Below are 288358 nucleotides of genomic sequence, written 5' to 3'. Positions count from 1 at the left end.
CTATGACAAAGTCAAGGTGAGTGGCGAAGGGCACTTGAACCAAAACAGTGACAGAGAGGAGGGAGAGAAGTTAGATATGAGAGCTCTTTGGGGGATGCATTTGACAGGATGTGATTGGGTGAGGATGACCAAATGGACTTCAGGCTAGGAGGCAAGAGGAAAGCAGCTGCCCTGAGGGTGGACACTGCAGCATCCTGTCTTCTCTCTTTGCCACTGTGTTGCCCTCGTTACCTTAGATCCCTTTCCTGTTCTCTTGTTTCTACTTGTCTTTACGCTTCATTCATTAAGAACTGGAACATCACCACCACTGTCCACGTGGACCCCCGTCACCACAAACTTTCCTACAAATTACAAGAGCTGTGGCTACAGACAGAGGCTGATGAGGCAGGGGGGTCCCTGGTGCACCTCATTTCTCAGCCATAAAAATAACAACATAAACATTTGCATGTTATTTCACAGAGCCCACATTTTTTTCACATCTGTGACTCCTTCAAATCTTATAGCCACTCTGTAGGAAAGACAAGTCATATTGTTCCCATTTCAGGGAGGAAAACACTGAGGCTGCATGTGCAGCCCACTCCCAGGGAAGCTGAATGGAGCAGCCCAGGAACCTGTCCCAGCAATCCCAGACTGAGCCCCTACCTCCTGCCCCTGTGATGTTAGGCCTGTGACTCAAAGTCTCAATTTCCTTCTTGGACGGTGGGGACAACAAAAGAACCTGCCTCCTGGGATCACGGGAGAGGCCAAAGGCAATCAGTCATGCACGTAAAGTGCGTGGCACAGACCTGACGAAGTCTCAGTGAATGTCAGCTGTTGCTTTTCCAGCTCTTCTAGCACCAAAGTCGCAGCTCATTCTCCTCTGCCACAGTGTCCCTTACCCCTGGGAGGGAAGACATTTTTTTTCAGCAGGCTGTAGTTTACTGCTAGGTAAATCTGCTTGCTGACAAAAGAAAAACACCCAAAGGAAACATGACTGTTTAACTGGGCCTGTATATCATTCATTAACCACAACTCATGCCGTGAAGTTTCTTCAAACATAAAACAGATAGTGTCAATGGAAAGATGTGGATTTTTTAAAACCTGCTCACGGGCCCCAAGAGTAAGTTTGTTGGAGTGAAAGTCAACCTGTCCGTGTGTCTTATCTTATAAGAGGACCAGCTACTGTGTCAGGTGTGTTTTTGGCTTGATCTGCTTGGCTTCCAAAGAAGCTGCAGTCAGAGCCACCAGGGTGTTCCCAAGATGCTGGTGACACTGGGCATCTGGATCCGTGACAAGGCCAAGGGACCAAGCAGTGTACCCTCCTTGCAGCCACTTAGCAACTTGAAGTCTTTCTTAAGAAAAATATGTCTCCAGTTCCCGTGTAGGGTCATTGTCCATCTCGTATGGCTTTTCTACACACTTCTACCCAGCACCAGTGATCCATAGTGAGCAACATAAAGATGGTGGCGGGTGCGGAGAGGGGGCAAGCGTATTGGCATACATTTGGGGGGAGTGACGGGGAAGGATAGCGTAAGGAAAACAATTCAAGAAGAAAGGAAAAGGACTTCCATTCTGCTGGGTGGAATAAATGTTTGACTGAGCAGCATTCTGTCCAGCTGGGGAAAGGCCAAGACTAATTTAACCTTTGGTCAAATGGTTGGGAGTTAGCTAGTTTCCTTTTTCCTCTTACATCACTCCCAGAGATTCAGACAAAAATAACATGGTCCCGATTACATGACATTATGGGCTCTGAAAATACACTAGGGAGGATAGTGTTGAAACCCCTCGGAGGCAAATTAATCCTAGCAAAGCAACAGCTGTAAGATTGATACAAACAGAAGAAACAACAGCATATTGGTTCCAGCCTTGTTTAAGGGTTATTTTAATTCAAGCAATTTAAAAAAGGATTAAAAGCACTAATTTGAGAGCATTTCTGTTGCTGTAAGATGATGCTTTATAAAATGCTCATCAGTCCTCCATGTGCTGTAGTCTGCTGTTTGGCATACTTTTGGATTTAATTCCTAAATTAGATTTTTTTTTAAATCCTTATTGTTTGAAATTGAAATAAATGCATTGAGAAAGAGGTGACCTCTGGTGCAGCAGAGCTTCACCTTCCTTCTGTTGGGAAGCCAAGTTGTGAGAGTCACCGCTCTCCTGGGCCCACACTTGGCTCTCAGAGGCTGGGCACCTGTCCCTTCTCCCTGGGCCGATGGCCTCCAGAATGGACACTTGAGCATTTCCTGAAAGCACAGCCTGCAGCCCCTGGAGGACAATCTGCGGAACTTGTATGCACCATTGACACTCAAAAATCAAAATATTTCCTCTCCCCGGGACACAGCTGCCCTCTGCACACCCGCCTGCTTTGCAATTGGGCATTACTTGGAGACCCAGTATGACCCCTAGAATAGAAATCTCACAGCTGGAACTGAACTCAACTGAAAGGAACACACTTGTAGGACAAGAGGAAATTACTGCAATGGTTACAGGCATGGTCTCCGTCTCCATCTTCAGGATTCAGGCTGCCTGAATCTAAACTCAGCTCAGCCCGTTGCTACTTGTGTGACTCTGGACAGGCCTCCCTCCGTGCCCCAGTGTCCCCATCCAGAAAATGGGGGTAAGAACAGCTTCTGTGTCACAGGATGGCTGGGAGAATGAGTGAGGATGTTTAGGAAGCGCTCAGCCCAGCCTGACAAGTAGTAAGAATGTAATAATGGAGCTGCTAGCTTTGTCAGAGCCAGTCGTCTTAGAGGTGTTGGCCAACTCCTGGCAAACCAGAACTGGATGGCAGCTGGTCCTCGTGAAGTAATCCTCAAGATTGGGCTAATTTCTAACCCTTCTAATCATAAAAGCAAAGACTGCCAGGACAGTAGCCCCAGAGTCAGTGAAGAGCCCCACTGCCGAGCCCAGCAAGTGAGCTGAGGCGATCTGGGTCTTTCCCCTGGAGCCAGGGAAAGTGATGTGGGCGCTGCCAGGTAGAGGAAGGGGACAGTCACTGGGGAAGAGGGGGTAAATGTATCCGAAAAACAGAAGGTAGAAGTCCCAGCACGACAGGGAATGTTGAAGCTTGAGAAATGCTGATTGCATATTCGCTCACTCACACACTCCTCCATCCATCCATCTGCTCAACAAATCTCCATTTCCTCTGTGCCTGGCCAGCACTGTGCCAAGTTCTGTTTATACAGAACAGGCATCTAATAGAACTTATACCCTGGTGGCAGAGACAAGTTAAAAACATAATCACACAAACATTTTAAATTGTGCAATTTGTATATAGTTTATTTCAAAAATAGGGCACTATGATAGAAACTAATGGGGGAACTATTTTAGGCTGGGCTTTTGGGGGTGCCTTACTGATGAACAGAATGATCCCAGGCAGCTAGACATTTGAACTTGGGCCTCCTGGTGTCTCAGGGCAACAGCTTCATCCGACCAACTCTAGCCTCCTTGACTTTGGTCTTATAAGCTATCACCTCCCCTGCCTCTAAAGCAAAACCCCCAACACCCAGCACTACCCTGGGTGTCAGCATTAAATTAGTACAAGGCCTTCATTCTTCACTTGAAGAAACTCGGGCTCTAGCTGGGGCGGGGGTTGCTTCCCAAGGAAAAAATGATGGGAGGCAAAGATCTTTTAGAGAATGTCTCCTAAAGAAATTCCTTTTGAGGCAGCCCCACTGGGGAAACTCAGTTCCTTCTTGGAGACCCTTGGTCTAAAAATAATAAAAAATGAAATGAAGTAATAAAATAAAATAAGCTATTACGGAGTGTGTTAAAGCCAGCACCTTCAGAGTGATAATCACTTCTCAGTTTGCTGTGTCTATATTCTGACCGGCCTGGTTTCCAGGTTGCTCGCCCCCAGAGGGAACATATTTCTGACTATTTCTGACTCGTCTGTAGACCTTTTGCCAGCACAGCACATAACTAGTGGGACTTTGACCCAGATCTTTTGACTCCAAGCCCAGTGCTTTTCAACTCCAACATGTAAGGTTAGTAACAAATTCGGTTTGGAATACAGAAATGGCAAACGTTTCTAATGGTGATTTCCCACCGGCAGACGGACTGAGGCAGATGCTCACTAATTTATTCAGCAAACTTGCTGAATGCCAACAAGTCAGGCCCTGCAGATTTCCTGGTGAATAAGACCAATTCAAATCCCACCCTCATGAAACTAGTAATTGTCCAGGAAATTCATACAATAAACACATAACTGCCCAGATAATGAGTAATGACAACAGTGCTCAGTGCTGGGTGGGTTCGTACAGGGAGGGCACAGTAGAACTTATGATCTGCCCTCCCAAACCAGGTCTTATTTTAGGTCTATCCATCTGGGAAAAGAGCACCCCGGCCCCGGCTCGTATGTGGAGGCTCATAAGCCAGGCGTCACCCTCACACCCTCTCACTCCCCATTACCAGTCCCTCACCGTAGCCCCCAATTGTGCTCTCTGTACCTTCCAGAATTGTGTACCTCTCTCCATCTTTACTGCTGTTGTCTCCACCAGCAGTGTTGTCTCTTGCCTGTACCACTGCAGTGCCCCTACTGGGTCTACCCCCAACCCCGGGGCCCCAGCGATGCGTTCCACACAATGCAGTCGTAGTGATCATCTGGAGGAAAACCTGATCACACCACCGTTTACCCTCCCCGTTGCCCCTTTCCCCTCCCATGCCCCACCCCGATCCTACAAGCAAAACCTCAATGTCTCTTTGCTCTTAGAATCAAGACAAACTCCAGAGCATATCCTGCAAAGTCCTGATACTCTGCCCTTTTCCCTCTCCCCAGACTCGTACTGAAACACAGCCCATACTCTCTGCCCGGCCACCCAGCCCTCTTTCAATCCCTACACGTGCTTTGCTGCTTCCTGACAGAGGACCTTTCCACAGGTTGCTCCCCAGCTCGGAATGTGCAGATATCTCCCTTGTTCCCCTCCCTAACTAGGTCCCATTTGTCCAGTAACACATTCCTGGAGCTGATCACAGTGTTCTCCTCCTATGCCTACCAACTCGGTTTTCTGCTCCCACAAGCCTGCGAGCTCCACGAGGGACATGTTTATCTTGGCTCATCATGTATCTCCAACATCTGGCCCAGGGCCTTGTGCAGAAGGAAGTAAGGAAGAAATGAATGAATGAATGAACAAACTCCTTGAGGATCTTAAGAGCTGAGAGAGGGTGAAAGACAAGCAAAAGCGAGTTAGATAAAGGAACTGGGGAGGAAGGCGCATTCTAGTCTGAAGGAAAAGCATGCCTATGGAGAGGAACTGAAATGCACTTACCCTCACTCTCCAGGGAGAAACTATATGAAGATACAGTTTCCCAATAGAGGCAGGAGTGCAGTCTGTTAATGTGGGGGTGGGGGCCGAGGTGAGGGGCTTTTTGTCATGAGTATAGTTCAGGAAGGGTGCAAATATACACATAGCATAAAGGTACAAGGGCTATTTCACAAAGTCAGAGCCATGTAAATAGAAAAAAATAGGTTTTCTTCATAGACTAGACTGGCATCCTAAGAAGAAAAGTGGATTTCCACGGTGGTACATGCTTTTAGGTGATTCAGGAGGAGACCGGTGGTGGGCATCCTCCAGGGATAAAGGCCAAGCTGCAGAGGAAGCAATCCCTGTGACTGCCCCTCCAGGCAGGGAGAGGCCTGGGGGGGGGCACCCATTAGTATCACCCAAGTGGTTTCTAAGTAGTCAGCTTGGGCTGCTGTAACAAAACGGCACAGACTGAGCGGCTTAGACAGCAGACATTCATTTCTCTCAGCTCTGGAGGCTGGCAGTCCAAGATCAAGGCGGTGGCAGACTCAGTGTCTGGTGCAGGGCCCTTTCCTTGGTGACAGATGGCCACCTCTCACTGCGTCTTCATATGGCCTCTCCTTGCTGTGTGTGTGTGGAGAGGAAGCTCTGGTGTCTTTCCTTCATCTTGCAAGGGTACTAATCCCATTATGGGGCCCCTACCCTCACAGCCTCGTCTAAACCTAATTATGTCCCAAAGGCCCCACCTCCTAATGCCATCACGTAGGAAGTTAGGTCTTCAACATACGAATTTTGGGGAGACACAAGTTTTTAGTCCATAACAGCTTTGGATGTGGATGGTTCAAAGAGGAACCCCAAAGTGGGTACAGAGATGCCTGAGGAGGTAGTGAGGGTGGAGGAATAGGGACACTGTCTGTTCAAAGACTAACATGAGGCTTTACACTCTCACTTCAGCACAAGGGGCCAGTTAGCCTGAAAAGTCAGAACTCCCTGTTCTCCCACGAGGTACATTTGGGGATGTTCTTTTAAACCTTCAGGAAAACAACTGCTCATGACTAATTTGGCATCAGCATGTGGTCTGTCAGTGGGAACAGAGATGGTGGTGTTGGACGTAAGGAGACAGGGGAGCTACTGGGGGATTTCCAGGGACCCCTGATTGCCTGATACAATCGCCTAGTGTTACATCCTGCAGTTCCTACAGGGGCAAAGACTACAGACCAGCAGAGGACCCTGGAAGCCGGGGAAACTACATGGCCTCTTCCTTTGATATTTCTCTTCCCTCAGCAGGTTCTAAGGTGGAATCCCTATACCACAGAAAGGAGAGACCCTGACATACAGGTTATAGATGCTAAAGCCACATGGCAGAAAAGAATTTTATGTTATTGCAGAGCAAGAAGAAGGCCAGTTGGTCCAGCAGTGTTTCGGGGAAGAGTTGCAGGCTGGGGCTAGAGAAACAGCAGAGGTCCATCCCAGCATGTGTCACAGCCCAGGCTCAACCTGGGACTTGATTCGAGGGCAGTGAGAAGCCACAGTCAGGCTACCATGAGAGCTGCGTTTTTTAGATCATCCTGGCTGCAGGGTAGATAATGGATTAGACGGAGCAGGAGCGGCTACAGGGAGGAAGCCACCCTAGGTGAGAAAGGATGGCTGCCTGAGCCGTGGCTGCAGAGTGGACCCAGGAAGTAGGCTCCAGGATGTGGTGATGAGTAATAACTGTGGGGCAGGGGCGGGGAGGAGGCCAGGTAGACTAGGACAGGGTTTCTGTTGTGTGCAGACTGGATCGTGGGTGGCACCGTTGCCTGGGCTGGGGTACACTGGAGGGGGATCCCACACTCTTTAGAGAAAACCACAGTGCGGCCCTTTCCTCAAGAGAATTCATGAGCAGCTTCCTGGGGGCGGCGGTTCCCATTGATCCAGTTGCTTCCCTCCTCGGCACAGCTTTGTGTGGAAGTGGGTGCCTGTGGGTGCTTTTTGCTTTTGAAATGACTGGTTCTCATTTCCTCCTCCACACACTCTCTGAAGTGGTGTGTTTGGGAATGTTACATAACGGCCTTTCCCCATCTCTCTCATATTTATCTTTGTCTGTGGACCTCCCTCCCCAACAGGATGGGTGACCACATCGGTTTCAACAAAATGAGTTTGCCAAGTACCTGCCTTGGAGGTCAGGCTGGGCTGAGTTCTCTGAAACCAAAGACTCTGGGATAAAAGCGTCCTCTTTCCTGAAAAGGATTAGATCTCTGCAGATCCCTTCCCTGTGGCCTCAGGCACATTTTTGGGATGGGCCCTCTGGTTAGCATACTATGGGATGCGGTAAAAAAAAATAATAAAGGAAGAATGATTAAGGGTATTACATAAAACTTGGCTAATGAATGCCAACTAGGTGCCAGCTAAGTTGGTTGCATTTTTTTGGCTTGTAGCCAAAGCACTTTATTTTGGTTGTTTCAGTTTTTCCACACGTAGGTTCTGCTTCTCTCTCAGGTCCCCCGGTTCTACTTTAGCGGCTTCATCTGTGCCCCTTCTTCATCTTTCTTCTTTCTTGCCTTCGTTTCTCCGGTTCCATCCCCCTTGGCTCCCTCGCTGACACCGGGCTCCTCACATAGTTGTCCCCTCCCCCCACGCCGCCACCCGCCCCCTCTCTTTTTCTCTCCTTGTCACCATTTGTTCTCCATCACCCTCCTTTCTGGCTGGCTGATGTTGGAAACATTTCAGGAATTTTTAATTGAAAATACCATGAGAACTGTTATCACCTCCGTTTCAGCACGGAGAGGACCCGCGGCTCAGGGATGGTGATGGGTGACTCCCGGGGCGGGTGGGGTTTAATATCTCACCTAGGTTAACCGGGGCCCCGGGGTGGAATGTGAGACATGAAATATGGTCTGACAGGAAAGAGGGTGTGTCAAATAACCAAAAATTCCTATAAAGTCTGAGGAGGTGGGAGAGAAGTAGAGGATGAGGCATGAGTTAAAAGAAATAAAACAACCAGAAATACTACTGTCACCACCAGCCCCTCCTCCAACTGTCTGCCACAGAAATGGCTGTGAGGGAAAGCAGGTACCACCTGGACATCGGAGAGGATCAGGAGCCCCCTTCCTCCCGGCGTGGAGCGCTCCCTCCCCTCCCTCGGTTCTCACAGCTGTCCCCGGCCCTGACTCTGCGGCCTGGGTCAGATGAGCTCAGCCTCCTTTGATCTCCTCCCCTGCGAGGTCAGCAGCTCCCCCCGGGGCCTTCTCCCAGGTCCCAGCTCAGCCTTCACATCTGCCAGGGCCTCGGAAACTGGGAGGCTGAGGAAGAAGGCAAGAGCAGGCCGTGGCAGGGGGTGGGCTGGCTGTTTTTCCATAGTGTCCGCCACAACCAAAGGGTCCTGTTTTCAACTGGTCATTGTGGGGAAGGCAGGCAGGGGTGCTGGAGTGCCCGGGTGCCAGGGAGAGAAGGTCGTGCTGTAGCTCCTTACTCCTCTCCTGCAGCCTCAGTCAGGGACTGTGGCACAGGAATCATCAAGCGCTGGGACGGGACGAACCACAGCAGGCGTCTTCTCCGCAGGACCCGGCCTGGGCCCTGGATTCAGCAAGCGAGCCCTGCCGCCCACCTTCAGCCACGGTAGGTCCACTTTCCTCTGTTTCCTATAATGACGTCCTGTGCAAGATCTTGAGAAAAGGATTCCACGGGTGAAAATTAAAAGAGGTACAGTTTCAAAAATCCACTGATTTAATCCAAGCCTCTCCTGTTTATAAATAAACCAAGGCCCAGAGAAATTGCGTGATGAGCTGAAATAATACAGTGGTAACTGCGTGGCCAGCCCAGACTTGGGTCTCCTGCCCTCAGCGCATTTCCCTGGTGACTGAACCACTCAAAGAAGAAGCAGCAGGACCACAGCATGCGTGAGGCTGATGGGAGTAGATTTGCTCCTCTCCAGCCTCCCAGACTCTCACAGTGGCTGCTACTCCAGGTGGAAACTGAGGCCCAGAAGGCCCCGCTGGTTTCCCAAAGGAATCAAGGTATATGCCTTTTCAGGTTTGGAGCAGAGGACTGAATGAGTTTTGAGATAATGCACCGTGAGTATTTCCTTCTGAGCCAATGAGACTGACAAAGCCTTGTATGCACCTCACAGGTTTGTACAGCTGCATGCTGAGTGCCCCAATCCCTAGAGCTAAGAATCCTGGAAATTATTAATTTTTTTAAAGAAAAGAAGAAAAGAAGGAAAGGACAAAAGAAGAAAAAGAAAGAAAAAAAGAAAAAATATATATAGAAACATGAAAAAAAGAAAAAATTTTTTTGCCAAATGGGGCATATGACCCTCACACCTGAAGAAGAATCTGGAAAATGAGAGGTAAAGAACACATGCGTTTGACCAGCTTCCTCCGTATGTCACAGCTAAACATTGAGCTTTTATGGGCATTTTCATCTGATGATTTTCTAAAATGAACCAAAGGAAAGAAAATGAAAACCCAGGAAGAAGACAGAAAGCCAGAAGCCTGCCACGGAAGGGGATGTCTGGGAAAGCCAAACAACTGGGCAGGGAGAAGGCAGGACCTGGGCGATGGAGAAGTTGCCGCCAGTGTGGGGCCGGAGGGGTGGCTGCCAGGCCGCCCGCTCCCTCCTCCCAGATGGCCCCACTCCACCCAAGCATGGGCAACTCTGCCTGCACATGGTGTTTTCTTTTTTCTCAAATAAAATATCATCACCTGATCTTAGCTAAGTAACTGTGAACTTGTAAAAGTCTGTTTGTGGTTCCCCAGAGACTCATTCAAGTGGTTTTTCAGATGAATTTGTTCATTCAAACACTTTGCCGTGTTTCTCTAATTGTTTCTCACAGTCCCGTTGTGAGGGGTAATTATTCCAGCGACCTCGCTCAGCCCTGTTGCAGGTGAGTAAACTGAGCCTGGTGAAGGCAGTGCCATGAGAGGCAGAAACCACCCCGGATCTATCTTCCCCACCCTCAGACACTTGTGGGCATTGTCCAAATCTAGAATCTTGTAGAACTCACAGACTGCATGTTTCCAGCCAACCCCAGACCATGAGACAGGCATCTGTTTGGTTTGGCCAGGACACAGCATCCTGTTGATAACCATTCCATAATTTTGCAACATGTCAGCCGTGTCAGTGAAGCTAGTACATTTCAGTCTTAGAAAATAAGGAATTCAAGAGACAGAAACTAATAAGAACAGGGGTCCTAAGGAGTCTTTAAAGATACTGCAAATGTACAAGAAAAGCATTTTGGGAAATAGATTTAGAATTTAATTCTAATTCTTCTAACTAATGAAATATATTGCTCAGGATTCTTCTCTGTCCCCTTGGAATTTAGTCCTGCATGAAGATCCTGGGATGTATTATGAATAAATCAATTAGCATTAAATAACATTTTATGTTATATATTATAACCTTGACAGAGACACTAAAAAAGGACTAATTATGTAATTCATAATTCATACCAATCAGTGTTGAAACTCAAACAATGCAAAAGTGGGAGACAGTATCCAGTGATTAACAATTTCATAGCTTCTGCACATCTGAGAAAAGAGTGCTCAGTTGAATTACATCCTCCATAAGCACGTTTTTATAAGAATTGTGATTGTGCCTATCTTAACAGTTGTCTTCTGTATCTTGAAAAATTATTCTCCACATTTTGAATGTTTTATGTTAGAGAATTTTTTAATGCACAGAGAGAGTACCTGTTACCTTTTCATTTTTTGTTTTAGATGTATGAGCATGCTCATGTTAGGTATTTGCATAAATTGTCACATTTTTCTTATGTAATACCTTTTTGTTTATATAGTTCAAATATATTCTTTCTTTAAACTCTTTAAAAAGTACGATAATAATGTTGTATTAATAAATATTAGAATAATATATCATAAATATTAAGCAAATATCTGGTGCTGGGTGCAAGCACTGTTCCTGGTGCTGTGTGTATTCTTGGGAACATGAAGCTGCATGAGCCCCTCAGAGACAGGGTCGGCTGGGGCTGGGAGGCAGATGTGTCTAAGGCAGAAGGAGAGCGTGGACCCACATTCACCCATGGAGGCTGCTTCGAAGTCCTGTGCCAGCAGTATGGTGGGCTCCCAAGGGAGCAGGCATGAAAAGTTTTCCAAAATTAGGGAACTGGACAGAAGGACACCTCCCTCCATCACCTCTACCATTTTTACTCTGTAATAGGTTATCCCTATCTGTGACCAAGAGGGAATTAAATTTGGTCTTAAATTTGTTGCCTTGCACCTGGTGCTAGGGCAGGGCTGGAGAGGGAAAACCACTGCTGTTAAGAGCTCAGGGAAAAGCCTTCACCTGTTCTGAGGGGTGGGGCTGCCCCCCAGGCCAAAGGTGAGAGGTAACTGGATGTCAGTGAGGAAAGAGTCAGGAATTTCTTGAGGTAGGAAGTCAGGGCAAGGGAAGACAGTGGAAGAACACTGCCCTGGAGACCCAGGGGCTGTGGGTTCATCCCGTTTCTGCCTCTAATTCACTGTGTGATGTGGGAAAAGTTACTTCTGCGTGGCCTTGGTTTCATCATTGGTGAAACATAAAAGCCCATTTTTTTGGACAGAGACTAAGGCTCCTTCCTGCTCTTAATTCTAAGATTCTGTCTGGACTCTGGCAAGAAAGGACAGCAATGCCTGGACTTAGGAGAAAGTAAAGACATTGCACAATTCTGGCCCAGAACCATAATTTGGGTAAAAGAAAACTGACCTGGAAGCAGGAGAAATGGGTTCTAACCCAATATTGGACCCTCACTTAGAGTGTACTTGGGAAAATCACGTCACCTCTTTGGGTCTCTATTTCCTCATCAGAGAAATCAGAGTATTGATCTTCAAATTTTTATGGTAATTTTTTTTTTTAAGCAAGAGAACTCTCCCATCAATGTCTCATATATGACAGAACAAAACCCAGAACTTTCTTGGTTGAGGTGGTAGGAAAGGCTCCTGAATCTACCCCTGTGACTGATGAGTCACTTTTTCTTGGACCTCTGTTCCCTCATCTGTGGCATAGGAATAAGAATTCCTGCTCTTACACAATCTCACAGTTAATCGGGGGCGGGGGGAATGAGACAAGATATGTGAAAGGGTTTTGCAGGCTCTAAATTGCTGTGCAAATGTACAAATTCATATTCAGACCTGTTGTCAACCCCTGTGTCATCTCTGCTGGTCTAGAAGTCCTCTCAAAAGTCCTCCCAAAGTCCATGGCTATGGAAGGAGAAAGACGTCCATTCCTCTCCAGTTCAAAGTATGGTGTGGGGCCAGTAGCTCTGAAAGCCAAAGGCAGCCCCTGCCGGGTCTGTAGATGGGGCCCAGAGCAGCTATGCTTAGAGATACACAGGGATAGAAGCCAGTGCCCCTGTGATCCACACGCTTACCATGCAAGGGTCCACGAACAGCAGAAAAAGGAGGAAGAGATTTCTTGGGCTGGAGCATGTGAGCAAACCTTCCAAAAGAAGATATGGTAGCAGAATCTGGCTCTAAAATGTTTCCCTGAACCTTTGATGAGCACTTTTGTTTGAGATTCTTGTGTCCCGCAACCCCCATACACCCTCACTGGTTACCCTGGTGATCAGTAGCAGCTCAGCCCTGGGAACTAGTTTCCAAAAGAAGAGCTGTGATCTCCCGTAGCCTCCCCGGGTCAGCCACCTTGACTTCCTGCTTGATCCTGTCCGCTTTCTCCTGGTGCCCACAGTGCTGCTTGTGCTGCCCCTCACTCGTCCTGTGCATTGGTTTTGACCTGGGCTCCAGCCTGTGAGACTCCCAGGTTGGTTTCCAGCCGGACGAGGTGGGTTTGGCTTAGCCTGCTCTTTGCTGCCCTCACTCTTTTGCTCCTCTTGCTTCCAACAGGCTCCTGCTGGCTTTAATTAAGTCTGTGGAGCCTCCCCCAGGGCCGGCCCTCACAAAATGAGGTGACCCAGCTCACTAGGGCTGCTCCCCAGAGGCCCCTCAGCTCCGGGCTTATCACAACAATTTCTGCTTCACATTTTCCACAGAACATTGCAACCTTTACAGGAAAACATTCCCTGTAAGTGCAGAAGCCAGCCAGGGCACTAGGTCCCAAACAAGAAGGCTCTGGATACTCTTGGTGCCCAAAGGGCTTGGCCTTTGGAGAGATTGCCTGTGAGAGACTTAGCTTTTTAATACCAAGGAAAATGGCTCCTGGGCAGAGCCATAGTGGGCTAAATCACAGAGTCAGCAGAGTTCTGCAGCCAGGCCCCTGACCTTTCATAGTTCTTTAGGACTGAATTCAGGATGTCCAGCTATGTGGAAGACCCAACCACATACTCAGTAAAATCGATACTTCTACGTCTGGGATTCCAAGACCCTCAACAACTTTCTCCTTTCTGTTCCAGGGTTATAACCTAACATTCTTACTCAGATCCTCAGGTCTTGCAAAAGGAAGCTACTGGGGAGTGCAGCATAGTGATTGTATCAATCAGAACAGGTTACGTTATGCTGTAGTAACAAATAGCCCCACAATTTGTGGGTTAACATGCAAAAGTTTATATTTCACATAAGCATAGAGATTCCATTGTTTGTGGTGGATCATGTGAAATACACACAGTCTCCTTAGCCATCATCATAGGAAAGATTGAGGAACTGGGCATATGAATGTCACTTTCTCTGACATGTTTGATATGAACACAAACTTTGAAGCCAGACAGAACTAAATTCAAATCCCAATTTCACCACTCACTAATTATGGATCTTGGTCAACTTGATCTCTCTAAATCTTGTTTTTTCTTTTTTCTTTTTATTTTAAAAATAATGTATAATATACATACACATACAAAAAATTAACCCTTTTTAGTATACAGTTCTGTAAGTTTTGATAAATACAGTTGGATAACTACCACCACAATTTAAATATTGAACAGTTTCATCAACCACTCCTCCCAAAACTCTCTGTTTCCTGTTGTAGTTGACTCTTTCACCAGCAGCTCCTAGCAACCATGGTGTGTTTCCTGTCCTTATAGTTTGCCTTTATAAGAATGTCATATAAATGGAACCATACATTATGTAGCATTTGAGTCTGGCTTAGCTTAATGCACTTGAGATCCATACATGTTTTTGTGTGTATTAGTAGGTTAGTCCTTCTCATTTCTCAGTAGTGTTCCTCTGTATGGATGTACCACAGTTTGTTTACCCATTCACCAGTTGAAGGACACTTGGTTCCAGTTTTTACCAATTATGTATACAGTGGCTGTAAACATTTATGCACAGATTATTGTGAGAACATTAGCTATCATTTCACTTGGGTAAATATCTAGGAGATGGATTACTGGGTAGCATAAGTGTATGTTTAACATTAAAAGAAATTGCCAAATTGTCTTTCCTAGTGGCCATACCATTTTGCATTCCTATGAGGAATGTATAAGAATTTCAGGCTTGGTACTTACGAGGGTTTTTGTTGTTGTTGAATTGCCTCTTTAATATGTGAGTAATAGTATCACATTGTGGTTTTAATTAATATTTCCCAAAATGATTTATGGTGTTGAGCATCTTTTTATGTGCTTATTGTCACCTGTATTTCTTTGTTAGTCAAGTGTTTAAATCTTTATATTGTTTCTTTTCTAATTAACTTTTGAGACTTCTTCTTATACATGGATTTGTGTCCTTTATCAGATAAGCTATTTGCAAATATTTCCTTCTAATTCATGACTTGTATTTTCATTTTCCTAATAGTGTCTTTCAGTTTATCCATTTTTTTCTTAGATGAATCATGCTATTGGTGATGTTTTGAGGAAATTAAAGTTAGTGAAGATTTTCTTCTAAGTTTTCTTCTAAAAGTTTTATAGTTTTAAGTGTTACATTTATGTCTTATCAATTTTGAGTTAATTTTTATATCTTTTAAAGGGAATGTGTTTTTAGCTTCATTTTTTCCATATGGCTATTTGTTTAGTCCAATATCATTTGTTGAAAATATTGAATTCCCCTCTTTTTCCATTAATTTGCCTTTGTACTTTTGACAAAAATCGACTGATGTAAATGCATGGGTCTGTTTATGGTTTCTCTGTTCTATTCCATTGGTTTATGTCTTCTTGCATCAGCATCATGCTGTATTGATTATTTATTTTATCTTTATGGAAAGTCTTGAAATCAGGTAGTGTGAGTATTCAGCTTTGTTCTTTTTAAAAATTGTTCCATTGGACTTCCATAAAAATTTTTAAAGAACTTGTAGATTTTCACAAAAGCTTTTTTGCTTAGATTTTGATTAGAATTGTATTGAACTTTATAGATTTATCTATAGTGAATTAACATCTAATCCATGAACATGGCACTACCCCCTCCCCACTTATTTAGGTCTTTTTTGATTTTCTTCATCAGTATTTTGTAGGGGTTTTATTTGTATGTTTTGTAGCTTTTTTGGTATGTTTGTTATACAAATATTACACATATCTTGTAAGAGTTATACCTAAAGATTCTGCATTTTTATGCCATTTAAAAGTTACTAAGTAGCTCTCTTTGTTTTTAAAAGATTTCTTAGCATAAATGGTCATATCATCTTAAAGACAGGTTTTTTTTTTTTTCTGGATGCCTTTTATTTGTTTTCTTGCATTATTATACCTCCAGGACAATTTGAATAGGAGTATTAAAAGCAGACATAAGTGCTTTGTTCCTAGTCTTAGGGGGAAAGCATTGTCTTTCACCATTTAGTAAGATGTTAGCTGTTTGTTTTTTCATATACGGCCTTCAGGTGGAATAAGTTACCTTCTATTCCTAGTTTCCTATTAGTTTTTAAAAAAATCATAAATGGATATTGTATTTTGTAAATTTTTTGATCTTTTGAGATAATTATATCATTTTCCATTTTTTACTCTGTCAATATGGTTAATTATATTGATTTTTAAATTTTAGACCAATCTTGTAATAAACCTTATTTTTTTCATGATACTTAATCTTTTTTAATATATTCTTGGATTTGATCTGTTAAAATTTTGTTAAGGGTTTTACATCTATGTTTATGAGTTTAGTTTGTAATTTTGTAATGTCTTTTCATAGTTTTCATATCAAAATAATGCTGGTCTCAAAGATTAAATTTGAAAATGTTCCCTCCTCTCCAGTTTTCTTGAAAAACGTATGTGGAATTTGTATATTTGTATAATGCATATTTGTGTGTATATATATATATGTATATTAAGGAAGCTTAAATATTTAGTAGAATTCAGCAGTAAACTGACCTGGGCCTTGACGTACTTGTTTCTGTGATGGGAAGGTTTATAACTTCAGATTCTATCTCTTTCACATATGTATAGGGATTTTCAAGTTCTCTGCTGCTTCTGGAGTGAGCTTTGGTTGTTTGTGTTCTTCAAGGAGTTTGTCAAATATATTGGGATAAATTTGTTTAAATTATTTTCTTATCCTTCCAGTATCTTTAAGACCTGTAATGATGATGGCTCTTTCATTCTTGATATTCTTAATTTCTTAATTTGTGATATTCTGGGTTACATTTTATTTTCTTTTACTCAATGTGGGTAGACTTTTATTGACCTTCTTAATTTATTATTAATTTTATTGACCTTCTTTAAAAAACCAATTTTTGTTTCATTAATTTTGTCTGTTTTTTCTCTTTTCTATTTAATTGATTTCTGCTCCTATTTTTATTATTATTTGTTCCTTTCTCTTTTTTATTTTCTTAATACGTAAATTTAGGTCATTTCTTTGAGATCTTTTTTCTAATAGTTTGGTGTATGCATATTAGCTTATAATACTAGCATACAAATTTTCCTGTAAGCATTGGTTGCTATGCCCCACAAAGTTTGATATTTGTGCTTTCATTTTTATTTAGCTCAAAATACTGTCTTATTTCTCTTTTAATTACTTCTTTGATCTATGGACCTATGAATTATTCAGAGGTGTGTTATTTAATTTGTAAGTATTTGGGGATTTTCCAGATATCTTTTTGTTATTTCTCATTACTTTAACTGTGGTCAGTGAAAGAACTTTATATGACTTTAATCTTTTTAAGTTTGTTGAAATTTGGTTCATGGCCCAGAATATGGTCTATCTTGGTAAATGTTCTATGTGCACTTAAAAAGGATATGTATTCTACTGTTGTTGGGCTGTTTCAATGACATGTCAGCAAACATGAGCTTGAGTCTGACAAAGTATTAAGTAGTACAATAACGGAAGAATTTTCCAAACTATAATTTTAAATTATGGATGTCAAGATCTCTGTTATGATTCAGGAAAAGTACCCCAAATTTTATTCTCAAGAAAGACATAAAGAATTTGGAATTGTAGTTATGATAGGCTGAGTACTAAAATAGATATTATCTCATTTATTCCACATAACAGCCTTTCAGGATAAGCACATCTATCCTGATTTTAGTGATGAAGATATTCAGACTTGTATTTGAAATTTGCCCAATTTCATAGAAAGTGAGAGGTGAAGATTTGAACCTAGAACCTGAAAAATCATGCTCCTATCTACAGAGCTGGAATGCTCGGGGTATGAAGGAAGTGGAGAATTGAGAGTCATAAGTCAAGTCAGCCTCTCTCTGATCTGTGTGCTGAGAAGGATGCTCTTCCTCACTCAGGATTACAGTGGGGCTCAAATAATGAGTTATGTAACAGTGCTCAGAAAGCTGTAAGGCTAATCAAGTAGCCATCACTACCCTGACCAAGAAGATTCTCAGAGAAAGATATATGGTGAAGGGAGTAAGACTGGGTGTGAGCAGGCAAAGAGATTAGAACTCTACCCTACAAAGGTGAAGGCTGGGGAAAAACAGTCTCTAAAATCATAAAGTATGTGAATCTACACATTTTATCTTTTGAAGCTTGAAAAGGACAAATTCATGGCAAGTAAGAAACTATTACTTTATGAATGGATGATAAATTTATGTAACACACTACTCCAGGGTGTGGTACATGCTGAAAAACAAACAGACAAATGGGGTCCAAAAAGTTGGCATTAATTTGCAGGTAGTAGTTCATCGGAGATGCTGTGATTCTTTGATTCACACCCCTAAACTTTCAAGATCAAAATCGAGAAGATTCCTCAAAACCCCTTAGTGCTGTCAAAGAAAACCCAGAGCTGGACAGTAAAGTGGTAAAAACAGATTTTACTTTGGACTATTGCAACAGGGGATGAGAGACCTAAGAATAGAACCAGGTCAATTCTGAATATTGCACAGGCAAGTGGGAATTCATAGCCAAGGAACAGGGTGGGAATCTATGGATGGAAAATTACTAAGAGGAAACATCAGGGGTAATTCTGGCTAAACTGACCGAACAGGATTCTTGTACCTCAGGGTGGAGGATGTGGAACCTATCAGTTATCGAGGGTGGAGGGTTCTGGTTAAACTGACTTAGCAGGGCTCTTACTAAGACTGGATTTTACAAGAAAGTGCACAGATGGACCTAGGATAAGTTTCAGGAGGCTGACTAAAATTTAGTCAAGCAAAGAAACTTTGTCAGTGCCTCTGTCAGAAAAGAGAGTTAGCTGGAAAAGGCTGACACTATAGTATGGTAGGATGGGGCCTGGGTCAACCCCGCGTGTAGAGCTGATCCAAGAGCATAGTACTCACAGCGGTGTGTCAGCTGTCAGCTTCTTCCATAGGACCTTTAGGGTAACATTCATGATAGAAATTTTGAGTTTGAATTGCGATCAGAAAACAGGAATAAGGGGTAGAGACATTATGTGCCCCACCACTAAGTGGGATCTGGGCACAGGTCACAGTTTCCCTACCCAGAGGACAGGCTGGGGATAGATCGTTGGTCTCCTGTTATTCTCCTCTCTAGTTACCTACTTTCGAGTCCACCTTGGAAAGGCCACTTGGTCATCCCCTAGAACTGTACCATCTCTAAGGTTCTGAACCCATGTCTCAGTGTCTGACCCCAGCATCCTCACTTCAACTTCGACCCTACAATTTGTTCAGGACAACCAGTTTCCCGATTCCTGCATTCCTCCCCATCATTCAGTCTCCTCCTGGCTCTATTTCTTCCTCCTCCAGTCCAGACCTTTCTTACTAGGAACTTCAACTTCTGTACCTCATCCTTCTGTTTACCTTCCTGCAAACCTCTAACTCTGGATTATCCCAGCCAGCCTGGATTCTCATTCCCAAACCTGAGCTTCTGAGAGTTGCTAGAAAAAAGTCCCAAGTCTGGAAGTCCTTCTCATTTACCGCCTTCCCCTCTGCTCTGCAGAGCTTCTCATCTCCTAGTAATGCTCTCTCCCACTCCTGCAGTGTCCACTACAAGTCATCACTGCCTTCCTCAAAACTCCTCCTAAGCCCTGCCCTCTTGCTCTGCAGATGACTTTGAGCCCTGCTATTTATTAGATAGGCTCTCGGTACTTTCACCTAGAAGTGTATCTCTGCATCCCCCACCGCCTTCACTTCCTTCCCTTCTGTCTCAGAGGAGTGTCCTGACAGTCACTGTTAACTCCTCCACCTGAGTTGTGCACCATAAACCCTCCTAACTCCTTCAGGCTTTTGCTCCATTGTTTCTTCTTTTAAAAATTTCCCCCTATTTATCCAAGCTCACCCTCTTCATTGTCTTCACCTTCTCACCCCATAAACACACTCAGGTATCTTCTATCTTAACATTAAATAAATAAAGATCCTCTCTTGGTTCTTGGACATCTTTTAACTACGGTAGGAATTTACATCCCTTCACAGCTAATATTACAGAACTTGTTCCCTACACTGTTTCTGCATTTTAACCTTCCACCCACTTTTCAGTACTTTGATGACTTAGAAAGGTGATTGCTCTGAGAGCCACATGACCTAGTTTCTGATTTCAATAATGCTGGTCCAAAGCTGTGGGACCTCAAGAAGTCATTTTAAGACCCGATCTTTAACTTCCTCATCCATGAAATAAAGCATTTATTTTGTACTAGGCACTGATCTAAGGACTTCACACACATTAATTAAACTTAATACTCCCAAGAACTCTATGTGGAAGGCACTGTTATTCTCATCTTACTCTGAAGTGTTTCGAGGTTGAATAGCTTGACCCAGTTCACACAGCTGATAAGTACAGAAACATTTCAAATCCATGAGCCTGGCTTGAGTATCCATGCTCCTAGCCTCTCCTGGATGGCCACACTAAGGTTCTTTTTAGCTACAGCCTCTTAGAATTGGAATAATGTCTCTAAGAAAAGAGTTCTGAACTCTGGGAACAAGTCCTTCAATGTTTCCCTCCACACATCACAAACACCTCTTTTCTCTGCTTCACAATTCTAGACTGAGTCCCAGGAAGTCACCACCGTCTGGAAAGCAGCCAGCTGTTCACCCCTCCAGGTATAAGGCTCTAAGGAAGGCAGCATCATTCTTGAAGCTCGCTCTCTCCCAGCTTTTCTCTCTTCTTAGCTAAACAGAAACTCCTACTCTCTCCTAAGAATTTCCTAGAGGTCGGTGGACATAATGAAGTGAAAAGGACTTGAGCTAAGTCATCAATGATCTGGGAGACCTAACGAGAGAGGTTCAGTGATGCAGACCAACCATGTAATCCCCCCATCTCAGTGTAATAAAGGGAACGTACTTGCCCTGCCCATCACATAGGGCCTAAGAGAATAGACAGTAGAGAATGGGGAAGGAGTATAAGCCAGGGTTTGTTTTCATAAAGCTCTCGCTTGTCTCTTGCTTCTAAGTAGAAAACATTTTGGAAATAGAATGGCTCAACCTTGAAACAGATGACCTACAGGGATCGTGGAATATTTCAAAACAAAGTATGCAGTCTTTAACGGTGAGGCATTGTCGCCTGAAGGCAGCAGGATTAACTGGATGACCTTTGGAGGTCCCTTCCAGCTTGCAGCCCCTCTGAACTCCAAGGAACACGGGTTGGGGAATGGGGGCACAGTGTGCAGGAAATGTTGTTCGCACCTGTCCAGTCTGGGGCCCAACTGGTAAAAGGTGAGAACACACTGGAGAAGTCAGGAAATGGCTTGAAGTTTTCTCATTTTCCATCCGTTCTGGATCTTGGCTCCATGTGCTGGGGGTGCAGCAGCTCAGATTTCATAAACAGGGTCTGAGGAGGCAGGAAGCTCACGCCGGGTGAGCTGTTTTCCTCTCCAGCTTGCCCACATTTTACAAATCTCTTTCCCCATTTCCCTCCCGGTTTCTCACCCCCTTGCCTCTGGCACTGTAAAATCTTGGCAGACCCTTGAGTTAGGTTTATTTTGGTTGAATAAACAGCTAAATGAGGTTTTATCTTCTGGTTTCTGCCCTGAATTGGAGGAAGGGGTGTTCTAATGCTCCACTGGCCTCTTGGGAAGCAATTACATAATTCTGCTGTTCCTCCAGGAAGATTTCTTATAAATAAGCCTGATTTACAATAAATCATCAAGATGTTGAGGAAAATCAGGTCATTTCATACAAGAGAGGTGAGCAAATTGAAGGAAATGAGCCAGAGCCACACTTGGAGGAGGACACGTCTCTGCATTGGCTCTGCCAGTCCTTGGGAACAGCCACCCTGGATTGGCTCCTTTGTCCCTTTTTCTGAACAGAAAAGCTGCCTCTGAAAGGGTCCCTTTGACATGATTGGCGATTGCCACTAAGATATGTTCCATAATTTCTTTCTTTTAGAACGCTCACTGAAGAAGTGACTTGTAAGGTATCTGTGATTAAATATCTACTTATTAATAATACTTTGTTTTTAAAATAATAATTAAAATAATTTTAGTATCAACAGTATTTGTTGATTGATCAGAGACTCCAAGAGTTAGGGGTACATTCAGGGATGATCCCATCCAGTGGCTGTGCCCTGGGACTGTTATGATTGTGCAGATTCTGGGTGGTTTTATTTCTCTCTGCATGTTTCTGGTGATGGACTGAAAAGTAATGAAAAGGAAGATGAAGGAAGTAGTGTGTGTGTGCACTCATGCATATTTGTGAGCGAGGATGTACCAGGTAGTTTCATTCACTGTTCAGATGAGTAATTCCAAAAACACAGCAGGATCGTAGGTGTGGTATGCAAAACAATGGAGAACACAGAATAATCCGCTTGTTTCTCTCCACCACCATCCCTGCTCCCTTGGGTTTCAGCTGATGACAAGAAAGCCATCCAAGAAACAGTAGACTATATATAGAGAGAGAGATTTAGACATCTCCAATATAGAGATTTTTCAGAAAGGAAAAATCTCTCCACAATTCTTGCCAGTGCCCAACAACCCGCACTACCCAGAGGGTTTACATCAGAACTTACCTGCTGTGACGTTTACTCCTCCCAAGTCTATCTCCAGGGGAGAGGCCAAGTAGCTGTTTCCCAAATGTTTATGTTACATTAGATAATGGACTATAGAAGGCCCAAGGGCCAAAGTGAAGGGTCTTGAGCCATTAGAAAGTCTAATTCCTGGTTAGGAAATTGCCCTTTAAGAGTGAAGTTGCCCTGGTTAAGTTTTCCTTAACCAGTCAAGGAAGTGGGTAGGCCAGGACCGGAGTTCTAGTTTGAGTTCCACAAGCCAATGTGCTGCCAAGTCTCGTGGCCTCCATTTCCTCAAGGGTAAATATAAGATAAAATAAAATAAAGGGAGAGAGAGAAAGCCTGGACTCAGCTGTCTTTAAAGACCCCTCCTCCTCTAATGTTCTAGGGTCCCAGAAAATGCTCAAGGCCTAGAAATCTTGTGATTTTTGTAAGCAAGAAACAATGGAAGCAGTTGATTACTATTCTCTTGGTCAAATCTTGACATCTTTTGAGAGCATTTAAAGAATTGTCTCATCTACTTGGCTAAGGAAAGAGACAAATGGCTCTCTCTTCACCCTCTACGCCAATGTTAGTCCCATCTGTCCCAAGAGGATCCTCCAGAAACCTCTATTAACGTCTCCTCGGTTGTGTCCAATAATAATGATGGTAATGATAATGATAATGTAATTATCCCAGTTTATTGATGTCAAGTGCATGTTGATTACAAATGGAACAGGAAGTATTTACTTGCCTCCCGCTTCTCCAGCCTGGTTGTGAAATCAGAGCCGGGCTTTGGAGCAAGCATGAAGCCTGCACCTTTCATAATTGTAATGGGATCCAGATGTGGCTCCGTCCTACGAAGGCAAGTGATGAAAGCAGTAAATGGGTCCCATGCACATATGCTCTGCCCAGGTGGGGTCCACTTCCAGCTCCCTCTCTGTGAGCCAATATTGTTCTGCATTTCCTCCAATTAATTCTGATGTTGTAAAAAGATGAAAATGCATCCCCCACAGAGGCTTGCACATAGTAGGTCCTCATTCATTTATATTCCAGAGATGGCAGATTGTTTCAAGGAAAGGAATCTGAAAGCCACTGAACGTGTGGTGCTCTTAGGGTGATGCTGGGTGAGGTGGGAATTTCTTGATATAAGAATGAGCCATTAGTGAGAGGCCAACACCACGGTGAGAGAAGAGCCTTTGAAGGGAAGCACAGCAGAGTGCTAAGGAGTGAGCCCCAGGGATGGTGCAAGGGACAGAACCCAAGTGTGAAGAGGTGGAAAGTCAAAGAACATAGCACTTTGGGAGCCAGAAGGTGGGAGTGTCAGGAAGGAAATGGTGTTGCGGGCATCAGCGCGCAAAGGTGTCTTTCTTGCTGTGGGAAGTCCTGCAGCTCTCGTTCTGCCGTTACAGTTCGTTTGTTGGAAGGGGGGTGGGGTGGGCTTTCCCTCTTTTCCTCTTCGTTTTTTAAAAAAAATCTTTATTTCCTCAATTGAATAGAATAAGAAAAAGTTAACATGGTTTTCTTATGTTAACTTTTATGGTTAAAACCATTCATTACACTTTTATAATTACCTATCTTTTCATGAAAATGGAGATAAGTGGGCACTGTTAACACAGTGCAAAGACCCCTGGAGAAAAATTAACAAAAATTAATTATTTTTCAAAAGTAGAACAAATTAACACATTTAAAGAGCTTCTTATTAATTACAAATAGTTCAAAGTAGAAGTGGCTTGATCTGAAAACCACACTGTGCTATGATCTGAGTTTTAAAAAATGTGATCTTCAGTTTCAGTCTAGCATTCTAGGGTATTTTAACATTGTATACACAAATCATATGTTTGTGTTTTTATTCTATTTTGGAGGTTTATTACATTATTTAGATTACTATCAGGAAATGAAGTGATTCACATAATTGAATATTTGAACAATAGGAAGCTGATTTGATCAAGATCCAAATTCTAAATTTTTAGTCTAAAAAAATCTTTTTCCCCATCATGCAAATTCATTATACACAACTTAGAAAATGCAGATAAATCAAAAGAAGAAAATAAAAACAAGCCCATAATCCATCCTTCATAAATTACTTATTAAAAATATTAAGTAATATTTAGAGTGACACTTCGAGAATGGAAAGGGGCACAAAGGGGTCACCCCCAGGACAGAAGGCATAAATGGGGCTGTCCTGGGCTAACCAGCACACATGGCCACCCTGTTTATCAGACACCTACTATTCCCCACATTATTGTGGGTGCCGTGGAGACAGCACTGAGCAAACTCCCTGCTCTCGTGAAGCTTACATTCCAGTGTTAACATTGACCACAGTTGGCATCGGGGTGTATGTTCTTCTAGTCACATACACGGACATTTTTTTTTCTTTAAGTAAAAACATTGCATTTTTCATCATTTTAACAATAGTCTTTTAAAGTGTGCAATACCTCTTCCTGATTGCTTATATAGAGGACCCTCATTGTCATTTTGCATTTTTCTAAGGAGGCAATCCTGGAAAGAATACTAAACCAGGAGACTTTGCCCCAGGGCTCCTGTCCCTTCTGCTGCTCACTAGCCATGAGACTGTCCTGATCACTCCCCATCTTTGGTCTCAGCTTCTTCATGTGCAAAAATCAGACAAAATGTAGACATATGTTCTGCCCAGGTGGGACCTGCTTCCAGCTCCCTGTCCGTTAGCCAGTACTGTTCTGCATTTCCACCGATTAACTCTGATGATGTAAAAGGATTGAAATGCATCCCTCATGGCACAGAAGGCACCTTGAAGTTTTAAAATCTGTGACTCCATAGTTCTGTGATTTTTCTTCTGATAATATGGGCCAAATTTGGATAAGGGGCAGGGAATTCTCTGATTTTCCTGACAGAAATAAGGGGAAAGAAAAGTTTTCTGCATTAGGATGTACTGTATAACGTGATTAGTATAATAATTACATCATGGATATGTTAATATTTGCAAATATATTAGGGAGCTTTATTTGCCAAAGTGATTGTCAAATACTTGAAAGAAAAGCTATTTCTTAAATCATCCAATAGGATAACTTTTTGGGTAAAATGATCAACAGTATCAGGTGATTCCATCTCCTGAACTCTGAGGACAAGCAATGCTTTTCTCGGAAGTCAGCACAAGATGTTTTTCTGCTCTGATATTGTCTCTGCTTGTAGTATTTTAATGAGATGCTAGTGAACATGTTTCTTTTTTTTCAGTCTTAGCATACAGAGAGGAAAGTTCCACGTTCTGTTCATTTGTCCATGTTTTTTGCCTATTAACTCATAACTGGCAAAAGTGAAGAGGAGTTGGATTCTGTATGAGTCAGTAGATTGTAGGTCCACTTGCAACCACATTAAAAGTATTCTGAGGTGAATTCAATGAGCAAAGTTACAGTTATTTAGCAATAAACTTTTCCTTTAAATTTAATGAGACATAATTTCACAATGTCTATATATTTTATAGTACTGATTGAAATTGATTCTAAACCTGGAAGAACCATCAACGTGAACAGATGCATATATTTCAATATTCTTCAAATTAGCATATACAGTCATAAGTAAAAATAAATGATTTCCTGTAGAACTTTGAACTACCTTTTTAAAAAATACTGTAATTTTCCTGGTTCTCTTATATAAACTTATATAATATGTTTATCAGGAGTCCACTCATAGTCTGCCTCCTGTGTGAGGAAGGCCTGTAATTCTCCATGGAGGGGCTGGCTGTCAATCCCAACTGGGGCCTGGCATGAAACTAGACAAGGGAGGTGGGGAACTAGGCTGTGTAGGCACCATGGAATGGGCAGGATTGAGGGCCTGCTGGCACTGGGTCTTTTGAGTTTTAAAGAGAAGCCAGAAGCATGAGTTACAGTGAGAAAAATTTAGCATCAGTTAATTTCTTAATATGTTGTAAAATCTCTCCCTGGCCCCCAACCCCGCCCCTCAGTCTGTGGTCCAGGATCAGCCAGCAGGCTGCCGCGTGTGATGACAGCTGGGCAGCAGTGTGAGGAGCCAGACCCGTAGACTCGAAAGACAGGGAACAAAGTAGTGCTGGCTGTGCGGGCAGCACCAGGCGCACGTGATGGTGCGTGGAGAACGAGAGCTTTAAAGGCAGAAGTGTATCTGAAGTTGTCCTGGATTTAAAGCGAAGGACTCAACATGGTCGAGAGAGAAAGGAGTTTGTTTTCTGAGACAGTTGCTACTCAGGCATGAAGGTGAGTCAGTGCAATAGGCCAACCTCTCCTCTGGCTACACTTTCATTCAGTGCGGTGATGTGGGGCAAAGGCAGAATTTGGCATCTTTTAGGTTAAAGGCAGAGGAGGGAGATGATTGATGAACCAGCCTCACTCTTCAAATGAAAAGACACAGCCTCCAGGCTGTGGGGCTGAGGGTCTTCGGGCACCAACTCTGAGACTTCTAGAACCAGCTAAGAAAGAGTTGGGGAGGAGTGGGGGGCGGGGGTGCTGCTGAGAAAGCAGGAACTAAATACCAAGAGAACTTTGCAATCACGTTGGGAGCTTCATGATTTCTCCATGCCTATTACTCCTGTGACCACCCCATCCATGTTCCTGTCCAGGTTAGATGAGACGCCCATATGAAGGGAGAGAGCATGCATGTTTATTTTGAGGACCAGCAAAAGGAAGCTGCAAACTGCTAGGATTCTAGGTAACTTTTCCTTGGGGTTTGGGCTCTGGCATTTTAGAAGGAGAGAAAAGCAGACTGAGTTTCTGGAGATTGGGGAATTTGGGAAAGGAGAGTTTGGCAGAAGAACCAGCCTGAGAAGGAGAGCAGAGCCCAGCATTACTGGTTGAAGGCTGGATTGGCCCTTTTCCATCTGGCACTGCTAGACCCAATACAGGACACCCAGTTAAACTTGAATTTCAAATAAACCACACAAAAATTTTAGTGTAAGTATGCCCCATGCAATATTTGGGATGTACTTCCACGAAGAAATTATTTGTTGTTTATCTGAACTTCAGACCTAATTGGGCATCTTGTATTTTTATTTGCTAAATCTGGCAACCCTGCCTCCATTTTTTTTCTGGCCCTCCAGCCTCACTGCATGACAGTGTGATCAGGGGCAGTGTAAGCCCCATCCAGGAGAGGAAGGTGACCTAGAAAGCAGCCAGGTAGATTTGAAATGAACTCCCTACCAAAGGGCTGCAGGCCTAGGGGCAAAGGAGGTTTCATACTTCGGATATTGGAGTCAGACACTCATTGCCTCACTTCCTACCAGCTTTGTGATCCTCACCAAGTTACGTGATATCTCTGAGACTTGATTTTTCCATCTATACAATGGGGCAAATGAGACCTTTTACTGGTGTAATGCAAATACTAAGTGAGATGATGTAGTAACCTTCCTAGCACAGTGCCCATATGAATCGCCTGATATAATGGTAGGGGCTGTTCTTATTACTCTGATCAAGAGGTACATTTCTTTTTAAATCACACTCCTTGAGTAAACTCTGTTAAGAAAACCCAGCCCAGATACCTTCCACTGGACATTCTGAGACTGTTCTTATTCTGTTGAAGTTCCTAGAGATTTGTTAGGAGGTGTAGGGAGGATGGGGTAAGCACATACTATTCTTCTCAAAAAGCACTGTAGCTCAGGATCTGCCTGTCCACCGCCTGGCTGTTGCTTGAAAACAGAGACAAGCAAGCACCCTACTCCTCACTCCAGGTAGACAAGGGAGAGACTCAAACTATCACTGTGTCATAGTCATAACACCTCAAGCAAATCAGTGCAGACACACTCATGGCTGAATCTGACACTGGGCGGGGAGGAGAGGGAGCCTGCTTCCTCCCAACATTCCTCTAATAAACTCAGATTCCCCAAAATTAAATGCATTGCCAAGGAATTTCAAGGCACACAAAGGTAAAGCTTGGCATTTGCAAAGATGAAATTACTTTTAACTTGTTTTATTAAAAAAAAAATTTTTTGCTTGAATCTGTTCATCTTTGTCTGAACCACTATGTTACAAAAAATACAAAAATTATCAGAGTTTCAGCTACATTTCTTTGGCTCAGATTTTAGTTGGGAAAAAAGAGATATGTTTGGAGATGGAGGGCAGTGAACTGCAGGCGGGGTGATGGGAGCCATCTAAGGTCCTTAGACTCTAGTCCTGCGCTCCTTCTGCAGTGAATGAAGGAAATCTAGCTGTTGCAACCTTTTCTTCCTTTCCCATATGTAAGGAGGGAATGGCCAGAGTGATCATCAAAAGTGCAGAAACAACAGAATTTGAATAACACTGATACTTTATTTCTCTCTGGAAAGTTCACAGAGTAGTGATGTTGTAAAAGAGGCCCCACAAGGCCTTTTCTTGACTTTGCTGCATGAGACCTTGAGCAAAACCCAACCTCTCAAAGCTTCTCATCTGTCATCTTTAAAGTAAGATCAAAATAATCTCCATTCTATCCACTACAGTGGTTACGGTGACGATCAAATGAGATGATGCATGTGAAACGTGGACGTGCCCTAGAACTCCCTCTTCAACCGTCTTTTTCTTGTTCTGTAGTCCCTGCACATCAGCTGCCGTCAGCACAATGATAGACTGCTGAATGACTGACTGATTGACTGTACTTCTCACTACCTAATAGACCTTTATTCTTGGATTTTCTGAAGTTATCTTACGGCCCATAAATCAAAAACTGAGCTCATGACATTACCTACACCCCTACCCAGACCTGCTTCCCATGTCTGTGCTGCATACACGGTTCAGTCTGACTGATGCGTCTGGAATAGACCTAGTGCTCACTGTGCTTCTGGGTGCCTTTCCCACACCAGACCTCTCTAGTCTCCCCAGGGGGAACCTGGACAGTCATTACCTTAAAAATACCGAGAATCCTGTGAAAGTGATACTTGGACTTAGAAGATGCAGCTGAAATTCTGCCTCTTGTTTCATGAAAGAAAACAGGTTCTGAATTTCAGGATCCCCAATTAAAAATGGACAGGCTGAATAAAACCACATGGGTGCTCCCACCCTAATGTCTCACATTCCATGTGGCAAGGGACAAAAGAGCTGTTGCTAAACGTAGAAATCTCTTAGGCGCTTGAGTTCTGACTGTCCAACTGGGGTGAGCAGAGCCAGCCAGGAAGTCATGCTCCTTGAGGAAGAGAATGTAAAATGTTTGAAGCAGGGACTCTGTCTGTTGGATTCCCCTTACCTGAAGCAATGTAAGAACACAGTAGGCAGCAGAAAAACATTTTTTGAAAGAATAAAGGAGAGTAATGTTTTCAAAGAGGATCACTGGGTCCATGAGAAACATTGCAGATTTGGCTTTCCTGAATGTTGCCTTCCATCCTACGATTCATAACAGAGTTGGTGGTACTCTCATGGGCTGCGTAAGTGTTTTACGCATTTTGAAAATTACTCTCAAACTCCTACACAAACTCTGAATTCTATTGTTGAACAGTTTTCAAGGTTAAAATTTGCCCACTGTTAAGTCATATAGTTTTCATTCCTTGATGTTTACATTCTATGTTTTATGTAGAGTTAGTTCAAAGATAATCATAACAGGTTATTCTTTGCCTCCCCAGAAGATAATCAAGAGCCAGCAGACAGTGAATCTTGGCATGTGTATGGAGAGTTAGGAGAGAAAGAGTTTTCCTAATGTTGTAAATGTTAAATCGTAGAGCAAGTTGCTGTATCTGAAGCCCTTGACAAAACAGGAACTTTGTTATCATTGGTACAGGCTAACTGGTTATGAATTGTGCCTGAAGAAAAGACGCAGGGATGGAGCAGGGAACGCAAACACATGGCAAACATGATGCTACTTCTGCTTGCACACCCATAGCAGTCATTGCTAATTGATTGCAGCATTCTTCCTGTGAAGTTCAGACAGTCCTTTTATTAACACAGTGCTTCTGGTAGCCATAACCAATTGATCACAGAGTGGTATTGAGATTTATCCTTTTAACACCTACTTCTTGAGTTGTAGCTATATGCCTGGTACTGGAGATTTGCAGTGAATAAAACAGACAAAAATGCCTATCCTCTTAAAGCCTAACATTATAGCGGGGGGTAGGAGGGGAGTCAGTAGTTAAGTAAAATATGTAGTATATTAGATAGTAATAAGTACAGTGGAGAAAATATAGCAGGAAAGGGGGATGGAGAACCTTGGGAAGAGAAAGTTTACGTTGTTAAACAGGGTAGCCAGAGGTGTTTTTGTTATCTTTTTCTGAAGCACAATTTATCCCAGAATTTAGTGGCTTAAAACAACAAGCATTTGCTATTTCACAATTTTTGTGAGTCATGAATTCATGAGCAGCTTAGCTGGGTGGTTCTGGGTTGGAGTCTTTAATGAGGTTGCAATCAAGATGTCAGCAGTGGTGCAGTCATCTGAATGCTTGAATGGACTGGAGAATCCACTTCCAAAGTGTCTACCTCTCATGGCTATTGGCAAGAGGCATCAGTCATTTGCTGACGTTGGTCAGAGACCTTAGTTCCTCAGTGTATCGGCCTCTCCGTAGAGCTGTTCATGCCTCCTCTCGACAGGGCAGCTGGCTTCCCCCAGAGCGAGTGATCTCAGAGGGCAAGATTTAAGCCACAGTGTCTTTTGTAACCGAGCCTTGGAAGTCACATTCTGTCACTTCTGCTGTAACCTACTGGTGACATGACCCGGTTCTGGTCATTGTGGGAGGGGACTGTGCCACAGCATGATGCCAGGAGGCAGCTATCATTGGCACCATCGAGGAGCCTGGATATCACACCGGGAAAGACTGAAAAGGGAAATTTGAAGGAGATGAGAGATTAAATCTGAAGATAATGGGGCGGGGGGTGCAGGTAGTGGCAGAAACCTCCAGGCAGTGAGAATCACAAAGATAAAACCCTAATGCAGGGAACTGCTTTGTGTAATTAAAACCTAGCAAGCAGGCCAGGATGCCTGGAGTGGAAGTGGGAGGGTGGTGGGAGACGAGGTCAGAACCACAACAAGGAGCCAGATCACAGGAGACCTTGTGGCTGTTAGAAGGACTTTGGTTTCACCCAGTGTTCTAGTTACCTTTGCTACGTAACAAACTGCCCAAAAAATTAGTGTCATAAAACAGTCATTTTATGATGCATGTGTAGGTCAGGAACTTGGACAGGGCATGGTGAGGGTGGCTTGTATGTGTTCCATGATGTTTCCACAGTGTTTATGGCTGTTGGAATCTGGGAAAACTCAAAGGCTGATCTGGCCTTGACAGTCACTTCTATCACTTTTGAAACAGTCGTAATCCTGTCCAGATTCCAGGGGGAGAAAACAAACCTCATTTCTCTTAAGTCAGATTATAAGAAGAGCACGTGGGATAGGAAATATGATTGCAGCCATCTTTGGGAAATATAACCTGCCACACTCTGTGCGAGGAGAAACCATTGTATTATTTGGAGCAGAGGAGTAACATGGTCTGACTCATACTTAAACAAGATCTTTCTGGTTGCTATACTGGGAACAGACTGAAAAGGATATGAAGGTAGAGGCAAGAAGACTAATTAAGAAGCTACTATAATAATCCAGGCAGGAGATGGGGAGGGTTTGGATGAGGGGGTGGCAGCGGATGTGGTGATAAATGAGATGGAGAAGATGGCAGGTGGAGTAAGTTTCATTGGGGTTCTTGTCGAGCTTCATGTAGGAGCTCACTCCTGCATGTTTGGATGACAGTTAATAGTAGAACCTGGAGTTCAAGGGAGAAAAGTTGGTTGGTGATACAGATATTGAAAACTAAAATTGAATGAGATCATCAAGAAGAGTGCAGATAGACAAGAGAGGAATTCCAAGAACTGAGCCCAGAGACACACCAACGTTGGGATGTCTCAAGGGGCGCTGGCCTTGGGGACTGAAGAGGAATGGTCAGTGAGGTAAGGAAAGGTGGCACCCTGGCCACCGATGAAGAGAGGTGTTGAAGGACTGGGGAGTGATCGACTTGTTAGCTATTGACTCATCAAGGAAGGTGAGAGCTGAGAATTCCCAGTGGGTTTATCAACATGAGGATCATTACTTACTTTAAGGGAATAATTGTAGTGGAGAAGTGGGGTGACTGCCTGATTGAAGGGGATTCGAGAAGGAAAGGAAGGAGAGGAATTGGACGTAGAAACCGTTGTCATGTTGTTTGAGGGATCTGAGGAATTTTGCGCTGTAAAGGGAAGGACAGACGTAGCTAGAGAGGGAAGTGGTGTCAGGAGAAATAGCTATTTGCCGTCCGGAATGTCATTCCTATTGGAGTTGGGGTAGAGAAAGTGGTTAGAGGCACAGGCTCTGGAATCACATTTCCTCCTTTTGGATCCTGGCTCCACATCTTGCTACTTGTGTGAACTTGGGCAAGTCACTTAGCCTTTCTGTGCCTCGGTTTCTTCATCTGCCACATGGAGATGATAACAGGACCTCCCCTTAAGGTTGTAAAAAGTAGGTTGCTTCAAGTAGAGTGTTTGAAACAGTCATTGGCATATGGTGGACCCTCCGATAAGTGGAAGCTTTGTCAATAATGAAGATGGGGATGATGTGATGGACCAGCCATGTTCCCACACCTCTCAGTGGCACCTGGAGCACTGGAGGAGAGAATTGTAAAGCACCACTGATACGGAAGGTGGCTGACACAGTCATTGTCCCCCATGTTGGATGTGACTGACCTAGAAATGAGCTGGAAACTTAGCCGATGAGCAAGAGAGACAGAGATGAGGCTGGGTGGCAGGGACTGGCAACTCTGCTGGTTGATCCACTTAATGCTGAAGATACACACTTTTTTTTTTTTTTTGAATCAGGCACTGCTCAAGGGACGATAATTCCATGGCAGAACATTTTGTTTATCTCTCCTCATTTCCTAAGGATCCTCCCTGGAACACGGGATTTGAGTCTCTTCTCTTTGGTCTGAGCTTGCATAGTAGGTGCTCGCTGTAAGATTCTAAAACAACTCTGGTTTGTTTCCTTTTTTAATTCAGTTACAATTTTATCTGATGGCCTTTAGCAAGTGTGGATTCCTCAAGTGAAAGGGCATTGAGGCAGAGAAGAGTCAACAGTTTCCATCAAAAAGTCTTAACTGCCTGAGAGATTTTTTTAAATTATCATTGGATTCCTACTGAATTCATCTTAGAAAACTTTGCAAGTGTTGCAATAATTTTTTAAAAATCTCTCTCCCACTTCAGTTCTTTAACCTGGCTTCCTCACTTCAGTGATTACAAACTTAAAAATTAAAAAAAAAAAGCCAAAACTTACATTCATTGATTTACTAATTAAAAAAAAAAAATCACCATGCAATTTGTCACCCAAACTGGGACCCTTCTGATGGAAACAGAACACTGTTAGTAATTATACAAGGCAATAGATGCAAACTGGGTTTTTCCTGGGTAATCAGAATATACCCATGGGGAATCAGAATAATTAGAACTTCACAGTTATACATAGCCAGTTTTCACAAGGAAGAGGGGCTCCCTATAGAAAGAAATTGTATATTGAACTTAACTAAGTGTTAGTTGATTTAAGACCTCAAGATCATTAAAAAACCATTTCAGAAATCATTTAAAAGACTTTTTGTTTATATCCATGATTCTCCCCTTTCTGAGAACCCTGAACAAGTATTCAGACTTCAGGTGCTTTAGAGGAGTGGGCCAATGTTTAGAGGACTGGTCCCCAGGGCCCGTGTCCCTCTGAACATTAACAATATCCTCATTCTGGGCCTGAATTTGAAGCCACGCACAACCACATAGGTGCTGACTAACCTGAGGAGTTCATTACTAGGACCCACTGTTCTCCATCAATAAGAAGGATGCGGGTACTTCCTGTCTCAGGACCACCTTGATTTGTGTTTACCGTTTACTGATTTTTCTCTCCCTCTGACTTTCAGTCTCCTGGACCAACTGAGCAAAGCCTGGCTTATGATGTGAACCTTTGAAGGGATACACAACTTCTTACTGATCAAAAATGTCTTTCACCTGTTGTCATTATAAAGCCATTTAACTAGTAAAATAGCTCTGCTATGTACAGAGGCTGACAGGAGATGCCTACTCCATCATAATGCCATTATGATCGGACCTAGCCACTTCTAAGCCTGGCCTAGGCTACCTTGGACCTATAGTTACAACATTTCCTTTTAGGCTAAAGCAGCAAAAGATGGTTTAAGAGTTCAGAAGGCAGAAACATCCACATGAAATAAGACAGAGTATTAATAATACTGGATTGACAAATTCCAAGACAATTAAGGTTGCCCACTGATTCCTGGACTTCACAGGACACTGTTAATAGCTCCTTTCCCATATCTCTGCTGTGACAGTTCCACATACTTGAGATGTTCTGGAAAGGAAAGGAAAGGAAAGGAAACAAATTCAGCTGGTGAGGCTTCGACATTTCAGCCATTGAAATTCTCCTCAAATCTTTGTATATTCCAGCCAGCCTGGCTCTAACCTGTCCAGAAAATCATCTAAAGCAGTGCTCTTCAAAGTGTTGTGGTACACCTACATCAGAATCTCCTGGGATACCTGTTTGTTTTTTTTTTTTTTAAATTGCAATTTCCAGGATCCTACTGAATCAGAATCTTTGGCATTGGTGCACAGAAATACATTTCAGACAAGTTCTTTAAATGATTTTTACACATTAATGTTGAATAACCACTAATCTCGAGCTGGAGCACTGGTCCTCAGACTTGGCTGCACATTACAGTCACCTGGAGAACTGCTGAAAATCCCAAAGTCAAATCAAACTGTCCTGGGGTGAAATCCACATTTTGAAAGTTTCCCAGATGATTCTAATGTGCAGCCAAGGTTGAGAACCACTGCAATAGATCCATCATTCTCAGAAGATGGCAAGGCTTCCCTGTCAAAGAGGGTCAGATCTAGGAATCTGACTGCAGTTGAGACTCATACTGTCTTGTACAACTGTGGGAACTTAGGGTTGTCTAGGCCAGCGTTACTAAAGCATGGTCTGCAGACCACTGTCAGCCCATGAGCTCTTTCATTACTGGCCCTCAAGGAGCTTGTAAATTCATGTGGAACAACTAGATTATTAAGGTGGTTTTTTTTTTAATGGCAAGACTTTCCTTATGAGGTAAATAGTGCAGTGATATATATTCTGCTGCAATCTTCTTACCTTATCATGGACCAGTAACAAATAGTTTGTGGACAGACACTTAGAGCAGTGCTGGTCCAGGCTAGCTACCCAGGCACGAAGGTACCACTTCAAGGGTCCCCATGAAAATGCAGTCCTGTCACTGACTCCTGGAGCAGCTGAGGTCAACGTGGTAACTGAGCCCCACCAGGGAAAGCAGGCTGCATTCTCAGAATGCTGATGTACTATCCACAAGGACAGTGTGCTGGGCACAAAGAAAGGCTCAGCTGAGACCTTTCAGGAAATCCAAACACAAGGAACAGCCCTGATGAAAATGGCATGGCCCCAAACTTGTGAACCAGGTATCTCCTAGCATATCACCCAGCATAGATCACGGAGAGTGGGCAAAATGCCTGACCAAGGGCCAGAGGGCCCCAGGGGTGGTTTCAGGGCCTCAGAGCACAAAGAGAAAGCCCCAGTCATGGCTCTCACAGCTGCAAGAGACAGAAAACCTAATCCTACTTAACACAGAAAGAGAATTTATTAGCTCACGTCAGGCTCTTCCCACTTGTGGATGATATGGCCACCAGCAGCATCAGGCTGACACTTTCCCAGCTTAGCAATGGCAACAGAATAACAGCCAGGCCTCGTGTAGTTCCAGCAAAAGTACAAGCACTGTCCCTTGCTGAGCCGGATTGTATCATGTCCCGGGTCTCTAAATCAATTATTGTGACTTCGATTGGACATGTCTAAGTCTTGTGTCTATCACTGGGTATGGGAGGTATGGTAAGTCCCACCTGAACCACATTGATCTGGGAGCGAATAAAATGTGGATCCATCAAAAAAAATTGATGAGCTCCTAGCCATAGAAAGGGGAAATAGGTATTGGGCAGGCAAAGAAAACAGCTGCCCCCTACAACAGCTCAGAATCACCAGCTGTGTATACTCCAAGGAGGCCTGTACCTGCATTTCAACATGCCTCCACCCTGACAAGCCTCACAGGCTTGTAGAGACATGTGGAGGCACCCAGATCAATGACCAGTCCAAGGAGTTATGGCATATTTCTGTCTCCCATTTGCTTTGGGATATCACACAAAATAGACTTTTTTTAGGAATTTATTCTTCTTGTTGCTTCTCTAATGCTAAGCACAATAATCTAATTTATTTTCCTTTATTCACTTAATTATTCATTTATTCATGAATTTATTAGACAAACATTATACTGAGTGTTGATGATGCTGGAAGTTGGAGATACTCAGATAGGTAAGGCATACTGCCTTCTTTGAATACTTGCTGCCTTAGTATTTCCCCATGGAGGCAATTTCCTTTTCTTTCTGTGTTTCTCTCTCTTCCCAGTCGTGGAGTAGAAGCCCAGGGGAAAAACTGAAGCTTCATAATGGGGGTCTCTGTACTAAGAATGTGAAAAATTCTTTCACTAGTTTCTCTTCAGCCAAAAATGAGATGATCTGCCTCTGTGCTCTTAAAGACAATCCCTTCCCATAAGCTTTCCAGGGAAATCTAACCTGGGTCTGCATATGATGATTCCTTCTGAGGATTGCTCAGCCAAGCAAGACTTTATAACTGTCTCCCAAAATTGCACAGAAAAAGGTCCACATTTTTAGACAAAATGCGGCATTTAAAATTGTAGATCTGTGTAGGATCTGAGGACAAAGATTCTATCTACAACCCCCTCCAAGTGTCTGCACTTGACTTGAGATGCCACTTAAGGAGCAGAGAGTGGAGACTGTAATCTGGGTGTGGCCCCACCTCTTCTGCCATGGAGGGAGGCAGGAGCAGGGGAAGAAAGGTGAGGCCAGAGGGCTGCTGTAGAAGTTGGGGGAGGCATTGCTGGGACCCAAACCCTGCTCCTTATATGAATTTGGCTGCAGGTAGGGAACTGCAGTAGGGAATGGCACTAGAAAAGGAGTCCCTGGGAATTCTGGGGGAGTTAGTGCCTTTAGCCCCACAACGATCTGGCTAGAAATCATTTTGATCAAAGTCAGCGCCCCAAGCGTTTTTCACTGTCAGAGAGTCCCAGTTTAAGTCCTAAAATATCCTTAATGCCAGCCTCCAGCATGAACTTTCTCAGTGCCAGCCATGTGGCAAGTATCCATCTGCATCCACCCCAGCGTCTCGCACCAGGCTTGCCCTAAGTTAGGTGCCCAGGAGCTTCCCACATGGGATACATGAATGGATGCGTGAATTTAGTTTAGCACATGGAAATTCACAAAGCAAAGTGAGTGCTTCACAGCTTGCCTGTTCACTGTGGCTGTGTGTTTGAGGGATCTTCCTGTCACCTCTGCCTACCCTCCAAACTTCTCAAAAAGCAACAATGTGATGGCAGAAGGCTAGAACACCCACCGCCTGGAGTGAGATACGTTAAAACTCACTACTACTCAAAGACAGTAGTGATTCAACCAGCACGTGGGCAAGACAAAAGATGAACACCCCAGTGTAGGGGACTTGGCACTACTATGGAGGAGCCCCTTCAGTTAGGTGGAGACCAGGTACAGGCAGGTGAGGAAGAAACATTCTCTGGATTCTAGAGAGGCTGGTTTTGTAAAGGGTGTATGTGTGTGTTGGGGAGGGGGGTGGAAGGTTGTGCAGATGTGAGGGAAAACCAGAAAGAGAATTACTATTAAAAAAAAATCTTTAAGTAGCAAAATCAGCAGCTGGACCAGATTAGCTGTTCCCTTCTCTTTCCTATTTTTGGACCTGGGAAGAAAATGTGCAAAATAATTCCTGTTTTGGAGAGAAGTGGAGAAGGAGGCTGGTTTGGGTTGGGGGAGCACAGGCAATGGGGCTGTGGACCAGGACAGAGAAGCAGAGGGAGCTGAGGGGCTGCACAGATCGGGGGGCTCTACTCCTTCTAGAGGGGGCGGGGGCACCAACACTGATCTTTCTTCCTCCCCAGGGAATGTAGGAGAACAGGTCTCTGCTCAGTAAGCACAGCCTATGGGACAAATGCCAAATCTGGTTTTCACAAGGCAATGGCCAGAGAGACATCTCAGGGCCACAGCTGAGGTCGGGGGCCACAAGGCAGACTCACGGGCCTTTCTGCTGTCCCGGGTCTCCCTTCCCTGCCATTAAGGGCACAGTGTCTTCCTGCAGTGATCTTGACTCTGGTCAGAATCTGTTTCCTGAGAGAGGAACACAGTATTGGTGACTTGTAAGAAGGCGTGTGCTCTCCCTGCCAGGGGTACACCTCTAATGGTGACATTCCAGACATCTCTGATGGGGCAGATGGGGGAAGCATTTTGGAGGCGACAAAGCCTTAAAATTCTTCTGCATTTCTGGTGGGAGTGTAAATTGGTACAAACACTTTGGAAGCTGTTGACAGAATCAACTAAAACACACACACACACACTGCAACCCAGCAATTCTACTCCTGGTGAAAAGGAGTGGGTACGTATGTGCTCACCCAAAGACACCAAAAGATTCAGAGCAGCATTCTTTACAATAGTCGCAAGTTGGAAACCACCCAAAGGCCCATTAAACAAGTACACGTGTCGTAGACATCATTCTAGATTCACACTGAGAATGAATCATCTGCAATCACCAGCCACAGTATGGCTGAAGCTCACAAATGCTACGATGGGCAGGAGAAGCCAGGCACAAAAAGGATCCAAATTTCTGATTCCATTTCTATAAATTACAGAGCAGGTGAAGCCTGCAGATGCTGTTAGAAGTTGGGTTAAGGGTGGAAGGGTATTGACCAGAAGGGCTTTCTGGGGAACTGGTAGCCATCTCAGTGCTAGTGACACAGGTGTGCGGTGTATATAAAATCTCAGAGAGCTGTTTGCTTCTACGTACACTTTTCTGAATATTTGTTATATTTTAGTAAAAGTCAAGGCCTCCAGCCCCTCTGCTGTACTATGTGAATAGCTGGGCTGAAGGTGGGCTCCAGGTGGAAGGTTGTTTCCTACACTGAGCTCAAGCGGACTTGCCAGCATTGCACCCCCTTGGCCTGGTTCTGTGCTTGCCTGACCACAGGCTTGTGGACCCCCTCATACCTTCATGTCCTCCGACGTAATTGTTTCTGGACTAAGTATAGCCCCTCCCTCAATCCCTTTTGATGGGACAAAGTTTCTATTCTAGAACTGCTAGAGGTAGAGATGACTCCTCTCTTTGGATGAGACCTTAAATTGATCTGTAGGTGGGTCAAAGTTTTTGTTTGATTTTTTTCCCCTCATTTCTTACCAGAGACAGTGCTCCAGCTTCCAGCCCTTCACCAAAGGTGGGAAAACGCTGATGAACCAGATGTCACAGACCCCCAGCTCTCCCAGCTCCTTCGAACAAAGTAGGGACCCAGAGGGGCTGGTCCAGGACCCACAGCTAAGCTCCAAGGCTGGGCCTAGAAATCGATTCATAGGCAGGAGTGAGGGGGTATTCTGACCCTTTTCAGTCCCTTCTGTGGGCCTCCCTCTGTCTCACCTCACTGAATTAATTAAGGGGCTGGTGCCTTTCCACATTCTCATTCACCAAAGTAAGCATCAGTCCTGCACCAGGAGTGACTTTTGACAGGAATATTACGAGTATGGCATGGGGAAAGGCACACAGAGCCCAGTATGATGGCCCTAAGATGGGTTAAGCCCATGTGCTTCCCAGAAAAAGGAAAAATGGTTAATTCCCTAGTGAATGTCGGCAAGGTCCTCAGGCTGGGAATCCAACCGGTAGTTTCCTGTAATGATTTCCATGTTCACCACCTTGGTTGTCCTCTTGTGATAATCCGAATTGGAATGACTTGATTTCTTACATAATAAGAACTGATTTCTCATGGCTCCATTCTGTTTTAGGCTCAGCCACAAAGTCACTTAAGGCATACGTAAACTGACATTTCCTTTTTTTTTTTTTTTGGAAGACAAAACAGCTTATTCATACAGAACTGTACCTAGCAGGAAGAATGAAAATACAGCTCTGACATGCCAACAATAGGACACTTTGCTAGCCAGATAAGATAAGGCCCCTGAGGAGAAACTGCACTTTGCTGACTCTTGACTGCTGTAGATTTTGTTACATAACCATCACCGACTGATCTCTAGACAGGACCGGCTAGGTAATTCGCAATGCCCAATGCAACATGAAAACGTGGACCCCCTTGTTCAAAAATTACGATTTCAAGATGGTGACAGCAAAGCATGAAAGCAAGCCTGGGGCCCTGTATGACTGCAGAGGTCGTGTTCAACCTGTGAAGGGGACCCTTGGTACAGAAAGGCTTGTGCAGGTGTTGCTTTAAGGTTTGGAACCAGTCAAGAATGTTGATATTTTACTCCAAAATTGAGAGCATGGTCAATGTTTAAGAAACCAACAAACAGCAAAAAAAAAGTAAGAGAACTGAAAGTGAAGAGATAACAGTGTCATTATTTGCAGATATTATGAACTTCTTGGGAAAACGAATATAATCAAGAGGAGAGTAAAACTATTAGAGCTAATGAGATAGTTCAGCAGGTTGACCAGATATAAGATCAACATAAGACGACTATAAACAAGTTGAGGGAGGAAGATGGGGAGCATGGACTTGTAAGGGGATCTGATCTCTTGGAGCTATTACCTTCTTTGTAGTAGGAGCTGGAGTGGAGGGAGGGATCTAGTTCCTTTGCATCCCCTGCTGAGAAAGGGCTTCAGTGCGATCCTTGGAGAAGGGTTTTGTAAACTCTGGAATTTAGGCCACATTTACATGGTTCTGCACAGGGCTGAGGGATCCCCAGGTAGGAAGCTGTATGTCTTCAGGCGCAGGGCCAAGCCAGAGCAGAAGGCTGATGGGAGGAAACTGTCCTCCTTCTGATAGTAGGTCTGGTGCCACAGAAGGTACAGAATGTGGGGGAGGGGGGGGAGGGGGAAGGGTGACTGGGCTAGGAATGCTTTGCTTGGGGTCATTTAAATAGAGATTCAATTCAAGAGGACCACTATGAAGCAGAGAGGTATTTCATATAGAAAGTTCTATGTGGAACAGATGCTAATGTGGACAGGGAGGAAATTTCATTCTACTTCAAGTCTGGAGTTTTAAATGTTCTGTTCACAAGTAAGACTGTAGAGCCAGAAATCCAGGACTTAATCCCCAGCTCTGCTGCTTGTCTGCTCTGTGAATTTGTATAAATCCTTTAACCTCTACAAGCAAGGGTTTCCTGCTCTGTGGGTTTAATATTACTTTTAATATTATTCTCATAACATCTACCTACTAGGATTACGGTGACAAGTAATCTAATGATTACCTCCAGTAATCACGGCATGTGGGTGGTGTCTGTATGTACTCTGTGTAATCATAAAGCATCTTTATTTTTGGTTCCCTTTACTTCTTTAAATGCATTCTATGGGATGAGTTCTTCTCTGTGCCTGGATCAAATTTAGGACAAGTCTCATGAGTTCTGTGGTCCCTCTCAGGTAATAAAAAGCAGTCTCAGCTCAATAATTCATATTTTCAGCCCAGTGAAAAGTTCAACTTTACACCTCCTCCACAGTTTTGGCTTCTGCACCTTCACAGCTTGGGCCTGGAGGGCCAGCTGCTACATCGGGCTAAGGTGCTGAGTTTGAGTTCTTGAGCACTGGTCCTGCCTCCTCAACCTTGTTAATCATGATTTCTGACCCCTCTAGGATTAAAGTTGGGGAAAGAGTGGAGAAAGGTGGCAGGAAAGTTCTTACTTGTCTGACACTATGGGACCTAGAAGTAGGGTTCTCTGGTCTCAGTGGTTCTCATATGGGGACAAGTTTGGGGTTTTTCAACCTATCTCCCCTGTTCCCCAAACTGGGAAAAGCATCTCAAGTTTCTCCATTAAGTATAACACGTGCTGTAAATTTTTGTAAAAACCTTTATCCAATTAAGGCAGCTCTTGCTCTCTAGGCTTTAAGCAATTTTTCAAAAAATCTTAAATAGATAATGCTTGTTCTGGTAGCCTGAGATAGCATGTGCTTTCTGTTACTTAGTCTGCTAACAAGGAAAATTACATTGAAAAATTTCTCATGTTAAGCCATTCTCACAGGTTTTAGATAAACTTCTTAATCATGATGGATTTTTTTTTTTATCATTCAGTATCTGATTTGGTAAGCTAAAATTTTGTTTTGATTTTCACATTCTGTTCAGAAGTGGAATGGGTCTTTGATTTACTTCCCTCCTATTATTTTAAATCTGATTTAGTAATCAGTGCTATACTGAACTCATAAAATGAGTGGGGCAGATTTTTCTGTTTCAGCTTTCTGGTATAATCTATTTAAGAACAGAATTAACTGTTTCTTGAGAGTTTGATAGAATTCACCTGTAAAACCATCTAGGGCTGGGTTTCTGAGGAAGAAGAGAGAATTGTATTATTAGTCAGCTCATATTCCCAGTTTTTTCCCTTGTGCTTCTTTTAGCATTTTGTGTTTTCTTGGGTACCTCCATATTTTATTAAACTTTTAAATATATGAGCATGTTGCTTTTCATAATACCTTTAAAAATAGGTTTTATTGAGATATAATTTATATACCATAATATTCACCATTTAAAGTATATGACTCAGTGATTATTCTTCACAGAGTTGTTCCACCATCACCACTGTCTCATTTCAGAACAACTTTCATTGTCCCAAAAAGAAATCCCAAGACCATAAGCAGTTATTCCCCTTTGTCTTCCACCCACCCAGCCCCTGGCAACCACTCATCTACCTTCTGTGGATTTTCCTGTTCTAGACATTTCATATAAATGGAGTGGTCTCCAATATGTGGCCTTTTGTGTCTGGCTTCTTCTGTTTATAATGTTTACAAGGTTTATCATGTCATAGCATTTGTCACTCCTTCATTCCCTTATATGGTTGTGGAATGTTTCCTCATATGAATATACCTCATTTTCTTTAGCCATTCAGCATTTGATGGGCACTTCGTTTGTTTCCAGTTTTGGCTATTGTGACTAATACTGCTATGAATGTAATTGTTGGTAAACAGTTGCTGTCCTGAGCTCCCTGAGTATATCCCATGGCCTGGTCCATGTGGCCTGTTCCCTGAGATCCACCCGTCAACTCCCTATGATCACAGAATTAAAGGGCTAATGTCAGGCAGGGCAGGGGCTCTCAGGTCTCCACAATGGGGCTGTGGTTCATGTGTGCTCTGGTGGGAGGGGTCCAACCACAACGGTTGGTAAATACTTTAAGTATCAGCCTTGGGGCTTTCCATGTAAGATTTCATTTGAACAAAGGGTTCCACAGTGTCAAAAACTTAGCAAACCACCAATAATTCAATTATTTCATGTTTTATTTGAGGAAACTGAGATTCAGAAAGCTTAAGTCATTTATGTAAAATCATATACCGAGTTTGTTCAAAATCACACATCTAACGAGTGACAAACTCAAGAATGGAGGGGATTTCTTCATCCTCATTCTGCCCACTCCACTAACAGACTGTGAGCGAAACCCACAGTTACTTTTTTCTAATTTATGCCAAAATTTGGGCACATTAGGTTCTGACGGGATTTCTTTCCCAAGAGAACATAAAAAAGGACTAGAAATACCAATACAGTTGTATTAGTGCCAGAAGTGGGTAAAGTTTTTAAATGTAAACATCTCAGTTCCCCTATCACAGAACATGGGCCATCCTTACCCTAAAGAAAGCCTGACGGCTGCATTCTGAGCTGGACTGCCACATCCTGTGAGAGCCTAGAAAGTCCATCTGAAGTAAATGACTTCTGCAGCGTTTTTTAATGAGCTGGCCAGCCGTCTCCCTCCCCATCTGTGCACCGCGCTACCGCATCTGCTGAGCCGGAGCACGGTCTGCGGTCTTGAACATAAGCTCCTCTTTGGGCTGCCGCATCTGCTGAAGATTTTGTTTTTATTGTGCTTTTTCATGTGGATGGCCCGGCGCCAGCCATACCCAAGGAAGTGTTTAGGAGCAAAAAGTAGGCAGGGATGCTCTGGGAAAACTGGAGGTGAAAGCCGAGAGCCCTGGCGGGACGCGGCCGCGGCAGAGCGTTTCCTCCGCTCTCTGCTGTTTGCCTTCCTCCCCCCTTTCCATAGACTCTCTTTCCCGGGGTCTCTGCCTTCTCCCAGCTGCTGTATTGCCCTGAAAAACGTGCATTCATTCAACCCGAGTGCCAAACTCCTCCCTCCCCCAGCAGGTGGGGCCTCCGGGCTCTACCAGGCACCTGGAGCCGCAGCCCCAGGGCGCCCGGCGGGAGGGCGGCTTCCTCTAGCATCACACCTCGCTTCCAAGTTTCCGTGACTGAAGGCGTTTGCAGGCGTGGGTAAAGCCTGAAATTGTGTTTGGGGCCGGTAACAAATCTGCAACAATTTCTTTCTGAGCACAGAGAGGCAAGCATGAAGGAACTAAGAATTTGGTTAAATAAAATGCAGATCTTCCATTCAAAGGAATATTATATAGCCAATAAGGATTTCATATTTGAAGAATTTTAATGATGTTGGAAAACACGTACAATATAATACCAGGGGAAAAAGTCAGAATTTTATGCATATTATGAGCTCCAGTGTGTAAAAAGAATATGTGTAATGTGTCTAATGAATAATATGTGTGTTATATATGTCAGTCATTACATAGGTAATATATATGACATATGAGTGTTTTACATATAATAAGTGGTGTATATGTCATATATATGTGCAAATATATAAAATCATATACATACACACACACACACACGTTTGGGGAAAAATTAGAAGAAAAATACCAGAATGTTAACACTGAAGTTTTTACTGAGTTATAAGATTATGGCTAATTTTTTTTCCTTATGCCTTTAGACATTTCCAATTATTCTGTAATGAACATTAATTTCTTTAAGTAGAAAGTTACTTTAAAATAATGAAATTAGAACCAACAGAATATCAGAGCTAAAGTCACCGTGGAAATCATGAATCTCATCTCCTCGTTTTCTGGAAAGTGAAAGCAGGAACCAAGCTAAAGGGCTTGACCAGAGTTCGTTTTGCGACTTAATCTGTGCCCTGGCTCTTGGGTCAGTATTCATCCACCAAGTTGATGCTTGAATGTTATTTTCTTATAACGTTCTTAACGATTTTTTAAATCTTGGGTTTCCATAGAGCCTCTTGCAAAGGGCTTTCACATAGTTGTTACATGTGCTGATTCATCACAGCACATCTGTGATACTCAGTGTCCTGGTTTGAATTGTGTCCCCATCCTCAAAATTCAGATGTTGAAGTCCAGGCCCCCAGTACCTTGGAATGTGGCGTGATTCGAACACAGGGCCCTTACAGAGGTAGTTGAGTTAAAGTGAAATCATTAGGGTGGGGCCCTAATCCAATATGACAGGTGTCTTTATAAAAAGGGGCAATGTGGACACAGAGACACACACAGAGGGAAGACTGTGTGAAGAGTCACAGAGAGAAGATGGCCATCTCCAGGCCAAGGAGAGGGGACTGGAACAGGTCGTTCCTCACAGCCCTCAGAGGGAAAAACAACAACCCTGCCAACACACTGATTTTGGATTCTGGCCTCCAGAACCACGACAGTAAATTTCTAAGTGACACCCGATTTGAGGTACTTTATTACAGCAGCCCTTGCAAACTAGTACATTGAGTAAGACCCACTTCAGTCTCCTTATTTTTATTGTGAGGAACTTTAACGCTCACAGATGTTACGTAACGCAAAGCCACAAAGTGAGTTTGCAGCAGAGCTGGGACCAGACCCAGATTCCAACCTCCTCATCTGGGGCTTTTTCTGCCTCGCCAAGATGCCCTTTTCTGGCTTTTAATTTTTTAATTAAAATTTTTATTTTGAAATCATTATAATTCACATATAGTTGTAAGAAATAGTACAGACATAATCCCATCTACCCCTTACCTCATTTCCCCCAATGGTAATGTCTTACAAAACTATAGTACAATATCTCAACCAGGGTATCAAATTGATACCATCAAGATACAGAGCATTTCCATCAGTACAAGCATCCTTCATGTGACACTTTCATTGCCATAGTCACTTCTCTCCCACTCCCACCTTCTTCCCTCCTGGCAACCACTAATCTGTTCTCCATTTTTATAATTTGGTTATTTTAAGTATGTTATATAAACAGAATCATGCAGTATGTAACCTTTGGGGATTGGCTTCACTCATCATATCTTTGGAGATTCATCCAAGTCATTGTGTGTATCAGTAGTGCATTCCTTTTTATTGCCAAGTAGTATTCGTGGTGTGGATGTACCAGTTTGTTTAACCATTCACCCACTCCACTGTGTTGTTTCCACTTCCAGGCAATGAGCAATAAAACTGTTAAGAACATTCATGTGCATGTTTTTGTGTGAACGCATGTTTTGATTTCTCTGGGATAAATGCCTAACAGTGCAATAGTCAGATTGTATGGTGGTTGCATGTTTCTTTCTTTCTTTTTTTTTTTTTTTTTCAAAGAAACTGCCGAACTCTTTTACAGAGTGGGTATACCAGTCTACATTTCTACCATTAATGTATGAGTGATCCAGTTTCTCCAAATCCTCCCCGGCATTTTGGTGCTGTCCCTGTGTTTCGTTTTTGCCATTCTGATAGACGTGTAGCAATATCTGATTATCTCAGTGTGCATTTCCCAAATGGTCAGTGATGCTGAACATTTTCTATGTGCTTATTTGCCATCTGTATATCCTCTGTGAAATGCCTTGTCGTGTCTTTTGCCTGTTTTCTAACTGGATTATTTGGTTTTTACTGCTGAGTTTTGAAAGTTTCTTAAATAGTCTAGATACTGTTCTTTTATCAGATACATGGTTTGCAAATATTTATCTCAATCTGTAGGCTGCCTGCTCATCTTCTTAACAGGATCCTTCAGAGAGCAAAAGTTTTTAATTTTGAAGTTCAGTTTATCAGTTTTTCCTTCTATTGCTTGTGCTTTTGGTGTCAAGTCTAAGAATTTCTTGTCTAGCCCTAGATCCCAAAGATTCTCCCCTATGTTCTTTTTTTAAAGTTTTACATTTTATATTTAAGTCCAAGTTCATGATCCACTTTGAGTTAATATTTGTGTAAGTTACGACATTTAGGTTGAGGGTTTTTTTCTCTTCATGGATGACCAAATGCTCTAACATCTTTTGTTGAAAAGACTCTCCTTATTCCACTGAATTGCTTTTGCACTTTTAGTTGTCACATTTGTTTGTTCTCTTCGTGGGCCTTCTCTTCTGTTTTGTTGATCTTTGTGACTATCCGTCTACCAAATGCAACATTTTGATTATTATAACTAATAAATCTTAAAATTGGGTAGGCTGGTTCTTTCTGCTTTATTTTTCTTTTTCAGAATTGTTATATCAACTCTATATTCCTTGAAATTTCATATAAGTTTTAGAATACTATCACCTATGTCTACAGAAAAGTCTTGCTGACATTTTGATAGGCATTGCATCAAGCCTGACCATTGATTTAGGAAGAATTGACATCTTTACTACATTTAGTCTTCCAATCTGGGAACATGGTGTTGTCTCTCCATTTATTTAGACATTCTTTGATGTCTTTCATTTTTCAATTTTCCAGTTAAATAATAAATAATAATGAAATAATAAAAAATTATTAGTTAAGTCATGATTCAGGATCCCAAGGTGGAGGTCCCAGTGTACCCAGGTCTTTCTTACTACCCTGGGAGAAGAACAGAGAACAGGGGAGAGAGGAGTAGGTAGTTCCAGTCCTTGCAGAAAATACACCTTCTGCCCTGTGGGCATCCCAAGCTGTCACGCAGGATATGGGCTACATTTACATGTTGGAGACATCACCTCACAGCGGTGGAAGTACAGGTGGTTCTGCCAGCAGTTCCTGGTCTGGTTTTGGTTGTGAGAAATCTTATGCACATTTCTCTCAGCTTACTGACTTTGGTGCTCAGTGTAGCCAATTTCCTAACCACACCAGCTGCCTTTCTGCCTGCTGCCTCTGTGTGCCCTCTCCAACACTGCTGCATCTTTAGGCACTGGGCATGTCACTACCTTCATGCCACACACCCTCCTCTTGCTTCTCAGATGCTGGTCTTGACAATGGCTCTATGAAGGGAAGGACAGAGGGAAGGGAAAGGAAGAAAAGAAAGGATGGAAAGGTCCTACCATGCTTTTAGACATCAGAGATCTATTAACAGAAAAAAGCAAACAACAAAATTACAAAGTCAGCTTACTGACTTTCTTAACAGCTCTCTCCATAACCTTCGAGGTATGATTTATTCAGAAGACGTACTTTCTCTCCCAATTCACACCCATCTGTTCCAAAATGAAAGTGCTGTCTCTGTGACAGCTAAGTGAGGACTGATGGTTGAATCGCTGATGTGATTTTTGAGGGAGGAGCTCTTCGCAGGTGGAGTTGGCAGCAGGCTGAGGCAGGATGTCCTCTCAGACACAGGAGCAGAAACACGGGGGCTGCAAAGTTTAGCCCTGAAAGAGACCCTGGAAATATCCAGCGCAGCCGTTCCCAACTTCCTGCCATTGGCAACACACAAGCAAGGATGACATTCACCTGCCTGACACGTGGGGTGTTCCCAAATGTTTTACAGGCTGCTGCAGAGAAAAGATACAGGCTATGAGTTAAATGCAAATCCCTGCTGCAGTGCCACCTTTTCTCTTCCAAAGATAGACACTTGCCAGAGTATCATGTAATGAAGCTGAGGCTAGTGCCCTTGACTAATCCTACATCATATACACAAGAAACTGAGTCCTAGGGAGCTTAAACGATTTGCCTAAGGCCTCACAGACAGAACTCAAGGTTTCTTCTTTCATACCTCTTTCCAACATTGGTCCAGAAAGCTCCAGATGAGAAATTCTAAAGATGCTAGCTGGATCCTAAATTCACAGCGCAGCTGGGCTTCCATATGTCTAGGCTGCTTCTGAAGCTGTCAGGGAGAGCACCTGCATGTCCCTCTGCCCTTTAGAGCTTTGTGGAGTCACTTTTAGTCTAGGATTCAAATTTTTGGTTTCATACAGATTTAATCAGAAACATCTCAGGAAAAGTTTGGATTCCAAATTAGATCTTAATATGTAAAGCAGTCATGAAAAAAAAATTGTAGAACATTCTCTGAAAATGTTCTTCCCTTCAGAATTTCCAGATTCCTCTTACATCTTCCTTGGAACATCCATCAAGTCCCAAGCTTATACACGCCAAGCACTTCAAAGAGGATCTCATACATCATATTCGTGCACATAGTAATTGCCCATGAAGTTAGTGATTATTACAGGGGTAGTATGGTATGCTGGTTATAAATACAAATTCATTGGACAGTGTGATTTTATTCTCGTTGAATATAGTAATAAGAAATTAGGACTTACAGTTTACACATTGTGGCAGTTGGCTGGGGAGAGGCATAAGGGAAATTTCTGGGATGGTGGAAATGTTCTGTATCTTGATGTTGTTTTGCATTACACACATCTGTACGTAGGTCCTAAGACTCTGTGAGTGGTACATTTAAGATCTGCACATTTTACTAAACTTTGCCTCAAAAAATCACCATAAACAAATATTGAGACCTAGTTAATGATATGCATACTGAACTGTCTATGAGTAGATGGAACTAATGTATGGACCTTACTTTGGATGTATCAAAAAATAATTTGGATTAATAAATAGACAGAGGAATGAATGGATAAGTGACAAAAACAAATATAACAAAATGTCAATGGTGGGATCTAGGCGGTGGGGATTCACTGTGCAATTCTTTCAGCTTTTCTCTATGTTTTAAAGTCTTCATAATAATGTTGGAAAAAAATTAAGGCTTGCATTTTGTATGCCTTTATTGGGTTTTTTCTTTCATAATTAATTTTTATTGTATCTTACAAAAATATCAGAAGGGAAGAAATTAGAGAGTAAATTTTTTAAAATCTGGAAACTAATGAAAATGAAAAAAGAATGTTTAAAAACTTACAGCCTACTACAAAGCAGTTCAAAGAGGGAAGTTTATAGTGATTAACTCCTACATTAAGAAAAAAAGAAAGATTTCAAATAAACTGACTTTACATTTCAAGGAACTAGAAGAAAAAGAACCAGGCCCAAAGTTAGTAGAGGGAAGGAAATAAAGGCTACAGCAGAAATGAATGAAATGGAAACAATAAAGACAATAGAAAACAAGGCTAAGATATGGCTTTTTAAAAAGGTAAAATCGACAAAACAATCTTGAGAAAAAAACAAGGCTGGAGGCATCACACTTCCTGATTTCAAACTGTATCATAAAGCTATAGTAATCAAAACATTATTGGTACTGTCATAAAAATAGACACACAAATCAAAGGAATAAAATAGCCTAGAAATAAACCCACACATATGCAGTCAACTAATTTTTGACAAAGGTGCCAAGAACTATACAATGGGGAAAGGATAGTCTCTTCAATAAATGGTGTTGGGAAAACTGGAAATCCATGTGCAAAAAATGAAATTAGACCCCCTATCTTATACCACTCACAAAAATCAACTCAAAATGGATTGAAGACATAACTATATGTCATAGAAGAAGACATAAGAAAAAAGCACCTTGACGTTGGTCATGGTGATGATTTTTTTGGATATGACACCAAAAGCCAAGGCAACAAAAGCAAAATAAGCATATGGGACTAAAACTAAAAAGCTTTTGCACAGCAAAGGAGACAATTAACAAAACGGAATGAGAGAAAATGTTTGCAAATCATATCTGATAAGGGGTTAATATCCAAAATACATAAGGAACTCATAAAACTCAGTAACAAAAAAAAAATCCAATTAAAAAATGGACACACGACTTGAATAGACATTTTTCCAAAGAAGACATACAAGGAGACATACAAATGGCCACAGGTACAGGATAAGAAGCTCAGCATCACTAATCATTAGGGATTAAAATCATTAGGGGTAAATCAAAACCACAGTAAGACAGCACCTCATGCCCATTAGAATGGCTGTCATCAAGAAGACAAGAGATTCTACAATCTGTAAAGTAAATTTATGCCATGTTGTGAAAGTGCCACTTAATAAGGTGATATTTCTTATTACTGTGTGAAATTGTATAAGTATTTGAAAAAAAATGTGTGGATGTTCAAGTCTCAAGGATGTATCTCAAGGCTTCTTTTCCCTTCCTTTGTGCTTTTTAAATGTCGAGCTGGTTGTTTATTGAGAAAACATGTGTTGAACTCTTCCTATAAGCTGGATCTTATGACAGATGTTAGGAAAATAAAAATGAATAATACATAAAAGAAGACAAGAGATAAATGTCAGCAAGAATGTGAAGAAAAGAGAACCCTTGTGCACTGTTGGTGGGAATGTCAGTTGGTACAACCATTATGGAAAACAGTATGGAGGTTTCTTGAAAAGTAAAAATAGAACAACTCTGTGGCTCAGCAGTGCCACTTTTGAGAATATATCCAAAGGAAGGAAAAATCAGTGTATTGAAGAGATATCTACACTCCCATGTTCATTGCAGCATTATTCATAATAGGCAAGATATGGAAACAACCAAAGTGTCCATCAGGGGATGAATAGATAAAGAAAATGTACACACACATATACACAATGGAATATTCTTCAGCCATAAGAAAGAAGGAAATCTTGCCTTGTTGTGACAACATAGGATGAACCTGGGGGGCATTATGATAAGTGACGTAAGTCAGGCATAGAAATACAAATACTGTAGGGTATGACTTACATGTGGAATCTAAAATAAAATTTTAAAAGATCTCATAGAGAAAGAGAAAGTTCTCAAAGAAGTTAAGGATAAATCAGCATCTACATAGAACATAATTTCACAAGATTTATGGTGAAATCACCTTAAGAAATTATTTTACTTCCAGTAGGGTGTTTTCCTAAACTCTCCAAATAAATACCTTTATGCATTGCCCTATCGGTAAGCAGTTACACAAGCAAAAAAAAAACTGCATTGGATGTAGAAAATATTTGTTCACTTAACTGTAGTGTATTTGCTTGTGCTATCTTGCTACATCCTTTTGAATTATTTCACCTACAATCAGTGCCTAGTATTTTAATAGTAATGAAAAAGTCTAAATAAGTAAGTAGAATGATATTTGTTTTCTTACCAAGGATATTTGTCTCCTTTTTACCAAAGTAGAATGTGGCTCTGTGCACATTAATAGAAGCCCTTGCATCACTGTCTTTCTTACAATAAGTTTGATTTGCTTTTGGTTATTACACTGCTCTAAAATGTCTGATGATTTAAAATATTCATGAAATAGCTAGAGATTTTTCCTTAAATGTAGCAAATTTATCTGAAGTCTAAATGCTTGGTATATATTGGACTATTTCTTTAAATTGTCAACTACAAAAATGATGCAGTTGGTAAGAAACATATACCTTTTCTTTCTAGATTCAGTAATTATATTTATATCCTCAAATAAATTTTCTGTTACTTAGTGTAAATAAATACAGTAATAAAGTAATAAATAAAGTAAAACAAAACAAAACAAAACAAAACCTCATAGAAAGAGCTCATGGTTGTTGCCAGAGGCTGGAGGGTGGAAGAAAAGAGATGTTGGTCAAACAGTACAAAGTTTTAGTTATAAGGGGAATAATTTCTGAGAATCTAATGTACAGCATGGTGAGTATAGTTAATAATGCTGTATTGTTTACTTGCTAAGAGTAGATCTTAAGCATTCTTACCAGAAAAAAAAAAGGTAACTATGTGAGGTTATGAATGTGTTAACTTGTAATTATTTCACAGTGCATACAAGTATCAAAGCATCACATGGTACACTTTATATACAATTTTATTTGTCAGTTATACCTCAATAACAAGAATAGCCAACCAATTATCAACCAGTTAGAATGTTTCCAGCCCCAGCAGAGGGGCTGGTTGTCCCCACCCAATAGCGGTAATAGCACTTAATCTTGACTGAGCACCCACCACCTGCCCATGACTTTGCTAAGGCCCTGACGTGAACAATCTCGTTCTCCTCTACAGGGCTGTGAGCTGGGCACTTGTGAGCCAGACTTTATATATAAACTCACTGAGGCTCCAGAAGGTGAAGTGACTTGCCCAATGTCACGCAACTAGTAAACAATGGCTGGCATCTGGGTCCACACCCGTGCTATTAAACGTGAGCCTGAAACCCTGGGTAATCATTAGTTAAATCCATTTCACCTGTAACCTGCCTTCACCTTCAAGGTCGTTTTCATTGTTGCTTCAAAAGACTTGCACGTCCTCCAAGGGCACATACCCCTGTTGTTTTCCAGAAACTTGGAGTCAGCTGTGTCTAGTTTGAGCCGAGCCCGTTAAAACAGGATGGGACCACCATCCCTCCAACTAGGCATATGCAAATAAATGTCTGCTCAGGGACCTTTCGGCGTCAGTGGGCAGAGAACTCCACCCTCAGGTTGTGCTGCGTGCCACCACGCTTGACGTGCAAGGCTGGACCGTAGTTACACCCGCACAGAACGGTTACCGCAGCTTTCCCCAGCCACCTTTCCCCATGCCCCACACGCCTCACGCCACGCTGCTGCTTCATCCTGTAAACACTCCCCAGCCCTTCGTCTGCTGAGGGGTGGTTGTGAGATGTGTCCTTCCCGTCTCCTTCCTTGGCTGTCTTGGGGGAAAAATTTTTTTTTTTTTTTTTTTTGCTGCAAACCTCGGTGTTTCAGCAGCTCGATTGCTGAGCATCCGGCAAAGCTAACCTGGTTAGATAAAAGTCCTGTCTTGGAAGTCAGTTGAAATTTGTAGGATGTCATTTTGAGCATCTTTTCTAACAGAAGATGGGTACTTTCTCAGTGGGAGGGGAGGAAAAAGGCAGGAAAGACCTACGTCCTTACCATCTGAGAAAACTTTGAATGTTCTGACATCCCTTCATCAGTTTCACAGCTTTCCTAATTTCCTCCTAAATGCTCACTCGGTCAGGCAGCAGTCCTCTCTTGCACTCTAGTTCTAGGGACGCGTAGGAGATTAGATGTGAAAACTGACAGTGCTCGTACTTCATGGCTTTCTTCTACTTGAACTAGTTGGGGGGCGGGGTGGGAAGTCATTCAGAATTAACTCAAAGGCTCTACTTTTCAAGACTGGCAGCTCCTAAGTAATTTTAGGGAAGGTTTTCAGCAAAAAAACAAACTCTGTGTGGGCTCTGTCACAAAACTACATGCAAGGGCTTCATTGGTTCTAGTACTGGAAACTCAGAGGAAGCAGGCATAAAAGCAAGGTAAATACATTAAATCTTTCTCACAGACACAAAACAACTTGCTTTCCAAATGCTAAGAGAAGTAATGTAATCTAGATGACACGGGTACCAAATTCCTGCTCTTGAAGTAAAGGGTGGATGGAGCATTTTGTCTGAGAAGTGACCACAAGGATCAAATTCCCTAGATAACTCCTCTTCATTCTCCTCTGCCTGAATGCTTTGCCTTTTGAAACGGAAAGTAGGAGTTGAGAAAAGGTCCCTTCGGCCCAGCCACCCATTGTGATGAAAGACATCCGTGGGGCCCTCTGGCTACCCCAGGCAAGGCTCACAGCCGCCAGAACCTGCGTTCAATTTCCCAGCACGTAAACTGCTTTCTCAGCGTGCTGGAGGTGGCCGGGCTCCAGCAGACGAACCCATGACTAGCTAAACACGCCAGAGTTTTGGGGGGAAAACCCAGAGGGCAGTCGATTTGCTTGTGAGTTACCTGTAACTGGTCCTTGGCTCAGGGTGCGCCTTCCAGATAGGTTAGCCCACTTGGGAGAGTGAGTCATGTATTAGAGGGGGTTTGGTGAAGAGGGGCGAGAGTGGTGAAGAGCGCCATCTCCGTGTTCTTCACTGGGTTGTCGAACTGTGGCGATAACCACCCTGGAATAGCAGTCACCTGACCCACGTGCCCCCTCTGCCTCCCACGCCTGTGTAAACTGCGTTACCTGACCTCAGCACTTCTTCCCAGTGAGCCCAGGCCTGGTCTCAGAAACCTTGTCAACACAGCACTCTAAGTAGCCAACAGAGTTGGTTTCCTGCGGTGACAAATGATGGGGCTGGCAGACTGCATGGGCCCAGGGCCACTGCCACATTGGTTCTGTGCTGTGCTACATGGAAGTGCTGTTTTGGGGTTTGGTTTTTTTTTTTAAAGCTTTTTCCTCACTCACGTTGCAAAGTAATTAAGAAATAAGACAAGAGAAGGTAAACAGTGATTTAAAAATGCTATCTTCCAATAAAGAAGCCTTTCCAGAAGGTGAGGCTTCTGATTTGTGGGGGGAAAAGCCCTACTCAGTCTCTTGATTAGACGGTTAACTCATTGAGTTACAGGCAGCATTGAAAAACCACAGGCGCTCTTACAAAATTCTGGCCCACTGGGCTTACAGCCTGCCAGTGGAACAGTTCAGAGTGCGCCCTCGTAGACAGCAGAACTGAGAAGGGGTTGGTCATTCCTCTCCTGATTCACCCCTCCGATAAACCTCTCTCCTCTCTGAACAAGTAAGGGAGACCCCCAAGCACCAGGAGTATTTCTCCAGTGCAGTGGTCCTCGCACCCTAGAGCGTGCATCAGAATCAGCTGAAGGGTCTGTTAAAACAGATTGCTACCCCTGTGCTCATAACAGCTATATCAGGAAAGGAGGTGGGGGTGTTAAAGCTGCATTTCTAGAAAGTTCCCAGATGCTGCTGCCTCTGCTGGTCTGGGGACCACACTTTGAGAACCACTGCAGTAATGAAAGATCTTCTCTTTGAAATTTTCTTCCAATCCACCATCAACAGATCAGGATTCAATGTTCACAGAAGCATTGTTTACAATAGCCAAGACATGGAAACAGCCTAAATGTCCATCGACAGATGACTGGATAAAGAAGTTGTGGTATATTTGTACAATGGAATACTATTCAGCCATAAAAATGACAACATAATGCTATTTGCAGCAACATGGATGTCATTCTAAGTGAAGTAAGCCAGAAGAGAAAGAAAAATACCATATGATATCACTCATATGTGGAATATGAAAAAAAAAAGACAAATGAACTTAAATATAAAACAAACAGACTCACAGACATAGAATACAAACTTGTGGTTGCCGGCGGGGAGGTGGGTGGGAAGGGACAGACTAGGAGTTCAAGATTGGTAAATACTGACAGGTATATATAAAATAGATAAACAAGATTATACTATAGAGCACAGGAAATATATTCAAGATCTTGTGATAGCTCATGGGGAAAAAGATGAAAATGAGTATATGTATATTCATGTATGACTGAAAAATTGTCCTGTATGCCAGAAATTGACACAGCATTGTAAACCGACTGTAACTAAAAACAAAAAACAAAAAACAAACAAACAAAAAAACAGATCAGGGTTGGCTCATAAAACAGGGCATAATTACCAGACCTGGTTTACCAAAAATTAGTTTGCTCAACAGCAGATTAAACCGACTTTTTAAAAGTTCCTAAACTTTTCCAAGATCCTTTATAAAACTCGTGCACATAGTTCTTCAGGAGGAATGCACAGTATGCAGCAGTTTCCCAAAGTTACTTGACCATGGAATACCCCTTTACATTTCTTTTCTGAGAGGGGGAGCAGAGTACACCCAGGGACTTATGTTCCACTGACCACACTTAGGGAAGCACTGGGTTGGACCAGAATTTCTTTCAGCTGCATTTCAGACCTGAGTGGGTCCTGATAAACAAGATTAATTCTCATGCTTCCTCATTCCTTCATGCAATCAGCACAGATTCGTATGAGTTCCAAACAGATTAGCACCGGGATAAAGATGAATGATCTGGACTTGAGGGGCTTACACTGGGGATGGTGGGAGCCTGGTGGATTGATGTCGTGAGCATGGACCACCGTAGCAATTTCGCAAGCTCTCAGGACAGAAGGAAGAGCACACGTTGCTGGGCGAGGAGGGGGTGAGGAAGGGCATGGGGATTCAGAGACTTCCTGTAGGCTGAGGGAACGTCATGCCCAGAACTTAATGGGAACAGAGAGCTTGTGAGGCTGGAGCACCGGTGCCGTGAGGGGGCAGTGAGCAAGGTGGCTGGAGAGGGTGTAAGGGGTCCACATGGTGATGGTCTGAACTGCTGTATGGCACCTCAGCATGTTTACCAGGTATCTTATAAGGTGGGTCACTCTTGTAGGGGGCTCCCTCCGTCCCATTTATGGTGGCTTTTAGATGGTTAAGCCCAGAAAATCTCCATGACAGGTCAGCAGGCTCCAGATGGCTGTGTACTGAAGACACCCTCCCTCCTTCTCCTGCTTGTCCTGGGGACTGGCAGGCAGGGATGACTGTCATGGTTTTGCCCTGCTGCATAGAACTGGCAGGAAATGAAGATTCCTCCACTTCTTGTCACTCTGGGGTGGCGCCCATGGTGATAGACCAGAACACAGGGCATACCCGCTCCTTTCCTAGCATGTCCTGCTTGGGCTGTGCCACGTGGCAGCACCTGTGTGTGGGAGGACAGCACTGCGGCTCATGCCTAGACACGAGCCAGATGCTGACATGAGCCTGCTCTTTGTCTCCTCACTGGCTAGCTGAGGACAAGGGGAAAAACAATGAGAAGAGGTTTATAGAACCTGTGGGTTCCCTTTACAGTCTTGACCTCAGAGTATCTGATGCATATGCTTTCACAGGGTTTTTTCTTCTTGTTTATTTTCCCAACTAGACTTGGGAATTCTCTTTTTCACAGCACATTTTGCTCATTTTTATTTTTCAAGCCAGATCTAGCAATTACATTTCACAGTACATCAGAGATATAAACAGCTCTACTGAACTTCAAGCAAACAGCCTCTCTTGGGTCCAAATAATGCAGCTCTCCTTGGAATTCTGTTAGTCCCAGTGGATGGGGAGGGGAGCCTTTCTGTGATTCCTGCATTGCTACTTGGGTAAAAATTTCACATCCCAAGACTTGAGTCTGGCATCAGTTTCGAAGCTAATGGAACACCCAACTTTTGTGAAATATTTGATAGGTTTTAGCTTTCTAGAATGAACTGACCAAATGGACTTCCTGAAAGCTTGAAATTGGCATCTTCTTTCTCTTTGTTACTGTCCAGTCAGCACTTTAGGAATAGAAAAAGGAGGGGGAGTACTGGGAGAGGCAGATGAAGGCTCTTGCTTTAAATAAACGACACAGCTTTATTACTTCCCATGGTTGTCTCCATAATAACCCTCAGAGACCAGAAGCTTTTAGGGATTCACGTTGTGTGTCATACATCATCCCCAAGGCCATTTTGATCTCACAGATGATTGCAGAAAAATGAGTGTATTGATCAATCTCTTTCCTATTTTCAAATCTGTGTAGATGAAAACAAGAAAGCGCGTCCTTCTAGTTAGGAATGGGTTTATGGTGATCTCTCTTCCACCCAAGCAAGGGTAACCGTACAAAGACGGGATCACGTGGCTCGAGATGGTTATATGACTCCTCAATGGCTCTCAGAGGGTTTATGGTGGCCAGCTTCCCAGACTGGTGCGTATCTCAGCCCACATCTGGTGGTAGGAAGTTTATTGAGAGTCTGGATTTCGTATTTATAAAGCTTCCATTACCTTTTTTAACTAGGTGTTAACTTGATAAAGAACTTCACTGATAGTTAGGGTTGTCTTTTTCTCACTTTTATGAACTGCTAAAAATGTTTGCAAGAGTCAAAACGTGGAGGATTTTTTTTTTTTCTTTCCTTCCGTCCTTGCTTTCCTCTTTAAATCATGGGGCCATATTTTTGGGCTGGTGTCTTTTGTATTTTGTTTCAATTGTAATTAAATATTTAACATTTTAAAATCTGCTAGCAGAAAGAGCAGAGTGCTAGCAGTGACAAAATGGACCAATTCTTCCTTGCTGTTCAAATTCAATCCAAGTTCCAGCTCTGTCTCAAACAATTTGTATCACCTAACCATACCACTTAACCTCTTTGAGATTATCCTCATTTTTCAACTAAGGAACCAATGTCTGCCGTACCTGTCTCACAAGATTGTTGTGGAGGTCCAATGAGATGATCTATGTGAATGCCTTTTGTAAAAAGCTGATTATATTGTGGTCTCAAAAACCCAGCCAAGCATTAGCTGTGTTGCTCCCTTTAGGTTCATTCATGGAAAAGGTAGGTCACATTCTAATTCTGTATGATTAATTCGTTCCCCTAACTAGTCAATGTCTCTTAACAAATTGCTTGTCTCTCCATTTTTTCATTCATGGGTTCAACCCTTGTCTGAAGGCTATGAAATAACAGTTACTCAGTTTGACCACTAGAGGGAGCAAAGCATTTTCCTTTTTCTCAAGTCAAGATAGTTAATTCTGTTGAGCCCAAAAGCAGTCTTACATTATGGTACCTACTGAAGCAATAAGTAAATATGTAGAATTACAAGTAAGCTGATGGTCCATGGTCTGTGTCTCTTTGGAAAGTAATAAGGAAACAAAAGTAAGAAAACAAAATGTATCTTTAACTAGTTAAAACTAAATTAGGAGAAAATTGTATGAGTATGTATACATATTTCATAACTCTGTGCACTGAGAACACCTAGCAGTAAAGACACCCCAGTATCAACAAGCACACCTGCATCCAGATCTTGGTTTCTAAATACCATTCTCTAATAAAAGAAAGCAAGACTTCTTGGAGAGATGGTTGATTCTGGGGCCAGGGTAGAAAAACACAAGATGAGCTTAGAACATCTTTCGGTAAGGGATGGACACACTTAAAAAAAATATTAAGATTGCCTATCTAAACACTGGAGTCACCTTGAAGGAACTCCTAATATCCCAAACTAGGACCACCTGATAAAATATATAATAATGCTAATAAAATCATGACTCCAACTGACAAACAAGGGAGAAGAAATATCTCTTTGTACAGTAAAATTCCCATGAATAAATAAAGACGGGATAATGGAAGTACCACAGCATCACTGGGAGAACACCACAGTGATAGTTCTTACTGGCAAGAACCATCAATAATTGCTAAAATTAGTGGGTTCCAATTTGATAAGAAACAGGATATATGTGCACAGTCTCAAACTAACTCCCCATAAGACAATTATAAAGGGAACAGCTGTAGCTTTATAGTGGAGAAAGTTTTGAATACCATCTTTACCAAGTGATCAAAGTTAACCTCACCAGTTAAGACATAACCTTCTGAATCTCCTGGAGTGATGCACTCAGAGGAACCCAACGTCACGTCTGTGCTTTTTTTGCCAAATATACCTAATCTCAGCCTAAATCCTGAGAAATCATAAGACTCATCCAGATTGAAGGACATGGTAAGAAATGACTACTGGCTAGTAGTCTTCAAAGTGACATGGAAGACTGAGGAACTGAGGAACTGGAGATTAAGGAGACATGAATTGCAGTGTCAGATCCTGGATTTAGGCCAGAATAGAAAGGACAATAATGGCAAAACTGGTGAAATTCAAATAAGGTCTGAGGATTGTATAACAGTTTTGTGTTAAACAGTAACTACTATTAACTATGGTACTAACTGCCATGTTTTCATCATTGTGCTGTGGTTATAGAGAGCATCAGTTTTAGAGAAAGCTGAGTGAAAGGTATAAGTGAACTTATTTCAAAATAAAAAGCTTAAAAGCCCAATTGAAATTAAGAATTAGGAAATACTTAAATAGTACTTCCCATATTGGGCACTGCTCTAAGTGCGTTACATGTATTATCTCATTTAACCCTTGTCATAACTATGTGGGAAAGGTGCTGTATTGTCTCTTACTTTTAGATGAGGAAATTGAGGCAAAAAAGGTTGTCACTTGCCCAAGGTCACATACTTCATAACTGGAGCCAGGATCTGGCCATAAGCGTCTGACTCTGGAGTGCCTGCTGTTAACAGAACATCAGGCTGCCCTTCATGGAAGCACCAGGTACTAAACGACTCAGCAAAGAAGCACCTGCTGGGCATTTATGAAATGAGACCCAATATGCCAAATCCACTGTCCAAAAAGATGTATAGGGCACGTTCTCCTCTGCAAGGAGCTTCTAATCTGGAAATGATGCAGGGGCATGATCGTCAATAGCAACAACCACTTACTGAACACCTATTATGCACTTTGTGTATACAATATTCCTTTTTCATGGTAAAAATAAAATTGTCTCAGAGATTTAATGACTTGTCAAAGCCATGCAGCTAGACCGAGCCACGATTTAAATGCAGGTCTGTGTTCATTTACTCAACAAATATTTGGTGAGCCCTGCTGTGTGCTAGGTAGTGTGCTGGGTGGTGGAAATGCAGAGACCAAGGCAGACGAGGGACCTGTCCTCAGGGAGCCCCCACACCTGTTTTCTTTGCACAACTTTTAATAATGCAACTATCATCTATACAGCTCAAATCTGACCCTCAAAATCTTAGTACTTAGCCGCCCCCCATCCACACACACTACGTCACAGACCTGGCTTTCTAATATTAGGGTTATACACAGGGACCAGCAGACCCAGTTTATTTGATGGTATACACTTTGACGGCAGCCGTGCAGCACTTCAAAGTGAGGGCTCCTGCTTGCAGAGCCACAAACTGGAGCCGATTCTAGCTGAATCTAACCCCCTTACTCCTATTTCCAAAAACTGGCGTTCTCACCGAGTGCCTAGCTCACCTCTCCACTGCCTCCCTTGGACTATGTATGCATAAAAATTCAAGATGGCTTTCCTGAGCCTTGGGACTTAGTCTTGGCCAATCAGAAAGCAAGAAGAACAAAATCTGGCCGTCTGGAAAATCTATTTCTAACCATTCTTTCTCCCTTCTCCCCATCTGTGAAAAAAGAACTCAGTGTTCAGGAATTAATTTCTAAGCAACAAAACCACTAGTTAGCCTTTCCTGAGATTGTTTATTCTAACATCTCTGGGCATGAATGGATACAGCTCTTACTGATTTGTAATTTTCCCGACAACAGAAATCACACAATCTAGTAGGTGTTAGCAATGAAGCCTTGGGTATGGGAGTATCCAGTCAGAAGTGGGGAAGCCTGGTCCATGAATTACACATCCCTGTATCTCTCCCTTCTTCAACCTCTCTAGAGTCTATAAGGTCTGGATAGTGTAGTCAGCTCTGGGGATCCTGGGCTTTAGCAAGCCTTGTGTGAGGACCCATTCTTTGGTCCGGCCTCCAAAGGTACACTACACTGTGGCATTGATATTTCTCCTTTAAACTTCTTTTATTCCAAGTCCTAATAGCCAGGTGATTCTCCTGTGTCCAAGCCCTATACTTAAGAACCTGCTGGCTGCCTTGAGCCTCTACCCAGGACTTTGGGGACTAGATGTTTTATCTGTCTCTTCTTCCTCATTGACCCTTGGGTCCTTGCTGCCTGACACCACATTCTGTCTGTCCTTTGCCCTGCTGCCTACTGTTAGACATAGTTGATACAGGTGCTCCATCTGCCTGGCTCCCCAGTTTCTGGGGACCATGCAAGTCTGTTGTGATATTGGCCATCTCCAATCTGTCATCAATAGATACTTATGAATCTCAAGCTTAAATAACTGAGACTGATGATGGCATTAAGAGCAGTAAATTCTGGAGAAAAGGGTCAGGATGTGTGTTTAAATAGGATGGAAGTGGTACAACTGTTAAATGCAAAACAGGGCGATCAGGAAGGGAGTTTTCAGCGTGAAGCTTTTATTGAGGCTGTGAGAATAAATGAATCCTCCAAGAGACTGAAGCTCAAACCAAGTAGTCAGTTGTTCCCTAGACAACACGGAACCATGGCCTATAGGCACCAATCTAGGATGATGTTCAGCAGGTTTGCCCCTCAGCTGGTTTGCTGAGGACAGATGACTGCGTACCCATTGTGGTCAGGGAGCCATCGGTTCTGGCCAATCTACGCCCTTGCCACAGTGATAAGTAGTTGAGAGATCACCCCTAGTTTATCAAACAGATGAATAGTGATTGTATTATATCAAAGAGATAATGGCACTAGTACTGAAGCCATCTTTCCAAATCTGGTAAGATTAGTTGATTGACGTCATGGCCCACAAATACTCCAGAAGTAAGAGGGAGAAACAGAATGACCAATTATACAGAATTGCCTAAGTTAAAAATAGAATCACTGGCTGGGCCCTGAAATTCCAATAAGTGAGATGACCTTGGAATGTATTCTTAAATCGTGTAAATCTTGCACCATTGAATCCTTCATCTCATGTTATTTTGACGGGGATATCAGAAATGGGTACTTTTGAAGTATAATTAGAAATTTCCATTTGATAAACTGTTTAGAAATATGACTCTTCAATTAACCTAACATTTCTGAAGGCCAGGGTAGCTGTGAACATGTTGTAATTGGGCCAGGACATAACTTGAGTTTGGTCTCTGAAAATCTCTTTTTTCCCCTAGAGATCACATTTGCTAGGCAAGAACTTCTTAAAACTTTAAAAAAAAAAAAAAAAAAAGGAAAAGAAAAGGAAAAAAACCCAACCTTTTTGTGATTTCCAAAAAGCTAGCTATAGGAAAGACTGTTGTTCCCTCCTCTTAAAAAAACAGTGTTACACTAGGTCCAAGTTTCCTGGCCTAATTTCTTTTTTAATTGGCAGTGGTTGTTGTGTTTTACCAAATGCCTTTTCATCGTGTACTGAGAGCTCAGTTTTTGCTGCTTTAAACTATTGATGGAATGGTACTTCGGGGTCATCCTTGCTACTTTTAGGTCGGTCTTACATTACCAGGAAAAAACCTACTTGTGATGTATTTCAATCTATTCAGTCGAATTTACTATAAATTTACTTAGAAGTTTTGAAAATGGTTTGTATGTGACATTGTTTGTAGATCTATCTTGCTGGATATTTATTTTGATACAACAGCAGTGGCGCAGCGGGAGCTGAAAGTGTTGCCGAACACAAGTTCACGCGCCCAATGCACAGTGAGGCCAAACTAACCGAGAGGTCGGAGTTTGGAGCAGAGAAATGATGACTACAAGCCAAGCAGGAGAACAGGCAGCTCGTGCTCAAAAGACTGAACGCCCCAGTGGCTCTTGGAAGAGCTTTTAAAGGCAGTTTTGGGGTGAGGACTGCAGGGTGTGTGAATTTCTTGATTGGTTGTGAGGTGCTCCAGGGATCTTGGGTCCAGGCTGAAGTTACCACCCTCCACCTGAGAAGGGGATTAGGTTCCTGCAGAAGAACTCAGATGCTGTGTGTGTTACTTGAGGAGGAACTAGAACTCTTGCTTATCCCTGTAGTATTGCTTCTTGACTGCTTTCCCTTTATTTCTGTGTTCGCTCAATTCCCTGACTAGTAAAACCTGCCCTTTGGAACTAAGGAAAGGTCTATAGAAGGCTGAACGCTTTTTCTACAAATAAGAAATGGGCAGAAAGGCTCTTGAACCCAGGAGAATCCCCACAGGGTACTGCTCAGTGTCAGCGCTGTATTTGTGTGTGTGTGTGTGTGTGTGTGTACTCCTGATCGTGAGCCTTTAAAATTTCTTTTTCCACAGCCTGGCTCTTTCTTTCCTTTTCTTTTCTTAATTTTTTTTTTCCTTTTGAAAAAGTTACCTACTTACTGAAAGTGTTAAGGGTTTTCTCTTGAATCCTCGGAGTTGTGACATCTCAGAATTTTTGTGCTCTGTCCCAGGTGACATTCTTGATCTTTCAAATTTTAGTCACGTCTGTATTAGGTTTTTCATTTACTTTGCGTAGTGTTTTTAAATTTCTGAGTAATTTTATGGTTCCTCTCTGTTTCATGGCTGTGATGCATTTACAAATATCCTGGAGATAATTGTTCTCTTCTTAAATTCTGTTCCCTTTGATCTGTCCTGTTGTCTTACTGCTATTCGAGGCTAACATCATTGCCTCCCTCTTCCAGAAACAGATTGCAATTCAGAAGCACTGAGCATTTCCTTAAGTTTGGGGAAACAGAAAGGAATTACGTTGTAGACTGAACAACAGTTTTCTAAAAAATGTCTTTCTTTTCCCCTCAGTGGATGCCTATCCTGCACTCCACACAAATGCAGAATGCACAGACACACGCTTCTCCAGCCACCCCGGGCTCACCTCTCTGTCTTCATCCTCTTCTTTACAGGGTTCACACTAAGAACCACACCTTGTCTCCAAGTGGAGCACACACGAATGTTTCTTTTATATATAATTTATTATTTATTTATTTTTTATTTATTTTATTGAAATATAGTTCACATGGACATTCTCGTTCAAAGAACTTTTTTCTAGTCAGCCCAGCCAACCACTCTGAACAGTAGAGGGGTCGGGGGTGTTAGAGTGAAGACAGAGCATGGGGATTTTGTTACCAGCAGCTCTGTCTCCCTAATCGTATGGCCCCTGATACTAATCTGTGGAACTGTACTCTGGTGTTTGGCCAGCCTTGGAAAAAATCACCCTTATCTATACAGAAGCTTTCTCCTGTAAGTGTTCTAGGGTACTGACTACCCCACCCCCCTATTACCAATATTCCGCCTTCACTATTGTCTAGAAATGAAATATCTTGTGACACTCATTTGTTTTCCATACATTATTTTTTCTGTGATTTTTAGTTACTGAACTCAGATACAGCTGCTCACCACTTGAAAGCCAAAGAGAAGTCTTTGTTGGAAAAGGAAAACTGCTTTATTTAGGAGGCTGGCAACCTGGGGATTCATATCCAAAAACCAACTCCAAAGATTCTGCTCAACCATAGGGGAAGTTAATTAGAGGGGAAGGGGTCAGTCTTTATCTTCCACTGTGTGTAGACTTTCTTCTGATTGGTTGGTGGCGAGCTAACGGGGTGGTGTTCCAGGAATCTGGTGCTCAGCCTGAAGTTACCATCTTCCACCTTGGTGGGGGCCTTAGTTCCTGCGGAAGAACCCAAAGATGCTGTTCCGTGTACCCTTGGAGGAGGAACCAGGACGCCGCTTTATTGCTGCACTGTTGTTTCTTGATTGCTCCTCCTTTGTTTCTGCGTTTCCTCACTTTTCTGACTGATTAGCAACTATTTGAATCTGCTCTTTGGAACTCAGGGAAGGCCTAGGAGACTGACACCTTTCTCTGAGAGCAAGGAACAGGGAATATGGAGGGGCTTTTGTGCCTGGGAGGGCCTCACAGAGTCCTTCTCAGTTACAATCCCCTCCTCTTTTCTTTGATACTCCTCAATCCTGAGGGGAACAGAGACAGGACAAGAAGAGAATAAAGTTTTAGATCAAGAGGTTAATCATAAATCCAGCAGGGAGACTTGCTTTCACCGAGAGGGTTCAGTTTTCTTGCACGTTCAGAACTGATGTCAAGACAAGGGATTACCCTTCACCCATCACTTCACCTTACTTGACTCATTTATGGTTCTACACCCAACTCCGGTGTGTGGAGGGTAGGTTTTCCCCCATTCACCAACAATTTTGACACCAATGGGCATCCCAGATTTCAACTCAATTCTGACACAGTTTACCTGGAAATAACATCAGATTGCACAGTTTCAGTCCTACAATACTACACACCCCACCCCACCCAAACACACATGCTTCAGACATAGCAGTCACTATTCCAGATTATCACCTGTGCCGATGACCAACCGGCTACATATGGGAGTTCCCACAACTCTTTGTTCTTTGGACTTTGGAGGCCAGATGCAAGTCCAGGTTGTTATCTGTACTTCTGACCAGCTGACTATAAGTCAGGGGTTCCCAGGACCCCATCTTTGGGTTTGTTACTGAACTCCAGTCCAGCTGCTCACCCCTCAAAAGCCAATACTTGAGAGGCATGTGTTGGTAGAAAGGAAAGTTTGCTTCATTCTAAGACCTGCAACCAGGGGAAAGAGTGGTCTCATGTCCAGAGGCCAGCTCCCCTCTGCTGATCAGTGGGCAAGGGTTTTTAAAGGGGAGTTCCAGGGGTGTATAGACAGGAGGAGGGGTCTGCATTCAGAACAACACACACAGCTCTGACGATGATCTTTTTTTTTAACTTTTTTTTATTGAGTTTTAGTCATTTTACAATGTTGTGTCAAATTCCAGTGTAGAGCACAATTTTTCAGTTACACATGAACATACATGTATTCATTGTCACATTTTTTTTTCACTGTGAGCTATCACAAGATCTTATATATATTTCCCTGTGCTATACAGTATAATCTTGTTTATCTATTCTGCATATGCCTGTCAGTATCTACAAATTTTGAAATCCCAGTCTATACCTTCCTACCCCGCTCCCCCTTGGCAACCACAAGTTTGTATTCTATGTCTATGAGTCTGTTTCTGTTTTGTATTTATGTTCTCTCTTTTTTTTTTTTTTTTAAGATTTCACATATGAGCAATCTCATATGGTGTTTTTCTTTCTCTTTCTGGCTTACTTCACTTAGAATGACATTCTCCAGGAACATCCATGTTGCTGCAAATGGCGTTATATTGTCATTTTTATGGCTGAATAGTATTCCATTGTATAAATATACCACAACTTCTTTATCCAGTCATCTGTTGATGGGCATTTAGGCTCTTTCCATGTCTTGGCTACTGTAAATAGTGCTGCTATGAACATTGGGGTGCAGGTGTCTTTTTGAAGTACAGTTCCTTCTGTATATATGCCCAGGAGTGGGATTCCTGGGTCATATGGTAAGTCTATTCCTAGTCTTTTGAGGAATCGCCATACTGTTTTCCACAGTGGCTGCACCAAACTGCATTCCCACCAGCAGTATAGGAGGGTTCCCTTTTCTCCACAGCCTCTCCAGCATTTGAGCTCTGACAGTGGTCTTGAAGTTAGTCATGCCATGGTCTGATCAGCATCATCTTGATTGTTTTAAGTGCAGTTAATCTTCAGTTCTAGTGCTGGTTTGTTCTCATTTATTTGAGGCCAGTTCTCAGAGTTGTGGCAGCTTATGTCATGGCTACAGTCTGGTCATCATGTAGTTAACTTCTTCCACCCAGTGAGGGTTTCAGTATCTACAAGACAGCTCACAGAATATGGCTCAGAATATTATCTGTAGCCCTTGGGAGAAGCTAAAGGTCCTTGACTGTGTTTAATGACTAAATTATTATTATGTTTTGTTTGAATATTTCCCTTTGTTTCTATATTATTTCTTTGAAGCATGTTCTTTGCTCTGAAGTGTATTGTTTGAAGTTTTTCTACAGACAAGAGGCAGGCAGAGGAGATGAGGGGGGCAGTGGGATCTGTCCTGGGAAGGCCCCGTAAGGTCCTGCTGTTTCAGGTTCAATTAATTTGCTAGAGCAGCTCACAGAACTCACACATTTTACTGCCTAGATAACCAGTTCAGTATAAAAGGATTTAACTCAGTAACAGATGGAAGAGATGTATAGGGCAAGGTATGAGGAAAGGGCTCCACGCTTCCATGCTCTCTTCCAGAGTAACACTCTCCCCACATCTCCACATGGTCACCAATCCAGGGCTAAACCCCTTGTAGATTTTTCTGGAGGCATCATTACATTGTCAGTGACTTAGTCAGTCATACCTATGGGCAACTCAGCTTAACTCCAGCCCTTTTCCTCTCCCTGGAGGTCAGGGTGTGGGACTGAAAGTTCTAACCTTTTAATTATGTGATTGGTTCCCCTGGCAACTGGCTCCCAACCTGAGGTGCAGCCCAAAAGTCTTCATTATAACTAAAGAGACCTTTATCACTCTCACCAGAGGAAATTGCAAGGGTTTTAGGAACTCCGTGCCAGAAACGGATGAAGATGAAATGTGTCTTACTGTAAGCCGCGGTATTTCACCACCCTTCCCTATCTCTCAAAGCTTGTGGCTTGGGCTACCGTGTTGTCATTTGCCAAAACCGTAATCATTGTACTTGGACCTTAACAACGAAAGACTAGGAAGTGGAAAAGGCTAGAGAGATGTTTGGCCTGAGAATACAAAAGGTGGACAACTAAATTCATTCTTGTGGCATTTTCTAAAATGAAGTCTATGCATAGTTTGACACATGCTTTATTGAAACCCAGTCATACTTGTGATCAGTTATTAAGGAAATGCAATTCTAGGCACACAGGACAGGTCATGGTAACTTCCATAGGACGAAATTGAGCTCCCTATATGACATGAGGAGGAATGCTGTCATAATTGGAATAGAACAAATGTGGGCTCCATGGCATTTGTGCACATGCAGAACTGGGCAACCATCATTCCAGAAACATGGCACAAGATGACAACTCAAATGAAACGAAAGACTCAGCACTCAAAGAAAATTCTACTCGGAAGGAAACAATGGAGTGATGATAGTTGTACAGATGTGAAGAAGTCCAGGCAAGATCCCTTGGTCTCTCCTTCCAGCTGGGGAAAGATTGACTATAGAAAGCCTTAATGCAGAAATTTGGTTTCTCTGCCCAAATGTGATATAAAATTACTGACTTTCCTAAAGAAAGCAACTTTTCTCCCCAGTGTTTCCAAACCAAACTTGCAAGGTTTTCAAAAAAAAGAAGTATCCATTTTTAATATCAAGTTACTTATCTTTAGTGTTTTGAGTTGCCTAACGGTAGTAAGTAGGAGGGATTGAATCATGACAGAGGGAGTAAGAATCAATAGCTACTAGGGTGGGAGGGGGTGAATAGCTCAAGTGGTAGAACACATGCTTAGCATGCACAAGGTCCTGGGTTCAATCCCCAGTACCTCCATTAAAATAAGTAGAAGACCTAATTACCTCCCCGCCAAAAATGCAAATGAGTGGAATTTTTTAAATCAACAGCTACTCAAATCCTTCTTCAGAAAGCATTCAGTGACTTTGGCATTCTAACAACCAGTGGCTTAAAATCCATCTTGGCTTCTATGATGGTAATTCATTCACAATTTATTGAGCACCTGCTGTGTCCTAGGCACTGTGCTGGCTTCGAGGGCTACAGTGATGATCAAGACAGGCCAGGGATCTGCCCTCAGCTTCTGTTCAGAAATTCAACCTTTTTTTTTTTTTAAATAAACTTTATTCTTTAAGAGCAGTTTCAGGTTCACAACAGAACTGAGCAAAAAATACAGAGTTTGCATATAGTCCTCCCCACCCACACACATATACTCCCCTACCCTCAATTCAGTCTTTTAATCATCAGCATTCATTGCTTTAGATTAGACACAGGCAAGAGAGACCCCTGGCTGGGCTGTTACTTTAGGTGGCCTGGCTCTGGCTCCACTCCAGCCTCACCCCTGCATGCAGGGTGAGGAGCCCACTACCCCCATCCAGGCTTCACTCCAGGTACTCAGCACCCCGGAACTCCCTGCTCAGATGATGAAATCCTCTGCTCAGAGTGGCCTCAGGACAGCTATATATGCTGGAGTTAGGGACAGAATTGGAAAGCGTGGGCTGGCATATCCACACATGGGACCCAAGGCCTTTTGTAGCAGGGGATAGAAAGTGAGGGCAAGTGAGGCTCCTTCAGGGCCCGCCTCTCCCTGCACCACCTTGCTCCCCCAGAGAACCCCATGAGCTTGAGAACTGTAAATTCCAGCCTGGCCTTCTAGGTCATTATGGAGTTAGATTTGTCTATGTGGGAGGATGGAACATATTTTAGCAGTTTGGTTTGATTTATAACTTTTAAATATTTAGACACATGGTATGTGAGTCTTTAAAGTGAGACAGGTTAGACCTTCCAAGCAGGGGGAGGCAAGGCTGAGCGGTAACATCACCATGCTTCTCACCCCGGGGTTTCCCCGTGCCCCGTCTAAGGGCACGTGGATTTGAGACAAGAGGGAAGGGGGCAGGGCACAGCCATTGAAAGAATGACACAGCAATAGCACCAAGATGGTGGGAGCTTCAACGCCCAGTGGACCCTGGGCTTCGATATCCGCTCACTGAAGTACAATAGCTGCTAAATGGCGCTCCCAAGGGCACCATGACAGTTCCCAGGCTGACCGTAAGAGGTCACAAAGTGGGTGATGGCCCGGTTCCTGGGACTCCCAGCCCCTTCCCAAAAGTAGTTGGAATAATCCTCCCACTTGTTAGCATGTGAAGTTACTGAGCCCATAATAACCTAACAGCCCCCACACCTTGTGGCCGTTCTCACTTTTCCAAGCCAATCCCATACTCTGAGTCCATCGCTCTCCCTTCTGAGTAAGATGGCCTGCATTCTGCTTATGGAATGTGTATCTCCTGGGCCTTTCTCTGGCCTTCTGAGATGGCCTGCACTCTTTCTGTGGAGTGTACCTCTCTCTAAATCTACACCTGTCTGAATCTACTTTTACTCAACTATGGCTCGCTCTTGAATTCTTTCCTGTGAGACGCCAATGACCCTCACCTGGTGGGGCGTATCCTAGGGACTCCACCGAGACCGGGGACACAGCCATCCTCTAGCACGCCATACTTTTCCTGTATCAGATCAGTTGAACTTCAAAGAATTCTTGTTCTCCACTCAGTCTCCTCCCTGCCCTGGTCACCATTTGCAGAAACAGAGCAACAGCCTTCAACCACAGACTCCTGGTGTCCAGCAGAGACAGCAGGCTACAACGGTAGCCCATTTCCCTTGCAAGCTGGCTGAGTGTACCAGGTCAGGGTTCAGTGGCAGCCCCCCTGCCCTCCACACCCATTGCTTAGCAGTGCGGTGAATCCCCCTGTGCCTTATGAGGCTGATCTCCTTCTCCACAAAGCACACCATTGCGCTTAGAGCTGTGGCCCCAGGAAGGGACAGTGCAGTGGTGGTAGACCTGAGACTACCACGAGGATAACTTTCTCCCAGTGGTATGAGCTTTGGCCCCACTTCTGAATAGGAATCTTGGCCATGTAACTAGCCATGTAATTTTGAGCAGGGTACCTTGCCGCCTCTGAGTCTGCTTTCCATCTGAAGTTGGGAAATAGGAGATTGAATGGGTAGGTGCTCAAATGTTAGACCTGCCTTAACTCACTGTCCCCCCACCTCTGTGTGTCCTCACGCTTAGTCTCCCTCCCTGTCTGGCTGCACCCAATGCAGTGGGTCCTCCGCCTGCCCTGCACCCACTCACACATGCCTCTGTGGATCAGGCCATAGTCAGTCCTGAGGGCTGGCAGTGTCAGAAGTCTCAGCTCACCCCATCAGCAAGCATCCTGGTCCTGTCTGCTCAGCAGCCTTCAATACCTGGGTGAAAACCCACTGGAAAAGAGAAGCGCTACAGTGTTGAGAGGCTGCTACACCTGGAACAACAAGCGCAAATGTAGGTGAAACAGAGCTTAGGCTCCTACCCAAAGGAAGAGGGTGCGGGCGTGAACGTGCTGCACAGCCCGGGGTGCAGGCCACAGGCTGCGGAGTCAAGGCTGGCTGGGCTTGGCCCTGCCGCTTTCTTGGTGTGTGCATTTGGGCAGCTCAGTGTCTCTGAGCACTAATTTCCTCCTCTGTAAAATGGAGCAAAGTCAACGATTTAAATGACCTCACAGAAGCCCTTAGCTCAGTTTCTGACAGCTAGTGAGTACTTGAAGCTGGCTGTTTTTATTATAGCAGTAGTAATGTTATTAATGAGAATTGATAGTAATATTGATAAACCTGCGCTCTCCGTGTGGTAAGAGTAGAAACAAAATGCCACCTCATTATGGAGGCTTAATTGTGCCTACGGAGGGCAAGAGGGAGAAGCAGTTAAGAGAAATGTTAGATGGTGCCCCTTGATCTGGACCTGGAAGGCTGGGAACGACTTTGCCGGGCGGCAGGGAGGAAGGGAAGGGCACTGCAGACAGAGGAGGCCCGATGCTGTGATGATGGAAGTGATTTTTTTTTTAAAATTGAAGCAGAGAATGGTTTATTACAAGGTCCAAACAAGGAGAATTAACTGAAAAAGCCAGAGCTCCCCAGTGGATTTCAGGGAAGAATTTTTAAAGGCAAAAACTTTGGGGGAGGGCTGCAGGGTGTGTGACTTTCCATTGATTGAGATTCCTGGAACCTCACCCACCCAGTCACCAGCCTCCTGGTTCTGACCAGTCTGGGGTCCACATGCTTGTGCTCAGCGTGTAGTGACCATCCTCCACTTGGGTGGAGGCCTTAGTTTGGAAGTGATTTTTGTATCAGCTCAGTGTCCGCTGAGTGTGGTAGTTGAGGCCAGAGGGCAGAGGCAGATTTGGAAGGATCCAAGGGTTGGCAGTGCCGTGCTAAGAAGATCACAGGATAAATTACCCTGTAATAAGATACCAGCTAGTAGAGGCTAGCAATGATAGACTGAAGGCAAGGCCAAGGTTTCATAGGCTGAACACAAACACTGAGGCAGATGGTGGAAAGCACTTTGTCATAATCAATATTAATGTTGCCTAGTGGCCCACATGGGAATAACACGTAAGAAAACAAGCTCTTTACAGCTCAGTTAGGGCAACAGAGAAGCCAAGGAATTCAGCAGTTAATCCTGACTCAGAAGACCCACTCATTCATTTAAACAAAACAAAACAAAACAAAAAACTCTCAATTCTTAACTTTAAAAAAATTTAAAGGCCTCAGCAGTTATCAGGAGGGTCAGCATGCATAAGCACAAACATGTAATGTACAAGAATTTTTCAAAAAAAAAAAAAAAGATTGAAAGAATTCTCCCAAAAAAAGTCTTTGGTTGGGAGGGGAGGGGTTTGGATTTTTCATTTTCTATTTTGCAGCTGCAGCAGAATAAGTTAAAAAAAAAAAAAAAAGACACTGTGGCCAGCCAACTTCCTTTCCAAACATTTGGTCCTGAGTAGCTCCTGCAAAGAATAGTCAAGTGTAATAGACGTGTAGGAATGTAGTGATCCATTTGCTTTATTTCTCTGAAATTATTGCTGATGGCGGGTCTGGGGGAGGGGCTGCGTGGGAGAAACTGGCTGCTCTATTTTGCTGGGTCTCGTTTGGTCTCGGAATGTGTTTCCAGGACACTCTACCTTTTCTTTGCTGAGAAGTTCATCCAGGTCCTTCCTCCCGCCCTGAAGTTTTGATGGTTAGAGGAAATACTCGAAGCATATTTCTGCTCTTTCGTAACAACAATAATATATCACGGGCAGCAGGCCAGGAGATCTTCACCTAGAACGAAAACACAGATTAGCCAGAGGTGGTCCTGGAATCACCATTATTTTCAATCAGTATTATGTCAGTGATTCAGAAATTAACCAGTCATGTGCTGATGCTTTGTAAAGGACAAATAAAAAAAAGTAATAAAGTAAGAGTTACATGAATTGATACAGAAGGATGTCCAAGATACACGTGAAAAAAAAGTGCTGAAAAATATGTGTAGTGTGACCCTGACTTTATGATTCACAAGGGAAACAACAAACTCTGTATGTTTGCATAGGCAGGAAAAGCTGTCTGGGGTGATATATGGTGTATTATGCACCAGCCTCTTCACTGTGGTTAAGTTTCTAGGGAATGAATAAGAAAGGGGGGGGAAGGAAAGCGGTCTGCTTCTATACTTTTTACACTAAGAAGTATTTCTTTTGTTAACAATAAAATACAAAAATTCAACAAAGTAAAAAATTGTTTAAAGAGATTTCATGATACTTTGATTCACTTTGGGGGAATTCGCTCATGCAACTCATGATATTATCGATAGTGTCATTTCCCATGTTTAGTTAGAATGGTTGTCCAGTAAACAAGGAGAAAGGGCTCTGAGGTATTTTGGACTGTAATTCTCAGTTTTTTCCACACTTGGCAGGTTTTCTTTTTCTGAGTGCGTGATCTCCTCAGGGAGCAGTTTTAGTGGCTATGCCTGCTCAGGAGGTCAGGTGCTTCAAGGCCACTAGGAACTTGCGTTGAGTGATGGCTGCTCTGCCCAGGGTACTGAACAGCTCAGCATCAGAGGTGGCGTTGAGCTAGAGTTTTCAGTCAGTCTCTATAAATCTCTAAAACTTAGACACCCGTCATGAAACAGCTCACACGTCTGGTATGATTCAAATCCATGACATCACCCAGGCCCTCAGAACAGCGAGCTGGAGGCATTTGGGGTCTCTGCATCCTACTCTTGCTAGTTGAAAGAAACAAATGAATTGGAAGGACACAGGAAGAGAAAGTTGAGCTACTAGACTTTGAAAAAGAAGAAACCAGAGCTGCCCTGGGGAGTCTAAGGACTGCATCACAAGGACTGTTTCTTCAGGAATGACTTGGTTCAGTCACTGACCGTCTTTGTGTCATTCCTTCTGGGATAAAGACTCCAAGAGGCTGTGCTTAGGTCCCATGTTCATCCAAGGATAAGGGAAGGGTCACTCCTCAAGGAAAATCAAGGTGCTCTCCCCAGATGGAAAAGGGAATGGACGTTGGGTAGGTAGGCAAAAGTGATGTCTGCTATAGGGACACATGAGGTCACTTAAAGAAGATATCTTCTTCCCTTTCTAGGAAAGACCCTTCACTCTTCCAGATGTCAGTTTACTTCTACCACTTGGATCGCTTGTTTTATTCCGATCGGGCATCCATCAGGGTTTGATGCAATGCGTAGAGTATCCCCAGGAGTAACGACAGCCTTTCCCTTCAGTCAGTACTTATTTTACACCAGCGTTTCTCCACCGCGCACTAGTAACATTTTGGATGGGATATCTCCTTGTCGTGGGGGCTCTCCTATGAACTACAGGGGGTTTAGCAGAATCCCCAGCCTCTAGATGCCACTAACACGTCCCTCAACACCAGTCTTGACAATCTAAAATACCTCCAGGCATTGTCAAATGTCCCTTAGGGACAAAATTGACTGAGAATCCTTGCTTTCCCAAGATAAATGGACTGTCACATGGTGCCAGCCCTGAGGACTTGTCGGTCCTGCAAGATGCTGCAATGAACCCTGAACACACTCCTTCTAGACACTCCTTGTGCGCAGGCATTGGCAGAACCTCTTTAAGCCTAGAGGGGTCTGTCTGCTGGAGCACTGAGCGGTCCTACCACAGAAAGCTCACCTGTGTAGAAAGGGCTGGTGGCCTTGCAACCTTGTAGTCATGCTGTCGTGCACAGAGAAATGAGAACCACCAGTGCTGTCCTTGAACACGAGAGAAAGGGAAATGACATAATGCAATCAAGAGCTTCAGAGAAACAAAGGTATTGAGACCTTTATGGTGTCTTTAGAGTTGGGATTTGCTGTAAGAAGCGTTTTACAACCTTGCATCAAGCTTGTTGCCCTTGTTTTAAGTTGTGGGTGAAATATTTAAAAACTCAAAACCAAGGCAAATTTTGCTTCTGCCAAAATAATCCTTTTTATTTTGAAAAGTCTCTGGCACATGGGCCTCAGAACACGTTTTGTGTTAATGGGGCAAAACCAAGCAGAGCCTCTGGCCGGGCACCACCTTTGTTTATATCCCCCATTGTCGTGGAATAATCCCAACAAGGTGTGAACTTGAAGCCCTGCCCACCTCCTCAATGGCATGTGTCTCTGACACATAAATGAGTGCAGATGTGGCTCTGCTCTGTCTGGGACTGGGAGTTAGATCAGGGCCAGGCCACACTTCATCTAACTAGCTTACACGCAGCTCGCCAGAACGCAGCTCTGCCCCTGTGGGCTGCCACGGATGCTTTCCACGGGCTCACCTCCAAAGGTCTGGTCAGACTAGTTGAAGGTAGAGCTTAATCCTCTAATTCCAGAAAGGATGTTTTCAGTTAGATTTTTATTTTACCTTCACTACATCATTTCCTTATGGTCCGAAATAGACAAAAGGAATTTATTTAGGGTGGAAAACATTTCAATCTTCCCTGCATAGGGTGTGGGTTTTCTAAGCTATCACCGGGCGCCAGGACGTTCTCAACACTGCGTTCAGGGAGGGCAGCACTGAGAGTTGCAGGGTCTTTGGGCATAGCTTGTAAGTTGATTGACAGCCTTAAGCTTCCAAAGTAAATTTCTAAAACCCAAGTAATTTTTTCGCAGACATGTGAAATTTCAGAATTCCAAAGGGAAAAGTAAGTCTTTTTCTTAAAATAAACTTTTAAGTTTGAAAACAAAACCAGACAAGTAGTGCAGAAAGGACTGCTCTAAATTGAATTTCAAAGTGTGTCTTTGTCCAGAGCCCCTCTGCTGACGCCCAGCCACAGCCCTAATTCTGGTCCTCATCTGCACTGTTACAGTGACTTCAGGGCTGGTCCCTTCCCACTTAACAGTGCTGCCTTCTCTGAGCCACTTTCTCAGTTGTTGCCAGCGTCCCCTCCCTAAGACGCACTCCAGATACTGTCAGTCTCCCACTCAAAACCTCCACCCTTCAGCACTACCTGCAAAATAAAGCCCAAAATGCTGGCCATGGCGTTCAAGGCTCTGTAAGATCTGATGCAACTTATTTCTTGGTTTTTCTGTTGTATGTCTTATGTGTAAGATAAACAAGATTCATCATTTTCCCTAAACCAGAAATCGACTTTTCTACTTTAATGCCTCTGTCAGGGCCAGCTTCCTGGATGTGTGGCCTGTGTTATGGCACAGAGCCCCACATTCAGGATCTTGAGCTTGGCTTAATGATCTACTGTGGCCATGTTTTAAATTCTTAAATCTTTTCTTTTGAATTGTATTTATTAGGTGAAGTCTAATGGGTTGGTGGAGTATGCAAATGATCAGAGGAGATTCCTTAACACACACGTCTGCATCCATTGCTTTCCTAATTATTTGCATATAGTGTTGTTCTCCCCCACCCCCTGTAGGGAAATCTGGCCTCATGATGAGTGCAGAGTACATCCACAGTAAGTGTATTACCTTATAACTGAAGGGTGCGCTGGTAGCCCGGATAGGCCATGCTTTTTTTTGAACCAAAACTTGCTTCAAACACAGAAGCCAATAGTGTTCTAAACACAAATGATTGAGGAATCCCATCATATTCTTTCTTGTTCATTTTTCTTCCCTGGATTAGCCAAATGCTTATGCTGAAATGATGACTTATGAGGAAAAGGAAAGATAGGGCAGCCCATAACTCCTTTTCCTCCCAAGCTCTCCTTGCTCATTCAGAAGCTGAAGTGGAGAGAGTTGGTAGAAAGTGAGCTTACAAAGAAGTGAAATAAAACCAGCTAAGTACATTTTGTGCAGTGTTGTCATCCTTCTGGTAAGAACAAAATATATATATGCATGTGCCAGCCATGAAGTAAGAATTCTCTAAGTTTGATGCTTCTGCATAAAAGTTAAAACCCTGATACTTGCTTTTTAAACTGGCATTGCACAATGTAAAAATGAACAGTAAAATTCATGCTAGTTAAAATTAAAAATCTTAATTTCCTTTAGTTAGAACGACGTTAAATAGGAAATTAAAAACAAACAAACAAACAAAAAAACACTGTGCCAAGTCAAGAAGCTATGGAAGAAAGGAAAGTTGTGTATTTCAGTGCCTTCAATGGTAACTTCCTGCTTTTTCAGCGAGGCCAACATTTCCATTTTGCAGTAATCCTGCAAATTACGTAGCCAGTCTTAGTCTTTGCTCAAGCTTTTTTCTTCTCTAGAAACGCCTCATTTTTCTCTTTTCTCTCTACCACTGCTCAGTCTCCACCTGTCAAATACAACCCTGATTCTTCCACACGCCCCTCGATGCCCTCATCTTACAGAGATGTCGTGATCTTCCCAGAAATGACTGCTTCCATAGCATTGCGCAGCTGAGTCAGAGTAACTTAGTGTATGTGTACGTCCACTTTTTCCCCTAACAAATGCCAGTTAAGCTTTCTCGAGGGAAGGGATGGCCAGATTCTTCTGTGCTTTCCTGTGGCTCTTTGAGCATCTTGCCCTTCGTTGGTCCTCAGTAAGTGTTTGAGTTGAGGGGAATGACATGGCCACAGTTGCCTTTGCTGCTCACAGCTCATATGCATAGAAGCAGGGTGGTCCAAGAAGTCTGTCTCAGTTTATTGTGGCCAACTGCTAGTGGTCATCCCTGTCACTACTCCCAGGTCATTTCAGGAAGATCTAACTTTGGTCTTGTTTTTAAACCTTTGTCAGGCAATTCCTCTATCAGACGTGAAGGTTCCATTTCTACCAACACTCAAGGTGGTCTACAGCTATGAACTGAACCATATCCCCCTCTCCAAATTCATATTGAAACACTACCTCCCTCCCATGTGGCTGTATTTAGAGTAAGGAAGTAATTAAGGTAAACGATGTCATAAGGGTGGAGCCTTGACCCAAGTAGGATTAGTGTCCTTAAAAGAGGAGACACCGGAGAGCTCTCTCTCTCCCCCCACCATGTGAAACGCAGCACGAAGGTGGCCGTATGTAAGCCAGGAAGAGCGCTCTCACCAGGAACCAGATCGGCTGACTCCTTGATCTTGGACTTTCCAGGCCGCACAGCTGTGAGAAAATAAATTTCTGACGCAGCCACCCAGCGTATGGTCTCGTGTGGTGGCAGCCTGAGCAGATTGCTACGCCTGCTGCTCTTCCTGCTGCTCATTTGTGGGGAGAAAGCTTTTTCCCAGGTAGAAGCAGCTATGGCAGGGAATTTTTCCCTGACACATGGGAGGAAAGGAAACCACATTTTGTCGTTGCAGAGATAACTGCAGTTGTAAGATGGCTATAACTAGAGCGATGTTGCCCACAGTGTAAGTCACAAGCCGCCTACACAAACAGATTAAAGCAGAGTTTCCGGAACTGAGGCCCGCAGATCTGCACTTAGAACAAACACTGGATCGTGGAAAGCTCTGAGTCAGAGCCATACAAAGAAAGAAAGGTCAGGAGGACTCTGGGTGGAAAGACTGAGGTCGTGACTGCTTTATAATTAAAAAACTTGAACACTGGGAGCAATTGGTTTGTAAACCACTTCAGCGTTTACATCAGCAAATCATGAGGAAGTCAGCCACAAAGAAGAACGGATCCTGAATGAGGAGAAACACCCTCCCAGTCACTCCTTGATAAGTTTGCACCAATAATCTAACAGAAATGAGCCAAGGTGACATCAGAATCACACTTTGGTTAGGGCTATGTCTGCTGCTCTAACTGATGCTTAAGGGACTAAGTCAGTTGGACATAACAGAAGCCATAGTATGCCTTATACATTCTCACTGTGTCTTTTAACTTAAGTCCAGTCATTTAGAGGGTCTTTTTATTTTTTATTGAAGTGTAGTCAATTTATAATTTTAGTTTCAGGTATACAGCAAAGCAATCCAGTTACACATATTGCTGTTTTTTTTAATGTGCTATGCACTATGTAGCCCCAGCTTCCCACTGTGATCTTAACTCTGGGATGAACAGGTCAAATCCATCTCGCCTCACGGGCTTTTCCTTCCAGTGTGTACTAGGGAGCTCTGGAATGTACCTCACTCGCAGTCCAGTCCAGGCACCATGCTGGACACTGGCACACCCAAAGACAAGGACATCCCACTTAATGCCCAGTGTAGGAATGTTGCCGGAAGATCGGCCCCCATCCCTGATGAGCCAAATAACTCAGAGACAAGGTCTTGGAACTTAGAAGAAAAAAGGCGATTTTATTGCTTTGCTGGGCAAAGGGGATTCACAGCAGGTTAGTGCCTTCAAAACTGTGAGCCCACCTTGGGGATGGGGTGGGGTGATTATATAGCCACAGCTCAAACAGTAAAGCATCAATAACAATCAACAGAATCCTTTTCTCATCAGAGGACAGAATGGCATCATGATGCCTCCAGGCGACCAGTTAGCAGATTTCTTTATCTCGTAAGCAACTCAAGGTGTGGTCTTCTTGGTAATTTAGGCTACTTTGTAAGGTTAGTCCTGTGACCTTCTCCTTGGAGAAGGACTCAGAGACCAAGCATGATTATTACTTTCAGCGACTGGAATAAAGTAGAAACAGTAAGATCAATAGCTTTATTTTTAACAGTGGGCCTGGAGCTGTGAGTAGCAGCTGGTCAGTCAGGTCAGTTGACCATTTTAAGGGCAAGCAGAAGAATGAACAATCTGTTAGCCTAAGTGCGGGCATTTTATTAATCCTCCTTCAGGAACACAGCTGCAGTGACCTTCGATCATGGACACTCATATCCATCTGTCACAGTTAAATTTAAGCACACCTGTGCTGAGAATTAACCAAATACAAGGCAAGGACCTGGGGAAGGAAGGAGATGCATATGGCACTAACCCTTATCCCTACAGCCTTTCCCAGAGCTCAGAGAAAACCAGTTGGAAACCTGTGGAAGAGCAAGTCCTAAACTGGGCATAACAGCTGCCTCACCATATACAATTGGCCACGTTTGAATATCCTTGTAGGTTTGAGGGGAAGACAACAAAAATTTCGCTCTTGAAAACTAAGATTTTCATCTGTTTGAAACTGAATTTTGTTGATATGCCCTGTGATTTGATTAAACCTATTTGGTAAGTGTGGCCTTAAATGGAACAGGAATTTTCTAAACCAGTTTTATCAAATAGATGTTTGCCTGAAGGTGGAGTGTGAAAGGAGAGAAACCTAATCGTTTTTAGTTTGGGTTGACTTGGGTGACCTGCATTATGTGTAGAAGGTTTACCTTTTCTTTTTTTCTTTTATCCTTTGGAAGCTTTTAAGATAACAGACTAACTTTCAATCTGAGTCTAACTGGCGTCCTTAAGACTCCTCCTTCCTCTGTCAAGTTTATTTGAGCAGAGGGTTCAGCATTTTGTGTGTACCTAACATCAATTCTTTTTTAATGGGCAATAATCACATAATTCTCTAAACTTGGGCTTTTATTTCTTTTAAGTAACTTTTTAAATCTTTGCACTACATACACAATATATTTCATTTCTACATTGTTTTTATACATATCAGACATTTGAAAGGATTCCCACATCCAAGGGAGGAGAATTAGTGTGATGGTTATGAGCACGAGGTGTGAAAACGGCATGAATTCAGACTTTGACTTTGCCATTATCCTCTGCATGTCCTTACTTTACCTCTTTGTGCCTTATTTTCCTCATTGGTAAAGTGTGTGTATTAATAATTGCCTCAGGGAGTTCTGTATATTAAAAGCTACAAGTAAACCATAGAGGGAATTAAGCTGCAAACACAGTAGCCTTCAAGATGCTATCTGTTATTTAACTAGTATTATCACCTATAACTCCACACTCCATCTATATGCCTTGTAACTCTGAGTCCAGTGTATTTACTCATCACCGTGTGCAGTCATTTCCAAACATAAGTAATAATCACATAGTGCCCCTTTCCCATGGGGAAGTGGGATCGAGGGAACAGACTGGGGAAAAATGAACACCCCAAAATCCAAGCTGTTGATCAGGTCCATGCACTGGAAGTGGAAGGATCACACTTCTTGGGACTATAAGATAGACAGCCATCTGAAAACAGGAGCAAGGAAAGGCGTCCTCAAAATACGAATAAGGATTTAAATGAAGACAGAATGTTGCCAGATAGAATCTCTAGAGGCATCTACTGAACACTGCCTAACAGGAAATGGCGCAGTCATTGTTTTCATAAGTATGTATCAATTCACAACAGAAATATCCCGTAACTGCCACAAGGGGACTCACAATTAAAAAAAACTGAGTAGCCTGATATTTTTACTTGCCAGGGCCTCCTAAATATATTTTTTTAAGCCGTGAACCTCTTTGGAAGCACGTGGTGAAGCCCATGAACTCCATCAGAATAACATTCTTAAATATATAAAATAAAATACGTAGCATGACAAAGGAAATCAATTATATTGAAATACAGTTATTGAAATTTTTTAATCTGAGAAAACAAATTTGTGATAGAGTATTACATGTGTATCCTTAATGCATTAAAAAAAAATCTAGCGGCAGACCTAGAAATGACTAATGTTAAAAGAATTGCTGAGTACAAATGATACTTAGAAATATTTGTAACAACCAGAGAATGGTATGAAAATAGCTGTGATTTCAATTAGTGATAAATTCACAGGTATTGCTCCTACAGCTGTGGCTGTTTACCCACATTAAAAATGAAAGGAAATGGGAACTTTTATGAAAGGTTAAGGAAAATAATGATTTCTGTCTGATGTGAGACCACGGACCCCAGGTCAAGAAGACTTGCTTTGGACAAATTAAGTCAGAGGGGCACTGGGAGCCTTCCATCGCCAGGTGCTCTCGCATTGTGGTCTTCTACATCCTCGCTGGGGACAGTGTTTCTCCCTACTGTCCTTCACATTTTCTCCCAATTTCCTTTGGGCTTTGTGGAGAAAGCTCGTCTCAGCAATATCTGTCTGATGCCAGCCTGAAAGATACAGGGGCCTCCCAGGGACGGCCACGATTTCTCTGGTGCCAGTATCTGATCTGTGTCTTCCGCTTTGTCTGAGTCGAATGGGGTGGGTGTGGGCCCACAGATCTCCTTGAAGCCCTAGGTCTCGGCTGTTGCCACTGGTCTTTAGCGTTCGAGAGGAGGGTTGTGAGGAACAAGATGCTTATCTGGCTTGTTCCTTTGTAGGAATCTCAGCAGCCACACATCCTGGATATGTGTCCCAGACCTCTTTAACAGCCAGGAGTGCATACACACTTAGAGGCAGGTGGCATAGTGGAGTCAGAAGTGAGATGAAATCTTCATTCCAGAATTTTTGAGTGTGTAACCTCAAACAAGTTCTTTGCTTCTTAAGGCTGCTGTCTCACTCATTTAAGAAAATAAGAGAATACCTTCTTGACAGGTACATATATAAGATGGTCCCTGTCACCAACTGATGATTAAGTGTATAGATGATTATATATAATCTCTTATTCTTCACCCACCTGATAACTTTTCCCCCTGATTTTTGTGCATTGTTAAAAAAAAAAGTTATAGCAAGACTAGATTAAATTACAAAAAATTTACTCAATTTCACCACCCTAACACCTTCTTCCCCTCCTTCCTAGTTTCTGTTTTTTAATGTCATTACAGCCTGCCTACAATCTTGCCTTCTGCATTTATTTCCCACTCAAGATAATTACCATACATTTTTATTTTCGGAGCATTTATCATGCATTCTTATTTTTGGAGCATTATCTTTTTATTTTCAGAGCAGTATAAGTCTATCAGGTTGACATACCATGATGTACCTCGTTCTTTACTATATATTCCAATTCATTGTTTTAATGAGGATTTTAAGTAAAATTGCAGTAGATGGCTTTATCTTTCCTTTCCCTGTTGAACAATTTCCTTAGAAGCATACCAGTGTGAAATTCAACTCTTCAAAGAACATGAACATTATTACCACATTCGTGTGGAACCAAACAGCTTTTATATGCTGTTGGATTAATTTAACCTGGTCCTTGGAGACTCTTAATTACACTCTAGCCTGTTCAGCATTGGAAATTATTTTGTTTCTAACTTAAATTTTGTCATGAATTCGTGCCTTGACTTGGTTTAATTTGAATTTCTTTTATTGCCAGCAAAGTAGAATCTGAAGAAATTCTAATATGTACAGTGTTAATTTCCTTTTATGCAAGTTATTTTGTCCTTTTCTCATTGATCTATTGATCTTGATGCTTTTATAAGTAGGAAATTTTCACAGTATTAGTCACTGCTCTTTTTTCTTTTACTTTTCTTTCTATTCTTGATTATAAAACTAACACTTGTTGGTTATAAAAATCAAATATTTACATTTAAAAATCATTAAATTGGGAAAAGAGTCCATTACCCAGCACCACTTAAATTTTATCATGTTTTTGTCTCTTATTTTAAGTTGATATGTTAGAAATACTCTTGATTGCAGAAGTAATGTGTAAGGTTCACATTATTCCACCATATTGATGTATCATGATTATTTCTCTGGCGCTGGGTGTTCAGGCTGGTCCTAACTTTTTAGTACAAGCAATGTCTTTCAGACTATTCTTGGATGTAAATCTTTTCCTTCCTATTTGCAAAGGATAGAGTATCAGATGTAGAATTGTGTCACAGAAAAGAAACATCTTAAGATTCTGGGTATATATTGCCAATTGTCTTTCCAGAAAAATAGGATGAATCTACAGTCCCATCAGGGTTTGTTTGGTTGTCTCACAAAACCCTACCCTGCAGTGAGTATGACTTCTTAAAAATCTTGCCAATTTGATAAGTAAATGGCACCTCATCATTTGGATCTGTATTTCTTGGGTTACTAGTGAGGCTCAAAATACTTTCATGATCTGTATATATTTTTAAGAGTGTTTATATCTTTTGATCATTTTCATTTTGAGACTTTTTAAGGGCTCTTTATGAATTAAAGAGATTAATTCTAAATGCTGCAAATATTTTCTTGCAGATTTATCCTCTTTTTACTTTTATTTCTTCTTACATACTAAGAAGATCTTTGAATTTGTATATAATTCTTTCTAAGCCTCTGGATTTTTTTCCATTACTTTTGGGCTTAAAAAATCTTATAGTCATAACAACAATTACCTATGTTTTCTTTATCCACATAATTTCTTTAATGGGAATAAATAATATCTTACCACTAGTTACAATGTTATGAATGTTGCATATATTAGAGAATTTTTTATTTTGTCATGGAAGGGTCGTCTCTGTATTACACTGTTAAGAATATTTTTTAAGCTCTGCTTTTATGTCATTAGGCAGAAGCTCTTAGATTGCCCATGGGAAGTTTATTTCCTTTCAAATTTATTGTATGGCTTCAAAACTTACAAAGTTGGTATCCTTCCAGCAATTGAATATTCTTTTCTCTGTGGGAAGTTTACTCTTTAACCAGTCAATAGCACGAATATTCAGATCATGGACCTGAGGACGTGCTTTCATCACCTGTGATTAGATATGCTGGTAACCTACAGGACCACACAATCACTGATCTTGTAGGTGGCTGCCTGGGTCTCAAGCAGGTGGAAAAGAAATCCTCAGATGTGTGTAATATCCTTAAATCCTCACCAGTCTCTCCTGAAGTGCCCCTGTTCTGCACGGTCCCTGCCCGTCTTGCAGGCATTGGCAAGTGAGTGCTGTGGCTGGTCTCCTTGGTGGCTTAGTCAGTCTGGTGACCCAACCACCATCAACGCCTGTGCCTGTAGCTCCTCGGAGCTGCACCACGTGCCTCCTCTGGCTCTGGTGGTCACTAGGCTCCTCCCCACAAGGGGTCCCTGGTGGGATCAGTGGCTCTCAATTCCACTCCCTTCCAGATTCTTCCCCAGGAGGGACCCGCCCATCTCTTGCAGATGCTGGGCCAGAAGTACCCTCTTCTTTGGTAAAGGAACCACCTGCAGGTGGCTGCCTCCAGAGGTCTAAACAAGAGTCCTCAGTGTCCCCTCATAGCACCCAGTCCCTGCTTCTCTTATCTCAGCCTTCAAAGCCCCAAAATAGAGAGGTTGGAGCACATGCCTCTAATCTTCCACACTTTGAAGCTGCCTCCTCTCTCCCCTCTTGCTTCTTGCTTCCACACCCTTGAGTTGGAAACTGTAAGCTTTTCCTAACCCTCTGTCCTATCCTGTCAAAAGAGCATCAACCCCACGGCCCAGCTGCCATCCTGGGGGACAATTCTGAGAACAGTCATCCAGGCTGGGTTCCTTTTACCCCAAAAGGAAAGAAAAGAAAGGCTTTGAAACATTTCTATGGCCAGCTACAGAAGTCAGATATCCACCTTCTGGTTTGGGAGGTGGAATGCAGCTAGGGAAATAAGGTTCAAAGGGGAAATAAAATCCCTTAATATTTCCAAAAGTATTTTCCACATGTCTAACAAAATGCTAATTAGTCCTCTGCAACTGATGCTCTTCCCAATTTTGGGGAAGTAGATTTCTAAACCTATTTAAATTATTTTGAATTTTTAATTTAACCGAGGAGTGTGTTTAAAAATTAACATGCCAAATTTTCTTACATGGAGCCTTCCTACGTTCTTGAGATAGTGCAACTAGATTGTGATATATTAGTATCTTAATGTATTAGTAAATTCCATTTGCTGTTTTGTTAATTCAAAAAAGATCAGTCTTTTTCTTGGTCTTCTTAGGTTTTTTTTTTTTTACCATCTTTATCAGAATGAGAGTGTAGAAATTAGGCAGTTTCCTATGTTTCTTTGCTGTGAAAGGTTTTACATAACACAGGAATTATCACTTGTTTAATGTCTGGAAGTATTTAGCAGTGAACCCCTGGTCTGGGTTCCTTTGGGGGAAGGTTCTTTGACATCCTTAGTTGCCTCCACAGTTACTTTCTCAGGGTTTCTTGTTTGGGTTAATACTTTATTGGGGGAGGGGGGAAGAAATCATTTCATGGAGGTATTTACTCTTATTAATCTTTCAAAGAGTTAGTTTATGTTCTTGAGGTGAGTTGTTTCCTTTCTAATGTTAGATTTTGTGGAGTTCATTTTGTTAGCAGATAAGCCAATCTGGTATGTACTACCTGTTTTCCTGTTTAGTTTATCTTTACATTTAACATCTCCAGGGTCTTCTATTTGCTTCCTTCTGGATGTTTGTTCCTTTCCTACATTGAATGCTCCCCCCATGTCTTAAATACCAACTTTATTATAACTCTCTCTCTCAAAAAAAAAAAAAAAAAGAATAAAATACTTCATTTTTTTCTGTTGCTAACTATATTACAGTTCACTATTTGAATTAAAATTGGAAAGTAGTGGACAACTTGGGCAAGCATTCCCAGAGTCTGGGAAGGAGAGGAGAGTGGGTTGATGCATGTTCAGAGCTTATCAGTCTAAGATGAGCAGAGGGAGTGATGGCAGCATGTGAAGTCATACTCATTGTTTAGGTTCCTCAGTTGGCACACCTTTTCGCTGATGGCATATGATATGGAATATCTTTTCATAGGCTTGTCATCTGTACATCATCTTTGAAGTGTCAAAATCTCTGGCCCAGTTTTCAGTCGAGTCATTTGTCTCCTTCCTATTGAGTTGGAAGAGTTCTTTGCATATTTTGGGAAACAGTCCCGTATCAGATGTGTCTTTTGCAATTATTATTTGACATATCTTTTCAGGTTGCTTTCCATGCACTTTTGGAACCCAAATTCAGTGAAAATGGCTTGGTTAATGTTCTAGTAATTAAGCGTGACTCTTGTTCTGTAGTCATAGAAAATCTTTCATTAGTTAAAATCGGAAGCTGATTTTTACCAGCAATTTTAGGCCTACTGTAAGATACATATGTGTTTGAGAGAGAGAAGATGGAAAAGAGAGCCAAGGGCAAGATGGTCTCGTAAAAAGTGCACTCAACTTGGGTCCAAAGACCCAGCTCTGTCACTGGCTAGCTGCGTGATCTTGAGCAGTTTCCCTACTATCCGTAAGTTTGTTTCTTCCCTAGCAAGTGAGGTTGGAATTCTATGATTCCTCAAGTCTCTTCCAGCTCAAAAGTTGTTTGACTCCAAGATCTACCTTGCTCTCTTGATCCGATCCAGTGTCCACACTGGTCAGATACATAGGACCTTCCCTGATGGAGCTCCTTGAGTGGTCATCCTGTGTGTGTCTTTTCACTCAGTCTACCAGTCAAGATGCAAAGGAGAGCAATTAGCTGTTGGAGAGCGAACTTGAGACTATTGTTTCAAGAGGTGGAGGAGCTGGTCATATCTAGCTTGAGGAGAGATTCTGAGAGAATACATGTACTTGCCTGTAAATACTTCAGACCCTCTCACATATAAAAGAGAGTTCATACTGTCTTTGAGGGGCAACAAGAAAAAGTGAACGACTACGAACTACAGCAAGTCTGATCTTGGTTGAACGTAACGAGTATCAGACAAACTGGGCTTGAATCCCAATATTGTAACTAACCAGCTGTATGACCAACCTCGAGATACTTCACCTCTTGTATATATCAGATTTCTCCTCTGTGAAACAGAAGGAGTGTTAGCTATCACATAAGGTTGTTTTTTTATTTGTAAAACGCTGAGCACAATACTTGGCTTGAAGAATTCAATAGTAAGTTGTGGCTTCTCAAAGTTACTGAAAGATGGGAGAGCAGGTAGCGAGCCCCCTGTCTCTGGGCATAGGAAACAGGAGCTGAGTGAGAAGGTGTGTGTGTTGGGGAAGGGGAGGAGAGACAGAAGAGCAGAGGCCACTCAGGGACTAGATGGTGTCTTGACTCAGTATACACTAAGGTGCCTTCCAACACCATGGCTTATCTTAAATGCCCTTTGATATAATGAAAGAGCAACAGTCAAGCTACACCTCAGAGCCCACATCCTGGCTCTCACACGAGGGAGAATGAGATGTGGGGTCGTGGACAAGTTACCTTACCTCTGTAACCCTGGTGTCCTTATCCCTGCAGTGCGGGTAGGACAGCTTATACCATGCAGAATGTTGGTTGTAAATCAAATAAAACATAGCACAAAAGCATTTTATAAACTCTTATTCCTACATAGCTATAAGGGATTATAATATATTTGGTAAACAATAAATTTACTTTTTCTGTCTCTCCCATCAGGAAGTTACACTGTGAGCCAGTCCTGGACATAAGCCCAAGATCAGGTTTAGATTATCATTGGGTGTTCCCAGAGACACTGAGTTTTTCAAATGCTGTTTTCCTTTTTGTTCTGGGTACGAGGAACTTCCAGCAGCTGTTCGGACTGTGTGTTTGACGATGGGAACATATACCTGGGGTGAAGGTAGAGTCAGAATAGGTAAAGATCCTGGAAATGATACTTGATCTGAGTCTTGAAGGATGAGAAAGGTGTTAGCCAGGGAGACAAAGGAGCTTGAAGGCCTCCAGGCAGAACACTGTGGTAAGGACACACAGAGGAGGCTGAGGGGAGTGGAGAGAGATAAGGAACAGCTCCAGCTGGCTAGAGGATAAAGCGCATCTGAAGGCCAGTGGTGGGCGAGCACTCAGTGGGAAGGCAGGGACTTTAGATGGAGGGTCTTGCCAACAGGGACAAACACATACATTTCCTAAGGGCAGAGAAACATAGGATTTCTTTAAAAATGCATTCAAAGTGTTCTAAAGGAATGCTTGTTTTCTGTAGACAATATTTTTTTAAAAATAGAAGTTAAAAGAAGTGGGGAAAATACCATCCAGTATTCTGCTACCTAAAGAAAACTCCGGTTAACATTCCACCCCACTGAAGGGTTCTGAACAAAGTCCTACACAGAATGTCTGGTTTGCTTCTGGGGGCAATGTGGAGAATGAAGGGGAATTGAACCGACAGCAATGCTTGCTAACACGTTTTTGTTCTAAAAGTTTGAGCAACTGCTGATCAGCAGGACCCAGGGTTCAGCCCTCCTGGTTCTGTAAGACCTCAGCCCCTTTAACTCCTACAAGACTGTTCCACCTCAGTCTCCCCAATTAATCACAACCATCAAGCTATGCCTCAGAAACAATCTGTGCCTCTGGCCACCCCCAGCCCCAAATATCATTCCCATCCCTCCCCAAGCAGCTGAACCAACATCTTTGGAGGCGAGCAAATGGTGGACCCATCACTGGCACACCCTGTGTCCACACTTGGATTGCAGCAACCTTCTCTCGACAGACTTCCTCAGAGAATCCACCTAGGGGCTTTCATTTGCATGATGACCTGAAGGGCTGTAGGGTGACAGTCTCACCACCCACTTAGGAGACCATCTGGAGGAATGGGACAAAGGGCATCCTTGACCCTCCTCTATGAGCCAGACCACTGAGGGGTTGGGGAGGGCATCCATGCTGGCGTGGGGCCGGTCCAAGTCCTGGGTAGGGAGAGATTCAGTCTTCCAGAGTGACCTGGGCATACAGGTTTCCCTCTCAGAGAGAAAGGATTTTCACCCTCCCTGCCTTACAAGATATTAATGAAGATTTAATGAACTTGGTGCTTTGGAAAGATACAAAATGCTATGAATGTGGAGAAAATTGGCTCCTTTTTGCCCTAGGACCAAAATAGCCACTAAAATGTAATTTCTACCCTGTATGAATAATTCCAGATATAGGAACACCTGACATGGATATATAATCGATTTGATATATATATATATACCCACATATAAATCTGTATGTATGTTTATTTATATTGATGTTTATGTAAAATCCTGGGGTAGCCAAAATCACTCTTAGCTCCGAGCACGCCTGTTCTTTACTTTCCTAAACGAATGTAGTGTCTTTTCACCCACCTTACAAACTCTGTTGTTGATCTCTTAGCTCTCAGGGTGGTATTTCCTTGGCGGGGTGGGGGGGAACTGATGGAAGAAGCCCCTCGAATTGAGACTCGAAGTAAACAACAACAGAGAGGCTGCAGTGACTTTATCCAAACATAAGACCCTCTGGGGCTCTGAGGCAGGCCATTTGGTGGCCAGCATATGCATCATCCATTCCAAATCCCGTGAGTGACCTTATTAGTGACGAGGTGGGGTTAGGGGAGATGTGTTACCTGCATTAACCTCAAAACAAAATGCTTGATCTTTCTTAGTTATCTGCCATCTCCGGTTTTCTGACCCTGCCAGGCAACTCATTTTCTCAAGATGGAGAAGTGCTTTTAGATTCAGTTCATGGTATACATCATTTCTCGTAGACTCAGAATTCAGACCAAATATCTGCGTATAAGGGTAGGGATGGGTGTGGAGAGAACATGCTGCGTTTCCTGATGAGTTGAAGTCAACTAATACTGTGTGCCTAGTCCAGCTTGATAATTCCAGATGCTGGAGATTCCAAAATAAGTGATATATCTGGTGCAAATCGTCTAGTGATGCTTCTTGCATTGTTGAGAAGGTCTCTGGAGTGTAAGCGAGCTTATTGAACACTCGATTTGCTACTCAGTTGCTTTCACTGGAAAAATTCTGCCCAGGCTGAGCCCATCTCAGTGTTGGAGCTCCTCTTAGAATTCACCTTGTAAGTCCTAACTACTTCTGGGTTCTATGCTCACAAAGTCAGGAAACTTTGGGTTTTCTCATTTTTCAGCTTGTTTTAAGAAATTCTTCAGGGATTTAGTATGAGGCAGGTCAAGAAAAACTGGAGGGAGACTTGTCAGGGATGACACTGCTTACTGAGGGACAGGGGAATGGGGACTCTGATCCAGATTTTCCAGTTCCAAGTTCAGTCTTCACAACCTCAGCAAACAGCAGCCAGTTGCAAGATGCCAGTTCTGACGGGATGACCACAAATTTAAGGCACTTCACATCAATCCAGTAACTGGTTTGAGACCGTGGTGCATCCTTGCTTCTCCCGGGTCTCACCGTATCCTGAAGGAATGTTCTTGTGAAGGGGACAATTTGAGAAGAAAGGCTGGCCCCAGCTCATGCATCAGTCAAAACCATTTGTTTTGTTAACCTCATGTGAACATTACAAATGTGTGATAGATCAGAGGCCACATCCTTTTATCGATTCGCAATTTCTTGAGTCAACATGGCCCCTTTACCTTGACCTTCAAAGGAAACACTTCAAAGGAAAAAGCCAAGGTCCTCTTCAGACGGTGGGAACTCCGAGGTGGCTCTTGCTTTGAACTCGGAGGGCTTGGGTGTCAGTGCCAACCGGTTTGACTTTTCTGTATGTGAGCATCTGTGTGGGCGGGTGGGTGGGTCTCTTTCTGACTGTTACGTGTTGGTGTTCTTTCAAATTATTCTTTAAATGGAAAGGCCTGTGCAGCAACACTACATGGGAAAGTTTCCCACAGATAGGTTTCAGCAAACTATCTTCTGTTTTTATAGAGAGTGACCACGTGTTCTCAGAGGAGCATGTTTTAAATGAGAGCAGCCAGGGATGGAGTGTAATCCCTGGTATTAAAAAATCTGGGTTTGGGGGCACAAGCAGCTCCATTTTCCCATCCTTAAGTCAGGCTCTAACACGGCCAACACCAGCCAAAGTCCGCCCACGTCCCTCCTTCCACAATCGCAGGAATTCTCAGAGTTCCACAGCCTACCATCTGGAGCTAGAGCTGTGCCTCCCCGTCCTGCCTGTGTGCTAGAAAGTTCTTGAAAAAGTTAAAAGGACAACATAAACAGAGCTGTTTTTATCATATTAAATAAGCCACGAGATAGGAGAGAGGCAATTAGGCCCAATTACAGCGTATCTTGTTACACTCGGGGGCCCTTCCCCACGGAAAGCAAGGCCTTGTGGAAAATAACAAACGCGCACTTGGATTTCTCTCTGCTCTTACTTAATTACACTTAGGGAATGAAGTGGGCGCTACAACCTTGAGCTCCACACAGTTTTATCAGCTGGTGAGAAAACCTCTTTTCCCGTCAGCAGTGTGAGTGGAGGAGGCGCTTGGCACGTATGAGGAAGGCTCGCACCCAGATCTGCACGGTTATTGCTTTAACTGTCGTTGCTTTTAAATATGGTGAGGAGCATCTTGTCCCCTTACCCTTCCCTTTGACAACGTTGGACATTTTTTCTTGCTCATGCTGCCAAATACCTTTGAGAACCATTGAGGCAAATTCTAAGAACTCCTTGCTGGCATTGCATTAAACTTGTAAATGATTTGGAGAACTGACAGCTTCATGGCGTATATTCCTCTTATTCAGGAATACGATGTACGCATTACCTTCCTAGAGTCGCTGCACTAGTCTCCTTCCACCAGGAGGGTAGGGCAGTGCCGCTTCCTCCCCACTCCAGTAGTTCAATGGAATTATTAAATTGTTCAACAGTGAATTTCTACTAATAGTAAATGGATGTATTAAAAATAATCACAACTTCAGTAAGGTTTTGTAATTTTTTTCATACACTGCACACAACTTATTTGGATTCTGGGAAATACTCTAGGAAGGTGGTTTGGCAGGATAGGTAAGAAATTTTAAAACTCATCTAGGTTTAATTTGACCTAAACTAACTTTCAGGGCTGTGAAAGCGGGTTGAGGGACAAGGATGTTAATTGCATTCTATTTATAATAGCCCCACAAAACTAGAAACGTCCAAAGGTTAAATTATGGTGCATACTTTTGGTAGAATACTATGCAGCTGTTAAAATTTATGTACAATGAGTATATAACTGTATTCAATGAGAAAAGATGTTTTCTTTCAACATTTACTATGAACAATATGTTTCAAAGTGTAATTGTATGATCCTAGTTCAGTAAGGAAAAAGCATATGTACACAAAAGTGTTGGAGTTGTCTCGGAAAACAGATTTATGGGAAGTGTTTATTTGCATTGTAATTTTCTAGGTTTTTTCCTTAAAATTTTCAAATGAAGAATACTTTCTGTCAAAAGGAGAAAACTTTCATGTGTACTATAGTGTAGTCCTAACTGACTTGTGTTTTTGGTTGCTAGTAAAGTAGAAGTGAGGAAGTCACACTTTGAAACTGATTTTTTTTAACAGAAATACATTGATGTGAAATATATACTCCTTAGTATAAATAAAATACCAAAACTACCATTCTGTTCCTATTCTTATAGTAGTTTTATTAAAAGAGGCATCACTTTTTCTCGGATGCCTTTTTCAGTCTTAGTCTGTCAAGATGATCTTGTTTTCCTTGTTAAACCTATTCTGCTCAGTTCCATCGGATTTCTTTATAATGTGTGCATACATTGCTGGAACAAAAGCCTTATGTGGTCTTGGTGTGTATTTCCTAGGAGGGTAGCCATGGACAAGCTGACATTCTCTGTACCTGTTTCTTCATCTGTGTTTTAAAAAAAAATTTTTTAAGGGTACTCCCCAGGCTATTAGGAAGATACTTGAATCTGTGTATGGAGAACACTCAGACCAGTCGCTGGCGTGTGGAAATGTCTCTATAAGGATTAGCTGTTGTTCTTCTTTTTTCTTAATTACTATCAGCCTCTTTTCTTGCATTTCATTTAAAATCTATATTCCTAAGAGAATTTGGGCTGTAGTTTTTCTTTCTTTCTTATTGTCATGATATGTTGATCAATTTTGGGTGTCCCAGGTTAGCTTTTCTTTATGTAATGAACTGGGTAGCTGCCCATCTTTTGCAACATTCTAGAATAATTTATATCACTTGCATTTACCTCAAAAAAAGGAAATACAACCAGTCAATTACACAAAATGGTTAGCATGCCAAGTTATGGAACATGATATAGCCAATCATACCAACATCCCCAGGTATAATTCAATGTGAGCCCAAAAAATGCGAATCACTTAATTACACCATTTTCAATGTAATTCCACAGACATTTATGAGATATATTGTTTAATAAGAAAAAAATTACAGAACAGCCTGTGAAATATGACCCAGTTTTTTAAAGTTATTTTATACACATACACAAGTGAACATGTGTGCACATGCAAATGTGCTTGGGTGACTTTGTGTGTGTGTGTGTGTGTGTGCACGCACGTGCACTCCAGAAGTTAAGCAGAGATTTCTAAGGAGGGCTAGTAATTATGGTAATTTAAACAATTGTGTTCTCCCTTTTTTTCTCATCTGTTTTTAACACTGAATATATATTACTCACGTAATCAAAAACCAGAAAGACATTTTAAACCTCTATACAAATTTATGATGGTCTACTCAGTACAAACAATGTTCTTGACCTTGAGGGCATGAAAAAGATCTATGTGATCCAGTCCCTGCTCTCAGGAAGTCTGTAATCTAGATCTAGACAAAGTGGAAACAGACAAGTATGACACGGTTGCACAGAGGTACAAGCCAAAGGCTGGTGAAAGGGTGACCAGCCTTCTCGGCTTGCCCAGGACTGAGGGTTTTCCTAGGATGCAAGACTTGTCAGTGCTAAAACCCAGACAGTGCCAGGAAAACTGGGCGGTCACCCTTGCTGGAGATGCCGATGGCGGAGCGGCGTTGACCAAATGTTCACTTGCTTCCCTACGTTTTCCAGCCTCCCCTGTAGGTCGTTGGAAACTTTATGATTGAGCTCTCTCCAAGGGGAAAGTGAGGGGAAGTGATGGGTTGTTTCCATTTTGAGACAGTTAAGAGTGGGTATGCATTCTCCAGACCTTCTTTTTCTCCTCCTCACCATTGGAAGCTAACAGTTCTGAGATGGCAGAGTTGGTGGATGGAATCAGCTGGGATCCCTGAGTCGCTCTTGGAAGAGAGCTACCAAGGAGAACTGCTTGGTCCACATCAGACCGTGATGTGAGAATAACTGGGTTAAGCCCCTGAGTTTCAGGGTTTATTTGTTAATACAGCAGAGCATGGTGATATCCTCACTGAAATAGAGCACAAAGGTGAGGGATCAGGGAAGACTTCACAGGAAAAGTGACATTTATACAAAGAAGACTTGGTAAGATTTCCTCATGAAGAAGTGAATGATGGGCAGGGGAAAGTCCATGTGGAAGCAGGGGCAGCTAGGCAGGGGAGGACAAGAAGTGGCCCAAGTACAAGCAGTGGTCCTGTGTTGGGAGGTAAGGCCGGGAAGTTTGGTTGTGACATTTGAGGAAGGCCTTGAATTCTTCCTTAGAAGTTTGTGCTTTATTCCAGAGGCAACAGAAGGCAACTGGATTTTCTAAGCAGCAATGTATCACAATCAGAACAATATAAAGAAATGAGGTATCACCTCATGCCCGTCAGAATGACCATTATTAAAAAGTCCACAAATGATAAATGCTGGAGAGAGTGTGGAGAAAAGGGAACCCTCCTACACTGTTAGTGGGAATGTAGTTTGGTGCAACCATTATGAAAAATGGTATGAAGATTCCTCAAAAAACTAAAAATAGACTTACCATATGATCCAGCAATCCTACTCCTAGGCATATATCCAGAGGAAACTCTTAATTTGAAAAGATGCATGCACCACAGTGTTCATAACACTGTTTACAATAGCCAAGACATAGAAACAACCTAAATGTCCATTGACAGATGACTGGTATATTTATACAATGGACTACTACTCAGCCATAAAAAAGAATAAAATAATGCCATGTGCAGCAATGTGGGTGGATCTGGAGATTGTTATACTAGGTGAAGTAAGCCAGAAAAGAGAAAGAAAAATAACCATATAATATCACTTATATGTGAATCTTTAAAAAAGGCACAAATGAACTTATTTACAAAACACTCAGAGACATAGAAAACAAACTTATGGTTACCAGGGGGAAAGGGGGTGGGGAGGGATAAATTGGGAGTTTGAGATTTGCAGATACTAACTACTATATATAAAATAAGCAGTAAGTTTCTTCTGTGTAGCACAGGGAATTATATTCAATATCTTGTAGTGACCTATAAAAAAAAGAATATGAAAAGGAATATATGTGTGTGTGTGTGTGTGTGTGTGTGTGTGTGTGTGTGTAAGGCTATAACATTATGCTGTACACAGAAATTGACACAACATTGTAAACTGACTACCCCTCAATAAAAAAAACCCAAAAACATAAAGAAAAGGTTAGATTGGAATGGGGTTAGAGGTAGGACCAATTCAGAGGTGACAGTCAACAGTAAGTCCAGGCAGGATTTCAAACAAGAAAGGGTGAGGGCCTGAGCTAGAGCAAGGGTCATAGGTGCGTAGTGACATCTTGGGAAGCAGAAGTTACTTGACTTGGCTGCTTCTAATCTAAAGATCTCATAAAGGGAGAACGAAGTTGAAGATGGTGCTGAGGTTTCCTCCTTTGTGTTCTAGAGGATGCTGCCATTCACAGAAACAGGGACCCAAGGATGAGAAGCGAGTGTAGGAGAGAAAGGCCAGGCGATGTGGGCGGGAAGGGCAGAGGGTGAGGGGTTATGAGAAAGAAGTCACAGAAGTAGTGGAGAGCCAGGAGAGCACAGTATTGCAGGAATCAGAGGAGGAGACAACTGCAGGAAGGAGAGCACCGGACCTGAGTGTCACAGCCTACAGAGGGTGGGTGAAAAGCTAGAAGGACTTCGGAACAGCAGCTGCAGGGTCTGTGGTGGGGAGTCGGCTAGGATGCACTGAAGGATTGCCGTGAAGTAATGAGAGCCCAGATACTTCCTTGAGCCTTATCAGCTAGAGGAAATTAAGTTTGCTCTTTTCTTTAAATATTTATTAACGTAAAGACTAATGCTCTTGAGATACCCCTCCCCACTGCTTGGGAAAGGAGAATCTGGTTTCCACTAGTGGTTTCCTCTGTGCTCCAGGAACTGTCACTAATCTGAGGAAGTGTCCCTCTCCTTGCTTGGAGCCCCTGGTGAGCAGAGCTGGGAGCTCAAGGAGTACACACGCCTTCGCTCCTGTCTGAGGAGACTTGCGAAACCGGGGTATAGACTGAGCCAGGCAAAACTGGGGCATACACCGAGCCATACCCCGAGCCAGGCCTTTCTGCAACCTGCCTGGTGTGCTCTGCACTTGAGGTCACTCCTGCCCTCCATTGTAGTCACCTCCTGGGGTCAAGACAGGACCTAGAACAACTTTGTAAATGTGACCTGCCACCTACGGGTACTCAAGGCCCACATCAACCGTGACAAGCCATGCTGACAGAGTGGGATGAGAGGGCACGATCACTCTGTGGTCTTCTTCTCAGGAACATCTAACCCCAGGCTAATAATGAAGAACATCAGACAAATCCCAGTCGGCTTCTTAAAAAATACCTGACCGGTACTCCTCTCAACTGTCAAGGTCAACAAAGACGATGAAAATGAGAAACTGCCACAGCCAAGAGCGGGTATCACGACAAGTAATTATAACATGGGATCCTGCAACAAAAAAGAACATTCAAGTCTAAAGGAATCTGAATAAACGATGGACTTTGGTTCATAATGATGCATCAGTGTTGGCTCTTTGACTATAACAAAAGCACCCTTCATACATAAGAGGTTAATAAAAGGGAAACGTGGGCGGGGGATGTACAGGAACTCTTTGGTCTATCTTTGCGATTTTTCCTGTAAATCTAAAACTGTTTTAAATTGTTTAATTGATTAAATGTTTATCTTTAAAAATATACTCAATAATAATGCCTTTGGTATGGTGACCAAAAAAAAAGTCCAGAAAGAAGGAGAGCCCATCGATGCTGTAGCATTTGTGGTCACATCAGTTCATCCTTCTCAGGGTCAGAAAGGCTGAGGACACAGAAATACTGGGAGACATGAGTAAATGTGGGGTCTTGAGTTTTTCTTTTAAGAGAACTTGGAGCATGGAGCAGCAGCTAAGCACAGCTTGTTCGTTGCACTTAGGCCACCACCAGACAAAAGTGGTTTATTTTAAAAATATGGACTGAAATGGAACTAAGGAGGTCAGGAATGGAGAGCCCTCCAGGCTTGACCACGACCTCCCCTCTCCTGTGGGCAAGATGTCCTTCCTCTGGTCCCAGTCCCTCTGCTGTGGTCCTCCCTCTGCACTGGCTTCCTCAGCTCATTCAGCCCCAGGTCTCTTCTGACCAGTTTGAACATGGCCTCCATCTGGCCCGGCTTCTGCTCCCACCACAGGACAGTCTCCCAGCTGTCACTGCCCAGCCTCTGTGCTTCCTAGCTCTGGAAGATTCCTGCCAGAGCATCCCTCACCTTATTTGATCCTGTCTGTTTTGGAAAAGGTTTATTTGCAGAAAAGTACAATGACTAATCCAGCACACTGATTTCCCCACACAGGGTTAACACCTTTCGGCGTGCTATCGTATTGGCTACCTAGCTTTCTCCCTGTGGGTATGTCTTGTCAAAATTATTCAACATGTGCTTAAATTCCCTTTGGAAAGTGAAAGAGTGCAGACAAAATCCTTTTGGACCAACTAAATCCTATTTCCTTCTCTCTCTCTGCTGAACCAGTTACCTCACTCACCATCCATTTTGATGTAAATTCTTTAGTTCTCTCTCACACACATATCCACAAATAATACATAGTATTCTTTGTGTGTGTGTGTGTGTGTGTGTGTGTGTGTGTGTGTTTTCATTTATATAAATATTACCACCTGGGATGACTTCCCTTTTTTTCCAACATGAATTTGATGTATATTCATATTGAAATATAGTTGATCTTTTTTAATCACTGCATGTATTCCATCCAGTAAATAGAATAAAAGTAAATAAAGATACATGTCATTTATTCATCCCCTATTGGTTAAAAATGTAGGCAGTTTCCAATTTTTCAACCCTGCCATAAAAATGCTCATCAAGGTCCCCTTCCATACGTGTAGGAGAGTTTTCTGCTGGGTATTTAACTAAAAGTACTGCCAAGCTTAGTCTCTGTGTCAGAGAAAGCATCTGATGAGCCCAGCTGATTTTTTAACATCAGATCTGTTGGGATCATAGAGAAGGTCTTCCCTACTCAAGTTCTGAAATAAGCTGAAAATAAAGCACAGGGCCACTAGAAACCAAGAAATCACCTTTATTGCTGGCAGAGTCCAGGTCGGAGGATGAAGCAGTGGGGAGCCACGTGGGTCTGCTAAGGAAACTCCATGCGTGGGCAGACCACCGCCCGTGACAGACAGCTAGGAACTGGGCCAGGCTGCCCTCACCCCATCTTTCCAGCCACCCCGGGGCCGACCTGGAGAAGCAGAGGGATGCATGGCCCACTGGAGGCCGCCTGCTCCCCAGAGCATCCGTCACTCCCTGGGCAGTGAAAAGCCAGGAGAACATTTTTAGAACAACAGGAATCTACTGCGAGTAGACTTCTTAATGACAGGCTGCTAAGCTGTTGATCTCAAGGACAAGCTATAATAATGTGCAATGAAAACTTGTTGACTTGAATCTATTTAGAAATGACTTGTCCAGGTGTGGGCAAAGGTGGGCTTCTCCCAAGCCCCAGGGCCCCTCCTCCACTCCCCACTCCAGAAACAAGGTAGAAAAAGTGAGTATGTGATACTATGTGGTGATATTTTAAGAATGAGCCCTATGTCCATTTGGAGAATGACGACAATGTCCATTTATTGAACACCTGCTCTGTGTCAGGCACTGTACTCAGTGCTTTCTATGCAAAAGACTCCCACTAGGAAGGTGTTATTCACCTCATTTTGCAGATGAGGAGACTGAGACTCGAGTTAAGTAACTTTCCCAAGAAACAGGCTCAGTGGGCAAGGGAGACCCACAAAGGAGGAGGAAAGACAAGGAAGGGAATTGCTGAGGGGGAAAAACCTGGACACAGGGCCGGGAGGAGCACCAGGACGGAGGGGAGGAGGCGCCCACACCGGTGGTCCTAGAGGCCCCACCGTGCCCTTCGTGCTGTTGTTCTGCCCTCTCTGACCTGCAGTCTGTTACATTCTGAATCCTTCCTGGGGACTGATTTCACACTTCATTTGGACAAGCCAAAAAGAGGTGCTGTTGTTAGGCTGAAACTGAAGCAAAGTTTATTTGGTGATTTCCATCCCGTCCCCCCCACCCCACCCCCTTGCTCAGGGCTCTAGATAGTGGCTTTGAAAATGGATTCTGGTTTCAGAAACTAATCAGTCCCAGACAAACTCAAGAAACCATTTGGGGGTCACTCAATAATTAACTCAAAAATGAGCACTTATTTTTTTTATTTATAGAAATAACAATACACGCTTCTTGTGGAAATTTTACAAAATGCAAAACTGTGAAGGAGAAAATAACACTTAATCCTAAGGCCACAACCAGGAGACAGTGGCTGCTAAAATCCTGGTGTGTTTCTTCTGTGTATGTATGTTTAATGACATCAAACTGAGTATACATTCTGAATCTTTCCTTTTTCACTTAAATATAACACGAGCACTTAACAAATGTAAGCCATCGACTGTAAGTGTTTACTGCATGCTTTACAGGGATTACCTTGTTTAAGGAAACAGAACCCCAAGGAGAGTTTTTTATGATTATTCTAACTTCATAGGTGGAGAAACTGGGGCTCAGAGAGGCTTCGTAAGTTTATACCACTCCTAAGCCATCCTGACGGTTACCGAGGTTTATCTTTTACGTTTCCTGGCCATCTACATCTTAATCTCAGTTCCTATTTTTCAGTTGAAGAATGCATCTTTCTCTCATTGGTATTAGGAACTTTAAGCATATGAACTTTTCGGCTGTCCAGCAGAAATATTTTCTTTTGCCATCTTCCTTTCTAATTTGTTCTAATTTCAACATACAGAACTTGCTAATGTCTAAATACTCAAACTACCGATTTTCCGTTATGATTTCTTCCTTTTTATGCTTAGAAAGGCCTTTCCCACCAAAATATTAAACTATATTTACCTTGGTTTTTTAAGGGTTTCATTTTTTGTCTCTACTTAAATGTAGTACATCTGGAATTTATTGTGCAGTGTGAGGTAAAGATATAAGCAATAATTGTCCCAGCTCTGTTAATTGAGTGTAATTTCCTCACTGATTTGAAATGCCACATTTATCACATTATAAATTCTGACATATGCTGTGGTCTGTTTCTGGATTTCCCCATCTGGTGCTATGATGAACTTTGCAAACTGTTCACCCAACTCTTTTTTTGATTACTTCAGGACAGACAACTAGACTCCATTTCCCAGATTCCCTTGGAGTTAGTTGTTGTCATATGACTGATGGAGGGTGAGGGAAGTACCATATGTCACTTCCAGAATGGACTATAAAAATAAAACCTCACATAAGCGGACCTGCGAACTCTTTTCCTGTCTCAGCTACCTTGGATTGAGAGGGTCCCTGAAACAAGCTCGGAGGCCTGTGGTGAGGTGGAAGGAACCTGGGCCTCTGAACCTCTCTCTTTCTGGAAGGTAGCTGCTGGTCCACCTCAAATGCTTTGTGGGGATGAGAAATGAACTTCTACGATGTCTGGCATAATATATTTGAGAGTCCATATATCCAAAAGCCAAATTTTTTTTACCACTCTTGAACATTAAGAATCATTTTGCCACCCCACGCCCTAATTATATCTTATTGAAATTGCATTAAAGTTATAAAATTAATGTGGGAAGGATTATGATTCATGCTATTCAGTCTTCCAATTCAAAAACATACTATTTTCTCTACTTGTTTACATTCTCTTTTCTAGTCTTCACTAAAATTGAGTGATTTTCTTCATATAGAGTCTGCCTATTCTGTTTAAATATGTTATTTTTCTGGGATTTTTTTCTTCTATATTATGGAACTTATTGATTACACAGCTATCTTCAGCATATTAATTGATTTGGGGGGGGTACTCAAGCTTTTTCTGTAAAGGTTCAGACAGTGAATTTTCTAGACTTTGTGAGCCATATGGTCTCTGTCACAACTATTCAACTCTGCTGTTGTCATTAGACAGTATGTAAATGAAAGGGCATGCTTATGTTCCAATATAGTTTTATTGACAAAAGCAATCCACTGGTTAGATTTGGCCCTTGGGCCATAGTTCGCCAGCCCCTTATCTAAATAAATAATTGTATCATTTGCAAATAACAATACCTGCTTTTTCTACTTGAACGCTTTTAGAGTATGTCTAGAACTTTTGCAATATGTTATATAGAAAGTGGTCACAGTATTATCTATTTCCTCCTTTAAAGAGATTGTTTCTGGTGTCTCGTTGTTAAGAATGATGTCGAAAGGCTGTTGATTTGGAAGAGGGGTGCCTGTGTGTCTCTGTTATTTTGAGGTTGTATTCCATATCATTCTATGCTGAGTTTATTGTAAGGTTTAAGTAAGGGAAGATATTGAGTCTTAGGCCTTTTGATAATGTATTGAGATAATAATGTGACGTTTGTTTGACCTATTACTGTTTAATTTACATTCCTGGATTTCCCCTTTGCAAACCACCCATGAGTTCTTGGGTAACATAAACTCTGTATATTATTTTAATACTACTAGGTAGGATTTTCGCATGTTTATTAACATGAGAGATTGGGCTATAGATTTTTTAATGTTATCTTTGTCAAATTTTTATATTAGAATTGTGTTGAATTTTTAATGAATTTTCAAATGTTTCATATTTTCTTTTCTCTGAAAGAATGTTACAACATAGGGGTTCCTCTTTTTTTTTTTTTTTGGTTGACAAACTGTTGGTCTGGTACACTTTGGGGGGGTAATTTTTCCTTTTTTCTACAGTTTTTGATGTATTTAGACTGCCTAATTATGGGCTAGATGAATATTTTGAAACAGTTCTCAGCATGCAAATATCAAGCTAAAAAAGAGTAAAACAAATATTTTAGAAGATGCTTGAAGAGTGGAAGGCATTTTTTTGAAAGCAAGATGTAAGAAGCTAATATTATCTTGAAAATAGTTGTTTCTTTAATATTATTTGTCTCAAGGCAGGGTTACCATAGTCCCATTTATTTCGAATGGTTCTAAATAATTTCTGTCCATCAATGGCCAGTTTCCATAAATATACCTCAATCATGATTGTAGTTGAAGGAAATTATTATAAGATCATATATATTTGGGCAACAGACCAACCAAAGAGAAAAAAAAAAAATCTGGACTGTAAGTAGAAAAAAAATTAGTAAACTTAAATAATAATAAAGCATTGAAGGCTGAAAGTGCTTTGACCATCTGCTTAAATCACTATATAATCATGGTTCCCAGATTTTTCTCCTACAAGTCTCTGTATTATGTTGTTTGTTTGACAGCACAATGCTAGCCTGATTTTGCCCAGCCTCTTTAACTAATTGATCAAAATTCCAAATTCTAAGGATTATAATCTATTCTTGATTCTGACAGAAAACTTGCAGAGATTGGGAACGCAAGTAAGGGCAAAATTAAGTTAAAGTAATCGTGTATCCGGGTTTACTGGACACAGTCTCAACTTATGCTGTTGTCCTAGTGTAATTAATAGCAGTACCTCCTTTTACCCTCAAAGTGCCCTTTCATACACAAATGGTCTTACTACATCTGATCCTATAATGTAGTGAGAATAAAACTATTCTAAGTGGGAGGCAGAGACTCAGTGAACGGGTTGGATATGTAAGCTGAAGAGGGAAGACTGCACAGGGGTGGAAGCTGCTTTGAGATCCATGACCTAATCAGGTGCTGAGGCTTCCATCCACCAGAGGTGCCAGAGAGAGAAGCGGCGCTGTGACAGAGTGAGCGTGTGCCTCCACAACGTCTGCCCTCAAGTGTGTAAGGGAAGGGAAATGGGTGTGAGGGGCTGGGGGTGCAGGTCAGAGGGCACAGGAAGGGGAGGTGGAAGGACGGGAAGAAGTGATGGGATGAGGAGTGGAGAGAGCACGGCAGGGAAATAGAAAGAAATGGGGACTGAAAAGCATCACATGGAAATCTCTCCCTAAAAGTTGAACTTCACGCTTGTTTCCCTGAGGGAAAAACTCAACTGAAAAACTTCACAGGATAAGAGGTTTGACAATTCAGGAGACAGATGCTGACAGAGACACTCTTCTTGACCAAACTTGGCTCCTCTGACTAGGCTCCGACCTTGGGCTCTGTCCTTGGCCAGCTTATTCCAGTTTTAGCAAGAAGCTTGCTATATTCATTTAGTATAAATGCCCCACTCTTGTTCTGATCATCTTTGATAACTGTCCAAATTCATCAGCCCCCACCGGGGTATCTTACCACGCTGGTCTGCCTTTAGCAAAAGTCTTGGAAGGTCATTTGAGCAAAGAACTACCCTACATCTCAGTAATTTTTCATCCACCGACCCTCAACCCTGCTCCTTGGCTCTAAATCCCCACTCTTCCTTGGTGTATTCCGAGTTGGCCCCTTCTTTCTCCCTATCTTTCTCCCTCTTGCAAAACCCCATTGCAGTAGCCCCCACTACTATTCAGCCAACCCTAAAATGTCAGCTCTGCAGTGAGTAAAACCATAGAAGAAAGACAAGGAAGTAAGAAAAGCACCGTCACTTTTGGAGGCTCCAATCCCACTGCCCCTGGGTAGGAATGGACCCTTCAGTGGTGACCCAGCCCACACTTCCTTCTCCAAGCAAGAGCTGAAGTACTGAGTCCCACCCTGAGCATTCTCGCTGTCCAAGCAGGGAGTTTCAACATCCGAATTCCTCCCCCACCTACCGCTTACATGTTGGGCGGTGCCCTGTCTCTTCAGCCTCCCAGAAGAGGAGGATGAGGATGAGGCTTGTTCTTCTGACTCTTTCAACTCATCTGGGAAGAATCCACCTCATCGCCTCGTATTCTGTGGACTTTGGCCAACGGCTAAATGCCGAGATCCCAAACAGAATACAAAACTGGTAGCAAGCCAAAATGAGGTGGTAAAATCTGGGACTAGACCATAGACTTCAAGATATTTTGATCAGATCGAAATTGCATTTTCTTAGCAATAAGTATAAAGATTTTAAAAAATATGTTCATCACTACACTGTCTAAGGTTTAGAAGAGCTGGGAACAACCTAAATGTGTAACAAAAAGGTTGACTAAAAAATGGATGGAAAAGCCATGTGATCAAATATGCAGTCATTAAAAACTGGGATTTAGAAAACATGTATGGACAAGGCAACTAAACTCAATATACTAAATGAAAATAATCAGATTATAAAATGATGTGTACAGAATGATTCTAGTTTTGTAAAAAGTATTTATTCACATGTATGCATGCATGCATTAAAAAAAAACCAGAAAGATGCATGCCAAAATGATCACAACAGAATACTGGCTGAGTTTTTGTCTGTGTTTTCCTATATTTTGAATGTTTACCAAAAAAAGCAAGCCTATGTTACTTGAGCATTAAGAAAAAAACAGTGTCTTCTTTATTCATTGGACTAGGAGTATCTGAGAGATACCTTTAAACCTAGTTCTCTGGTGGTCTTTAAAAGACATGGGTTCTTCATGTTGGTGGAATTTTCCGTGTAAGCTGGTCCAGGTTCAGTGGAAGGCAGTCGGTGATGTGGTCCATTATTCCCAGCCTCGACTCTAGATTCCTGTAAACTTATGCCACTCACTAACCTGAGCATCTTGCAACAGGGAGATGAGAAAGGAATCACTCAAGGTGCTGACCTGCTGGTAGAGATGTTGAAGGAAAGTTGCCATTAAAGCCACAACCAAGCGCCAGTGCTCTTTGGCCACTGCTCCCGAAGTATCAACAGGACCACCTGCCCAATTTATGAGGCACTTGCTCTGAGGGCAGTCTCACAAGCACTCAAACCTATTACTCTAGGCCAGTGTTTACTAGCCTGGAGACTTCAGACAGATGCCTGGGGTGAAACAGCAGCGCTGTTACAAGGAACAGATAGGAAGCCATGTGGAAGCCATACCTTGTACATGGACTGGGAGAATATAGCACATCTATTTGTACTGTTTTTCAAATGCCTGTAGATACTGCTGTAGCAAAAAATACACACACAGTTCTCAGTGGTATTGAATTCATAGCAACTTTTTGTTCAGGATTTCTCAATTAATAGGTTTTCCATGTAAATATCCAGGGACTATCATTTGGGGCTGTTTGTACTAAAATACATTGAGAGCCGTTGTCTCGACCTCTTGTGTCTTCAACTCAAGCTCTAAGTTCTTCGGAAAACGTTCTTTGGCTGCTCCAGGGGACAGTGATAGTGCTGCCTCTGAAACTGTATTGCACGCTGTCCTGTCCTGTTTTCTTATTGTCTCAACTGGGATCTTCTTCTTCCCTGAAGTAGACTGGCAGCTCGATGAGGGCAGGGCCCCTGTCTTCTGCTTCTTCGTCCCTTCCAAATCACTCAGTCCAGGGCGGACTCAGTGTATAGTGATCACAGCCATTTTTCTGGGCTCCTTTCAGTCACTTTATTACAGAAGTCCCTCAACTGATGGAAAGTTTCCGTTCTAAAGAGCTATTCCCAAAGCAATTTTTCTAAGTCCAGAATGAGTGCATTTTCTTCACTTACATGGGAGATGTTTGCATTTCCAAGTAGCTCTCACTTAACATCTGGTGTGGGAGGCAAGATGGCCATACTTTCCCTCTGGCTCAAGACTCTGCCCTTTTCCACGAAAGTCGGTACATTTTGTAAGCAGAGAACCCTCTGTGTACCGCAGGCCTTGGCCAGATTGCAAGCAAATGCTCTAATCTACCTTTTGCCTTGTGTCTAAATCCATACTGGGCTTTTATTATTTCACTTAGAACTTACTCTTGCCATATGCTCTCTGGAAATTATTTTTCTCATTGTTCATAAATTCCAAGTTTGTTTACTCTAGAATATGGGAGAAGCAAAAAATAGAATGTTGGGCTGTGAGGGGCAGCGTCTGCCTGAACTGAGCCTTTTCTGGGGAGTGATAAATGATGCTGAGTTCCCCGTGGGTTAGAGGGCACCCAACTTCAAATAACTACAACATCCGATAACAAAGTTTTTCTCCATCATTTGCAATCCAAACACAAAGAACATAGCCCCGCGGACCCCTCATCCTTCATGTTCAATTGTAAATCCTGATTAAATAGCTTGCAGGTGTCAGGATTAAAGTATATGCAGTGGGAGCCTAAACAGAGGGCCAGCTGGGTTCCTCATTTGCCAGTTGCAGTTTCTTCTTTGTTTTGAAACTGTTGACAGTACAACTAAAAATGTTCCTTAGGGCCCAGGCTGGGTTAAATAACAAGCAGGATGAGTAAGAGAACAGCTGTAGATATTTTTCTGTGTTTAACATACCTGCCTTGTTGATTTATAGGAAGACCCCCATATAATGTACATTTTGTAATCCAAAACATTTAACCTTTGGAGCCAAGTCTGTGATAGAGACATCAGAAACAGGAAAGGTCTTGATGGGCCGTGTGTTCCAAACTCTTTCCCCCTCGAAGGAAGAGGGGAATGACGGGATAACTTGATTTTACGATTCCAGTGACCACGGCGATACTGTCTCGGCCTCATTCGATACTCACAGCTAACCTGTGGGCACTCGGTGCCACAGAAAGCAGAAAGGCCTGCCCAGAGGAATGCAGCTTAGGAATCCCCTCTCTGCATGAGCTGGATGGAGAAAGCCAGCTCTTCGCTAATCATCTGCTCTGACTTTCAGGAAGGGATGTGGACAAGAGCCTGGGGAGACCTGCCAAACCGCAGGGCAGGGCTTTGGGCCATTCTCGACTTCCCTCCTTTGTGCTGTAGCATTGATAGATGTCACGAGTTTACAGTATGGAATCCTCAAAATTGGTCTGTGCTTGTGCTGAGCCAGACTGTGGTGTTGGGGAGCCTCAAAGCAGCAGCAGGAGGTTGAGTAGTAAAAATCTAAATCTCAGATGCCATTACTGTCAACCGTGTACTAAGAGCCAGCTGCGTTCATGGCACTGAAGTGGGCACCAACCTGAAACTGCAGGTTTCAAATAGTGCCTGTGACTTGCTGACTCAATACCCATTCCATCCCCAAGTATGTTCTCTCTATTCGCTGGGGCCAGTGATGGTCACCCCGTTGGCCTTTGCTGGGGATTTGTTTGGGAATAGGCGTGGAAGCCAACTCTGGCCAATAACATACGAGGGGAAGTCTGTCAGCTGCTAAGATATACAAATATGGACACAAGAGAGACATTATCTTTCTCTTCCTCTGAGCATTGCCTCGTCTGTTGGAGGGGAGCCGGTGTGAGGTGAAGGGGACACAGAGGATGGCGGTGCTAAGAGGCCCAGAGAACTGGGCTCCTTGGTGACCGAGCTGCTACGTTAACCCTGGATCCCACCCCACTTCTGAACCTCAGGTCCTACTAAGCAGCAAATTTCCTAATTGTTAAGCCAGTATGACAGTAACATTTTTGTTCATCAAAAGCACTCTACGTAGTATAACTTCCCTTTGGACATGCTACCCTCTAAAAACAAAGGATGTATGTCAAGGGAGAGGGGATGAAAAGATGAGAGCGCATAAGATTGAAAACTTGATTTTACCAAACAACAAAAACAACCAAACCTACTTTGTTTACTCCTTCAAATGCAGAACAACTGACTGGACACATTTGCATCCGAGGCATGCTTTTAATTCACTGGCTCTCTAGTGACATCCCAGATGTCCCGGAACTGATGGGCAAGAGGGAGGTCCCTCGTTAGTCCACGGACAGCCCAGGCGCAGCTCTGGTGGGAAGAGCCGCGGAGACCAGAACTGGCTGGAGGCATTAGGGAAGTCAACATCTGCAAGGATCCTCCTGGACTTGGGTTATTGGCTTCTGCTGGGTGAGGATCTAGTGCAAACAGAAACAGTGAAGAAATTATTTCACACTCAAAGGATAGCCCCTTGGCTACACAGCCAGATCGTCATGTTGGCAGTGTCGTAAGGCACTAAAGAACTGGGACTTCTAATAAACTGTGATGCTGGGCTGGGGAGAAGGGGACAGTGTATGGCTTGCACTTCCAGTAAAGTGCGTTATTAGTACTGCAAACTCTTAACCATTCAGTTACTAGTAGCACCTTACTATTCTGTTAGGTACTATGAGGTACAAACTGAAAAAACCTAGAGATGGCCTGCAGGGGTCCCAAAACTTCCAAAAGATACATGCATAGGCCTATTGGTGTGATGTATAGAACCCTTCAGAGTTAACCTTCCTAATGTTTAAGTCCACCTTGCACTGAGTTTTTCCAAACAATCCCCTGACATTACACTCCCTTTGGAAATGTCCGAAGAATACAAAGAGAGAGTTAATAGTCACTGCCAGGGCTTATGCTTAAGAAGCACTTTTTAGACATGATCTGATTTAATATGTTGTCCTATAAGGTAGGTATTGTTCCAACTTTACAGATGAGAAATTTGTTCAAACTTACATAGATATACAGGCAGACCTGCAACTCACAGCAGGAATGTTGAAGCCAAATGTGCCATTAACCTCTTGTCACTACTGCCAAGACCCACAGGACATTCTCTTTTATCTTAGGAGGTGCTTGGAAGGTAGCGCTGTTGGCTCATTTTGAAAAAAGCCTGAGCGTGGCTGTCAGACCCTGCCTGGGACTTGGACCCACCTTGAGTGAAACATCCTCACTCTCGACCTCAGGAACTCCCAGCGGCGTTGAAGGGGTGAGTGAAAGTTGTTTCATATACTTGGGCGCATTGCTCACGTGTAAGCGGTGCTGTTGAAAGAGCAAGATTTGGGTGAGAGACAGACTCTCCTTTGATCGTAATAAGACCCTGTGCTCACCACCCAGCTGCTCTGTCTCAGTTACTTCTACTGCAAAACGGGCATGCACTGCCTGCCCCTCAGCATGGGGGTCGGGGCTGGTGTCTCAGTGCTATGTGCAAAACTCTCACACGGGTGCAGAATATGAGCTCAGTGTGACTTTTCCCCTGCTAGTCTGAATATGGCCCAACTGACTGCTAAGTTATTTCATAGCTGGCTCAAAGAATTTCCTTTCAAAGATTATCAGAAAGCAACGAAGCAGTTCCTATGTGAGTAATCACTACTGTTGTAACTGCCTGTTACTTGTCTGTTGACATCACTAGGCTAAAACCTTCTTGAGGGCAAGACCTGTGTCTTGTTCTTGAAGCAATCCCACCCCTAGCACATCATAACTATTGTGCTACCCGTGGCAGTGGGGCAGCAGAAAGACGTAAGGCCACAGTGTGAAGGACAGAAGATTTGCACATAGCTCACTTAGAATAATGACACTGCTAAATGTCTTGCCTTAGAATATAAATTTTGTGAAATAAGCCTGAATATTTCCTTCATGGTTGAGGATATTGCTAATCAGGGTGAATCTCAACATCTTCGTTGTATACAATGAGAATCAATGGGTGGATTTACTATATTGTAGATAAAACTCAGATGATTTAATATTTACTGAGGGATTGTAATTTCCGATTCACCTTTTTTTCCAAAAAAAATTGAGGGCAAGAAAATGAATCCAAAGAATTGATGTCCATGTTGAGATATAGTTGGGAGCCCTTTTCTGGGCTGGCTGGTTAGTCATCACGGAAATGGCATTGCTTTCAAGGGGATGGTTACCGTATTTTCAGCCTGACTGGCGTCCACCTCAATTTCCACGTTCACTGTCTGTTATCATTTTCTACAACTGTCAGTTCTAATATCTAATGGTGTGGTCATTATACGTCGCACTTTACAGATGAAAATGCATGTGTTGCAGTGAATCCTCGTAACAGACTTCTGTGGTGAATATTATTATCCACACTTGACCAGTGAGGAAACTGAGGCTCCAGGCCTCATGTGGCAGAGCAAGGAACCAAACTTAGCCCTTCTTCCTTCCTTCTAATGTGACTCCAAAGTTCAAACTCTCAAACCATGTTAAACGATCCTGTCATCTGAAAAAAGCGGGAAAGTGGGAAGTCAGCTCAATGGAAGGAATACATAAAGAAGCTTCCAAGGCTGCCCTCTCGGACTCCAGCCAGTCTTGAGATGGTAACCCCACATCTCTGAGCTGCAAAGGAAATCTAAGGCAGAGAGGGCAAGTCATTTGGCCAGTCCCCTAGCCAGGTGGTGGCGGATTCCAGGGCTAGCTCCAGGTGGCCTGACTCTTAGCTAAGTTCTCTGCTCAAAAGCCACAGATCCTTGGCTCAGCTAAGCCTGAGAGAATTGGACCATCAACCAAAATACATTCACAGTCAAAATTTCATTTTCTTGGTGGAGTATCTTCTCTTTTGAATAAACTACCTACACTGGGCTCCCACCGATTTCATTAGACCTCTCCAGTCCTCCATGCCATCTGGCATGAGAGGCTTCTGATTTCCAACAGGCCTCTGGAGCCTCCAGGATCTGTGAGAGTCCCCATCTCAGTGCCCTGGATGACAAAGACTGTGTCCCAGGTGCCCAGACGGAGGTCACAGAAAGTCCTGGGTCCACAGAGCCTGGCTCTCCTGTCTGACCAGCATTCCCAGAATTGCTTTACAGCAGGGGCCAAAGATCAAAAATTTTATGGGTGCTTGGGGAATTATTCCTCCCCAACCCATCTGCCCTTTCATCTGCACACCCACTGCCCCAGAATAGCAAACAGCTCCTCGCTCCTAGGCTGTTTCTCGAAAGACTTCACAGCAGGAAAACAGAGGTTAGAAATATTTCAAAAGCTTGGCCACAGCTGTCTGCAGGAGCCCATTTGAAAGCCTTCATGTAGAAAATCTCCTTCTTCCTTTAAAGTACCAGCCCCTGGTTTTACTCAGCTTAAAGAACTGCAGTGTCACTGTCACCCTCAGGGCCCCCTGCCCACCTGGGTCTATCCAAAGGGAGGCTGAAGCACCCTTACCTAATGGCAGAAATTACGTTAAGGGACTGAAGCTTCTAGCTCTCCATGACCACGCATGCCTGTGGGCCAAGGAGGGTTCCCACCACTGACTTGGGAGGGGATTACGGATGTGGAACACCAGGTTGCACTCTCACCCAGGCGCATCCAGGTGCCCCACTGTTCTAGCTCTTTCTGGGCTGATGATGAGTGTGCAAACCCCAGAGAAGACCCAGTTTAGAAACAGCCTCTGTGGAGGAGAGGGTTAGCAGAGAGCAGCAATTTGTGGGTGGTGTGGACATCTCTGGGATGTGTGGGTCTCAAATTATGAGCCCCAGCCAGGATGGGGAGGGAAACAAGCTGGATGAGGACTGCAGGCTGAAAGCCAGTCTCCTGTGCCACCTCTTCCCAGGGCAGAATGTGGTGACGTCACAGAGGCATATTCGCTAAGGCAGAAGGGTAACACATATTTTATAAATTAGCTTTTCAGCATACTTTGAAACCTTTCAGATATTCAGGCACTTGGTACGTGGGATTTCTTTCTACTCTTGCATGTGGACTCACCAAAGTTAAGGGTGGGTCTGGACCAGAATTCATCTCAGTGTAAACAAGGATCAAGTGCATTTGTTTCTTCGTTCAGCCGTAATTTACTTAACTCCTGACATGTGCTAAGCATCGTGCCAGGGACGGGGTATACCATGGTGAACCAGACGCTTATAGCCTGGATGGAAGGGGAGGCAGCAGCCACCAAATGAGGAGAGCCACAGAGCACTGAAATGACAGCCCCAGGTCAGAGCTAGGAAGGAGGCGGGACGGGAGTAGGGAGGACCGGTTTTTGTGTGTGTGGTCAGAAACTGACTCTTCATGTTCAGATCAATTTCAACTGATAACTCAGAGGCCTCTGACTAGCAATTAAGTTAATTCAACAAATTTGTGTTGTCTGAGCCTGGCACTGTACCAAGCTTTGGGAGACCAGAAACACAGTCTCTCCTCAATGATTGCAAGTCTAGAGAGACATATGGATATGTATACAGCTAACTCGGGGTCAAGACAGAGGGAAACAGTAGCAGTACAAGGTGGGGGTTGTGGGAACACAGAGGGAGGCATGATTGATTTCTGCTCTACATTCAATGATGGCTTCAGACCAGAAACAACATTCCAGTGGAGGTTTTCAGGATGAAGTAGAATTTACAAAGAACACAATAATGTAGAGAGGCATTCCAAGTTGAGGGAAGAGCTTGAGCAAAGGCACTGAGGCCAGTCGTTGCGTAGAGTACTAGGGAGTGACTAGTTACTCTGCACACTGGATACGTAAGAATGTTGAGGGCAGGTTGGGACAAGATTTTGGCAAGCCTGGCCTAGCACGCTAAGGACACTGATGGTTCTGGAGAAGTGGGGATAAATGTTCAGATAAAGTCACTCTGAAGAGAAAGCAGGGAGACGAGAAGAGGGCTATTTCAATCATTTAAGCTAGAGGCTCTGAGGTAGTGAAGCAAGATATTGCTGGTAATATATTTAGACTTGGCAGTTCTGAGTTTTGATGTAAATTGCAACAGCAGTCATCTGTCTCCAACTCCTTCCTCTTGGCCACCTTCTAATAGTTAGTGTTCATTGATTGCAAGTAGCAGACAGGGATGCTGGCTAACCTGAGCAGAACTGGTTTTCATCAGGTGGCTTCAGCAGCTCACAGCGTCAAGGTGAAGGCTAAAGGGGCAGCTTTGAAAGGACGGGTGATACGGTAGCTCTGACGCTCCAGGTGGCAGCCACGGTAGGAGTTTGTAGAACATCGACAAATTGGCTCGAACTGTGTTGTCCCCAGTATTTTTGTCACTCTTCGTGTGATGCAAGTTTCAGGGAGAGCACATTTGATGACCTAGATTGGGTCACTCTCGAGCTACTCTGCCAAGGGAGGGCAGGTCACTTAGGTCAGCAGTCTCAGGAAACTCCCCAATCAGGAAATAGAGTGTTCCCAGAGCAGTGAGTAGGCCCTGCGTGAAGGCAGGAACTCAAGCTGTCTTAATTCGCGATGTATCCCCAGTGCCTAGAAGGGTGCCTGCACCTAGTGTGTGTAGGATTCATATCTACTGATTGCAGAAGACCATGTAGCAAAAGTGACAGATGTCCACACCACCTTATCAGGCTCCTCCCACCCCCTACTGACTTCGCTGCCTCCCAGGCTGTCAGGGGAGTGTCAGGACACTGAGCCCACCTGCAAGTGTTTGGGGAACTGGTCAATTCACCCTTAGCTCCTTTTCAACACAATTGATGTCCTTGTGCCAATTCTTCAGCTGTCCCAGGGTGCGCTCCCTGGAATTTCTTCACACTGATGATGATTTCCTGTTGGATGGGATGTTTGGGATTTGGGCTGTGTTTTTCTTTTAAATACCATTGCTATTCAAAATGTGAGTTCATTTCTTCTGGAAGTTATTTTTCATCATCTTTTCTCTCCCCAAGTTCTTGCACCATGGGCCTTCCTGCCTTCCTGTGGCTGGCCCTATAAATATTATGTTCTGGAGAGTTGCTGGGGAGTGGGGGAAGGGGTGACGAGTACTTGTTGGCTGTTTCTGCAATTTTTTTGCCTATCCAGGGCACTCTGCAAGGCATCTACAATGGCTGTGTTCCCTCCAAGGAGAGGTGCCTTCCTAGAGGTCAAGGCCATTGTTAAATTGAGGTCTGTCCCTGATTTCAGGACATGGGCTCCAAAGGACATATGGAAGCTGCTGGTATCCAAGGGAGAGCCAGCTCCTTTGCTCCAGGCATTAGATGTAAGCACACTTGCAAGACAAAGGAAGGAAGAGAAGGAAGGGGAGAAAATATTGCCTGTTTGGCATGAAGTTGCTACTTTTTTAATCACACTGTCCCAGCTCTATTCATGGCTCAACATCAATATTAAGTCATCATAAAACTGAAGGCTTATGGTCCCTAAAAGATACGCTGAAAAATGCGTGCGTCCTATAACTCCTAAAATATGTTGGCGAGATATTTTCCATATGGGTAGTAGGAAGGTTTTGTGGAGGTGACAGGCTGGCTACACAGAGACACACGGAGCAGCTAAGGGGGAACTGTCCCCAGCCTCCTCTGTGGGGTTTGGAACACTGGGGGGCTCCGTAGTGGAGCCACCCTCCCCTACGTGGTCTTAAAACTCTTGCCAAATTCCCATTGCTTCCAGAATATAAAATGCAAACTTGGGACCATGGCCCTCAAGCTCCCCTGGAGGCAGTCACTGCTCCGCTCTCCACCCAGGCCCTCGCTCATGTGCACCTTGCCCTTGCCAAGCTCGGTGCAGCAGGAGGCCACCTGCAAGTGCTGTCCCCTGCCTGGTGCCTTCTCCCCTTTGCTTTTCACCTGAGTCTCTTTCTCTCCCTTGAGGTCGCAACTCAGACTTAACTCTCTTCCCCCAGTTACTCTGTCGAATATCACACTGTTTGTTTCCCTCGCTAAACTTACCACAACTTGAAACACCGTATCTGTGCACTGGTTTCCGTGTGGAGTTCCTGCCTCCCAGGTGGAACTGGAGGACCGGCCTCCCCGACCCCGCCCTGCCTGTTTCCTGCTGCATCTCAGTGCTTCGCACAATACCTGGCACTTACCAACAGCTTAGGGGGTGTTTCCCAACCGAGAGAGTTTACTGAAGCGAGCAGTCTGCCTGATCCATCTGGAGAGAAATTCTGCTTGTTTGGCTTTTCCGCTCAGCTTTTTAGCATCAGTGCATGGAGCATTTTAACACCAGGCCCCCCTTTTCTGAAAAAAGTGACAGACACGGGGTGACTAACTCGCCATCCATCACTGCAGCCTAATCTCACTCCCTGGCCAAGTGATCCTGCCACCCTAGGACCACATCTTCCTCATCTCTTGAAAAGGAAATGTTACAGCTTCTCTATGAGGGTTACTATGCAGGAAAAATGGCCTATGGTAGGTGCTCAGTAAGTTTTCATTTCCTTCCTCTTTCTCCAACCACTTTGCAAGAGGCCTAAAGACTTCAGGTTCTTTAAGGAGGAAGAAATCACTTAAGCAGGAAAGGGTCGAGGTGCTTGTGGAAAAAACTAAAGCTGCCAGCAGGGTTCCCCTCCCAGACACGATGCTGAATACAGTGTCAACAAGAGCTTCGAAAGCGCCCGCCACCCCTTGAGGCTTCCAAGCAGTGTAGTGGGGAGAGCTTCACTCAGCCCTGCATGTCCATGTGTTAACTCAGTGCCCTGGACACATCCATGAGACACCTGAGCCTCAGTTTCTCCCTCTGTAACACGGGCACGTAATACAACCCTGCCAATTTGGCAGCGCTGTTGTAAGGCTTGGATGAGACCAAGTATTTGAAAATGAGTTGTCTTTTTGAAGAGATGGGGCGGACTGTAGGGAGAGTGGAGGGGCAAACCCTCTGCTTTATGCTGGTGCCTGTATCCTCCCAGATGCCTTCCCATGGCACAGTGAAATACAGAACTTCAGATCAGAAGGGACAGTCACAGTCATCTCCAGATGAGGGTTTTGGGGTTTTTTTGGCTTTTAAAAAAATTTTTAATTATGGTAAAATACACATAACATACAGCTTACCCTCTTAACCATCTTTAAGTGTACAGTTCAGTGGTATTAAAAACTTTCACAGTATTTTGCAACCCTCACCACCATACATCTCCAAAACTTTTCATCTTGCAAAACTAAAACTGTACGTCCGTTAAATAATTCCCCATTTCCTCCTCCCCCCAACCTCTGGAAACCACGATTCGATTTTCTGTCTCTATGAATTTGACTACTTTAGGTACCTCATATAAGTCGTATTATACAGTATTTGCCTTTTTGTGACTGGCTTATTTCAACTAGCACAATGTCCTCAGCTTCATCCATGTTGTAGCATGTGTCAGAATTTCCTTTTTCTTTTTAAGGTTGAGTCATACTCCATTGTAAGTATATATATCCCATTTTGTGTATCCATTCATCCATCAATGGATATTTGGGTTGTTTCTACGTTTGGGCTATCATGAATAATGTTGCTGTGTGTGTGGGTATACAGATATCTCTGCAGGAACCTTCTTTCAATCCTTTAGGGTATATATCCACAAGTGGATTTGCTGGGTCATATGGTAATTCTATGTTTAATTTTTTTTGAGGAATGATCATAGTGTTTTGAAAAGTAGCTGCACCATTTTTCATCCCTATCAACAGTGTATAAGCGTTCCAGTTTCTCCACAACCTCACCAACACTTGTTACTCTTTTTTTTTTTTTAATGGTAGCCATTCTAATGGGTGTGAAGTAGGTGTCTCATGGTGCTCTTGATTTGCATTTCTCTGATAAGTGATTTTGAGCATCTTTTCTTGTGTTTTTTGGCCATTTGTATATCTTCTTTGGAGAACTATCTATCCAAATCCTTGGATAATGACCCACTTTTTAATTAGATTTTTAGGGGTTTTGTTATTGAGTTGTAGGAGTTCTTTATATATTCCGGATCTTAACCACTTATCAGTCACATGGTTTGCAAGTAATTTTTCCCATTTCATGGGTTGCCTTTTCACCCTGTTAAGAAGTTCTGTCGCATCAAAGGAAAACTAATTTTGATGAAGTTCAATTTATTTATTCTTTTGTTGAATATGTTTTTGGTGTCATATCCAAGAGATCATTGCCAAATTCTATGTTAAAAAGCATTTTTCCTGTTTTCTTCTAAGAGTTTTATAGTTTTCTCTCTTAAATTTTTGATCCATTCCAAGTTAATCTTTGTAGAGGGTATTAGGTAAGGGTCCAGCTTCATTCTTGAACATGTAGTAAAGATGATTTTTGACAGAATAGAAAGCTGAGCCCAGAATGGGAAGTAGTCTGCCCAAGAGAAGGCAGCTGGGCGGAGACAGAGCCAAGGCTAAAACCCAAGGCTCCTGTGTCGTAGTCCAAAGCCCTTTCCACTCTTTGAGGAAATAGACACTCTGGGAATGAGTGATGCTGAGCTTTGCTGTGTGTCTAACTAGAAAGAACTGGAGGAACAAAATGGGATATTGAAGCTGGTGGGTTTCCCTCCACGTGGAGTTATCTGGCCCCAAGTCCAGACCACTGTGTCAGTAGCATGTGATGGGCTTGTTCCTTTAGCTAAGAGGGTCACTTTTCAGGACACCTGTGACCATCAGACTTGAACAGCCACCAATGAAAAGATACTGCAAAGAAACATGCTCCATGTTCACTCACATGACAATTTGGTGGAATCTAACTTTTAGTCACTGATAGGAAGGGAAAAAGTGCTTAGTGGCCTTCCTCATATATATATACCTTTTGTGCCTAGCGGCCAGCAACATAGTTCAAAATGCAAGTATCTTGAAGATGGGAAAGAAGGTTTGGGCTTTGGTGAACCTGCTGGGCTAAGGCAAGGGTTGGGAAACCACTGCCCACGGGCTCAGGAAAGTCCTGCTGAAGCACAGCCGTGCTCACTTGCTGCCGTGTTGTCTGGTGGCTGCTTTCATACCGCGTCATCCGAGCTGAGTCATCAGGGCAGAGACGGACGGGTCACAGAGCCTAAGTCATTTATTATCTGGCCTGGTACCCCAAAAACAAAACCAACAAAATGTTGCTGGCCCCTGGGCTAGGGGAACAGTAAAGATGACAGGCACCACAGCTGAAGCCCCTTGCCTACAGGGCAGCCCACCTTCAGGGACCGTGTAGCCTTCACAGCTGGCTATAGAGTGACCATCAGCCACATCAGAAGATGGACTAGTGACAGCCTGAACGTTCTAGCAGTTGCGTGCTCTCCCAGCGCTTCCCAGGCCCAGCTTAGAGGAGATGCGGTAGCTGTGAGGTCGCTGAGCACAAAGAGGGTAAGAGCCCCACGGGAGCCAGGTGCCAGCCCTGCCACATCCTCTGGCCACACCACTGAAAACCGCAGTAAGATTTCTGGCCTAAAGGCAGAGTAGCAGCTTGGAAGTCAAGGTCCAACCACATGGGACAGAGCTTGATGTAGTGCCTCACACTGTTGTCATCATGTTCAGCTTTCTCACACATGTTATTAATAACTTGTCACTGTCAAAATTGATGTTAATTAGTTTCCTCTTCAGTGTGGTTGTGGGCAATTCGCAAACCTCTTGGCCTGGCTGATAGAAAGCGCCAGGAAGGCAAGGATCGAAATAAATCTCAGCTCTGCCACCACGAGCTGAACTTGGAAAAGTGACCCAGTGTCTCTCACTTCTACGTCCTCATTCATAAACAGTGTCAACAAGGGTTGATGGGAGAATTCAGTAAGACGATGGGCGTGAACCTGCCAGAACATCCCACAAATGCCTGTTTCCTTTCCTTAGTCTGTTTGGCACCACCCACCAGCAGCAGTTTCTCCTTTAGAGGCCAAGCCTCTGAAGTCTCTGGGTGCTTCCTCCCCTCCACACCCCTCACTCCCTGTGGCTACTCCAGGCTGAACAAGAGGCTTGAAGTAACCATTATGCTGCAGTGTAAGGGACTTTCGAGGGACAACCATAATAAGCTTCTTTAGAAGCTGCTGTGGGTTCCACCCAATGGAGACACACAGTACCAGGAATATGCCCCAGTTCTAGGCCATTCCACTCTCAGGAATCACTGGAGGTAAGAGCAGTTCAAACACTGATCAGGGCCTCTCCGACAGTAACTCAAACTCAGTCTGGTCTCAGACCTGGTTCCTCAAGGCCCACAGATGTTATCTGAGGTCTTGGGGATGGTCCAGCTCCCCAGCTCCATTTCCTGCCCTATCTTCATCGGCCACAGCCATTTCTACAAGCCCAGATCTGAGGCCTCTGGATGAGTTACTGAGACCGTGTGTCACAGTGTTGTTTGTTATAGCAAAATATTCTGGGAGGTTTAGACATAGGAGGGGATTGGATAAATCACTCATGCTACTATCCAGCCATTAAAATGTGTGGTAGATCTTCCTTTATTGAAATGAAAAGATAACTGCAATGCATTTCAGCAAATTTCAAAATCATACAAACAAAACGAGGACACTTAGTTTCAGGTTTTATATTCCAAACACTTACTCATATATGTATTCCCATAGGAAAAGTGTAAAAATGTTAAGAAGATAATAGTAGTTTCCTCTGGTTGTACTGTTGGTAGATTTTACTGTTTTATGTATTTTTTTTTATTGAGGTATAGTCAGTTTACAGTGTTGTGTCAATTTCTGGTGTACAGCACAATTCTTCAGTCATACATGAATATACGTATATTCATTTTCTTATTCTTTTTCACCATGAGCTTCTACAAGGTATTGAATGTATTTCCCTGTGCTGTACAGGATAAACTTGTTTATCTATTTTACACATACCAGTCAGTATCTGCAAATCTCGAACTCCCAGTTTATCCCTTCCCATCCTGTTTTATGTATTAAGAATATATATTTCAGAACTTTGTAACAGGAAAAATTAAATAATGCTATATGTTAAGTGAAAATGCTTCATAGGAGGTTCAAAAAAAGACTGAGAGGTCCCCTTCTCGGATACAGACATGTAAATAAATACAGAGAGAAAACAGACCCTGTTCTCTGGGGATCCGCCTTATTGTCACACTAATAGGGGGCCAACAAAAGAGCTGGGTGACTGACTCCAAATCTTGGTTCCCTCTTTTCACTGTGTTCGAAGACTGATTACAGCTAAAGCTGCGGGATGTACGAGCTGGGAGGCCCTGCAGAGATCGTATAACGCTCGTGTTCTGGGGGCCAGCGTGATGCGCTAAGTTCTCACAGCAGCCTAAGACCCTCCTTCTCACGCTTGGCTGTGTCTCCTGTCCTGGTCCTCCAACCTGTAACTTGGGAGGACTCTTGACTTTACCCCATCCCTTCATCCTCCGCTCCTGTGTGGTCCCCACGTAGCCATCCACACCCTGGGGTGATAAATACATGGGTGGATTCTGAAACAAAGGGGACTTTTTGTTACCAGTGCGAAAGGAACCCTGACTGGTACTTAGATTCACGCAGTCTTTTGTGGTCTGAGCCCTGAAACGTGACCAGTGCCTCTGTGAACTGAGCTTGGTCATAACCAATTAATGAAAAGTCATTCGACTGATGAGACCACGATGAAGATTCTGCCAAATAAAAGGGCTGTGCTTCAGAAGAACCACGTTTTGATGGTTAGGTATGTTCACTGTGGTTATTTAATGGATCTCCTGCTCAAGAAGACCCAACACACTTTCACCAAAGAAAGTCAGATACTGAAGATTCTAATGCTGCGAGAGGAGAGGCCAATGAACTTTAAGTGTAGAAAGTATAACTTCAGGGAAGAAGAGGACGCATCAGTACAAATTCCATGGTATCATGAATCTATAAACATCCTAAAAGCAATCCGTTCCTTGGTGAAGGCTATATAAAATTTTTTTGACATGAACTTACCCACCTCAGGGCAACTGGAGTGGTTTCCTGGGTCTGTGTAATGACCCTCATCATTCCATATGCAGTGTTGTAGTGACACACTGCAAAAATGGAAGCCAGACACGGTGCCCTCCCTCAGGTGAGGAAGCAGAGGTGAAACAGACAGTCATGATACAGACGTCTAAGGGACAGCACAGGTCACTGTGGAAGCTCGTAGTCAGGGACTAAACCAGAGCTGGGCGTCAAGGAAGGCGTCCTGGAGAGGGACGTTTAAGTGGAGTTCTAAAGACAGGTTAGACTGAGCCATGCAACGAGGAGAAGTTAGATTTCCCAGAATTCAGATATTTCACTCTCCAAGTGGAAGCCTCCTAAAAACTGAAAGTTGGGGATAAATTCTAGAAGCAGAAAACAGCATAAATTGTAGCCTGCAGAGCGTGGCTACCCACGAGTGCTATATTTCATGGGCTTTTCACCACAACTGCTCTCATTTCAGATCCCTGTTGGCTTAAGCCCAGCCTTACCTTCGAGATCAGTGTGGACTTGAATAGTGTGAGAATATTTTCTCTTACATAAACAAAACTTGCAGCTTAGGTGGTGGTACCCAAACTCAGTTCCTGCAACACCCTCCGGAATGAGCTATCTTGCCTGGATATGAGGAAAGGCCCCCAGAGGTTGGGGGTCTCCACGGGCCCCTTGATGAACAGTATGCCCAGGGGAGCAACAAGGCAGCCTCCCCTGCCACGTGAAGTGCAGGCAGAAGCTAAGTCTGGTCTCCCCACCTGCCTGGAGCCCACACCTCTGGCCTTCCCTCGCCTGTCACAAGTATGTCAACCAGAGCCCATCTATTACGGAGATTCCAGATTATCAGGAATTTGTTAGCCGGTCGGAGCAAGGCAGTGGGCAGACTCCAGGAGAAGGACATTCAATCCAGGGCAGATGCCATTCTGATGAGCCTGGGAAGGTGAGACTAAACTGCCAGGTCTTAAGGAGAGTGCGCCCCTCCCCCACCGCCACACTGGGACCCACTTCAGAAGAAAGCAAGTGGCATTCTTCTCAGCCTAAGATGCTCTCAACAGCTCAGGGTGACCGCATCTCCGCCAGCTCCTTCAACAGCTCAGACGTGGCAAATTTCCAAGGAGGGCGACCTGGGCTGGAGCCCAGCATTCTAGCGACTGGTCCGAGCCTCCATTTCCTCCATTTCAAAATGAAAAAAAGTCATACCTTTGTCACAAAGGTTGTCACGAAGACTAAGTCAGACAAGGTATTGAAGGCCACCTGGCACAGCGTCTGACACATATGGTAATTATTATTACTCTCGTAAAATTGCACGTTACTATGGAATTCTGCCAAAAAATTATTGACTAGTAAGATTATAGATTGTTTTAAGTTATAGTTCGACTTTCGGTTCTTTAAAACCACCTTTGATGTAAACAGGAATTCTTGCTATTTTGAAGCTCAGGTACACGGTTAAATCAGGAACATATGCATTTGCCTAGATGCGTACTGATATTGAAGCCCTCCCCCCAAAACAAACAAAACAACCACAACAACGACAACAAACCTCTCTTCCTGAGTTACTGTCGAGTCCTGCCTTGGAAATAAGAAGTTAAAAATCGGAAAAGGAGAGATTCGTTTTCCTTTCAGGCCACAGAGCACCCTGCCAGCATCCTTGCAAGAACTCACATTTGCAGTAACTGAAATGACAGATGCTGTCAGTGAAACTGAAGAGGCCTCAGGAGTATCGTTGTGGTTTGGCTAAATGATGATCAGATGAAATATTGTTGGTTAAGTCTTACCGAGGATGTCTTCACATTAGAGCTATTTGCAGAAAAAGCGCCATGAAGTCAGCATGGGCTTGCTGTTTTTCTCGTGCATGTTTTTCATTTTGATATTATATCATGAACAGCTGTAAGGATAATGTTAATCGTCCCTTCTGGAAACATTCATCACGAGGGTTTATTTATTATTTGGTTTAAGTATTTAAAAGTTAAAGCATTTCCAAGCTGTCACTATTGAAATATTTCTAATATTGCAAGAGGGCAATTATTTCAGAGAGCCTGCTCTTAAGATTTCCACTTAGGAGAGAAAATAATAACCAATGTTCTCTGGGTTTGGTTAATGAGACTGAAAGGTGCACTGGGAATACTTCTTCTTTCACTGAGAACTAAATTTTTCCGTGTATACGTGGAGCTGTAAATTCTGAGAAGGGATGGACGCGTGACTTGGGGGTATTGATATGATAGAAGCTTGGCAGGCTCTGTGCGACCTAAAGAAAAATATCCTACAGTCATGTGGGCCTTTACAAAGTGTTTTCTGTTTTAATCTCAACCTCACCGTTGTCTTATACAGTAGGCCTCTGTAGAACTTCGTTGGTGAAGAAACAGTTTTTGTGGCTTACGCAAGATCAGCCAGTTGACTTTTTGTTTAATAATTGAAGGGCAGAGCTACAACCAAGCCAGGCTGTATGAATAAGGACGGAGACTGAAAGCTCAGGACTCTTGGTTTGGGAAGCCGAGAGCAGGTACACTGTAGCGTTGTAACCCCTTGGCCAAGTCGCTTTGTGCAGGGCACAGTTTGTACAGACACAAAGGAAGACTCTGGTTCTAGGTCTTGAGGACACACAACAGATCAAAGAGGACATGGTCTTGACCTTCCAAAATTGAAAATCACTCAGCTAAAATAGGTCATTAAAAAAAAAAAAAAGTCACGTCTTTGGATACCATTCTCTTATTCCGTGCCTGTTTTCTGATTATGTTTTGAAATGTGAGTTTCTCACTTACAGCTCAATGAAACCCACCTAGACTGTGAATGCACAGCAAAGTCTCATTGCTACTGCCCAGCCTCCTCTTCGTATTCAGGACCAAGTGTTGCCTTTGCCAGCTGGAAATGCATCATAAAAACCCATTCCACTTTTCTCAGATCCAGAGGCAGCCTCATCAATTTTTCTCTTCCTCCATGGTCAACTGTAATATGTGAAAAGCATCAAAAAAACCGCCCACCCAGCCCACATGGACTTGAAAAGAAATCAGTGAATGTAGCTCTCAAGAGCGGCATGTGGCAAAACAGCGAGTTGTGAAATTTGTCACTACAGAGCAATACTTTTTTTAAAAAAATGAATGATTATTTTTTTTTAAGAACCACTTGAGTGGACTTTGCAGTTGTATCTTTGGAAATGAAATCCCTGGGTGCTGAGAGCTTAAGATTTTCCTTGGAAACACTATAATAAGGAAATGTAAGAATGCTGAAGGAATTTGAAGCATGACTTTGTGGAAACTGGGTTGGGACCATCTCAAAGGAACAACAAAGGACGTTCTGTTCCCCCAGTGACTCTGCTTCTCCCAGTGGATTCCTTTGAGGTTCAAATGGGGAGTTGCCTTTGGCAGGGCTCCACTGAATATGCCACTTTTTCACCCTCTCTTTGATCACAGTGATGGGGTTATTTGCGCCCATGCAGCCTGGAAAGCCTCCTCAAATGGTATCCCGTAGGTTCTTTGACCGGGGGCAGGGTTGGAGGCACAAGGGTTGAGCTCAAAACTGTCGGTTAACTTTTCATGAGATACGGTGGCAAGTGATGCTAGGTTACCAAACTCAAACACCATTTAGCATTTTCCCATGCTCCTTCCACCTAAAGCACCTCCTACTCACCTGCTTTGGGGTGCCTGGTCTGACTCTCATGAGGCCATAAAGTGTGCTGAAGTGATGGACGTTGAGTGGCCTTTGTAATAAGTGGTTATCTAATCTGACACAAATGCAGGGCCTCTGCTCACACATGCAGTAAATTGGTTGGTCATTGGCTCCAGTTGGCCTGTGGACCAGCTGGAGAACAGCCAGGTGTAAACAAAAGAGCTGGGGCTTCAGAGCCAAACTGGCTCATCCCGCCCCCCTATCCCAGAGTAGAGGCCTTGGATAAGACACTCAGCTCTCTGGAACCTCAGTTTTCTCTCCATAGGAGAGAGTTGATAAAACCTGCATTCAAAACAAAAAAAGACTTTTGTACAGCAACAGAAACTATAAACAAAACAAAAAGACAACCTACGGAATGGGAGAAAATATTTGCAAATGATGTGACTGACAAGGGCTTAATTTCCAGAATATACAAACAGCTCATACAACTCAAGAACAACAACAAAAAGAACCCAATCCAAAAATGGGCAGAAGACCTAAACAAGCAATTCTCCAATTGAAGATATACAAATAGCTAATAGGCACATGAAAAATTGCTTAGTATTGCTAATTATCAGAGAAATGCAAATCAAAAGTGCAACAAGGTATCACCTCACACCGGGCAGAATGACCATCATTAAAGTCCACAAGCAATAAATGCCAGAGACAATGTGGAGACAAGGAATCCTCCTACACTGTTGGTGGGAATATAGTTTGGTGCAGCTGTTATGGAAAACAGTATGGGGATTCCTTTAAAAACTTAAAATAGACTAACCCTATGATTCAGCAATCCCACTCCTAGGCATATATCCTGAGGAAACTCTAATTTGAAAAGATACATGCACCCCAATGTTCATAGGAGCACTATTTACAATAGACATGACATGGAAGCCACCTAAATGTCCATAGACAGACTGGATAAAGATGTCATATATGTATTCAATGGAATACTACTCAACCATAAAAAAGAATAAAATAATGCCATTTACAGAAACATGGATGGACCTGCAGATCATTATACTAAGTGAAGTAAGCCAGAAAGAGAAAGAAAAATACCATATATCACTTATATGTGGAATCTTAAAAAATGACACAAATATACTTATTTACAAAACAGAAAGAGACTCAAAAACATAGGAAATAAATTTATGGTTACAGGGAGGGAAAGGGAGGGTAGAGGGAGACATTGGGAGTTTGGGATTTGCAGATACTAACTACTATATATAAAATAGATAAAACACAAATTTCTTCCATATAGCACAGGAAACTATATTCAGTATCTTGTAATAGCTTGTCATGAAAAAGAATATGAAAAGGAATATATATATAACTGAATCACTATGCTGTATACCAGAAAGTAACACAATACTGTAAAAACTGACTATACTTCAATTTAAAAATTTAAAATAAAAAACCGAAAAGACTAGCAGCAACAAAACCTGCCCAGAGGGGTTCTCACAAGGTTGGAAAGAGATCATGACTGTCAGGTCCCAGCCACTTCGGGCTCAAGAATGAGTATTTAGGGTCATCTCCACCTCGACTCCTGCTCTGGGATTTTGGGGGCAGTTTTTCTAGGATCTAGAGCTGGTTCCTGTGCTGAAACAAAGGACTTCTGCCTACCCCTTCACTCTCACCACGGTGGGCTGCCTCCCAAGAGGCGGCTTCTGGGAGGCACGGGTCTGGTATGTGACAGCCACGTGCAGGCACAGCACTGTAGCCACTCCCCTCTTTTCTCAAAGGCCCCTCCTAAATCCGAACAGCAGTCTTCCCAGAGTCCTCCTCCCTACTTTTTTTCTTTTTTTAAAAATCATGACAGCTAGGAACAGATTAGTTTGCTGGTTTGTTGAGGGTTGCAGCGGCTGGAAGGTTCTGGAAAGGACTCTGCCTGGTCCAAGCTGGACAGATCTGCACAGGTAGCCCTGGGGTCGCAGAGCTGAGTGCAAACATGTGTACTAAGGGTCCCTACAAATGGAGAGGGGACTCCGTCCTCCCTTTGATCGGCCTTCACCCCACTGCTCGTGCTCTGCCGCCTGGGTCTGGACTCCTGTGTGGGACCCTCCATCTCCTCCGCTTCCTCTCTCTCCTTCACTTGGTCACACCTCGCTGGCTTGATTCTTTCTCCACTTTTCTTCCTCACAGCTCTTTCCCCCTTTGGGCTCTCCCGGGGTCTTAGTATACTCTAGGGCCTCAGTTTTGCCTCCAGCCATGCCTTTGCCCTGCCCCCAATCCCTCATTCTAGGCCACAGTCAAAATTCCGATCCCCTCCAGTTGGGACGGCGGGGGTCGTGCAGTCCTGAGATCTAGAGAAATGAGGGGGGCCAAGAAAGTGCCAATGGCTTGGCTTAAAACAGGCCTGTCTCCTGCCCCCCCCCCCGCCCCCAGAACTATATCAATTAGAAGTAATGCTGAGCTAAATACCACTGCTCACGGGGCAAACCTTCCTAACTGGAAATCATTAGCTTTTTACTTTTTTTTTTTTTTTTAATAAATTATGGTCTAAATAACCAAATAATGAATCTCTCACTAAGCAGCATAATCAATCTTCATAACCTACGGAAATACATTCTGGAAAGATTGCATTTTACTGCTGTTGAAAACCTCAGTTTCATCAAATAAAGGAACAAATTGCCATTCAGGAAATTATTCTTGGGCTAAAATATGCAATCAACACTTAGCTTCCCACCTGCACAGTCCTAGAATGCACGTGGGGTAATGACATTTGACATGGGGCTTGTTATACTCCTGACCCAGGAGAAGGGTTTTCATATTTTCAATTTGCAATGTCTGGCAAGATTCCCAAAGTAATTTTCAATTAAAGTCCCTGGTACTTGTCAAACATGAAGACATTGCCCAAAAGATGGAATAACTTCATTAGGACGAGACATACTCATTTTGTGCAGTGTTTCAGCTGAGTGTGCAAATACTATGCTCTTTTCTTGTCCAAACACTTTAACTCAACAAAGCAAAGTCATTTTCTGTCTCCGATCCTCTACGTGGACACAAGTTTAAGGGGAGGGGGTTGCCCAACCATAACCTGCCAGTGTTATTCTTTCCATCTTTGGTGAGATCGGCTCCTTCTCCCCCATTTTGACCACGTTCATTCCCTTAGCTGACTCTACTTCCCCAGATGTCCTTGACCCAAAGTCAGCCAATCAGAATTGTCCAGAATGTTTCATCCTGGACTTAGGAGAGAAGCTATTTTCTCTACCATGTTGCTGTTAATATTGGTCCAGAGCTTCCCTGCAAGAAAACCCATGGGAAAGAATAAAGCCATTATGCAGAGAAACCCAAAGGCCAGAGTCCGGAGTAGAGCTCTGAACACACATGAATCCCTGGTTCCAGCTGCCCGGAAAGCCAGCTCTTGCCTTGCCCTTTCCACAGCAGATTATGTGAACCAATACTTCTTATCTGGCTTAAGTTTATGCAAATAGAATGTCTGCACTTGCTACCACAAAAGTCCTGACTAATCCCCAAGTGATGCCAGTATAAGGACATGTTGGCAGAATAAGAATGTAATAATGTTAAGAAACATTTCCTAAGCATTGTCTTTAAATATTTATTGATTGGATCAATAATAATACATTGTACCTCGATGGTCTGGCCCACGGTAGAGGTCCAAAGATGATTAAAATATGGTTAGACCTCAAGAGGCTCAAAGACTGGGATGGAATACAGAACATGAACAAACCATTGTCATAACAGAGGTGCATAGGCTCATACAAAACGCTGTGAGAGCGATTAGCTCTAAGTAAGGCATGCAGGAGGACGTCACGGTGGAGACGGCACTTTTCCAAGTCTCGAAGGGTGAATGCAGTTGCAGTAGGTAGAGAAAGGTGTGAGGGTGCTGCAGGCAGAGAGAGTGTGTGCTGAGTGTCAGGGGCCCAGGCGTAGGCGGCGTTTCTCAGAAGCATCCAATAGTTCAGTGTGGATACAGCCCTGGCACTTGGAGGGGAAGAGAAAGGTGACAAGAAATGAACCCAAGGAAGTAAATTGGGAGCATATGAGAAAAGTCATAATGACATCCACTGGCAAGGAGACACAGGTCTTTAAGCAAAGCAGCAGTGCAGTTAAACAACCAGCCAAGCGTTTTCAAGTTGAGGATTTTAAGAGCAGGCTGGCAAGTGAATGGATTGCAGGAGGGGAATGACCAGAAACCAGGGGGCTCTTGAAATCCAGTGGAGCATGGACAAGGGTATGAAGTAGGGTTGTGGGTGTGGGAATGAACGTGAGAAAATAAATTTGAAGACGACTTCAGAGGCATGGTTACCAGAATGTTATGACTAATTACAGAAAGGCAAGGTGGGACAAGCCAGGAGCACCTCCAAATTTCTATCTTGAAAGGCTGGGTAAACAGCGACATGCTGTGAATTGGAATGAGAAACATAGGAGGGGAAAAATCTGAGTGGGCAATGAGGAGTTGAAAAATTGGCCTCAATTTTGGGGCCTCATCTCAGCTCTTCCATCAACCAGGTGCCTAACCTTGGATACATTGTTTAACTCACCCAAGTTTTCTCAACCATAAAATGAAAAGCCTGGAAAATTCATCCCAGGTTCTTTCCTAGCTTGAATAGTGTGTGATTCAAAAGACATAATATGAGCAAGACGGAACTGACAAAGCCTAATGGTCAAAAGCATGTAGTTAAGCAGGGTGCAACTGAGAGCTCTGAATGAGCTGCAAACCAGGGTGAATAGTCCCCTTGAATTTACTGCACAAGAGGAACGTGAGAAAGGGACATGTGGGATGGGGAGAATATGGTACTGTCTCCTTAGGAGCACACTTCACAGAAGAACTTCTTTGCTTCCTATATAGCTTGAAGGTCTATAAAGACTTCCTCTCCTGTGTGTTTTTGGTATATGACCAAGATGGTATTGCAGAGCACTCGGGAAAGAAGCGGTATTCAAAAACTATGGTGGAACAATTGACAACCCCAGTGGGGCAACACAGAATTAAATCCACACCTCATACCAACCTCAAAATCAATTCCAGAAAACCAAGGACCTAAATGTAAAAGACAAAACTTAGAGAATCAAATATAGGAGAATATCTTTATAACCTTACAACAGTGATACACTGGGAAAATTCATTTTGAAATCATTTTAGACTTAAGAGTTTCAAAAATGTTAGAATCCTATTATATTCTTTATCCAACCTCCTTTAAAGTTAGCATCTTAACCATAATATGTTACCAAAACTAAGAAATTAACATTGGCATAATTCTGTTCACTCTTTGGATTGAAGGAGTTTTGTAAAGACACAAAAAAACTACATATAAAGGATGGATGAATTCAACCATATTAAAATTAAGAATTTCTATTCATCGAAGAACACCATGAAGGAAGGTAAAAGGAGAAACAAATTGAGTGTCCATATTTGCAACATACACAGCCAGTGAAGGATTTAAATAAAAATATAAGAAAGTTAAGAACTACAAGTTAATCAGAAGGCAAACAACCTAAAGGAAAAATGAATGGAAGACATGAATAGGCATTTCACTGAAGAAGAGATACATATGAATGACCAATAAACATGTGAAAGATTTCTCAACCTAATTAGCAGTCAGGAAAATGCAAATTCAGGCCTCAAGACCAGCAATAGCAAGTCCTGGAGAAGGTATGTATCAAGTCATGGCTGCTGGGAATGGAGATGGTACCACCACTTTAGAACTCTGCATGGCATCCCCCAGTAACGTTGGCCAATCATATCCCAGGGTTTTGCCACTGAAAGTGTAGTCCGTGGATTCACAGCATTGGTTTCACTATGAGACCTCCCCTCAGACTAATTAAACCAGAATCTAAATTTTAACAAGATCCCCATATGCCTATTAAAATGTGAGAAGCCCTGGTCTCGAGAAACTCTTGCTCAAGTATACATAGCAAATGTGAAAGAGAATGTCTGCAGCCTTGTTCACAATAACAAAAAAGTCAAAAGACACGAATGGCCATAACAGTAAAATGGATAAACACGTTGTGTATAGTTACACAATGGTAATTACCCAGCACAGAAAATGCGTGAACTCCTCTTAGGTGGCATAAGGATGAACCTTAGCAAAAAAACAAAAGGTATTAAGAAAAAAACAAGTCCTAAAAGATTACTTCCAGTATTCCACCATTTTAAAATTAAACACAAGCAAAACTGAATAATGTATTATTCAGGAATCTGTACATCCTTGAAAAAAATCTTTTTTTCCCTTTAAAAGGGAAGACAGTCATAAACAAAATTCGGGTTATTGCTTACTCTGGTGGCAAAGCACAGAAAAGAAGAGGGTGGTGGGCACCACATATGGGCAATAATCTAGTTCTTGGGTTAGGAGGTAGGCAAGTTTACAGGGGTCCTTTTATTATGCCTTTTAACAGTTAAGTGATAAATCCAGCTATTGCTGAATGGCTAATACCTGAAATGGGCGTCCCAAAGCAACCTTCCAAACGTCAGCCTGCTGACCCCTGGCTGGGCTGCCACCGCTGGGCTGCCAGGCCCTGCTCCACAACTACCGGGACGAAGGGCTCACCTGATGGCACGCACCAGGGGGCTGAGGCTTGTGTACAGCAGCGGCTCTCTAACTTGGCTGCACATTGGAATCACAGTGGGAGTCAAAACAATCAGATGCCTGGGTTCCGCCCTGGAGATTCTGATTTAATTGACATGGGATGAGGCTATGGTGTCGGGAACTTTGAAAGCTCCCCCAGATGATTGTAGCAAGTGGGGAAAAAAACAAGTTTTTTTTATAGAGCCACTTCCCTTTCAAAAGTGCTTGTGTGGGACCACACAGTTAACAGGCTATATAGTAAGAGCATGTGGGTCCCTAGGGATGTGGGCCACAACCTGAACGTCTTGTGGGAGGGTTCACAGGTGCATGATGTAGAATGGCAGTAGGTGTGCTGGTCCACAGTTGGGGAGGATGCCACCGTTAGGGTGTCCCCAGGAATAAGGACATCTCTTCCCTTTTGATCAATAGCTATTTGAACACCAGGCTTTCTCTGTTGTGGCATTGTTCATATTCTGGACCAGATAATTCTTGGTAGTAGACTCTGTTCAGCATCCCTGGCCTCTACCCACTAGATAACTGTCACATCTTCCCACTCCTGACAAACAAAACTGTCTCTAGGCACTGACGACGGATCCCTAGTGGACACACCTGTCGCTCAAGCAGGCATCCGCCTGGGTAGCAGGATGCCTGTCTCCCCTTTGCAAGAAGAGCTCGTCTTTAGATGGGATTTTTTTGCAGCCCCTCACACTTTATTTTGGGGCTCAGGAGAGCCAGGGAAAAGGGTGCGAACACAGCATCCCATTAAGCTGATGAACACGGATGTGATTCCAGAGAGCCCTCCCTTCTCCTCCCGGCTCTGCTTGGGGGTGGGGGTTGGAGAGGCCAGTTAGTTGACTGTAATAAGCTGGCCCTGGAGGGCATTTTGACCCCAGTTCTTGGGGGTTTCTTCTGAATGAAAGGTGGTCATCTCTCTCCACCCCAGTTTGGGGAACCTGGTATCCATTTCTAGGGCAACAAGGAAAGTGCCTCTCAACATCCTGTTACTAAGGTAGTTTTTAAAGCTGCACCCAAGGACCTTGCACCAGGCACAGCCGAGCAGAGGCTTTGTACAGGTTCGCCTGATAGATTGACCTGTCTGGGAAGGAGCCTGTATGCTTCCAACTGTTGTAAAATAAACATGGGGCTCTGAGCCTGGGGGAGGCTGGGCTTTGTCAGGCTCCAGGCTCCCCATGCCCACATCACCCTCACCTCTGCATGATGAGCCAGAGGCCCAGAATGTGAACCTTTGTCTTTAACAACAACAAAATCATCATCACAGTAAAATTCGAATACTTTTCCGAGTTCAATGCAAAGCTATTTATTGAGTGTGTTGGCTGAGAACAGCACGGAAGCCGGGACCCCTGGCCTCTACAGGGACCCCAGGCATGTACAGATCTAGCAAATCCATCAAGTCTCAGGGGCCTTGTGGTGGAGGGGAAGTGTGAAGGGAGAGTTCATGAGGGGCAAGGTGCAGCGGCTGAGCGGGCCAGAGCATCAGGGGGAGGATGGAGTGAGGGCTGGAAGTGGGGAGGAGAGCAAAGAACATTCTGGGGCAGACTTGGGGAGCTCTGGGTCTCAGACCTCAGTTGTTCCCAAAAATATCCATTGTAGGATGTTGGCTTTGTTTCTTCTCCATCCAAGGTCCCATTAAGGAGGGCACATTGTACTGGGTTCTCACATCTGGGTAGCTTTTCAGAGAGGATGGAAATCCATCAGTAGGAATCTTGCCCCACTGGTTAATAGGGTTAAAAGGGGACTGGTGAGAAGATAGCTGTTCACATATGCTGGGAGAACTTAAGCCTCTAAGTTGTAAATCAGCGGTCATCTTGCAGGAGAGTCTTTAGAATCTGTAGAGCAAAGAAAGAACTTGGAAACATCTGATCTAACAAAAATAATAGTAATTAGGCATGGAGGTCACTGGTTATGCTAAATATTGTAAGTAATACCGAGGGAAATAGAAGACCCAAAATATATACAAAAAGAAAAAAGAAACATCTAGTCTAACTTTAGAATTTTACAGAAGTGTTGCCTAAAGAAAGTTCTGGAACAAGATGGAAACCAATCAGCCAGTCATTTTACAGTTGGGAAAACTAAGGCTTATGAAGATAACATATTACACCCGGCTTTAAAAAAGGCTTATGAAGGTAAAATACTACACCCGGTGGAATATTACACCCGGCTTTAAAAGAGATGGCAGGGCCTTTACTAAACCCTGCGCCTCCGTGGTCAGCCCTGGGTCTCTGGGTGGCCATGCAGTCTCCTCTCACCCTCGAGAGCCCAAGCTGGTTTCAGGCGTTGTTGGGGATGGAGGCGGCGAGGGCCCGGCTGGCTTCCCTGTGCAGTCAGGGTGGATGACAGCAACTCAGAAGAACCCCTCCCCCTTCAGGGCGAGCGCTGCGGGGGGGACGGCAGCCGGGGAGGCAGCAGCTGCTGCCTGAAGTTCCCCATGAGGACAGAGGGAAGAGCCAGAGAAGCTGTCTGAGGCGCCCCACATACCAGGCCACAGGCAGATGACCTGCAGTTTCTGTTGGCGGACACACTACTCCGCATCCCAGATAATTGACTTTGGACAGAGATTTACATGGATTTTTTTTCACTCCAGAAAGGCAGTCATGTCCCAGGGAAAGAAGAGCTCCAGTCAGCTGCAGACCATGCAGCCCTTTTTTGGCCTCACAGGAAAGGCTATTTCTCGGTAAAGGCCATCACTGGAGGGCTGGGCCACAGCGATATTACAGAGCAGCCTCCTGTGCTGGCTGCCGTCCCCTCCTTTCTCCACGGCTCCGCTCCCCAGGAGCCCACCCCCACCCCAGGGTATCAGAGCCCCTGTTCTTCCCACTGCTGCTCCACGGCGGTGTCAACGCTATAAACCATTTGTGCTTTTCTCCCTTCTGACTCCCATTTGCTCAATTTTCTGCTCTCTCTGAATTATTTCAGAGAGGCGGTGTTGTGAACTAATTCAGGTGAAAATGACGGGTAGGGTGTTTTGCATTCTTGAAGTAAAAGAGAAAGGTCGTTGCACCTAGGGGCACGTGAGAGAGGATCTGTGCAGAGCCTTTGAGCCGGGCTCTATGAAGCCTGGAGTCCCGCAGGGGTGCTCAGGGGCCGGCACCAGGCTGAGTGCTTTCAGGAAAGCAGGAAATTCTGCCTTGCTTCCATCCGAGCACCTCTGCTTCTATCTATGTTCTACCTTGAGGTTCCACCACCATTTCCTTTGAGAGCATTTTGCTTTTCAGAAGAATGTTTAAAAACCAGTGATCGAAGCTACAACATGAATTCATCTTGAAAACATGCAAAGTGAAAGAAGCCGGATGCAGTGGGCCACATAGCCTATAATTACCATTTATCTGAGATAAATAGAATAGGCAAATCCATAGACACAAAGTGGTTGTGGACAGTGGTTGCAAGGATGAAGCGGCCGGCTTAATACGTGCACACCTGAAAGGAGCCCAGCCCAAGGTCAAAAGTGGACCCTTAACCAAACCCCAGACTTCATGGTGGAATTGGAGCAGCTCTGGGAGATGTCCTGTGTCCTTCAGATCACGTGAAGGAAGCAGCATCCTCTACTGCCCACACAGAAGGCTGGCCTTAAACAGAAAGAACAATGGCTCCTCCCCATGTCCCTCCCTCCTGGAATTTACCGATGTCGTAGAAAGACACTGCTGTAATGAGAGAGCGCGCAGGATGGTGTAGGCTTGTGCCCAGCAGGAAGAGCACGGCTCCACTCACCAGCCCTTGGCTGGACTGCAGAGCTGCGTCTACACTGACTCTCACCAGCCCTAGTTCTGCATGAGCATGAGCAAACCACTTCGTCTCAAAGCTGGGCTCCTCCCCTACAAAATGTTGTTGATAAAAGTTTTGTTGCAGGCATTATTACTTTTACTACCAGGTGAAGATGCTTTAAAAGGGCTTCAATGCCCAAGGGCTGTGTTCTCTTTGTGTACTGACCGCCTATCAGGTAGAGATTCAGAACTGAATGTTAGAATTGCCCTAGATCCACGTCTAAAAGAGAACAGGGAGTGGGTAGCGTTCAGAAGAACGTGATTTGCTGCTACAGGATATAAGAGGGCATTTTTCAGCATAGAATCAAACAATCTCTCTTCCTCATCTTTCTGCCTTAATTTTTTCAGGCTGTCTCAAAGGACTGAGGCAAAAGAAAAAAATCTAAGGCAAATTCCACAAGTGCATCTGAGGGTCCTGGGATGGTGTGGTGATGGTGTAGGGGAGGGGAGGTGGGCAGAGACTTCAAGAGGTTGTGATGCTGAGCTGGCTTTGGAAAGATGGGAAGACATGCTCAACAAAGAAGATTGTAGAAGCAGGGCCCGGAAGTGAGAAAATCTAGGGGTGCTGCCAGGTTGGGCAGAAAAAAGAGGAACCAGATCTTGAGTTAGCTGATGGTGGTGGGAAGAAACCAGGGCAGGGAAGAACTTGACGTTCCTCAGGGCCCCTTCAGGGCCTGAGCTGTGAGTCATCTTCCAAGATACAACAGGGACTGACAGAGAAGCCAGAGCCCCTACTAAATTCTGACCTGAAATCCCAGAACCTTACCCAGAGGGGAAGGACAGAAACCTCCCTGCAAATCCACATGGTTCTCATCTACAATTCTAGAAATCAGTTGATGGAAACATCTCTGTTAGAGTCATGTATCTAGTAAGAATCCATTAATTTTATGACATCTTCCCTAAGGAAGTGTGGGGTATAGCTCCACAACTTCAACCCAAGGGGACATGGAGAAATCTGTGCTCGGGAGTGGTCCAGGGTCCAAGCTCCCCACGATCGTCTTCTCTTGTGAATGTGAATAGTTGGCCAAAGGAGAGGCCTGGAGGTATTTTCCAGTATCGTGTTCATGTGTTTTGAACAAACAAAGGGAAGGAATCAGACAGAGGCTCACTGAGTGGCCCTATGCCACAGATTATTAATCCCGCTGTAGGAACTGCTCCTATCATGACTTTGAATCTGCCATTTGGGGCCTTAGGAGCTGCAAAGAAGACTTGTGAAATAAAACCCTGGCCCCCTTTCTGGGGAGTTGGGTGAAGTGGAGAGAATCTGCCCTGGCCACCAGGCTAGTCATCTAGTGAGCTTCAGCTTGCAGTAATTTTTGCGGTAATCCACTCTCACAGCGATCAAAGTAAACTCTGAAGTTCCCACTGGGGTGGTTGGACAATCAAGAGAATGGAATTCTCTCTCAGGGTAGAGGGAGAAAAGAACTACAGAGATTTGCCCAGACTGAGAAGGCGGGATGTCTGCTTCCCACGTCAGCCAAGGTCAAGGCCCTTGAGGACAGGAGTGGTGCCCGTCCCCCTGGGGGTGGACGGCCAAGCCTCACATGTACTTGGCCTCTGCAGAGGAGCTCAACCACTGCATTCAGGAAGAAACAAGGGGTTGTGGTACAGTATTTTCAGATGCACACACATATCCACATGAAATAGAATCAGTATTTTGTACCATATACAGATAAGTGAAATGTATTTGGCGCCTTAAACGTGGTTTTGAGTACATAACTGACTTGGAGCGTATATGTGATAGCACGTCTCCCTCTGCCTGGGGAGAATGCAACTATCCCCGTGTCCCTCTCCCCATATTCTCCTCACTCTTGCCCAGACCCCTGCACACTGATGGGGCAGTGCTCCCCAGGGACCTTACCCCGGCGTGTCAGGAAAGCGATGCACCCAACTTGGCCCTTCACTTGCTTCCAGGCAAAGTAAACCAGGGGCTTTTCCTAGCATGGGGAGAAGCCTGATGTTGAATCTTTACCTCCTCTTCTGCTTGGGGCATTACTACCCTTTTGATCTCCAATTTGTGCTCCTAATAATGTACAGAAAATTAATGTACGCAAATTCTTCTGAATTATAAAAAGCAATAAATCAAGGTTTGGGGCCAATGCTGTTTTTAGTCTTTAATATCCCCTCTGTGATAATCATTATGGCTCTTAACAGAGGTGTACTGAAAGTCCCCAAATGGAATGTTGACTTCATGAGATATTTGCACATGAAAGAAAACAACAAGATGGTCAGAAGGAATTCAGACAGTCTGTCCTCTCTAGAGAAGGATGAGAGCCAAGACGTGTGTGTAGCATCAATACCACTAATGCCTGTGATGTTGCTCCTGCAAAATCTTGAAGGCCTTCTGAGTCATCAAAGAGAGTTTAGCATGTGTCTAGTTTATTTGTTTAGTGTTAAGTGTATTCCCTTGTGTTTGAATTCTTTGGAAACCAGTAATCTGCCTGTGGTGACTGGGTTGATTTTTGGAATCTTCACTCCATTAGCCAACCAAGCCAGAAACACTTTGATTTTGACCTAGGCCACCTGAGCTTTCATGTCCAGCTCCAGAGTCCTCCCTGTGCCTGAATTCCCCTGGCCCTATCACGTGATCCGGGGGTGGGTCCTCCTAACAGCCTTCGTCAATACATAGATTAAAGGAGAGCAAAATCAGGTCTGTGAATAATGTTGATGTCAATCAAAGTCCTTTGGAAAACCAGGGCAACAGCACATGAGGTTCTCCAAATGGAGTTCATGCCCAGCTGCAGTGGAACCTCCCAGGGGCCTGCTACCTGTGCCCACCACGCACCTGGGAGGAGTACAGGAGTCCACCCACTCCTCATAAGAGCCTGGGGTGGGGGAGGGTATAGCTCAGTGGTAGGTCCCATGCTTAGTGTGCACAAGGTCCTGGGTTCAATCCCCAGTGCCTCCATTTACAAAAGAGAGAGAGAGAGTCCGTTATTTTACTTTTTAAAAATCTTTTCCATTTAAAACAATATCAGACTTCCAAAAGTTTTTTTAAATAGTATGAAGAATTCGCATATACCCTTCATCCAGATTCCCCAAATGTTAACATCTTACATAACCACATCCAGTGATCAAATCAGAAAACTAACATTATCTTAAGACTTACTATCTACACTACAGACCTCATGAAAATTTCATCAGTTATCCCACTACTTGTCCTTTTCTGGTTCAGGACCCAACCCCAGGTCACATGTTGCATTCAGTTGTGCTGTCTCCTTAGTCTGGTGGAGCCAACGTGTGTCTCCTCAGTTTCTTGCTCTGTGGCCCCAAGGAAAGCAGACATTCCGTCCGTCCGGTGTACCGGCAGTGGGAGGAGCACTGCCTCAGTGCTGAGCAGGGCACATGCTGAAGGGAGAGAAACCTTGGATCCAGTGGGTGGTCAGGATAACTCCTCCCCACAGACATCAGAGAGACAGCTAACTTCCACTAACCACTCGCTCCGCCACGCCACACCACAGCTAAGTACCATCAAGGGGCTCTAGAGAGTGTGCCAGATCTGGGGAAAGCCTCTAGGGTTTGCCTTCTCCTGCACTTCAGAGTCCTTCCATTATATATATATATTCTTGTCAAATTGGGTTTTCCACAGAGAAATTTCTCATCCTTTAGCAATGCTGTTTAACCAATAAAGATCTTTTTTCTCCATGCTTTCCTCAACCACAATCCAATTATGATCATGTGTCAAAAAGTTATACTCAACCTCCCCACTCATACAGTCTTCTGAGTGCATATTAACACGTTTTAGTTATTGTTAAGAGGCAATGCAGCATGGTGGCTAAATGCCGCATCCTGGAACCAGACTGAGTTCAAAACCTATCTCTGTCCCTTCTTAGCTCTGTGACCTTCTGTCTCAGTTCTCATCAAATGAGGACAGTCACAGCGTAGATCCTACGTGTCTGTTAGAAGGAATGAATGTTTGCAAAGCATTTTAAACAGTTTCTGGGATACAGTTAACACTATATGGGTGTTTGTTAAACATATGCTTTAGAAAAGAAAAGAGGCCAATGAGACTACTGTAACTAATTAGCACCCTTTGTATTAACGTGCTATTGGACATAAATCTTCCTACAAGGTAAATGGACCACATCACTTACATCATGGAGGCTCCCTGGTTGTTGGCAGCAGTCTAAAACCAGCAGTTCCCAGGTGGCCTCCGGTGCCCAGGTGTGTGCTTTGTGCACACGTGCTTTGCATGCACTGTTTTTTTTTTTTTTTTCGCTCGTATTGCACTAACATTTAAAAGGAGACATTTCACAGAAAGTGAATTTCCAACACTTCTCAAAAATTCAGTCTTACCCACATGGAGTTGATGTTCCACCCCAGAACAACCACCTCAAACAGAGCCAAACAGAAGTCCCGTGAGGCAGAGACTGGACAGTGCAGTCAGCCGCAGCCCCCACCTCTCCCTGTAGCCGCCATGACTTTGAAGTGACAGGGACTTGCTGTGTATGATCCTGTGTACAGGGGTTTTTTTGGTTTTTTGTTTTTTTGTGGTTTTCTTTGCTATTTTCTTTATTGCAGTTGTCTGGAACGGAACCAGCCGTACTTCTAAGGGTTACCGGTATATTCCGGCTATTAATCCCTTATCAGACATGTGATTTGCAAATATTCTCTCCAGTTCTTTGGGTTGCTTTTTTTTTTCCTTTAATTGAAGTATAGTTGATTTACAATGTTATGTTAGTTTTCGGTATACACGTTTGTTTTCCTTAGAAGGGAAAAATAGTTCTCTTTTACCTCTATCAAGAGTAGAACAAAGAGTTTAAGGGCCACATTAAAAAAAAAATCCATGAGAATGTATAGTTCTCTGTAGTGAAAAAAATTTTCCTACATATTGTATAAGCAAATTGTGTCAGGTTGGAAAGCGTACAATCAAAGATGCCGTTTCTTATCCTGGACCTCTTCACTCTCTGTTGCTTCATACATTGCTGCCTGGCCACAGTAGATACTCAGATTTGTGACTCTCTAGTTCACAGAAAAAAGCAGCAATATTTGGCATTCGATTTCAAGCCCTTCGTAACCTCATCCCCGTGGCTTCCCTCAAATTTACTTCCCCCACACACACATCCTATATTCAGCAATTTTGGGTTGTTTTTGGTAATGTGACTCCATGTCTTTTATTTTTCATTGATATAAAAGAAACATCTAACTACAAAATAGAAATGTTAGCTGGGTGCTCAACCTTAAATCACTGATACTCATCAGCATTACATATTCCAAAATATCCATGAAAAAAAAAAAAGACGACAGCGTTTGGTTTAACCATGTAACCAAAGTCACATTGATGATAAATCAAAGCTAGACCATCAGGAACAAAAAGTATCTACAAATCTTCAAGCATAATTCATCCTGACTACAATACAGTAAAAACACGCATGAGGAGTGCAAACACAACCCCACGTGCCACACAGCAGTGTAATAAACTGACATCGACTGTTATGAATTGGAAAACAGATGTGACAGTATAGGTATTTTGAACAGTATTAGTAACATGCTGACATTTCCTCCTGGAGGATCAGACTGTGTATCTATTACCAGAATCATCTTAACCCAAACAAAATTGATCCTGGTTTAGGAAAGATCTTCACTTGGTGGAAAGTTCAGAATAAATGGGGAGGGGGTGCTGAAAAGAATTTCTTACTTAACGGATACCTGTGGGAACAAGAGGATGATTACTAAGACTGTTATCCACATGGCAGGTCCCTCAGGCAATGGAAGAGGCCCTGGACTGGGGAGGGGAGGGATGGAGCAGGGGTTCTTCGCCCAGCCCCTGGCAGCTCGGTGGTTTAGCAAAACGACAGAGTATGAAAGGAGAGATCCCTGAAAGACATAGGAGCTGGAAAACTTTCTGTATTCAAACTCACGCACGTACTGATGGACATACATCATTTTTAAGTCCTTATTTTTTCAGGTAAGGACACTGAGTCTGTCAGGGTCCAAACCCAGGCTTCACCTAGAAGGGCTCCCGGCCTTTGGTGGAACCTGCCAAATGTGGCAAACAGGTCTTCTAGAGGAGTGGTTCTCATGATTGTGGTGGTGACTGTTAACGTTATTTACTCCCTCCTCAGTCTGTGCTCTACAATCATGCCTTCTGTTTGTGGAGACATATACAGCGCCTCCACCATTGTTAAGCCTGGTACGTCTCATGGCTGCCTTTAGGGCCAGCAGGGTAAATTCTCTTCTCCCTAATTTACAGACTGGGAATCATTCTCTATGGGGCTCAGTGACTTGCCCAACACCCCACAACTGGCCAGGGTACAACTGGGATCCCAGTCCAGCCTCACTCTGTTTCATTAAACCATGTTGCGGAAGGAATGACATTTTGATTCACTCCTACCTTCTTAGTAAAAGAAAAGGTCTGTTAAGTATACTTTTCACAGTTCCTGATTCAAACCAGAAGGGGGCGCTGAAGGGAAGGAGGTGGCCTCCATTGTGGGGTCCCTTGGTCCAAAGAGGTCCCAGCACCATGGGTTGACTAAGCCTTTGTTTCCTGCCGTTGACACTGCAGTCCTGGCCCTGGGCCCAGAAGCATGCCAGCGGGTAATTTTGTCCAACCCTGGAAAGGATTGGCCCTCTGTCTCCCATTTCTCCCAAAGCCTGCCTAAGACAGGTTTTTGCACTGTCTGTTCTCCATTCCACTTAACAAAAAAAAGGGGGGTGGTGTTCTGTTTTTGCTTAATTTTAATCCTTGAAATGAAGGAACACAGTTGGCTTTTGATTTCTGACCAAAAAGGCTGTAGGAGTTTAAATCAACTGGAACCTACAAGTAACGTAGCATTTCCTTTGATAGGTAATCCAAGCAGCCTGTGTCTGCCCCACCCTGGCGGGCGTGCTGAGACCCCCAGGTCCAGCTCTCCTTCCAAGGCCCTTGTGACTTCCACTCAGACCCACCCGTCGGCACTTTCCTTCTTGTAGGGAGCCTACTTCCTTCTGAAGTTGGTGGATTGAGACAACTTGGCCCATCTGGGAAGCCCCAGGTTTGGGTGAACCCAGAGGCACATCTTTCCCAGTGCAGAGACTAGGGTCAGGCAAGTGTGCGATCCTTCTGGGGGGCAAGACTTAAGGGGGCACCGAAACGAAGTCAGTCATTGAGACATGTAATACTTAAATGCAACATCAAACAAATCAAAATTAATAAAAAAAATCCCATGAGGAATAAAATCTCAAACTTTTAAATGAAGACAGGATAAGGATTCCTGATTTTCTTTTTGCCTCAGTCGCCAGTCTCCACCTGGCACTGATGCTGATCTAGTCTTTATTTAAAGCCTTGATATTTTGTTCAGCGTGAATCTTTGGAATTCATTTTTTAAAACGTTATATTAAAATATAAGCTATGTTGATTACTGTGGTTTTCATGCCCCCTAAATCTTGTGCACAAGGCCAACGCCCCACTTGTCTCAGCCTAATCGCAGCCCCAGGCCTTTCTATACGAGAGTAACATGGCTGGTTTTAGAAACATGGGCCACATCCTCAGGTCAAGGCTCTGACAATTACAGAAAACCCGCTGTCACCTCTTCCTACAGCTTTCCCAGGAACCCCTCCTATAGCATTTCTGACCATGGCCATTCAGCCTCAAGGTCGATGGTTCTAAACCTTGGCTGAATGACCTGGGAAGTTTTTAAAAACCCTAATGCTCACTTAGACCGGAACCTCTGGGAATGGATTCTAGCCTCAGTCAAATGACCCAGCATCTCAATTTGCCTAGAACAGAAGTGTTCCCTGGAGCCTGAGCCTTGTAGTTCTAGACCTGGGACAGCCCCTGGAAGACTGGGATGACTGGTCACCTAGTTGTTTCCTTCTCAGCTGATCTCAATGTGCTGGATGATTGAGAACCACTGAATAAATACCCCCAATGACAAGGAGTTCACTACCTAAAGACAGTAGCTATTAGTTCTCAAACCTTGGGCACGGTCTGTTCCCACCAACCAGAACATAGACCATAACAGAAAGGGCAGGAACCCACTGCAGACGGAAGCTTCCGTAGAATGCTGTGAGGGACAGAAGCAAAGGGAAACAAAATCCAAGAACCGACCTAGTGTGAAGTCAAGTTTGGGCACAAAATGACATATTGTGAGGGACCAAAGGTTGTCTAAGTAATAGAGGCATTGCCCCATCTTCACAGCACTGATGGAGCGCAGGTCAAACCTGGGGGTGGGGCAGGCAAGAATGCAGAAGGTACAGGAAGGAGAGTCAGATTACAGACGAAATGTTTTGCTGAAATGTTCTGTGCAAAACCCTGGACTGGTATCCACATCCAAATATTACTTGGCCACAGACTCCAATCATCCCTTTTTTCCTGAAAACTCTGTCTTATTCTTTGACCTCATTGTAGTTGTCTGTGGTTGCAATCAGAGGGTTAATTGAATACAATGAAAGATAAATTCGAGGAGACAGCAGTAAATTAAATTAGGGGAAAACATTCCCACGGTTTTGATTTACTTCACAGGAAGAAGCAAAATATTGGACATCTTCTATTATTTCACTCTTGCCTGGAGGGTAAATGCAAGATAAACTTGCAGAAAATTCTAAAAAGGTTGCTATAATCCCCAACCATCTCTGGGATGATGTTTTCATTACCGAGAATAAAAGGTGGTCTTTAAAATGCAAATATGCCCTTGGTAAACCTCTCAAGAAATCTACTTTGAGGCCAGTAGATCTCACCTCTTTGGTTCCGGGACTTCTGAAAGGAATTGCAAAGGGGAGCATTGGTTTTTTTATTTTTTTAATCGGAAAAGTTGTTTTTAAAACCAGCTTGCTTCCGCTGTGGCACAGGGATGTTTGCTGTACTGCTGACATCTACTGAGGGACCGTGAAATAGCATTTCTCCAAGTAAGGGAAATTCAAGCTCCTCTTGAGAAAGTTCTGTCTCTAACAGGTAATGCCATCTGTAGCACATCAGGGACCTTTGAGCAAGCACTCATCGATTTCCATGGAAGGTCAGAGTCCTGGAACACTTACCCGGGCAGCTTGTAAAAAGAGACTGGGGCTGCAGCCCTCGTGGGGAGAGTGGTTCTCATCTCAGGAGTCTCTGCAAAGGAAAAGGAAGCAACCTGTCTAAGTGCTGAACACAGACAGGTGCTGGATACCAGTGTGCACAGTTAGTCCTCAGATCAGCACTTCCAGCTAGTATTCCTAACCCCATTGTCACAGATGTGAAAACTAAAAAATACAACATCGCATGGCTACCAAGTGGCAGAACAGGAGCGGACGCTGGCTCCAAACCCATGCCCCGTTCTGTACCTCCTGTCCCTCAAGAGAACAACACAGCAAATCCAAACCAGACCCCTAAAACTCCCAACCTTAGGAAATACGTTTGTTCCCCCTTATTCATAGGAGATCCCTATGGATCTATGGAAGAAAAGGAGACAATAACCAAGCAACCTAAGTTCTGCGGTGGAATCATTACAGATTCTCCTTCCAAATTATTATTTTGTTAATGACAGAAATAGACCACTAAAAAATGACCTGTGCACGCTAACCTTTAAGGAGTCAGTTGGCAATTATATTTGGAATATTAAGGGATGATAGGGGCCCGTTTCCCTTGGACTCTCATTTCTTTCTCCCATGTGACATTTTTAGAAAATTCCCTTTATTTTATCATTAACCATATACCTGACCCCTGCCTCTGACTACATTCTTTGGAAATAAGCTTCTCCCTCTGCAAGTGATTCTCAGTAACCAAGCCCATCTCCTTTCTACACATAGAGGCGTCTCTTTGTCAACATTAGAAGCCACCAGCTTAAATACCAAACCATTTTTGGTATCTAGCATCCTGTTCACAGTTTCCTGTGCCATGACTGCTAAAATAAAAGGGCAAGGGGGTAGAGGGTTGAAAGACTGTACCTTTTTGTTAAGAATCATGGTGTTGGACTCTGGGTTGGTCTAGAGACAGGCTGTGTAGGAAATCTTGTTTCTACAAACCAGGTTAGTAAGTTTTGTTTTCTCTTGAAAGCTGGGTTCCAAAAGACTACACAGAGTAGACAGAGGGCTCAGTGAGTAGTTATTTTTTCATTTATTGGTTTTAATAAATTATTTGGGGTGAGGGGACAGGTAACTCATGTACGTAGTTCATACAAAAGGTTCCACGGTGAAAAGCAAGTCCCTCTCTTGCTCTAGGCCTAACCATCCAGCTCACCTTCCTGGATGCAGTCTTGCCAGCCCTTGTGCATCCTCTGGATAGATTCTAAAAATATGCAGATACAGATATTCTTTAAAATCTTTAACCATAGATAGCATGCTGTGCATGCTGTTTTCCACCTTGTTCTTTCCTCTGAACAGTACGTCTTGGGGATCCTTCCATCAGTAAGTAGAATTTAAACAAGGCCCTGAGAGCACCCTGTAACTTTATAAGTCTTTATCCTTGGATGCCAAAATGAATGTTCACTCTGGGGATTAAAAGATCTTTTTCTCTCTTGAGGCACTGCCAACCGTTGTCTGGAATGCGCTAGGATTTTTCTCATCCAAGGTTTCTAATTCTATCTTAATTTACTAGACTGGACGGTACATTTCTATTGTATTGTGTGCATTTCTATTTAATTTTCTCCAGTGAACTTAAAAGCATCTGTGAATCAAGCACTCAGTAATGAAATTTAGTGCAAAGTGTAGAACTGTATAGGACTTAAAAAAAAATTTTTTTTAAAGCCTATGGCATTCCATTGGGGTGAAGCAGGTGCTGTAGAAAGAAGATTGAGAAGGGCGCACTTGGGGGCTGTTCTGCAGAAGTCCACACATCACCATATCCCGAAGGTTCTGAATGTCCAGGTCTTAGTTCCTTTCTGCTAGTCTAGGGAGTCCACGTTAGAAAGTCCGTGTAAATGGAAATCAGCACTTCCAGTCGGGGAAGATGTGTCTGCTCCATCCCCAGGTAACTCATGAGCGGGGACGCTCAGCCCTGGACCCGTGACCTAGTCCTGCTCTTGACGCCGGCTTGCTGTGACCTTAGTCAGGTCCTGGGGTGTCCAGGCTGGAGATGCTGATGGCTGCCGAGTTGCCTGGCCTCAGCCTCACCACACATCCTCAGCATGGTTTTTCCACAACATGGGCCCACTGTACATTTTCATCAACCTAAATTTTACTTTTATGAGCACACTTTTGTTCCCTTATAGCTGCTGGCAGTGACAATGGGCATCACACTTCATGCGACCAGGTCATCTTTGCCCATTTGCAAACAGGCATGCCCAAGTCCAGAGAGCAGCTTGTCTTCTGAGCTTGGCATGGGTTGGCTTTCTGGAAAATGGGCTCTCAGAAAACAGACCTCAGCTCTTAAATCGTTCAGATCCAGAAAGGGTTGAAGGCTCCTTCAAAATACAATTCAATCCTCTACTCACAGAGACCTTTAATTCCTTTGGTTCCAGGAACACTGAGTGGAGGAGGTAAATTCTGACCTCTGACCTTTAACCTGCCAAATGTTCCTATATAACAGCTCCCAATACGTTGGTTGTAGAGACTTGAAGTGGGCAGCAACCCTACCCAGGGGACCTCTGGGTTAAAAGCACACATCATGTTTCCACAAAGCCAAGTCAGATGCCCTTGTTAGGATGTCATTGCATAATGTATTGTATAACCCCCAAAATGTTCTCCCAAAGATTCACCCAAGGAACGTTTCAGACTGGACTGTGTTCCACGAAGATCAGGGCAGCTCAGATTAATATCAACATTTCATAGAGTCTAATAACAAAATGCTCTACACACACACACACAAAATGTTGTCTATCAAAAGTACATGAAACAAAGACTTTCGAATATTAAGACCAGATGTCAAATTCTGGAGAAGGCATTTCCTTGCGGAGTACCCAGTGAGATACAGAAAAACGTATGCAATATCAAATGAATATAGCTTTCGCTGAGTTTTTTTTCCTCAAATACTGACTAGTCACAGAGCAATTGGTGCTTAAAGATTTAATCCCCCAAAGGAGGTTTTTTTTTTTCAGTTCTCGTCAGGAACCCCTCTTAGCATTAAGCCATAGTAGTTCAATAAATAAACAAAGTCACCTTTCATGGTCCAATGTTCAATATGTCAAGTGCTGGGGAGGGCAAATAGTTCACCTTCTCTCATTACAATAACTCCCCGGGTGACAACCCCAGGGGTGGTGGGGAATGTAAGCAGGGCAGCCCCCAGAGAGGTGTTTCTGTCTTCTTTGCTGGAAGATTCCATTAAGAGGGGATAACCAAGGCTTAGCAGTTGGGCCTTCCGTTAGGGAGTCGACTGCCTTCCCCACTAACCCTCTAGGAGGGCAAAGGGTTGGAGGGGCCTGGGGTGGAGGAATCCTCACAGATGCCAGACCATGGCTGGGCCCATAGAGAAGGGCTCGGCCCAGGGAGATGGCAGGCCTGAGGCCCTTCATGGGGGAGTTCAGAGCCCTAAGTTTCAGATTTCCTGGCTGTTGTCCATTGGTCTAGTGAGCTTCATATTATCTACACTTAAGAGACTTTTAATTTCCTTTCTTAATAATAAAAATCTGTCTGAGGTGGTTATAAAATGTCTGTTTATTGACCTCTGGGACTAGGGCTGAGGGCAGCATGAATGGACACAGGGTTAGGGAGGAAGAAGGGAAGGAGAAGAATTCTGGTTTCCTTTTGCTTAAGTGTCTTCAGCCCCCAGGCCAGTCCTGCCTCTCTGGCTGAGCTCTGGGACAGAGCTGTCGGAGGAGGAGTGCTTGCTCAGTTCCGTGCCCCAGGACGCTTGAACGCTCCCCGAGGCTGACCCGAGCCCAGACAAGAAAGAAACCTGTTCCTGGGGGGGAAGTTCAGGGAGGCTTGCTGAGCAGTGGGGTTTGTCCAGCAGACTGGCTCTCAGCTAGAGCAGGGGTCCGGGTCCCCTACAAACTACAGCTGGGCCAAATCGGGCCCACCATCTGCTTTTATAACAGTTTTAATCTGAACACAACCACCCATTGACTCTGGCTACCTTCTCATGGCAGCAGCAGAGTTGAGGATTTGAGAACTGTGTTGTTGGCATATGGTCCACGGTGCCTAAAATAGCTGGTATTCGGCCCTGTACAAAAAAGGTGGCCCACCCCTGATCAGAGAGGGTGCACATGGCAGCTGGGAGGCTGTTCCCGTGATCCAGACAGGAGGTGACTGTGTTTTCTTGTTAAACGCTGCCCTGCCAGTGTTAAGGTTCTGCTTGCCTGAAGGAAGGGTAGTACATTTAGGGGACGTCTACAAAGAACTGTATTTAAGGGCCTCTATTATATCTGTGATCCAAGCCCAGGTGACAGAGCTCAGTCACTGGGAACTGAGGAAGCTGAGGACAATTACCTGCAGGCTCAGGGAACTGAGCTGGGTCTGATAAATGGGCAGGAACGGAATAATGAGGAAAGCCTGGTGTCTCAGGTAAGGGTGTCATCATGAGAAACACAGAGACAGGAACCCCTAAGGCCTGTGGGGAGGCCTCGGAGGAGCAGGGGGTCCCCACTGCTTGGAAGCAGTAGGAAGGAATAACAATAGTAACTCCCACTTACTCAGTGCTTCCTGTAATTCTTGCCAGGATTAACGCATTCTGCCCTTACAACTCTAAAATGTAGGTATTATTGTGATGGTCCCTATTTTACAGATGAGGAAACTGAGGCACAAGATGGTTAACAGCTTGTCAAAGGCCCACAGCAATTAACTAGCAGAGCTGAAATTCCAGCCCAGTAAGCCTGACCCCAGAGCCCATGTGCTCACCACTGTGCTGAAAAAACCAGGGTGGTTTTTTGTTTTTTTTCTTTCTTGAGAATTAGAGTAAACTGGTAGGTAGAGTAGGGGTTTGGGGAAATTAGCTGGCGATGGAGAGAAAGTCACCATCAAGGAGACAGAGAGAAGAGAGTTAACAGGAATCTAGGTGTGAGTGATGTGGGACTGGACCAAGAGGATGGCAGTAGGGGTGGGGAGGAAGGGCAAGGCCAGCCAAGACCGAGAGTCTCCTCCCCAAGAGGCATCCGTTCAGTGCTGCCCTGCACACCGCTCTCCTCTAGGGACTGTCTGGACCTGTTGGGGCCTCTCTCCCTTCCCTAGACTGAGAGCCTGAAGTCTTGCCATGGCTTTTATTCATCTCTCTACCCTGAGCCTAAGCATGCCGCCTGACACACAGCAGGCATTCAACAGGCTTTTGATAACTGACTCCAAGGTTTCCAGCAGGAGCCCTGATGGAGACGAACACGTGGGTGAGGGAGGGAGCAGGTGGAGACGGGCGCTTTGGGCGCACTGAGGCTGGGGGCTCGAGAGTGTGAGTGGAGATGTCCTGTCAGCGGTTGGACGTGCAGCCTGGGGCACAGGAAGGGGTCATGGCTGGAAGGGTTGACTTGCATGTCATCTGCAAAGAGGTGCTAATGAAAGCAGGAGAACGGACAAGCCCGCAGAGAAGGGCATGACGAAGAGCAGGGCGGGGGCTGAAAGCAGCCGTTGTTGGAGAGCAGGTGGGGGGAAGGAGCGGCGCCCACAGAGAAGCAGCCCCCGAGGTAAGGGGAAGAGCAAGGTCAGGTTATGGGGTGCCCCTTTCTCAAGGAGCTGACAGACACACTTATCAGCTGGCACAGGAACTCCCTCAGCCAGTGGGGCCCCGAGCTTCCCACCCTGAGATCTTTCTGCAATAATTATCCCTTGGAGAGTAACAAAAACATCCACACCAGGATGAACTCGGGTAGCCTCAGTGTAACTTTAGGGGGCTAAGCAAGCTCCCCCTGGCCTGCAAATGCCTGCAGTGTCTCCATGAAACCTTTCCCTTAGGGCTCGGGTTCCAGTTAAAACAGGCGGCACCTCCCAGGAAGGGCACTTTCAGTTGGTTGCACTTGGGGGTAAGTGAAGGCTCGCTCTGCACACAGGTTTTGGTACCAGGTCCAAGGACAAGTGACAGGTCACTGGGCTCACGACGGCACACTGCGAAGTGGTAGGTCATGCATCCAAGCAGACAAATGTGCATTTCATCATTTTCCCAAAGCACCGTCGTGCCATGGTTTCCCAGCCCTTTCTTATTGTTGAGTTATTGACTGAATGGTCAACATGGCAACAATAAACTCAAGCAAACTAGGAGTAATAATTCAAAGTGTCAGATCAAATTCCTATATGTGGTTAAGCCTTTTTACTGCATCTGTGTCATGGGGAACGTGAACTTGACTGGAGGCAACATCGCACACACAGCCCGAGCACCCTCAGTCTCAGCGCTAGGAGTCCTGCCAGACGCGTGCTTGCAGAGCTGACCCTGCGGGTGGACACGTGAGACCCTGGAGTGTTGCAGAGAATCAGGGAGGCGAGGGCCTGGAGGCTGTGGCGGAGGCAGCTCCACTTCAGTCAGGTCCTGGAGGCTGCAGGGGTGAGACGGGCTTCCAGCTGCTGGTGCAGAGGTAGAGAGCAGCCTGGGATGACTGCAGAGGAGAGGACAGGTGACGGCAGGGGACTGACCGGTCCCTGCCTACCGAAGACCTTAACTGTCAGGCAGAGAAATCAGGTTTTGGATGGAACAGAACTGGAGCACCAGACGTGTCTGGGCCCCCAGCAGAAGCCACATGGAACTGGAAAGAGAGACTATGAAATGGAATTCAGCCCCAGCTCTGCAGCTGACAAACGCTGGGCGCCGGGCACACTCCCCAGCCTCGTTACGCCTCGGCGTCTTCATCTCTAAAATCAGGATAATTCTAGTGCCGATTTCCGAGGACTGATAAGAGCATTGAGATGATAGTATGAAGTGCTTTAGCACAGTGCCTCCCACACACTGAACGTTCTGTCATGTTCTCCGAAATAGCGGAACTACTGGAACACTAGGGAGAGGGAGTTTCCCGAGGACCCGGGCCCGCTGGGCCCTACCTGAAGACCACAGACTGATAGACCATGTGAAGAACCTGCCACACGAAGCAGGTTTTCCCTCTGCCCCTCTGTACCCTGCAGCTGGGCTCATCCTCCTCGCTCATGGGGCGGTGCACTCAAGGACCAAAGCCTGAGTGTCGTGGGGACCCATGACAGAGAGGCATCACCGTGAGACCAGGGAGCAATGGCCCAAACTTCTGGCGGGTGGGGGCTAGGTGGAGCTGGGCAGGGAGTGAGCGTCGTGGGAAGGGCAGTGCCTGTAGCCAGCAGAATAGAAGGAAAATGGCTGGACACCTGCAGGGCAGTGATTTGTGAGCTCCTCTCCCCACTTCCCGGACCGGAAGCCCTCTGTGGACAGGAACCGGCTCTGCTCACTCCCTGCGGCATCTGCAGGCGAGGCGCCCAGCAGAGCTCCGGGACCCTTCCGGGAGTGCTTTGGTGAATTTCACCACCATCGCGTGGACTTCCCAGCTCTGGTGAGAACGGCTGAGGCCTCCCTCATGGCCGCACGCTGTAGCCTCAAGCCGCCTTTCCTGGTGGCATTGAGTGAAGATCCAGGAGTCTCCATACCCTGGCCAAAGGCATTTTGACGTGAGGATGCAGAAGCAAGTGTCGAGGCACTTACCACACCTGGGTACTTCCCCTCAGAAAAGGTTATCACACTGATAAGAAGAATCAACACTTACTATGCCCCTAACGGTGCTGATCACTGCACTGAGTGCTTTGCATGCACCAGATTATTTCATCTTCACAAAACCCATTTACAAGCACAAAAGACTGAGTAACCTGCCCAAGGCCAGGCAGCCAGCCAATGCCCAAGTGGGACTTCTGATCAAAGCGCCTAATGCTCTCTGGGGGAGGGACGCTGGGCCCGTGGGAAGCAGGCCAGTGAGGGGGCACTACTGGGGCAGACAGGCAGGCCCTGGGTAGGTGGCCTTTGGCACAGCTGTGCTTTACCTGAGAAGGCAGGAGACACAGGGACACAGTAGGTAGGGGCCTCCCTGCACACGCTGCTCCTCACGTGCTCCAGGTCTGCTCTGGAAGGTGGCAGGTCTCGGAGAGGTTTGGAGGCTGTGGGTGTTAAATGCAGGGTCTTGCAGGTCCGCCTGCTTTCACTGGAGTGTTTCTCAGCATTTACAGTGACAGTTAATGCAAAAGTCTACAGGTAAGACTGTTTCCAAAATTTCCATGATTTAGGACAAAAAGGAAATAGTTCAAGTACACTTGATGTCCATCAACAGGATGCTTCTCCCCCCACCTTGAGATAAGGATATATTTCAGGTTTCAACCTTAACATCAAAAATACTGCAGAGTCCTCTCCTGGATTACATTTGGCCTTTGCTTCTGCCTGTCACATCCCCCTACTCACACCCCACCTCCCCGCACTTCACATATAATTCCTGGTGTTACAGGAAATGACATCAATATGGAGGTAAACATACATATGCTTTCAATATGTCACCGGTCCATGTTACATTTGGGGAGCATTTAGCAGCAAGAACAACAAAATTGAAACCTTGAATTCTGGAGGAATTGAAACGGTGGAAACGTTGTGACTCGGGGCTCACTAAGCCTCATACCCAGACCATCCATACTCTGACCGTGGGAGTAGAGCTGAGGGTCTGCAGGTCCAAATGAAGGGTCGAGGACACTGATGGGAGCGCATCTCACCCTTACACAGAGGAGACCCTCCGGCCGTACAGGCACGTCCACCTCTGCTGCAGAAACCCCGAGGTGCCCTCTCGCTACTGCGATTCTTGGAGAATTAGGCTCTTTCTTCCTCCACTAGAAATGCTAGGAGGAAAAAGAGAATCTAACTGAGAAATGTATCGGTTTCTGTTTACTTAGTGGTTCCTTCAAAGGCAATGGAAGGGAGAGACATAATATTTCGATTCCTCCCAACACCTAAAGAAATCGTACGTTCGTTTCTTTTCCTTTGTTTGTGGCTGTATCTACCCTGTGAGTGAACGTGGATTATCACAGACTAACCAGGAAAGTTGGTGAGGCGTACATGTTTGGATTGATAACAAAGCTACTCCCCACCAAGTAAATTAGGTTTGTTTCTAAAGAAAATCATTGAAATTGTGGGGTCTGTGAGGAGGGAAAAGAGTAACAGAGCCATTACCAATCAGGAACTGCTAGGCCAGTCCGGGCATTAGTACGGGCAGGGTCCAGCCTCTAATGTGGAGTAAATAAGGATTTTTCACTCCTTTCAGGTTAGCTTTTGCTTTACTGATTCTTCTAGTACGTTCTATGTTCCTGAAACCTTGCTCCAGGGTGGTGCATAGCATGGCTTGTTGTTTTGCAATGGGGATGCTGGAAAGAACTGGAGAAGTAGATTTAGAAGTAAAAGATATTTAATTGAATTGCCTTTTGTTTTGACAGATGTTTTATACAGTACTTTGTCTGTTAAGAACAAGATGTTCCAATAAATATTGGGTAAGTGGGAGAGAAAATTTACTGCAAGGCCATAAATCAATTGGCAAGAGGTCATAAACTGCGAGATTGGTGCTCAAAGCATTTATTAGATTATCAGAATCTGAGATTGATCTGTAGCTTTATCTGCCTTCCCCTATCCATCATTTTTATGGGACATGAAAAAGAGTTATAAAGGACAAATTGCATTTAAAAAATTATAATACAGGTTTTAGACAAAGCAGTGCCGGGATATGGAACTAGATTAAAATACGTGATAAATCAGGAAAGCTCTCCAAAATAGAAATATTTTTGTCACTTGGTAGGAGATAAGTTTAGTAGGGAATGGAATATTAAGATAAGGGAAATCCTGGAAGTTTTAAAATACAGACGGGTCTAAAGATGGTCTCATCTGAGCCTCCTCATCTTACAAACAAAGAAACGCAGGTCCATGAGGTTAAGTGACTTCTGCAGTAACATGGCCCGTTAATAGCATCAAAGACCTTATTTCTGCTATAGATAATGCAGAAAGTTTTGTGATTTGTTGTATCGTTTTGGAAGGATATATTTTTTATGAACTGAGAGGTATATAATTTTAACTTAAGATACACACCATAACCTCTTTGAGAACAGGAACTGATTCTCATTTTTACTACTAATTTTCTAAATATTTGTCTACAGACAAATAGACCTTAGAAAGTTAGGGGAGTCCTCTGTGTACCTGGGCTGTATGTTTCGCTCTCACCCTGCGCTGGTGGCCCCACCGTCGCCTCTGCCGGCACGGCCTCAGCGTTCACGTGCCGTGGGTGAGACCGGGAGACGCGCCGAGCAGCGGGGATTGGGAAACACGCTCTGTTACTTGGATGCTCCAGGCCTGTTGTCTCCGGGGCCAGGCAGTAGGTGCTCCCTCCCTAAGAGTCAGACCAGACTAGAGTGACGCAGGCCAGGCGCTGCTGTGGTGACCCTCTCCCAGGGTCGTGCTAGTTCAGGGATAGTACTTGAGGGAACCTGAGAGTGAGAGCCTCCTTAAATTGCATGCCCTGGAGTTCGGCTTGCCAGGACGAGGAGGTTCGCCAAAGCAAAGGACAGCTGGCAGCCTAAGGGAGGAGGGCGTGAGGGGACACAACCGCCCAGCTTCCTAAGTGCCTCCACGCCGCACTGCCACACCCTGGCGACACACGTGCTGAAGGGACATGACCGTGAACAAGACAAGGTCTCAGCCCTGGAGGTGTGCTCAGGCAAATCGAGAAAGCAGATGTGCGGTATCTCACAGGAGACACGATGAGCTCGGAACTTCGGTCTGCTCGTTGTCTCAAACAAAAGGCTCTAGGCACACAGAGGGGAAAATGAATAAGACATATCAGAAGAGGTCATTGAGAGACATGAGCGTGGGGTCAGTAAAAGGAGGAGATGAGACGGGCAGTCACTGGATTCCACTCTGGGGGAGGGCAGGGGGAGGTGGACGGGCAATGCCACGGGTGCCTGGGGGACACAGGAGGCTAGGAGGCTGCCCGCTTCCAGGGAGAAAGTTCTATCAACCTGGAGTGTTCTGCAGAGCATTCTGGAGCTCGGAACATAGAGTTGCCAGATGGAATGCAGGGCCCGCCATTAAATTTGAATTTTAAAGAATCAACAAGTAATTTTTTAGTAGAAGTATGTCACAAACAGGGAACATTAGGCTAAAAAATTTTGTTGTTTATCTGAAATTCAGATTTAACTAAGAGTCCTGTTTCTGTTTTTCCTATTTCTGGCAACCCTGTCTGAATAGAGCTGGTGACAAAGTGAACGCGGTGGAGGGATGGAGGGTAATTAAGGAGGGGGCCTGGGGAGCTTCACAGGGAGGTCCAGACCGTCCCACTGCAGGGTCATCCTCTGCTCTGAAATGAAAGTGGTAGAAAGAATCTGGAGCTGAAAGAGAATTCAGAACAGTGGTTCTCAGTCCAGGATGCACATTAGAATCTCCCGGGAGAGCTCTTAAAAACCATCAGTGCCTGCGTCCCTCCTCAGAGACTCTGATTTAATTAGTTTCAGTGTGGCCCAAGTATTAATATTTTTTAAAGCTCCCTGGGTGGTTCTGATGTCAAACAGGGGTGAGAACCACTGCTTTGGAGACCACGGAGTCCTGTCCTCTGTGCAAAGTGTCACACAGAGCTGGGTTTAAGATCCAACTCTCACTTCCTGGCTGTGTGACCTCAACTATGCCTGTTTCAGCTTGTGTAAGACAGGGATAATCATCATTCCTGCACTGTAAGTTTATCAAAAGACTGCGTCAGACTTCCAGTTAAACATTGCGGATGGAGTACATGCACTTAAATGCATGCTCTTCTGAAGCCCAACTGAAATGATAGTAAAAGAGTAAAGATTATACCAACCCACCTGCTAGGGTCGGGAACGCTGATACAGAGCTGTCTACAGAGCGGGAGAAACCAATAAAAAGTGAGCCAGTTCACACCACCGACCCCCAGAAATGTTCAGAAATGGGGGTGGTGGGATTCTCTACAAGTCAGTCTGAGAGCTGGTCTAAAAACTGGAGGACTCGCTAACGGTGTGCAGAGGGTTAGACAGACGCCCACACCCCTTCCCCCAGCACTTGAATGCAGTGGTCGCCTTCTAGAGAGAGACCAGAGAAGGACAGACTCAGGGACACTCAGTAGGCACTGAAGGACACTCAAGGATGCACAATGAAAGTGGGGGGAGGCAATAAACTAAAAATAGGGGGAGAGAGTGAAAGATGGCAAGCTGAACAGTGAGAGTCCCAGTTCTCTCTGAATCCTGGCAGCCAGGGGCACACCCCAAGGGCAGGAGGCTTTCTGAAGAGCCCGGCCAGCACGAGAGAAAGATGGACAGGGCTGACTCTTGGGGATCTCCCCCAGGAAGGCTGGGCGCCCCCATCACTCTAGGCCCAGGCACAGCACCTCCCCTCAACTTTTTAGTAACGAGAGAGCCAAGATGGAAGAGATCAGAAGAGGACCTCTAACATGATAGATCAAAAGCAAATAGGGCAGAAAAGGCACTTGAAAGGTGCAGAATGAAACAAAAATGAAAACTATAATGACTATGAACAAGAGTATAACAGTCATCCAAGAGATCCATGGTCTGCCCAACAGTTCCAGAATAAGAAGATAGAAAATGGCAAGAAATAAGTTATCAAATAACTGATACAAGAAAACTTCCCAAAAATGAAGTCATGCTCTTCTAGACTGGACAAAACCAACCAGTAGCTACCCTCCCCACAGCTCCACAAAAACAAACAAAAATCCACCAAAGTCGGGGAGTGGCTAATGTCAAAGGTGGTCATCATGGATTTCAATATCCTAGGAATTTAAAAAAGCCTAAATGTTGAAAGAAGGGGAGAGAGAGTTCATATACAAAGGATTTGGGATCAGGATGAAACAAATGCCTTGAGATCCAAAGGGAAGATGATGTCCTGCTTGGAATTCTATACCCAGCCAAAGTATGAATCAAGAGTAAGGATAATTCAGCCTTTCTGCTGCTTCTATATTGGATGGGATACGTGTTTTTCAAAACTTAAGGGAAAAAAGACGACATGGGCTCCAGTATCAGACACAAGAGTGTGGTAAAGAGAATTCCAGGATGAGAGAAGGGAAGGCTCTGGATGGCCGCATGTGACCGACCAAGAGACCAGTCTGCTCTCGCAGGGAAGGCTCCACGTGAAAGAGAGCTGAAGTTAACCTGACTTGTTTGACAACATAGAGAGGAGCATAATGCTTCTGTTGGAACATTGGAGGCTTCCTTTTCCAGGCACATAGAAAATCAAGCAAACACCTAAACAAAGTGATTATGAATTCCAAAGCAAATGCAAGTCATATAAAAAAGGACGTGGAACCTTATAATACTTTGGAAGTATCGTCAATAGAAAATGTGGTTTACATATGTAAACACTTGAGTATTTAGTCAGAATTTAGGAGAAGGAGAGGAGCAGAAATGTGAGAGGGTGGATGGGGACAGGAGATAAACCATGCTCTTCAATCAGTAGGTAGTGTCTGTTGTCAAAATTAAATGATGGTGTCATAAGCATGTTATTTGGAAATCTGGAGATAAATAACTGAAAAGCAGCTCAAGTAGTAGCTGTAGAAATGAGATACATTTTGGAAGGAGGGTTGCTGTTTTTTATTATAAACCTTCCAGTTGACTTTTTATATTATATACATATATTTCTTTAATGTTGCTCCTAATACAGTGCTGTGTATTGAATAAGAACTCAACGAATGTTGGCTACGATGATCACATCCTAGATTTAAAACTGGACGATGGAGATACTGTGGCTTGCCTAACACGTTCTCCTCCCCAGATGACCAGAAGCAGAACTAGGACCTCTTAACTCAAAGCATTTTTAAAGGGTATCCTCTGAACCAGACCCAGGGAAGAGCTAGTCTCAGGCTCTGAGTGTGCAGTCTGGTTGGGTTGGGAGAGAACGAGGGTGTACATAACTATTTCACAAATACATTCTGGTGAGGGCCACATGACAAGCTTCCAACAGCTGTTAAGCCAACCTCTCACCAGGACGACCCTCTCCCTGTCCCAGTCTCAGCACCAGAGTGGGTCATAAACATGGAGGACTGTCTGCCGCAGATGCTAAACATTCATGCGTGAGAGTTTAGGCTCTCTGGAGGTCATATAGGCACTTCATCACATTTCTCTTTCTTATTTTCAACTTTGAGGGGAAAGCCTGTATGTATTTTATAAAAGGTGCTGGAGCAACCAACAGGACCATTTGAGCCACTTTGGTCATGGACTCCTTAGCTATTTTTGCTTGAGTCAATCTTTTCATCAAGTTCTGCACTCTTGAAGCATTCACCAACTTGCTGCCCCTCTGGTCCCTTCCTGCCTAACTAATGGCCAAACAACTCCAAGCAATCAAAGGAGGTTGGTTAAAAAAGACCTAGGGAGTCCCTCCTCCCGTTTCTCTGTCACTGTTGTGTTCGCCGGAGCTGGCCATGCTGCAGAAGTTCACAGCACAGCAGTGCTGAGGGCCGTAAAAGAGTCTTTCCTGAAAATACAATAATAAAAAAATCAAGCTCAGCTGGATTCTGATTTAATAGTATCTGGCAAGCTAACCATATTATTTTTGAACACACAGACATAAATTTGATATGAATAATAAAACTGAAGTATAACATGGACAAAGGAAATATAAAATTCACCTAATCTTCAAAAGAAATTCTATACTTGAATAATTAACTATGCTCTATTTATAAAACTAGAATAATTGAAAACAGGATTTTCAGTTGATTCATATAGCCTCTGAAATATTTATTATTGCAAGTCGAAAAGATCTGTCTGGGGTTTGTCACTGAAAATGTCTAAACTCAGTGTCCAGATGTTTATTTAAGTTGCTCCCACAGAGTTCTAATGTCAATAACAGGGGTTATCAGAGAGCATCGCTGTGTATCTTCCTTGACTAATATTCTCATTTCTTCTGCATCTTTGATGTTTTCTTTCATTAAAATTCCTGGCCCGTATCCACAAAAATCTGCTGGGCTTGCATTAAAAATTAGTCTGCAGACTTCACATACGATGATGCCCTGTGTCTCCACAAAGATAATATTTATCAGCAGCTAACATTTTGGCATTACCATCAGCAGCATAAAGTCAATTTCAGAGCATAAAAAAGAATACAGAATCCAGATTTTGGAATGCCTAACATGCAGATTCAAACTTCCTGCCCATTCTTTTTCCCTAATGTTAGATAAGGCAAAATTAGAACAAGCAATGGGATTTCTCACCATGAACCCATGTGCATTTCCTTCCCCTCCTTCTGTCTCTCATACCCTGTCTTCTTTAAAAAACTTCAAGTAGAATGACTTTAAAATAAAGGAAACCAGGCTCTCTGTCAAAACTCACTTCCTGGGACACCTGGGAGAACATTTTAAAGACGATGTCCTTGACCTTCATGTGAAAGTGACAAAAGACAAAATGACTCTATTTTTGAGCTGATCAGATAGGGATTCTGCTTTTAATCAGCTGTACAAAAGAAACATGTTCTAAAAGTTCCTCTTTTCCAAAACTAACTGAATTTTACCCGAACCGTTAAAGCACCTAGAACCCAAGGAAAGGAGTCATGAGTGAATGAAGTTTATGTAAACATTCCAGAAAAATCTTGTGTATCTGCATCCTGGGTCAAGCCTCGGCTAGGATCCAGTGGGCAGTTACAATCTGCACGAGGTTAACACTACTTAGCCATTGCTGTTCCCTCTATTAATTTAAAAGAATTAAATCTGATTTGAACTCCAATATAACATGAAGAAAAAGCTTGGCACCAATGTGAAAAACCACTAATGCTATTAAACAGTGCCCTCTGGAAGGGAGGAAATCACTCCTGGGAACTGTGGACAGATTAATTAGAAGGTCTTATCTGTGGAAAAATCTCCGTCCACGCTGTTTGTGTGATTAAATCATGAGATCCATAAACTCATGTAATACAACCCGAGAGGTAACTTCCTAGCACAAAGTAGGCGCTCAATAAAATGTTTATTGGCTTTTCAATGAACATCAAGTCTAACGTTTCTGTATTAATAGGTATTACATAAAATTGGATCTCCAGGCAAATACATTTGGGAAATGCTGAGTTAAATAAAGTTAAATAGGCTTTTCATTCTAGGACCTATCAAAACCTTTAGTGTGCTAAGGTGATTTTGAATTTCCATGAGATAGTGAGTGAGGGGGAAAGAGATGAAGCTGCATTTCCCAAACTCCTTTGACCACCAAGTTTCCTTTTCCTCAGGATTTCTGTTTTAAGAGACACATCTTCAGAAGGCTTTCCCCAGGTCCAGGGCCTTCATCTGAGAAACTGGACAGTTCAGATCCCCAGCAGTTAAGTGACTTGGCCACACATTCAATTTATTAGCAGCGAAGCAGGAAGTCTCCCCTCCCATTTCTCACCTTCCCATCCCCTCCCGACCCTTCCCACCCAATCTATCTCGGCATAAGAGTTTAGGACTCGCCTTCAGAGCACTTTTATTGCTGTCTTGCTAATAGATATATTTTTGCTTCAAGTGGAACCCAAAGACCACACCCTTCAATTGACCTAATACAGCAGTATCTGGTGATGTGCTGCAATTATTTTAGCAAGATGTGGTCTCTTTTGAGAGGAAGAGTGTAAAGGGAGCAGTGAACAATTTTCCCGGAGGAAGGGTGAGGAGAATTCCTGTTTCCTTAGCACCCTTACATCACACTTCCCAGATATGTAATTATTAGTATTCCCCACTTTCAACAAGAGGTCAAGGAATTAGCCCTATAGTCCTGGTGGGTAATGGTGGTTTGTGCACGTCAGCTGAAGAAATGAAGGAATGAATGGATGAATGACCAGTGGGACAAACCGACTAGCTGTTGCCCTGAAGAACTTCTCAGCTCTTGGAAGGAAGGAATGATTAAGCACCCACTTCCCCCAGCACCAGAAGACATGAAGAGAAAATGGTGTCTGTTTCCAAAGAAGATTCAGTCAGGAGCAAAGGGGCTGACAGAGGAGACCAGACAGGATGGTCCCCAAGGGGCCTCATGAGATGGCACTGACCTCAGTGGTCTCACAAGAAGAGTCACCAAAACAGTGTGGTCAGTAACCACTTCGAACAAAGTTAGCAAACTAGTCTTGTGTCTTGTGTTGCCAATACTTTTAAAGTATAAAATTTAGTTGGGGGAAGGGAGCACAAAACAGGGATATATATTTAATGTACCAAAAGTGAACAGTAACAATAATCTGTGGCAAGTTACCTTGTTGGGACCAACTTTGTCTGAAAATCTGAAAATGGGTAAGGACTGTCCTCGGAACATTCTAAAGTGTCATTCAGGCCTAGCCCTCTAGTGGTGAAAGTCCACAGCATTGTTCTTATGGTGCTCTCTGGGTGGGGAGGGTTGCTTACAGAAATTTCTGGATGGCCCCTGTTCCTAGTTCCAGATTGTGTCAACATGAATTTTATTTCAGATTTTTGAGTGGAGGAGAAAATTTGTAATGCGAATAACTTGCACGGTGTTTCTCTATGCCAGTTCTTCTGGAAAGACATGCGGGGTCAGATCTGAGGAGCCCTTCCATTTATTTGGGTACTGGACATGCCAAGCCCAAATTCTTGAAAAATAGATGTGGTTAAGAGCATTTAAACAATCTGAGACTATGAAAACAAATATATGCATATATATGCATGACTGGGACATTATGCTGTAGAACAGAATTTGACACACTGTCACTGACTATACTTCACTTTCTTAAAAAAGAGCATTTAAGCAATCTGTGTGTCATCTATGCTATTCTTAATTAAGGGACCATTATCAAGGATAAGAACTTTCTCTTTCTTTCTTTTCAAAAAATCAGTATAACGCAAAGAGAGCTGGAACACCCAGCTCTCAACCCAGGTATGTGTTTCTGGGACGCAGAGAGGGGGCAGTTCCGCGGGAAGGAATGTGGCAGGACCCGCTGATGAAAAAGCGCATCTGGGACTTGAGAAATCTGGATTCAATTCTTGGCTCCGTCTCTAGCTCACCACATAATTAAGAGGGCAAATCGGCTAATCTCTCTGTCCTTCACTTTGTCCTCTTTAAAACGATAGTGTCTGGCCTCTCCCCACATCTCAGGAATGCCTTGTCAGCAGATGCTGGGAGCGGGGCCCGCGGGGCCAATTAGCTGGAGGCAGCAGGGACCCGGGCCCAGCCCCAGCTGCCCCTCCGGCCCCGGCCTGTCTCGCGAATTAATGTCTTTGGTCACACGGAGTCTGCCTGTGAGAGTGTGAGTGAGTTTCAGACAACTCAGAGCTCTTCCCTTCAGATGACAAGGCAGAAGAACCTTTCTTTTGTGTGAAGCACAGATTTTATTTCATTGCATGAAAATACTATTCATGTCATGAAAAGACCTGCTGAGGCCCCTGCGGAGAGAGTGCCTATTACAGACAGAAGGGTTCACCCGAGAGTCGGGAAATCTGGATTTTGATCTGACAGCTGTGCGACCTTGGAAAACACCCTCTACGAGGGTAGCTTCTGTTTCCTGGGTGATGCTTATATGTGCCGGGCAACATTCAAGTATAAACTCAGGCACAGGCGTGCCGCACATTTACAGTAAGCGCCCAATAAGTGTCAGCTACTAGGACTATCACCTCATTTCATACCCCAGCAACCTTATGAGATAGGTCCTAGTGTTATTCCCATTATGTAGATGGGAAAACTGAGGGGCAGAGATGTGGCTGCTATAATGCATTGTCCAGATGCTCCCCAGGAATGAAAGCCGTCTTCCCCAGGGTGCTGGGAGTGCTTTCAGACGAGGGCCCGCAGCTGTCAGCCCTCTAAGGGGACTGCTCCTGCTGCAGAAAACAGGCTTACCTAAGCCCAGGCTCCGGTCCAGGGGGGCCCACACCCAGTAACCGATCAGGTATGGTAAGAAGCCCTGGCCCCCTGTGCTCGTGTCCCAGGGCTGCCGTAACTCATCACTATGAACTGGGTGGCTGAAAACAACAGAAGCTTATTCTCTTACGGTTCTGGAGACCACGAGCCTGAAATCAAGGTGTCACCAAGTCAGTTCTGCCGGAGGCTCTGAAGGAGAATGTTCCAGGTCTCTCTCCTAGCCCCTGGCGCTGCAGGCAGTCCTTGGTGCTCCTTGGCTTATAGATGTGTCAGTCCAGTCTCCACCTCTGTCTTCACAGAGCCTTCTCCTCTGTGTGTCTGGGTGTTGAATCTCCCTCTCTTTCTCTGATGAGGACCCTGGTCATTGGATTTAGGGCTCACACTAAATGCAGTAAGAGCACATCTCAGGATCCTTAACTGCATTTGCAAATCAGGTCACAGGTCCCAAGGGACAGAAAGTGGACATATCTTTTTGTGACCACTATTTAACCCTCTAGACACCCCCCCCCCCAATAGGGAAACTGCTCTGCAGGGCCATCCAAATGCCTAGTTCCCTGGGAGGCCACCTGAGGCCTTTGGTGAAGCCTCAGCATGTCCCACCTTCCCCCATACCTGACCCCGTGTCCTTCTCTTCCCTCCCACAGGTGCTCCTTCCAGGAGGCCCCTCATTGACGTCCTGCACAGTAATCTCCATCTCAGCATCTGCAGCCGTAGTGTTCATTTGAAAGGCTCCCCAAATTTCAATCTGTGACTCATGTATTTTTTAAATGCTTTTGAATTCAAATCCAATTCTGCATTATTCCATGAGTTCTTCTGGCTAGATACTGTCCACCTCCTTAGGGTTTCCCAGACATCCTGAGTTCCCAGCCTCCTGGCCTTTGCTAACGCTGCGTCTAACTGTCTCCCCTTCCCACAGTCCACACCCTACCTGTGAGTCAAAGCCTAGTTCAAACTCCCTCCTTCACAGAGTCTTCCTGGCCCCCACACCTAGGAGGTCCTTGGTCTCTCCTCGTCACCTGTATACTTTGGGCAAGAATCATTTATGCGTGTGGCAGCTCTATAACGTCTGTGAGAGCAGGATTTGAATCCACTTTGAGGCTGCTGCCTGTCTGCCTGCCCCAGCCCACCCTCTGCTGTGCTTCACGTGGTTCTGTCTCTGGTCCTCTCTCCTCCTGCTCTATGCTCTCCCTCGCCTCGACGCTGTAGGCTCCAACCACCTTCCATATGGAGGGGCCTCCTCCTTGGTCTCCAGTCCTGAACTATTTTTAGGCTTACTTTTCCAACAGCCCACTAGACAGGTCAGCAAGGATCCCCACAGGTTCAAGTCCAAAGCTGAATGTTTATGTTGTCATCCCTTCAAAGTGGCCTTCTGCCTGGAACCTCATTCCTCCACCCTGGCTCCCAGCCTTAGGATCTACAATGTGATAGAACCACCCCCGTCACTGAAGAAATGTCTAGTTCTCTGTCTTTGAATGCTGCTGCCTCTGTGACGTGTGAAATTAGAATCCCTCTTGAGGACTGAAGGGCAAAGCCAGGCGCTGTGGGAGGGCTCCGGGGAGGCAGCCTGGCTCTTGTGTTCTCAGAGGGTGGAGGGCCAGCCGTGTGTGGAGCGGAGCTCTCCTCTGAGGGGCAGGCTGGATGCGGGAAGAACAACAGCTAACAGTTGCTGTAAACTTGGGGCTATCTTATCCGCACCACGAGCCTACGATGGTGACACTGTTCTTACCAGTCCCGCTTTTCAGATGAGGAAGCTTAGAGCTGTTAAGTAATGTGACTGGGGAGTAAGTGGCGGGGCTGAGCTGCCGGGGGAGGCAGTGGCCGGGGGGGGGGGGGGGTGGAATCAAAGCCCTGGAAAGGAAAGAGCCAGAGAAGGGCTGTCGCCTGGGCTGTCCTCATGCTTTTCCCCTGCTGTCTCATCTCATTAAGGCAAACCTCTGTGAGAGGCACGGCATGTCCCAGCCCTGCCATCGGGACCAGGGGGAGGCTCCACCCAGGCGGTGGAAGGCTTCTCCACTGCCCCTTCCTCGCCCGCCCCCCGGCAAAGCCAGGCACTGGCTGTCTGGAACTCAAGCCAATAGCAAAGGCAGCATGGGAAATTGAAAGGGGCACTGCACTTAGACTAAAACAGATGTAGGTCTTAATAGCGTGCGACCTTGAGAAAGCCACTCCCTCGTGACCCTCTGTTTCCTTCTCTGGAAAACGCTGGAATGGTAATACATCCCTCCCAGGACATGTAAGAGAAGTAAGAGAGACCACAGATGTGAAGCTGTGGCCTCCGCAGCACACGGCCCCCTGGGTGTTGGGCATCAGGACCGCACACGGGAGCGCGGGGGTCCCCACGGGCAGGGCAGAGGCGGCTCTCCAGCCACCCCCAGCCATCTGCTCCTTCGCTCCCTTGTTCGGTTATCAAGGTGTTACTGCATGCCGGCTATGTCTGGCATTGCTCGAGGCCTCTGGGGATACAGCAATAAACAAAACCAAAAAAATTCCTAACCTCATTGTAGTGGGGGAAGTCAGGCCATAAACAGGGAAATGCACAATGCTGTGGAGAAAAATAAAGCCAGCTAAGGGGGGTTATTTTATTTTCACTGGCGCCCCTGATTTGGAGACCTGTGGATAGATACTTGTAGGAAATGAGGGGCCAGGTGTCGGGGAATATCACTCAAGGCAGAGAGAACAGCTGTGCGAAGGCCCTTAGGCGGGCACGTTCCCTGCACGTTACAGCCACAGCAAGGACGCCAGGGAGCTCGGGCGCCACTGTCAGGTACCCAGGGTGGGGCCACCAGGGTTGTGTAGGTCATTATTAGCACAAAAAGAATTTAGCTTTTATTCTGAGCGAGATGGGAGCCCCTGGAGGGTTTGGGGCAGAAAAATGAACCGATCTGATGATGTCTTTAAAACGTTGGCTGCTGTGGCGGAAGCCTCTGTGACATGGGCCAGGGTGAGGTCGGAGGCCCCAGCCACCATCCAGACAACAGCATGGGAGCTCATTTGACCACCAAATCCCATTTTCCTCGGGACTTCTGTTTGAAGACATACATTTTGGGAGATGCTAATTTGTTCCAAGTCCCTCATTTTAGAAACTGGAACACTCCAATCCCAAGAAGTGACTTAGCCAAGAATATCTGTTTTGTTGATAGCCGAGCAAGAACTCTGCTGCCGCCACCACCGCCAACACATCCTGATTCCTAGTCTGAGATCCCGGCCTCAGAGCACACTTGCTGCAGCTGAATGTGACTCTGCAGGTCAGAGCTGGAGAGAGGAGCTTGGGATTCCTCATGTACCAGCAGGATGTAAGACCACAGGGCTGGATGAGGTCACCAGAGGAGTGAGCATAGGTGGAGAAGAGGTTCAAGGAGAGATCGCTGGGCATTTGTGTTTCGTGACTGGGAGGGTGAGAAGAAACCTGCAAAGGAGACAAGAGCAAGCAGTCATGAAGTGCTTCCAAGAGAAAGTGGTGTGTTCCAGAAACTAAGAACAAAAGTGTTTCCAGAAAAGTGGGAGAGGATTAACTATGCCAAATGCTCCAAAGGGTCAAGAAAAAGCAGCACTGAGAACTAACTACTGAACTGAGCAACATGAAAGCCCTCGATGGGCTTGACACAAGCTTTCTAGGGACAATACTGGGGGCAAACACTTGAGATTAGGGTGGGTTCAAGAGAAAATGGGAGGGACTGAGGACAGTGAGATGGACCACTCTCCCAAGTTATGTTTCCTTGCTGTCCCTGTGCTGTTCAGGGTCCATCCAGGACTCCTTCCCATCCTTGTCCTTCTCCTCCATTCTCATTTCCTCTCCACCCTCCTTCTCCTCAAAACTTGCCTGTTCCACCTCCCCTTCCTTAAGCCCCACTTCCCTTCAAGAAAAAGTCATCTAGTAAACTGATATCCAGGGAGAGATTAACTAATGAGTTCGCTGATGTTTGGCTACCTTCCAGATAATGTGCATTCTCACATAGAACTCTGACAGATAAACAGATTTTCTCCCAGAGGAAATCATGGCAGCCATAGACTGGAGGAACGCAATTTGCCCTATTCTGAAATTTTCCAATTTAAGAGAAACTTTTATACAGAAGAAATGGTTCAGAACATTGAGGTCATTGCCAAGGGCAGAGCGGGAAGACCCAGGAAGCTCTGAGAAATCCTCCTTTGTCCCAGAGAGAGAAAGAAAGGTAACAATCCAGAGGGGCAAAATTTAGTTTGCTCGTTGGTGTAGTCACAGACACTTCACTAACATACTAATTCAAATGGAATTTAAGGGGCAGGGGTATTAAATAGGTGAAGGGAGTCAAAAGATAGAAACTTCCATTTATAAAATAAATAAACCATAAAAAACCACGGGGACGTAATGCATAGCATGGCCACTATAGTTAACAATGCTGTATTGCATATTTGAAAGTTGCTAAGAATAAATCTTAAAAGTTCTCATCAAACACACATTTTTGTAACTACTATAGAGATGGATGGTAACTAGACTTAAAGTGGTGATCCTTTCATAATGTATTCAAATAGAGAATCATTATGTTGTACACTCAAAACTAATGTTATGTCAGTTATACCTCAATTTAAAAAAAGAAGAATTCTCAAAGAAGCATTACTCCGCTGAAGTCCAAATGCTTCACAGAAGCCATTAGACTTCCTGGAATTTTGATTAATGGTGCTGATTAACCAGCAATGATATTCAAACCCAAGACCCCTGACACCTTCAGAGGGTGGTACAAGACTGAGATCTCTCAGAAGGACTGGTGAGAGCCTTTGGTGAGCCGACCAAAGTCAACCTGCTGACGACTAAAGGAAGAGGCGTTGTGAAAGCGGGGACGTTCAAAACAGAGAAGGCTAGGCAGCGGAAGGGAAAAATCAGGTCACACTTATAATAACAAGAAGTATGTTGTCTGTTCTAATTTATTTTTGATACATTACCATTTTTATTTCAAGAAAATTATAGTCATTGAACCTAGTTGCTATAGTTAAGAATATCTAAGGAAATTAAATATTTCTAGAGTTTTAAAATTAGAAAATAGATTTCTGGCACTGTGCTCTTTCTGGAATTTTGTAAAAATGTGCTAAGGAATTATTATAAGTGGACTTCACATTAGGCAAACAGGCTAGGGCAGAAAGAGCTGGCTCTGTCAGAATCGGCTGCACCATAGGCAAGTCTCTGTGCTTCTCTGTGCCTCAATTTCCCCATTTACAGGATGTGGAAAATAATATCTAAGCTCCCTTCCTTCCCTAAGAACTAAAGATGCTAATTTGAGATAATATTTGCCTTCTATTTGCCAGTCAGTTTCCCAGTGTGGTTCATTTTGACCCTGCTAAACGTAGCTGAAGAAGAGAAGAAATCTTTATTAAAAATCTAAATAGTGTGGTGGGCATAGCACATGCTTAGCGTGTACAAGGTCCTAGGTTCAATCCCCAGTACCTCCATTAAAAAAAAGAATCTAAATAATCAATAGGAGATGTGCTTTCATTTTTACAACCCCATCACTAGAAGAGCTATTTAATTCAGTACACATATATGTGGGACTGATTAAGAGACCTGATGTATTTACTAGCAATATTTTCAGACAGAGTTTATAAGTACCAAGCTGAGTCTCCGTCTTTCAAAGAACATTTCTGTAAGCTCTGAGTAAGGATTTGATTTACAACTCTCATTCTTTTGCCTTAATAATGGGAAGTTTTTCCATACGAAGCCAGGTCTCTCCTTAGCTCAATGTCCTAATTTCCCCTTGTCAAAATAGCTTTTTTAGGGAGTCTCTATTGTTCTCAGTTAATTTTAACACTAAATTAAAAGCGTCATATGGTGGTGATTTTAAAAACATTTTACTTCGGATGCCAAAAGGTACCTCTTAAACTACTTCAATCATAATTGTTACCATCGTTACAATAAGGTTTTCATATAGAATCTCTCTCCGACCTCAAAGTGTTCTATAAAGACCACACTTTGAAATTTTGTTCTCTCCAAACATACCCCATACATTAGATAAGGGGTCGCTGACCTCCTCTTGCAGACTTAATAGTCAGGAGAGTGCATAACTTCCCACTGGATTCAAAGGAAATAGTGGCATTTAAATCCTAAATCTAATAATCTAATGCTATTCCAGTGGCTTACCCTCTTTTTCGCCTTTTTTGATTCCAAGTTTTCTAAAATCATCTGGGAAGTAATAGATCATATTTAATTGTTCAGGCTTTTAGGCTGTACTTTCAGAATCGCTTCTGATTTGTGGTCTGGCTCTAGTTCAGTTTTACCCGACACAAGGTTTATTTCATCGGCCCTGTATCAAAGCTTCCTCACTTTAGCCAGAAATTAAAATAATAGCTTGACGTTTCTCCTCCCTGTCAAAGAGCTAGTCAGAAACGCAATTTGCTGTATTCCGTAGATGACTCTGTATGCTCCTCGTAAAAGCCGGACACATAATCCTTTCATTTATTTAGTACAGGCACTCTCGACTTGGCCCGTACAAAGACAGAATCTTTTTTTTTTTTTTTTTATCCTAACAACTACGTTCTTTTAGTGTTACAAATTGTCATGAGGCCGGCAAAGGGTAAACTGCCGGATTAGACCTGGTCCTTGGAATAAAGCCCATGATACCTGATGGCCCCTTCCCTCTTCTCCTAAAACGGCTTATGCAGCCAACTACCAAGTGAGGAGGGAAGGGGGTAGACACCAGCAGGGGCCAACATGGTCACCTAGTTCTAAGATGATGAAAAAGAAAACATCCCGAATACAAAAATTATCAGAAGGAAAAAAGCTCTTTTGTAGTATAAGTTTTTCTTAGAGATCTGACAGATGCCCTCAGAGTAACCTGAGCTTTTGCCTAGCATTAGCACTTTTTAAAGCCCAAATGCAACCTTGATTTGTGGTATTCGTGTGCAAGGCCATGTGGTCCGGTGCCCAGAAATCTTGAGTACTGGATCTCTTCTTGGCTGCCTGAGTGCCCTTGAGCAAATCGCTCCAACATCCTGGTTACAGGAAGTTGAGATAGTCCCACAAGCTACCTGCCTTCCACCTTGACTCACAGCTCCCGGCTCCCCAGAGAATGTGCTGTTAATTAGAGACAGGTCCTATGAAATGAAAATTACCCTGTAGATAATTATTATTTAACAAGATTAAGCCTCATAACATCTTCCACAGATCAGGTTAAGCTCCAAACTTCAGCGCTTAACTTTCTTCCCCCATTGAGAATTGAAGGACAAGTTCACGACTGCAGATTCACTCCATTTTCCTGGTTTAAACCTAAATTCAGTATTTTTCTAAAATTCTCCCTTACTTGCTAACGCTTCTCAATCAAGACTACACAGTGCTTTAGGTATTCACACTACAACAGTGTTCTGAGTTTTCTGTTTAACTTGAATAGACTGAAAATAGTCATCCTGTTGTCAGGGAGGAGGTTCTTGTCTCCTTGCAGAAGGAATGCAGAAATGAGACACGGAGGTCAAGAAAGCAAAGCAAGGATTTATGAAGGGGTAGGCAGCACTCTCTCAAGGGAAGAACGGGCCGATAGCCACGCGCTGCTTTGGCAAGCTGGTTACAGGGATGTAAAAATGAGTGGTCAGGGAGACTCGGGGTCGCCTTTCCTGATCTTCATTCCAGCTCCCCTTTCTTGGGGGGGAGGAGGGATTTTTGTCCTTATTTCGTCTTGATGGGGAAGTCGGATGAAGTCATAAAGAACAAAAGGTTACATTTGGTTGGGGGGTATAAGGAGCGAAAGGTTACATTCAGATGGTGGAAGTCCTGTCTTGTCCCATCTTTCCCAGCCTGCCTCCAGGACACTGGTCACCCCAGACGGTATGGTTTCTTATCAGTCCGGAGGTTTCTGCTTTTCTTGATCTGTCCAAGGACCCCCATTGTTCACAAGATGTATGGTTTCCTGCCATTTGGCCTGTGTCCCCCTTTCTCTGCTCATATCTAGCTACCTGCCTGCTGTAACAATCCTAGTTGAAAGAGTGAGTTCATTTATAAATGGCAAGTTTCTAAATCTCCTAAGTCTCAAACATAGAAATAGAAAGTTAATTGACAGTATATCAAGCATTTTTTTTTGAAATGGAGATTTGCACTACCAAGGAGATATATATATATATATTATGTGTGTATATATATATTTTGTTGTTTTGTGAAACATGGCAAGCTGAGTTTGACATTTAAATAAAAAAATGAAAACAGTCAAAAAAAAAAAAAGGCAAACCACTTTTGAAGAATATGATGGCAGGCTTGATTCCAGCTGTATCCTAAAGCTATCATGAATACAGTGGTGTAGTATTAGCACAAACAGACAAGCAGAACGGAGAAACAGAGAGACGCAGGCAGCAATGCGGGCACACACAGATGCTTGCTGTACGGAGGAAGTACACCATGTGGTGCTGGGACGAGCGGCTATCCAGACGGACCCTGCCTCGCACAGCCACAGATACATGCCAGGAAGAGTCCAAAATGTCATGTAATGGGGAAGGCAAAAATTATAAAGCACTTTTTAAATGAAAAAAATTTAAAAGATAATGTTTTCATGACTTCAGGATAGGGAAAGTCTCCTTAAAACAAGATACAAAAGACACTAAACATAAAAGAAAAGATGGATAGATGTGCCATTGAAATTAAGGATTTCTGTTCATTCAAAAACCGTGAAAAGAATGAAAAGTAATCAGAGAAGGAGAGATATTTACAAAATATAACTCAATAATGATTAGTATTAAAAAATGCATCCTACACATCAGTGAGAAAAAAAAAACAACCTCAGGAAGACATCAGAAACAGACAAAAGTTTTGAATAGGCACTTTTCCAAATAAGAAATCCAGTGACCAATAAGCATATAAAGATGCTCAATGCCATTCCTAATTAGGCAAATGCAAAAATAAAACCATGACGGACATCTCTATAAAAACATCACATTGGCTAAAATTAGTCTGGCAGTATCAGGTGTTAGTGAAATGAAGCTCTTCATAACACAGTGGGGGTGGGGGGATATGAAACGTGAACGACATGCCTACCTCCTAACCCAGCGGTTAGACTCCTAGGTAAATACCGTACAGCCACGTGTTCACGTGCACGAAGATGCACACTGCAGCCCCGTAAGATTGAAAACATCAGAGCAATGAAATGGCAAATCACACAGCAGTGAAAGTGAATAAATCACACGACACACGACGTGGATTTTATAAGCAATGTTGAGTGAAAGACACCAACACAACATACAGTGTGATTCCATGTTTATAAGTCAAAAATAGCGACTTATAACCAGCTGCACACATAGCCGGTAAAACCGTTTAAAAGGGGGGACGTATGACCATAAAATCGGGATAGTAGTCACCTCTAGGGGACAAAGGGGAGGCTAGAGGGGACACACAGGGCGATCTGGAAGTGCTGGTAATAGCTTCTCTGCACCTGGTTTGTCATTACATAGTTGTTTGCTTCATCCACTAAAGCGCACATCTGTTTTATGTACTTTTCTGAATACTTCTCCAAATTCAAAAAAACAAGAACTCGTACTACCAAATATTAACACTGATGAAAGCCGTAAGTATTAAACTAGCGTGGGAAAAACTAGAAGGCCCAGAAACAGGGCCAAGACACAAAAGACACATAGGAATTTAATATTCTATGATAGCACTCATTACAGTTTAAATTTAAAAAAATTAAAATCTCACCTCATGCAATATTCCCAGATAAATTTGAGATGGATTAAAAATTTCCTTTTGAATTAAAGATAAGTATAAAAGTGAATTTTTAAAAATGACTAAAAGAAGGATAAATCCATACCCAACCTCGGGGTAGCAAAGGCTCACTCTCACCCCTGAGAAGGTGGACTCCTAAAGAAAACAAGCTCTACACCAAACACACCATCAACTGTATTAAAAGGCAAGTGACACACAAAAACAGTAACAACATGTAACAAGAGATGGACATCTTAATTCATAAAGAACCTCTAAGCCAATAAAAATGGCAAACTCTCCAAGAGAATACAGGAGGGCATGAATAAGCAGTGCTCAAACCATGGACGTAAATAGTCAACAAACATGAAAAAACACTTAGCCTTCATTCATAATCAAAAAAACACACATTTCAAAGGTAGTCCTTTTCTACAATTATTCAATTTGCAAAGATTTTAAATAGCAATTTGCGATTCTGGGAGTTTCCTTTATGGCTAGTGGGAATGCCAAGGGGCCATCTTCATGAGTGTGTGATGTACATCAAGTCTCAAAAACGTAAGTGTTCACCAGCAAGTCCCTTCTAGGAAGGTACCTTTTGGAAACAAACCACTTGTATTCAGCTGTGATGGCATTTTAGGATGTTGATTGCATCCCTGTTTTCAGGTTGCATTATAATTAACAAATTGTGAAACAAGATGATTTTGAAAGTTAAAGTACACCCATAAAATGGAAGTTATTCTGTAGCTATCTGAAATGCAGAATCTCTAGTATGTGAAAATGTTTACAATATATACAGCAGACTATTAACTGATGCATAGTATGATTACACTGCTGAAAATATAAATGCAGAGCTATGCAGAGAAAAGTCCGTCCGTGTACACGTGCCCGAATGCTAACAGAGGCCCTCTCTCCGGGGGTGGGACTACAGGGGACTGTGTGAGTGTGCATGGAGCCCTCCCATGTTACCCAGCTTTCCAGAAATAACATGTATTTTTATTCTGTAAAGAAGGAACAGCAAAGAACTTTATGTTATGAAATCATTTACAATTAGTTTTAAAAGTAAAATTAATGAAACTGTTCCCTCAGTGTACTTTCACATTTGCTTTTTGCGGGGAGGGGGCAAAAGGGAGCTGGGAAGCAGGAGCCCCTCCCATCACATGTACAGTGGCCGGAATGTATTTTCATTCAGATGGTATATATGAAAAGTTCTTTTAAAGTTAAGCTAGATTTAATTAAGCACCACTAAAACGTCACATTAGCATTTTGAAATTGCTGTAATTAATATTTTATTCTTCAACACTGTTTAAAGGCGCCAACATACTAGACAAAGAAATCTTTGATAACATACGTGTTAATTTCTCTGGAGAAAACCACATAATCCTTTAAAATTACATATTTATGTATATATATGAGATTAAGGTTTCTGCAGCTCACGTAACCCTCTTTTTTTGCGTGGGAAAGCAATATACTGATAACAAACCAATTGTAGCTTTAAAAAAACTGGTTTTCTTAGCAAACTGAACCTATCATCTGTTAGTACAATGAACTCAAGTCAGGCCAGGCAGGAGAACCGCTTCTCCCTTCACCTATGTCCGTCATCTTGGGCTTTTCCTACAGCTCATGTTACTCCAGGCAAATCTGGTCACCTAGACCCACCCTCCAGCATCAACTAAAAGGACTCCTTATTCCTAATCAGAAGGAAAACATTCTTCCTAAGGAAAGGCAGAAGAAGGAAACAAACACTTAAGAATCTTCTCTGAGTGTCTTCCTTGGTATCTCATCCAACACCGCACAGTCCCATGCAAACATGCACAAAATTCTCTACGTTGCTCCCTTCATTATTCAGAAAGGGAGGGGCCTGTATCTTCCTAATTCATTGTAGGTGATGGCCTGGGACAACTTAATAATTCACTGAAAGACATGTAATAAATGCTACTTGACAGAGGTAAGAATAAAGAGAAAAGCAGTTGGTCACCTGCTTTCATTTGGCTTAGAGAAAAAAATGTGCTCTCGTGCACACTAACGTATCAGACCAACAGATGACACACTGCAAAACTTTAATACAGTGTGATTAAGCACAATATTCAATTTTTAAACTTTTCAAGCACATGAAAGTTATCTTCTCAAAGTGGGCTACTTGCATAGCTTCCTTTGTGTACCTTTACAAAATTCTTTCCACAAGGTCTGACACTGATCTTGATACTTGTTAGAAAGTCTGATGGAAGATAATGAGATCCCAACAGGCAGAGATGCAGGAGATTATCCGGACGCCCATCTTCAGAATTCATCATCAGAGGACTGATCGTCACCCTCATCCCTTACTTCTCGGTATTTCCTAGAAGATTCTCCTTCTGGATTATAGCTCTGCATTTTAATATTCAGTCTTTCAGCTAATTTTTGTGCTGCCAGCTTGGCTTGCATCTCCTTTAAAACAGAAAGCAAAGCAGAAAGTTACACATGTGCATCTTTTCCCTACAATTTTTCAATGGGAAGTCACTGGAACAGACTCGAATTAAAGGGGCTTTCTGCTGCACCGGGTGCTCTCTACAGCACTGCGCCCACCACAGACACCACAGGGCAAGGCTGGGGAGAGCTACGAGCCTGCTACGGCGGTGGTGACAGACTTCCAGCCATAAACAACGTGCACTGAAATATCCCACCTCTACAGGAGAAACTGAGTCATCAGCCTGGCACTGCAATGGTTATAAATACAGACACATTTTCAAGTATGTGGGCACCTGATCTGTATGTACAAACTTACAGAACAATTTCAACTGTCAAATGTCAAAAATCACCAATGCTATACTGATTCTCCAAGGGGAAGAATCTTTCTCCCTGGATTAAATCATGGCTTCTAGGCTTGCGAGGTACATTTCTACACCACAATGAAAATCAAAGAATTAATACTAAAAACTGATTGTCACTCTTCAAGTTAACTCCCATGAATATTACCATGCAATCAAAAGTTCAGTTAAGTTTCAGACACTGGCAATGTGTGTATATACACCCAAGGACATTGTCACCAGCTGATGGCGGGTGGTGGTGCTCATTCCTGACCCAGCTCCTCACCTTGCCCATGCTGCCCCCAGACCACCTGAGCTTGTTCCTGTCCCTGCCCTCGGGCCACGGGCAGTGTGGGTAGGTGGGACTGAAGTGGGAGCTGCTGCTACCACTACCACTCTGCCGAGGAAACCAATTTCAAACTGAAGGGTTTAATTCAGCCTACGAATATCTCAGGACAGACACTGAAGGCCAAATAGACAATTTAAAAAACAATTCCTCCAGGCTCAGTAACAACGAGGCAATAACTTCAATGCACTGAGAGGAAGAAAAATGGCTTTTAAAAAGGAGGGCCTTAAAAATGCCAATCCGTGCTACCTGGGCTTCTATGAAAAGCCCAGGCAGAATAACAAGCTAGGTCTGCATTCACTGATGTTTACAGTACCCAATTAAAGCCTAGCCAAGCAGCATTAGGTCTGGCAGCTATTTTCCTGGAGGCTCAAATGATCGCTGTCTAAGAAAATCAAACCCTTTCTTTTCTCCCAGTGGTCCTCACTTACCTTCTGTCATCCCATTACCCTGTACACAAACTGTCAACTTACACATTTAAAGCTCTATGCAGAACACACAGATCGTGAAGAAAACACTCCAAAACTGTTTCAGTGACCAAAAGTAAGAGATTCTTCTGTCTTCACAAGGGCCCGCAGATCTGCTATTAAGCTTAGTGTCCAGCTTTCTGTTGACAACACACCACTTCCCACCCATCTCATGGTCTCCTCGGTACCGCAGGAGACTGGAGCCTGGAAACCACACTGCCCTGACTCTTAGCAGGGTTCCAGGTTAAACGCCACCACTGACACGTTCTCACGCAGGTTTCTCAAGGTGGAAGACCGAAAAGCGATGCTACTGCTACCTGACGGTCTGGCTTTTCAGAGCTATGAAATTTCACAGTGGTCTCAGCACATTTCCCAGCAAATACCACTTTGGTGTCACAGGCAGCTGTGACCATTTCCTACAGTGCCAGCAGCCTCAAGACTGCAAGCTAGAGGCACACAACTGAGAGCTCATGGCATGCACAGATGCCCACATCTCTAGGACCTCGTGCAGTCTACTAAACCCTGCTCTCCCTGAACCTCCAGGAATAAGTTCGGACTCATGTGAGCCGCATCTGACATGCAGACAAGACACAACCAATCCTCTAAATACCTCATAGCTCTGTTTCTGCTGTTTCTGAAGTGCCAGAGACTCCTCTATGGAGAGCAGCTGTGCAGGCAGATGGTGGAGCGGCAGGAGCCGGGCTGCTGTGATGTCATCAAGGTGCTTCCTGTCCCTGAGCCGCCTCTCCTCTGAGCAAACAGGAGACCCTCGCCTCTGACAGTGACTCGACCAGTCGTGCTGCTGTGAAGGTAACCTGGAGGGGGGAGAACTTCCGTCACACCATCAGACTGGTTTCCTTACACAGACACCTTCGCAACATTCGCACACACGGAAGTGGCCTGTAACCTGAGCAGTTAATTCTTCTACAAAGGTGACAGTAAGCACTGTACCACTATTTACGTGTGTAGATAAAACTTGGTCCTTCTTCTAACATATTTACCTCAAAAACAGAACTACTGCGACTGGCACGTTTTTGGAGAGTAATTTGACATTTCGTTGTTCTAACAAGTAGGTGCCTTTCCCTTCTCTCTTCAAAGCTTATACTTGAACTGAAGCCTGTTTTTATTTTTTCATTCAAAAACATTTGCTAAGGGGCTTACTGCCCAGCAGAGGGAAATAAACTTGTCAACCCTCAGTGCAGTATCATATCACAGGGACCACGACACGGGCCCACACAGGGTACGCTGGAACAAAAAAAAGGGAACACCCAGTTGGAATAGGACATGGGGAGGTTGTCAGAAGAGCTTCAAAAGAGTGCACTTTGATGAGTTTTTGAATAGTAAGTATTCAGGAAATGAGGGGAGAAGGGCATCCCAGCGGCGGGTGCGAGGGGACCCGCTGTGGCGCACAGGAAGCAGGGGTGGGGACTACAGGACAGGCAGCGGGAGGAGGCTGGGGAGCAGGCTGGGTCCAGCCCACTGTGAAGACGTCTATGAACAGGTTCAGGTTTACAGTCTGCAAACTGCACTCTGGCAGCAGTGGAGAGGATGGACCGGTGGAGTTAAGACTAGGCCAGGACCAACCACAACTACAGCCCAAGAGAGGGATAACAGCCTTCACCTTCATAGGAGAGAGACACCACCGCATCCCACCCTCCAACCTCCATTTGTCCAAGGCCTACCGACCCATCAAGGCCCAGGCTTTACCGATAACTGCACCCAAGTGTCTGTCTGTGTCTTGTAGACCTTCCCTTGGTAACCCTCACTGGCATTCCTTTACCTCCTCCCACTCCCAGCTAAATGACCACAACACAGAACTGGGGTCAGTATATTCTGTTGTATGTGTCGACTAGATGATGATTCTGGCTTTTGGTCTACCTAGAAGTGAGGAAAGATACCTCACTACACACAAGCCATTACTTAAAGATTCCCTTTTATTCCTAACCAAAAATTAATGTAATATAATCCTCATTTTCTATGTGGGAGAAATAATTTTGAGATTAAAAAAAATGGTAAGAATTAAACTTGAAAGTCTCTATCAGAATAAAAATTGGTTTTAGGTATTTTTAACTGTAGACTTTCATTTTTCAAAGAAAGGCACAGTGGTTAGACTTGTGTCTGGTGTTACATTTTTGTAAATCTACTCCCTCACTTGAATGTTCTATTTGCATTTCTCTTTTCTCTTCAGAGAGCTTTTGTTTTCCTGAATATGTCAGAAACAAAACTATGACTCAGAACTTAGAAGCAGGGTTAATTTCCTACCCCCACCCCAGTCCCGGCCCAGATGTTTTCAGGTTTTTAACCCCTTCTCAGCTCCCTTCCCCCTGAAATGATTATACAGTTTAATGTTCTTCCAGCTATGTAAGCCTTGGGTCCTCATCTAGGTCCTAAACTCTATGAGGAGCAGAATCTTTACTTCTGTGTCGCCACGGCACCAGCTGCCCACGTACAGCGTACACACAAATATTTTTTGCTGAGAAAGTCCATCAGCTCCTGCAACTGTTTTCCCCTTAGCTGAAATTCTCATCAAAGGGGGAGCAATATAGCAGAAAATGGTTCTGGAAAAAAATCAGAATAAATTCTCTGTTTAATATGAAATATCGCCCAAATATCCTGAAATTTAATACTCTAGCTGCTATTTAAAACTTTTTCAATTATTTGGCTAAAAAACTACAGCATTTCTCAACATGACCCCTCTGCCAGGCTAGAGTTTCCACAATCTGCTCATTGCTAACCGCAGGCAGTTCTCACACATGGTCCAGAGTTTAACAAGTAGTATGCTTCTGTGGCGATGTACTTACACATTGGTTTTAAATTTATGTGGTGGGGGCAGGGGGTTTTTGGCTCGAATTTCTAGCACTTTCATGTAATGAGGCTTCCTCTGTGGCTCGCTCTGAAGGCCAGTCAAGTTCTCAGTACTCGTGTTTTCTTCTGAGCGGTGTTCACTTGAGTCTGCAATCGTGATCCTTTGTAATCTATCAATAAACTGGTTGTCAGAGCTGCTAGAACTATCCTCCGCTTGACCAGCAACACGATGCTGAGGGAGAGGCGCACGCGCTTCAGCTGGGGAAGGTGCGGTAGCTCTGCTGCCCGAAGCTGGGCACTTGCTCACCGTGAACTCAACCTCGGGGGCGTCTGCATTGCCTCTGCGGGGAGGATGGACAGGTTCCTTCTGTTGTGAGGTTGTCTGAGATGGCGTGACGTTAGCTACAGAGGAACAGCCAGGAACTAGTGATGAAGTATCAAGTATCTGGTCAGAGTTCTGGGCCTTTTCTGTGTCCACATCAACAAATGCAACTGCCTTCTGCCTCTGTTTACAGTCTAAACTAACGGGATGCAAGAGTCCACTTCTTCCTTGAATTTCTTCACGCTCTGTAATGGCAGCTTTCAGTTTGGCGACAGAGTCTAAGATCTTTTTACCTTTGTCGGGCAATTTGCAAATGAATTTTCTGGCAAAAGGAAAAGAACATGCATACATAAGAGAGAGCCATGTTTTTTAACTTGAGATATCAAGACAAAGCATTATTCTCAAAGGGAGAGGAACCAGTCAAAAATGTGATTTCCAAGTACCCCAAAAGAGAAATAAAACAACAGAATCATTATCCAAATACCCCTCAAAAAACAAGGGGCTGCAGGAAAAATAGGGAATAGGCCTCATCTGTCTCATCTAATTAGAATTTCAACAAAAGTATTTTAAGCATATATGACATTCCAAAAATCAGCAGTTTTAAATTAAAAGTGTGATCTCAAAGACTTTCCTGGGGAGGGTTAATGGAGGGATGTGCAAGGTCAAAACTATTTTTATAACAAAACTAAGACATTATTTGCCATTTCTCATTTTCTTACAGGAGTACAGAGAAGTTTTCCAGAAGCCACACGTTATATAACAACATCACTGCTCTGATGGCTAACAGAAAGTATGTGCTTGGGTAATCTTTTGTTTTAAAGATTCTCACTTGTAATTCCTAAGACAATGATAAACATCAGTAGATAAAACACACATAAGACAAGAGCTCTTTGGGATGCTCAATTAAATCTTAAGAGTAAAAGAGTCCTGAGACCAAAAGTTAACTAACGCCTACAGATCAAAAACCCATTCTCACAAAGGCAAAACAGCTGGCTCTACTAGGAAGCCCCCAAATGATGATTTGTCCTTTTGTCTGAGTGATAGAAGTTCCTTTTCTGATTTTCTTTTAACTACACAATAAATAGGGAAGGTTCCATCTCAGGCTTTCTATTCTTTCTGACACTACAATCATTTCCCCAATTTCAACTATTACTCTCCCTCTCCAACTGAGATGCCTGTATATTCCCAGCCTTCTCTCTTGAGCCTCGGGATCACTTCTCCAGCTTTTAACTAGATAATAATTAACTCTCCCATCAAATCAGTTCGCCTAAGTGAAGTCAATCTGGGACCTATTCCCCTCCCCCAGCCTTCCTATTTTTATTAGTGGTGCTCCACGCGGTCTAGAAGCTTCAGCCGTCTCTCAACTACATGTTCAAATTAGTCCACACCTGATGCAGTTTTCCCAATCCCACAACCACCCTTCTAGTTCACTTTTTAAAAATCCCCTTGTTGGGAACCTCTCTGAAAATATCCTCCTACCGTCTTCTGCCTCTTTTCCCTTCCAACTATCCTGCACCAACCTGCTAAAATAAGCTTCCTAAAAAATCATTTTCATTATATCGATCCCCCGGTAAAATCCGTGAAGTCCACCAGCTGAGTGTAAGTCAAACTTTCTTTGCCTAATAAACCCCTCTTTTATCCCACTTTTCCCATGTCCTAGGTTTCTGTAAAAATAGGGTCTAGAAATGAAATTGACAAGATGTTTGGGGCACGACTGCGGGGGTGGGGGGGACAAAAGAATTTGGGATACAGATCTTCCCTTCAGAGAACCGACACAGGAGCTGAATAAGTAAAACCACGAGGAGTTTGATTAGCTGAAATGCTCCGCAGCTGCTCAGCACGGAAGCCATCCCGCAGGTGGTCGGTGCCCGGCCGGAAGGGGTCGGCTCTGCGGCTACAGGCCGGCCACTCGCCCGCGCGCCTGGAGCGGACCCGCCTGAAGCAAGGTCACCTTCCAGGTAAGAGAACGGGGTTGGGGGTGAGGTGGGGGATGGGGTAAGGTGGGAGGGGAAGAAGGGAGGACGCGTCCCGGGGAGCCCGAACCCAAGGAGACAGGCGGTGACTCGCGGGACCCACGCTTACACGTTGCGCAAAAGTCTCTCCTGGCGCCTCAACATCTCCCGCAGCTCCGCCAAACTCCGCTGCCCCAAGTCCTCGGGAGCTTGGGGCTCGAAGCCGCGGGGCAGCGAGGACATTCTGCGGGGGCTGAGGCTGGCGAGGCGGCGGGCACTCGGCGTCCTCGGCAGCCCCCGCTGCTGGCGCCGGATCCGCGGCCGGCGGGGCCTCCGGGGCACGAGCGGGAGCCGCCATTTTCCCGGAAGAACAGGTCTTCTTCTAGCCGAATCGAGCTTTATTGAAACGCCGGAAACAAACGCAGACAGGGATGAGGAAGGGACCAGAGGGGCGGGAGGGGACGCGAGGTTCGGGGTGACGTCACGTGCCAGCCGGGCGCGCTCGCGAGCTGTCTTTTTTCTGTGCATCCGCTCTTCACGTGTTTGTTCAGAAAGTAGTGAGTGTCCCGGCCCCTGCCCTGAAGGAGCCTACCGAGGAAAACAGTGTAATTTTAAGATGGATGTGGGCTACAGGGAAGGTATCTCTGAGAAGTGAAATGTAAGTGGAAACCTGAGTGATGAGTTACCCAGTGGTGAGACTAGGGGAATGTGCCGGTCGGGGCACGGGAAGCGCCGGCCTATGGCGTGGCCCGCCCAGTCCAAGGCTTAGAAGCCCTCAAATGTTAGTTGGAAGGATCCTCAGTGACCATCAGCGTTTCGTAATGGGCTTTATGGCAATGGGAGCAGGGCTTTTCTTCATTTGCGGCACTCCCTCAGGCACTGCAAGACATTTGGTGTTTGGCTTCAGTCCAGTAGTAGCTTTGGCATTCCCGAGTCCTCATTAACAATCCAAACGCACCCCCACCCAACACACACGCTTCCAAAGACTCACAAGGGGTGATGGAGGTGGGAGGTGCTGTACAAGCCAGTTGAGAACCTCTTCCTCAATTCCCTATTTTGCTTACAGAAAAACGGAGGCACAAAAGCTGAGGCAAGTTTTCCCAGGGCACAAAACTAGTAAGTGACAGCACTACATTTTAAACTCAGATGTCCAGCTGCTCTTTCTACCACACCAATTTGAAAATCCCCTTCTTCCAAATTGTTAGAAAGTTTTTTAGGCTGTTGGGGAAAGCAGTGTAGTAAGCATCACACCTAACCCTTACCTTTTCTTTATAGTTCAGCCTGGAGAGCTGTGTCCCAGAGGAAATAGTAGGAAGCATGCTGGAGTCACAATAGACATCAATTGGGAGATTTAAAAGACCCCATAAACTCCAACATCAGAAACCCCTCTTCTTTGATACGGAAAATTTGCATTTTCTGAATCCTATGTAAGGTGCTATAATAAACAAGAGGCAGTTCTGTCCCAATTAGACAGAATCTCTAGATAAAATCTGAAGCTACTTTAGGGAGCATAGTTGCAGCTATGTCTGTATCATTGCAATCTAGTCCATTCTGATCAGATTAATTAATGTATCAAAATTCTCAAATAAGCTCTGCTTTGAAGCCCAAGGATTTCAGTAACCTGCTCCAGCCCTAGCTAAATGAGAAATACTTGAGTAAAGCCCTTGTCAGGTAGCCGTTCCCTGGCAAGCTCCCCTGAAGCCTTCCTCTGACCACAGCTGAAGGCCTTTATTTCCCCCACAGTACTGAACCCCTTTTTCTGATCCTGGGCCACAGGTGCCCTCAAAGTGATGCAGGAGAGAGGATAGCCGTATCCCAGGTCTCAGTTGAGTCCCTGGGACGCGTCCCGTCAAGTGTGGGTCCTTGGCTTCATGCAGGAAAGAATTCAAGAGCGAGCCCCAGTTGAGTAAAGGTAGATTTATTTGTTCAAAAAGATACATACTCCATAGACAGAGTGCAGGCATTTTCAGAAGGCAAGAGAAAGGCCATGAGGTGTAGGGGTTGGGTACTCAGTAGATATACTCCATAGACAAGCGGACCATTTTGGAAGGCAGGGGAGCAAGAGGCCGAGAGGCACATTGTTGCTAGTTTTTATGGGCTCAGTAGCTTCATGTTGCTAACAAGTGGGAGGATTATTCCACCTACTTTGGGGGAAGGGCCTAGGATTCTCAGGAATTGGGCCACTGCCCACTTTTTGACCTTTTATGGTTAGCCTCTGGACTGTCATGGCACCTGTGGTTGTGTCATTTACCATGTTCATATATTACAATGAGTGTATAATGAAGCTCAAGGTCTCCTAGAAGTCAAATCTCCTGCCATTTTGGGCCTCAAGGCCTGTTGGGAGTTGAATTTTACGCCACATTGGTGTTAACTGCTGTGTTGTTTCTTGAATGGTTTGCCTTGTCCCCTTCCTTCCTGTCTCAAAAGCAAGGACGCTTTTCTCTCAAGCCTCAGAATTTTGCCCCCCACTGCCCCGCCTGCTGTTTTGCTTTTGTGGAAGGCTGTCCCTTTTTCCCCAGCCCATTATAAACCTTAGCTCAGGTCTCACCTCCTCCCTGAGCCTTCTTAGATTATTCCAACCCAAATTGCTCTTTGAGCATAATAACTATAGTGCTTAGAACCCGTAATGCTTCTCCAGTTGTGTTGTGCATGGTGATTTCGTTTCGAACAAAATTGTAAAGTCTGAATTCTGTCGAGGAGCTATATTTGTACTTCTGTCTCCCCTAATGCATATAGCAGGTACTAACTGATGGAATCTCTCTCAGATTTTTTCTCTTCACCTTGCCCCCATATTCCTCTTCCTCTTAATGAAATGTCCCTTTTATGTATACAAATCTTAAGCTTTTAATATAAACATTAACCATAATTACTGTGAAGATATTTTCAGTGGTATGGGATAGAATCTTTTACACAACAGAGCTTAGGACTTCAAGTTGTCATAATGCAAATCTGAATTCTGAACAACCAATGCACCAACTGTCTAGTTTTCTAGTCTGTAACCAAGAGGCTTAGCCAGTAAAGAAATTTAGTCAAACATTATTCTAGCTGTTTCTGTGGAGGTGTTTTTTTTTAAGCTGAGGTTAACATTCAAGTCAGTGGACTTCGAGTAAAGCAGACTGCCTCCATATTGTGGGTGGGCCTCATCCAATCAGTTGAAGCCCTTAGGAGAACAAGGATTGACCTCACCTGAGCTAGAAGGAATTGGGCCAGCAGACGGCCTTCAGACTTCAACTGCAATTTCCTGGGTCTCTAATCTGCTGGCCTACCTGGCAGTGATAATCATGTGAGCCAGTTTCTTAAAATGAATCTCTCTCTGATAGTGGCTGATGTGATTATCTATCTACAAACACACACGTGGGTGCACACTATTGGATCTGTTTCTCTGGAGAACCCTGGCTAATACAGAGCTCAATAGCAATTAGTCTGTTAGGAAAAAATCAAGGCTTGATTGATGGCTGGCCTTCAGGATGAGAGAGCTGACTTAGGAAAGGGGAGGCTAGCTTGTGCTGTGTCCCAGCTAGGTGCTGAGCACATGGAGAAGAGATGGAAACCAAGAGTCATAAACAATCATGAAACAAGTTCTGTTTTCTTTGGGGGGGGGGGTGTGCATTTAAGCATCCATGTGGAAATGTGAAAACAAATATATGTATGTATATGCAAGACAGGGACATTGTGCTATACACCAGAAATTGACCCATTGTAATTGACTATACTTCAATAATTTAAAAAAGAGAACATGATTTAAAAAAACAGGGTTTTAAAAAAAAGCATCCGTGTGGAAATGGAACATGCTGGATCAAATCCGTAGCAGCCATAGCTAATGAGAAATGAATGATGGTAAACCTGAGGCGTATCAACACTGATGGCTGACACCTGTGTGCCATTCACCAGCCCTCCTTCCGGTCAGTGCGTTCTCGGGTAGGTGGAGCAGTGGGGACTAGCCTCACTACAGAGGGAGAGACGAGTGCTGAGACCTCCTGACCCCTCCGTCCATGTGCGGCTCTGTCTGTTCCTCAGCGGAGAACTTCACAAGTGACTGCCAGGAGCCTGGTGAGTTAGGGAAGAGAAGCTAAGGGAGGGAGTTGGAATTGGGGATGAGAAAAAAGGAGAGAGAAAGGAACTGGTAAAGAGGGAGACAAACAAGCTGAAGGGGCAGTAAAAAGGATACCATTTCTCTGCATAGACATAAGAAACAAAGTTGGACAGGAAGCTTTCTGCTCAGGAATTCACCGGTAAATTCATTCCCCTTCCAGCTCTAAAGTTCTTTACTTCGACAAAAGGTTACATCTCTCCTCTTTGTATTTCACTGTGATCCCGCTGCAACAAAAGGTTTTCCTCAGCTACTCAGGGGGTGAGGCTGTAAAGTGCATGCACTCCACGCTATAAGTAAGTTCTTGCATTAGTTATCCAAACTGTTTGAAACGAGGAACCAAATTTTCAGCTCATATCTCCCTCTTTATCAGCAAATAGTAATTTAAAGCCATTTACCAGGGCCATGGGTCCCTAGTGGCAGACTTTGGGCTATTAAAATTAATCCTGACAGAAGATCCTTGCTGCTTTCTCCAAGCACATGCAGGCTGTTGGTTTATGAGCAGGATGAACAGACGGCCCTTCCCAGAGGGCTTGAGGGAGGAAGCATGTTAAAATGGCTGCCTGCATCTTTGTTTGCTCAGCTGCTTGGAAAAACTAAAACTGAGGGAAGTAGGATTAATCAAGGGGGCAGTTGCCCACAGGAAAAAAAAAAAAATAGGACAACTCTGGTGAGAAAATCCCAACCAAATAAGGTTCAAGTTGAAGGGAAAATAATTCTTTTCTTGTCAGACTTTCACATGGCTGAGTGTTGTTTGTTGACAGATTTCCCATTTCAGGACACCACAGTGTTTTGTGAGTTTTTTGATTAGTGTAGGAAGAGATAATTCAGGGGAAAAAAATTAAATGTTTGATGCTCTAAAGTTCCAGGTGATTTTACTTTTTAATTAGCAAATTTAATGAAGGTTACTGGTTAGATAGGTGACTTATTGGGATTGAATAGCAACTTTCTATGATTTCTCAAATGAATAAACTCACAAACCAGAAAAAAAAAGTCATTGAAAGATCACATGTACTGATACTTGGTGCAGAGTGTACAGACATTGTAGCTGAGGCCCCTCTACTACAATTAGGAGATAGAATCTTGAACAAGATTTAAAGTATCTTCCCCTCTGCTGACTTATTTCACTTCTTTTTGAAGCATTGGCTGAACTTTATTCCATAAGACAGTTACTAGGTTAACAAGATTCTTCCTTTGAGACAGTAGATATTTCTAGAAGAGCTGTGGCCTATCAGTCATTTACACTTGAGTGTGAATTTGTTCCAGATGGTTTTCTTACAAAAGGCTAGCTCAGGTGACCTACACTAAAAGAGTGGGCTTTGACAGGAGGGAAAGGGAGAAATGGAGAGAATTTTGAGCAATTGGAGGCGAAGAGTAGACCAGAGAGAGTATGACAACTGAGAGATTAGGTGGCAGGAAGACTGTAGTGGACCTCCTTTCCACAATTTGGTGAATATGCAGGGCAGGCAAAAAGGGAAGATGTCAAAACCAAACTCTGCTTAGAACTGATTCACGTTCCATGCTGGAGGGCAGGCCCTCCTATACTTAAGTGAGCCTTGTGTAAGATTCTTCATAAAAAAAACATCCAGTGTATCATTTAAAGGAGGTCATTTGCAAAGACACTATAGGGTGAGATTTCATAGTTTCCTTTCGGGTTTCATGGGAGAGGGATTTGAGAGTTTTGCTTTTAGTTTAAGGAAAGAAGAACCAGGTCACTGCAAGGCCAGCACGCTGTATGTCTAGCTTTTTGCAATCTGATGTACATCCGAGGCTGTGAAGTAAAGAAACTGGTGATGGGCAGCAGGATGGACTTAGAGGAAATGGACCACCCCTCTCCTCTCATGAGACCTGGCCAGCACCAAGTGTCTGCTCACCTTTAATTTTCTGTTGCATGAAAAAGAACAGCTCTGAAAAGTTTCAGCTAGTGGGAATCAGAGAGAAGGAGCTGGGATGCTTATATAATATGCCGCCGGGAGAATGACTCAGGAAAAAAGTTCTCCTTGATTTTCTTCCCCAAAATTTGGAAGAGAGAAAGTCAAGCATAGTATATAGGACAGTAAAAGTGATCCAGATCAAAGAAGTGAAGAGGTGTGGGGAAATTTGTCAGTCCCCAGCTATGATTTTTCGGAGAGCAGCTTTGTGTACTGCTAACTTTGGGGCCAGTTAATTTCCCTAAGCCTCAGCTTTCTCCTGTTTAAAATGAGGGTGTTGAACCAGACAAACTCCAAGATGCCTTTCAGTGCTTGAATTATATGATTCTAGGATGATTAATGTTATAATACATTCTTTGACAACATCTGCATCTATTTAAGCTCATAAATGTTGAGAAGAAATATTTGGTATGCAGTAAACCAGGAAGCAGGTAGCTCCCTTTAAATAAATACTCCTCCAACATTGATGAAGTTTCAGGTTTTATCAACCTTTGCTGGACTCCCATGGTTCATATCTTACAGGAATGAATCATGTTTTCCATCACCTAGAGTTCTTGGGCTTAATTTAATTTTTATATCTGATGAGTGACAGCTCTAAGTAATTTAAGATTGTTTATAAGGTTAAAAGAAAAAAAAACCCTGAAGTTGTCAAAATATCAGAAGACAGCAAACTATAATGAATGATGTGGGAGGAACATCACTTCAAGCTGACTGGAGAAAAAGCTGGTTTGAAGGAATAAATATCTTCTTTATAATGTACAGAAAGAAATACATTAGATAATGTAAATAAAGGGTTGCAAATTGTGGGTCTCTGGCCACATCCATCCTACAGATGAATTTGTTTGGCAGCATATAGTTTTTCAAATTCATAATTTTGAATTTGACTTGAAGATGGGCATGTTCTTATAATCCTGGTGAGCATCCTTCATGCCTCCACGCCCTTCCTGCCACTAGCCATTATCCCCATTATCCTGCCACAGACCATTCCCACCTTTATACAAATTTCTTGGGCACCAGGACATTTGAGTTTGGGTATGTGATGCAAAGCTAAATGAAAAATTGAGCCCAACTCTTTTCTTTTCTGAGAGGCTGCAATTACAGTCATCCCTCCGTATCCGTGGGTTCCACATCCATGGATTTAACAGCCTTGAAGCCAAATATTCAGAAAGAGGAAAAAAATGTAGACAGTACCGAAAAGCAAAATTTGAATTTTCCATGCACTGGCAACTATTTACAAAGCATTTACATTGTGTTAGGTGTTGTAAGTAATCTAGAGATGCTTTAAATTATATGGGAGGATGTGCATAAGTTATATGCAAATACGACACCATTTTATGTAAGGGGCTTGAGCATCTGTTCATTTTGGTATTTGTGGGAATGGGAGGGGTCTGGAACCAATTCCCCTATCTTCTCTCGATGCTGAGCCATGACTGTAATACCACGGAAACTTCCTAGATCACTAGTAGATCGCTTTCTGAATCACTTGTTATAGAAAGGTGTTCTTCACCCCTTAATCTGTTTTCTTAAGGCCTTCTGTGTTTCAAGAATCCCTACAAATGGTTGTCAGATGACTCATAGAATTGATGTTCCCACCAATTACAATTTTCATTGACATTGCAAGTTTTTTCCCCTAGAATTGAGTGTAGAGAGTGGACATTAATTTACAAGGACTCAGCCTTTTTTTGGAGGGAAACAGTTTCCTTGTTTTGTAGATAAGTACTCTAGTCAAAGGATAGAATCCTGATATTTTGAACAATTCCTAAGAAATTGTTTGCAAGTCTCTCTGGCAAAATATAGACATTGTTTACAAAGCTTGATTTAACATTTTTATCCATAACAAACGCCATTTTAAAAGGTCAAGGGAAATTATGAATCTTTATGATTACCGTACAAATATTAATGTCTTTACAACTACATTTTCTGTTTTAAATTCCATATTGGGATTTTGTGACAAAAAAGGTCGACTTGAGACAGCCCTAATTTCCTCCCCTCCCCAGTCCCCAAAAATGTTTAAATTTGTGGGTACCATAAAAATATTTTATTTTCGGGTTGGGCCAAAAAGTGAGCAGTTAAGATTTTTCAAGCTGAGTGTGTTTTGTTTAGGAGATGGCAAGTTAAGAGGAAAGGGGAGAATTAAAATATTTGCAAGATGTCATTAATCTCCAGCGAGAGCCGAGAGTTGTTTTTTTTCTCCCTTCATTTCAGAACTAATCCAGCTTTCTGTTATTTGGCTCAGAAAAGTCTTAAATCTGTAACAAGAGAGTAACTTCCTGTTCTCAAGAGTATGGCTGCCAAAGAAAACATTTACAAGAAAAGTCCCAGGGCCAAAAAATTGCCTACTAATTATTTCTCAACCCCCCTCCCGCCCCTAATTCAGGAAGGTGAATGCTGTAAATGCTGTATGTTAAAACTCGAAAGTATGTGTTGAAAAATTAAGAGAAAACCCCCAAGAACTGTTTGCCACTTATTTATATTTTATTGCATTCAAATTACATCAGTTTTATGGCCCTTGGGCACAAATTAATGTTTCTTATAATATTTTGTTCAGAATTCCACAAAGATTATACCATACCTTCACCAAAATATATTAGGGAAGTTTTTACCTGGTACCTTTCCAGCTGAAGAAGAGGGAAGCAGCCCCGCATTCAGGAGCTCAGCTGGTCCCACCAGCTCCAGGCTGGCCTGATCCGCAGCAGTGAGGGCTTGCTTTTCTCCTTGGTGATCTGCCTGTTCAGTGCGATGTCCGTCCAAACCCCCGCAGCCCATAGGTGGAAATTGACAGACTGTAAAAATTCATATGGAAATGCAAAGAAGCTAAAATAGCCAAAACAACTTTGAAAAAGAACAGACTTGAAAGCTTATACTACCTGACTTCAAGGCTTCTGATAAAGCCACGATAATCAAGACAGTGTGGGGTTGTTGTCAAGATAGCAACTAGAGCGGGTGGGTGTAGCTGAGGGGTAGAGTGAGTGCTTAGCATGCGCTAGGTCCTGGGTTCAATTCCTGGGTTTAAAATTTAAAAAATAAAATAAAATAAATAAACCTAGTTACCCCTTCCCCAAAAAAGAAGAAAAAAAAAGATAGCAACTAGATTAATGTAGCAAAACAAAGTGTCCAGAAATAGTCCTGCGTATGTATAGCTAATTGACTTTCAACAGTAGTTCGAAGGCATTTCAGTGGAAAATGGGTAATCTTTTCGACAAGTGGTGCCAAAACAAGTAGCTGGACATCCATATGCAAAAAACCTCTTTGATTTATACCTCACACCATGTGTTAGTAATCTAATCCTAACAAACTATCTCCCAATTTGGCAGCAGTCTCCCTCTGGTCTCTTTGCCTCTGGTCTCTGTAGAAGTGCATCTCTAGCCTTTGTTTTGGGCTTGTCCTTCTCTGACAAAGTCAAGTGAGTTATTCTCAAATTTGCATAAAAGGAAAAGGAGACTAAGGTGTATTTATCCCCCTTTGAATCCAGCCACAACTTTTTTTGCCCTTTCCTTCTGCACAGTCCCACTCACGTATTCATCATTCACTAAGTCTTCGTGTCCAGTAAGAGAAAATCCTTGGGTTTGCAAAAATCCATGGTGCAACACCTCCTTCGCAGTAATTGCTAGTACTAATAGCAGCTAGCAGCTGTTTTTATCAGTGGTTGGCACGTCTGTGGCATGGTGCTGGGAACGCCATTTCACTTGATCTGCACAGCAAGCCTGTGCGGGGAGGTGCAATTCCATTTCCTTCCTGGGCACAGCTGCTCACGGGAGTGCTCACTGCGCCTGAGAGCAGAAGTGACCGGCCCAAGGGAGCATTGTGATTGAGTGGCAGTACCAGCTCCAGGCTTCCCACCTGTCTTCTGGAATCACACAGGCCTGGGTGGTTTCAGGCCATTTTCATCTCTTTGAGTTTCAATGTCCTTATCCACAGAATGTTGCTAGTGTCATTTACAGAACTACTGGCGAGATTCAGTGACTGCATGCTGTGCCCAGCCCGGTAACTTGGTCCCCTTTACTTCCCCAGCCACTGCACTTCCTGGATCCTTTTCATTTGTAGATTTCTCCATGTTTCTCGAGGTTGGAAATGGGTCCCACCTTTGTGGGAAATGGCTTACATGGCTGGAGAGAAAGGCAACAGACACAGTGGTCAGTCATTTGATGAGAGTAGAAAAGCCGGGGCGGGGGGGGGTGACCCGAGAAAAATACCCCTGGGATTCAGGGACAGCAAAGATCAGCAGACAGCCTGACTGGGAACAATTTTGGAGAGGATGAGGGTCTTGAGGTGCACATCTTTGTCTCCCCAGCACCTGGCACGTGGTTGTGAGACTGAACTGGCCCTTGGAGTCCACATGTCAGGAAGAGCACATGGTCTGATGTGGCCTGACTGCCTTCCTGTCACACCCCGCAGCCCACCCCCTGTCCTGGGGACCACCCTGGAGTTCCTGGAGCAGGCAAATGGCATTTGCTGGGGAGAAAGAGGGTGCCCAGGGAAGATGCATAGAACAGCTCAGGGGTGGGTCTTGGTAGGTGTGCCCTCTAAATGGGGGACCGTATCACATTACCCAACTCCAGACTTCCCAAACGTTCCTCTCTCCCCAGCCAGCCCTGAAGTGAACCCTCTAGGGCACGTCCCACTCAGACTCAAACACGGGGTCTGAATTCAGAATGGCTGACTCCTGGCTCTGAGTCACCAAGCGGCAGGCCCTCTCTTATTCCAGCATCCTGGGGCACCGGCTCCTTCTAAGCCCACTTTTGTTTCCTGTCGGCTGCCCAGGCCCTCTCTCAGCCCTGGGGACACCTCCAGGCCTGCAGCTCACATCTGCACGGTCCCCGAGCTCAGGTATCCGAAGGCAATATCCTGAAGAAACTTTTTTCACTTCCTGTTCAGGGAACGGGGCTGCCTAAGCAAGCAACCTTATATACACCCTCATTTCCCAATCCTAGTGTTGGCAAAGGGGTCGGAAAAGCACATTCTCATCCTGCTGGTGAGAGTTTCAGTGGACTCAAATTTCCACGGGCCAAATTGGGCCAGATGCACCAAAAGATTTTAATGTGCATAACTTTTGAGAGGCAGGGGGAGGAATTTGGTTAATTTATTTATTTTTGAGGGAGGTTCTGGGGATTGAACCCAGGACCCCATGCATGCAAAGCTTGCACTCTACCACTGAGTTATTTCCTCTCCCCAAAATGTGCATAACTTTTGACCCAGCGAGTCCTCTTCTAGGGATTTATCCTAAGAAAACAATCAGGCAAAGAAGGGTACAAAGACATGTGTACAAGGTGGTTCGTCAGAGGATTGCTGAAAAAAGAGTAGAGACAACCTCCAAATTTCCAACGTCAGGGGACAGGTCGAGTGAATCCTAGTACATCAGTGAAGTGGAATCCAGTTAGCTATAAGAAGCAGAGGTGTGGGTCTACACCCCTGTATATGTATAAATGATGAAACGTGGTTACGGAAGTCTGTATTAACAATAGAGAGCACTTATCAAGCGCTTACTGGGTGCCAAGCACTGTTCTAAGAACTTCGCAGATACTGACTCGTTTAATCGTCCCAGGGGGATGGTTGGGAAAGAACTGTCACTGACCCCATTTTACGGGAGCTTGAAGAGGTTCTGTGATTTGTCCAAGGCACATGCTAGTGACTGAGACCGTCTCCAGAGCCCCTGTTCCTGAATACCACGATTCTGCTTCCCAGGATGTGTTCTAAAACAAGATAAACGTGTGGGTGTGTGTGTGTGTGTGTGTGTGTGTAAGGAAGTCTGGGCGGATTGGAATGAGGATATTATTTGAGGCATTAATATAGGATATTTTTTATTTTAAAAAACTTTATGCTGCTGTTTTTCATTTCACTGAGATAAATTTGCTGTGTAATATTAGAGTTCATTGCCGCGATTCTGCACGATACCTATGCTTAGGTGGGTTGAGCATCACTAGGGTTAGTTTAGAAAGAGGATTGAGAAGGATCATCTCTGTTTTTTTTCCCGTTTCAAGTCTGTGCCACTTAGCAAGTCTCTTTAATGGTCTTTCTGAATAGTTCAGATAATGTTTTAATTCTATACACGTTGAAGGTATATTTAAAAATACAAAGGGCCCAGGTAGAGACTACCTTTAATACCGTGGAATGATCCCTGGCATTCTTTTGTTTTTAAATTGCTTGCGAAATTTTTTCCTTTTTCTTGTTTTAAGAAAAGAAAGGGGGAGGGGTGTGTGGAGTGTTTTTAGAACAATCTTCATTTCTTCTCTGGTCTCATTAAAACTGACATTCTTAATGCCACTGCATTTCATTTAGAAGCTGTTTCCAGACCAGCATCTCCCGCAGGTTTTCAGGACCTGCTGCCACTCTCAGTCCCGCTTCCCTGCCTCTTGGTCCCAGGCATTGCCTCTCCTGGAATGCTCATCCTGGGGGCTGCACGAGGGCCTGGCTTCTCATGCTAGCGTGTCTCTGTGAGTGAGGGTAGCCAGGACTCAACAGTGCTTTAAAACTCACCTCAGAGCAGCAGCATCCTCCTCTGCGCATGGGCAGGGGCCTCAGCATGACCTGCCTCAGTTGGCACTCGCATTGGCCTATCAGGTTGGTGCAATTATCCCAAGTTTTTAGAAAATGATGTTGATATTCAGAGAACTTTGATAACTTGCTGAAGGTCCCAAAGCCACAATTTAAATACAAATTTGGCCTCAAAATGTGCATTTTCCTCTTTATACTGTCCTGACCCGTGGTAATTTACTCAACTGAGTTGCTTTGCTGTCTGTCTTTGGCTCTTTTTCCCTGAAGTTGGGGAGTAAGGGCTTGGACACAAGCGAGGGTGATTTTTTTTTTTTAACCGTCAGTTACAATGTGTCCATTTCACACTGTCCCAGTCATGCATATACATACATATATTTGTTTTCATATTCTTTTTCATTAAAGGTTATTACAAGATACTGAATATAATTCCCTGTGCTGTACAGAAGAAATTTTTTATGTTTTTATATATAGTAGTTATCATTTGTAAATCTCAAACTCTCAGATTTACCCCTTCCCAGCCTCTTTCCCCCAGTAACCATAAGATTATTTACTATCTCTGTGAGTCTGTTTCTGTTTTGTAGATGAGTTCAGTGTCTTTTTTTTTTTTTTAAGATTCCACGTATATCATATGGTATTTTTCATTCTCTTTCTGGCTTATTTCACTTAAGAATGACGATCTCCAGGTCCATCCATGTAGCTGCAAATGGCATTATTTTCTTTTTTATGGCTGACGAGTATTCCAGTGTATAAATATACCACAACTTCTTTATCCAGTCATCTGTTGATGGACATTTAGGCTGCTTCTATGTCTTGGCTGTTGTATACAGTGCTGCTGTGAACATTGGGGTGAGGAGGGTGATTTTACATTTAGGTAACAATGATACCTGTATTTTATAAACATGAATGCATCTTGGTCTTTCTAGAAAGTAGGTTAACTAGATAAACTTCAGGGTTTAAATACACACACAACACACACACACACGTCCTCTCTTACGGTTCATAAAATGATTGTAGGGTCAGTGCTGATTGAAAGCGCACCACGCCCTGACTTGACAGTCCAGAGCCCAATCTCTACCCCTTCTGTGTGGTCACAGATGAAACGCAAGGACAGCATCAGTAGAACAAAACATATTGCATTTATTACGCATACGTGACAGAGGTTACCATATCAAAGTAGACTGTGCGTGAACAAATTAGAAACACCAATTGATACTGAAAACAGTAAGTGATTAAATTTCCACAACGTACAAGATTCTCTTTCAGTGAAAGTGAGAAAGAAAGGGGAAAAAAATCACAGGTTGAATAAATACAGTGACTTCAGCTGGCCCCATAAGGGCGTAAGGCACAAATTAAACCAAGGGATTAGCACATCAGATGCAGTGTGTCTGCCCACCCAAGGACCGGCTTCACCCGGGGCTCCCACACCTCTGCCCGGGTCCTCGGCACCTGCACCTGCGCCCTGGGTCACGCTTCCCGGTGTCCGGGCCCCTGTGGACAGGCTTCCCTGCAGCAGAGAAGCACTGCCTCTAATACTTTATGGGTAAATAAAACCTTCATGCTGTAACAAATGATCCTGGCATGAGTAACGTGAAATTTCAGGTCAATGCCCTTTTTCAAAACTCCCCACCGAAGTCTAGTAAAACAGAAAATAAATTGTGAGGGAATTCTCCTGACAGGACTCAGTGTCAACGTGGAAAGCTGATGACGGCCCAGTACAGCAGGGTACCCTGGTTGGGGTTTGAAATATGACCTTGAAACTGCTCTCTCCTGACCTCCCTCTCCGCCTCCACTTTGCTTCAGGTTTTCGAAGTGGATCAGAACCTCAGCAGTTTCCACTGGGGTTTAAACTGTGTACAGGAGGAAGCAACCATCAGCTCCATTCAGACTTCCAGCTGCAGGGTTCCCGGGCCTTTGTCCATCTGTGAAAAGTGCATGTCTGAGTGCTTAAGTCAGAGTTTTCTTCACGGTTAACTCCAGGACTCGTGTGTACGGGGTATAGTTCCTGGAAGGCATGGCGATTTCACGGGTCCTGCCTGTTTGGCTGAGAAATGAGAAAAGGCAGGTCAGGAGGACGAAACAAAACTTTCCGTACGCTTCATACGGTCAGACAGCTCTAGGAAATCCTCCTTCAGCAGTTAGACAGCAGTAACACAGCTGAATATTTCAGTTAAATATTCTAAGAGGGATGATTATTTTTAGTAACCTTTAAAAGCTATACTAGACACTGACGATTCAGAATAATAAAAAGCATGCATTCAGGGAACCCATAATTCGGTGGGAAAGATCTGTTCTGAAACAGTTGTAATGTGATGTGTTCGGTGCTATGATGGGGACATCAGGTCCTCTGCACTTGCTTGTTGGGCTCAATACCCACCCCTTCTCCACCCCACTCGGAGCCCTGGGAAGCGGGCCTGAAGGTCAGCATCAGTGGGCTCCCTCACCCTTCAGCTTCCAGATGGTTTGGACCAGCTGGGAGATGGTAGCAGGGGGCGAGAGAGTGGAGCACAGTGAGGCCAGGACATCTGTGCCCCCCAGTCCAGGCTGCAGCTTGGTAGTTGGCCACGTCCCTGTAGCAGGACCACAGCTCAGCTCTGCCCTCCCTCTTCTCCCTGGTCTTTCCCTGCAAAGAGCTCACAATGACAGTGGCAGAAGACGAGGCCCGGGGGAGAAGGCCCTGTGTGCCCTGCTAAGGCGTTCAGAATGGGACAGAGAGCCGTTTCTAAGGAGGGGCAGGACATGCTCCTATTTTTGTTCTAGGAAGACTCCTTGGCATCTCCGAGGGTTGACTGCAGAGGGGTTAGTCTGGAGGCAGACTGTTGTTTGGGAGAGTCTGGCTATTTAGGAGGTGGGAGTGAGATCACGAACTCTTTAACAGTAGCCCTGGAGGTGAAGTAGCAAGGAAAGGTTAGGGAGATATTTGAGAGGCAGAATTAACAGGACTTGGTGACTAAGATTGAGAAAATAGCCCATTTTTCCCCTCCTGGACATGAAACTGCCTTTCCCAGCCTCCCTTGCAATTTGGTGGGCCAGAAATTATTTCTGTTACTTCCACGTTTAGACCATAGAAACCTTCTACGTAATCCTCCACGCTCAATCTCTTTACTCTCATGCAGAGGATACAGTAGTGGACCCAAGGGGACCCCAAAGTCCAGGCAGGGTAGCTAGCTGGAAGAATCCCAGGTTCCCGAATGACCGTGTGGGGTGAGAGCCATGTCCCTCAGCCGTGGGCTCTGATCAGTCTTTATTTTGTTACCCATCGAGATTTACGGGCTTTTTGCTACACCAGCTACATTCCTTATTCCAACTAATGCAACGACCAGCTGCACACATGAGATGGAAGAGTCAACTCCCTGTCCCCTGGCGTTCCGTGTCCACTCATTCACAAAGTGATATCTACCTCAGTAACTACTGTTTGTCGTCTGTCTGCTTTTCTTCTTCAGCCACTGCCGTAGTTCAGGCTCATAATTACCTTTGAACATGAGAATGTTAGTCTAAATGGTTTCCCTGCCTCCAAATCTATCCATTTTGCTATCAGAATTTCCTAAAAGGGCAGTTGGAGCCTTTTTTTTTTTTTTTTACTTAATTCTTTTGTTGATTTATTTCTCAAGCTTCACTGAGGTATAATTGACAAATAAAATGGTAATATATTTAATGGGTACAACCTGATGATTTGATATACATATACATTGGGTAAAGATTCCTACAGTTAGATGACAGCTGTGCTAATTGACCTCACATAGTGACTTTTTGGTTATTAAGGATATCTAAGATCTCTCAGCAAATTTCAACTATACAATACATTATTATTATTTTATCGAAGTACAGTTACAATGTGTCAATTTCTGGTGTAGAGCACAATGTCCCAGTCATGCATATACATACATATATTCATTTTCATATTCCTTTTCATTAAAGGTTATTACAAGATACTGAATATAGTTCCTTGTGCTATACAGCAGAAACTTGGGGGTTTTTTAAAATCTGTTTTTATATATAGCAGCTAACATTTGCAATCTCAAACTCCCAAATTTATCCCTTCCCACCCCCTTTCCCCGGTAACCATAAGATTGTTTACTAAGTCTGCAAGTCTGTTTCTGTTTTGTAGATGAGTTCATAGTGTCCTTTTTTCTTTTCTTTTTTTTTTTTTTAAGATTCCACATATGAGTGATACCATATGGTATTTTTCTTTCTCTTTCTGGCTTCACTTAGAATGATGATCTCTAGGTCCATCTATGTTGCTACAAATGGCATTATTTTATTCTTTTTTTATGGCTGATAGTATTCTATTGTATAAATATACCACAGCTTCTTTATCCAGTCGTCTGTCAATGGACATTTAGGTTGTTTCCATGTCTTGGTTATTGTATATAGTGCTGCTGTGAACACTGGGGTGCATGTATCTTTTCGAACTAGAGTTCCCTCCAGATATATGCTCAGGAGTGGGATTGCTGGATCATATGGTAAGTCTAATTTTAGTTTTTTGAGGAATCTCTGTACTGTTTCCCATAATGGCTGCACCAAACTACATTCCCACCAGCAGTGTAGGAGGAGGGTTCCCTTTCTCCACAGCCTCTCCAGCTTGTATTGTTTGTGGACTTTTGAATGATGGCCATTCTGACTGGTGTGAGGTGACATCTCATTGTAGTTTTGATTTTCATTTCTCTGATAATTAGTGATATTGAGCATTTTTTCATGTGGCTATTGATCATTTGTATGTGTTCACTGGAGAATTGCTTATTTGGGTCTTCTGCCCATTTTGGATTGAGTTGGGTTTTTGTTATTAAGCTGTATGAGCTGTTTATATATTCTGGAAATTAGGCCTTTGTCGCATCATTGGCTAATATTTTCTCCCATTCTGTAAATTGTCATTTTGTTTTGCTTATGATTTCCTTTGCTGTGCAAAGGCTTACCAGTTTAATTAGGCCCCATTTGTTTATTTACTTATGATTTTTAAAAATATATTTTTATTGAAGTATAGTCAGTTTACAAAGTTGTGTCAATTTCTGGTGTACAGCACAATGCTTCAGTTATATAGTAACATACATATATTCGTTTTCATATTCTTTTTCACTATAAGTTACTATAAGATATTGAATATAGTTTCCTGTGCTATACAGTATGAACTTGTTGTTTATGTATTTTATATATAGTAGTTAGTATCTGCAAATCTTGAACTCTCAAGTTATCCCTTCCCCACTGGTAACCATAAGTTTGTTTTCTATGTCTGTGAGTCTGTTTCTGTTTTATAAATAAGTTCGTTTGTCTTTTTTTTTTTTTTTTAAGATTCCACGTATGAATGATAGCATATGGTATTTTTCTTTCTCTTTCTGGCTTACTTCACTTAGAATGACATTCTCTAGGGACATCCATGTTGCTGCAAATGGCATTTTATTCATTTTTATGGCTGAGTAGTATTCCATTGTATAAATATACCACAGCTTCTTTACCCAGTCATCTGTCAGTGGACATTTAGGTTGTTTCCATGTCTTGGCTATTGTATATAGTGCTGCTATGAACATTGGGGTGCATGTATCTTTTCAAATTAGAGTTCCCTCCAGATATATACTCAGGAGTGGGATTGCTGGATCATATGGTAAGTCTACTTTTAGTTTTTTGAGGAATCTCCACACTGTTTTCCATAGTGGCTGCACCAAACTGCATTCCCACCAGCAGTGTAGGAGGGTTCCCTTTTCTCCACAGCCTCTCCAGCATTTATTGTTTGTGGCCTTTTGAATGATGGCCATTCTGACTGGTGTGAGGTGATACTTCATTATAGCTTTGATTTTCATTTCTCTGATAATTAGTGATAACGAGCATTTTTTCATCTGCCTATTGGCTGTTTGTATGTGTACACTGGAGAACTGCCTGTTTAGTTCTTCTGCCCATTTTTGGATTGGGTTGTTTGGTTTTTCGTTAAGTCGTATGAGCTGTTTATATATTCTGGAAATTAAGCCTCTGTCAGTCATATCATTGGCAAACATTTTCTCCCTTCCTGTAGGTTGTCATTTTGTTTTGCTTATGGTTTCCTTTGCTGTGCAAAAGCTTGTAAGTTTAATTAGGTCCCATTTGTTTATTTTTGCTCTTACTTCTATTGACTGGGTAGACTGCCCTAGGAGAACATTGCTAAGATCTATGTCAGAATGCTTTGCCTATGCTTTCTTCTAGGGGATTTATCATGGCTTGTCCTATATTTAAGTCTTTAAACCATTTTGAGTTTATTTTTGTATATGATGTGAGGGAGTGTTCTGACTTCATTGATTTACATGTAGCTGTCCAGCTTTCCCAACAGCTGAAGAGACTGTCTTTTCTCCATTTTATGTTCTTACCTACTTTGTTGAAGATTAATTGACAGTAGGTCTCTGGGTTTATTTCTGGGCTCTATTCTGTTCCACTGATCCATGTGTCTGTTTTTATGCCAATACCACATTATTTTATAGCTCTATAGTATCTGAATTCTGAAGTCTGGGAGGGTCATTCCTCCAGCTTCATTCTTTTGCTTCAATATTGCTTTGGCAATTCTGGGTCTTTTGTGATTCCATATAGATAGGATTGTTTGTTCTAGTTCTGTGGAAAATGTCCTGGGTAATCTGATGGGGATCGTATTAAACCTGTAGATGGCCTGGGGCAATTTGGCCATTTTAACAAAATTGATTCTTCCAATCCAAGAGCATGGGCTACCTTCCCATTTCTTTAAGTCCTCTTTAATTTCCCTAGTCAGTGTTGTGTAGTTCTCAACGTGTAAGGCTTTCACCTCCTTGTCAGGTTTATTCCTAAGTATTTTATTGTTTTGGGTGCGATTTAAAAAGGGATTGTTTCTTTACTTTCTTTTCCTGCTAATTCATTGTTAGTGTAAAGAAATGTAACTGATTTTGTATGTTAATGTTGTATCCTGCTACCTTGCCAAATTCTTTTATCGGCTCTGGTGGTTTTTGTGTGGAACTTTTAGGGTTTTCCATGTATAATATCATGTCATCTGCACATAGTCTTTTCCTGGCCTGATTGCGGTGGCTAGGACTTCCAAGACTATGTTGAATAGAATTGGTGAGAGTGGGCATCTTTGTCTTGTTCCAGATTTTTCACTGTTGAGTATTATGCTGGCTGTGTATTACTGTTCTTAAAACTCTTTAAAGGGTCCCCCTTGCTTCTTGAATGGAATCTAAACTCCTCTGCATGGTGTAAAGGCCTCCACCATCTACTGTCAGATCTCCTGCCTGGCCTCGCTAAGAAACACAGCTCTCCTCACTGACCACACCGCTGCACAGCTCTGTCATCCTCAGCTGTCCCCTCTGTCTTGAATGCTTCCCTTGTCAAATCCATCTGATGAATTCCTGCCAACATTTGAAGACTCAAGCCAAACATCTCCTCCTATATGACAGTTTCCCCAATTCCCCACAGCAGTGATAAAAATGATCATTCGTTTCTTTATGTGCTCTGTTTTCTTGAGCAGTGCTGCTCAATTTTCTGCTTCTATGAGGTGCACTTTTGCTAAACTGTCCCATCAGTAACACACCCCCCTCCTCCCCGTCATTACCCTGCAGCGATTTTCAACTATGGATGGTAAACAGCTTCTAAAACGGGGTGGGTTAGAAGCTTGGAGGGGATGTTAAACTTCACATGCCTCTCCCCAGGAGATTCAATACGTTTTTTCCAAGCTCTCCCCTCCCCCTACACAGCTTGAAAATGACTGTTGCCGAGGCTTCTGACACACTACAGGAAGCTGCTCACTGCACCACTGGTCTACACGTCCTCTGCTACTTATACTTTCATGAAGGGTGAAAACCATGTCTCACTTATCTTCATGACCCCAGCAGCTCACTCGGGCCAGGCACAGAGCTATCTCTACACGTACAGATGACAAAGGGAACCAGAGCACGAGGGATTTCGAGGACTCAGTGGTCAGAGTGTCCGCTTCATGTGCCACAGAGAGGAATGCACAGGATCTGGCAATGCAGGGGGCCCCCATGACCTGCCCAGGCAGTTCAGGGGAGTGCCAGGGGCAGAAGCCAGGTAGCAGTTTGTGCCAACTCCTGTGAAAATTCCACATAACAGAAATAGTCTCTGGTGACAATATCCTAAAAGCCCATAAAATGCAGAAATATTTATAAAGGTGGACCCTCTGGGTTTCCAAAACAGGCCCTCATATCCCAACCTTTCAAAAAGAAGTTAGGTATTTTATTTAGTTGATCACTAGGAAACAAGAGCATTTTAAGAACACAGATAATTTCACCCACAGAACCGAAATGCAGCCATTTTCTTTAACACATTAAGGCTATTGTTAACCTTTTATTAATCCATAAAGGGGCAGTTCCCCTGGGGGGTGAAATGAAAGCAGAGTCAGCAAATAAAGCCACAACAGAAGGCTACTTTGTGTTCTGGTCTCTACAAGAGAAACATGAAGATGTAGGCATTTTAAAGCGCTTACTATGTGTCAGGCACTTAGGACCACAAGGAATATTTTTCATTAAAGCATGCCTATCAACAAGACATAATTTATGAGTTTGCTGGAAATGGAGTTTTACTAAGGGGCAAGAGAAAGAGAAGTCTCTTTTCTTTGGGTATTTTGTTTTTCACCCTGTGAATGAAGGCTGCTGACCTGAAATTGCTCTCAATGGCGTTAATTAACATATATCAAACTTCTCAAATCAAACTCTTGAGTTGTTTTTTTTTTTTTAATAGGAATTGAAAAGCCCCTGAAATCCCGGTGAGAGATTTCGCACCCCTGGCCTCTCTCTTTGCTCCATTATAAGACCTTTGCTTTGCAGAAATCTATGCAACACAAGTGAGATGAAGGAGAGGAAGACTGTGCGGAGGAGGAACTGAAGGCAGAGGGGTGGCACTGAGTAAATTAGAGAGCACTGGTCTCACGTAGCTGGTGCGGTGGGAGCGGAAAGGCATGAAGCAAGTCATGAAGGAAAAAGCCAGCTCTGTACGACTGAGTGAGTCCAGGAGCAAAGCAGTTCATGGCTCAAATGTGACTGCAGTACAGTGAGCTTAGGTAACGAGGAGAGTGCGGGCAGCACCCACAGAAAGAAAATGTGGTCTCTACTCTGGGCATGCTATGCCTGTCCTGTATCTCACTTAATCATCTCAGCAAGTTTAGGGAGAATTAGTTTCAAAATCTTCTCATTCTAGGCGAGGAAAACAGGTTCAAAGAGTTTAGGGGTTTGTCCAAAGCTGTAGATGTAGCAAGAGGCAGATCCAGGATCCAAACCCAGGTCTAGTTTCCAAACCACCACACTTGTTGTCGTTGTTGGATTATAAAGTAGTTGTATTTTCAGATTTTTGAGTTTTTAAAAGAAACTGAAGCATAGTTAATTTACAGTGTTAATTTCTGGTCTATAGCATAGTGATTCAGTTTTATATATATATACACACACATTTATATATATAAATAAATATATTTATATATATTATATATATATTTTCTTTTTCAGATTTTTAATATGCTTTTAACACCTTTATTGTGGTATGGGTCCTGTATAATAAACTACACGTATTTCAGATGTTCAATTTGATAAATTTTGATGGATCTATACACCCATGAAACCACTGCCACAATCAAGATAGCTAACATTTCCATCACTCCCCAAGAGGTGTAATTTTCAAACTCCCAATTTATACCTTCACACCCCCTTCCCTCCCTGGTAACCATATATTTGTTTTCTATGTTTGTGAATCTGTTTCTGTTTTGTAAATAAGTTCATTTGTCTTTTTTTTTTTTTTTGGATTCCACATAATAAGTGATATCATATGGTATTTTTCTTTCTCTTTCTGGCTTACTTCACTTAGAATGACAGTCCCAAGGTCCATCTATGTTGCTGCAAATGGCATTATTATTTTTTTTTTAATTGAGTTATAGTCATTTTACAATGTTGTGTCAAATTCCAGTGTAGAGCACGATTTTTCAGTTATACATGAACACACATATATCCATTGTCACATTTTTTTTCTCTGTGAGCTACCACAAGATCTTGTATATATTTCCCTGTGCTATACAGTATATCTTGTTTATTTGGCATATGCCTGTCAGTATCTACAAATTTTGAAATCCCAGTCTGTCCCTTCCCACCCCCCGCCCCCTTGGCAACCACAAGTTTGTATTCTATGTCTATGAATCTGTCTGTTTCTGTTCTGAATTTATGTTGTTTTTTTTTTAGATTCCACGTATGAGCAATCTCATATGGTATTTTTCTTTCTGGCTTACTTCACTTAGAATGACATTCTTCAGGGACATCCATGTTGCTGCAAATGGCATTATGTTGTCGTTGAACCACATCTTCTTTATCCAGTCATCTGTCGATAGACATTTAGGCTGTTTCCATGTCTTGGCTATTGTAAATAGTGCTGCTGTGAACATTGGGGTGCAGGTGTATTTTAGAAGTAGAGTCCCTTTTCTCCACAGCCTCTCCAGCATTTGTCATTTGTGGACTTTTGAATGATGGCCATTCTGACTGGTGTGAGGTAATACCTCATTGTAGTTTTGATTTGCATTTCTCTGATAATTAGTGATATTGAGCATTTTTTCATGTGCCTATTGATCATTTGTATTTCTTCCTTGGAGAATTGCTTGTTTAGGTCTTCTGCCCATTTTTGCATTGGGTGGGGTTTTTTTTCTTATTAAGTCGTATGAGCTGCTTATATATTCTGGAGATCAAGCCTTTATCGGTTTCATCGTGCAAATGGCATTATTTTATTATTTCTTATGGCTGAGTAGTATCCCATTGTATGAATATACCACAACTTCTTTATCCAGTCATCTGTTGATGAACATTTAGGTTGCTTCCATGTCTTGGCTATTGTAAATAGTGCTGCTATGAACATTGGGGTGCATGTATCTTTTCAAATTAGAGTTCCCTCTGGATATATGCCCAGAAGTGGGATTGCTGGATCACATAGTAAGTCTGTTTTTAGTCAAAATTTTGAGGAATCTCTATACTGTTTTCCACAATGGCTGCACCAAACTGCATTCCCACCAGCAGTGTAGGAAGGTTCCCTTTTCTCCACAGCCTCTCCAGCATTTATTGTTTGTGGCCTTTTGAATGATGGCCATTCTGACTGGTTTAAGGTGATACCTCATGGTTGTTTTGATCTGCATTTTTGTGATAATTAGTGATATTGAGCATTTTTTCATGTGCCTGTTGGCAGTTTGTGTGTCTTCAGTGGAGAATTGTTTGTTTCAGTCTTCTGCCCATTTTTGGACTGGGTTGTTTGTTTTTTTTGTTATTAAGCTGTATGAGCTGTTTATATATTCTGGAAATTAAGCCATCGTTTGCAAATATTTTCTCCCATTTTGTAGGTTGTCTTTTTGTTTTGCTTACGGTTTCCTTTGCTGCGCAAAAGCTTATAAGTTTAATTAGGTCCCATTTGTTTATTTTTGCTTTTATTTCTGTTGCTTGGGGAGACTGCCCTAGGAGAACATTGCTATGATTTATATCAGAGAGGGTTTTGCCTGTTTTCTTCTAGGAGATTTATCATATCTTGTCCTATGTTTAAATCTTTAATCCATTTTGAGTTTATTTTTGTGTATAGTCTGAGGGAGCATTCTTACTTCACTAATTTACATGCAGCTGTCCAGTTTTCCCAGCACCACTTGCTGAAGAGACTGTCTTTTCTCCATTGTATGCTCTTGCCTCCTTTGTCAAAGTTTAATTGACCAAAAGTTTGTGGGATTATATCTGGGCTCCCTGTTCTGGTCCATTGATCCATACGTCTCTTTTTATGCCCATACCATGCTGTCTTGATTACCGTAGCTCTGTAGTCTTAAGTTTGGGAGGGTTATGCCTCCACCTTCATTCTTTTTCTTCAGTATTGCTTTGGCAATTCTGGGTCTTTTGTGATTCCATACAAATTTTAGGATTATTTGTTTTAGTTCTGTGAAAAATGTCCTGGGTAATTTGATATGGATTACATTAAATCTGTAGATTGCTTTGGGTAGTATGGCCATTTTAACAATATTAATTCTTGCAATCCAAGAACATGGGATATCTTTTCATTTCTTTAAGTCATCTTTAATTTCTTTTGTCAGTGTTTTGTTGTTCCCTGCATATAGTCTTTCAATTACTTGGTCAGATTTATTCCTAAGCATTTCATTATTTTGGATGTAATTTTAAAAGGGATTATTTCTTTACTTTTCTGATATTTCATTGTTAGTGTAAAGAAATGCAACTGATATCTGTATGTTAATCTTGTATCCTGCTACCTTGCCGAATTCTTTTATTAGCTGTGGTAGTTTTTGTGTGAAGCCTTTAGGGTTTCTATATGTAGTATCATGTTATCCACACATAATGACAATTTTACCTCTTCTCTTCCAATTTGGATCCCATTTATTTCTTTTTCTTGCTGACTGCCATGGCTAGAACTTCCAGTACTATATAGAATAGAAGTGGTGAGAGTGGGCATTCTTGTCTTGTTCTAGGTTTTTAAGGGGAAGGCTTGCAGCTTTCACCCTTGAGCATTATGCTGGCTGTAGGTTTGTCATAAATAGCTTTTATTATGTTGATATGGTCCCTCTATACCCACTTTGGTAAGAGTTTTTATCATAAATGGGTGTTGAATTTTATTAAATGCTTTTTCTGCATCTGTTGAGATGTATCATGTGATTTTTGTCCTTTTTCTTGTTGATGTGGTGTGTCACATTGATTGATTTACGTATGTTGAACCACCCTTGTGTTTGGGTGTTCTTTATATTTGCCATCTCTTTGCTAAAAACTTCGCTCTCTGTGACTATAGTTCTCTTCAGTTCTCTGAACATCTTCACCATCATTACTCCAAACTCTCTCGGATAAATGGCTTGTCTCCTCATCACTTATTTCTTCTTCTGGGATTTTGTCTTGTCCCTTGGCCTGGGACATTCCTGTGCTGCGTCATATTCTCTCTTTCTATTTGTATTTTTAGGTAGGTTACATTTCTTGACCTTGGAGAAGTGTCCCTCTGTGGGAGACGTCTCATGTGTCCCAGCAGTACACTCCTCTCTTGTCACCCAAGGGCAAGGGTCCAGCCGGTCCCAGGGGAGAGTCTCACCTGGGTTTGTGGATTCCTTCCACAGGCTTTGGGACTGTTTTCTTATTTCTGGTATCTGCCCCTGGTGGATGAGGCTGGGACTAGAGGCTTGTGCAGGGTTCCTGGCAGGAGGAGCTGATGCCTGCCCACTGCTGGGTGAGGCTTGGCCTGGACCTCTGGTGAGTAGGGCTGTGTTCCCACCCTGTATGTTGTTTGGCCTGAGGCTTCCCAGCCCTTAACCCTACAGGCTGTTGGGTGGGGCTAGGTCTTGGTGCTAATGATCCAATCAAGATGTCAGCCTCCAGGAAAGCTCAGGTAGATGAGCACTCCCTGAATGTGCACTACCAGCTTTTATGTCCCCTGGGTGAGCCAAGCCTTCCCCTACCTCCCCAGGAGACCTTCCAAAATAAGCAGGCAGGTCTGGCCCAGGTTCCTATGAAATTACTGCCTCTGCCCTTGGACCTGGTGCACGCAAGATTCTGTGTACACTTATCAAAAGAATGAAGTCTGTTTCCCTTACTCCCGTGGGGCTCCTGGAGATAAGCCCCACTGGCCTTCGAAACCAGATGTCCTGGGGTCTCCTCCTTCCAATGTAGGAACCGTGGGGTGGGGGGCCTGATGTGGGGCTCAGAATTCTTGCTCCTGTGGATGAGTCTCTGTGACTTAATTACTCTGCAGCTTGTGGGTCACCCACCCAGGAGGCACGGGGCCCAATTATACTGTGAGCACGCCCCTCCTGCTGTCCTGCTGTAGTTTCCTCTTTATGTTTCCTGTTGAAGATCTTGTTCGCTAGGCTCCAGTCTTTTTTTTTCTGATGGTTGTTTAGCAGTCAGTTGTGGTTTTGCTGTAGCTGTGAGGAGAGGCGAGCTCCTGGTCCTGATACTCTACCATCTTGGGATGTTCTTTCAGATTCTTTTTCATTAAAAGTTATTACAGCCTATCAAATATACTTCCCTGTGGTATACAGTAGGACCCTGTTTATCTATTCTGTATATAGTAGTTTGTATCTGCTGATCCCAAACTCCCAGTTTATCCCTCTTCTACCCCCTTTCCCCTGAATTACCAAAGGTTGGTTTTCTCTGAGTCTGTTTTGTAAATAAGTTCATTTTTTTTAGATTCCGCATATAAGTGATATCATATATTTGTCTTTCTCTGACTTACTTCACTTAGATGGACCTGGAGATTACCATACTATGTTGTTGCAAATGGCTGTGTAGTAACACACACACACACGCACGCACACCCATCCCCCCATCCATCCATCTTTTTTATCCAGTCATCTGTCAGTGGACATTTAGGTTGCTTCCGTGTCTTGCTTATTGTAAATGGTGCGTCTATGAACACTGGGGTGCATGTATCTTTTTGAATTAGCTTTCTCCAGATACATGTCCAGGAGTGGGATTGCTGGATCATACGGTAAGTCTGTTTTGAGTTTTTTTAAGGGATTGCCATACTGTTCTCCATAATGGCTGCACCAAACTACACTCCCACCAAAAGTGTAGAAGGGTTCCCTTTTCTCCACACCCTCTCTAGCATTTATCATTTGTGGACTTTTGAATGATGGCCATTCTGACTAGTGTGAGGTGACACTTCACTGTAGTTTTGATTTGCATTTCTCTGATAATTAGCAATATTGAGCATCTTTTCATGTGCCTTTTGGCCATTTATATATCTTCATTGAAGAACTATTTCTTTAGGTCTTCTCATTTTTTGATTGGGTGGTTTTTTTGTTACTAAGTTGTATAGACTGTTTGTATATTCTGAAGTTAAGCCCTTGTCAGTCACATTGTTTCCAAATATTTTCTCCCAATCCATAGATTGTCTTTATATTTTGTTTATGTTTTCCTTTGCTGTGCAAAAGCTTATAAATATAATTAGGTTCTATTTGTTTATTTTTGCTTTTATTTCTATTGCCTGGGAAGGCTACCCTAGGAGAACATTGCTACAATTTATATCAGAGAATGTTTTGACTACATTCTCTTCTATGAGGTTTATGGTGTCCTGTCTTACGTTTAAGTCTTCAAGCCATTTTGAGCTTATTTTTGTGTTTGGTGTGAGGGAGTGCTCTAACTTCACTGGTTTACATGTGGCTGTCCAGCTTTCCCAACACCACTTGCTGAAGAGACTGTCTTTTCTCCACTGTATATTCTTGCCTCCTTTGTCGAAGAGTAATTGACTGTAGGTGTGTGGGTTTATTTTGGGGCTCTCTGTTTTGTTCCGTTGATCCGTATGTCTGTTTCTGTGCTAATCCATGTGGTTTTAATTACTATAGCTCTGTAATACTATCTACAGTATATAGTATTGTCTGAAGTATGGGAGCGTTACACCTCCACCTTCATTTTCTTCAGTATTGCTTTGGCAATTCTGGGATTTTTGTGGTTCCATATAGATTTTGGGATTAGTTGTTCTAGTTCTGTGAAAAATGTCCTCAGTAATTTGATATGGATTACATTAAATCTGTAGGTTGCTTTGGGTGGTATAGCAATTTAACAGTATTAATTCTTGTAATCTAAGAGCATGGGACATCTTTCCATTTCTTTAAATCATCTTTAATTTTGTTAATCTTTGTTTTATATTTTTCCATGTATAAGACTTTCACCTCCTTGATCAGGTTTATTCCTAAGTATTTTTTTTATGCAATTTTAAAAAGGATTGTATTTTTTTAACTTCTCTGATATTTCACCTACTGTAAGGAAATGCAACAGATTTCTGTATGTTAATCTTGTATCCTGCTACCTTGCTGAATTCATTTATCAGCTTTAGCAGTTTTTGTGTGGAGTCTTTAGGGTTTTCTATATAAAGTATTATGTCATTTGTGTATAGTGACAGTTTTACCTCTTCTCTTCCAATTTGGATCCTGTTTATTTCTTTTTCTTGCTGATTCCTATGGCTAGGACTTCCAATATTATGTTGAACAGAAGTGGTGAGAGTGGGAATCCTTGTCTTCTGAATTTTAGGGGGAAGGTTTTCAACTTTTCACCATTGAGTGTTATGCTGGCTGTGGGTTTGTCATAAATAGCTTTTACTATGTTGAGATATGTTCCCTCTATACCCACTTTGGTAAGAGTTTTTATCATGAATGGATGTTGAATTTTATCAAATGCTTTTTCTACATCTGTTGAGATGATCATGTGGTTTTTGCCCTTTTTGTTGATGTGGTATATTACATTGATGGATTTGCTTATGTTCAACCATCCTTGTGTCCCTGGGATGAATTCAGCTTGATAACAGCGTATGATCTTTTGTATGTGTTGTTGGATACAGTTTGCTAATATTTTTGTTGAGAATTTTTACATCTATATTCATCAAAGTTATTGGCCCACAATTTTCCTTTTTGATAGTGTCTTTGGTTTTGGTATCAGAGTGATGGTGGCTTCATAGGAGTTTGGGAGTGTTCCTTCCTCTTCAGTCTTTTGGAATAGTTTGAGAAGGACTGGTATAAGATCTTTGTATGTTTGGTAGAATTCCCCAGTGAAGCCATCTGTTCCTGGACTTTCGTTTGCAGGGAGTTTATTACTGATTTTGTTTCACTTCTAGTGATCAGTCTGTTCAAATTATCTATTTCCTGTTGATTCAATTTTAGTGGGCTGTGTGTTTCTAGAAACTTGTCCAATTTGTTGGCATATAATTGTTCATAGTATTCTTTAATGGTTTTTTGTATTTCTGTGGTATTGGCTGTCATTTTTCCTCTGTCATTTATTTTGAGTACTTTCTCTTCTTGGTGAGCCTGCTGAGAGGATTGTAGATTTTGTTTACTCTTTCAAAAAAACAGCTCTTGGTTTCTTTCTTTCCTTCTGCTGACTTTACGTTTTGTTTGTTCTTCTCTAATTCTTATAGGTGGTAGGTTAGGTTATTTGAGATTTTTCTTAATTTTTGAGGAAGCCTGTATCACCATGAATTTCCCTCTTATATGCTACACCCTGTAGATTTTGTGTGGTTGTGTTTTCAATGTAATTTCTCTCAAGGGATTTTTTAATTTCCCTTCCTTTTGATTTCATCATTGCCCACTGTTTGGTTTTTTTTTTTTCCAGTAGCATGTTGTTTAGTCTTGCAATCATTTTTTCTCATTTCTCTTTCTGTGGTTGACTTCTAGTTTCATGACATAGTGGTCAGAAAATGATCAGAAAAGATGCTTCAGATAACTTCTATCCTCTTAAATTTGTTGAGGCTTGTTTTGTGTCTGAGTATGTAGACTATCCTAGAGAATGTTCCATGTGCACTTGAAAAGAATGTATACGTTCTGGATTTTTTGGATGTAATGTCCTGAAACTACGAATTAAGTGTGACTGTTCTATTGTGGTCATTTAGGATCTCTGTTGCCTTATTGATTTTCTGCCTGGAAAAGCTGTCCAGTGATGTAAGTGGGGTGTTAGTTTCCTCTTATTACTGTATTCCCATCAGTCTCTCCCTCTATGTCTGTTAGTATTTGTTTTATGTATTTAGGTGCTCCTGTATTAGGTGCATATATGTTAACGAGTATAATATTTTCTTTATATAATGATAAAAGGATCAATACAAAATGTCCTTTATCTTTATGACCTTTGAAAGTCTGTTTCATCTGGTAAGAGTGCTGGTACCCACACTTTGTTATTTCCATTTGCATGCAGTCTCTTTTTCCATCCCCTCACTTTCAGCCTAGTGTCCTTTGCCCTCAAGTGAGTCACTTGGAGGCAGTGAATTGTAGGCTTTTGTTTTTATTATCCAGTCTGCCATTCTGTCTTTTGATTGGAGCATTTAATCCATTGACATTTACAGTAATTACTGATAGATGTGTTTATTGCCATTTTAAATCTTGCTTCCCAGTTGTTGTTGTATTTCTTCGTTTCCTTTTCTGTTTTTCCTTTTGTGGTTTAATGATTTTCTTTTGTATTATGCTGCTTTTTTTTTCTTTTTGGCTTTTCTGACCTTATTCTGTTTTTAATTCATGGTTACCCTGGTTTTCAAGTATTTTAACCCATTACTGTATCTACTTGCTTTAGACTGCTAGTAATATAGGCTCAAACACATCCTAAAAAGAACAAAAAATCTACATTTCCTTGGTCCCCTCTCCCACATTTTATGATTTTGATGCCCTCTTTTACATCTTCATGTTGATTCTTTTACTGTTGATTGTAGTTATCACATTTCCAATTGTGTTATTTTCCCTTTTCTATAGATTCTTGCTTCTTTTCTATTTACAGAAGACCTTTCATCTGTTGAGCATTTTAAAACTACAAATGTATCACGCTAGGACTCCAAAGGCATGGTTCCAATCCTGGCTGTGTGGCTGTTAGTGAATCACTTTCTCTCTCTGGGCCTCAATTTTGCTGTCTACAAAACATGGAGATAAAACTAGACCAGGAGGTTCCAATTTGATTTTGACCACAGAGTTCTTTATTCAAGCAAAATCTTACTTGGCATCTGTCATATAAAGTACACTAAAAGCTGAGTTTCTCGGGTTGTTTGTTTTTGGCAGGGAGGGTCCCCAGCTCCTTGCCTCCTCACCCCCGGTGCCTCTCCCAGAGCCCCAGCACAGAGCACGCGGTTCCTAGAAGCCCAGGTGGCGCACGGCCCTCAATTCCCTCTCGCCACCCAGGCGTGCACGGCATCCTTCGCATAGTAGGCATCTAATAAATATTTGTGCGGAAACGAATGAAACATTACTCTGCCTTTTCGGAAATGTGGATACGTAGTTTTCATTTCCTCTGCTGATTGACCCAGGTAGTTAAAGTGCTAAGATGGATCCTGGGGGAAACCAAATGTTACGTTTATGGAAAAGCTGCTTTTAGATACTGAAGTGGCTTCCAAGTTCACTGTGGCCATAAGTTAAGGGTCTGTCAGCACTTCCATTATGAAAACCGCTTTGTGGTTTCATAACTTCGCCATAAAAGTTTGCTTCAGGCTCTCCTTCAGCATAAAAATTGAAAACCTTGTTTTAAGCCAAAATGTGGGAATTAGAAAACAAACAATTTATTGGTTTCAGACATAGTTTTGTACCTGTCTTAACCAAACAAGATTTATTATGTGGGCAATTAAAGGGGACTAAGCCACTTGGTTCTTGAAAAATAAAGTTTGGCCAGTTTTCCTTTTTTTTCTTTTTAAATCTTTTAAAAGGAGTCCCTGAACGTGATCATTCTTTTAGGTCTTATTTTTATCAAGTACTTTGTCCCCTGAATTGATGAGACCTGGAGTCTATTTACATATTCTTTTCCCTTCTTTTTTCAACATTTCCTGCTAATTGTAGCAGAATGATAAAACTGCCTTGTTTTCACCAGAAAGTGAGCAGCGTAAAGGAGAACAATGTCGAAGAAAGACTTTAATGCTGCTTTTGGTAAAAACTTAAGAGAATGGCAAGTGACTCGTTTTAATGGACAAAAAAGCCAACATCAGTAATGAATGAAATAGACAGGGAAATGGGACACTGTTAGACAATGTTTGAGCTGGTTAGACCTCAGAAGTCACATAGTCAAATCACCCATTTAACAGACTGGGAAACTGAGGCCCCAGCAAAGAGAGTCCAGCCTGAACACATCCTGCTGCTGACTATGAGGACCAGATCCAGGGATTCTACATCCCTCCTTGGCGATCCCCTCCTCCCTGTTTCCCACCCATGTAACCATTCAAGGCCATTCTGCCCTACTAACGCTCCTGATCACACAAGCATACACTCTCCTACACACACTATACAAGGCACTTTGTGATTGTGGTTCCCTAAATCATAAACTACATACCATCAGTGTCCGTGTTATAAACTTGTTTTCTGTCCTCTTTGGGCAAGCTCGGTTTGCACACCTAGAGAGGGTAGGTTGGTTACCGGGTCACAGGCTCTAACCTGAGTCAGGAGAGGCCCAGGGGCTGGGCTTGTGGAACAAACAGCTTAACAACAAACGGGTCAGTTCCCTTGCATTTCTGAGCTAATGAATGAAACAGGTTATAGTTATTGTTTATCGGCTCATGGCTAAAGCAGATCATTAATGAATGTGGTCCACTGTATGATAACAACTGTTACAGTACTGGGGAACCAATTTTGTTCAAGATTTAGACTCCCCCTCCTCTTTGTAACTAAAGCATCTCACAGGTTCCTCCCACAGATGAAAATGCCTGTCTACTTAACCTGTCTTCCCCTGCAGACTGTACTCTGCAGCAGGAACCCAATCTGGCACAGGGAAGGTACCCAACAGGTAAGTTTGTTGAATGAATAAATGCAGGACCAAATGCATACACTCACTGGTAGGGCCAGTCTCTCTCTGAAGTGGCTTCACCACCCTCCCCCCACACACAAGCTCCCTGCCCCACAGAAATCAGCAGACCCCTCAGCAGCCACTACTTCTCTTCACAGAAATATTTTTTGATAGAAAGAATGCAACTCTGGTAATAACAGCCCAGGAAAGTATTTTCTTAAGTCAAAGGGGAATTTGAGTCAGAAAAATAGGAAATTCCTAAATACCTGGGTAGAAGGTCACAGCCCACTCCAATCTCTCTGGTTTCCACTTCAGTCTTGGCCTGGGTTTCTATTAAATAGTCCAGCTTGCTCTGTAGTTCATTATTCTAGCAATGAGGAAAAAGGCACTTTTAGTAAAGCAAATACATGATAGATGTCTATGTCATAGGGGAAAATCCAGATAATACATATAAATTGTATCATACAAAGTATTTATTAAGCACATCTTATGCAATATGAATCAAGGGAATATGTAGACAGCATCCTTACAGATAGCATTCTGTGCATGGACATACATATGTATTCAATTTTACCTAAATGGAAACAAACAAGATACCCTACTCTGTGCCATTATTTGCTGCGACTCTTTCCATGTCAACAAAATATTTTAATGGGTTTATAGCATTCCGTTGTATGGATGTACATTACTTACTTAACTAGTCTCTTATTGATGGCATTTAGATATTTATCACTTTTTTTCAATTATAAATAAGGTACAACTAATGTTTTAATACTCCCTCATTAAACTATAAAATGAGTAAGTCTATTAATTTAATTTAGTGGGAAATACCTCTATAACTTAATAATTAGTATTTCATAGGTGTGGAAAATTCAGCATCTCAAACATATAAAGTAGAACAAGCTCCTTGGGATTAAAATGAGCATGCTACACAGTTTTCTTTCCCCAGGTCAGAGCCAAACATTACATAGGCTGATGATTAGATGCTCAGGAATTGGAAATTTGCCCCATGGGGGAAATGAAGGACAAAGGAGCAAGGGAATTGAGGATAATATTGAAATGAAAACAGATGAAGTACTGGTACACAAAATCTAAAGGACAAAAACACATTTTAAAAAATTCATCCAGCGGTTATCTCTGTGTATTGAGACTTTTGGATTTTTTTTTTTTTAAAGTTCTTCTGTATATTTTCAGTAATGCTAGATGAAATTTTCATGAGGCAGTGACCATTAATTATCTTCCTGGCTGTACCTTCAGAGCATGGCATGTAGGAGATACAAGATTTACTGTAAGTGCTTTTAAAAGTACATTTTACTTGCATAACTGGAAAAAAAATTAAAACATTTGTCTCTTCTTTTTAAGTAGGTGCTGAAGCTCAGACACTGTTCTAAGATAAGTACTAGGTCACAGATACAAGCTGAAAAGTTCTCTGGAAACAGAAGCTCATTTGTTCTGTAAGAAAGAACGTGGGTATACAGCTCGGGAGCACCTGCCCTGAATGCAGGATACCAAGGTGCAGAGCAGCAGCTCTGCTACAGACTCATGGTCTGCAGGATGTGAGGGTCTGGGAACGCCTGCTGACCAATGGGAAACGGCGTAAAGGAAGAGAATGCGTTCCAGATTCCTGAGCAGCCGACAAGCCCTGACAGACTTATGGGCTCTGCGCCTATCAATCACCTGATGCTCAGTTTGGGAGATCGGTGCTGGCTCACTGCCAGGGCGTCGTGAGCACTTACACACAGCTTCCCAGCAATATGTGGACTCTACTCACAAGGGCAGAGAAAGGCAAAAGAGGCCTGCCCATTAACAAGCTCCAGCCATCCCACCATTTTATCCTTTTCTCAGTGTAGACTTTAATAATGAGGATGTCATAAAATCCTGGGTCAAGTACCTATAGTTAGGGGGCAGAAAAGACAAGGTTAGTAAATATGCCCCAGTTGGTTTACAGTGAATAGTGGACTGGTGGCCCCCATTCTTTGGTTCTTTTCCAGAGGAACTCTGTTCACATCAGCTTGCCACTGAAGCACAGATACAAAACACTTATACTCTTAAAAATACAATCCCATTGTTTTTTCTTTTTATGGCTGAGTAGTATTCCTATGTCATTTGCAGAAACATGGATGGACCTGGAGATCATCATTCTAAGTGAAGTAAGTTAGAGAAAGACAAATATATGGTACCACTTACATGTGGAATCTAAAAAAATAACTCAAATGAACAGACTCAGACATAGAAAACAAACTTACGGTTACCAGGGAGGGAGGAGGGTGGGAAGGGATAAACTGGGAGTTAGAGATTTGCAGATACTGATACATGGAAAATAGATGAACAAGTTCATACTGTATAGAGCACAGGGAACTATGTTCAATCTTACAGTAACCTAAATGAAAAAGAATATGAAAAGGAATATATGTATGTTACTATATGACTGAAGCATTGTGCTGTACACCAGATACTGACTATACTTCAGTAAAAATAAATAGAAAAAACTACAAAAGGCAGAAGACAGTGAGTACTAAAAGAAACGATCAACCTAGACCTGTGTAGTTCAATAATAAAGATGAAATAAAGGCTTTACTTTCAAATAAGGAACACTAAGTGAATTTATCCCCATCTCGCCTGCACTACGCAAAAAAATGCTAAGTAAAATTTCAGGCCAAAGAGATGAAAACGGAAAGAAACTCAGATTATCAGGAATGAATGAAGAACATCAGAAATAAATATGTGAGTAAATATGAAAGATGATTGTTTTCTCTTAATTTCTTTTAAAGACATGATTGTTAAAACAAATTATAACAAACACTGTGCTGTGGGTTTATAATGTATATAGAATAGCCAGGGGAGGGGTAAATGGACCTTATTGTAAGACTTCCACATTTTACATGAAGTGGTACAATCTTATGTCTAAGTGGACTGTGATGTATATTGTAATACTTAGAGCAACCATTAAAACATTACAGAAAGACACAGCAAATGCCAGTAGATACACTGAAATGGAATTCTAAAAGAAACGAAGAGAGGGGAACAAAATAAACAAAACAAGCCAGAGGTACCAATAGACAAGACATAATAAAATGGCAGACCTAAAAGCAAGCTTATCAGTAATAGGCTGTACACTCCAATATAAGTCAGAGTATCAGAATGTATAAAAAAGCCTATACTGTCTATAAGAGATGTATGTAAAAGATAGAGACACAGATGATGTAGAAATGAGTTCCCTGTATAGAATGGGGGAAGGGAGAAAGACCTTATATAACAGGACATCTCTCTTCTGGGTATAGCTCCTCCCCTCCCCCTCCATTGGGCTCTGAGTCTGCTACAGGTCCCCATGGGCCACTAGGGACTTCTGCTTATGACTTTTATAGCCAGTGCCCCCAAAACAAAGTAAACAAAGACCTTGCTCGCCACCCCTACAAACATGATGCTTAAGAGCTCAGGCCAACCCATTTCTAACTGTCACCTTGGGCAGGTTCCTTAACACTCCCAAACCTCAGTTTCTCCAGCTGTAAAATGGAGGAAACACTCTAGCTCGTATGACATCCCTCCCTCTTAATGAAGTGAGAAAATGATCACGTGCTTATTTAGCTCCTGCCAGGCTCTGTCAGCGCACCCTCACTGCACGGACACACGCATGTAGGCGCAGGCATCCTCCTCGATTTCTAACTGTAATGCGTGTCCACCAGCCAATAAGAAGCAGATCTAAAGTTCAGCCCTGGGCAAGTGTGACTCACTCTTTACCTCTATGTTCTACGAAAGATACTGAAAGTAATTAACAGCACCCAGCACACACTAGAAGCTTAATAACTTGTCTTCTGTCTCCTTACTTCATCACTCTCTCCTGGACTGACTCACTGAAGAGAGTGAGGGAAGGGAGAGGGAAACACAAGGAGAAAGTCAGAGGCTGAAAAGGAAAAAGCTAAGCCAAGTTCTTAATAAAGAGCCTTCAGAGACAACAGACAGCTTCCCCTTCGGTTAAGGCCTAAGCTCTCAAGGTTCTTCCAGCACCAGAATTCCCTTCCCTGGAACCTAAACAAAATCCCAAAAATGCCTTTCAGAAAGCCAAGAATACTAAATATCTTGAAAGTCTCAGGTGACATTCCGTCACCTCTAGAACACGCTGACTCAATGTCACAGAAGAGCACCGGATGAGGGGTCAGCCCATCTCAGCCTGGCTCTGGCAGGAAGTTGGGTGATCTTGAGAAAAGCCATCTGCCTTCTCTGTGACTTTTTTTTAATTTGTTAATACAGAAAGAAGAATCCTTGTCTTGCTTTCTTAAAATGGTGGAGAGAACTGTGTGAGGAATGTCTGTGAAAATATTTGGCCAATTGTAGAGCCCAACACAAACGTGGGGCTTTGCAGCATTCATCAGCAGCTTATCAGACTTGCTGAGAAAATTCCTGAGCGTGAAAAATGCAAGCCAAGAAGCAGAGGTGAGCAGCTAGTGGGAATGAGGAGAGTCAGATGGGAAAGAAAAACTAGCTGTCAGAACCTCATTTTCAGTGTTGGCAGTTAACCTTCAATCAGTTTTATAAGGCCAGGAAATAGCCGTATTTTTAATTAAGTGTCGGTGGGTAGGCTCTGCAACATAAAATTTAATGGTAGGGAAGACACCATCTTAAAGAAACACAGCTTCTTACCTCTCCTTCTAAGAAAGATATCTTTTCTAAAAGCTGCAATATGAGGAGCTGCTTCTGCTGCACCACCTTCTTGAGTGACTCGATCTAGAAAGAAATTGGAAACTGTTAATCAAAAATGTAGACCTGCACACTTAATCAACAGGGAGAGGTGGTGCCTTTGGTTTTCATTCAAACAGAAACTACACATCTGGTTCTTTCGTGTTTGGGGGAACAGCATTACCATGAGGGGGGACTCTGTGCGCAGGTACGCGTGGGATACCAGACGTGGCTGTGGAGGGCACGTCTCACCCGGCTTGCCAGCCTAACCTTTCTGCCTCGATTCTGCCCTGTGGCCCTCAGTGACCTCCCACAGGTGCTTGTGCTTCGGGAAATGCAGGCTTAACTCCATTTCAGGCATTCAGCTCTGTTGCTCCTGTTTGTTAGTACACTAATATTTGTCCAAGCAAGTGTCAGAAGGTTTGCTCTGGGAAAAAGGTCACTGTCTCAGAAAGCGAGGACTCCTGGGGCCTGGGGCGGGCAGGGAGGGCTTCCCAAAGGTACACACTTGAGCTGGGCTCTCACCTTTGTTTTTATAATATATCCTCTATCTTGGGCTACTGTTTGTTTTTCATTCACTTACCATGTCTCCATAGACAAACCGCAGGTTCCCTACCAGGGTGCTCTGTACCAGGCCTCGTCTTGGACAACAGTGGGAACAGTGTTTAATAAGTTCAATACATAACTTGTGATTTTTGAAGAATGTCCTAATTTTCCTACAATACTATATACTAAATTTGAGCATTTGCAAACTTTTTTTAAAAAAAAATCCCTCTCTGCAAAATGACACAATTCTTACAGGACTCTAGCAACAGCTAGAAGTACAAGTGAGCATTACATTTACCCTTTGACCCAGCAATTCCATTTCTAGGAATAGATCCCAAAGACCTGTTTTGTTGTTTGCTGAATCTAGGTAATGATTCATCATTACTCTCTTTGTCCTGAGTGAATTTGATATTTTCATTATAACATAAATTCCACCTGGTATCAAGAAATATAATAATACCCTGACATGAAAAGCAAACCATACAAAATAGAATATAACACAAAACATACTTACGAAAAAATACCTAATGCTGATAATAATTATAAACATTAACAATTAAAAACAGTCACTAGTTATCCTTCATACCTACTGAATTTGCCTCGGACTACTAACTGAAGAAATCCGTGTTGCAAGGGCTGGGGCAGGGGGGGACAGCTACTCTCATGTGTTGCAGGTGGCATTGTAAATTAGAATGACCCTTTGGGCACTTCAGTAATAAATATTAAGAGCCATAAAGCTGTTCATACCCTTTGACCCTCTAATCCCACTCCTGGGAATTTATCCTAAGGATATAATTCAGACGTAGGAAAAAAGCTATATATACGGAGACGTTCTTGCTCCTATCATTTATAACAGAGAAAATGGAAATAACCTTAATGTCCAGCACTGAAGGAATGGGTAATAAATTATGCAATATCAATTTGATAAAATATATTACACAAACACTGAAAACAAATATACTACAAAATGGAGAAGTAGTTACAAAAGGCCTCGAGGGATAGGAAAACAAGTGTGTGCAAGGATGGAAGTAACAGCCTAAGAGAAGTTAGATAAACGAAATCGTTCTGGGGCTGAGGTGGGGTTTTGGGCAAAGTACAAGAGTGTTTTGTTTAAATTTCCTTCTATGTTTGTAGGAATAATATTCAAAAATCATCCTTATATTGTCCCTTCTTCATTCCTTCTCATAGTGTTAAGATTTTTAAAGACTGACTTTTAAAATCCTTAAATGACAGCCAAAATACGTACTGAAATTAAGTAAAGTATTCCAAGGTCAGGGGCAATACTGCATCAAATATATAAAAAGTGACTTCACACACACACGTTTCTAAAGTAACCAGAGCGGTTTCTGAGTCAAAAGAAGCAAGAGATGTGGCTGAAGGGCTCCCAATGAACAGTGCACAGGGGGAGAGAGACCCAGGTGGTTCTGACAACCTCTGTTCCCAGATTTTAGTTTTAAAAAGAAAGAAATACAAGGCTGAGATGCCATCCGGAGAGAGCGTTGCTGCTCGAGGGAAGAGGCACCTCGCTCTGGAGAGAAAGAGCAGGTTGTGGGAAGGATGTGGGGGGCTGAAGCTTCTGTGAAAAGGCTCTCGTGTTTCAGCAATGGATGCTTTCAGAAGCGACTGTGCTCCTGTGCTAAAAAACGAACGCTGTGCATGCTCACTCGCTCTCATCCTCAAGCACTTCTCACAGAAGCACCTTGTACAATATATCCTGTGGCAAGGTTGGCTTGTTCAGATTAGAGAAAAAGGATGCCAAAGCCTGCAAGCCGTGCATGGCGGGCCCCGTGTGCCGCACAACAGGTGCAGACTTTGAATCCAACTGACTTCCCCGCTGGGGTCTGCTCCTGGAGCACATCCCATACCTTCTCCCAAGTGAGGGACCCAGTTTCTAAAATAAGCCGACTCTCATGCTTCTGGGTTCGCTAACATTCTGGGTAACATGTGTCTCCCAAGCCTTTGGTTCTTTCCCACAATACCTAAGCCACACATTTTTGTGGAGGACGCTACTATTTCTGACTGCTGACCTCAAAGAGCCTTGAACTATTGTCTCCTGTGGCACTGAGCTTCAAAAACACTCAAAATTAGCCCCTACTATGTTATTACTGGTATTTCTCCCTCCCTAGACTGTCAGCTTCTTGAGAATAAAGACCTCAGTCATCTTTACGTTCTCAGACATTGAGTGAATCAATGAATTTGTCCATCCACTACCTCTAAACAATCCACCCCTTAGACTTCAGAGGCTGAGTTGTCTGGAACAGACTCTTGGAGGCCTGGATGAACCAACATAAGACTTGCTAAACACATAATCTCCAAAGTGCTCCCCCAAAATTGGGGGCTCCCCAAAATCCAGAGAACCATGCAGCTGGAATGCAAATGAAATCCATTTGGCACCTTTGCTCTCACTTCTTGACTCATATAAGTTGGTGAATTTGATCTTCAAGAGCTTTACGTATGATTCACGAAACTGCATTTAAATTTAGCTGTCACCAGGTGGTGGTAAATGACCCAAGTTACCAGGCTCAAGTCAAGGCATTAAGAAATGAGAAATTAGATGAGGTCTGGAAAATAAGTGCTTCTATTTTATTTACCCAAAAAGGTAACCTGGGGGGAGAGGGTACAGCTCAGTGGTAGAGCACGTGCTTAGCATGCACGAAGTCCTGGGTTCAATCCCCAGTACCTCTGTAAGTAAGTAAATAAATCAGCCAACCAACCAATCAGATTACCTCCACCTCCCAAATAAATAAATAAATAAATATTTTTTTAAAAGAAGGTAATCTTGTTGCAACAGTTAAGTATCAAATAGTAACCCCTTTATAGAACAAAGGGAAGAAACCCATCTAGGTAACTGATGTTAACTCACTTAAGTGATGTCTAATTTTTGTCTTCATCAGCATGGTTTGGGTTTTTTTTTTTTTGGTCACTCAGACTTAATATATGTCTTGCAGCCTAACTGATCATGCAAGATGTCAGGTTTCTAAAACTACAGGCCAGTTTGATATTTAAGGCAGGATTTGGGGTGAGGGTGGGGGTCATCTAGTTTCTTAAAACTGATCATGGCTTTTCTTCACATTAGCCACGACTGAGTTACCTGCTTAGATGATCTGAGCTAAGCAATCCGTCTCAACCACAGCCACACTGCAGTGACCTGGAGGGAGCCATCTGCGTCTAGCCTCTAGCCCCAGAGATGTGAATATATATCTCTTACTTAAAAACCCTCCCAAGTTTCTACTGTTCGAACTCCCCAGCGTGAACAGGAGGCCCTTCTGCTATGGTCCCACCTGATCTCCCCAGTTTCCTTTCATGTCTGAATCCTACATAAAAGCTTCTCCATCCTCTGCATGCTGTGGACATACAATGGTCCTGCCTCCGGGCCTTCGCACCAGCTGGTGGCTTCACCAGGCATGCCTTCCCACCCTCCATCCTGCTCTCCACCAGGAAGTCTGCCATCAGAGAGTACTCAACAGTCACCTCCCAGGCCAGCTCTTCCCAAGTCCTCCAGGCTGGCTGTGTGTCTCTCTCCTCTGTTCCATTCCAGCCCTCCAAGCACCACCCCCCCCCCCCAGGAGGACCCATCACTGCCACCACCACCCTCTGCTGACATCTTTCCCTCGCCCCAGACAGCAAAACCACACGGAACAGATGTTGAGCATATCAGTTATCTCAGATAAAAGAGCAGTCCTCTCAGGAGGTGAAATCACCCTTATCAATCCACACATTTTTATAAACTGCTTTGGAAACAGATTCCTATAGTGAAAGGATTCCTCCCAGTTTCTTTCAAGAAGAGCTTGTATGTCAACCAGACCAAAATGAAACTGTACAAAAATTTAGCAAGGTCCTGTTGTGGATTCAGAGCAACCCAGGAGGTTGTGAGGCTTCTCAGCTTCCTGGAATTTTTTTTCCATTAGTGACAGACATGTAGGACACGGGTCATTTCGTGTTAGATGTCAGAATGTGATACAGCTCTGTAATGAGAATGATGTGAATAGTACCCAATTGTGCAAGACTCATGAAACACAACCCCATATTGAGGTTGGGGATGTGGAGAGGAATGAAGGACTATAGGAAATGCAGCAGCAAGTAAGCATGCAATAGTAGATAACACCTGATTTGGTTTTTGAAGAAACTGTGCTTTGGGCTGTTTTCTCTTACTAGCTGGCCAATGATAACATACATGTATCTGAAAACACCGTATGTCGAACAGAAAGCATGGAAACAGCATGGTATTAGAAGGTATGTTAAAACTGATGGTCGCCCTGAAAAAAAATTTTTTATAATCTTGTAAGGGAAACAGAATTGGATTTTTAAATCCAAACTAAGCTTATGATAATATTATTTTCTTTGAAATTTGTTTTATTTTGCTTTCATTCTACTTTTACTTTTAACCAATGAAAGCCCACAGGCACTTTTATTCAAATCAGTGGATGTGGATGTGTGCATGCCTATCAGGAAACTCAACGTATTATAAAGTTTCCAAACCTGTATCACCAACGCTCCGCTGTGTCACTCCTTCTAACGGACCCTCATTGTAAAAGACTTCCTACTTTAAGCTGCATCGAGAAAGAAAGAATTCATTTTCCCATTGGAAATGTATCAATGATGGATAGTGGCTATTCCAAGCTTCTGATCAAAAGAGGATAACCATGATTGTGAATTCTAGATCAAAGTCAAGCAATCGGATACTTGATTGTGAATCCTTCTAGACTTTTCATAAGAAATGCATGCTGTTCAATTATTTGAAAATTTCACAGGAAAATAGCTTGAAGATCCGCATTATTCTTTCTAAAACCCCTGTAACTCCAGGGAATCAGTGAACTGACCGGGGCAGGGACGGCACGGGGCAGGCAAGAACCGTCCAGCGCTCGCCCGGGGTTTCCACTCCTCCCTTTGCTCCCTCTCATGTCCTCAGAGCCTCGTTTCAACCCAGCCCCTTGTGATCTGGCAAACAGTCTTCTCCATTTCCCTCAACAGAACTGCAATCATGTTTGATACCCACATACCCCACTATGAAAAATGGTAATACTCGGTATTTTATGCTCTTACTCTGAAAGGGCTTTTTTATTTTGGCTACAGTTTCTCTTAATTCTATCTTAGAAGTCCTGTAATACTGTAATTCCATAGTTATATATTTTTAAAGTGCATTCTTTCTGAAAAAAACTACCACAGTAAGAATTAAAGACATAAAAACAATAAAGCACAGGGACATATACAAGATCACAGTCAGCCGTACACGAATGTGGCATGAAAGAACAGTTTACAAAGGACGAGGGAAGTGGTACATTATCTCATTTTGGGGGGAGTGAAGGGCATGAATTAAGGCCACAACAAAACGAAACTGAAAAATTGCTAAATGAAGCTCTGAGTGGGGAAAATGAAAAATCAATGAAGGAACGGAGGGGAAAAGGTACATTTTTCATCTTCACGATGCTTGATTGGGTTTGTAGAAACTCATTTTCAATTAATGTGTCTTGTGGCATTCAGCCAGGCTAGATATGAACAGGGCACACATTTTAATCAATTTTTTTCTATTAAGTTTGAAGTAATATATAATAATAGAACCATACCATTCAAAAGGATCAGTTGAAACTGGCTTCTGAGGTAAAATAATCGAATTTGGTTTGATTTCTGTCTTTTATTAAAGATAACCCAACTCCTATTTAAGAAGGAATAGCACCCTGGTTCTCCTGGGCTATACAAACATCAGGGAAAGAGGAATAAACTGGCTTTTCAATCTGCCACTGGAAAGGAAGAAAAAGAGGTATACTGGGTCCCAGGGCTTTTGATGGCTTAGCTTATCATTCTCAGAAGCAACCCTAAGGACTGTGATCCCCATAGACGTGGAAACCATGGTTCCTAGAGTTTTATCATTTGTTCATTCCTCAACAACCAGCTGTGACCACCTCTGCATTGGGCCCAGTGCTGGATTCTGGCAACAGAGCACTGAGCCAGGAAGACCTGGTCTCCACTTTCAGGGAACAAACATCCCGGTGAGGCAGCAAACAGAAAAAGAAATGCACAAGCAAGTGCAATAAGGGAGCAGGCGGAGTGATGTTTGGTCCCCTCACCCACCCAGAGAGGGTGAGCCTGGCGACTGCTGAAGGGGTGAGGAAAAGGTTCAGACCACGGGGCTAAAGAGATGACCAGCTCGTCCCAGCTTGCCAGACTTTCCAGGTTTTAGTCTCCTGTGTCAGGAATCTTCTCATTCGCAGGCAAACCAGGACAGTTGGTCACCCCAGAGCTCGATGCTGGCAGGGCTGAGATCTAAACTCACGTCTCCCTAATGACAAGGCCCAGGCTCTTCTGTTCGCACCACAATGATGTCCAGAGGTTGGCCTCCATCCTCCCTGTGATGACAACCTAGCTAGGATATGCTGCCAGGAAACTGGGTGAGGCTGGGAAGAATACTGGCAAGTGATACCTTCTTTCACAAAGGATTTGCTGGGGCCCTAAGCCTTTAGGTTGTTATTTTTCCCTATTTAATTGCAGGGGAAGGTGGAATGAGACGTGGGAAAGAGGGTGCCCTAGGCATCTGTATCCCTGCGGATCCCTGGATGGATGCAGTGTCCAGGACAGAAGACCATACGCTGACCAGGAATATCCAGGGAGAACTGCTTCAGCTAAACAATGTGAGGCTGTTCAGGCACACCCTGTTTTACTGCACTTCGTTTCAGGGTGCTTTACACATACCACATTTTTCACAAATTGAGGGTTTGTGACAACCCTGCATCGAGCAAGTCTACTGGCGCCATTTTTCCAACACTATTTACTCCCTTTGTGTTTCTGTGTCACATTCTGGTAATTACTGTAATGTTTCAAATCCTCCACCAACAAAAAGATGATGACTCACTGAAGGCTGACATGATGGTCAGCATTTTTTAGCAGTATTTTTAAATTAAGGTATATATGCCTGTCTTTTTAGACATAATGCTGTTGCTCACTTAATAGACTACATTATAGTTACTGCAAAGATAACTTTTATACGCGTTGGGAAACCAAAAAATTCACAGGACTCACATCATTGCAGTATTTGCTTCATTGTGGTAGTCTAGAACCAAACCCACAATATCTCTGAGGTACCCCTGTATACAGAAGCACCCAGCTCCACACTTGGCACAAAGCTGTTGCTAAAAAAAAACAAAAAAACAAAAAAAACCCCAAAAAACAGTAGTTTAAAAACTGTTCCTCAAGTTCAGGTGCCCTGGAACATGGACCCTCACCTGCACTGGCCACAACTCTCCCAGGAGCCCCCCAGCTGCCCTTCCTGCCCCTCTCCTCTCCTGTTCGCCAAGCACCTTCTGCCAGAGGCATGTCTCTGGGGCTCAGATCTGATCAGGCAATGGGGAGCCATCGAGGAATTAGGAGCAGAGTAATCAAGGACTTTTTTTTGGCTTGTTACTGATAATCCACCACAATTAGTCTCAACTTACATTTTCAGTCTCCTCTTTATTACTCCCTCCTTACAATCCAGTCAGACTAGAATAATGCTCCCTGAACGCATCCTACACTTTCTGGCCTCCATGTGTTTATTTTTTGTTTATTCTATACCTTGCCCGACATGTCCTTTTCCACCCATTCAATCCCTGCCCCCAAAAATCTAACCCGTCCTGCAAGACAGGGTCAAGTACCACCTCCTCCTTAAAGATTCTCCACGCACGCGGGAATTAGTGAACCTTTATAGGCACTGTGCGGCGCCCTTAGCATACATTCTTTCAATCAGCAACCCCTGAAGCAAGTACTATGAACATCAATTCCCCCCACCCTTATTTTTTTTGATAAGGAAACTAAACATTGGAGGGGATAAATAACTTGCTCACGATATAAAAGCCCAGTCAGGAGCAGAGGCAGGATGTAAAGTCAGATTTAATTTACTTGAAACCTACAAACTTAACCACCATGTTCTCCTGCTTCTGTGTCCCAAGCACACGGCTCATTCTTCTGCTTAACCTTCATATTCTGCTTTGAGTTCGAACAAGTTTTAACGTTAACCAGAAAGGCCTTTGAAGGCTCTGAGGACTCGGGTCTGTTTTTGCTTCATAAAAGCCATTTCTTAAATGCTTACTGACTGACCCACCAGAGAAGAGCTCCACAGAAGTTAGCCTCGCTTTTCATCGCCTCCGCTCCCACTCCCGTGTGTGAGGACTGGGTTTCCCGCGAACTTCAGCACAAGGGCAAGGGGACGGGAATATTTAACACGCTGATCGCCGTATCACCCAAACCTGGGTGACAGCTGTATTTCCTCGGGTGCCCCGTTACTCAGGTTTGGGTGACGCTTTCCTTCATCCAGTTACGCAGGTTTTTACAAGTTACCTGAATTTATTCCATGCAGAATAATGACATTCCAAGAAGAAATAAACTGTAAAGAGGTTGAAAATTGAAAATAGACAAATTGTTTTTTGAAAACAATTTCAATTATACTGGAAAAAACATATTAATTATAAGCACATATATTTTCAGTGCGTCACACTGTGGTGAAGGGGGAATCTGGGCCCCGCAGGAAACACACCCGATCCACAGTGGGCGGTCAACATGTTAAAGACGTGGCACAAGAGAAGCAACTCCAGCTGGACGAAGGCGGAGTGACAAAGTAAGTGGGAGGAGGATGGACGACTCAATAGAAGATGTTAGAGAAACGAGCCTTCCATGAGAGGAAAAAAAAGTGGAAGCTCTATTCAGACCACATATGCAAAAAATAAATTCCGTCTGGATTATTCTGTGTTTGTTCAACAAATATTTATTGAGCATCTGCTATATGCCAGTGACTATTCCAAGTGTTAGGGATCTAGCCATGAACAAAACAGACAAAAGCCACTGCCCTCAGGGAGCTTACATTCTAGTGGAGGGAAACAGACAATAAATAAGCAAAACACAGAAGTGTAGGATATATTACAAGATGATAAGAAAGAAGAATAGAGTAAGGAAGAAAACGGGGGGGGTGGTATGAGTGTGTGTGTGGTGGTGGGGGTATAACCACAGACCTAAAGATGAGAAGCAAAACTCTAAAACTATTACCATAAAGTATCCTTATGACAAACAAAACACACAACAGCACAAAAAGGTTGATAACTTTATACCAAAGTTTAAACTGTATATTATACAAGACACTAATAAACAACAACAACAAAACCGCTGACTAGGAGAAGACCAGGACATCCAAACAGTTCTTCTGGTAAGTGGCTAATATGGATCACATACAGAATTCCGACAAATCACCAGCAGAAAGAAAAACCACCAAACGGAAAAATGAACAAAAGCTATGAACAACCAATACCGAAGAATGGAAGCCTGACTGATCAACACGCTTTTGAAAAGACACTCCACCTCACCGGGTGTAATGAGCCTGATGCAAATTACAATGGAAACACAGAGATACTATTTCACAACCGGCTAAAATTCCAGTCCAGCAGGGCTGAGAGGTGGGGAAGCTGTGGAGAAATCTGCCCCTTGTACGTGACGGGAGGAAGGGCAGGCACAGTGTGGAGAACTGGGAAACACCCAGCAGTGGTGAGACTGTGCCAAGCCCAGGCCCTGGCACTTCCTCCTCAGAGGACGTTCTCTGGAGAAGCACAGAGATGTGCTTGGCATTGCTTGTAAAAGAATAAAAAACTGGAAGCATGCTAGGTGTCTGTCAGTAGGATACATTAAATGTAGTCATATGGTAGAATATTAGACGGCCATCAAAATGAATAATTTAGATCTGTATGTAACAACACAAAAAATAAATCTGGGGAAAAGAGTAAGTTGCAAAATAAATACAATAAAATTTACCTATATATTATAAAAACTTATATGCATTTTTAAACACAGAAACCAAGCTATACACTGGTAACAGGTACATATATGTGCAGTCAAAGCACAGAAACATGGCCTGGATGGAAGCTAAACTGCCTCGGGAGGAAGTGGCAGGGCTGAGGCAGGGCGTGGGTGGGGGGTAGGATGGGGAAAGAAGGAAAAAGATCAGCACTGGGAAGGGTACAACTTCTTTGTCTGTAATGTCTTATTTAGGAAAAAAAAAAACTGAAATACGCCAAAATGTTAACATCTGTCAATTCTACAGGGTACATGGGCTTTTGTTTTTACCATTCTATTTTTCTGTATTTAAAACATTTTTTTCAATTAAAAAAAAAATAAGAAGCAAAGAACAATGCTGGCTTTGGAGTCAAAAATCTGGGTGTGGACCCAGCACCATCACCATTTGTGGAGAGACTGCTGGCTACTTAATTTTCTTTTTTTTTTTTTTAACAGTCTAAGTTTCCTATACCAAAAAATCGTGCTAATAACACCTCCCACAGAGAGTTAGCGTGGGATGTGAGGTCAAACGCTCAGCCTTAAAGCACGAGACACGTTCACCAGCTGGGAGTGACGTGGGTCAGGAGCACGGCCGCGGACTCTCTTGGGCGGAGCATCAGCACCCAGGTCTCTGAGAAACGCATCAGAGCCAATGAGAAACGACCTCAAAAACAGAACGCGGGTTCAGTGACACTCACGAAGGAAAGACCGTCCCTCTTGAAAGGACAATGCATATTGTGAACACATTAATCAGTCCAGACCACACAGCGCACCTATGGTCTTTTTATATAATGCATAGAAAAAAGGCTTTCAGATGTGTGAGCTTTCTGATACCTTCTAAAAACTTCACGTTTTAGATCAAGCATGTATGATTTTAAAATAAAGATGTAGCTAATACAATGTTCAACACTAAAATTTGAAACTGTGACATTTTCATTTACTATAAATAAATTCTGCCTCAACTGTTGAGTAGCGTCTCCTTTGAGTGGGGGGTGTGAATGGCCATGAGACAAAATTACAGCCTTAGTAAGAGCTCAAGGCTAAGGATCCAGGTAAGGGGAGGGGAAGGGGAAGGGGATGGGGGGGGCAGCAGGATTTGAGCACCTAACTCATGATTGACACAGTAAGTTGGGTTCACATCCTATCAGAGTCCGGGCAGGGAGGGGTGAACCGAAGGCCACGGAAAAAGGCAGGGAGGAGCAGGTGGAAAGGGGTCTTGTCAGGCAGGGAACCCAGACCTAGGGAGACACCCGATGAGCCAGGACCCAGCCCTAGGCCTAGGGGGCGGTGCGTGGGGTGCCGAGGGCACAGCACTTGGGGGCGTCTCCCGGCCAGTCCTGCGGACGACCCAGGCACCTCCCTCAGCCCTGGCCCGCAACCTAAGGCCTGCCGGGCCTCCAGGTCCTGGCCAGAGCCCAAAAAGGAAAAGGAACTCCAAGGGCAGGGGGACACCACACAACCAGGAGAGGGGCTCACGCGCAGCACCCACTTTCTCTAGAAGTCATCAGGTGTCCCTAGAAACAGTGTAGGTCCCTTCGCTAGAGTGACATCTAGATTAACGATTCTCAAATCTGACTCAAAGCTGCCTGGTGCAAGGCTAGGAACCCAGCAGAGTATCTGGGGCCCTGCATTCGAACAGGCCGCTGGTGCGGGTGACCTGCGTTTCCAGGCCACGACTACCATGGGGACTGGATCATCGCCCGCTTTCCCACCCACCGCCCACTTCCTTCAGCTGAGCAGAAGCACCTGAACGCAAGGCCAAAGACAGCGACTGACAAGAAAGCATCACCGACCTGCCCGCTTTTCCACGGAGAAGCGCGGAGGGTGGAAAGCCACCCCCTGTCTACCCGCCCCTCGTGAACTCTCTTCACCAGCCCAGTCGACTAGCCTGTTAGGCTAAAAGCACCCGCCGGCCATTTCCACCACCTGCTGCCACTGCCCCTACGATTCCCAGCAACGCTGTTTAGCTTCGATGAGACGCCAGCACCTGTGAGTGTCTCAAGACAACCTCTAGAACAAAGCATTCATGGCGTCTGTTTTGCTTCAATACATTTCAACCCAATATATTTCCCTTTTCATCCAATATATTTCTTCTTTTCATGAAGTGAGTTGAACTGTCTCTTCAGGCAAAACACCCGTGGTGACAGAAGCAAATCAGATGTTTCTTAAATAAGAACAGTGGTAAGCTGACCAGGGCTGTTGATCTCCACCCAGAAAGGACATCCTCAGGGCCACCTCCCACGTACAAATATAATCAAACTACACAGACACTCGGCTGCTTCTGTATCCTCTGGGGGGGGGGGGTCTGGTGGGGCGCACTTGCGCCTGGTGTGCTGGAGTTCTTCAGGCCCGCTTCTTATTTCCTTAGCAGGTGTCCTTGGCAGCTTTTCATACATGAGCCTTCATTCCCAAGGTCTTCAGGCCAGCCTGCACCTGATACTTTCTGAATTACTTTTTAGTACCATGTTTTATCGCAGTTCCTTCTTTGATGTCTAGGAACCCACGTTTCTCGAAATATTTTGTGGATCTCTGAGTTGTCTTGACTCTGCAGCGTGAGGCCGTACACGCTGAAGTCACAGTCTGTGGGTGTTTCCATAAACGAGAGCCCTACGTGCCACGTTTCCCTTTCAACAGCGCTTCCTTCGTGTTTGGTTCATTGGTTCGTCACAGAGACATGCCACCTCTTCCCAGCAGAGAGAGTACAGGTGTTCTTCTAACCACGAACAATAAAAGAACCGCTTCCAACCCAGAGCAGGCTACCATCTTGTCATCTTCCAAAGAGCCGGAGACTAAATGTGGAGAAGAGCTCGTGGGACATGATCTGGAAACAGTTCAACGCAGCGGGTTAGGGCTGTGGGCTCAGGGCCGCGGCTCCACTCCCGACCCCAGCCTGGCTAGTGACCGGTGATGGACATCACCCGGAATCCTCCAAACACAGGGCATTTGGGGAAAACATACTTTTGACTGTACATTTCAGCAGACCACACAGTAATCTTTAAATAAATTGTGTGCTAACAAATGGCTGATGCATTTAAAATGGAAGACTCTTGGGATGGAGAGAATTTAAATTTGTAAAATTGCTTTCTTCCACCTAGTTTTCCCCTGAGCAGAAAGCTGCTTTGGTTGGCAGGGGACTGGGCTTTGACGAGAGCAGGCAAAGAGGTGTGAACGTCCTGTTGACTGAAGAAATAACACTTAAAGGTGTGTCAGGTGCTCACTGCTCAGGCTGCAGGTTCCTCCCAGCCTTTTGCTCCTCCCTGGTCTCCTGCTTTCTTTCACGGCAAGCTAAAGCTCTCAGCCTGATTGACAAAAGGACCTAGTCCCACCACGGCTTTTCAACAGAAGAATGAAGCCCCAGGGCAAGGATGACTCTGGAACTCAGGTAACACCAGATGGTAAGCTCCATGAGGGCAGGGCCATATCTGCACCGCCTGCCACTGTGCACCCAGCCCCAGCCCAGGGCAACTGCCGGTGGATGGACATCTGGTAAATGGATGGATGAGTGAATTTCCCCATGAGTGCTCTTTTTTTCCAATCCCTCTGTATTTTTCTGGTAAAACTTTAAATGTCTAAAGGGGATCTATTGGGGGCTTGTTTTGCCTTTTATTTTTTGTCAGATCCAGAACCACTTAGAAGAGCTAGTGATGAGACGAAGATAACCAATCCCTGACATATGCCACAAAAGGAGACTTAATTCAATACAAAGATCTAGCCTCTTGGGCTAGTATTTGTCCCACACTTCACACAAGACGCTTTGCCTTCCTTGTCTTTTCTCAATGACCTTGACTCCATAAGATACGTATTAATCCTTCATTTCAAAAGGGCCCATCCTGCCCGCTCTCACATGCACAAATCCTTACCCGAAATATACTGTCCCACACAAGGAAAACCAAGTCATTATTGAGCTAAGGACCGCAAAACCTAGGCCAGTTATTTTTTATTCAGTATATTATTATTATTATTATTATTATTATTATTATTATTATTATTATTATGAAATGATATTCTACTGAGGTGGAAATAAATATACTGCTTAACGTTTAAGGATTCCAAGCACCTCGGTAATAATCCCTGGATGTTTTGAGCTGAGACAAGAAGCCCATCATTTTAATAAGCTGACTTTACTCACAGACATTGTAAGACAGCAGTAACGGAGGGGTGCGTGTGAAGCCACCGTACAGACAAGCTTTCAGACTTCATGGGAGGGAAGGAAAACCGTCCCTAACGTGTGACACGTAATTGCCTCTATTTCCAGGTCAAATTTGTCTCAATATCTGGCCAGCTGGAGTTCACTAGATAAAAGTATGCTTCTAAAGTCAGAGTTCAAGAATCCACAAATGACTAATTCAGTCGTCTGGATGTTTCAAAATCTGGTCCAGATGACTTGAGCTGCTTTAATAAGTCTTTGCCGATGTCACTCGTGATGCAAAGTAATGAAAAGGCTGAGATCCTAACAACAGGCACAGCCTCGTCAACCACAGAGAACCCTTTATACAAGGGGCTTTTATCTCGACTTCTCTCCTCATAAATGCACCTGTGATAAAGGCCTAGCCCCCCTCCCAGGGAAGGCAACCCTGGAAACGTTTTCTTTATGTTGAACAGAAAGCTGAAGTCTGCCTCTTTGCAAGTGCCACCCAGTGGCCCTGCACTGCAATACAAACAAAAATACATTCCCCCTTCTCCTTGACCATTTCCTAAGATGTGAATTCAACTCTCACATCTCTCCTTGGCCATCAGGTCCTTCCCCATCCCCTGAATTACTGGAGTTCCCAACTTCTTCCCAGGCTGGTCCTGAACTTCTCAACAGGCTCACATGTCCCTTTTCCATGTTTCCAACTTAAAAAAAAAAAAGTATTCACATAAATGGCTACAGCAATTGAGATGTGAAACCTTCCTATTGTTCTGTGAGTTAACATGGTGTACTGGACAAGCTCATTAACTCTCACTACCCGTTTTAAATAGCTTTTAGTTTAAATTTAGAATTAAAGGTCTCTTTCTGTCTCCATCTAACTGCTGAAACCCAGCCGGCCCCTAGGTGGTGCTCACCAACAATGCCATCCTAAATTTCAGCCTGGGATTTCATGCCAGTGACTGAGTCTTTCAGACCATATTATCCGCACTTTGGGGGGGGGGGGTGTCATTAGGTCTATTTATTTATTTATTTTTTATTAGTTTTTTTTTTTTAAATGGAGGTACTGGGGATTGAACCCAGAACCTCGTGCATGCTAAGCACATGCTCTACCCCTGAGCTACACCCTCCCTCCTCAGCACTTTATTTGGAAGATCTTACATCACAGGGACAGTATGAATACTGCATGGACAGTGATCTTCACATCCTTCCCCATTTTCCATAAATATTCCCCTACATCTTTCAAACTGATATGTCTATTATATTCCAGAGGTACATTAGAAAAGAGAATTCTAAAATACTTGAAAATGTCTTTTTAAAAAGACCAACTGTGAACACTGACAGATGATAATTCAATCAGATGTCAAGGCACAGGAGGTTTTGTTCAGCGGTTCTCTAATATTAGGTAGGGAAACAGTGCAGACCAGCACCCTGAGGGGAGGTGAGAGGAAGGAGTGTTTCCCACAGTCAAGGAGCCACACGGAGAGATGAGGGACAGCCGTGTGAAATGCAGAAGCAGAAAGGCTATGCTCTGACAGCCATGGTTCCCTGAGATGCTAACTGTGCAAAGCGACCCTAGGGAAACACACTCCTGACATGGACCTAATGCTGCTGTGGGGCAGGACCTGCCCATCACTGCTGCTGGCAGTGCTCCTGCCTGGCTGTGCCAAGGGACTGCAAAGGTGCATGTGGGTTTCCTCCTCGGAGCCTCTGCTCCCCAAAACTGACACATGAGCCGGTCACAGGACTCAACGCTGCATGACAGGGTTTCTCCCTTGGGGAGAAGATTTTATCTACTGTATGTGTTTATCCCACATGCTATAAAACAAAGTATCCCTGCCCATCCTCACAATTTCCTGACCTTAACCCCCTACTCCTTATCGCCAACATTTTAGAGATGAAAAAAAATAGATATACATTTAATCTTCTGTCATAGCTGTAAATTATGTATTAGAAATAAATATACTTTTAATTTTAGTAATTGATTCATAGATAATTTTTCAGAGCTGTGCTTAATAAAACGAAATTTTTTTTCACTTTTTCTACTGCCGACCAGGTGTTTCATTATATCAAAACCTTTTCTTTGCAAGTTATAGAATTAGTCTGTAAGGAATTCTTATAACCCTGTTAGTACTAACTGTTCTTTATCTGATTTTTTAATCGAGCGTGAAACCTACAATAATATGTGATTAGCTGTACACAACATGAACTTTTTTCTAGGAAGCGCCACCACAAGAGAGCCAGGTTACAGTAACACCAGGTAAAAGAAATTTTTTTCCTCGTAGAGACGTAGTAATGTTCAACTTACCTGTTTTTTCACTTAGAAAAATAGGCTAGTAAACTATGTCCAATAAGCCTATAACTTGGTTTCCTATTATATAGACAGTTAAGGAGAAAAAGGATGGTGGAAAAGAGAAAAAAATGAAGAAGAAACAGGAGTGGGAGAAGTGAATGAGGAAGGAAAAGAAAGTGAGGAACAGACAGGGGCAAGGGAATGACAGAGGCGCACCCGAACTGGAGAAAGGACAAGAGCGGGGGCGGGGGAGGCAGGCAGGTTCCGGGGGTGCAGAGACCTGAGCAGAAGTAAACTGTTCTCACAGTCCCTGGTCCCAGAGCTGTGGGCACCCATGAAAGGAGCTGCTGTCCCGTACAGGGGCTGAACTGCACTTCACAGCATTCTTAACAGTATCCCTTTGGTCCAGGGAAGGCCCTCTTGTAAAGGGATAATCACCAATCCACGGGGGGACATATGCGGAAATTCTCCTTGGGGCCAAGGCGACAGTGGCCTGAGCTAGCTCACTCAGTCACGGAAGTCTGAGCTGAGAGTCGGATCTGGCTCTCAGGCTGAAGCGTCCCCACACAGGCGGCAATCCCAGGCCCGTGGCCTTTCCCAAGGGCTTACCTCCTCAACCATCTGCTTGACTTTCTTCTGCTGGCAATGCACCATGTCATCTAGGTGTCTGATCCGTTCCCGGAGGCTGGCTGAAGCCGCCTCCAGCTGCTGATACCTAACACAGACAGAAGAAAGAGCAGGTGAATCCTCAACCAAAGCAGCGACAGCAGCACAGAAAGTCCCCGCATGAAAGGAACACGGCCAAGATCAAGACAGGGAGCCTCACGAGGCGCTCTGCTCACTTCGTGTGCACCCTAGGTGATGAGCTACCAGTCAACCGTCCTAACGCAGAAGGAACATAGGACCCTTTCTCAGGCTCCCTCTTGTAAACAAGCTTTACCCTGTGTAAGGACAGTCACTATATTCTCCAGGGGCTGGAAGGGGATTTTCTTGCACCACTTACAGAGATGAGAGGCTCTCTGCTTGGGCCTTAATAAAACATTGGAAATCCAGTGAATTACCGTGATTAGGAAAACAGAGAAGGAGATGAGTCCAGCAACACAACAAAATATCTGAAATCCAGGGGCAGAGTCCTGGGAAGTCTGGCACTACCACTGTTCTGTGCATCATTTACTTTTAGAAAATGGGAAACATGTTGAAAGAACTTCTCTCTGTCAAAACAGAGCAGACCACCTCATAAAGCATTTCATACTTTTTGGGGAAAAAACAGCATAAATTATCTTCTGACTTTGCTTGGTTCATAGAAACCAAAGGAACCAGCAGATGGACTCTCTGGTTCTTTGGGGCCACTGGACCGGAGCACAGACGGAGGGTCTGGCGGTCTGCTCACCACCCCCCATCTCTGCCAGGTCCGCACTATGTTAAAGGTTAGGGAGGATTCCGATAACTCTACAGACTCTGAAACTGCTAAGAGGAAGGAGAACAGGTGTTTTTTCAGTACATACTATCTGGCAGGTAGTACACTCAACAGTCCCCTCACAATAATAAGCCATGCGATGGGCACGGCTAGATCATCATAACCCCTTCTCCCTTTAAAAAAAAGAATTCCCACTTCACAGAAAACAAAGAGTCTCAGGGTGGTTAAGGAAGTAATTTGCTCCAATGCTCAAGGCATCCCAGCCTTGCCTTCCTTCACTAGAGGGCCGTGCCGTGCGTGGCCTCTCTGCCATTTGGTTTCTAGAAGAGGCAGTGCACTTACTGCCCCTGCATTTTCCACGCAGGGCTTTGCCCACTCACAGCCAGAGGACAAAGCACGGTTTCACTGAGGGATGTTTGGAAACAAAGACATTTTAAAATTAGTTTCCACGGCAATGGTATTCATCACTGTTGGTGAGTTTTTCTCTTCAACGAGGGGCATCCTGTGGAGTTCAAGGTGATGGGGAAAATTTACAGCCTGAACTCTGTCCCTTGTGGCAGTCTTTGGTGTGCTCCACGGCACTAACAACCAGCCATGGGCTGTAAGATGTGTCCGGAAGCTCTCAGTCCAGTCAGTGTTTTGCGTGGGTAAGTCTGCAATGAGTGACGAGCAAATGAATAAAAATGCAAGGGCTAAGTGAGCCCACATAGACCCAGCATGTCCACCGTCTGAACCTAGTACAAGACAAAGGGCATCACACCTTACCTCTCCTTGTCAGCATCAGTTATTTCTGCTGACATTTCTGTTTCATGCTCCAGGAGTTGGAGTTGAAGTTGATGGCGTTCCTGAAACAGACAGACAGTGATATTTAATCAGTGGATCCCAGGTTTGCCAGAGAATGTATAGCAAGCAACTCCAGCACAAGTGAATTCAAGTCTATGTGACACCCACTCACCAAGGTCCAAGCAAAGCTCACAAACGTCAGATTTGCTAGTGTGTATTTATAGACATATTTATGAATTAAAGACAAATATCCTGAATAAAGCCATTCAAGTTTTTTTTAACTGAAGTATAGTCGATTTACAATGTTGTGTTAGTTTCTGAGGTATAGCATAGTTATTCAGTTATACATATATATACATATATATGTGTGTATATATATATACCTTTTCATATCACTTTTCATTGTAGACTATTGTAAGTATTGAATATAGTTCTCTGTGCTATACAGTAGGACCTTGTTTGTTTATTTTATACATAGCAGTTATTACCTGCAAACCCCAAACTCCCAATTTATCCCTCCCCACCCCCTTTCCCCACTTTGAACCGTAAGTTTGTTTTCTATGTCTGTGAGCCTGTTGCTGTTTTGTAAATAAGCTCATCTGTCTCATTTAAGATTCCACACATAAGTGATATCATACGGTATTTTTCTTTCTCTTTCTGCAGATCTTTTAAAAAGTATTCCATCAGCCCAGGCTCAGATGTCTTATGAAAATCTGTAGTGCTAAATAGTGATAATACTCTAAATCAGTGGCCTGTCATACTACAAATTCCTTGATTATTTTTTTGAACCATCAAGAGGGTCTGGAATTCTGTAACATCCTATAAATTAACTGGGGTGGTGTTGAAGCAGGCATGTTCACTGGTAACAGTGTACTTTGAAAATCAGAATAACGGTCCCCCAATGATGTCCACATCCTGATCTCTGAAATTAGTGATTAGGTTGCCTTACATGGAAAAAGGAACTTTGCAGATGTGATTAAGTTAATAATCTTGAAATCAGGAGATGACCCAGTTGGGCCCTTATAAGAAGGAAGAAGTAGGGCTGGAGTCCGAGACAAAGATGGGGAGATGCTACAATGCTGTCTTTGAAGCTGGAGGATGGGGCCACGAGCCAACAAATACAGGCAGCCTCTAGAAGGCAGAGAAGGCTAGGAAATGATTCTCTGCTAGACCTTCCAAAAAGAACCCAGCCCTGCCAACACCTTGACTTTACAACTTCCGACCTCCAGAACCAAAGATGATAAATTCATGTTGTTTTAAGCCCCTCTGGTGAACTGTTACAACAGCAACAGGAAACCAACACATGTATCAAGCTGTGCACATAGGATCTGCATGTTTTGCTGTCTATATGTAAATTCAAAAGTTTCCCTAAAAGAAATGTAGTATAAGAATCTGGACAATTCTTTCTTTAAACAAAGTGGAAAATATTAATTAAAGTGTAGTGTCCATCATCACCAAAACTGCACTGGAAATACGTTACAGATGTTAGTATAATAAATCTCCTTAAAATGGATTTTATCAAATCCTTCTCACTGACTAGGGGGGAGACTGTTTAACTCTAGGTCCTCCTCGAAGCACAGCTCTGCCTCATCTTTAACCTCAGAAATTCTCCCCAACAAGCTGGGACTCCGGACATGGATTCCAAACCTTTTTTCTACCCAAATTAAAAGCAAATCTTTGAAGCGTTAGCCCCCACAACTTCTGAAGCTGTAAGCAGTGGTGGACCAAGGGATAGACCAAAATGGGGGAGCGGGCCAGCCTGGCAGGAAGACCACAGTGCCACCAATGTGTTTAGAACAGTGAAGGAAAACCGACTTTTCAGTGGGGCTTTGTTATTGTTGTTAAATCTCTACAGCAAATGCACATTATTCCTGCCCCAACGTGTTCTGTCACGGGCTGGAAGTTGGGTGTTAACCCTGAAATAACAGTGATCAATCTTGAGCGAGTGAGCCTCCCCTCAGGCTCCCCGAAAAGCTGTTGTAAAGTAGGGCACGGCCTAGTTTACAGCATACTTTAAAATTCTATTTTTTTTCCTAAAATGAGGTACAATAAAATCTTAATAAACGCTGCACAATTACTTCTTACATTTGAATCTACCTAATTACCTGATGAAACCACCCCCGAGATCAAGGAGTAGAAGATTATCTGTTCTGCAAGAGGGGCCTTAAAAGAATTTACTCATTAGGAGAAAAAGGTGTTTTGAACGCAATGCTCAGAAACAGTAAACCAAGGGATATAGCAAAGAAGCCATTCAAAAGCACACAGTTTGCCTTGAGAAGAACCCCCAGATAGGTGAGAACAGGATACAAACTCTGTGGACATGCTGTTCACATAGTGTGTGACAGATTTGGCAGGGTGCCTGCTCTCTCAGATTTATCTCTGAAGGAAAGAAAAAAAACAGTAAATGGGTATATCTAATCTTGGCTAAATAAAGCAAGCATTTCAATAGTCTAAATGGGAAATATTTAGAGAAAGGACAATAGATTTTCAATCACTAAAGAAAAAGCCAAGAGGACCTGGGAATGTTTCTAGTGACACAAATGGTGGCCAGGGGGGCTGGCGTTACCACTTCCCCGGCCTCCCAGCCAGATGCCCCTCACAAGGGCTCCATGTGGACATTGGTGGGGAAAAGCTGGAAACTTTCAGAATCCCAAGGGTACAAAGACACTAACCTAGAGAACAAGTCCAGCTAAAAAAAAAGCTGGTAACAGGAGGCAGACAGCTGGGCGAGTAACAGCACAAAGATCAGAGCCACCCACTTCTGAGCCCCTGCCGTGTACACGCCAGGTGTGGCGCTGGGCACATGGTATGGATTTTTCTCATTTACTCCTCAGAAAAGGCCTAAGAATAGGAATTACTATTATCAGCCTTTTATGGAAGGGGAAACTAAATTTGGAAAAGTCTAGTAACTGCCCACAACTAGAAAGAGAGGCAAGACTCAAACCCTAGGTCTGTCTAATTCTAAAACCGATATTCCTAACCACTCTGTGGACAGTCTCCCTGTGGGGTGACCGCCCACACACCTGCCCCTGCTGCCCGTGCACCCCGCTTCTGTTTGCTGCAGGACAGCCTGTCTCCCCGGGGAGCACTCCTGCTGGTGTAGGAGTGGGGATGCGGGAGAAAGCTCACCCACGTTCTAGAAGATGCCCTCGCTGCCCAAATGCCACTGCTACCACCCCCAACCAAGACATGAGCCCTAACCACGCCATGTCTCTTCCCTTCCATACAAGATAGGATTCTGCTTTCCCAGAGAGTAGAGGTTAAATTGTAATGGATGCTTTATTTGTCAAGTCTTTCCCCAAAAAAGATATGACCTGCAGCAGGAGCCCCCGACGAGCCCCAGAGCGCTCCAGCGCTGAACTTGATGCCTTTCCCACTCTGGTTACACCTCACTTGTCGGGGGCCTGTTGAGGAGCTTCTGCTGCAGATGTCACAGGTCAGCCCAGATGTTGACCCTGCTCACACTGTCACTCCTCTCCCTCTGTCATCAGCCTGGAGAGTCCCAGCATCCAGCATGAGCTCCCAGATGCTAACAGGTCCACAGACTCATGCTGCTGGAGAGCCACTTTCCAGAAACCAGCCACAGCTCCAGTGCTCCACTACCTCCACTCCCCCAGAGTCAGCTGTCACCTGCTCCAGGTCACCCGCCCTGTCCCTTCCTTCCCTTCCTTTTTTCTTTCCTCTTTCCCACCCTGCCTTCCCTCTTCTCCACTTCCTGTCGAATTTCTGGTCTCCCTCCTGCCCTTCTCCAGACTGGCTCGTCATCTCAGCTGAACTGCCTTCCACAGGCCTCCCCCACCCGCACCCATCAGCCTGCGAGCCCCACCCACAGACCCACAAAGAAATGTGGCATCCCCCACTCGGACATGTGGTGTCAGAGAAAAGCCAACCCTTCAGACCGAAGCCCCAGAACAAAAGGCGTGGTGTCCCATGTAACATCTAAAGAGGGCTTGTCTGCTCAACAAGTAAACTGAGTTCATGCCTGGGGCCCCAGCCAAGCAGGCCTGCTAAAATATTAATTTTTATAAATAATCTTACAGGTAATATTTTTTGCAGCATCCAAATCATCACCATGGGAGAAATTAGAACTTCCGGACTTCCGTATACTTTATTTTGCAGTTTTGTTTTTGTTTTTTGTTTCTTTTTTAAGTCACAGATTGCACGGATGAGAAGGATCTGTAGTGACGGCTTCTCATACCTTCAGACAGGCCTGCAGGGAACTGCAGGACCACAGAGGAGGCCGGGCAAGGGGACCACAGGGGCCCGAAGCTGTGTGTTACCTTTTCCATCCGCTCAATCAACCTGTCCAGCTCCCCAATCCTCTGGTCCTTCTCCTCTAGGCTGATCTCTGCCGCTTGCATCTTTTTATTGGCTTCATCAATGGCTTTCAGAAAGCTATTGGTTTCTTCCTGCAAAAGAAATGCACTCTCCTCAGCCATGCAGTCCCTACCAATCAGGCTCCGAACAGCTCAGGCCTTGCTAAATCATTGTGATTCCTTAAAAGTATGACGTGGGGGCCTAGAAGTGCCCCACAGACCATAGACTCAAATTCTGTGGTTCTGGTTCTCACCTGTGAATAAAGACGCATCACATGGCTTTTTACTGGGCTTAGTTATTTTTTTTCTCCTATTTTCTCTTGAGTCTTGATGTCTAAAAAGAGCCTGCAAATATTACTTATCCCCTGACTAGGTGCTCAGAGTGTCACCGTATCTGCCAACATAAAGGGAATTAGGGCTGGATCTGGAATTGAATGCAGAATGCCCAGATCTTTCCCCCGTACTGCAAAGCACCAACTCAGTCCGTCAGTCAGCACACTGATTAAGCCTGGGAGGACACAAGATAAGGCAGAATGGAGTCCTTGTCTCCAAGGAATTTATGTTCTTCTAGAGAAGCCAAGACGTGAGACGTGCGGCCCAGGTCTAGTAACAGGGCCCAGAGGATCCCACGGCAAAGGGAGAGCGGGCTCCCCAAGGACACTTCTAGCTGCGTGAGCGGGGAAGACCTCATTTGTGGGGAGGGTGGCGTTTTTAAGGCTTTGGGGGAGCTTGGGTAGGATCGAGGATGGGGAAGGAGGAAGGGCACCACTGCAGGGAAGCCCAGGACCTGCCTGGATGCTGGAAATGGTCAGACTAGCTAGAGAAAGGGGTGCGAGGAGAGACAGAGACTGGGGACCACTCCGGGCAGGGAGGCGGGTGAGTAGAGGGAGGGGAGGGGAGCGAATGGGTAAATAATAAATTCCTCAACCCGTCTCCTCTGTTGGAGTCCACTAACTCACCTGGGAGCAGAACCCTCCCAGTTACAGCTCACCGACAATAATGAAGCCCAGACTGTCGTGACTCCATCGGCGGCGAGCGCATACCCACCAGGAGCGCCTCCTTCTCCGCACTGTGCCGCTGCTGCTCTTCGCGGAGCTTGTCCTCGTATTGGCTGTACAGCTTCCTGGTCATCTCTCTCATCACCTCGGCGTTGGCCTCCTGGGAGCATTCCACCTGCAACGAGACTCACGTCAGAGCTGCGGCTCTGGCGGGTTCCAGGGGAATCCGTCCCTTTCGCTCTGTCTCAGGCGTGGACTCACAGAGGAGCCAGGGTTCTGCAGGAGACAGGCAGCAGGAACTAACGGGGAACGGGACGGCAGGAAGAAGGCAAAGGGGTGATCGGGTGCACAGAAAATAAACAGCAGCACCTTACACTCATTTATTTGATAACATCAGGAAAAAGTGCTCCACGTGAGTAAATTTTCCAAAGGCAGACACATACCTGAGTATCAACACTCCCCCCAGATTTAATCATTTTTAAACTGAATGCTCTCCAAAATGTGTCCAAGCTCCACTGTCTTATTAACCCCTTTCTTCAGTGACTCTTCCTGTCTAATGTTCTTTTGCTTTTATTATCAGTTTGAACAAACCTTTTTCTCTGGTTAATATATCCACACTCTAATTAGCATCAGAAAGATATGCTGTTTTAATTCTTGAATGTTCTGTTGTAGGGCTGAAAATAAGATCACTAGGTTATCAGAATTGGGTCAGAGTAGGATAAACTATAAAATTAACAATTTATACCTTATAATATAAATTTAAAGAAATTTTTTAAGTTTCCTATAGGAGGAAGGAGGGATTACGAGAAAAAAGATATTACAGATATAGATGCTCTAATTCTGAATATATTTTGTTTTGTAGACTTGAGTTTCAAACCAAGTAAATAATTTATCTGTTATAAAAATCAAATTTCAAACAATTATCTACCAAGATCATTCACTGGGAAAAGAATAGCCTTTTCAACAAATGGCACTGGGGACAATCAGATTGGTCACATGCAAAAGAATGACACTAAAAAAAAAAAAAAAGAATGACACTGGATCCCTAATATACCATATACAAAAATTAACTCAAAATGGATTAAAGGCTTAAACATGAAAGCCAAAACTACAAAACTCTTAGAAGAAAAACATAAGGTAAACCTTCGTGACCTCTGATTAAGTGATGGCTTCTTAGGTATGACATCAAAAGCACAAGCGACAAAAAATGGATAAATAAGACTTTACCAATATTCAATATTAAAAACTCCTGTGCTTCAAAGGATGTTATCAATAAACTGAAAAGACAACACAGAGAGTGGGGGGGCAGTATTTGCAAATTACATATCTAATACTTGTATCTGGAATATATATAAAGACTCTTACAACTCAATAATAAAATATACATAACCCAATTTAAAAATGGGCAAAGGATTTGACAGACACCAGAGAAGACATACAAATGGCCCATAAGCACAAGAGACAATGCTCAACATCACTAGTTATCAGGGAAACGCAAAACTGCAGTGAGCTACCACTTCCCCTCCACTTGGACGCTGTAACCAATAAGACAGAGAGTAATGCGTGTTGACGGGGATGGGGAGAAAACAGAATCCTCCTATGCGGCTGGTGGGAGTGTAAAATGGTGCAGGTGTACCTACAGGTTACCTTCCATATTGTTTGTTTGGCTTTTTCCCCCATGTGCATTTATTAATTAAAAATTTTTTTTAAGTTAGAAAGCAGGGAGGCCTTTGAAGAGAAGCTGCCACGTGGAGTTGAGGGCACCCCATTAGTTGCACTGGCCAATCAGTCTCTAGGAAAGACTTATGCTTGTGTAAGAAATCTGGACTCAATGCTTTCCGTACCTTTGCACTTCCCCAAATGTTGCCTTTAGAAACATTGCCGCCTGGCTCAGGGGACCTTAAGCTGGGGGCTCCTGGGGGGCTTGCACAGGCCCAGCTTAGGAGATGAGAAAAAACAGCAGGCTTATGTTGAAGGTGGCTCATGTTTCCTTTCTGCCCAGGCCCTGCCCTCGCCTGTGAACTTCAGGCCACTGATACTACGCTTCCGAAGGTTTCCTCGTGTCTCTCCCTTCCAGCTTATTGCTTGGTCAAGACTGCTGAGCTGGCTGGGTACCCAACCTCTGGATAAGGAAGGTGTACTGCAACCTCCATAGGCTGCAGGGTGTTCACTTCAAAGACTGGCCCGAAGTCGCTCTTGATGCCCTCTGATTCTCCCTTCTCATCACTAGGCACTTTGAAGAAGCCACAAAACGGGAACTCCTGAACAGAGATTATCGTGAGCTGAGAGAGACCCAGTGTGTCCTGCACCCCATCGCCACTTTAGAACAGGTTCTGTCCCTCACGTCCTGTTTACTCAGCATCCAGGTCGTATGAAATACTCTCAGTCCTGTAACTTTTTAAAATGATTATGTTGGGGATAAAGGAAAGTATTAATCTCTAAAACAGGCACATGTAGGCCAGATTTAGAGACCTGGTCTCCCCAACACCACAGCACCCCTGGAACAGACAGGAGAGCACAGCACAGGTGCACAGAGCAGACAGTGGAATGAATTGCTTGGTAAAGCTCCTACACTGAGGATAGGACTTGAAACAGACATTTCAGACTTTCTCAGCCACAACCCCCCCCTTTTTTTTCAAAGTAACTCTCACCCAGAAATATAATACATGCAAGAGTAAGTGGAAGTCCAGCCCTGTTCGAAGAGAAAGCGAAGGGGACTCTGGCCCCTCCCCTCCCCTGGTGGCCGTGTCTGCCCAAGTGGATGGTGACCGCACAGCCGCGGGCCGCAATGAGAGACCATGCAGCCCATGCTCGCCTTCCAGCCCTCCCTGGGCAGCCCTTAGAGAGGGGACCACTGTGTTCCCCTAACTGAATGCTCAGCACCTCCTTTCACTCCCGCACGTACTCTGGTTTGAGCAATAAACTACGTGGAGACACCACACATCAGGCATCTTCTCTAGCACAGCCTAAGACCATGCAAACCACAGTCTGAAAACCAGAGACTTAGATGAGAACAGATTCACTCAGGAAATCACGTGAGTGGCTTCCGTGAGCCACTCGTGGGACTGCTCCTGCACTGGGGAGGAAATCGACCCCTGCTTCAAATTTGGGAGGAGCACCAACAACCTCCGGGGCCTTAGAAGCCGAGCGGAGGACCAAGCACAGCCTGGTGGGCAGGAGGGACACTGCCCAGGTCCTTGGTTACCCACCCGTTTTCTTCCTGGCTGCCCCTCAGCTCTTTGCTGTCAAATCAGACAGAAAGGCCTCAGAACCTCAGAGAAAATCTAAACAGTGAAGCTTCTGAGGTCCCAGACTGGTAGGCATCCCAGGTGCCTTCTTGGTACAGAAGAGCAGTGCCCGGATGACTGTCTCGGCAGCCCCTAAGGCCACTGGGGCCAAGGCAGGAGTGCGCCACGGTGGGGTATACATGGGCACCCCCAATCTGGGCTGGCAGCTGTGAACACAGAAACCCGTTCAGGGCCTTCAAGTCAAGCCCTGTGGGGTTGGCCACAAAAGGGTGGGAAATGCAACAAAGAAGACAGTAGAGACAAGAAAATGGGAGAGCTGATGGGGGAAGAGAGGAGAGAAAGGTGAGCAGGAACTCTGCGCTCCTGGACTTTACCTTCATTTTCAGCAGCTGGTTTTCAACCTGCGCTACCTCTAACTGCCTCTGCTTTTCCCGCAGCTTCTCCACGGAGGCTTCATATGTCTGCTGCAGACTTCGGATTTGATCCTTAATGTTGCTATTTTCCAAAGTAACATCCACAAGGGTTTTCTGTTGGGATGAAAATAAAAACAAAACCAGATCCAGTGGTGCGAGAACACATGGCCAGAGTCACGCCCCGGGATGTCCCTTTGTCATCAGCTGCTGAGCTGGACATCAGCCCGCAGGAGCTGCAAGGCCGGGACCCCGATGTCTGAACGACTGCGGCCCCATAGCGGTCAGCAGGCCTGCCCTCCGTGGCTGGGTGGGCCAGCCAGCCCCCTCCATGGCACCCCATAGCTGCTGCCAGTACCACCTGCTGCTGCCCAGGATGGATGGGAATGGTTAAAAACCTTTTCCAAGGAAAAGTGTTCATAATACATCATTTCACATAGGAAAAAAAATGAGTTTGAAAATAGTAAGTAGAGAAGAATCCCATTTGGAAAAAAAATGCATAAGCATGTTCAAATGTGTTCATGCACAGGAGGGAAAAAAAGACTAGGAGGAGAATCACTGAAACCCCAATAAGAAGTTTTCACGATGGGATAGGATTATGGATGGTGTTTCTTTTCTTCTTTGTATTTTCTATATTTTCCAAATTCCCAAATTGAAATCGGAAGACAAAATCGGTGTTGTATAGAATGGAGACCCTCCCCTTTTTCCTCAAACGGGCTGTTCCCATATGTACTTATCGAGACGACCTGCCATGACAACGTGCTTGAGGTTACCATAACATCTGCAGAGGCTCCACCTTCCTCCCTCAGGCAGAGAAGGGCAGTGATGAAGGGAGAACCAGGGAACAGAGTGTGTGACTCAGAAAAGTGCATGACAGATGTCAAAAGCCTGTTGATTATTGCTCTAGGCCGCCCGCTGGGACAGGAATGTTTAATACTGCTGCTATTCCATGCTTCAGATCACCTGCTGAACTCTCCTTCCACAGAAATGGCGTCTACATCTCCAGAATTCCTGTCACTGGACACAGACTTATGGGCCCCTCCTACCACCTCCCCGAGTCACTGACAGCTTTATATTAGAAGATCTGGAAACTCTGGTATCAGACACACTTTCTAACATCTGAGTCCTCTTTGTAAATGACGCGTCTCTAAAGCTCCCCCAACTCTGCAGCCTCCACTTTGGATAATTAGACTCAATCCTAAACCTACCTGAGTCAGGAGAAAGGATTTTCAATGGTGGTAAATAGACATGAAAGAAAGTACAGAAGCCACTTGGAAACCAGAATCCCAGAACACTGAAGCTGCAAGGAGCTTTAGAAGCCACCTGGCCCAACCACCCCGCTCCAACCGCCCCTGGCTTTTCAGAGCCCAGTATCGTGCTCATGAACCTGTATCCGGACCAAGAGAGCAGGGCTGCAGCCCTGGCTCTGCCACTAGCTAGACACCTTGTTCAAGTCATTTCTCTCTGTTGGCCTCAGTTTGCTTACACAAAACAAGGGGACTGGGGATCATCTCAACAGTTCTTTCCAGCTCTGACAATCTAGAAAACCAAACCAACCAAGGATCTGGTCTTATTGTCAGTAACAATGAAAATGGGGTAGACTGGACAACAGAAGGGGTCAGAGCCTTGCAGAAGAAGCCAACTACTTCAGCCCAGTTGGGTTTCCTGGCCATGGGATGGCACCTTTCCTTCCTCCTCTTCCTCCTCCCCTTGCCTTTTTTTTTTTTTTTTAAGACAATGGTTTTTAATCTTTTCATTATAAGGCTCCTCTGTCTGCCCTGGAATGAGACTAGCCCATAACTAGGAATCGGTCAGGGGGCCCTGGGTTAGGGTTGACCCTGTTCTAACAGTTGACCTGAAGTAAATGCCTGGACTGTCAGCGGTGTGGACAAAAAATGTTGCCTTCTATTCCAGTAAACAAAGAATGTTGCCTGCCATTCGGGTAAACGAATTTTCCCCACCATCAAACCATCAGCCAGTGCTGTCACACCCCTCACCCCTCCAAAGATGCACCTGAGGGGAATTCAGGGTGGAAAAAACAGGATACTGGCCCTGGACAGTTAAATTGCACATCAAAGAAGTCACTTCAATGAGCCCAGACTTGTATTTTTTCCATACATAGGAAAGCACTAAAAATCATTAACTTAAGATGTCTGATTTTTATGATTAACTATAATCTTTACATGTTTGACTACATGGTTTTGGGTTTTTGGTTTGTTTTTTTTTTTCCATCAAAAAGAATCCTGTATGTCCTGGCTCCTCCCTTACCTCTTCAGAACAGTCCCTCAGAGCTACCTCAGGACTGACTCGAGGGCTTAGCAGTCCTTTGCGAAGTCCCTGAATAAAACTTAACTTACAACTTTTAACTACATTTTTCTCAGTCAACAGTGGGATGGCAAATGAAAAGTATGATGGGGAAGAAAACCTCGATACCAACCAGATCTGTATGCAGGTGAGGGACAGCATTTCCTGGTTGGCCCTGAGTGAGGAGATGTCCATGAGGGGAGGAAGGGGAGCCTGGGTGAGCCCCCTGGATGGCAGAAGGAAGGGAAAACAAAGGCTACTGAATGAGCCAGATCCAAAGTAGGGCTTGGCCTGAGGCCAGGGGAAAGCTGGCATGAACTATGGAGAGCCAGGAAAAGGGTGGGACACGGAGGCCCCACCAGAAATGGGCCTCCCAGACAAATCCAAACACAAGGCCCACCCAGAAGCGTGGTGGGACCGTGGCCCAGTTTTGCTCTTGGCACCACTGCCCAAACAGCTGTTAGTAGAGAATACCAGATCCTAGCGGAAGTGGATAATCTCAGCATGAAACTCTGTTTGCTTATCTAGCAGATTATTTATAGAGAACCAGAAAGGATGTGAAATCGCTTGTGGAAACTTCAAGAGGAGGGTAGAAAGCTAATAGCCAAAGAAAGGTGGAAGCGGGCAGAAACTATTGTTTACATGTTTGGAAATTAAAGCCAAGGGAAGCTGCTTCCGGGGAATATAATGTTCTTCTCTGAACATTTTCAAGTTAATTTGCATGTTGGATGGGGGGCTCCATTGGAAGAGCAATGGGCAACATCCAAGGGGTTAACTCCTAGCAAATCAAACTGATCAAGACAGCAATCACCTTAAAGTGGGCTGACACACACATTTCATTTGCACAAATGTAGGGTTCTGGCTCTTTTTATTTCTCTGCCAGGTACTATAAGATGTTTTTTGGAATGCATATGATCTCTTTTAATGCAAAATAATTTCTAAATTGGGAAAAAGTGCTAATAGCCTTTAGGAGTTGTCATGAATGAAGACACACTGCCTTTGGTTACGTCTGTCTTCTCTGTGATTGCTGGAGCTTCTCGAAACACTGGGCTTCGGGGAGCCAGCTGATGTGCTGTTTCAGGCACTGACACCTAAGACCACTTGGGGATCTAGTGGATTACGTGACATCTTGATCTCTGAACTCAGGATCTAAACCCCCATTTTAATAAGAGCAGAAACAACTCCAGCTCCAAGGTGAAGAGTCTCAGCTTGGAAGCCCTTCCTTCAACCTCCTTCCTTCACTGTCTTCCTGGCTCAGCCTTGACTGCGGCCATGTGTAAAGGATTCTCAATAATGCCTTACTTTTCTACAAAGACTAGGGGCCCACTTGTGGCTAAGCACGCCTGCACTGTCACGGGGGACACCCAGGCCACCAAGGGGCACATGAATACCTGCAGGCTGATGGAGTCCGACGCCAAAGCCGAGTTCATGGCATTGAAACTGTCCAGGGCTGACGACTGTGTTTGGATGTGACTCTCCAGGTAGCCCTGCTGAGCCTGGGAGACCTGGACAGATGGAGGAGACGGTTACACACAGCCAGTCCACACACACTCACAACCACCTCCCATCCGGCGGGGACTTGCTCCTGACAGCAGCCACATCCACGTCAACGGTACTTCAAGTACAGCTTTAAATTAACAAGTCAACTTCGGCATGACCCGAGAGTAGAAAGACAAGGCTGCTCTTCCTCTGGATAATATTCACACGTGCCCCCACAGGGCCTCACTCAGTCCTCACAACACTACGTGGCAGCCACAACGTTCCCTTTTAAAGGGAGGAAGCAGAATCAGAGTTAAGGGGTTTGCACACAAATAGCTAAGTGGCACAGCTACCTCCAGAACCAGAACCCAGCTGGAATACCTTCCTGAGCCATCCCGCTCTTCCTCCTCACCCAGGAAGGAACGTCCTTTGGGCTCACCCAGTTCTCAAGAGCTGTGTTATGCTGTCTTTGTTGGATGTGTGTTTAACATGTTTGTGAGTGTTTCATCAGAGACCAGTCTTAAGGTCAACCTTAAAGAAGGGCTGGATACAGAAAGGCCAGGAGGCGGCAGAACCGGGGTAAGGTTCTGGGAATGCTCAGGGGAGACCTGGGCGGACTGCGGGCACCACGGGGAGCAGCCAGGCACGAGAGAGCAGGAGGTGCACAACTGGGAGAGGGAGGCAGAAGGGAAACGGCAGGCCAGGACCCAGAGCAGGAGGCGTGCTCTTGCTCAGCGTGTTCACGTGGCAGTACGTTAGCACCTTAACCCGCCTGCAGTCCATGGTGCGGCCTGGAGGAGGAGAGACTGTGGGCAGAGAGCCGGCGCTCCTGTGACAGTCCTAGCATGAGAATGAGGGTGTGCAGGAGACGGCAGTGGAGAGCAAGGGGCAGAGACCTGTTTAGGCATCTACTGCAAATCCAATCCTCTGGCTTTAATTACAGTCATTAGTGTCAGTGGACGGCAGGGTGAATTTCCAAGGGTGGTGAAAATTTCACAAACCTCCTCCTCTTTGTCAGTGAGAATGGGTTAGGTGGGTATGTTTACATAACCTCACCCCTATAATCAAGGCAGTAAGACTTACTTAAGCAGACAATTTCACAACCCGGCCATGAACTAGACTCTAACACATGACTGCTGTGACCGTGCTTCTTCCTTGCAGACGTTAAGGGTCATGGAAAGCATGTCATACATAATGGACTTTTTTTTTCCTTCAAGATTATTAATCAAAAATATTAAAAAAAATTTTTTTCTCCCATAAGCATTTGCTTGATTAAACTAAAGGAAAGTTATTTTTTCTTAAATTTTTGAGTAGGTGATACATTCACAGAGTTCATCATTTTAAAAGTAGAACAGGTACATGCTAAAATAAATCTCCCTTTCACCCCTGTCCCATTGCTCTGTTACCACCTCACCCACTCTGCACTTGGCTCCACTCAAGCAGGAACCACTGTTAATTACTTTTGTGACATCCTTCGAGTAACTTTTTGTGCACATGTGAAACAATCTGGACGTATTTATTTCCCCCTCTTGGATTACGTAAATGTTAGAACACTATACATGATTATTTCCCTGTATCTTGCTTTTTTCACCATCTACTCTATATATCTTTGAAATTTTTTAATCTCTCTTTCTGAAGAGCTTACTCACTTTTTTTTTTTTTTTTGGTTTTAGAACTCTGTGTATTGTACTGTAGAGATACAATTTATTTTACTTTCCACTTCTTAATAGACATGCAGGTTTCCAATCTTACTATTACAAACAGAGCTTAACAACTAAATTCATACATATGTCATTTCACATATGTGAGGATTTATCTATGGAATAAATTTTTAGGAATAAAATTGCTGAGTCCAAGGAGGTAGGCATTTGCAATTTGGGTAGATACTGCAAATTACATTCCAACGAGCAGCCTGCCTGCTCCCCCCTAGCACCGCTCCTGCAGCGTCCGGTCCCACTCCTGCAGTTCTGCTAGTCCTCTAGGTAAAAAGGACAAAGCAGGACTGTTTGAGTTTCTATTACTCTGAGAATGAGGCAGAGCATCCTGTCATACATTTAAGGGTTGTTATCGCTCCTTCACTGTAAGTTATCTGTAACAGATACCATGCCTGTTTGTATGAGCTGTGGCCTTTTTCTTCTTGACTCATGGGTGCTCTTTAAATACTCAGGATATTAGCCGAGTGTCTATGATATGAAGGCAAATAACTTTTCCCAGTTTGCCCCTTGCCTTTGACTTCAGTGTCTCTGCCAGCACTGGTTTTCATTTCAATGTAGCCAAAGTTGTATCAGCCTTTCCTTTCGTGGTTTTGGGATTGCATGTCATAGTCAGAAAACACCTTCCCCTCTTGAAGAGTATTAAAGGATTCACATGTATTTTCTTCTGACACTTTTAAGTTCCATTTTAGCATCTAGAGTCTTTGATCTATTTAGAATTTATCCGGATATAAGTCTGTCCCAAGAGAACACAGTGACTGGTCCCTTTGCCTCCCTTTATTTCAGATGCCACATTTATCATCTGTTGGGGTGTATTTCTGAGCTTTTATTCAATGATGTCTGTTTATGTGCTGACACTATGCTATCTTATTCTCTGAGGCTTTCTCAATTTCTCATAACATTAATAGGGCTATTCTCTTTCACTGCCCTTTTTTCCCCAGAATTTCCTCAACTCTTCATGTTTGTTTTCTATATACCAAGGAATCACCTAATCTAGCTGTAAATAAAATAAAATAAAATAAAATAAAATAAAATAAAATAAAATAAAATAAAATAAAATAAAATAAAATAAAATAAAATAAAATAAAATAAAATAAAATAAAATAAAATAAAATAAAAATATGTTGGTATTTTTATTGAATTTTATTAAATTTGTGTATTAACTTGAATGATACTAACATATTATAATGCTGAATCTTCCTTTCTAGGTACATGGTGTGTCTTTCTACTTGTTAAAGTTTACGTCTAGGTATTTGGTATTTTTTATGTAGCTGTTATTTCCTCTGGGTTTTTTGGGGGTTTTTTTTGTTGTTGTTGTTGTTGGGTTTTTTTGGTATACTGAAACCTATTTGTTTGTGTCTGTTAATCATTTATCTTGCTACCTTACACAATTCTTTTGGATTTATAGTAGTTTTTTCATTGGTTCACTCGAGCCTTCTGGGTATATAATCATACAGTTTATAAGCAGTGATAGCTTTGCGTCTGCCTGTCCAGTTTATAAACGTCTGGATTTCCTTCTCCTGTTTAACTCCATCAGCTAGTCTCTCCAGGACAGTGCTAAGGAATAACATGACAGCTGGCTTCCTTGTCTTGTTCCCGCCTTTGGAGGGAATGCTTCCAATGTAAAGGCTGTTCTTGACCCCAGAGTTTTCCTCCAGATACTAAACTCCATTCTGTGACAAAATTCCCTCAGTTCTTTTAAAATATGAGTCGATCCATAAAAAACCAATGTACACTCAAATACCTTCAGGGACTAGCACCTGAGGGGGCGTTCTGCTCTAGCATCCTGCTGAATTTCCAAGTCACTGAGATGTTGACTTACTGACAGTTCCTGGGTGAGCTGTCGAATCTTCTGTCTCATTTCATCATAGTCCCCATACATTCTCTTCCTCACTTTTTCCAAAGTGGCTCTCACCTGCAGCCCACAAAGATGCTAGTTAGACAGCCAGCTACAACATTTTCATGTGAGATTTCCAAAACGTTTAAGAAACCCTCATGAGAGAAGGACCTCACACAAAAACAGTCTCAGAAGAAGACAATCTGGGACAGTTAAGGAGAACATCACTCCTGATAGCCAGTTGGAAGCCAAGGGAATTATCCAAATAACAAGGATAATAATACATACACATATATTATGATTACATAAAATTATAATTATTAATAAATATTGATTATACAAATAAGAAGCTCTAAAGAAAAACCGGTTTGTTGACATTTACCTGCCACCCTCAAAACCATATTCAGGCTAGATTTTCCCGTTTCCCTACCATACAGTTTTATAGGTAGAAAATTTTTAACAAGTTGACCTTGTAAAAATATGGCTAGGAGAACCGGAAAACCAAAAGCCAACTCTAGTTTCCCCTATCTTGGTTCTGACTGCCAGAGAGTAATTAAATGTCTGGGATGTGAGACAGGAAAGTATGAGCCCATACATGTGAGAGTCAGTTCCCCAATAATCACCAATACACAAGGCACTCAGTATAAGAAAAGTCGAGGTGACCCCCTAAACACTTAAGTTTCTCTATAGTCCCACTTCCAGAGGAGTAATGGGGCCTTGTACATTTTTTTTTAAAGACAAAAACCCTAACGTGTAGTCTCTGTCTCCTCCCTTCTTCTGGTGCCCCCTAGGATGGACAAAGAAATCAGGGATCCTAAACAGAACGGGGAGTCTCAAGGGAGCCTCTGGAACGTCTATCACTGGAGAAGCTCAAAGGCAGACTTGGTTAGAGTGACGGGTATGCCAGGGACAGCACATGGGGACTTAGTTTTGAAGCTGTGTTTTAAACTAGACTGCATGTTTATGGGGTGACTGAATATTGGTGGAGATTTTGGGGCAGGAGAGAGAGGGCAAGTCAAGACACCAAGCTTTCCCCAGATGAATTCTAATGATAGGGTCTACTTTCTTGCTATTAACTACAAACATTTCAGGGAAATGAGGCCAAAAGCACAACCTTTCACTCTGGGCAGGCAGGATGGCTTTCGTCCACGGCCCTGACTGGCTCTCGGGCTGCTCACCGGCGGAGAGTGGGTGGAGTTGCATGTCACTCTCATTGGCAAAAACTGCAGGAAGCCAGCTAAGCCAGAGTCACCCACTCTCAAGGGAGGGCAAACAAACCCATTAACACAGTCAGGAGTGAGTAGCCAGGGTGGATCTGAAGCCAGCTCTAGAAGGTGGGACCTGGAAATTAATTTAAGTTGCAGATCACGCTGGAGGTTGGCAATTCAGGTCAGAAACAGCCCTGTGACCTGGGCACCTGATGGCCTGGGCCTGCAATCTTGTCTTGGGCAATCTGCAACTCTCCCTCTGCTTAGAAGGTCTACCTCTGAAGTTGCGCCATGTTATCTGGAGCACATCACTGAGGGAGGTCTAAGCATTTCCATGAGAAAAATACAGGAGACTAGGAAGATGTAAGCTGCTCCTCTACAGGAAAATTAGGAATGGAGTTCTCTGAATGGTTCAAAATGATCTCTGGGGGTTGGACGTCTGGGGATCTTAAGTTAGTAATTGTCATACATGTTCTGCATGTCTGTGTATGAGTGTAGCTTCTCTGGCTTTTCTTCATTTTCTCTGTTAAGCATTTATTATCTTTGGAAATCAAAACAAGATTATTTTTTATTCCTTAGAATTACACAAGTATCCAAATCTTTTGAGATACATTAAAGAAGGTGCCCAAAGCATTTATTATTCTTGGTATTTGATTAAGAGATGTTCTTTTCGATAACTCAAACAAAAGCTGACAACATGTCTTTGTGCTTTATCTGCAAACCCACCAAATTAAATAGGGCACATGGAGCTAGAAGTTTGGACTGCAGGGGTCCTTTCCCAGCCCCCATGATCTATCCATACAGTTGTCCAAATTTGTACATTAGGAGAGTCCAATGTTATAAGCAAAACCACTTAGGAGCCTCTTATCACGCATGGACGAAAGAAGCCGTTTGGCCTCCAGTGCATCCTTACTTAATCGCATCTGGAAGCTCACGCTAAGCCTCCCTGCAGAATTCCATCTGTGCTTTCAACATCACCATGAAGATCTGTAGGAACATTTCCATCCAAAACGACACCACTAGGAATTGTTTCAAAAAGCCTTGTCACATCCGTATCAATGCTTCCAACTCCACCCTCTAATGTGCTATGAAAAGATTATATAAACCAGAAAAAAAATCCTTAACTCACGTCTTTGATGTAGTTCATCTCTTCTTTCAGCTGATTGGTGGTCCACCCATACACCACCATCTCCTTCTGCTGATTCTGATCTGATCTTCGCACCACACCATAGACAACACCCTGAGGGAGTTTCCTGGTGGGTTCTCCACTGCGCGGGTCATGATGCTAAAAGAGAGTAGGAAGAGAGACAGGGATAACGACTGACGTCTTCGGCCACGTGGAGACAGCTGTCGTATCGGGGCCACCGAATGTGGTTATGCAGGTGGTCCCCAGCACTGGGGTGCCTGGCAACGGGGAGAGCAGCCAGCAGAAATCCAGCCTGGTCTCGCTCACCAAGTCACATCTGTCACGGGCTCAGCCTGCCTTTACCCTGGAGGAACAGCACCTTTCCCTAATTTCTACCAAAGCCCTGTCCCCTTACCTAGTGGTGCAGCTGCAGGGCCCCGTCTTTCCAGAGAAGGCGCCTTCTCACAGAGGTGCCAGTTGGACGTGCACCATCCCTGATAACAAAAGTGAGTGTCTGAACTCTCACATTCTTGGTAATGCTGTTTTTCTCTTTATACCGGCTCCTCTGAAATGACTTCATCCTTATCACTAACTATGTGGCCTGAAATGCATGAGTCTGATACATACAATGGAAGAATTCTGGCAGCCAAATTGTCCTCCAAGGTTAGGGCTGACCCTGGAGCCAGTTCTGAGGAAGGAGGTGGGGTCACCTGTTGTGACCATTCATGAAGTATTTCTGAAAAGCCAGGCAGAGGCAGCATGACTTCACTCCAAATAAATCTTCCACTCCTTAACTCCCTCTATTAAAACTCCAATTGGTGTTGAAATGCAAATACCCTTGGGAAGAGGGAACGTGTCCCAGTCCTAACACACCTTCACAGAACGAAGCCTCAAGAAACAGGAGGAAGGGAAGTTAAGATGTGTTCAGCACCTACTATAAGCTAGAAATGTTCCCTACATGTTTCGTTGTCACCACCATGCTGTGAGGCAGTGACAGTCCCCTGTACTTTATACCTGAGAAAACTGAGGTTCAGAGAGATTGAGTCTCTTGCTTATGGTCACACCTAGATTTAAGCCCAATTCTGTCTGACACTAAGGATATCTCCCCACACTGCCAGCTTTGTTAGATGCATAGGGATAGAGCAGGCCTTCACGACACAGAAGACAAGGGACGGGAGAAACTCCAGATGAGGAACTAGACTTCACAGACAAATCAGCCTACATCCAATCTTCCTTGGGCTGACCGAGCCTGGGACAGAAGGCTGAGTGCATTCCATGTCAGCAACTCTGCTCCTCTACTCACTTTTAAACCACCTTGGCATAAATTCTTTCTATGCACTTGCAAAGTATCGTTGACATAGGAGACTATAATTTGCATTTTAAAATCATTCATTTGTGGCAGAATAATAAGTACTCTGTGAGCCCATTCAGCCAAAGTTTGTAAAAGTAAAGCAAAGTTAATACAACAAATTTTCCATCGTAATGACCTCTAAGGAGGAGACAATGAGGAGGAGCAGGGATGCTGGAGACAAGATGACATTCGATTTTTTTCTTTATACCCTTATGTATTGTTTGTTTACAATGTGAGCTTTTTAAAGAAATAACAAAACAATGTTTTCCACTCTTCTGCACAAACTTGGAAAGAGAGCAAGTATGAGGGTGGGATGCTCTGCATTTTCTTCTGCAAAATGCTTCCACTCAAGTCCCTCATCCTTAGGTCCCACAGGCACTGAGGCAACCCTTGAAGTTGGGAGCTAAGTTTCGGTGAATGGGGGTTAATGGCTGTCAGTGGAGTGAGAAGCTGGAATTAGATATCCCTGATTACTACCCAGTTCATTAGGAAGAGGAAAAGCGCTAATGAAACTCCCCACATACCAGAAAACAAAGGCACACTCTTTCACGAACTCCACCCAGTTCCTGAAAAACAGGCTGATGCTGACCTAAGGCTTTGGGGAAATGCTTTTCTGCAAAGCAGAGGCTTTCACAGGTGGACTGGCTTACAGGAAAATGCTCAGGTGGCCGGATACAGAGGACTGTGCCTCCCCACGCATGCGGGAGGTGAGGACCACCACTGATGGAGGCCAACACAAACACGTCAAGGACAATGAGGTCTGCGGAACATCGCCCGAGAGGTCACAGATCTGAAAGCTACACACGTGGAAAGCTATCGAAGATCCATGAAGTAAAAAATAATAAATTTCATATTCCCATCTTTGGTTTAAAAAATGTGCATCTGAGTATATGAAGCACCTAGAAAGATGGCCCCCAGCCCCCTGACGGTAGTTTCCTCAGTAAGACAGGATTGCACTTTTCCCTTCCTGCTCTCTTGCACTCTATTTTTGAACTCATTTGAAACAGGCATGATCTTTGGATCATTTCTATTTTAATTTTCAAAAAATTAGAACTAAAGAATGATTACCACATCGGGGTCTCAATGAAAGACCCACAGGGAAGGGACACAGGACTCTTGCTGGGCGCAGGGCCACCAGCAGAGGCCACTCCACGAGGAGAGGGTTCCTGACGCAGCGTGAGGCGCGGCTGGGCTGGGCTGGGCAAGGGGAGGGATGTTTATGAAGAAGAGAAGGGGAAATACCTGTTGTCTAGCCACTGTATAACATTTTCTTTAATCCTCACAATAACCCTACTGTGTAAACATTACTCTTCCTTCCAAGGTGGGAGCATTCAAGTGCCTGTGTGTCTTTCCAAACCAAGGCTCGTTTCTGAACCACAAAGCCTTCAAGACGGCCAAGAGGAGAGGAGCTGGAGCCCACGTCCTCGTGTGGCCCTCAGACCTCAGGGTTCTGGAAGCATTCAGCCTGGGTCCAGGGCCATTGGGAAGAGGCAGCCCAGGATGGAAGGCTCTTGTCCAGCCTCCTGTGATCCGTCTCCCCAGGGCCCCCACACCCTTCCAGCCTCACTGCCTCCTTGCTGTTCCTGTATCAGCCAACCTGCTTCTTGCCTCAGGCATTTACACAGGCTATTACCTCTGCCTGCAGAGCGCACTGCTGGGCTGAAATGTCCTTCCCTCAAGGTCACCTTCACTGACCCTTTGGACAGTCAGGTCTCCACAACACTCACCACAGACACGATGGAGTGACTGTTAGCATCGCTGTATATATAAAGCCTACTCCCTATTAACTGGAAGTTCTAAGAAGTCTGGGGCCTTCTTTGCCTTCTTTTCCACCATATTCCCCGGCATCCAATAGTGATTGGCACTTAATGAGTTTAACTATGTGCTGCCTGAATCAGGAGCTTAAGAAGTTGGAAGAGGTTCTAGGCAATTACCTGGAATATGGAAATACAGCCCTGCTGAAGAGTCCTTGCAGATGGAAGGACAGAGAAATGATATTTTCCCCAATCATAAAATCTATATCCATAAAAGTCACAAAGGAGTGGAGACTGCTATCATTTTAATAAAATGTCAGTATGTTTTTGGTCAAAAACTGGAGAAGCCAGAAAAAAATGAGAAGAGCTAACATGTTCAGTGATGTGTTTGTAGCTAAATTTTTCTCCTCTCATATCCTTTAAGATAATCTCCCCACAAGATAAATATTACGTTTTAGGCATGATAATAGCATTGTGATTATATTACGAGATAAACTGTAACTTTTAGAGAAACATGCTTAAACTATTTATGACATCTGGGATAAAAGCTGGAGGAAGTGGATGGGGGTGTAGACAGGGCAGGACTGACCAGGGGTTGAGGGTTGTCGGCTGGGGGAAGGGTCCAGTATTCATTACATGATTCAGTCCCCTTTCGTTTATGTTTGAAAGTCTCCATAATTAAATTTTTTTAACTTCTTTGTAATGCTGCTTGGTATTAAAAATGTCAAATCTTAAAAAATGTATACTAGGCCTATTAAAAGCCTCCTGGGCAGGCCACAATATGCCTTGAAAACAAAAGCCTTAATAAATGCATGGAATGAAAAAGTTATTGTCAAAGAAGGGAAAAGTTAACCACCACCTCAAGCCAAATCCCTCTGAGCAATGCGGCAGAATTAACAACAGGCATCATCAGTAAACTATACAGAGAATGTCTCAATGAAACTGTTCCCTGGGACGTACGCATAGCTTAAAACTTATTTACAGGCTCATGCTACTGCCGTTTAACATGAAGATGTACTTGGCGGCAAGCACCTTAGAAAAGAAACTCAGCCTAAACTCCTGCTGGAAGGGTTTTACTGACGTGTGAATCCAGCGACAGATGAACACAGGTTCCAAACCCTAAGTCAGAGTACAGGGTCTTACGAGGACGTAAGCTCTACAGAGGCTGTAGTCCCTGCTTTATTCCCGATACTCAGCATAAACAGATGCTCCATAAATACGTTTTGAAGGGAAGAAGAGAGAGGGACTGTTTGGAATTGTGTCTGTGCCAGAGTATTTGGAGTGTGTGGTCATCCCAGACACTGATCTGTGCAAAGGAAGAAAAGCCCATGGTCAAGATGGGTTCTCAGAGAATAAACAATACCAGAAACACAGTTGGACATACATCCAAACTGACGCTGGCAGACCGCCACAGCCAGCCCCGGACCCCAGAGGCCAGGACAGGCATCTGGTCACATGTCCGGCTGGCAACATGACTTAGGTGGACCCTGACATGTATTGAGTGGCTTGAAAACTAGAAGCTAAGTTATTTCCAACCCTTTTGGTTTGGGACCTCTTCTTCCAGCCAGAGGGTGGCAGCTGACCAGGGACGCTGGGCGCTGGGCCTCTGATCCTACCCGCCTTGCAGGCAGAGGGGGTCCCTTTCAGGAATGCGCTCTGACCTGTCTGACCTGTGCGTCCGTCTTAGCAAATTACTGTTCCTGGTCATTACTCACGCTTAATGCTGTTCTACCGGACTGTGAGAAAAGTGGACACTGCAGCTGAGCCAGAGAGGCTCTTCCACAGCCCGGGAGAGAAATGGGGAGGGGACGGCAGTCCTGTCTGCTCAGAGGAATGGAGACCTTTGGCTCATTAAAATGTCTGTTACTTCTGACTATCTCACAGACCGAACAGAGACCACTTCCTAAATAATCCCATGCTTAGAAAAAGACTGATCACTTTGAATGCTTCAAGTCGAGAAGGGAAAGAAAAACCTCCAGCCTAGCAGAAACCTCAAAGAGAACGTGGTTCTAATGACAGTATCCGGACAGCAGGTAACTTCTTAAAGATATTACAGCCTCTAAGCAGGTAATAGCTACTCAGGCCTAAAAACCCCAGGGAAAAAGAGACCAGCTTGGGGCGGGTAATCAGGAACTTCTTTTCTGGAACCCAGCGGTATAGTGCACACGTTAGGTAAGTTCCTCCGACTGATGAAACAGACCTTCCCAATGGGAGAAAGCATGCAGGCGACGTCACCACGACGCCAGGGCTGGGGCACAGACCCGAATTAGAACTGCAGGTCCACAGCTACTCACTGTGTGGCCCTGGGCAAGGGCTTACTCCACGGTGCCTCAGGGTCCTGAACAGCAAAATGGGGATAACACCACCAATTTCAGTTATTTTAAGGAACACACCTAGCATGCTGCTGGGCATACCAGCAGATACTGCCTGAGTCTACTGTTAGTGGCGGTGTCTCATCATTTCTGAGTATCTGATCTTCCACGAAATTCTCCATGTCTGTCTGGATGCTTCTGCTTGTCTCTCCACCTCTCTCCTCGTGGGGGTCTTTGCTGTTCCCATCACAGTCATCACACTTACTCTGACGGTGAAAGGCTCGCCCCTGAACTAGCCTTGCTGTGTCTTCATAAAGAGAGAATCAAAATCTCAGGAGGTTAGAAATTGGAAGCGTTGCACAGTCAGCGGCCTTGTGGACAGCCTCCCAGCCCCACCTCGGTGCCTGATGACAGGGTAGGGTGGGGTGGGGGTGAGGGACACTGCTGGGTCAGCCAGCACAGCCCTGCCCTCCCTGCAAACCACAGCCACTGCACTTTGTTCTATGGATGGCACTGTCCTACACAGCCGTTTGACTAGACTTCCACAGCTAAAGAAACTGAAAAAATGCCAGCTCCAGGCTGACACAGTTGCATCTGCTAGAAGAGGAAACTGAGGCCCCTAGAGATGACCTGACGGGCCCGACCACTACAGCGCTTGGTCAGGCAGCTGGGACTAGAACCCAGGCTTCTTCCGCCCTCCAGGGGCTGCTACTCCCGAGGTGACACACGGAGTCCCACGTGCCACAGCGGGCAGCCCCAGCCCCACCGGAACCCTGACAGCACACTCCGCACCTGGCAACAGCCTGTCATGTTGTATAAACAGTCATGCCAAGAACAAGAACTCACCCTCAGCAGGCTTGTTCATCCGGGGCTTTTAAGGGAAAGAGGGCTGTAAAACTGAATGGCCCTTTTAAACATTTTCCCAGGCTATCAAAGTTCCCAACTTTTCATATCTACACATATATCCACTCTCCTTCACTCAGTGCTCTCCAAGATCTAGAAACCACTTCTTTAAAACCACAAGTCACTTTTAAAGGACATCCATTGACAGTGAGACGTTAACAGCTATTTAAAACATTATCTACTTCAAGCTGTTATGTCAGTTCGGAAAAACTTCACCATTGCACAGACTCAATCAGCTCAGGTCATACTCTCTAAAATTCAGCTATGCAGTGAGACTCTGATTCAACATGATAAGGGTTTAATAGCTGGTGTTGGTTCTTATTTCTGTGTGTGCATAAGAATACGCTGCATATAGATTTGGATAGGAATACAGATACATACACTCACAAGGTTCTCTGAAAATAAGGGTTCAATTTCAAAACCATCTACTACCAATTTTAATTTTTACTGTTCAACAACTTAATAAACATTATATTGCACATTCATCAATTTCTCAACATGAAATTTGTGTCCACAAATTAATCAGCATTTCCTCTCCCATAATGATTTTTAATATACAAACAGAAGTCCATAGAGCTAATTCATCTGAGTCATTAACACAACTTAAGATGATAATATTCCAAACAGGGGGAAGGTATAGCTCAGTGGTAGATTATGCTCAGCCTGCATGAGGTCCTGGGTTCAATCCCCAGTACCTCCATTAAAATAAATAAGTAAATAAATAAACCTAATTACCTATCCCAAAAAACAAACAACCTAAATAAACAAATAAAATTTTTTTTAAATTCCACAAAGAAACTTCTCATGGGTTGAGTTATGTCCTGCAAATAGGTAGCACATTGGAGTCCTAATCCCCAGTACCTCAGAATTTGGCCCTATTTAGAGACAGGGTTAAGTTCAGATGCAGTCACTAGAGTAAGCCCTAATCCCAGATGACTAGTGCCCTTATAAAAAGAGGAAAATCTGGCTCTGGAGACATGCACACACAGGGAGAGCACCACGTGAAGACCAGAGTGCAGCCGAGGACTGACAAGGGCCGCCATCAGCTGAGCGAGGCAAGGGTTCTCGCCTGGAGCCCTCAGAGAGAACATGGGCCCGCTCATCCCCTGGTCTTGGGTTTGAAGCCTCCAAAACCATGAGACAACACATTTGTGTTGTTTAAACCACCCAGTTTGTGGCACTTTTTTTGTGGCAGCCACAGGAAACCAACACAAAACTGAATCATCATTATCAACAGTTCACTAAACACCTACTATGTGCAAGGCAGAGGGCTAGGCTCTGAGAGACGACATTGAAAGACTCCACATTCTCATGTGTGTGTGTATCTGTTCGTGCTGTGCACCAGCATTGCAGGAATATGTACGTATACACATGTGGAGTTCTTAGCAGCAGATGACGAGGTGCCAAGGGAGAGAAAGAGGGCAGCCTGGATGTCCTGTGGCTCACAAGAGGGGACGCTCACCCCAGCACCGGCAGTCCAGGAAGGTCTTGGGGGGAAGCAGGCCTTTAGTAGGGCCTTGAAGGATGCGAAGACTTGGATCAACTGAGAGACGGCTGGGGAGAGACTCCGGGCACAGGCTAGAGCCCTAACAAGGGGTCTGAGGAGGAAGTAGATGCCATGGGGTCAAAGGATAATTAGTAAATCTGTCCGGTGAGAGCAGACCGACTCAAAAAAAAAAAAAGAGATACTACTGAGTCGGTTTCAGACAGGCTGGGTCATCACCCAAGAGGAACGAACGAGTCGACAGGGTCTGAGTCCTGAAGCACAACCAGTGGTGCCACATGGAACCAGCTCAAACTACCGGTATTCTGGCATTTATTTTCTTACAACCAAAGACAGTTATTTTATTTAATAGGGAAGAAACCGCCTCATCATCTTCTACCCTTTGCTGTCATTTGCCATTGCATCTGAGAGAGGGCCAAGGCCCAGGGCTGAATTCCGCAGGGAGGTTGTCTGAGGAAGAAGGTTCTAGTAAAGGCAAATGATCTTAGAGTAGGTGGGGCTAGAGAAGGAGGACGGGGAGGGGGCGGAGGGCCTGTGCTGGAGAAGGGGGTGAGAGACTTGGGAAAAGGACAGGGAGTCTGCGCAGGCACCTGCCTCCCACCCTGCCCCCTCAAGCCCTCCTCCTGCTCTCCTTCACATGTCCCCGCCTCATTTCCAAGACGGCTCCATCAGGGTCCCCGGGAAGCACACAGCCCCAAGGTTAATACCCGTGAGGAACAAATACGGGAAGACACACTCTCACTGGTAATCAGGAAATGTAAGGTCCTTGTCCTGATAGGGTCAGAACATCTTCTAAATGAGGGCACCTATGTCCCACTCCAGCCTAGAACTTTCTGGTTCTATCTGTTCACATAAATGATCCACATTTCATACTTTTAGATACTAAAATAATACTGACACAGCCATAAAATATCTGTACTCTGTACATGAAAGTAACACCACGTGGAGAACACTGCACACTAGCACGGTCACAGCAGGACGGGGCTCGGGGGGGGGGGGCACAGCTGACGTGTGGGGTGGGCAGCCTCCCCAGACAGGCCAAGCTGTACATGGAGGAGTCCCCCGAGGTCTGGTCTGTGCAGAGAGAGGAGGCAAGGCCGGGGTGTACTGAAAGAGGGCTGCTCAGAGAGGGACATCATGACATCAGAAAAGATGCAGCAGGCACAGCCCGGAGGGAGGAGGAGACGCAGGACAGGCAGTTTCTCCAGGAAGAAGCATGACGCCAGGAAGGCCCAGGGGACACAAGCAGGCCAGGCCACCAGCCAGGACATGGTGACGAAGTCACCCAGAACAGCCTCACAGTCACCACCAGGGCCTTCAGGTGCTGCCACCACCCAAGGACTTTGGCTCTGGGGAACAGCCAGCCCCACCCTCCTCCTCTCTACCCCAGTTCTTCTGCAGTGAGTCATCCGACACGTCAGAGATGGACACTCAGACTGCACACCTGGTCCACCCAGTACAAGCGTCATGGCAGATAGCTTTCCCAGGCGTCTCTGCCCTGCGCTCAGGTTCGCAGCAGGAGGGAGCCTGGGGTGCAGGAACGCTGGGAGGACTTTGGCCCCCACGAGCACCTGGGTTACATATGAGGGTTCAGGATGACATTTTGATCCAAAAAAACCAAAAAACAAAATTGGTCTAATTGGTTTTTAAACTTCAAAAAGCACTGCTCAACACCAGTAAGCAAATCGGTACACAGCACGGTTACCAACGTGCATGTGACACAGAACACGATGCCTCTTTCTTTGGGAATATCTGATTCTTCTTGAGCAGTGACATGCCCTCCGGTGCCTCACAGCAGTCACCGCCCCAGTGGCAGCACCCAGAAACCCCCCACGAACATCTCCCCAGGCGTGCAGCTCGGGCCCAACTCCAGCAGACCAAATTCCCCACTGCCCCTACCATGCATTCGGGAACAGCCACCAAGGAAGGCCCTTGTCCTGTCACTCACCCTAGTCGGGGCCCGTCTCCAGCAAGGGCTCCTTCTGACTCCCCATGTGCTAAGCTGCCCACAGGCCCCTGGACTCAGCCCAGGCCCACTCCTCTGAAAGGGATGGAGAGGGAGAGGATTAGTGGGGGCAGAAGGGAATACCTCCCCCCTCAGCAAAACAGTCATCAGAGGGGCCCAGCGGCCGAAGCCTGACCACTCCTGCTCTCTTTGTGGTTATGAGCTTTTACTCCCAAGCTTTTTCTCTGTAGAATATTTGAAGCTGAAAGAAGAAACTACATAACCAAAGTACCACTATCACAAAAATACCATCTATTCAACAATAATATATGGGTTCATACTCAAAATTGTACAATTATCCCAATATGCCTTTTACAGACTTTCTATGGATCCAGGAATTAATGAAGGTTGATTCATTATATTTGATATTTAATCTCTTTAGCCTCTTACCTTCAACAGAGTCTCCTTTTTTTTCTTTTTTAAATAACATTGAATCTATTAAGGGATTCTGGCTAATTGTTTTGGATTTTTCTGTTTCCTTATTACTAGATTCAAGTTAAACAAGTTTGGCATGAATATTACAGGTAAAACTGTTTACTTCTTACCTGCATCACATGAGAAGTCACATAGTACCAGGCAGCCCCACTACTGGTGATGGTGAACTGGATCACGCGGTTGGACTGCTGGCTGCCCTACTGTGGCACTGGACCCTGAGAGTCAGTAAGTGATTAATACTCTCAGACCCCGTGAACGTACTCCTCCGCAGTGATCTTTCACCAACTAGTTTCTGCAACCACTGACGCACTGCCTTGGGGGTTATAAACCAGAGATTCTCTAAATTTACCAGCTGATGTAATATAAAGAAGAGCTTTCCCCTTGATAATCTCTCTTTCTCTGATTATTACTATCAACTCATGAGGTTTTTTTCAATTATTCAATGTGTTATTATTGTTATTAATTCTTTTGATGCTGAAACCATTTCATTTTTACTGGTGAGAGCCCTTTCAAACCAGCTTTTGGGTCCTTGGTTATAGCCCCATCCTCCGTGTTCCCGGAGCCCTTCTCACACTTCTGGATCCTAACACTGAGACTATGATTGTCATCTTTGTTTATTTATACATCTGTCTCACCTGAAACACTGTGAGTTCCTCTAAGGCAAGGCCAAGGTCAGACGTATCTGCACGGCCCAGCACAGCAGCTGACACAAAGAGGCCCGCCGCTGGGCGCCCTCGCCACGGCGGGCTGCTCCCTTCCAGGCAGCCTGGCCGCCCAAGAGCTGGGCCTCAGCGCCGGCAGCTGACAACGGGCCCTTGGACTCGACTGGACGGGGCTCTTCCAGGAGAAACACGCTCCCTGTCCCTGTCACAGCACCTGGACTAGGGCCAGCACCCCGATCGCTTCTAGGCAACACAGCCAGTGTCCACCAAGAAGAGCAGATCAGAGGCCGGGCTTGTGGGGAGAGGTGGACGGGGCAAGTCGAGAGGGCCTGCCACCTCACAGCTGCCGACACTCAGGCTCTGTGCCCGGCCTGGGCACAGGATGGACGGAGAGGGGGTGAAACACGAGGGCACAAAGAGGAGAACGGGCCAGGGCTTCGCCCTGCGGGGGCTTACTTGCTCTTTCCTTTCAGCCTTCTTTTCGCTGGGCTCCGACGCCGGACCCTCGGGAGGCACGGTCAGCCGCAGTCTGCAGACATTTGCCTATATGGGAGACGGGGGAGGCCGGTTAGGAAGCCACATGTGGGGTGGAAGGAACCGGGGCACCCGGGGCTTCTCAGAGCCCCTTTCCCCTACTTGGCAGCGGGAGTGATGGTGCCAATCACACAGGGGACTCTGGGGCAAGGCCAGCCCTTGCCGGGCTCATCATATGCACTCGACACCCTCTGCTCAGGTTTTATGTTTTCCGTGTTTAGGAAACTACTAAAGACTTTCAGAGTTCAGACATTTTTTTTAAATGGCTCATGTTCTGTTACAGTACAGAATGGTCTTATTTCACAACCACAGGCCAAAATACAGCTGGAGGGATAGAGGCCAAATTACAGCCAGTGGCGATGGGGTGTGAGGGTGCTTTGTACTGGACTGTGTACTGGATTTTTCTATAATAGACAGGTACATGTTTAATCACAAAATTTTTTTAAGCCTCCATACCCGTGTTCACAGCAGCATTATTTATAATAGCCAAAAGGTGGAAACATCCCAAACGTCCATCAATAGATGAATGGATAAATAAAATGTGGTAAATACACAGAATAAAATGAGTACTATACAGCCTTACAAAGGAAGACAATTCTGACACATGCTACAACATGGATGAACCTTGAGGACATAAGGCTAAGTGAAATAAGGCGGTCCCAAAAAGACAAACACTGTACGCTTCCAATTATATGAGGTCTCTAGTGTAGGCAAATTCACAGACCAGACAGAATGGTGGCTGGTGGTTGCCAGGGGCTGAGGAGATGGGGGAAAGGTACAGTTTCAGTGTGAAAAGATGAAAACATTCTGGAGATGGATGGTAGTGACGGCTGTGTAACAATGACATTGGACTCAACGCCACATGATGTTTACTTCACCCTATTATAGCCGGGTCCTGATGTGACATTTCCCAGAGAAAAGTGATCCTGCCATTAAATTAAAACAAAAACAAAAACAAAAAACAGAGGGCCAAAGCAGCACTCAGAGCACCCAGCCTACAGCGACATGGGTTTGACTCATTAGAGTGTCGCTTGTCCCTGTTATGGGTTGAATTATGTCCCCCTAAAATTTATATGTTGAAGTCCTGACCCCTAGTACTGCAAAATGTGACTCTACTTGGAAACAGAGTCTTTACAGAGGTTACATAAGTTAAAATTAGGTTGTTATGGCGAGTCTTAATCCAAAGCGGCTGGTGTCCTTATAAAAATGGGGAATGTGGAGACAGACGTGCATACAGGCAGAACACCAGGTAAGCATGCAGAGGAGAGGGGCCTGAAACAGCTCCTTCCCTCACAGCCCTCAGAAGGAACCAACCCTGCTGACACCTTGATTTCGGACTTCCAGCCTCCAGAACCACGAGACAATACACTTCTCCTGTTTAAGTCACCCAGTTAGCGATACCTTTTTACAACAGTCCTAGCAAACTAAGACACCCCTCCACCTGGTTTGCAGGCTCATGGATCTGCACTGGTCCACAGGGCAGCCTCTGAGCAAAACTACCCTTCATCCCAGATGCCCAGGGTTGGATATGATTGTTAAAGATCTTAGAAGTCCAACCTGCCAGCTTACAAAGGCCCCCCTCACCCAACAAGGTACTGGCAGGTGGATACCCAGCCTGAGGGTAACATTTTCCACGTACAAGTGAGAGCCCACTTGGGGCATGTTAGTGCTTCCACACACACCACTGCCTCCCTCTGAGGCACCCCATTTTGCTACCTGACACCTCTAACTTCCTGACAATGAACTTACAAGTTCTTCCTCAGAACACCTACCTGATGGACTAAGGGCGCTCTCAGGGGCTGCAGGAGAATTCCCTTTACTCTTGGTGGGCCTCCTGTCCCCTGAACCTCCTCCCTTCTGTACTAAACAACCTTAGTTCTTTCAGCCATGATTCGGTTTCAAGATCCTTCTCTCTCCTCGCTCTCCTCTGGGCAAGCTTCGACCCCAGTGACCCCAGGGTCAGATGTGGCCTGACCCCCAGGGATGTCACTCCCTTTTATGTAGACAACTTTGCACCAAACCTTCAAAGCTCATCACCAGTTATGCTGGCCAAAGAGAAACCAAACCATTCCAGCAGATAGCTCTCAGCTGACAAGCAACAACACTGATGGGAATCCAAGTGCCTGCAGAGAAAGGCAGCCCTCTGACTTCAGGCCACTTGGACTGGATGAAACCAGCTGGCATTTGCACAAACATCAAAGTGTAACTCACACCAGGCAGGCAATCCAAGTCTGTGATGCTCAATAATCTTCTCTGATAGGCTGGATCTGAGCCACAGCATAATTTTGCAGAGAAAAGGAAATGATTTTCTCCTGCACCACACTCCCCCCAACACACACACGTGTGCACACAGATGTGCACACCTGCACAGGTGCACAGACACACACATACACCGGTTCCAACACCTACTAGGCTGTGTTGACTATGGGCAAGCTATTTGATCTCTCTGAGTCTCACGGGTAAAAAAGCAGGGCAAGGAAGATGTCTGGCACATAGTAAGCCTCTGTCAATGTTAGATATTTGTATTATTATCTAGATGTTATCATCATCCTACAAGCTCGAAAATGATACAGGCTTACCTGGCTTCCCGGCTCTGCTTTCCATGATAATAACAATTTGGTCAACGGGTCTAGTGGGAATTAGTACTGCAAGTGATACCTTTTTTAGGGTGACTGCCCTAGAGGGGTAATCCCTCATGGCAATAATTTTCAGAATAAACTAAAGCCTGAAGAAAAGACAAGGCTCAGAAGGGACTCCATGGGTCCAATCACCCCAAAATGAGAAGTCCCCTCCCGACTGAGACAATTCTCTATCTGTCCATGCAGAACTCTGATATTTTTCAACACATTTCCTGCAGCTCTCCCCGAGCTGTGTGGATTCCACGGTATACAAAACCTCAGGAAAAACAGAATGCATTTCCCTAAGCTCTCAGTTTTACCTGGTGACAGAAATGAATTAAAATAAAACGAACATGTAAAATAAACATCTGACAGCAAAGCTACATGCCAGGTGCAGCAGGTGCTTGAGGCTACACCCAGACCCCTGTGTGAATGTTTACACTCGTCATTACAAGTGCTTTTATGGAAACACTGAGGCACGGACTACACGTGGCACTTGCAGTCTGAGTTAGCAGTGCTGACCCACTGATGGACCGACTGCACAGACACAATTTAAACTCAGCCTGGAACAGGATCAGATGCTTCCTAATAAGATGGCCAAATGAACTGTCCTGCAGGGAAAAAAGTTTGCTTGAAAAAATGTTAGGAATAATTCCATTTTTGTTTTTTTAAACACACTCTGATAATTTGTGTACATTATGGAAAAAAATGTCTTTAAGGAAACACAACTAACTGCTGCTGCTGGTGGTGGTGGCGGTGATCTCAGGAAAGTGGGATTTCTGCACTGTCTGCACCTGCTCCAAGTATGTGCACGTTTTTAAATTAAAAATCATAGTAGTGATAGCAATAATAAAAATTGAGAGAGGCTGTATCAGAAAGAGAAGAGAGCAATCCTTTCCAGACCCACAGGACAGCTTCAGGAAAGAAAACATCCCAAGGTCAAAAAGACACTGAATTTCCTAACAGAAGCACCAAGTAACCCCTGAACGAACCCACTAGGCTGACCCAGGAGAGTTTACCCCCCATTAGTCATTCACTTTCAGGAATCTCCCTTTGGGAAAATCTCCCACTGAGTACAATCAAGGCAGTGTTGCTTATCTCTCTGAGCATTTTATGATGCTGACCTTCATGGTTTCCTGACACACAAATACCCAGAGCAGCCCAGGCTGGACAGGACTGAGTGGCAGGTAAGATAGTTTGTTCCCAGGGGTTCCCATAGCAGCTGGCTCAGCCTTGTGTTCTGAACAGAGGAGAGCCGAACCTAACTTCCCCTGAACACTAGTGCTAGACCAGCTGTCCCTACAAGTGAGGGTCCTTCCCAGTGGATCAAAAGCAGGAAGATGGACTTAGTGCATTCCATCACTTAGTTACTGAGCACCCACAACTTGTGAAATAGTTTTAAAGGTTATGAGGGTACCAGCATGGAGAGAAACAACCAATATGAAAAGAGACAGCTGAACCCGCAGGAGCTCACAATTCAGATATATACCCACTCAGGGCAACAGAGAGCCCTTGGTGTAACATGGTGGAACTGTACTTTTTGGGTTCCAATTTTGTTTCTGACACCTACTAGCTATGAAACTTTTGGAAAGCTACTTGATCTCTATTGCTTCGGTCACCTTAGTGGTAAAGCAGAGCTGACAATACTACAGAACCACTCTCCTGGGATTGTGGCAAGGATTAAATACACTAATACATGGCAAGGGCTGAGAGGAGTTCCCGGCACATATTAAGTGCTCTGTAAGTGTTCTTTTTTTTACCATAGGAATATAGGAAGGAGAGCAATAACCTTAACTGGTGGTGGACGTACATGGGAAGGCTCCTAGAGATGACACTGGAGCTGGGTACAGAAGGACTTTCAGGGGCAATGAGTTGGGAGAATCCAACGTCAGAATAACAACAGACAATTCCCAGAAAAGGCACTCACTCCAGGCTGGCCAAAGGCACAGACACTGGCACGTTCTGAGAATGGTAAATGGGCCTGCAGCCTGAGCAACAATGGGAGAGGGAAAAGGGCAAACAGATAGGGGCCAAACTCTGACAACCTACGAATGCCTGATGGAGAAGTAAGGCCTCTAATGGAAGACAAGGGGGAGCCATTCAAATTTTTGGAGAAAGGGACTAACACTCAAATCTGAGTTCAGCGATGCAACAGCATCACTGAGTATCTCCTATTATGTTCCACACACTACAAACTGGACTGGAAGGGAAAAAACAGGGCTCCCAAGCGAGCCTTGAACCTTACTTGTTTCTGTAGCCCTTACAGCACTCAGCACAGTATCAACACACAACAGGCCCTTGCTCAGTAAATGTCAGTGTGAGTTTCTTTTTAGGTTGAACTAAAATACAGTATGAAGAATGTACCTGAAACTCCCCAAAGGGCCTTCCACTTTCTTTAAACCAACCCCCATGGGAGGAGTAGCAAGGGAGGGGCAGCAAGCATTCAAGCTTCCTCCACAGGAGGATAAACAGCCGAACCCTTGTCTGCAATGAGGGCACCTGGGAGCTAAGCTGGTCCTCTGGAGACTTGTTTCCGACCCCCTTTGTGGAGGCAGAGGGCTGGTCTCCATCTAGGGGAGATGCTGGGATCCATGTACCATCATGCTCTCAGCTTCCGGTACCTGGGCTCCCCTGAGGGAAAACTGTCCGTCTCAAACAAAAAGGGGTGGAGGAGATGACCCAGGGAGGTGTCAGGTTGGCTCACCAGTCTATAAACATGCATTTCCCTAAGGAAATGAGCCAAGTGCATTTACATCTCCCTCAGGCCTGGTCCACTTTGTGAAGGTGGGTCCCTGCCCAGCTCCACCTAACAACAGAAGGTGTGGCCACTAGGGTTCCGGCTGGGAGGAGGGACACCACACTCTCTCTGCTCAGCACAGGCAGGGTATCTCTGGAACACACAGGCGCAACAGGGCCTGACCTGTCTGGAGTAGGCCTCTTGGCTCTGCTGTGGCCCTGAATTTGCAGGACTGATTATCTATATCAGGGTGAGGCAAACTTTTTCTGTAAAGGGCCAGATAGTAAACACTGAGGTTTTGCAGGCCCTGGATAAACCATTCTTAGCTGAGAGTGTACAAAGCAGGCCGCGGGCCGGATCTGACCCCAGGACCGTGGCTTACTGACCCCTGATCTGCGTATGCGGACACTTCTTCCAGGCGGTATAAAGTGGCCTGGAACCCCCTTTCCCGCGTCAGGGCTGACTCCAGACAAAATTCATTAATAAGAGGATGGCGGCTTCTCCTTCTTGCTCTGCCAGGCTCACTGCCGTACCAGGCTCACAACATGCCCCTCAGGCCAAGACCCAGAGAGAAAACACAGGTAAATGCATGCACACAAAGACCTGAAGTGTTAGGACTCCCCACCCTGCCCCACCCCACCTTCCCACAAGGCCAAAGGGACCTTCCCAAACAAGGTCCCAGGACTATCTGCATTTCCAAGAAAGCCATCAGGGGACAGTATGGTTTGGAAGGAGTCCCCATCCTTGGCCGCACATGAGAATCACCTGGGGAGCTTCCTAAACAATCCCAATTTTATCCTCTACTTGCTGAGGTTCTCACTTAGACAGCCTAGGGCGGGGCCCGGGTGCAGGTATTTTAAGCTTCTCAGTGTCCCATGTGCAACGAGAGTCGAGAATCAGTGACTGAACCAAAGGATGAAACTGACGGTACAACAGGATGAGGCAACTGGCATGTTTGGAGGCCTCCCCAGCGCTGACCAAGTCCTCACCTGGGCCCGCACTCCCAGCCCCTGGGCACCTGCTTCCTGCGCAGGTGGGCCAGAGGCCACGGGCTGGCTTCCTCCCAAGCCTCTCTTCCTGTTTTCCCGTTTGCCAAGCCAATGTTAAGTAAGCGTGGCTCCTTCAGGGCCCTGGTGATACTCCTCTTCTTGAGCACCTATTACACCAGGCTTGGGGAGGGGAGTCTCTAAACCTTGTCTCATGTAGTTAATCAGAGGTACAAGCAATGATGGGGTGCACTGGCCTCTAGGGGAACACAGAAGAGCTGACCCCTCCTCAGAGAAGCACGAGAAAAGGGAGAGGAGAGGAATAGCATCACAAGCTTGGGGAAGAGCAAGTAACTTGGAACATCTAGAGAGACTGTGTGTGAGGAGGGGGCAGGGCGGGCAGAGGCCGGATCAGGAGCGCCTGCTGCTAAACCTGGGGGTTTGTACTTGTTCTTGGCAGGATGAGGGGGCTCCTGAAGCAGAGGAGTTGGGTGACTGGAATTTGCATTTTAGAAAGATCACTCTGGCCTTAAATGACCAAGAAGAGTCAACAGTGTGACAGACATTTAGGAACCATCACTCATCTAGGGAGGGAAAGAGGCAGACACTTCTGTGTGACCCTCCCGAGTGCTGGGGAACACCGGAACACCTTTAGGCTGAGAGAGGTGGCAGCTGGAGGCTAGAAAGCCACAAATGCCTGGAATCGCTGAAAGAAACCTAGGTGAAAACACTTCAGCGCAGTCTCTGGTTAGTTGGCCCTGGATCCACAACTCCCTGCACTCACTTCTATAATTTTTGAGGCTGACTTGAAAGGCTTTCCTAAGTGCCCAGAAGCTCAGTGGTCACACCAGCCTCCAGGTCTCAGGTTTTCCTTAAGAGTCGCCAGAAATCAGGTCTCTTTATCCTACATCTGACACAGCAAGATGGGTGAATCAAGGCAGAGAGGTTGGGACATTTTTTTTCTGAGCCTACAACTCACTTTTTTAGTGGCAGAGGCTTTTTGGCTAAGTCCTGGGGATACCAGGGTTCCAAAACCCCTCAACTGGGCGTGTCAGGGGCTGGCTCAGGAGGGCCCCTCTAAACAGGAGAGCAGCTAGCCTGTCTCCTGGGTACAGGGAGCCCCCTGCCCACCCCCTCCCTGGAGGACACTGCAGCCAGCTTCTTTCCCCCAGATGCTGAGGTCCCATGACACCCCTTGTCCCTTCCTCAGCACCCCACAAGACAACACGGAAGTTTTGCACACAGGTGTTTCTGTGAAAGGAAAAGGAAGTGAGGTAAACACCTGTCTGGCCCATTCACCAGCCAGCTAAGGAGAATTCTTTATTTTGAGCCAATCAGACAGAAATGGGCCCCAAGACTGTTGCATGAGTAAGGAAGTGATGACCGGCAGGCTCATTCCAGTTTTTAACAGAGGAAGCCCCTGCCAAATACAAAGAAATGTCGGCAAGGGCGGGCCAGGAGACAGTCTTATCCCTGTGGCCTTGCTGGGTTTTGTTTTGTTTTGTTTTTCATGTGCTACCGAGGGTCCACGTACCAGTAACACCAGCCAACAGTTTCCTATCATGGACAGAGCGTGGTGCTGGGGGAAACCCTGGACACATCTCTCCTCTCACACTGCCCTGGCTGAACAGCTTAACCAAAAATATTTGGCTGCACAAAGCAACACGTGCCTTCCCCTCAAAGCACACAACCTGGCCACACAAATGACCTATCATTTCAAAGTCCCATTCGCTGGGATTAACTGCATTTACAAAATTCCTTTCAGAATGATGAAGCACTGTCAATATTTTTTTTTTAATGTTTTCTCCAATTCTCCAAGGTCATCAATCTGTCTACGGTGTTTCTCCAGCCAATTTATCTTCCTGCAGTTGCCACAGATAAAACTATTTTTAGTGTACAACTGGTTTGAAGGCAGGCTTTTTTTTTTTTTTTTTTTTTTAATTTTACAACCTGGGCTGTTTGGCATCCTTAAATGCCTCTCACAGGCTTGTTTATCAGCTGACAGAAATTACTCTCCCACCTTTTTTTTTTTTTCCCTCTTGAGAGATTTCAGATAAGAAGGAAATGCAAATTGTAGGTGGCAGCTATTGAACAAAGGGTAACTGGTGACAGTCTGGTCTGGCCACACCACCCTGGACGGCTGACGCAGAATGCCCTGCTCAGTGTCAGCTGTCACCACCACTTCTGGCTGGCTTGGATGTCTGGAATAACACATCCTGGTTCCCCTGCAGTCCCTAATTTGGTAAGCTCTTTGGATGAAACAGCTATGTTACTTTAATGGCTAGTGTGTTATTGTTCCAAGACCATCACTTGTCCAATATCAGAAAGGAAAGTCGGAATGATAGAGTTTATTGAAAAACTTTCAACCTCGGGAACACTTTTTCGCTTTTACTTGTTTGGTCTACAATTTTATTCTCAAGACATCTTGTTCTTGTTTTTCAAAAAAAAAGTGTTTTGCCCTAAAGCAGATCCAATATGCCACTGTTACACAATATACGCCAAGAGTTCCATTTAGATAAATGATACTTCCTTTTTTTCAGAATCCCAAATGTGTCAATCACCCTACAAATTCCCACTTGTCCTGCAAGACTAAACTCAGATGTCTCCTGCTGAGGGAGGCCTTCCTCAGGTGCTCGGAGAAGAACATTTCCTTTTAGCTTCCACGTAACCTTGTCAACACTCTGCCCCTATTATTACCACCATCACTTTGTGTGACGGTAGTTTGTGACAACGTCTGCCTCCACAGGTAGAGTGGACCCCAATACCTAGCCCTGCATCACACAAAAGATCTGTAAGTGTTGGTTGATCAATCAATCAAGCATCAGCTCACTGCTGCGCTCCACACATACACATGTGTGCACACACAGTGCATGGGCCATCTGCAAATCATAAGCAGAGGTGGAAATCATAAAGGGAACCCTAGGACCCTTAGATGTCTTCTTTCCAGAAGTAGCAGCCATGTGCCCAGAGCAGCCCTACATGGTCTGATTCAGGACACCAACCCCTCCAGTTCAAAGGATTTCAGTTGTCTTATCCAAGAGGCAAAGCTTTCTCAGTAGAGTGTCCACTGTGCCAGACACCACAGCACTTTCTAAAGAAATACTTGAAAGTAAATACTTAAGAAAAAAAAAATCTTCAGAATGGTTATCTAGTACACTAGTCAAATCTCCATTCACCCATGATAACATTCTAGCTGCCCAACTAATGCCCACTCTGGAAGGAGACTCAGAGAATTTCATGCAATCCACACAATCTGGTCCCATGCATGACCCTGTCCAGGCTAAGGGCTTTTCAGTGACTTCATTCTTTCTCATTTGCAATTATGTTCCAACTGACAATGATTTCCATAAAAAATAAAGCAAATAGCCCTCTTGGAGTAAGGCTGGGACTGGTTGGAAACCCACTTGGATGTAATGGAGATCTTGCTTTATGAGGCTAATGACTGGACAGCCAGAGTTCTGTCAACCCTAAGAATCTGGAGTACACACAGCACACATGTACACACCAGAACCCATCACGTGGCCCATGCCCAAGAGTAACAGTGCCTTTCTTCTAGAGCTAAAGAAAGGCAGCACTGAAGGTGACTGCTGATCACCTGGATGAGGTATGCAAAATCAAATAAGCACATCTACAAGACTAGAAAACAGGTAAGAGTACCAAAGGGGAACTCGGCTTGCACTTAACCACCTGTTTGGCTAAACCTCAGGGAAATACGATTAGAGAAGTCTCAACCACAAAACACAGGCACCAAATGATGAGTACTGAATATCATAATGAATGGATGAACCAAAAAAGGCACAGACCAAGGCCCTGGGCATGTGCCCAGAGGCACCAATCTTAGAAGAGAGATGAAATGGGAAAGATGTAACCTGTGGCTAGCATTTCTTTCACAGAACACCTGGAGAGGTGAGAAAAGATGCAGCAAAGATGGCAGAGAAACATTGCTTTTCCAAAGGGCAACCTCCCTGGAGATGGTACCCAGGACTACCCCTGCTGCCTCTTCACTAATATGTAAAATAGAAAGAAGAAAGTGGTTGCATGGACCCACAGCTGGGCTCCTGGGCGGCCAGCTGCTCGCCTCTCCTTTGTAAAATGAAGCCTACCTTGGCTAAGCCCACTCCAAACCACTGTTACTCTATCACCAGTGGGGACAATGGGTCCTTTCTTTTCATCACTGGAAGGAGGAATGTTTCGCTGTTAAAGACATTTACTATCTTTGAATCCTACGATAGAGACACTGCAGAAATGTCTCCCTTGCTTCTTAAACCAGTGCCACCGATACACTTGGCTTGGCAGAGGAGCAGGGAGCGGAAATGTCTGGGAATTCCAGAAAGTCCCCTAAGCCTTTGAGCTACTAGTGCACCTCTGAAGTGCAGGAAAAAAGGGTCCCCTCCGGAGCTGGGACAGGTCCGGAGCTGGGACAGGACGGAAACTTGTGTCCAGGGTGGGTTGAGGGGGCCCAGGGACCGGATCCCGTGAGTCTCCACCCCTAGACCCCCGCAGCCGGGCAGCCTGGACGGAGAATCAGGACAGTGGGAGCTCCCGACCCCAGCTACTCACCCTCCTGCTGGGTGCCCCAGGAGCCCTGGAGCCTCCGCCCGAGAGCAGAGTGACGGTGGATGTGGAGCGCAGCATCCCGCAGCGGCGCCGCTGGCGGGCTCAGCTTCTCCCCGGCGGGAGAATAAGCACTCGGGCCCGCCCTGCTCTGGGGGCGGGAAGTGGGGCGGCGCAGACCAGCAGCGCGCAGGGCAGGGGCGGGCCGGGGGAGGGGCCGGGGGCGCGGCCCGCGCACTTGCCTGACCTGTCAGGCTACATTTCCTCCCAAGGGCACAGACCCAGCCAAAGTTGTCCGCCAACCTCCCCTCCCACAGCTCTGCACCCTCCCAGGGTCAGTCCCGGGACGGGAAGGAGCCCTGCACCCCCTGGACGTACAGGCTCTCTCTACGGCCTGCAGTGTCAAGGTCCACCTGCCTGTTTATCCTGGGTGCTCAGTACCCATCCCCACCCCTCGCTGCCCCAGGAGGCTCTGGGATGGATGGGACCCTCACCTCACGTCATTTGTGCAATATTTACCGAATGCCTACCATGTGTCCCTCCCAGCAGCCAATACAATCACCCAGCCCCTGTCCTATGGGATTTGCAATCTGGTGGGGACATGGATAAATGACAGGTGTCAGTGCTTTGGTAGAAGAGGTGATGCCCATGGGAGCTCACAACCGGCCCTGGAAGTTGGCCTGTGTAGGAAAAGGCCTCCCAGAGGAGGTGATGACTAACCTAAGACCTGAAATACAAGTAGAAGCAAGCAGGCATAGAGCATTCATATTTACTCATTTGCTTGTATTTATTCAGTGGTTACTGTGACCCCATCTGGCAAGTACTTTGCATGTATTAACTCATTTAATCCTCACAACCACCCTTTGAGGTAGGCACTATGATTGTCCTGTATCCCCATTTTGCAGATGAGGATGTTGACTCATCAAGAGGTTAAGTAACACAACAGGAGCTCCCCTGGCTGGAAAGTAGCAAATCTCCAATGGACCCCAGTCTGACCAGAGTGCCTTGCCTGTCCACTCTGCTGCCCCCTAGCAGAGAGAGGAGGGAATTCCAGGCCAAAAGAAATGGCAGGTGCATAGATGGCAGAAGGCAAAAGAAGCTATGGTATATTTTTTTAGGAACTGAAAATACCCTAGTGCAAGGGGCCAGTGGTAGAGAAGCACCAGAAGGGAGCTGGGCCATGAGGAACCAGGTGTGCTTAGCTGAAGGCTTTGGCCTTTAGCCTGAGGATAAAAGTTTCTCATCAGGGGAAGACAATCTCTCTCTACTCACCTTTCGAAGCCCAAATACTCCCTCCCTACCAAACTCTCCAGGACCCTCCTGCCCTGAACACTTATACTCATGAACCTCTCAGCTCTTTGAGGCCATGTCTTCCGTTGCATGTCTGTCCCCTTCCCTAATGGTGAGCTTTTGGGGGCCGAGGGAGTAGCCTCACCCGTCTCTAAATTCCAGTGTGGCACCAACAGGGAAGATGTTCAAGAAATGTAAGAAATGTTGCTGAACAGATGTCTCCTCCATCTGTCCATCCTTCATATTGTTAATACTTTTTACACTATATTATAGTCCATTGCAAAAGCAGCAGACTACACATTAGCTTGTGAGCTGCTGGTGGAAGTGATCTTGTCTAGTACCTGCCTACCCAGTACCTAGAACAGTAATTGACATGTTGCAATTGCAAGGTAAATGTCGAATGAGTGAAGAAATATTACAGAGCAATACTTCAACGCACTCATGATGAAGCAAAACGAAAACTAACATCCTTGCTAACCCAGCTTCTAAGGCAGGTGAGGGTCTCCAAGCTGACTCCATCTGAGTGATTATTCCAGGTGAGGGTCTCCATGCACTTTGCCAGCTGCAGCAGCCAGAGTCCCAGGGTGGTGTTGGTCCCAGCTAGGAAAGTTCCCTATACTAGCTGTCACCAAGGGCTGTGGGTGGTGTGGGCGGGCAGATGCCAGGCTCTGGTTTATGCCACAGCCCCTCCATGCCAGGCCAACACCTAAGGAACTGCAGAAGAGAGGAATGTGAAAAGCCCTCAGAAAGTGGGAGAGGAGGAGGACGGAACACAGGAAGGCAGGTGGGACTAAGAAACCAATGGAAAGGTGGATCTAGCCCAGCAAAAGTCAAAAATGAAGTCACAGTCTCTAAACTATGATGACATCTAGAAAGAGTTCTGGGAGAAGAAGACAAAAAGGAAAGATTTTTTTTTTTAAAGAAGAGTCAAAAGCCGAGCACTCCTGCCCCACCGAGAAGCCCTCCCTGGCCTACAGGACTGAGAGTAGGAAGAGGACAGATGTAGGTGCTGGTAGGGACAGTCGATCTGCTCCCTTCAGCATGGCCCCAGTCTACCCTGAGCCCTCTGTGAGCACTGGTGACGGAGCAGTGCCACTGTCTGGGTGGAGGGAACAGACGCTATGACAGAACTCTCAGATCTGCCACCCTCCCTGTGCACAGTAATAGCCACATAACCCTAAGAGCTGTCCTGAATTTCTCTGCTGAAGTACAGGTCTGTAGAAAATTCTGACTGTCTGTATAAACGCCCTTCATTTTCCTGAAGTCAGTCACTGGCTTGCACCTCCTTCCCCCATCCCAGCTCCCAGACTTCTCTCTCGTATCCCTTTCTAAATTGTCCACGATGCTCTCTGCAGAACCCTCTCCAAACTCTCTACTGGCATCCTTAGTTGAGGGGCTTATGACAGGACCCATTTCTGCAGCAAAGTCATCAGTGGCAAAGACTATTGTTAGTTCTTGGCAGAAACAATCAGGAATTGAATCACTGAACAGGTCACAGAGCCCTAGCAACCGGGCTTGTTGATATTTTGTGCCTTCTTCACTTTTACGTCTCCTTTTCTCCCCTTCCATTTAGCTGTCCAGCATCCCAAAGTCCTGGCATGTTCCCATTCTGAATGCAAAACAGAGACCAAACTTTCACAATAGAAAAAGGACACAGTTCCAACCCAAGGATAAGGGTATTGAATTACAAAGTCCCTTTGGATAAAGTAGAACAAGAAACACCCCGTTTCACCAGGTGTCTGAGAAGCAGAGAACAGGGCCTAGCGATAAGGAAAGCAGTCAGAGAGGAACCCAATACCCCAGGCAAGTCACCCAGATACACAGAATTTATACACCTGTCTAGACACGGGGGCTGGAACCTGCTGCTGGTCCACTCTAGGGAACGGAACTCCCTGAAAATAATCCTGTGTTCACCAGTTAACCCATGGAGAAAGGTGCAAACAGCAGGACAATAAGCCAATTCACTGAACAAATATGTACCATGCAGATACCACGTACCAGGCACTGGGGACACGGAGTAAGACAGCCCCCTTCAAGTAAAACGACAGCAAAGACTTAAACAGCACTGACAGTATTCAAAGTCTTAAAGTGCATCGGCTCATTTAACCTTTCTAGCAACTCGGTGAAGAAGGTACTATTATGTCCCCTATTTTGCAGATGAGGACACAGGGAGGGGAAGTGACTTGTCCGTAGTACCAATGCGGGTGAGTGGTGGAGCTAAGCGTCAGCCCCCAGTGAGATGGCTCCAGGGCCTGTGTCCTTGACAGTTCACTGGCTACACTTGGAGAGGAGCCAGACTTGACACACGTCCAAAGCACTGCAATGGGCAGAGGATGAAGAACTCCAAGCCACTGCCACCAGAGAGAGCAGGAAGGCTTCCCTGGGAAGGCGGCCTGGGAGCTGACCCTGGAGAATGAGGAGGGAAAGGCCAGGGCATTCCGGACTCAGGGCCAGAGGAAACGGTGAGGTGAGAGGGTCCAGGAAATGTGTGTTACCCTGCCTAGCCTGAACTTCCCAACAGGAGGGACAGACCAGAGACAAAGTAGGTTGGGGTTGGATAGCAAAGGGCCTTGGATAAAGTTGAGAACCAGTCTGCAGGGGACAGGAAGCTAGTGAAGGCTGGGGAGCAGGGCAGTGACAGGCAGCAGAGAGAAGGGTATGGACAGAAGGCATAGACTGCAGGGCAAGCACTCTGGGGTCTATGGAAATAGTACTGATGAGAGATAAAGAGGCTCTGAACTAGAGGAGCCAGTGGTGGTGGAAAGGGAAGGGATGGATTTGAAAGGCAGAAAATCAACAAAACTTAGTGACCAACCAAAAGTTGGAAGATTTTTGTGCATCGTAGGTTACCCTAGTGAGCAGGTGACCAGTAGTGCCACAGAGCACTGAGGAGGAGAACCAGCAAAGAAAATGAATGGGTAAAGAACGAGTGATTCCTTTCTTAGCCCTGGGACTTTGTTGTGCATTAAACATAAAGGGACAAGTCTGGACACCTGGGCAATCGGAGCATCCTCCTGGCTCTTCCAAGTAGCCAAATGGGCTTTTAGTAGGAAACTTGCAGGTGCAAAGGCAGAAATCTTACGTGTTTATTTTTTCAGGAAGGCATCCTGGTGACTGTCTTTAAGAGGAAGCAGACTCCACCCGATGTCAAAATAAGCATCATCCTCCTCATCTCAGAAGGGAAGAAGTCAGTCAGGTGAGAAATGCTAAAGGAATTCGGGGCCTTCCCAAGCACACAGGACAAAGAACATCTCCTTTTGCCATCCCTGTGCTTTCTTGAGTGACTCAGGAATTTGGGTCCGAAAAATACTGAAAATACTGAAATTGGTGGTGACTGGTCAGTAAATCCTATTTGGACCAATTAAGATATTAATACCTGTATTTGAATCTATACCCAAAATGAAATAGCTACTCTACAAAAAGGATTTTGCTGGAGCTTTCTTTTTTTTTAAATAAAAAAGCCTTGAAATCTTTATACATAGTCACGTAGAACATCTGACACAGCTGTTCATGCCGCGACCCACCATCTTAGGTCAGCTTCTCCCAGAAGCAGATTCTGAACCAAGGATCCAAGTGCAGGGGATATTAAGGAAGGGTCCCCAGCAGAAACCAGGAAGGGAGTGGGGCCTCAGGAAGGGGAAGAAGTCGGCAAGGGTACCATCTCGTACCGTTACAGATCCAGCCTGATCCCAGGGCAGCTCTGGGGTGCACACTGCACTCAGCGTTTGTCCTGCCTCCAGATAAAAGAGCTGGGCGTCTGCCCTCCTGCACCAGTCAGTCACTGCCTGCAACGGGGGTGGACAGCAGAGGAAGTACACAGCCCACAGGCACTCGTGACACTCCCCAGGGACAAGGGGCCACTATGTCCATGAAAAATCCTCTGGAGGTCACAGGTACAGACTATTAGCATCAGAGCACACAAAAGCTGGGAAACAGACACAAAGAGCTGGCAAAAAACAGCCAAGAAGACTGTCTACTTTGTCCGTATAAAATACAGACATAGATGCAGACACTGAGGGGTGTGTAATATGTCGCTGCTTGGAGTAAAGATCTCTGGAGCAACAGTAACCATAAACCGCTGTGTGGCCCCGGGTCCCACACACACGGACACAGCAGCTGAGCCCCTCTGAACCCAGCCCTGGAACCCACAGTGTGACTACATCTACTGATAGAAGAGGCAGGAGTCCAAAACTCAAGAGGCTGGAGCAAGGAGCAAAATCAGACAAGACGGAATCCAGCAGGAGTTAATCTATGGTCTTCACCTTGGGTCCAAAGTCAACAAGGGCACCAACAGAGGATACAGGAGACGCAGCTCAGCAGCGTCATGTACTAAGGGCACACGTGGAGCTGGGCTGGGACAGTAGATCCACAGAAGCTACCCCTCCATGATCCAGAACATGTTATCTAACGTCAAAGTGCCTTCAAAGGAAAGCAGGGTCTGGAATTAGGAAGGCAAAAGTCCTTACTGTGTGGTGCTGGCCCCACCACACCCGGGAAAATGGCCTTCAGTTCTGGAACAAGCATCATCCAAATGATTTCAGAAGACTATGACACAGATGCTACAAGAACCTGACACTAAGGAATGAAACGTGCAGGTGACCGAACTGGAATATTGTCCTTAGAGAAGAAAAGACTTGGTGCTGGGGAGGCATGTTTGGTGACTTCAGGTCTTGAGGGCTGTTGCTGTGGCAGAGTGGTTAGACTTGTTTTGTGTAACCCAAAATATAGAATGGGGCCCAGCAGGTAAAAGCTACAAGGAGATGGAATTCAAAACAATCTAAATACTTTACTAGCCAGAGCTAGCTAAGGAGAGGAGATAAAGGAAAGCAGTGGGTCATGGTGGAAATGATGGGCCGGCCAACCTGTGAGGCAGGCAGGGCATTCCTCACCACTGGACTGTGGCTCTGTCAGTGGTCCCCAAGCTGGGCTGCACACTAGGATCCCTGGGGACTTGCTAACAATATATTTCTAGGCCCCGACCTGAGGACACTCTGATACAGTGGACCTGGGATGATACCCAGAAATTCATTTTCTAGTAAGCTTCCGAGACTTTTCCTTCTGCCATCCCCCAGCCTTTGTGCAAGGACCAGGGTGAAGACATCTCATCAAGGATGACCAGACGGAGCTCAGGCATCAGGTAGGGAAGGGAGCCTAGGGCAGATACATTTATTCCTTTCAAATTCCAGAAATCTGTGGCCCTGGGATTGGGGCATTCTAGGTTTCACGTCAGAGGAGTCAGTCTGAGGAACACTGTTTAACAGACAGGACTCTGGAGCCAAACTAACCTGAGTGTGCATTCAGGCTCTGCCACACATTAGCTGATGGGTCCTGGGCAAGCCATCTCCACTCTCCAAGCCTTAATCTTCTCTCCTGTGAAATGGGAGATAATTGTACCACCTCTCAGAGCAGCTGCGAGGCTTGACTGAGAGTATAAAATATAAACTATATGGCTATAGTATGTCAGAGTCCTTTCTAAAGGAAGCCATAAACTGCCTGGTCATTTGTGGGGCAATGCTGAGCATGAAAGAGGATGGAACACGCCTTTATTTTTGTTTGGAGCAACCTCTTTAAAGCAAGTGTGTCGCGTGTTCCACGCTGGCGCTAATGTGAAGACACCTGGAAAAGAATAGAAGCCATTGTTTCCTATATTTGTTTTGCTCTATGAAGAGAGAGTAATATACAGAACTTACCTGCTCTTAGCATATCATGAAAGAGGATCAAATGCTTCAAAACAAAAGAGCATTCATTATTTTTTAATCCTAAGAAGACCAGCAGTACTGCTTTATAACACCAGTGACAGAAGCAAGCAGGCTTCCGCTCACTGCAGCTGCGGGGGCAAGTATACAACTTATGGTAAAATACCACATCCGGCCGTGAACAGCTATTTCTCTAAGTCCAGTGTACTCTGCCCCAGGTATCCATCTGGCCCCCTCCCGCCTGCAGGGGCCGTTCCGATATACCGGGAGTCACCGTGGGCAGGGCCTCCCTATGTGGTTGTGAAGGCTGTTCACAGCAGCAGGGCTTCGGGCTGGAAGAGGGACGGTGCCCCTTGACGAGCTGTGGCCCCAGCTCTGGGCCGTGTCCGCTGGAGGAAGAGAGGCCATTTCTAATCCACACACATGTGGGCTGGTGTGGCCCCACTGAGAATGCAGGACATGGGGCTCTGCTATTTCTGTGCAAGATCTCTCCACTCCCCCATTAAAAAAAAAAAAAAAAACTATTCCCATATTCCCATCACAGCCCTCCCCAGTTCAGTTAATGAGGACTCTTTTCTTTTAGTAGCTCAGGCCAAAATCCCTGGAGTCATCCTTGATTCCTCCTTTTCGACTCATAGCTTCCATCTTGCCTATCTGGCTTCACCTTCAAAGCATGTCCAAAACCTAAACCCTTTTCATCAGCAACATGTAAGCCACCATCACCTCTCCCCTGGATCCTTGAAACAGCCTCCTAACTGTTCTTTCTGCCCCTGCCCCTCCATAGTCATTCCATGCACAACACGGAGGATCCTGAGATCCTTTTAAATCCACACTCCTCTGCACAGACCCTTTGAGCGGCTTCACAGCTCTCCAGATAAAAGCCCAAGTTTTCTGCATTTGGTTTGTGTCTATCTCCCGTGAAGATCCAAGGTGTAAAAGGGCAGTTTTAGTCTGTTTTGTTCATTCCTCTAATCCCAGCATCTGTAACAGTGCCTGGCACAGAAAAGACATCCAGCAGACCATTTTTAATAAGTAAGCAGTTTTTTGCCACAGCGACCAGGGCTGCAGCATGTTCAAATCAGTCCAGCACTTCTGGACAGGGGTGCTGTTGAGATCCACTCCTCACCAGACCTGGAAAAACATCTATGTCTGGTCCAAACCTCCCTCTGACATGGCTATTTCTGTCTGACCCCTGCAGGTCACCTCCTCCCCTCCCCTTCAAGAGCAAATGTCACCAATCTCCCAATAAGTGAGGGCTTTAAGGAGCAAAAAAAGACTCTTGATTTGGACCTACACAAAAGGCCCTGGAGCAAGGGGATTGAAAGGTTCGGGGAAAGCCGGGGGAAACAGAAAAATACTGACAGCAGTAAAAGCAGGGGACGAGTTGGTCACTCCATCCGTAGTGTGGTGATATGCCCTAACGCTTGCTTAACTGGTGGCAGAGCAGAAGTAAATGGAGGCACTGGGAGGCTGCAGCTTCTCCTCCCTGGACACGCTGGCTCTCCACCTGCTGCACAAAATGTCAGGGGAGCCCCTGCCCCTTCAGCTCTCTCTCAGCTGGGGTCACATCACCATGACCCCTCTTGAGAGCCACTCAGCTACCCTTGTGCCCGTCAGAGCCAGGAGCCCACAGAGGGGAGAGAGAGGGCGGGTACCTCAGTGCTGTGGTTATTCAAGTGCATTTGGGGTGGATAAGATGGGGTCAGACAGGGTCTGCTCACAGGGGCAGCAGGGGAACCCACTCCAGCTTCAGGGGCTGATGAAGAGACTGAGTTTAGCTGAAAGACAGGGAGAGGGTAGGCATTTAAGCTACTTGTGGTCTCAGCCACAGAACATCAACCAGGAGCAGGGAGCTGAAAACTAAACAGCTGTGCATTCTAGAATGCAGGCTGAGCCCAGCAACAGGGAATCTCAGGAGAGGCGTGGGACACACCTGGGTGGCTGCCAGGGAGCTGCAGCGCTGCACGCAGGAAGCAGGGTTCAGTGGAGATGGCCAACATGTCCCAGCTTGCCTGGGATTCTCTTTGGTACCGGAAGTCCCACATCTCAGGCAACCTCATTAGTCCCAGGCAAACCAGGACCAGAAACAGGGAGCAAGGCCACACCCCCGAGTACAGAAGGACACTGGGGAGACACAGAACAGTGATGCCAGAAGAGTCGCCCAGACAGGAAAGCCCAGTTGTAAAAAGCAGGACAGATGAGAGAAACTGAGCTCAGAAAGAGGTGAGGTTAAGTCCCTTCAAGGAGTTTAAAAGGTTCCATTTAAAAAGTTTCTGTAGGTGGGAGGGTACAACTCAGAGGCAGAGCACATGCTTAGCATGCACAAGGTCCTGGGTTCAACCCCCAGTTCCTCCATCAATCAATAAACCTAATTACCTCCCCAACAAAACAAATTTTTTTAAAGATTCTGTAGTCAAGTGAAATTGGGAAGATCTAGGTTAAACAAAAGTGGGCAGATTTAAGATGGGACTTACTCCCCTAAAGGAGATGGAGCATCTTCCAGAGATAAATAATCATCACTGTTCCCACAACTTAACTGAAAATTAGACCCTCCCCGCCCAGGGGAAACTAATAAACCAGCTCATAGGAAACCAGCACAACACAAACCCCAGCTGGGGAGACCCTGCTCTAAGGCAACTTTTCAGAAACGTGCCTTATCTGGAAAGAGAAGTTCACACAGAGTCTGATTATGCAGGTTAATAATTGTCAGCCCTGAGAAGCAGGTCACAGGGCAAAGTC

The 288358-nt window shown here is 44.2% G+C and overlaps 2 protein-coding genes and 1 long non-coding RNA gene across 11 annotated transcripts; 1 reads left to right on the top strand and 2 right to left on the bottom strand.

Moving 5' to 3' along the window:
- Positions 1–172593: 172593 nt before the first annotated feature.
- Positions 172594–181741, bottom strand: POLR2M (RNA polymerase II subunit M). Its single transcript, XM_074366197.1, has 4 exons — positions 181471–181741; positions 179063–179710; positions 176872–177076; positions 172594–175089 (listed from the first exon to the last, which is right to left on the bottom strand). The coding sequence occupies exons 1-4, from the start codon at positions 181581–181583 to the stop codon at positions 174943–174945; spliced, it is 1113 nt and encodes a 370-aa protein (XP_074222298.1). The 5' UTR covers positions 181584–181741; the 3' UTR covers positions 172594–174942.
- LOC123612635 (uncharacterized) lies at positions 179945–229985 on the top strand. Of its 4 annotated transcripts, XR_012507686.1 has the most exons (7): positions 179958–181346; positions 213910–214012; positions 215375–216162; positions 225442–225618; positions 225719–225858; positions 227687–227816; positions 229475–229985. It is a non-coding gene; the product is annotated as an uncharacterized LOC123612635 (long non-coding RNA). The 4 variants fall into 4 exon arrangements; XR_012507685.1 differs by lacking the exons at positions 225442–225618; positions 225719–225858; positions 227687–227816; positions 229475–229985 and having other exon boundaries at positions 179945–180178; positions 181219–181346; positions 215375–216308; XR_012507683.1 differs by lacking the exons at positions 225442–225618; positions 225719–225858; positions 227687–227816; positions 229475–229985 and having other exon boundaries at positions 179947–181346; positions 215375–216308.
- MYZAP (myocardial zonula adherens protein) lies at positions 194971–278797 on the bottom strand. Of its 6 annotated transcripts, XM_074366191.1 has the most exons (14): positions 278640–278797; positions 267661–267747; positions 266051–266143; positions 256282–256437; positions 253930–254022; positions 250308–250421; positions 246577–246729; positions 243004–243129; positions 241921–242049; positions 237623–237702; positions 236050–236155; positions 218651–218734; positions 214279–214379; positions 194971–195894 (listed from the first exon to the last, which is right to left on the bottom strand). In XM_074366191.1, exons 1-14 carry the CDS (start codon positions 278712–278714, stop codon positions 195798–195800), a joined length of 1494 nt encoding a protein of 497 aa, XP_074222292.1. In that variant the 5' UTR covers positions 278715–278797; the 3' UTR covers positions 194971–195797. The 6 variants fall into 6 exon arrangements, with proteins under 6 accessions (XP_074222292.1, XP_074222293.1, XP_074222294.1 ...); XM_074366192.1 differs by lacking the exon at positions 266051–266143; XM_074366193.1 differs by lacking the exons at positions 267661–267747; positions 278640–278797 and adding an exon at positions 266653–266673.
- Positions 278798–288358: the final 9561 nt, after the last annotated feature.

This window comes from Camelus bactrianus, chromosome 6 (genome assembly GCF_048773025.1).
Source record: "Camelus bactrianus isolate YW-2024 breed Bactrian camel chromosome 6, ASM4877302v1, whole genome shotgun sequence".
Lineage (NCBI taxonomy): Eukaryota > Metazoa > Chordata > Mammalia > Artiodactyla > Camelidae > Camelus > Camelus bactrianus.
The sequence above is the reverse complement of the archived record's forward strand: the minus strand, read 5'-3'. Positions and strand labels throughout refer to the sequence as shown.

What these genes read in the sequence shown, in the direction of transcription:
- MYZAP (XM_074366191.1), bottom strand. Translation starts at nt 278,714, where the DNA reads ATGCTGCGCTCCACATCCACCGTCACTCTGCTCTCGGGCGGAGGCTCC. An exon ending in CTGGGGCACCCAGCAGGAGG is followed by an intron (nt 267,748 to 278,639) that starts GTGAGTAGCTGG and finishes TCTCCCATATAG; the next exon opens with GCAAATGTCTGCAGACTGCG. An exon ending in CGGAGAAGGAGGCGCTCCTG is followed by an intron (nt 242,050 to 243,003) that starts GTGGGTATGCGC and finishes TTTCTTTTGCAG; the next exon opens with GAAGAAACCAATAGCTTTCT.
- POLR2M (XM_074366197.1), bottom strand. Translation starts at nt 181,583, where the DNA reads ATGTCCTCGCTGCCCCGCGGCTTCGAGCCCCAAGCTCCCGAGGACTTG. An exon ending in GAGAGACTTTTGCGCAACGT is followed by an intron (nt 179,711 to 181,470) that starts GTAAGCGTGGGT and finishes TCCTTTTGCCAG; the next exon opens with AAAATTCATTTGCAAATTGC. An exon ending in CATAAATTTAAAACCAATGT is followed by an intron (nt 177,077 to 179,062) that starts GTAAGTACATCG and finishes TCCCCCCTCCAG; the next exon opens with GTTACCTTCACAGCAGCACG.